The sequence below is a fragment of the Balaenoptera acutorostrata genome, chromosome 15, assembly GCF_949987535.1.
Source record: "Balaenoptera acutorostrata chromosome 15, mBalAcu1.1, whole genome shotgun sequence".
Taxonomy (NCBI): Eukaryota; Metazoa; Chordata; class Mammalia; order Artiodactyla; family Balaenopteridae; genus Balaenoptera; species Balaenoptera acutorostrata.
The window spans coordinates 39,417,294-39,692,163 of NC_080078.1; the positions used below are offsets into that span (position 1 = coordinate 39,417,294).

A 274,870-nucleotide genomic window follows, 5' to 3' on the forward strand; every position below is an offset into this window, starting at 1 on the left:
TGAGAGGCACAGAGCAATTCTGCCTGTGAGGATCCCAGTACATCTCGCTTGGTGACCACCATGGGGGACCAGCCATCATGGTCCAAGCCTCTCAGCACCAGCCTGTCGGGACCCACCAGCTCAGCCAAATGACACAATCACACCCTGCTCAGGGACTCCTTTCACAGGAGCTAAGGAAAACTGCCCAGAGCTACTGTCAGAAAATAAACACAACTGGCCTAACAGTGAGCAGATGCTCTGGGCGAAGCTGGTTACACGGTGGGTTCACTTTCAGAAAATTCACTGAGCTGTACACATACGATCTGTGCACTTTCTTTGTGTGTTTTATGCTTCATCTACAAAGTTTACCTTAAAGAAAAAAAAAAAGCTCCTCCTGTCTGGGGAAGAGCGGAGGGCAGAGGTTGGTGTTCCCATCTGTGGGGTAGTGAGAGAGAACTCTTAAATCACGGGGTAAGTTCCCATCCCCACCTCTACCTCAGCCTCTGGGAGTGACCAACACAAAGAAGTCTGCTCAGATCAGACAGCCAGGAAAAGATGAAAGAGGAGGCAATCGATAGCAGAGGTGCAGATGGGAGAAAGCGGGGCAGTAACACGAGGCCATGTGCATCTTTAAAGACTGTGATAAAAACAAGGGCACAGGCCTGGGAAAGCTGCCTGTGTTATGAATGACACCTGGTTCCCTGTGACTCAGCCCATTCCAGATCAGTCAGGCCATGCAGTCACTAGAACAACCCTCCCCGCATAACCTGAACTCAACCATCTACCTTGTGAAGTGGACATCCTGTCATCCTCCACAAGAACTGATTCAGGGCAAAAGCCCAGTTATGACTGGCCAGGGACATCTCACTGGCTAAAACAGTCCTCTGCGGAGCCTCCTGGTCACCGCTCCTCAGTAGCTCACAAGAATTCATTGTTACTCCATGTGTTTGTGTTTAAAAAACAACAAGCATTCAGTAAAGAATGCTCTTCCCCTCTCTCATTTCAGAAAAATGGACACGAATGTAGGGCTCTGGTTTTTGCCCTGTACTGCAGTCAGGAACAACTGTAAAGCTCTGACAGCCAGTTCCATTGACCATGAATGCCCTTCCAAAGGGTCCACATAGGGACCCGGGTTGGGGTGGGCCAGAGGGAACCGGCCGGCCGGCCGCCCTTCACCCCACAGGGCTGGGGTCCAGACTCCCCGCCAGGGCATCCACGCGGCCCGGCCACAAACTCGGGGCTGGGCGGGCGGGCTCCTGCAGGGGCTGGCGGGTCCTCACTGCCCTCCCAAGTCTCAGGCCCACCCTGGCCAGCGGCGTCCCCATTTTACAGATGAGGAAATAAAGGCTCCGAGAGGCAAAAGGCCTGCGCCGCCTCCGGAAGGAGGCTCCGGAGACCCTCGGGCTCCCGGGCCTGCTCCCGTGGCCGCCGCGGCAAGAGTCGGGACCCATAGCCCGGAGGGGGCGGCTCCCCAAGGTCGCGCCGCAAGGACGCCGGCCCGCCCCCCGATTGCTCACCGGCTGCTCCCGGTCCGCGCCCTCAGCTGGCGGGGTCGGGATGGGGTTGGGGACCGCGTCGGGCGGGCCCGGGCGAACAGCAGCGCTCGCAGTCCCCAGCCCCGCCTCGGCGGCGCCGCGGGACACTAGCCCCATTTCCGTCCGCTCCCGGCGTTGCCGCGCGACGGTCCTCCCCCAAAGGTGCCCGGGCTGCCCGCCGGCCCTCGCCTGAGCGTTCCGTGAACGCAAGGTTCCGGTCCCCGGAGCCGGTGGCCCGTGCACACAGCGCCCTTGTTCCTCCTGCGTCCTTGTCCTCCCCATGCCCTGTGCACAACGTCCTTGTCCCCCATGTCCTTGTCCCCCTCGCAGCATCTTTGTTCCCCCTCCAGTCTACCCACAGTGTCCCCAACACCCCTGCCTTCCAGTTCCCCACCTTCCCACAGCCACCAAACCTCCCCATGCCTGGTTTCTTCATCTGAGGGATCCAGTAGACCTGACATTTGAGGGTCCCAGACCTCACCTTGTCTCCACCATCCCAGGGTGAAAGGACCCCCAGGCCCTGGGTGGGGTCCCAAAAGAAGCTGCCACCCCAGCCCCAGACTGGCCCCTTCGCACCCCAGTCCCTGCAGAGGCCAAGTGAGCTACGAAGGTTGGAGGGCCAGCCCAGGGTCTGAAGCCATCTGATCTGATGGTCAGGAGGCGTCCCTGGCCCCTCCTGTTCCAGGGGACAATACCCCTAGCACCAGCAGCAACTACTAAAGTTTACGGAGCACCTGCCCCACACACTTCCTTACACTGACCCACTTAATACTGCCCCACCTTTGCAGGGGCCGGGACATATGGAAGGGAACTTGTCTGGCAATGGCCTAAACCACAGACCCCTGAGACCATCCCCTCACCAGCCCCCAGGGGCAGGACTAGGCACTGGCCCTTTCCCCTGAAGACCACCCACTGGAACTAGGAGCCTGGCTGGGCCCCTGACTCAGAGTAACCCCACACACCCCCTACCCCTTCCGGCCTCATTTTCCTGCTATTTTTAAGCAGCAGGAGTCTGTCCTCACAGGAAGGCTCTTCTGCACTTGACCACTGCCCAGAACTCTCCAAGCAACCCCACCCATGAGCTTGGAGCTGTTTGATCCTCATTTGCAGTGGAGAAAATGAAGGCTCAGACAGTCTCACGTGGGAGAAGTGGACCAGGAGCATGGAGGCTTCCAACCCAGCCATGTGTCACCCCAGGGCACCTCTGGGGGGGCCCCTCCTCTGCTCCCCCCTTACCTCAGCTGGGCTCAGAGAAGCTTCGGGAGGCTTGGCACCTGGGGCGCCTCTGAAAATGGTGGACAGTGCAGGGCCGCACCCCTGCCCAGGCTGCCCAGCCCAGCCCAGCCCAGCCCGGCCCTGCCTGCCCAGCCACACCCTCCCTGCCTGCCTCTGTCTGATTAGGAGGCTGGGGCTGGGGCACCTGGTGAGAGATCCTGCCTGGGTAAGTGCTGGTAGCTGGCCCAACACGCTGAAGATCTCCAGGCTTCAGCTGCCGGCCCCAAAGCGCAGGTCTCCTGGGCCTTGGAGGCTGGGAGGCAGCTGATGCAGGCTGCCGACCAAGTCTGAATCCTCTTCAGGAGGAAGACAAGAGGCCAGGCCCGGGCCCGACAGCAGTGCTCAGGAGTGTCAGCAAATGTGCAAGGTCAGGAAGGCATGGCCAGCAGCCCTGGAGGACCCTGCAAACCCTGAACATTTCTCCTGTCGTGGTCCAAACCCCGGGGACTGGACCCACGCACAGTGAGGGGCTGCTCCCGTTCAAGCCCACCAGATCAGGCCAATTCCAAGTGGGACTGGTACACTTTGATGTAGCCGTCCTCTGCGTCCGCCACCATGAGCTGGCCCTGGGGCACAAGGCCACACCCAGGGGCCACCTCAGCCCCTTGGACACCAGGCAGATGGGCGCCCTGGCCCAGGGGAACAGGGTCACCTGGCGCTGCTGCTCGTCCGCCACAATGACACTGCCCGCTGCGTCGGTGCACACGCCTGCCAGGGTGCCAACGTGGTGCTCAGTCAGGTCTCCCAGGGAGCACAGGGGCTGGCGGGCACTGCCAAACAGCCACACGTCCCCGAACTCCTCACTCACAGCCAGGCCCCCATCGGGCCCCAGGCCCACCCAGCAGGGGCCCTCCAGGCCCAGCATGGAGGCGGGGGCCGGTGGCTCCAAGGCAGGGCCCAGTGTGAAGCTGTGCACAGCCCCGGGCATGTGGTCAAGGGCATCCACAGCTAGCCCCCGGGGAGTCAAGAAGGTGCCCACTGTCACCCAGCGGCCTTGAGGGGCTCGGACGGTGTGCTGCAGCCTACGGACAGCCTTGGGGACCAGGTCACTGACCACCACGAGCCCAGCAGCTGTCACAGCCACGTCCTCCGGCACGAAGGCCCTGGCCCCTGGCACAAGGCAGGGCAGGTGGCGGATGGAGTGTCTCTAGAGGTCCAGCACGTGGATGCAGGGTGCAGTCCCAGCCGTCAGGAAGAGCAGGCCATCTGGGGAGCAGTGCAGGCCCCAGGGTCCCCCTGCAGCCCCTGCGGGCACTGGGATCCACCCAAGCAGCCGGGGCCGCCAGGAGTGAGTGGGGTCTCCAGGCAGGTCCAGCGTGAGGCGTGGTCCCTGGGACACGGCTGACCCGCTGGTGGGGGAGGCCCAGGAGGTCAGGGTAGGAGGCCAGAGAGCTGGTGGGTGGGCAGACATCACAGCCTCAGCCTCTCTGAGCCAGTCCTCCAACTGGGCCGAGTTTGGGGCTGCAAGAGAAACAACACCCCACCATGTGCCAAGCAATGCGACAGCGGTCCCCCTGCACGCTTCCCGGCGGTGCTGGTTCCTCCTGTTTTACAGGTTTGACTCTGTTCCACCAGGTCCCGACCGCCAGCCGTGCCTCTGGGCCCTATTTTCCCAGATGTGGTCCCTGAACACAATTCTGGGAGACACATGACCCAGGAGGGCTGCTGTGGGTTTTGTTCTGAGGCCGGAATGAGCTCAGGGGCATCTAGGTGTCCGAGGTGGGGGGAGGGGTGACAGATGAGCAGTGTTTCTCAAACGCCTCTGCCCATAGAACCTTTCCTCGAGTCAGGGAAAGTGGCCCTTGTTTGGGGCAGCCCAAGCCCCTGCCCATTGCCCCACACAGCCCTTGGAAGCTTCCAACTCCTGAGGGGTGAAGCAGGGGTCCTTTCCTAGGCCTCTCTGGCCGTGGGGAGGGGTCTCCTACCTGGGGAGCTCGGGCTCTGTTGTTGGAAACCAGAGCCTGAGGGGGTGGGAAGAGCCACCTGGCAGAGGAGGGGGGAAGGGGAGAAGGGGGGCGGGGAGGCAGAGCTCTGGCTGGGCCACCTTTGAGCAGCACCCAGGGAAGCTCTAAGGAGTCCAATCACTCAGCTGCTGACCCCACCAGGTACCTTCCAGTGCTGCCACATTCCTGCCTCGGGGCCTTTGCTCTGGCCTCTGGGACATTCTTCACGCTGCCCCTGCACGGCTGGTTGCACTCATGGTCCTCTCAGCCCACCCTCCCCAGGGGGCCCAGGGCCTCCACCACCTGCTGTCTCAGGAGAGAGCACCGCCTCCGTCCTCCAGCAGGACCTGGCAGAAGGGGCTGTGCCCCCGACCTGCTGGCTGAGTCACTCACCAGAGTCCGGGGCGGGGGCCTCCAGGGGCTGCATCTTGCACCCCGCCAGACTAGACAGGTTGGGTCCTGTCTCTCTGATCCTGTTTCTGCACCTGTGAAGCTGGGGCCATGCACTGCCAGTGGGGTCAGGCTTATGTCTGTCCATTGGGTGATGAGAAGTCTGGGTGCGGTAGCCAGGTAGGGGTGCTAACGGGAGGCCAAGGTGGGGTGGGTCTCCCTCAGACTCAGGACCTGGGGTTTCTCCAGACACCGCCTGACTCAGCCCGCAGCCCCTCCAGGAAGCCCCTGGAAGGTGGGGGTCAGCCGTGTCTGTGACCCACAGCACTCCCTACCTGACCGCCTGCACCCCAGCTCTGGACACTGCGGAGGGGCAGGCGGCGATGCTATCTGCTACCGGCGCGGTTAATGGGGCGGCCGCAGGTCCTGATCCGACTGGCCCCAGCCCGGCTGGCCCAGCGTGGGGAGCCAGGCACAGGCAGGAACTGCCCTCCCTGGGGCCATTCCTGGGTGGGCGTGGAGGTGTGGCCAGCTCCCAGGAACAGAAGTGATTTGCTGGGTCCGAGGGTCCCCCGGGCACCCCTCCCCGCCTGCCTCCTACCCCCCACCCCCGCCTGTGGGAAAAGCCAAGTCTGTTCGCGCTGGGAGGGAGGCAGCGAGCTGTGAAGGCCACCGATGCCTATCGTGGCTGCAGGGGCTGGCAGGGGCCCAGCGGAGGCCACGCTGGGCGAACAGCCCTGGGCCACAGAATGTGGGGGCACCGTTTAACCATGGAGGGAGCGGCCTCCTGCATGAATCTGACATTAGGCCTGGCCTGTCAGATGGGGGCTGGAGCATGTCCAGGGGTCCCTGCCCACAGCCCATGTGCAGAAACACAGGCCTGACCAGGGCTGAGACTGTGCACACCTGCCTCCCCCCGCCCCACTCTGCCCCCCCCCAAAGAAAGCTCCCCACTCTCTCCCCAGACTCCGGTCCCCCAGGGAGGGCCCAGTCCACAAGAGGAGGTCCGGACACTGCCCCCCTGATGCTCAGTCTGGGGACATTTCTGCAGAAGGTGACACTAGACCAGCGAGGGACGAAGGAGGCCCAGACGGGGTGTGAAGGTGGTTTCCATTTTAATGTCCACAACTGTGATCACTAAAGAGCCGTGACCCTCTGCTGTGCCTGTGTGGCCCCAGAGACGGGTGTGGCCACGGCGGGTGGGGGTCTGTCCACGGGCATGCTGGGGCAGGTGGGGGGCCAGGCAGCAGGCATGGGGTTGGAGAAGGGCCCCTGTCTGTTAAGGACAGAGATGGCAGTAGGGGCTGTGGTCAGACCTCAGCACCCGCGGGGCACTGCAGGCCAGGGACAGCCTCAGGGGGCCAGGAGCCCCCAGGCCCACCGCGGGTGCCCCAGCTGCCAGGAAGGACAGGGTCCTCTGGGGCCTGGAGGGGAAGACCTGGGGGAGGGACACTGGAGTCAGCCTCACACTTGGTGGTGTGACTGGACAGAGGCTGGGCTGCCAGCGTGCCAGGTGGCTTGGGGGTCCCCCGGACCAGCGTGGGGCCCAGCTCCGGCTGCCCCCAGGGCCCTGGGGGCACCTCATGCCCCTTGGTGGGCGCCCGTTTCACAGAGAGGTCGAGGGGAGTGTCGGGTGGCCGCACGGCCCGCTCCAGCGCCTGGTGGATGGTGAGCAGCTCCCGGCGGATCTTCCCCAGCTGCTCCCGCAGAGGCCGCGGGGCCAGGCCCCCAGAAGGCGCCAACTGGCCCAGGCGCTGTTCCACCCTGGCACAGTCGCCGAGGGCCCGAGTCAGGTCCTCGCCCACGTGCCCAGGGCCCCCCAGCACCAGGCCCAGCGGTTGCTGGGGCAGGGGGACCGCAGGACCAGGGGTCTCAAGGTCACTTAGCTCCTTTTCCTCAGGCCACAGCATCATGGAGGGGCCGGTCCTCAGGCTGCGGGGCAGAAGCCAGTCAGGAGGCTGTGCTGCCCGCACAGTGCCCCACCCCCTTCACGCCCCTGTCCAGCCTGGCACCCTGGCCTGGGGCCTCGGAACCCCAGAAGGAAGGAGAGGTTGGCTCCCTGGCCTCAGTCTCTCCTCTGCGGCCTGAAGCCCCTATTCCTGGTGACTGAGCTCCAGCTGGGGGCCCAGCCACCCTCCCCACCAGCCCTCTTCCCACCTCTCCTAACACCCCCACGACTGGGGCCCCTGACACCCACCTGCTCTGGGAACTGAATTTCGTCCTGCTGCAGGGGTCCTGCGGGGGTTCTGGCCTGCCTCCCAGGGCCAGCTTCCTCTTGGGGTCGCTCTGGGCAGGCCGCTCCAGCTCCCCCTCCTGCCCCGGGTCCCTGAGAGCACCACGGGGCCAGGGCCCACCCAGCCCAGGCACTGGCAACTTCAGCAGCCCAGGGACCAGAGTCTCGGGGGGCCCTTTGGGGGGGGCAGAGGGCTTGGCAAGGGCAGTCTTGCCTGCCGGCAGCCCCAGGCTATGCTCCAGGAGCAGGGGGTAGTACAGGCGAGGGACCAGGGCTGGGCGCTCGGGGGGCTGTGGGGCAGGGAAGGCAGTGGCCGGGGGCAGCAGGGGGCTGGCTGAGGCCAGGAAGGGCACGTGGGCGGCAGCGGCCAGGGAGGGCCCCAGGTAGGAAAAGAGGCCCGGGCTGAGAGGGTAGTTGACGCCCAGCAGGGACAGGTGGAGGCTCTGGGCCTCAGGGAACTCCCTGGGGGTGGGCGGGGGGTAGCAGGGGACGCTGCTCTCAGGGCCCGTGGCAGGCACGTCCACCCCGGCCGTGCTCCTCGGGCCCCCACCCCTCCCCGGCTTCCATGACTCGGCCAGGAGGCCACCAAGGCCCGCACCCTTCTGGGGGTCCCTGGCCTCAGGGAGCAGTGTCTCTGGGGACCCCTCGGCCCCTGGCCTGGGGCCCCCAACCCGGCGGCGCAGGGAGAGGACGTCGGTGACCATGTGGTCGGGCGTGGCGGGAGCATCCAGCGCTCCTCGGGGCCGGCCGCTGGGGTCCGTGGGGTCCGAGGAGTCCACGGGGTGGCCTGGGGTGGGTGCACGTGGCCGGGGCGCGGCTGGGGCCCGGCGGCAGGCCCAGTCGGGGGAGTCCAGCAGGAGGGAGAGGGAGTCCTTACAGAGGCTGTACTTCATGTGGTTGTAGAGGTGGGACTTCTCCAGGCAGGTGAAGGGGCACTGGAAGCACTTGTAGTTGTAGGGTTTGCCCCAGGGCCGTGGGATATAGTGTGGCTTCTTGGGCTTCCTCGCCCGGGCCCGGGCCCCGGGGCCCAGGCGGCACGAGCCTGCCTCTCCGGACATGGCAGCTGCTAACGGGCGAGCCCCGGCCCCATGGCCACCTGCGGACAGGGCCTCAGTCATCGCCAGCCGCCCCGGCCGATGCCCCCTACCCTCCGTCACAGCTCAAGGCTAAGCGTCCAGGCACCGGCACCCGCCCTGTCCCCCTCCCCGGCCTCTGCCAGCAGAAGTGGCTTCCCTGCCTCACTCTCTGTAGGGTCAGCAGACACAGCAGAAAAAATGCAGGATGCCCAGGTAAATGGGACTCGGGTAAACGGGAAATACTTTTTCAGTATAAGTATGGCCTAGCCAATATTTGGAATGTGCAGTAAAAAAATTATTTGTTGTTTATCTGAAATTTAAGCTTAAGTCCTGTACTTCATTGGTTGACCCTACACGCATCTCACCCCTCAGTCCTGGCCAGTCCCCAGCAGGCCCATTTCTGGGGTGACTCCACCCACGCCCATCTCCCCCACACCAGCAGAGCCCGGGTCTCCATCTACCCCACGGGCACTGGGTGAGTGACTGGAGGAAACCAAGTATGACCAGACTCACTCCTGGGGACACGGCCCTTCCTTGTCTTAACCACTCCAGAGACTTTCCTGCCCGCGGGAAAGCCAAGATAAGAGCCATGAGATGAGAAACCAGCAGAGGTTCTGAGCGCCTGTTTACACCGTGTCCCTGCTCTGCAGGGCGTCGGGTGGGCACTGTGGTCTCTGAGGGGGCCAGCCTTGCGTGGGCCAGGCCAGTCTGGGGGGCGTGGATGTCCAGCATGGCCTCACGGCACAGCCACCTGCTCAGCCTGGCTCCATCTGGGTGGCTGCCGGCAGGTCGGCAGCCGAGCCTGCAGCGGCCGAGCTTGGCCAAGACCCTCCTCTCCCCATGCCCCTGCACGATTGCTCAGAAGCCGCTCTGCACTCCATCTGGGCTGCCACCTGGGCTGTCCACCGCCCCAGTGTGCGCCTCAGCCGGGCGCTCGGCGAGTGTGTGCACACAAGCGTACAGCTCCTGCTGAGCCCTCCTCACTCAGCGACTGGAGGGACCACCTCTGCACGGCTGGGCTGACTCGGAACAGAGAGCAGGGAGGCCACCAATATGCAAGGGGCCCGAGCACACGAGGCTCACACTCCACTCAGAGTGGACGGGGTCACTGCACACATGAATGCACTCAGCATGGCCGGGGGTGTGAGCAGGCACAGGGCGCATGCACACACACACACGCGCACACCCGCGGACACACAGGGTCACAGTCACTCACTGATGTAGACACATGTACACTTGCCCTGCTCCCGGGGCTCAGGGACGGCCAGGGCACTGAGCAGGGCAGGGCTGGGGTAGCTGGGCAGCCTTTGGGAGCAGGCCGTCCTCCCCGCTGGCCTTCGGGCTCTGTACATGGCAGGCAGTCATGTCTGCTGCCCCCAAACACTGGATGGGCACCCCCATTATGGGAACAGCCACAGGGGTGGAGAGGGCTGCCTGTCCAAATGGGCCCTGCAGAGGTGGGGTTGGCATGGCCATGACTAGGGTGTGGAGGGCAGGGTGAGCAGAGGCTAAGTGACTGGCTTGTGCAGGGATGTCCACATCGGGGAGGGGACAGGGCTCCAAGAGGAGAGCACGGTTGGGAGGAGGGGGCTGTGCCCAGGAGAGGAACTGGGGCTCCCTTAGGGGCTGCAGACACTCCCTGGACTTGGTGGTGGGTGCAGAGGCAGGCCCCATCCCTGCCCCCCAACCCCCCAAGATACAGATGACAAATGGGTGTGTGTGCTCTGGAGACAGAGGCGGCTGTGCTGGGGCCATCGATCACCCAGCCCTGGGAGCCACACAGCTGTGCCGCCTGGTGCCACCACCCACCCCACTTCCCAGCCGGGCCCCTGGACTGGGGGGGCTCCTCCTAGGCCTCTGGACTAAGGGGGCGAGGGGCCCCTCCTGTGCTCCCGCTTCAGATCAGTCACCTGGCTTGGGGTGGGGGGGCTTGGTTGGGAGCCATCTCAGCAGCTGCTGACCCCACAGGGGCCCAGAGAACACCTGGCACCTGCCCAGCGTGCTTGTGCACAAGCAGAAAACACCCCCAGACAGCAGCACACACTCCCACACCCCCAAAGGCACATTCATTCGCACATGTGTCCCAACCCGTGACTCGGTGCGCGTGCCCAGGGCAGCCTGCACTCCCAGTGTGCCTACACAGACACCTGGTCCCACTAACCTTTCCCTGTCTGGGGGAAAACTGGTGGCAGGCCAGGCGCAGGAGGCCTCACCCCAGGGTGGGAGAGGGGGCACCCAGCGCTTGGAGCCACCACCAGCCACCAGGGGATTGATTATAGCTCACCCATCCCGGCTGGCGCCCTTGGGACTTGGGAGCACCCCACAGGGCGTGGTGCAGAGGAGGTGACCAGGCTCCTCCTCGGCTGAAGTCGAGACCCCGACTCCCTCCCCACTTCCCTCCACAGCCAAGCCCGGAGGGCGCCCTCCTACTAGGATGGGGCTGCTGCGCCCTGATGGTCCCGGTGCGCCGAGCCTGGACGCCGCGAAGTGGGGGACGTGGGGACTGGGGTTGCCCCGCCCGCGCCCCGACAAGCTTGGCGTCCCGCCACCCCGGCGCCCCTCACGCCCTGCCGGGCCCCGCGCGGCCCCCAAACTTCCGACCCGCCGCCGCCCATGCCCGCCGTACCTGCGCCCCGGACGGAGCGGAGCCTGCGGCGCCCCGATAAGTCTGCGCGTGGCCCCGGGACCCCGCCGGAACTTCCCGCCCCGCCCGGCGCCCCTCCCCGCCCGGCGCCTGCGGCGACCCCGCACCCTGCGGGACCCGCACAAGCTCTCGGGGCGCGACTCGGACTCTGGCCTGGGAAACTGAGGAGCGGCCCCCACGCGGTCTGCGGTCACTCACTAGGCAGCGAGTCCCCGAAGCCTCCGCCACGGACCGCGTCCCCCCGACGCCGACTCGCACCTACAGAAGTTGGCGGCGGGAGCGGCCGCGCGTGCGCCACGGCGCCGGGCTCCGGGGGGCGCAGCGACCACCGACCCGGGCTCGCGGTGGGGGTGGGGGCGCGAGCGCCGGCAGCGGTCTCCCCCCGGCCACCTCAGGTGCACCCCCGTCTCTTCCACTTCCCTGCCCACAGTCGCCCCCTCTGCGCACTCACCGGCCTCGCGCGCCCGGGACCCGCTCGGCAGTCTCCGCCGCGCCGACAACTCCTGGATGGAGCCGTGACCGGTGACACCAGTGGCACCACCCGAGCAGGGCAGGGACGGGCAGCGTCGCGGTGGAGCCGAGAGTGGAGACGCAGGTGTGCGGCCGAATGAGGGGCTCCTGGCACCGTCCCCGCCCCCGTCGCCTGCAGGCTGCCGCGGGGGTGCTCAGAGGCAGCCAGGTCTCCCGGGGTCCCCGCAGCGGTGTGATGGGGTGTCAGCGGCCGAGGACGCAGGGAGTGAGGCCGTCAGCACTCATCCGTCAGGGCAGGGCTCTGGCCCCTGACAGCCCCTCAGCCTGAGCCGGGGCCTCTGGGCTGAGCCCCGGAACAGGGGGACCTTGGAGAACAGAGCCAGCCTGGGGAGGGCTGCAGCCCAGCCCGGGAGGGGACAGAACTTAGCTCAGGGAGGGCTGCAGCAGAGAGCCGGCAGCAGAGCCCAGCACACACGGTGGAGCAAGCCTCCTTTTCTGGCCAAGACTTGCCTGCAGTACCCTTCCCTCTTCTCCAAACAGGAGGCTGAATGGGTCTGCACCCCCAAACCCCTGTCCTGCCCACTGACGGCCACCGGCTCAGAAAGAGGGTCACATGCACTCACTCCCCCTTTCTAGAAGCATCACCCCCCAGCCCCCACTCCTCACTCCACTGGCAGGTGCCCAAGGAGGGCTGCATCTGCCTGCTGTTGGCAGGACTCCTCTCCACTGGCTGTCCCTCCTGGGAGGACCCGGGTGAATGAGGCGGGGCCTGGGAAAGGGCCCACCAGAAAACCCCCGCCCCTAATGTCCTCATGGCCAGAGCTGCTCCCAGCCCCACCTCCCAGGGTACTAGGCTCCATGTTGATCCCCGAACTGTCCAAACTTAACAGTCTGGAGCCCACTTCTCAGCTGGGTCCTAGCGGAAGTTCATCTGACCAGCCAGGACCATTCCAGAAGTGGACACAGATACTCAAGACAGGCCAGTAACGTTTCTCAAGAAATTTTTGCCTTTGTTCAGGGGAAGGTGCCTTAACCCAGAGATGAGTGATGTGCCATCTCAGGCATGGGGTGGGGTCTGCTGTCGGAGGGGTGTGTGCTGCCCCAGACCCACTCTGTGGAGGCACAGAGGTCCCCGTGAGGGTCCACTTGGCCTTCCCTGTAGGCTCAGCTACAGGCTCCTGGGGTATCCCAAGCTCAGCTTGGGGGGCTGGGGTGCTTTGGGGAAAAAAGGAGTATCCAGTAGGGGTCTGTGAGATGGAGAACACTAGGTCCAGAGTCTAGTGCCTCCTGGGCCCTGCGAACCTGGCCTCAGTTTCCCCAGCTGTGCAGGAGGGTGACAGGCCATGGCCCAGTTGTTGGGGCTCTGGTCAGCCATGACAGACGTCTGTAAGGAGCAGGGTGCCATGTCCTGGGGGTGCCCAGTGCAAGGACACTGATGTGAGGGTGACTGCCCAGTGCCACCTTCCCTGACACAACCTGGGGGACTTCATTTCTCCCCGTAAAGTCCACAGGGCAGAACGGGGGCCTGGAGGACTGCTGTGGGTGGCACAGCCCACCAGCCTTTTCCTCTCTGCCCGCCTGGCCTGGCCCAGCTGACCAGCTGACCGTGCAGGCAGCCCCAGGCCGGGAGACAGCTTGAGCGGTCGTCACGCCAGCAGCCCTGTTGAGAGTGGGGGCCGGGAGGCCTGCTCCTTCTGCACACAGACCCCACTCCGGACATACTCAGCCAGGCCCGGGCCCCTATCTTGGGCACTGCCCAGAGAGGGCAGGGGGCACAGGTCACCCTGAGCCAGTGGGGGTGGGGGTCTCAGGGACGCCTCTGTGCTTCCTGGCCCTGCACTGCTGACTCCTCCGAGGGTCTGGGGAGGCCATGCTGCCAGCACAGGGGGCGGGCTGGTTGGAGGGTGTTACCGTCCTCCGAGGGAAGGGAGGGGCCTCTCAGCATACGGAGGGGACAGCCCAGTGAAGCCAGGTGACCAAGGAGCACTGGAGAGGGGGGAGGAGGCCAGGCCTCAGCATGTTGGGAAAAGCAGGAGTCCAGGGAGGGCAGCTCAGCAGAAGCCGTGGAGGCCGCCTCTGTGGATGGGCCTTTCCAGAAGTCTGGGTGGGAGGAGAGGTGTCGGCACTTCCAAGGGGCTCAGCACCTGAGGGGCATGACTGGGCTTCCAGGAGGGGTCTTGCCAGGGGTGCAGGTGGGTCCTGAACTTGCTCCAGGGGTCCCGAGAGCTTGGCCATGGCTGCAGCCTAATGGCCTGTACACGGGGGTGTGAGTCAGGTCAGCCCATCAGGTGCACAGACTGTCTGCTGGTCTGCAGCCAGGCTAGGCCGGACAGCAGTGCCAGCCCCTGTGCCCCTGTGCTCTCTGCCTGAGGCACTCCCAGGCACATCTGCTCCCTCACAGCTGGCCGGGGCCTGTCCCACTTTCCACCCAGGAGTGGGGCATGGTGGTAGGTCATGACCCACCCACTGGACCCCACCCTGCAACATGTTGGGGAAAGCTTGGGCCCAGGGAGGTGGCCCCTGCTCCCTGAGGCAGTGTCAGGGATCCGTGAGATTTGGGGCTTGGTCCCCCATGTGACCTGAGCCCTGAAACCCCTGCCCATGCTCCTTGGGCATCAGTCCCTTTGTCTGCAGATTGAGTGGTGGAAGACTTGGTCTCTGGGTGGTTCTGGCACCAGTGGGGTCCTAGGGAGCAGTCTTCTCTCCTCAGCTTGTCCTGGTGCAGGGTGGGGTGGGGACACACAGCCCCTCCCTCTGCCCCCAGAGGCATTGTGGCCATTAACGTCCTCTGCCTGCTTGCCCAAGGCCACCCGCCTGTCACCTCCATTAATGCTGGTACTTGTGCGCCAGGGGCACGTGGGCAGCACGGACAGTGGGTCCAGGGAAGGCAGGGGGATGGCGGTGCAGTGCCCAGGGCAGGCCTGTCTCCTCCCCTCAGTGTCCACACACGGCCTCACCAGGACAGGTGTCGGGGCTGGGCCAGCCTCTGCTTGCCCCGTGGGTAGAGGGACGGCGGTAGAGCGTCTAGGCAGGGTCTAGGAGCCCCTGGGAGGGGTCAGTGCCATGCAGGATGATGGCCACGGCTCATGCTCACCCTCTCACTGATGAGCTCTGGGACACATGGCAGCCCCCAGAGTGTCTGAGGGCCCCTCCACGGGCCAGTGCGTGAGTTGTCCTTGGCACTTCCTTCTCCTTGCCCATTTGAGGTGGCCTCAGGGACCCACGGCTTGGTCCAAAGGGGCAGGGTTGGGACTTCCCTGGTGGTCCAGTGGTTAAGACTCTGAGCTCCCCATGCAGGGGGCCCTGGTCAGGGAACTAGATCCTGCATGCCGCAACTAAGACCCAGCGCAGCCACATAAATAAATAAATAATTTTTTAAAACCCCAAAAAACCCACAGAGGGGCAGGGTCACACCTGAGGGCCCTGGGTGCCAGTCTGAGTCCAGTGACTCTGAGAGCATTGGGGAGCCACAGCAGGTTCACAGCAGGTCTGTGAGGGAGCAGCAGAGCCAGAGAGATGGTGCTGGGTGACTGACTGTGTGGAGAGGGCTGCAAGCAGGTTTGGGGAACTCCACTATAAACTTCTGAGGGGTGGGCAGAGTGTGGCCCATGGTGGGCACATGCAGGGCCCAGATATTCTCCAGGGAGTGTATGGGGGTACTGCCCAAGCTGGTCCAGGGATGTGGGGTGGAGCGGGCCCCCCTGAGGGAAAGGGCATCAGCTGGGAGGCTCCTGGCATCGGGGACCCCAGGAGGCCTCTGGCCCCAAACCTGCTCACTGCACCCCTCCCCCAATTAGCTCCCTCCTCTGGAAGTCACCCCGGCCGGCCGCTCCCTGCATGCTTGATTAGCGGCCACCCTGGGGTGAGGTGGGGTGGGGTGGGGTGGTGTGGGGTGCAATCCAATCCTCCATCTGCCTCAGGCCCTGGGATGGAGAGGCTCCTGGATGCTCTCTGGAGGCGCCAAGAGGGGCTGCAGCGGGAGTGAGCTCCCTGCTATGAGAGGCATGCCAGCTGGGGCAGGGGCCTTTCCAATCACTGAGGGAGCAGCCTGGCCAAGCGAGTGGGAGGAATGGCTCAGGCCGCCGAGCCCCAACCCAGAGCCCCCACCCAGCTTCCGAGCCGCCCTGGCAGAGCAGCGCCCGGGGCCGACAGCAACCATATGTTGGAAGAGGAGCTGTGCAAGTCCCTCCGCGGCCCCTGGGGCCCAGCCTTCCTGGGCCTGTCACAGGCGATTTTCCCTGCCTGAGTGGCAGGCCGGCCAGCGGGCGAGGCGGATGGGGGCTGCAGAGCCTGTGCGTACTCTGGGTCTGTCCCCCATGGCTCTCGACACTGACCCTGCCAGTCGGGGCAGACGCAGGTGCCGGGCCTGGAGTGGGAGACCCTGACATCCCGCCAGACGCCCGCCCCTTGCGATCACCCCTGTCCAGGTCAAGGTCGGGGGCCCAGAGAGGATCCCGGGAGAGGAGGTGGTCAGCGGGACCAGCCCCGCTGCTCCGTCGTGGGTGGGCGCCCAGGGCAGGCGGGAGAGTCAGCCCAGCGCCCAGAGCCCAGAGCCGTGCGGAGGAGGCGGGAGGCCGCAGCTAATTTGTACACTAAGTGCTTCTGACAGGGATGCCTCACAAGTGAGAACACAGCACCACCCGCCTCAGGAAGGCCACCGCGGCCAACGGGTGGGCAGCCAGGCGGCCTGGGTGAGGGGCCAGAAGGGGGTCGTGGGGGGATCTGGCCCAGCAGAGACGGGGAGGGGACCGGGGATGTGGGGAGTGGAGGTGGGCTCCGGACGAGGGGCCCCTGTGGCCGGAGGGTCAAAGACACAGCGGGCAGTGGCTGAGGCGGGGAGCGGGGCTGGGCGGTGTGGAGGCGGCTTGCCCTCTTCCGACCCTCGTCCACCCCTCGCACAGGCCTGGGTCCAGGTGCCACTCGACGAAGGCCGAAGGCCCAGCAGGCCAAGTCCACTCCTCGAGCCGGCTCCCCCTCCTTCTCCCGCATCACAGTGGCCACCCCCACCCAGGGCCCTGACCCCGCCCCTGGCCGGACCGCCACCTGAGCCCCCGCCAGCACCTCCCATGAGCTGCTGCGTCCCCACCAAGGGTGTCGCCTGCGGGGGGCCCCCAGCTCCCATTCCCCTCAGCCTCTCCCTGCTGGAGCAGGGGTGCCAGGGGAGCGGGCGCTGGCTGGGGTGAGCCGGGGTCTCCAGGCCAGCCGACAGGGTGGGCACGCAGCCCCCACCCCACTGTGGAGACCCCTGCTGGGCCTCTCTGATCTTGCTTCCTGGGCCATCTTGGGGCTGGAAGAACGTGGGTGCAGGCCGCCCGGGACGTCCCAGTGGTGACGGGGGAGCCCAGCCCCCGCCCCACGGGAGAAGGTCTGGCGTGGCCACGCAGCCGTGGAGCAGGGCGGGCGTCTCTGGGTGCTGAGGGGAGATGTGTTGTGGCAGCTCCCCTGCTGCCCGAGGCCCGCCTGGAGCCAACACTGCTGGTGGCTTTAATTGCTTTCACATTCGATAGGCTGGCCTGTGACAGGCCTCTTACACCCGCCGAGCGGCCTCTGCACCCCAGCCCCCCTCTCGGCTAGGAGGCCGGGCCCGCCGCCATTCCAACCTGGGAGCCCAGGCTGGGACTGCAGGCTGTGTGCCTGGTCCCGGCCGCCATCTGTAAAATGGGACAGGAGGGAGGGGGCACAGGACCCCACCACCCGTGGGAGACAAACTTTTCTCCCTGCCCCTCACTCCTCTGCTCCGCCCATGACTCTGATGGATGCAGAAAGGCACCCTGAACGCAGATATCTCTCTGGGAAAAGCCGAGCACACATACGGTCCTTCTGAGGCTTCGTGGGGACCAGTCTGCCAACCACTGTGGGGTCTGGCCTGAGCCTCTGTCCTACCTGGATACCCAGTCCTTCCTGGGGTGCAGGCAGCTGGTGAACAGGGTACCCCTAAAGGCTCCCTGTGAGGCTGGCCTGGGCACTGGCTCAGCCACCCCGAGGAGCTGTCACCAGGAGGGCCTTGGTGCCCTTCAGCCCTTGGAGGAGAGGTGAGGGGCCAGGAACCCCTGGGAGAGACAGATGAGGAGGAATCCTTACAAAACAAAACATTTTTATTTGGTCCATCGGAGCCTGAGTCTGGAAACACCCATGGAGAATCATCCTACAGGGATGGTACTGACAATTGATAAAATAGCCTCTGTGTCAGAAGAGCTGCCGTATGTACAGGGTTAAAAATACTCACAGCTCAGAGTAAAAGGAGAAACATAAAGGAGGCCCAAAGGGGAGTCTAGTGCTTCTGGGTGCTTCTCCAGGTGTAAACCCACCCCCCTACAAGTCCCATGGGAAGCGAGGGGCCACAGACTGGGCCACCCGCTGCCTGGGGGCTGCAGGACAGTGAGGCCAGGTGGCCCAGGAAGCCGGCCTCAGTCATCCTCAGGCAGACACAGAACTCAGGGCTGGGCAGCCACAGGGAGGACGCTGGGCTTCTGAGGCGTGGAGGGGCTGGAAAGGGCCACACCCTGCATGTGCCTGGACAGGGCTGGCCAAGGATTTCTCCTGGACTGTTCCTCCCAGCAGAGGTCAGGTGGTGCTGAGGACAAACCCCCTCACCAAGCACAGGGCTGGGCCTGGGCTCAGGACCACCTGACCCACTGCCCCAACCCCAGCCTGGGGCATGGCTTCGATCCTGGCTGGCGCTCCAGGAATTGCATAGTGTCCCTCCCCACCCCTGCTTGAGCCCATGGTCGCCAGGCACCTGCCTCCTGGGACACTGCTGGGACTCCAGGAACCCCTGCTTGCCTCATGAGGGCTTGGGGGGAGATGGGACCTACGGACAAACTGGGGAGAAAAGGCTCCTGACCTCGTGCCCCACAAAGGGGGTGGGTCCCTGCTCTCACCTGGGGTTCTGGCCTCTGACCTTCACAAGGGGGTGGTCCCTGCTCGCATCCTGGGGCCCTGACCTCCGACACACCAAAAAAGGGACTGTCCCTGTTCTCATCTGGGGTCCTGGCCTAACCCCACAACTGTGGGTAGTCCCTGCTCACCCCAGGGTCCTGGCCTCTGACCCCCCAAAATGGGGGTGGTCCCTGCTCTCATCCTGGGGTCCTGGCCTGACCCCACAAGGAGGGTGGTCCCTGCTCACCCCAGGGTCCTGGCCTCTGACCCCCCGAAATGGGGGTGGTCCCTGCTCTCATCCTGGGGTCCTAGCCTGACTCCCCAAAATGGGGGTGGTCCCTGCTCTCATCCTGGGGTCCTGGCCTGACCCCTCAAGGGGGGGTGGTCCCTGCTCACCCCAGGGTCCTGTTCTCTGACCCCCCCAAAACGGGGGTGGTCCCTGCTCCTATGCTGGGGTCCTGGCCTCTGACCCGCCAGATTTGGTTTTGTGAATGGAGCTCTTTGCTGCCTTACCCAGGCAGGAGGCCCCAGGCCATGGGAAGGGGCAGCCTTACCTTGGCCCTGGCAATCTGAGCCAGACCTCAAGGTGGGCTGGTCAGAGAAGCTGGCACACAGCTCCCTCGAGCTAGAGGCCGCTTCGAGGTATTCTGCTTGGTGGTTATGAGGCCCTGGGTAGGAGGGAGGGGCAGGAAGGAAGGCCCAGGGGAAGCTGCGCCATGCCGCTGGCGCTCCCTGGGTGGGGGTCCTGAGATTCTGGTTCAAGCATCCTGTGTTGGGGTCTCCCTCGTAAAGTGCGTGTGGGGGCAGGCAGGTGGGGGCAGGGTGGTCACAGCGGCCGAGGCCCATGCAGGCCAGCGACCTCGGGCGTGAGTGGGGGGCTGTGGCTGCCCTTGGAGGCCGTCCAGTCACTGAGGAAGGCCTGGGCCGCCTTGCGGTGCGCCAGGCGGTGGGTGATGGAGAAGCCGGCGTTGCCCTCCAGCTGGGACAGGATCACCAGGACCTGCCTGGGGGAGGGGGGCCGATGAGGGCCTGTGGAGGCTGGGGGCCGCGGGGCGGTGGGGGGGTGGTGGTGCAGGGGTGCCCACCTGTGCAGGGGCGGCACACTGTCCTGGGTGCGCAGGCTGCCACGCGTGGACACCACGTTGAAGCTGTCTGAGCAGTCGCACTGCACGTGCAGGTAAGACTTGGGGTGCCGGTTCTCCACCACCACGATGAGCCCCGCCCAGCCGTGCGTCAGGTAGTAGCAGGTCATGCCCTCGCGTCCCTGGGTGCAGGTAGTGCAGGTGTGGGTGGGTGGGTGGGCAGCCGCCGCCCTCCCCCTCCCCCCCGGACCCACGCCAACCTCGTGCCGCTCGCCCCTGCTCTCCGTGAGCAGGATGATGGCGTCCGCCAGCGTGGTCGGCTGGGCCTCCACGGGCTCCACCATGACGAGTCTTGAGCTGTACACGGCCAGCACGTGGCCGGGTGGCTCCGGGGTGCTGCGTGGGACCCCCGTTGAGGGGCCGGAGACTGTGGGGGACACTGGGTGAGGAGAGCGGGCAGACCTCCCCGCTGGGTGCAGGCAGGGCTGTGCTGGTGTGGCAGGGCGGTTACCCTGCGGAGTGGCCGGAAGGCGTGGGTGGGGGTCCATGCTGGGCCTGGGTGGGGCAGGGGTCCCACCAGCGGGCCTGGTTGGGGGTTGTGTGAGCGGGCATGGGTCACTCACCCTGTGCGGCCGGTGGGCCCGGTGCGGGGCCCCAGTGGTTGAAGGCACAGCACACCACGGCGTACTCGCCGGGCTCCAGCATCACGTCGCAGTTGACAAACTTCTTGACTGCACGCTTGCTGTGGGCCAGCAGGCGGCCCAGGCTCAGGCGGCCACCGCTGCCGAAGGAAGCCCGGAACACCAAGACGCACAGGTCCAGGAGGTGGCTGTCCACCGAGTCCGTGCGCCTGCAGTGGCCCGCAGGGGTCACGGGTGGCCAGGCCCTGCCCAGCTGTCCCGCCCCTTCCACCCCGCCCCACCCCGGCCAGGCCCCACCCCTGCTGCCCCGCCCCCACCCACCTGCTGCCCTCCTGGAAGAGGGCGAACTCTAGGGACGCACGCTCCAGCACCGTGAGGGCCGTCACGCCCACCGGCCCGCTGGCCGAGCTGGGGAAGCAGCCCTGCACACGCGCCTCCTGCCAGTCCGAGTGCACCTTGCAGATGTCCACGGAGTCAAAGTACCTGGGCAGCAAGAGGACGGCCCTGCTGAGCAGCCCCCACCCTCGCTCCGGACACGGCGCTCGTCCCTGGGCAGGGTAACCCCAGCAGGCATTCTGCCCATCGGGATCTCTTGGGATCAGTGTCCCAGAAGCCCTGGTCTTGGCTGTTGCCTGTGGACACCACCAGGGGGCGTGAGGCCCTAAGGCTGACCCACAGACAGAGCCCTGGCAGAAACACCCCCACCCTGTGTTGACCCGGATTCCAGGATGGACCAGGCCTCTGGTTGGCAGGAAGGACAGGCCAGGCTCCCCGGGGAAGGACACCGCATACACTGGGGCAAGCAGGGCAGCCGTGGGGCCGACACTGGACATGGCTGCCCAGCGTCCAGTACCTGATGAAGTCGCTGTACTCCATCCAGAAGACGCCTTCGCTGCTGCCGTGCGGCATGAGCTCGCTCCGCAGATGCCCCGGCCAGTGCGGCCACTCGTCCGACCAGCTGCCGTTCCAGGAGAAGCGGCCCCACGGGTTACGAAGGCGCAAGAGCCTGTGGACCACAGGGTTGAGGGCCACGCTCATGCCCCCATGCCCCTGCCACATCCACACGCCCACACTTACCTGGAGCCCTGGACGTCACGGACGTCCAGGATGGAGTAGGCATGGCGGGGGCGCAGGCCCAGGCTCTCGTAGGTGGCATCATCCACCTTCATGTTGCCTCCCCCACAGGAGGCGCCCATGAGGAACCTGTGCAGGAAGAGCAGCCCCGCTGGCCTCAGTAACGGGCCTCAATGACGGGGGGGTGGGCTCACTCTCCAGGGGACCCCTGCCGGCCCGGACCTGCCTCCGGGGAGGTGCAGCATGAGATGGGGGGCCCTCCCTGCCTCTGGGAGAACCACGTGAGACACATGGGACTCAGGAAGTGCTGGCCCAAGAGCTCAGAGGGCTTGTGCTGGGGGACAGGCTGACCCAGGGCCCTCGGAGGCCTGGTGAGGCCGGCTGATCCTGCCAGCTCAGGGCTGCTGCTCCCTGAGGGGTGGGGCCGCCTAACTGCCCAGCAACAGCTGAGTGCAAGGGTCCTAGCACCAATGAGCTGTCTCTCCCAGGCCTGGGGTCCGGGAACCCCCCCAGACACTGGCCAATGCGTGTTGGGGCTTAGAAGTCCCCCCGACTCCCCCCACCCGTCTGCCCCGGCTGCTGCCGCCAGGTGCCTCTGTGGGGCTCACTCCACACAGCTCCATGAGGACATTGATGGTCATCACCGGCCCAAGTCAGGACAGGGCCTTCTAGGTACAGGCCAACGGACAGCATCCTGCCTGCTGCTACCCTGCCAGGGCAGGTGGGACGGCCAGTGCAGCTGGGGAGCCAGGCTCCAGCTGGGGTCAGCCCATGCCTGAAATATCTTGTGAGACGTGGTACAAGTCAGAGGGCTCTGGCCTCGCCTCTCCCACCACTCCATGCCCCAGCATGGCCGCTCCTCTTACCCAGCCTCCTTAGAACTCAGCATTTTGGCCCAGATGAGGTCAGTGTCAACTGGTTCCTCGCGGGGGTTAGTGGAGCTGACCTGCAAGGCCAAGCTCTCACAGGGGGCGCCGGTGAGCGTGGCCAGGCCCTCGATGGCGCGCCCGGCCTGGAGGGCAAAGTAGGAGCCGTGCAGCTTGGCCAGAGCCTTCTCGATGAGGGCCACCCACAGCTGCTTGCGCTGAGCCTACAGGGGGGGGCTGGAGTTGTGAGGCCTGCTGCCGCCCGGCCCCCGCCTGCCACCCACCCCGTGCCCGCCGGCGCCACCTGGGAAAAGAGGAGGAAGCCGGCCTCGTCGCAGGGCAGCATGTCGTCCACCAGCACCGTTGTCCATGTGCCATCCTTGCAGAGCCGCACCTGGTAGGCGCCCTCTGCACACAGGCTGCGCGTGACCATCACCCGCTCGACCAGGTCCGGCCGCTCGGCCAGCACCGCCAGCGCACTCAGGAACCTGCGTGAGGTTGGGGCTCATGGAGAACACGGCCCGCCTGCCTGCCGCCCACTGCCCGCCCCGAGTGGGTGCCCCAAACTCACCAGCAGTTCCCCAGGAGCCCCTGAAGGATGTCTGAGGGCCGGAGAGTGTGGAACACGGACCACGAGGTACTGTGGTCCCTGAACATGGAGCAGTTGATCTCGTGGGGCCGCAGCCACTGTCGCACACGCTGCTGGACGCTGTCGCCCGCGGGGAAGCCCACAGACTTGGGTCCAGGGGGGAAGCTGTCGTCCACAAAGTTCACGCCATTCTGCAGAGACCATGGCCACAGGCTCAGGTCAGGCTGGACCCACTGCCCAAGAGAGCACCCTGCTGCCTGAGCCCCAGAGGAAGAGGTGGGCACATGTATAGCCCCCTGACCCCTGTGGATGGCTTGGCCAGGCAACAGGTCAGTGGGAAGTATGTGAGCCCCAGGGAGAGGGTGCAGCGCCCAGCCTGTAGGCTGCGTGGTGGGCATGGGTTGCAGGGAGCCTGGGTGGCCTCCCTGCACAGCCCACTGCACTGAAGGCCCCAGAAAGAAAAGTGGGGGGACCTGACAGGGGCAGGGCAGCCAGAACACAAGCTCCTGGATGGGCTGCCAGCATTGACAGAGGATAGCAGCATGAGGGGGAATGGACACCCTCTCCAGGTGCCTCTGGGGGTGGGTGATGACCTGGGCTCAGGCCTCCTGCAGCTCCAAGGGAAGAAGGCATGAAGGGGCACCCCAACCCTGAGTTTCAGCAGGGTTTCTGCGGCTTCGGGAAGCACCAGGCCTGCCTGTTGGCGTGAAGCCGCTACCTGTCCCCACCTCCCTGTGGGGCCACCATCTGCAGGAACTCACAGTGGGGCCGAGGGGTCAGGACCACGGACTGTGGGGTCATGGACCCTTGTGGACACAGAGGGAGAAGGGTCCAGGACACTCAGGCGAGCAGTGACCTGGTGGCCCCACCCAAGCTCAGGGCCGGCGGGTGCTCTGAGCTTCGGGAAGAGGGTACCACCCTCCCCCCAGCTGGAGAAGAGGCAGCGGGGGAGGACAGACGATGCAGAGGGGCCTCACCTCCCGGCAGAAGGCCACAATGTTCTCCCACAGGGCCTTGGCCTCGCCCTCGTCCGTCTGCCGCCGCTTCTCCACGTGCATGCTCTCCCTGCGTCTCAGGGGTGCTGCACCCCGGCGCTGGGTCACCAGGAGCTGGGGGGTGTGGCAGGCGGCACAGTGCTTGGCTCGGGGTGTGTTGAGTAGAGTGCAGGCAGGGCAGGCCCACTGGCCCAGGCGCTCACATGGTGCTGTGGGGAAGAGGCGGCCAGCCTTGTGGGCCAAGCAGGGCCCGGGCTTGTCCACGCTGCAGTCGGGGCTGCGGGTGGGAGGCTCGCCGTGCTCCTGGAAGCCATGCAGCTTGGAGCAGCCGCACGCTGTGCAGCGGGAGGCAGCTGTGGGGTTCCTGAGCGTGCACTTGGCACACGACCAGGTAGTGAAGTCAGGGCTGGAGGGGCTAGCGGGCGTGTAGCGCACGGTGTCGCCGGCCAGGTCAATGACATCGCTGCCCGGTGTGGCGCCACCAGCCTCACAGTGGGCAGGGCTGGCGGGACCAGGTGGGCGCAGCGTGGTGCCACCCTCAGCTGCCTCTTCCTCCAGGAAGCTCAGCCGCTTGCCCGACAGTAGCTCCGCCAGGCGGGAGGTCCCGGCCGCGGTCCGCCCCAGGCCCTGGGGGGGCCCCTTGGAGCTGGCAGAGGGCGAGGGCTGGGTGGCCTCAGGCACCGGTGGCTGCAGCTGGGGGGGCACCTCGCGGCGGCTGCGAGGCACAGGGTTGTTCTGGAGGGTAGGCGAGAAGGGGCTGAAGGGTGGCCCCCGGGGAGGCTCCTGGTCCGCAGCAGAGGGAGGGTTGGCATCGGCACCTTCCCCAGGCTGGGGCGGGGCAGGCATGACGGGGAAGCCTGCAGGAGCCACGACTTCTGGGACCACCAGGGCCTCAGGAGGAATCCTGGGCAGCGAGAGTTTCCGCGGCCCCCCACAGGCCGAGCAGGAGCTGGCCATGGGCGTGTTGTGCAGTGTGCAGCGCTGGCAGGCCCAGCCACTCCCGGATGCGGCCGCACTCCCCTCTTCCCCCTCCACCTCCTCCGGCCGCCCCCCAACTGGCTCCACAGCCGCCAGCCCTGCCGTCCGCGCAGGCCCTGCCTCTTCCCCGCAGCTGCCCTTAGGCTCCGGCAGGACCCCGTTGATGACGGGTAGCAGGGAGGCCCCGGGGATGGGCTCGGGGGCAAAGCCACACACTTCGCAGGCCGCCCTGCCCAGGAGGTTGCGGAATGTGCAACGGGTGCAGGGCCACTTCTGTTCCTCCACGCTGAGTCGCAGGATCTTGTCAAGGTCAGGCTTGTGCCGCGGGGCCTCGCAGATGGAGCACTGGCGCTGGCCGGCCGGGTTCAGGAAGGTGCAGCGTGCGCAGGACCACTCCCCGACCGCAGCCATGGGCCCGGGCGAGTGCGTGTGGCTGCAAGGGAAGGCCGCGGTCAGTGATTTTTGACAAGGGTGTCAAGATCATTCAATGGGGAACAGACAGTCTTTTCAATCAATGGTGCTGGGAAAGCTGGGTTTAAATGCTAAAGAATGAGCCAGAGCCTTACCTCATGCCACATTCAACAATTAACTCAAAATGCATCAATGACTTAAATGTAAGAACGAAAACTATAAAACTCTTCGAAGAAGAAAATGTGAGTAAATCTTCATGACCTTGGATTTGGCAATGTATTATTAGGTACGATACCAAAAGTACAGGCAAACAAAGTGGAAAAAAAAGAACTTCATCAAAATTAACAACTTCCATGCTTCAAAGGACACCATGAAAAAAGTGAAAAGGTAACCTACAGGAGAAAATATATGCCTATCATCTATTTCTGATCAGGGTCTAGTATCCAGAATATATAAAAAGTTCTTATAACTACACAACAAACAACCTGTTTTTAAAAATGGGCAGAGATGGGGACTTCCCTGGTGGTCCAGTGGTTAAGACTCCGTGCTCCCAATGCAGGGAACTGGGGTTCGATCCCTGGTTGGGGAACTAGATCCCGCACGCCAAAACTAAAAGATCCCACATGCTGCAACTAACACCCAGCACAGCCAAATAAATAAATAAGTATTATTAAAAAAATGGGCAGAGGACTTGAGGAGACTTTCCCCCAGAGATACACAAAAAGCCCATGAAAAGATGCTCAGCACCAGCAGCCATCAGGAAAATGCAAATCAAACTACTACAAGGTACCACCTCATACCCAACAAGGCAGATGGTAACAGCACTGGCGAGGATCTGGAGAAACCACAGGCCTTCCCTACGTTGCTGGTGGGAATGTAAAATATTACAGCTGCTTTGGAAAACAGTTTGACAGTTCCTCAAGAAGTTAAACAGACCTACCACAATTGTGACCCAGCTATTCCACCCCTAGGTATATGCTCAAAGAATTGAAAACTGGTGCTCTTCACAAACACACATCCACACATGCTCACGGCAGACCTGCTTACAACAGTCAAAAGGTGTAAACAACCCAAGTATCCATCAATGAATAAATGGATAAACAAAACATGGAGTATCATTCAGCAACCAAGAAGAATGAAGCACCAACACACAACACCAACGAGCCCCGAAAGACACAAGAGGCCACACGCGGTGTGATTCCACCCACAGGAAATGTTCAGGACGGGCAAACCCAAAGGCAGAGAGGAGCCTGATGGTTCCTGGGGGCTGAGCAGGTGGGTGGGAGCAGGGCTCTGGGAGCCTCTGGGGTGGGCAGAGCTGGCCCCGCAACCCGCCTCTTGAGGACTAACCCGGGTGCGAGGGGCGTCCACGCTCCACACACACAGTCTCCTACCCTGACTGTAGCTGCTCTGCTTGGCAGAAAATTCAACTGTTCTTTATAACAAGGCATGAAGCTTGTGCTTCTTATGGTATGTTTGTGCCAAATCCTTCAGGAAGAAAGAAAAGTTCCCTCTTCATAAAAAACAAACAAGGGACTTCCCTGGTGGTGCAGTGGTTAAGACTCCGCACTTCCAATAGAGGGGGCCTGGGTTCAATCCCTGGTGAGGGAACTAGATCCCACATGCCGCAACTAAAGATCCTGCATGCCTCAACTAAAGATCCGCATGCCTCAATTAAAGATCCCGCATGCCGCAACTAAGACCCAGCTCAGCCAAATAAATATTAAAACAAACAATCAAACAATGTCTCCCAAGCAGCGCACTGTTCCTTGGCCCAGAGCAAACCGTGAAGCCGCCTTCTCGGGCGTGTGGCTGAGACTCACAGGCTGCCCACAGCACCCAAGTGGGTGTACGGGCCCTGGGGTGACCAGCACGGGGGTGGGGCCTGGCCAGGTCAGCTTTGGCCTTGGCTTCTGCACTACCAAAAGCCTAAGAAATCTGCCTGGAGATGACTGGAGCCTCCCCCGCTGCTCCCCACTGAGAGAAGGGCCCACGGTCAAGGCATGGGTACATGTGTGCCCACACAGACACACACGTGCACACGCACGCTGGGTCCTGGGCAGCCTCCACGTGGGCCCCAGGCTCAGAGGACGGTCTTTTGCCCTGGGTGCCCCACCTGGCCAGCAGAGCTGGTCTGACGCTTTGTGGACCACCTGCTCCTGGCAGGGGTGTCCAGGGAGAAGACTTGGGCCCTTGCCCCCAGCACAGGACAGGTGGGCCTGGGGCCCTCCTAGGACACACCTGCCCTCAGCTCCAGGCCCCTGGTGGTCCCAGACATGCTGAGCAGACACAGGAAGGGGAGAGAGCCCAAGTCCCACCCACTCTCATGACCCAACAGCTGGCCAGTCCCTGGGCCGGATGAACATGAGGCCACACCCAGGACACACAGCAAGTGACACCTGGAGGCGGTGGGAGCTGTGCTCCCTCAGGGACCCCTGCGGCCCACACTTCAGTCTGCACCTCAGCGTCACCAGGTGGGCGGAGATGAAGTGGCTCTGGGGTCAGCGACCAGGTGTCCGGAGGAGCCCTGGGCCTTCACTCCCACCCCCTCAACTACCCTGCTCTGGTCTCCACACACAGGGTCACCCTCACGGCCACCTTGGTGTGCTGGGGGCCCAGGACCTGGATCCCTAGAGTGTCCGAGGTGAGGCCAGAGCACCAGACAAAGCCTGGAAGTCAGAGACCAGCATACCGAACTCCAGGACACGGGCGTTACTCCGCACGACAGGAAGGCCAGCCAAGTGGGAAACGGACACGAAATACCTGCTTTGCCCTCAATTCCCTGGGGCTGCAACACTCAGCTCCAGTTCAAAAGGGAGGTGGTGGAAGGGCCTGGGACACGCAGGGCCTGCAGGAGCCTGGGGACGGCCTTTTCCTCCCCAAAAAAGCTGAGAGGAGTAAGTGTTGTCCCCACTCAAGGACCCTGTTTGGTCAGGCCAGCAGACCCGAGCCCAGGCTCCCAGGCAGGATGTGGCCACCTGACCCCCTGCTGGTTCTGAGGGGCACGTGGGCCCCTCCCTCTAAGGTCATCCTCAGCCAGCCTTGGGCTGTCCCCTCCGCCTCTGTGTCCCCAGGGGAGGCCCGAGCTCGTAGGTGGTGGATGCCCGTTACTCCTCAAGGCCTCGCAGCTCCTGGCCTGGCTTGGTGGTGGGTGTCACGCCCAGACCTGGAGGCTCTTCAGTGAAGGGTGGGCTGCATGCGGCGGGTGTCCTCATGATGCCTGGGGCCCATGAGAGCAGGGGAAGAGTCAGCCGGACCGTCTGCACGTGCATGTCCACGTCACCAGGTATGGGTGTGGGGAGGGGTCCTGGCAGCCGGCCTTTCTGCCCCTCTTCCTGCATCTGTGGCGCCCAGCCCCCCGCGCCGCTCCTTCTAGTGTCCATGCTGGGTGTCTGGATTCCTCAAGGTCACTGGCAGCTCTTCCCACAACTTGCTCCCAGGGGCAGACAGTACCTGCCTGGAGTGCCAGGCCGGATGCGCCAGCCCGCGGAGAGGCCTGGCGGGAGGCCAGAGAGTAAGAGAGGGCGCTGCCTGCCCAGGCCACTGGCTGGTCAGTGTGAGCCAAGATCCAACAGGCACGCACGCGCTGGGGCACAGGGTCGCCACCTCTGCTGCTCACCGCAGCCCCCCCGCCCCCTGGACCCAGTAATTCTACCCCTGGCGATTTATCCTGAGGACATAAATACGCAGAAATAAAATGACACGTGTGCATGGAGAAAGGCGTGAAGAGGTGCACCAGCCACTGGGGATAAGCTGATCAAACCAGCATGAGCGACCACCTCAAATCACCAGGAGGCCAGGATCAGAACGGTGGGCGGTAACAGCATTGGGAGGGTGGGGAGAAACCAGAACCCTCCCTGCCTGGCTGGCGGGGATGGGAAACACTGCAGCCACTGTGGAAAACAGCCTGGCGGTTTCTCAGAAAGTTAAACATAAACTTACAATAAACACGAGCAACTCACTTCTATGTATCTACCCAAGAGAAGTGAAAACACACGTCCATGCAAAAACCGGTACACAAATGTTCACGGCAGCAGATTCATAAAATCCATGGGCGAAGAGCCCAAATGTCCATCAACTAATAAGCAGGTAAACTCCACACAGTGGAGCATCATTCAGCCATAAAAGGAGTGAAGCACTGATACTACACCGTGGATGAGCCTGGAAAACACAATGCTCGGTGAGAGAGGCAGACACAAAGGTGTGATTCCCTTGACGTAAAACGTAAAATGTCCACTTTTGGTCTCTGTGGCAAATCCACAAAGACCAAAAGTGGATGAGTGATTTCCAGGGGGTGGGAGGTGACTGCAAATGGACAGGAGATGGGGTCTCGGAGATGCTGTGAAACTGGATCGCGCTGATGGCTGCACAACCGCACATGTGGACTAAAACCACTGAGCCGCAGGCTTAGGAGCGGAGGGTCTGGCGGTGGGTTACGTTACACCCCGATAAAACGCGTCACTGATACAGTAACAAGCGAACTGAGGCGATTTGCTAACTCCTGGTCCCTGCCACCATCCGCTTCCCAGCACATCCCTCTGGACCTCAAGCCCTCATGACTCCGTCCACTAGGGTAACTCAGACAAGACCACTTATACTACCCCTGAAGCTTCCCAGGAGGCGGATCCTGCTCCCACATGCCTGCTGGCCACCTAGACGGTGAGCCCAGGACATGCGTGGGGCCCACAGACACCAGGAAACTGTCCTGCACAAATGGGCTGTGTCCGAGAGAAGTGACAGCCAAGGGCGGCTGGCAGGGGCCTTCGGGAGATGGAGGAGGGTCTCTGCTACCCACTAAGCCCAGGTGTGGGGGCCCAGGAGAGTGAGGCTGCTTCTGGCTGGAGGTCCATGGACCCTGAGTGTCTGCTGTGCACCAGGTACCTCTCCCTCCAGTGAGGCCGCAGGACGGGGCAAAGGCGGGGGCGTCCGTGTGTGCGTGGCTGACGTCGGAGCCCAACTCACCCAGACGTGAGCAGTGGGCACAGTGCCCGGGCTGCCCCACGCCCGTCACCCCAGCACCCCAAGGGGAAGCTCTCCAGGTGACCCAGGGCAGCCAGGGCGGGTCTGAGCGCAGCCACAGCTGCAGCTGGCGGGAGCTGGCGTGTGCAGCCTTGCCAGCGGGGACCCACGCCCCCCTCTGCTCCCTTGCAGGCAGCCACATCAGAGCAGGGCACCACGCACGGGTGGGGGGCCAGGGCAGTGCCCCCCAAATCCCATGGGAAGCAAGCCAGCATTCTCGGTGCATGCTGTGCCCCTGCCCCTCCCCACCCAGCAAGAAGCTCCAGCTCCAGCAGACAAGCAAGCCCCGGGCTCAAGGTGGGCTGAAAGGTCCCGTCCCAACCACCTCCGACCAGCCGGGCGAGACCTGCAGCCCAGCTCCAGGAGGGGCCGGCATCCCGGGCCTTCTCTACTGAGTGAACAACCCCAGAGCCTCTCGGGTGTCTGGGGGAATGTGAGTCGCCAGAGGACCCTAAGGAACAGGGACCCCACTTCTCTGAAAGACCCTCTGATGAGGAAGGGGCACCTGACAGCAGCACCCGCCCCTCAGGGCCCCTCGGGGCCACGCCATCTCCACCTTCTTACCTTCGGGCCCGGGGGCGTGGGGGCTGGTGCTGCTGGGTGACCAGGGTGTCACCCCAGACAGGCCCCCCAGGGCCGCTCCTACACCAGCCGGCCGCTGCCGGGGGCCCCGGGTAGGGCAGTCCCCTGGGGAAGCCGTGGTCCGACTCGGTCTCAGTGGCCAGCGAGGAGGCGGAGCTCCCCATGGCCCCCGCGACGGTGGCCACGCTGAGAGCCGGGCCTGGTCACATGTGGCCGGCGGCGGCTGGCGAGGTGGAGCATGGAGGAGGGCACCCACGCAGGAGACAGGGCGGCCGGGCTGGTCCGAGTCACACAACAACAACAGAAATGACACAGAGAATAAAGAGAGAGAAGAAACAGCGTGATTCACAGGCACCAAGCCCCCAGGAGCCCAAGGAGGTTCCCAGCACACAAGTGGCCTTGGGGTGGCAAAGGAGAGCCCAAACTAGGGGTCCCCACAGCTGGGGTCCCGACAGGGCTGCAGCCCCGGTGCACAGCTCGCCTCCGCCCTGGAGTGGCACCCCCTCTCTGCTCCCACAGGGGAGGAGCGGCTGTGCCACGGTCGCTGGCCAAAAGGGTATCAGCCTTAAAAGAAAGGATTTAGGGGATATTTAGCCAGAGAAAAGAAAAACAAGGGAGGAGAGCCCAGCGGGGCAGGTGAGCCCGGGCAGGACGGCCTCTGGGAGGGGCACTGGGCACCGTCCAAAGTCACAGGGAGGTGCAGTCGCCACCACGGCCCTTCCGAAGGGACAGCTCCCCGCACCCAGAGATGGGTGACCAGGGAGGGACCCGGGAGGCTGCCCGCCTTCCAGGGGGAGGCCAATGGGCCCAAGAGCATCCGCCCTGAAATGGGAGGCCAGGTGCATCTCATTTCAAATAAGGCACATTCCAGTCAGGTTCAGGGAAGATGCCTGGGCCAGGCTCTGGGCCAAGGTGGGCGTCCAATTGGCTTTTTGGCCAAAGAGGTGACCAGCAGCCCTGCCCCCACCCCCAGGTCCACCGTCACCCAATGACACCCTTCTCCCAGCTTCCAAACAAGTCCCTTGGACACAGGGGCCAGCAGCAGGGGTGGAAATGGTGGACGTGTCCTTGCACACAGGCAGGCTGGAGGGCGCCCAGGCCTCTGAAGCACTGGTCCATGCTGCGTCCAGGGGACACGGGTGGGGATGCCCACACCTAAGTGACTAGCAGCACACGCAGCTCTGGAGGCTGAAGAGGTGGAAGAAGTCTGGGCCCCTGCCCCGTAACGGCTTCAGTCAGACCAGCCGAGTCCCCTGTAGCAATACCGTTCACCTGGACCCTTTCCTCCAAGGGACATGGACAGGATAGAGCAGCATAGGGCCCGAAAGGCCTGGAGATCCCGAAAGTCACTTACCACTCCGGCCTCCCCTGCTCAGCACGACCAGAGCCGACGGTGGGGGCAGAGGCCCCGGTGGCCTTTAAAGCCAACACTGCCCACCTGGACCCTGAAGGAAGGGCTGAGGCTCCTGCCGACAGGAGTGCCGTCCAGTGGGAGCATCACACGAGCCTCAGGTGTCATTTCTAACCCTCCGACAGCCACGAAAGAAAGGCAGGACAAGTAAACGGAATCTCTGTAGCATATGTTACATCACCCAACACGTCCAATGTGCTGCCAGGTCGGTTTGGAATCAGGATGAAACCCGCGTGAACCACGTACCACCTATGCTGAGTTGAGGTCCTTCCTCTACTGTGATTGATGCTCACCTCCATGAAGATGGGCCACACTCCAGGGGCAGCAGCCATGGCCGCCCAAGGTTTCCGTACTGGGCTGTGCTAGAGCACACTCCCAGTGGTCATGTCCATCTCAAGCAGGGTCACTCAAGACACCTGCCTCTCCCATGATTACGAGTCGGACACCACAACAACTAGAACAGCCCCCCTAGGTTCCTGAACCCCACTCCACATAGGAACCCTTCGTGGGAAAAGAGCCCAAGCGTTTCTGACACTCCCCTTTCACAGCCAAATCCTGAGCAGGTGAGGGCTTGAGCTGAAGCTGAGCCCAGTGAAAGGTGTCCATGGAGCAAGACTACTCAAGCCTGGGTCCAGGCCTGTGTCCACTGTGAGAACAAAGGACGGGTGAGGGTAGACAGTCCACCTGCAGCCAGGTCAGGGCTGGCATCACGTGTGCCTGACGCAGGTAGAGCTGAGGGAAGAGTGAGGACACAGCCCTGGACCTCCCGGGGGCCTGTGGGCCTGGCTCGCTGGGAGGAAGGAGCACCAAGGTCCTGTGAGGACCCGCCTGCTCTTCACCGACGCCCTTAGCCTCGGGGGACTGAGCGCTCAGGCCTGTCACAGACACTTGGGGTGCACGCTGGTGCCCCTACCGCATGTGAACAGCACACGAGGCACCAAGAGGGGCCAGCTCTGCACCCAAGCCCGGCAGCAGCTGTACCCCACGTGCCAGCCTCCTGACACACCTTCAGGAAACTCCAACCCTGCAATCAAGAGGGTTGGGGGAGGGTGACCTGGAAGGGCCTCTCTGGGGAGTTCTGGGGATGGCAGCACCAACACCCCCACACCCTGCTCGGCCCGCCAGGGTGATGGGGAGCCCTGGCTGCCTGGCCCAGGCCCTGTGCTCCCGCCCCGAGTCAGGTCCTTTCATCCATGCCTTCTTGTGTCCTTCACTCACTCACCAGCGCCCAGGCCGCCTGGGCTCCGACGGCACTGCCCAGGGCCGCTCCCTGGCTGCTCTGTCTCAGGAACAATGCAACATAATCGCGTCTCCCGGCAGAAGCCTGGGCTCAGACGCTGGCAATGCCAGCCTCCTGAGGGCCCGAAGGGTGGGTGTGCCTGTCCCACCGCCCAGACCAAGCTAGTGCCTCCTTGCCCTTGTTCGGGAACCGCTGCCCTAGATCTGAGCGGGATGGTGGCCTAGATCTGGCCTCAGGGAAGTGCAGGCATGGGGCTACGGCAGCCCCCCACCCCCCACCCGGCGTTACCAGCACTCTGCAGCGGCTGGGGACAGCAGGGGACCCTCCCCCAGTGTGACAAGAGCACGAAGGGCCGGAGGAGGGTGACCCCCTCCTCAGGACCCTGCGTGGGACGCGCCTGTCTTGGTGGTGGCAAACCGGGTCCCGGGGGTGACACCCCACAGCCTCACCCAGCTCACCTCGTCCCACTGCCCTCAGGGCACTTCCCACGGCAAGTTACCCGACTGAGGACTAGGGCTGAGCCGACACCTGGCAGAGGCTGAACCCCAGGTCCAGGGCGGGGAGGCACGGGATCCTTACTCCCTGTACCCCCAACGTTCCGGGGGCTCCCGCGAGTCCTGTGGGCATCAGCACAGGCTGCCTCCGCTAGCCTGTGGGGCGCACACACAGGGCACCAGAGTCCCATGGGACAGCCAGGCTCTGCAGACACGGGCCGCCTGATGATGCTTCCACACGCGTGTACACGCTTCGCCCAGCCGTGTTCACGGTGTACGTGCCCCACGCCTGGCTGGTTTGCCATGTGCCAACTGCACACCACCTCCCACTCAGGGCCCTGGGTGCAAGTCTCGTTAAATCTCATCTTGTAACGACGGTGCTTTCACAACTGCAGCAACCCCAACAGGCCGCCCAAAACCAGCCCGGACAGGGCATGGAGGGAGAGCAGCCGTGAGGAGACCCCAGGCTTTCCCAGAGCATTGCTCCCTGTGCCCGGGTGCCCCAGCTGCACCCACCAGATGTGAAGCCTGGTACTCCTGCCTGAGGGAGGGACAGGCCAGGACAGTGAATGAACCCACCTACGTCCCTTCCAGAAACCGGGCTGGGACAACACCCCCCATGCCAGGAGGGCCCTGTCCCAGCATGGGTGGGACAGCATCCTCCCACGGCCACCCTCGAGGGGTCAGGCGACCATATCAGCAGCTCATGGGCCCAAACCCGCAAGGTGGGAGGGCAGTGGGGTGCAGAGTTAGGGGCTGGGCCACTGGGGACGTGGCGGCTCTACCTGGGGAGCACCAAAGGGACAGCAGGCACAGTCCAGGAGACATGTCTGCCTTGCAGTGTGCCCGGAATGCCGGGACCACAGCCCCAAGCTTCAGGGGCATGGCGGCCTGCAGGGCTGTGAGGATCAGGGTTCTGAGGGGGGTGCCCACACCGCTCCACTGCAGCTGGACAAATCCACGGTGCTCGTGCCTGGGCTCTGCCTTGGGAGGTGAGGCTTCGTGGCAGGTTTGCCAAGAGCACATCCACCCAGAGGGCATGCCCTGTCCCTCTCCTGGAAGGGTCTGGACTCTGGCCCCTGGAGCAGCAGCCCCAGCCCCCAGGCTTATCGGCAGGAGCCAGAGTCCGTCGGAGAGTGGTGTCGACCGGCCACATGACTCTGCCTGCCACCCCGAGACTGGGGCCAACCCCGAGGCAAAGGCCACACAGAGGCCGTCCCACCTCCACTGCCCCAGGGAAACACTCCCATGGGAAGTGGCCAGGGACTATGACCCTTTAGAAGCTGCATCTGTCCCTCACCCAGAGGTTGGAGGCCCCAGGGGTGTGGCCTGATTCAGCTGCTCCTTGCTACCTGGTCCAAGGCCACAACTACCTCTAGGCCAGCCAGGGCCATAGGGAACAAGGCCTCCCTCAGCCTGGCTCTCCCCATGGCTGGGGCCACCAGGGAAAGGTGCCCAGGTGGGGCAGAGCTCTGGGCAAGCAGCCAGTAGCCATCGAGACTCATCTGGACCCAGGTCCTGGCACCACCTGGCCACTCCAACTGCCCACAGGGCACATGTCCCCCTGCCAGTCTTTTCTAGGAGTGCTGTGAGGCCCAGGTACCCTCCCAAGCCGGGCCAGAACCCCACAACAGCATCGTCAACCTCTGAGAGGAGACTGTGGAGGTTCTGCTGAAAATTGCTATCAACGCCCCTAAGAACCAGGTCCAGGAACAAAATGGTAATGAGCACTCCCTGTCATCCAACTTGGGGAGAAATGCTGGAGCCCCAGATCCCTGCCTGCACACACTCTAAGGTGGCCGCTCTGCTGGCGTTTCTGGACTTCTCTGCCTGTCCAGCACCTCAGCCCTGAAGCATCCAGCCACAGGCCAGAACTCAGGGCCCCACTGGTACTGGTCACATAAACGACCAGCAGGTGTCAGGTGGGATTTGCTCTGCTTCTAGGGCCCCTGCTTTCTGGGGAGGGAGGAGCGGAGACAGGCCCCTCAAAATCAAACCCGTGGGTGAGGGGCAGCTTGTCAGCACGGAGGCTGGAGGACAAGCCGTGGGGGTCTGGGCTGCCTCCCGGAAGGAGACAGGGTCACGGCCTGTCCTCTGTCTTTGGAGTCGTACCCGCCTCAGTCGTACGTCATGAAAAAGGAAATTATTGTCAGGGAATCAGGGATGCCACCAGGATCTCATTTCTAGTTCACGAGTTCACTGCCGTCTGATGATGTGTGTGCTTGGTTTTGGCACTGCCACATTTCTGTTCGCCAAGTGGCAGCAGAAGCAGCCCTGGCCCGGGCAGCCCAGTGACCTCGGGCCTCGAGGGTGGCAGAGCCACCTCACAGTGAGGGCACTGGAGCCTCGAGCTCACCCCAAAGGGAGGTACCTTTTCAGGAGCTGCAGGGGCTCCAAACACGCGGCCTTTCCTCTTCCGTGGGGGGAGGGGCAGGAGGTCCTAGAAGTGTGGATGTGGAGGGGTCAGGTGTGGGAGGACTTCCCCTACTCTGGCCTTGGGCCAAGGCGACCCAGAGGAGCAGAAGCCATGGATGCCTTCCTCGGGACAAAGACACCATGACTCTTGTCAACAGCAGCTATCAACCTATTTTCCTTCTGATATTTTGCAGCACCATCCAGGCATGTCCCCCAGCCTGGTCACCAGCAAAAGGGGGTTGCAGCACTTGACCTCAGGGAAGCAGACAGCAGGGTGTGGAGCAGTTGCTCAAGCGAGATGGTGCTGCCAGGACAGGTAGTGAGGCCGTGTGTCCCATTCGGCCTTGTGCGAGTCCACCCTGGGTGCCCCAGACAAGTCCTTACTGGAGGGACAGCACATCCCGCAGGCATCGGGAGGCCCCGTGCTGCTCTCCCACAGCCCCCGGCTCCCTGCACTGTCCTGGCAGCACCAGCACAGCCATCTGCAGAGTGACCCAGGATGACAGGGTGTGGCTGGGCAGGTCTCCAAGTCCAAACTCCACCCACAGCCTCCTTCCAGCTCATTCAAAGAAGGTGGAGGCCAGTGACCCTTCCTTATCCATGAGAGGCTGAGAGGGGCCATTCTGGATGCCTCCCCCTCCAATCCCGGAGTTCCCCTCCGAGTTCAGAGCTAGGTCACCAGAGCTGCCTGCCAGCGAGCAGCTGACAGAGGATGCTCGCTGACCACCCTGCCTTGGTGCGAATGGGGCAGTGCTGGGCACAGGGGGGGCTGGGGACAGCCAAAGGGATACCACAGGCCTGCTGGGCATTCTCGGCAGAGCGGGGCAGGGGGTGGGGGGGAGTGGTCCCTGCCTGTGAACTTGGCAGAAAGGATTAGGCAAGAGAGACAAAACCATATTCCTGCTTTGGGATGCTCCTGGGGGTGCCGGGTGGGAGGGCCTGAGGCAGTCCAGGCAAAAGAGCAGGGTGAGGAGCCAGCTGACCCGGAGGCCACGGAGCTCCCCTGGTCAGGGTCTGGGCTGCACCCCTTAGGCTCTTCACCAACCAGCTCAGGCCGGTGAAAACATCTGTGGTTTCAGAGAATTTTAAGGGCAGCAGAGTCCTTCTTCTCAACTCCATGTATAAAAGACAAACCGTCTGGGGTGGAAGGAAGAGGCTGAAAGGCATCCTCGTGGATCAGAGACCTGGATGTGCAGCCCCATCCAACCCTCCCCAACAGCCACAGCTGCCCCTCAGCCTCGGCCTCCGGGTCTGTAAAGTGGGGCTTAGTAGAGTGCTACCTGAGAGACAGGGGCCCAGAGAATTTCATGCAGGGCCTGAGAGCAAGGAGTTTCAGCAAAATTACCCCATCAAGAAGGGCAGAGGGGTTTGGAGCCATCCTCCGGATGCAGGATCGGAGGGCCCAGCCACTTCCTGCTCTCAGAGCCTGTGGTCTGGGGGGGTGGGGCTCAAAGCAGAGACACAAGATCCGAGACCGAAGGTCCCTGTCTAAAGCTGTGCAATCACTGAGCTTTGGGCCCAGCGGGGCTTAAGCCTGGCTCTCAGTAGGTCACGAGGTCACCAGCCTGGCTGCTCAGGGGAAGCAGCTCTAGAGAGTTTCAGATGCAGAAGAAAAGAGGGGTGCTCCTCCCGGGAGCAGAACGACCTGAGAGGAAGTAAGGGGAGCTCAACACCAAGGCCAGGCTGAGCTGGCCTCTCCAAGACCTGCTCCCACCAGCCAGGCTGCAGAGTAGTGGCTCTCAGGCTCCCCGTCCATCTGGGGCCCTCCTTCTGCAACTTGGGCCAGGGAAACACCACCTCTCTCCCCACATTTGAGAAAAGCACTCAGAAGTGGAAGGATCGACTTACCCCCTCCCCCCAGCCTCTGGGGGCGGGAGGGTGATTACCGGCATCCTCCTAACAGTGGTTCACACAGCCCCCCAGACCCAGGCAGAGGGAGGAACTCAGGGATCTCCAAAGGAGGGGCTCCCAGGAAGAGCTCGGAACTACCAAGCACCCAGCTGAGCCCGTTTCCCTCACAGGACGCCATGGCTCCGAGCCACAGGACCCCAAACTCCCAGGCCTGGCCTTACTGGGGTCCTGCTGCCTGGAATCCGGTCACAAATTCCTGTGTGTTAAGGGGTCCCGAGAGCCAGCCCAGTCAGGGCCACTTGACCACACAAGGCTGCGCTGGTCAGGATCAGAAGGGCCCCTCCTGTGGGCAACAGGAAGAGCTGGGTCAGCCGGCAGCCTAGCAAACATTCTCAGGGCCACCATGGGTAACTTTTCGGTTCGCTCCAGCGCCAGCAAGAGAGGGACGGGAGAAGGAAGTGTGGTTGGTGGCCAGTGGGCACACAGGGCGCGCCTGCTCCCCCACTCCACGGGGCCACCCCGGGACACATCCCCTAACGTCGCCGGGGCCGGGACACTGCCCGGAGGTAAGGGCACTCAAGGGCAGGAGGGGCTGAGGCCGCCTCCCCTCTCCAGCAGCGCCCCCAGCCCGGCCGGGACCGGCCAATGCCCAGGAGGCGCCGCCCGTCAGCCACGGCCCCTCGGGGGTCCAGGCCGTGCCCCCGGCCCTGGCCTGGCCCAGGAGTGGGACTCACCTCCGCAAACCCGCGGCGCCTCCTCAGTCCCCGCGGCCCGGGCTCGCTCGCCTGCGCCGGCCAACCCACAACTTGTTCTCGGAGAGCGGGCGGGCCCTCTGCCGCCGGCGCGCTGCCCCGACGGCCTCCCGCGCTGAGTGGCGGAGCGGGCGAGCGCACCGACCCGGCCCGACCCGTCCCGCGCAGCGCCCTGCGCCGCCTCCGTAGCGTAGCGCCCTGCCGGGGCCCCGCGGCTACGGCGCGCCCGGGGCGCACGCGGCGCTGTGAATCCCGCGCCCGGACTACCACTCCCACAAGGCGGCGCGGCGCGCGAGGCAGGCCGGGAGGCGGAGTCCGGGGCGATGGCCAGTAGCCGCCTCCACTGGCGCTCTCCGACTTCCCGGGGCGCCCAGGGAAGTGGCCGAGCCCGGTCCCTGGCGGCGCTGCGTGCTGAAGGGGGCCCCGACGGGACCGGGACTACAACTCCCAGAATGCCCCGCCGGAAGGAAGGGGCGGGACCTCCAGCCCTCCCCGGTCGCGGCGCTTCCGGTTGCCGTGCCGGTAGGCGCGGGGCTGCGGCCGCTGGCCTCTCTCGGGCCCCTGAGGTCTGCGGTTTCCGCAGACCCGCCAGCTCCCTGACGGGGTCCTTCTGGACTTGTCTGCTTCCTCGGGTCCCCGCAAAGGCTTCATGGTCCGAAGCTCCGGTTCGCTGGGACCGACCTGGGCTGACCCAAGGCCGCGCCACTCAGTGTGAGTTGGGCACGTTTCTTGTCTGAGCCCCAGTTTCTCCTCGGCCACCGGGGAAACCAGCACGCCCGCGCCGCTGGGAGGACGGAGGGAGGCGCAGTTTGGCGCCTGGCAGGAAGGAAGGCGGTGTGGTGAGCGGGGGGCCTCTGAGCAGAATCCGCCCCCATTCGCAAAGAGCCTCCTCAGGGGCGGCCGCCCCCTGCCCTTTGGGCAGCCGGAGGTCCCTCTGTCGCCTAGAGGCTGTGGAGGCAGCAGGACCTGCTGAAAGAGCTTTGGTGTCAGCGGTTTACCAGGCACAAACGAAGCACGGAGAAGCCACGGCGGGGAGTGGGGATGCTGAGGGCGGAGCTCCAGGGACCGTGGTATTCAGGGGCGCGTGGGGATCCTGAGAAGGCACGGCCCATGCAGGAGACACGGAAGCAAGGCCCCTGAGCTAAGACAGACTTAAGGAGAGTGGTTGTGGTCCAATTCTGCCTCCAGGTGGAGAGGAGTTTTGCAAGGGGAGGTTAGGTAATGTTTGCTCCAGCGTCCAGTCAGTAGGACCTTCAGGGACAGCGCTCAGTGCTCCTGGAAAACCTCCATCTTACTCTCCAGGTGCTGCAGCCAGGACACCCACGTCCCAATCGTAGGTGCTTGGGCTCAGACAGCCGAGACAGAGCTGCTTCCTGAGTGCCTCTGGGGACTCAGCCCATCTCCAGCTTCCTCACTTGCACGAAGGTGACAATGACAGGCCTCTGACCAAGGCCTGGTGGCTGCAGAATCACTACTAGAGGATGGAGTCAAGTGCCGACTCCTAGTGGTGGCTCAGTGACCACAAGTCCCTTTCCTTCCCAGCCCCCTTCCGTTTGCACTGCCTGGGGTGATTGGGCCAGAACCGGTGTCCACAGCCCTATAACCTCCCAACAAGAAAAACAGCCGAAGTTGAGCCTGGTGACCTGATAGCTGGGATTCCTGCCAGTTCACTGCAGGGTTTTTCAGAGCCAGTCCCTACGTGGGGGTGGGGAGAGAGCAGGAGCATCCCAGCTCTCCCCAGTAAGGGGCCAAGGCCTGCTGTCATAGGGAGAAAGCCCAGTCACCAGAAGAGGGCCTCAGGAGGATTCTTCAAGACTGTCCCAGGAGGGAACTGGAAGGAACAGGTTTCATGTGCAGGGGCAGCAGGAGGACCAGAGCCGCGAGACTAGGGACGCATCTGTATAATCAACCTGTGATCATCTTAGATGTTCTCAGGCACATAGGTGTAACTTTTAAGTAACTATAAAGCAGAAGGTAAGTGACCTTCAGGAGATAGCCACCCAGAGGGGAGAGGGGGTGGGGGGCGGCATTAGTTCAAGTGTCCCTGTGCAGGTCTCACTCGCGCTTTTTGCGGCTTTGGGACACAGCAGTGAACAAGACACCCAAACGCTCTCAAGGAGTGGAGATTCTATGGGGATGAGGGCACAGGGACCCTCCGTGGTGTGACAGGCACGTGGGAGCTGAGGCCAGCAGGCGGCTGAGGACAGGACACACCTGTGCTCTGGCAGGTTTTACATAACGACCCGTAATCACCTGCTTTGTGAGACGCCCTCACAGGGCCTCCATCTCCTGGTCTCTGAACCACCAGCAGGTGGAGTGACAGGCACTGGTGCCACAGGGCTGGGGGTGAAGGCGGGCACCCCTTCCTTTAGTGTGGACAGGCTGGAGCAGGCCTGAGCCAAGGACCCGGGCAGTACACGTGGGCCACGAGGAACCAGGGGCTGGGGCCGGCTGTGCAGCCACCTGCCAGCAGTCTGCTTCCAGGGGAGGGGCAGAGTCTTGCTCTGTGCTCTTTGGCCAAGACCTTGAAGGGTGAAGCTGGGGCTCTAGCAACGTGAGGGAGGAGCTGACTTGAGACAGGATCTGCTTTGGGGCTGGGGGTGGAGGGTCCCCACACGGGAGAGATGCACTTTTGATACTGGCCTCACGTGTCCCCTGCGGCCCCCTCCAGCACTCTCTGGGCACGCTCCGCCTGGGCCACCCTCTGTAAGAGGCTCTCCAGGAAGCTCTTCCTGGGCAGCAGCCAGGCACTGCCGTTTCCATTTACAATGGGTTTTTGTCATGTGTTCTCCCACCCCACCCTGTCCCAAGGGGGCTCTGTCTCTAGTAGGGCTGGGACCCCTTCAGGACCAGGGCAAGGATCTCAGCCTAGCCTGGTGAGACCAGCTGGACTGCGGACAGGCCCCCATGTTTAAGAGTGGAAATGGAACGGGTTGGCAGGCCTCAGTGGGGTACGGGGAGGAGCCCCTTCCTAGTTTTGGCTTCACCTGATGGAAAGGCCCCTCCCCACACCCAGCTTCTCCTCCTAGGCAGAGACGGGCCCTTCAGGCTCCTGACAGACAGGCCCGGGACATCACCTGGTGTCAAAGCAGAGGCACTGGAGGCAATGGCCTCCTCCCAGGTCAGTAGAGACGTCCCCAGTGCAGCAAGGCTAGGGACAAGGCCCTCCCAGGCCCCCACTGACCTCCTGAACCTGCTGGAGCACCCCGGCACCCCCAGTGCTGAGCCGGCCCCCTTGTGCAACTCCACCAGGAGTCTGGGGGTGAAGCCCACACCCCAGGCCCCACCACAATGCTGCCCTCCCTGGCTGCCCTGGCCACGTGGCCCACTGGTTGCACCTGGCAAGCACTGGGCCCTGGGGGTGGCCAGGTACAAGTCCCAGCCTCACTAATGAACTTGATGATGTATGTATTGACTCTGGGGAGCTACCCCCTCTGAGCCCCAGGAGCATGGTTGGGGGCCTGCATCCTCTCCAGGCCCTCCCCCGAATCCTGGCAGGGATGCCGGCTCCAGGCAGTAACTCCTGCGACACGTCCACACCCTCCAATTGCCCCTTCGGTGCTACTCACACAGCACCCAGGGCTCCTGGCGACCCTCAGAGTCTTAATGCCAAACCCCCAGCTGAGGACAAGGCCTGGGGGCCCTGCTTGCTGCAGGCCAGGCCAACCTTTCATCACCTGGGGGCTGAGTGGGCAGCAGACCTGGGCTCAAGCCCTTCTCTGCCCCACTGGGTGGTCGGGTGGGGCCTCAGTTTCTCCATCTGTGTCTGGTACGCAGGTAGCTCAGTGCAAGGGGGTGGGAGATGCCTGGGCCAGGGAATCAAGTTTGGGGGACTTCTAGCTAACAGCCCCCCTTCAAGTGAGATTTGGTCACTCACCCTTAGAAGCTCCTTGGTGGCATCCCCATGACTGCAGTGGTGCACCTGAGCTCTCTTTCCCTGGCTTCCCTGCCAAGCCTTTCCTGCCCAATCCCATGGTGCCTTTGCCTTTCCTGTGTCTTCCTTTGGGTACTCTCTGTCTGCCCCTACCCACTTCTGCCTGGCTGGCCCTCAGCACCACGTCAGCAGCCAGGTTGCACTTGGGGGCTGTGTCCTACCATGAACATGTGGCCCTGGGGCCCCACCACGTCGCCCCGCCCCAGGAGCATCCCCAGTTGGACTCCCCTATGGGCCCAGCCGGGAGGGGGAATCCTGCCGCCTCTGGGAGGGGTTGGCTGGACCAGAAGGCCTCCTGCTGTCCAAGCCCAGACGACGCCATGGGGAGTTCCTGGCCCGCCCCTCAGCCCCCTCAGATGCAGCACCAACTTTAATCGGTGCTGGGTCCCCTGGCCTCATGCTCCTACGTCATCCAGGCCACTGTAACTTGGCCTGGAGATCTTTCTCGAGGGTTGAAAACAGGGTCAGCGTGCCAGCCAGTGCCCAGCGTCTGCGTGAAGGTCTCAGAGCAGCTTGTGTTCACAGAAACAGACCCAGTCTGTGTGGCGGGGCACAGCAGGGCGGGGAGCAGAGTTCCAGTGTTTATTATCGTACATATATATATTTCATGTGTATACACAGATAGTTTTCTCTCTTAGAAGTATTAAAAAATTGATCAACCTTCAATCTATAAAAAATACCTACTCTACACGATAGAAAAATCTCTCCTCCAAGTTTACATTGATTTACACCCAAAGCTTTCCCCAAAATATACAATACGAGGCAACATCTTAAATCTTAGTGTAGAAGGTGGGCCACGTGGAGGGTGGAGGGACACAGAGCCACACACACGCTCGCTCACGCACGCACGCACACACACACCCTCACGTATGCGCTCGCACACAGCAGTGGCCCGCCTGTGTGCAGGGTCTTGGCCCACCTGGGAGCACCCGGAGGCTCCTGGCTGGCGCTCAGGCTCAGGGGGTCAGGCCCAGCAGCCCCTGTGGGTGATGCTGCTGCTCCTGGCAGTGCAGGTGCCGGGCAGGGGCTTCCTTGAAGGAGCCCCCAAGCCACCAGGAAGGCCTTGAACTGTGTACTTGTGAGAGCCTGCCCGCCCCAGCCTGCTGCAAAGTGCACCTTGTGGAGACAGGACGACTCCTAAAGACCTCAAACTCCCAGAGGAAACTGGTTCCAGACATTTGGTTTCCTCGGGCCAGCGGAGATCCGCACAGGGAGGAGAGGACACACCCCTGGGAGCCACAGCCCTGCCTGAACCCCCAGAGTCAGAGGGGAACAGCAACACCCACCCGATGCAGACAGCACATTCCACGCCATGACTCTCAAGTCACAGGAGGGTCAGCGCCCAGGGTTACTGCAGCGAGGGGCTGGCCGTGAGCACAGGCCCATGGCCTAGAGGCCCCTGGGCCTGAATCTGGACCAAGGGGCCCCTGCTGGTTGGGTGCCAGCCTGAGCAGCTCCAGGAAAGCTGGGGGGGGGGGCCCTGCAGCTCCTGGCCAGACCCTGACACACACTGGCCTCTCCTGCTTGTCCTCCCCCTGCCCCACCATGTCTGGCGCCAGGGTCCTGGGGCTTCTATGCCATCCAGGAGCGGCTGAGACTTGGACGGCACCAGGTCAGGGTGCCTGGCGGGGACCCATTTCATTCCTTTCTTCCCTGACAAGGCAGGAAGTGTGGGAGAGGTCACAGAGGGGTTCACCCCAGCCTGAGAGACTGTCTCTCATTCTTTGCAGAAAGGAGGGTGTAGCGAGAGGCCAGAGCCACCACGGGCTCCGGCCGCAGCATCCCTCCTCCCCAACCCTGCCCTGCCCTGCCCAGCTGTGTGCTCCACGGTGGGCAAGGGACCTCGGTCTCGGCCGCGTGCGTGCTGTGCTGGAGCCCCGCCAAGTGGCACTACTTGACCTCCAGGATGGACGGGTTGGTCTCCATGATGGCCACGATGATCCTGTCGATGTAGTCCTGCAGGCGGAAGTTGATCTCCTCCTGCTTCTGGATGGCGTCCATGAGCTGTGGGAGGAGACAGGGGTCGGTGCCAGGTGCCCAGACTGCGGACGCCCGCAGGGGATGGGGTGGGGTGTTACCTCATCGCGGGAGACGGAGCTGATCTCTGCGGCCAGAGACTCAGAGAAGGCCGTGGAGAAGAGGTTCTTGGCGCCCTGGATGCTCAGGTTGATGATCTGCCCGTTGAGCTCGTCATTCTGCTCCTTCAGGCTGCGGTTGTCCTGGGGAACACGGGGCGTCACTCCTGGGCCGAGGCAGGACCACCAGCTCCAGCACCGGCCCCCAGAAGCGTGAGCCCAGCCCATACCTGTTTCAGCCTCCGGACCTCCTGCTCCAGCTCACTCTCCCGCGTGCGGCTGTTGTACTCCTGCAGGCCTGCGCTGCTGCTGCGGCCCCTCTTCTGCTCGGCCTCCAGCTTGAAGAGCTGCAGATGCTCCAGCTGCTTGCGCAGGTCCTCGATCAGCTGCAGCAGCGGGGGTTGTCTCAGCTTGGCTTCAGGACCTCTGGGGCGGTCTGAATGCCAATGGGGGGGGGGGACCTCGGGGCTCTGTGCTCACCTCCTGGGTCGCCTCCTTGTCCCTCTGGAACTGGTGCCTCTCGTGGCTCAGCCTGTCCCCCAGCTTCCTCCTGTTCTCCTGTTCCTCACTGAGCTGCAGCGACAGCTCCTCAATCTCATCCAGCAGCTTCTGCTTCTCCTGCGAGAACGAAACAGTTGCCGGAGACACACCCGTCTGCCGCCCGTCCACGCAGCTCTCCTCAGCTGTCTGCACCCGACACGTGGCAGGTGGGCCTGCGAGGCGCCCGGGATGGTTTCTGGGAGGAGGCCAGAGCCCAAGTGCTCTCAGATGTCCTCAGGGTGCAGAGTTGCCCAGGGGTCCCTGGGTGGGGAGGGGACCACGGGGCACAGGGGGTCAAGCTGAAGTCAGCCCATCAAGGACATCATCCTAGATTCAAACCAGGGGTTAATCTATGCGTGACTCTCCAGGCCCAAGGATGCTGGGAAGCCGGGCAGGGTCGCGCATCTTCCAGCAAAGGGACGGCCAGGCCCAGCGTGTCCTGGCTCCCTCACCCCCGGGGCCACAGGGCCCGGTGTCACCAGCCTACTCTCGAGCAGCACAGCTCCCTGGCCTGCAGGCGCACCCCTTGGCCGGCCACACCCCCGCAGGCCCATCGGCCAACAGTGCGGCTGCCCTGCTTTGGAGAACCTGTCTCAGGTCCCGATGGCCCACAGGCACCCGGGGCGGAGGCTGCCGGCAGCTCACCTCCTCCAGGCGCTCGATGTTGGCCTTCAGGCAGGGCGTGCAGGACCTCAGCTCACTGTTCTCCTCGTCCAGTTGCTGCAGCCTGGGGCACAAGAACAAGGCTGGGACCCACGGAGCTGTCCCCCGACCGCCACACGCACCCACACGAGGGTCCTGGGCCAAAGCTTCTCGTAAGCCAGGATGGTGTCTCCACACACCTCCAGTTTACAGAGAAGCTGCAAACACAGAGCGAGTCCCACGGACCCTGAGCCCCTTTCGGCTTCTCCAGGCATCTGCTCAGCATCGTGGCGTTCATCACACCCACACTGGAAACGCGAATGACCAACCTATGGACTCAACACAGCTTTCCCACCAGCGCCCCTTCCCGTCTGGGGTCCCCGCACCGCATTAGCCGTCATGGCTCCTCTGTCCCCTCTGGTCTGCAGCAGCCTCTGGACTTCCCTGGCTCTTCATGACCTTGACAGTTCTGAGCAGGTCTGGTCATATATTTGGTAAAATGTCCCTCAGATTGGGTTTGTCTGGTGTCTTCTCATGACTGGAAAGGTTGTGGGTTTGGGGAGAATCCCACAGAGGAGAGGTACCCTTCGCATCACGGGTGATGTTGACCTGGATCGCCTGGTTGGGGTGTGTCTGCCAGGTGTCTCCTCTGTCGAGTTCTCCTTCTCCCGTCCCTTCTCTGTCGTCTGGAGGCCAGTCACGGGGTCCAGTCCACGCTCCAGGGACCCCCGAGCGGGCATGTCTGTGTGTTATTTGGTCTCCTCTGCAGGAGTCCACGTTGGGTTACACTCTGGATGGCGGTTCCTGCCGTGCCCCAGCTATGCCCACTGGGAGCCATGACACACCGTCGTCTGTGTGTGCTTCTGTTCAAGCACCTCCCCGCTTCCTGGCACTCCAGGCTCTGCCGGTTTTCCTCTGTGCCAGCCACAGACCCAGCCCTTCTCCAAGAAGCCCCAGTTCCTTCCATGGCCCCGCTGTCCTCACCCCGCCAAGAACCCCAGGGAGCTGAGGGAGGCCATCAGGGTCCAGGCACATGGAGCTGCTAACTGAGGTGCAAAGAGCAGGCAGTGGTGACCCTGAGTCCCATCTCGCTCTGTGAGGGCCTCATGAGGCCCTGTCCACCTCGGGCCCCTGCATATGCTGTCCCACTCGGCCAGCAGGATGCCCCCTGCCGTGCAGGCTCGTGCTGGCAGACACGGGAGGCAGGACGGCCCGCCCCTAGGCACCCACAGCCCGGTGGACAGGGCCCCACGGAGAGGCTGTGGCCCGCGGGTCCACTGGATGGCACTGTGCCGAGGCCCAGGAAGAAGGCTTTCCCGGGAGGTGACACCGCAGGCCTGCCCCCGGGGAGGCCTCCCGTCCAGGGAGACCCCAGCACAGCTCTGTGTGCAGCCCCTCCTGCCACCTCCCACTGTTGAAAATGTGTCAAAATTTATTTTCCAGCTTTAAGAGCTGGAGATAAACACATGCTAAAGAGCCTGGAGTTGTCGTTCACGAGTGTAAAACGGCTGCACGTTGAAGGCTGAGAGTGGTGCCTGTTCAGTTAAAAAGACTGTGAAATACCCGCCTCCCCGTCACTACCCACCCAGGAGCGAGCTCTGCAGGGGGAGGACGAGCAGGAACCTCCAGGTGACTGTTGACTTGTGGACATTTAGGTTCTCTGCTGGTTTTCTTTGACAAACAACGTTTGAGATCCACGTGTCACCGTGAGTGAATGCCCCCAGCCCGAGTTCCTGGTCCACTCCTGTGCCTTTGTGGGGTGTCTGCACAGAGTATGTTCCCCTTTTCCTGACTCATCTAAGGCTTATGCCTTCAGGGAAGCATAGGGGTAATTTTCTCAAGTTGCCTTAAAAAAAGATTTTGACTTTGATTTTGAATGGTGCAGCATCCACTGGAGAAAGATTAGAGAAAGTGACATCCAGGTAGTGTCAGTTTTTGCCTTCAAATACTTTGTGGCCTTCAGTAGAATTTTTTAGTTTTCTTCACGAAGGTTTTTCCACTGTTTGTAAAATCAAATTTGTTCCTAGGTATCGTGCCCTCCTGGGGTGGCCAGCTGTTGTGGTGAGAGCCCAGCTGCATTTCTCATCAGCCCTCTCCCCCACCTGACCTGCGGGTCCCCCGTCCCCCTCTCCCCAACCTGACCTGCGGGTCCCTGGTCCCCCCTCTCCTCCACCTGGCCCGCGGGTCCCCCATCCCCCTCTCCCCAACCTGGCCCGCGGGTCCCCCGTCCCCCCTCTCCCCCACCTGGCCTGCAGGTTCTCGATCTCGATGCTCTTCTCTCGCTCCATCTTGCACAGGAGCTCCTTCTGCTTGCGTGTCTCCTCCAGGACCATCTCACAGGCTCTCAGCTCCTGCTCCTTGAGCTGCTCCTCCAGGGCGTTGGCTCTGCAAGGCAGAGGGGGAGGGGAGAAACCGTCCTGAGATGCTGCGCCCGGAGCTGGAGAGAGCGGCCCTGCCCAGAGGGGGGGACAGGAAGGCACTGAGACGTCCCCCAATGGCCCACAGCTCTAGTCAAGGGCAGTTCTGAAGCAGGACATGTATCCCCCAAACAGCCTTCACCTCACACTGAGGGTGCCTGGCCTTCAGACCACGGCACAGTCCTGACAGCAAGGACAGTCCCCATCATTCCCAGGGGAACTTACCCCCATCCTGGCCTGCACCCACAGTTGCCTCCTGCTCGCTGGGTGTGGGCAGGAGACCCTCCCGGGCACAAGCCCACAAGGTGCCTGGCCCCAGGGCACCTCGCACTGATACTCCAGGCTGGAGACATGGTGTACAGACCCACCCCACCCAGGTCAGCCGTGGCAGACTCGAAGGCAGGTATAGCAAGAACATGGGGACAGAAGGAAGATACACATGGGGACCCTGACCCTGGCCTCTTCCCAGACCACCACTCCCACGTGCAGGAGACAGGAACGGACCAAACCACAGAGAAGGGCTCCGGGCCCTGCCTGTGGACGGCCGGAGCCCATGCCCCCAAGCTGCCCGTCCACACACGGCTTCTCATCTGCTTTTTGGTACTTCGCACCCAAGAGTGAACAGACAGCCAAAGACCACCAGACATCACAGGAAAGCTCTTAATACAAAGTGGTCAAAGCAAACAGAAAAAACGACCTGAAGGAGACACACATCACGCGGGAAATACCACAGAAGCCCTGTAACTATCACCCTCAGAGGCCTGAGACACCACATCCACGAAACAGGAGCAGCTGTCGCAGAAGGAATGGGTAACAGAAGTAACTCTTAGCAATTAAAACTACGACACGACAAAATTTTAAATTCAACAGAATAACTGAAGGAGAAAACCAAAGATTATTACACAGAAAAAAAGAAAAATGAGAAAGGTAGAGAATAAGGAAGTAAAGAAAATGAGAAGGAAGGTCCATAAGGTCTGATATCTGATTAACAGAAGTTCAGACAGACAAGAAAATGGAAGAAACTCTGAGAGACACGTTTTCCAGATTTAAAGGCTGGAAACCACGTGCCCTCAGCACAGGAAACAACAAGAGACCCTCACAGCGTCGGGAGAGAACAGGACCTCACAGAGCAGTGAGCCCAGCGGTGCCAGGGCCCTGGTCACAGACGGGACAGACGGCAGCGGAGCCAGCTCCCAGGGACCCAGCTCCCAGCGGCATCCCAGACTCAGCCACACTGTCGATGGTGGGGGTGGCGGGGGGACACGACACAACCCCGTTTTCAGACATGTGAGGCCTTAGGAAGCCTGGCTCCTATGCTGCGAGCAGGGCATCTGCTCAGAAAGCGAGTAAGCAAAGAAGAAATGCGGGATCTGGAGAATAAGAAACCAGATGTGGAGAAAGCAGGTGGAACTCCTGGGATGGAGAGAAAGGAGAGCAGTGCGGCGGGTCAGTGCGGCTGGGAAACGCCAAGCAGCAGCGGCAGGAGTGTGTGCTTGAGGGGAACTTAGGCAAACACTGGCAGAAACGGCCCCAGGAAGTGGATATGACAGGCCCCGGGGCTGGGTGGCCAGGCGGGGCACAAAGTGTGGACTTTCCACCACATACGTGGATAACTGATAAATGCCCATTGGATGAGATGAACCTCCGGTCAGCTGGAGAAAGGAGTCTGGTGGCCCATCCAGATCTCCCTGGACAAGGACAGGGAGGGAGTAAGGAATGCCCTGCAGACGCAGCACTGGAGCCCCAGCCCTCGCACGAGCAGGGCTGACCCCACCCCTGGCTCTGCAGCAGGGCCACGGGCAGGAAAGCGGGCGGCCCCCGAGCCAGGGTCTCGACCACACAGGAGAACATGCTTCTGCTGCTCTGTTAGAGCAGCGGGCGAGGCGCCCAGGACAACACGGCACATCCCGGTTCCCAGCCTCCAAGAGCAGGAGGACAGGTCATGAAGGCCCATCTCGCCCAGGAGAAGCCACAACAGGAGGCCAGCGTCCCCCGGAGCCTCGGGGCCCGTGTCCAGCGCTGGTACAAGTGCTCGGAGGGCGAGGAGTCCGGGGCTGCAGAGGGTTCGGCAGGGCCAGGCTTCGCCCAGACCACATGCCATGCTCCCAGCCTCTGGACCTCCTGAAAGGGGTCTGTGACCCCAAGCCTCCGGCTGCACACGGGCCAAGTCCCTTGTCCTCTGCAGGAGAAGCGATGCAAACTGGGGTGAGGTACACAGCGTGACCGGCTTCCCAACACCGAAAACCACACCATGTGCTGTGAAAAGTCTGCAAAACAGGAGATGGGGAAGCGCCTGCTCCCTCCTTACACCGACTTCCACACGGCTGTTATTTCTAACTCAGAGCTCGCGGCTCCCACATGGGGCTCGGTCGCGCTGCTACACCCCAGGAGGACCCCATGCTTCAAGGGTGGGTCAAGTACCCGAGCACAGGGAGCTCTGGAGGCACTGGCCCCGCCCCAGAGCCCCCACTTGCTGCCTCGGTTTCCTCGTCCAGGAGATGCGGAGATGGAAGCAAGCCTGCGTGGGGTGGGGGGCGCGCCTTTGGTCAGGACGGGTCTTGGAAGCGGGGCACACGCCAGACACCCTCAGACGGGAATCCCAGCCGGGCACTCTGCAGGCAGGGTGTCGGCCCCGGCTTCTCCTGAGAGGTCCCTCCCTCACCCTTTCCTCTGGGGAGAGCCCTCCGCGAGAGCCTTGCTCACCCCACATCAGCCCCCAGCAGCTGGATGGAGGGTGGTGCTCAGAGAACCTGAGGGGAGGAGAACAACCAGGGGGCGGATCACACCCCACAGGCACTAAGAGGCCTGCGCTCACCTGTGCACCAGCTGGAGGTTCTCCTGCCTCAGCCGGCTGTGCTGCTCCCCGTTGGCAGCCGTGTCCTTTTCCAGCTCCGACACTCGCTTCTCCAGGAAGACAACCTGGGGAGCAAGATGGTGGCTTGTGAATCAAGGGGGCAGGAGAGTGTGTGCCCCACGCAGACTGTCCTGGAGGCCACGCCCACCAGGCTGGACACGCCCCGTGAACGAGGCAGCGCAGCCCCGTGGGCACCAGTGAGGACAGGGAGCACGCGGTGCCCTCGAACCTCAAAGGCAGAGGAGCTGAGGGGCCGCAGGCAGGGCCACTGCTCTGCCAGACACAGCCCACAGAGGCGGCTCACGCTGGGGACTCGAGTGACAGAAAGGCCCAGGGTTTGGAGCCAGACACGCTCACCAGGCGGTGGGAGGCGTGATGGCCAGACCAGAGAGCTGGGGAGGGCTCTGCAGAGCTGAGATGCTGGAGGTGCTGTAGAGGTCCAGGAGGTGGGGGGCAGGGGGAGGTGGGCGAGGGGGACAGAAGGAGGTGGGAGAGAAGGTGGGGGGGGTCTGTGGCCACCCTGCCCCTGCACTTCCTGGAGCTGGTCCTGGAGCCCCGGGGCCTTGGCCACGGGGAGGCTGCCCTGCCCCCGGCAACCTCTCAGGAGTGGCCGATTCCACCGTCCTGGCTCTAGGATCACTGCAGGCTGCGGGCCCTCCCGCCTCCCTGGCCGGCACCTCTTCATGGACAATGTGACACCTCTCCTGTTCACCCCACGGCTGCCAACCCGAGGAAACCCGCCAGAGATCATCAGGGCTGGCGGACGGCGCAGCCCCGATGGTGCCATCACCACCTCCCGCTGTGCCCTCTGCACACCTCACCCAACACACCCACCAGGGGCCTGCGCCCGAGGCCGCTGAGTTGTCCACACGTGGCCCTCCAGCCCTGCCATGCATCCAGGGCCTACCTTGTCAGCAATGTCCTCTTCCATGCCCTCCACGGGGTCTGGGGGAGGGTCCTGCAGGCCCTCCATGGTCAGGGCCCCTGACTGATGCAGGTGCCTGGGGAGAATAAACAACAGCCCTGTCCAGAGAAGGTCCTTCAGCAGAGCAAGGAGAGCAAAGAAGGGGAACAACTTCACGGCCAGGCCTGTACACATGAACACCCCCAGGCCGGTCTGGAAAGCAGAACCCAGCAGCAGGCGGGCAGGTCTCCACCGAAGGGGACTCTGGACAGGACACCACTACCGAGGGCTGGGTGAACAGGCCATAGTCTGTGGAGCCCAACGGGCCCGGCCTCCTTCCCTACCAGCTACTGGGCCAAGATACTTTGAACTTGGGCAATAAAACAGGACGTCACTCCTCTCGGTGATACGAAATAATCTCATCTTCCCCCCCCCCCCAAGCCGTGAAACATTAATTCAAGGTCACAACCTGTGGGCACACCATGACTTCCACGCCCTCTCCATCTCTGACTTCCAAGCACACCTCCTGGGGCAGGCACGGCAAGACACACTCGGGGCCTCTGGGGGCCAAGCGTGAAAAGGGCACAGGCCCTTGGCTCTGACACATGCGGGAGGAGCCTCAGCGCTGTGTGACCCTGAGGAAGCTAGGCACCCTCACTATGCTACAGAACGGGGATCTGCAGGCTGCCACATAACTAAGGACACAGCACAGATCCAGTTCAATAAAACACTGTTAAAAAGTACACTCTCAGGACTTCCCTGGTGGTCCAGTGGTTAGGACTCTGTGCTTCCATTGCAGCAGGCCCGGGTTCGTTCCCAGGTTGGGGAACTAAGATCCCGCATGCCATGCCACATGGCCAAAAAAAAAAAAAAAAAAAAAACAGTCTCTTTACCAAACATATGAAGTTCTATTTCCTTTTCAGCACTGACTGAGCTTGCGCATTCCTTACATTTCTTTTCCAGAAACATTCTCAGGGGAACAAAAAGGAAGGGCATCTTTATCCCTGTAGACCACAAACCCCCAACTGTGCCCTGGGGGGTACGTATCAGGGCATTTCTGTGGATTTCACTCAATTCCCCCCGAGGGCGCTGAATCCCAAGGGCCAGGGGAGGACAGACCATCAAGTTGCCATCTAATCACTCCTCTTAACATCCATGACCTTGACCCAAATGTGAGCTCCTAACGCCACTCCTGGGGCAGGAAGCTGCCCACCCCAGACCCAGAGACCACCCTGAGGAGGGGCCAAAGCCTGGGGGCTGACACCCGATCCTGATCTCAGACCAGGGGTTCAGGCATTTTCCAAGGGCTGAATCTGGGGTCGGGGTGTGTGGCCACAGCATGTAGCCACCTTAGGGTAAGGCCAAGGTTCCTCCCATGGTGGGTGGGGAGCTTGTTTATTTAAGCCCATCCCGGCTCAGGAGACCTACCAGGAGAAGGGAGGGGGGATGCCTGATCCACCCCAAAGGGAATCAGGTCAAGCCTGGCCGGTGGACGGGACTGCACCCTAAATGTCACCCGACCCCAGAACTGCTGTCGCCCTGTGGGGTCCCCAGGCACACCGATTCCAGAGCCATCTGCACCCAGGCGAGCACACACCCAGGTCAGAGGCCTGGGCTGAAATGCTGCCACAAGAGTGAAATGACAGCAAGCATTTTGAGTTTCCTTGGAAGGCTGGTGGCAGTTCTAAGGGCAGAAGAGCAGCAGATTCAAAGTGCACGTGTGTGTGAGTGTGTGCACCGAATGCAGACGATGCCTGTTTGTAAACAACAAACACCTGCAGGCTGGCCTTTTTTATACCAAAGGGTATCTGCAAAGGAAGATGAATTCTCAGAGCAGCAGCTGCAGAGGCCAAAAGCCGAGGAGCGGGGCCCTGGTGGCTCCAGGTCCGTCCACGTGCCTGGTGTGGGAGCTGGGAGGGCAAGTCAGCTTCCTTAGTCTCACCAGCTGCAGGCTGTTTGGGTAAAAGGTGGAGCGAGAAGGGAAGTAACGCTGAAACTATGATCAAAGCATGGTCTGGAATTACTAGGACGCTCCCAAGACCCAGGTGATGGAGAGAGCAAGTGAGGAGGGTGGGCCTTTGGATTCACCTCTGCTTCCCCTGGACCCTCAGCCCTTAACATGATAGGAAAAGAAAAACAAGTGTTTTACATCCTCAGGGACAGAAGCAGGAGAGTAGGACAGCACCAGAGATGAGATGTCCAGGGCGCCGGACGCTGGAGGAGGGCCCAGGCGGCTGGCACCTGAGGGGCAGCAGGGAGGAGCTCAGATGGGGGAGGGGCGGCCCCCACCAGGCGCCCGACTCAGGACTGCGGGCCTCCAAACGGGCTGCACCACAGCCTGTGAACTACCTGAAGGTCTGCAGCCAAGCAGGACCCCGCTCAGAGGGAGACCTCTAGCAAGAGAGACAGAGCTCAGAGAAGGGTGGGGGAGCCAGAGCAGAGAGGCCGCCGTCAGGGGCTCTGGGGGCAGGGGCTCCAGGGGTAGGAGCTCCAGGACCAGTAGGTGGGGTGGAGGGCTCTGCGGATCGCGCTCCAGAGAGGCCCGCAGAGCTCAGGGCAGGCACTTCCAGACTGGAACCACGCCTCTCACTCCACCCAGCGTAATTAACGGCGGAAAGGACACACAAGATTTGCCCTGAAATGTCTGAGCTTCAGGGACAGGGAGAACATCTTTTAAAAGCTTCCAGAAGGGAAAAGCAGTCACAAAGAAAAACCAGCAAGCACTAGACTGTCCTGCAGCAGCGCCAGGACTAGAGGATAATGAGCAACGCCTTCAAAATGGCTAAACGGAAACCACTTCTGATCTGGAATTCTACCCCAAGCCAAACCACAGGAGTAAAATATCCAACAAGGGCTCAAAAATTTATTTCCTGGGCATGTCTTTTCTCAAGAAGCTACCAGAAGACGTGCTGGATAGAAAATGGAGATTAAGAAACGGAAGAAGGGGCTCAAGGGGTGAGATGATCCAGCACCTGAAACAGACACCAGGACCCGGCGTCAGGGAGACACGCGGGGCCACAGCTGTGCAGCCCACACAGCACGGGCGGAGAGGGTTAGGGCTCTGGGGGAACCATCCAGGCAGCGGCAGGGCCAGGCAGTGGAGGCAGAAGACGATGCAAATAAAAACATAAAGGCAAGCACTGCCTCCAGGAGAAGCAACAACTCATCTTAGAAAGGAAATCCAGTAACACATCACATGGCTTCCTGTGAAGATTGCTGGCGTCTTACAAGCCTAGAGAGGGCCTGGCAGGAGGGGTGAATGCATGTGCTGTTACCTCTCACTGCAGGAAGCCAGTGGGCAGCTCCCAAAACTGAAAAATGAAGAAATGGTCACCAACGCTTGTTCTTTAGAAGCTCCTCCACCTCCTCCTCACCTTGGGGAGCCAGCAGGGGTGGAAAGGATGCAGCCCTTGAAGGAGGTGGACCCAGACCCGGGCTGTGGCATCAGGGCCCCCGCTGACCCTCCCCACCAGGTTTGCCTACAGCCCTCACATGGGAAAGACTCAACTGAACAGGAGGAAGGACAAAAGTTTTCACCACGGATCCCCAGCCACAAACCCAGGTCCAAATCTACTGCTTTGGAAATTCTTTTTACAACCCGTCCCCTCAAACTATTTTCAATCCCAAACCATGAGAAGTAACTTTCAGAAGTTTTTTAAAAAATACCTTGAAAACAGTATTTTCTAAACAAGTTTTTAAAGCACTGTGACCAGTGACACATTTCAGAAGAGCACCTCAGTGGGCACCCAGGATTCCTACCTTGCCACCTTCTTGCTGGAGAGCCGCTTCGATGGACTGCAGAAATCAAAACAAACAGGAAAACGGTGTCAGAGAACAGACAGGGAGGATGCAGAGGAAGCAGGAAACTCAGGCGAAAGAGATATGGGGCGGGGGCGCGTCCGCAGGCATGCAGCACCCGCTCCCAAGGCCAGCTCCATGCACGGAAAGGCTTGCTCAGCAAAACATTCAGGGGCACGGGGACAATCTCAGGGGCCTGTCACCTGGTCCCAGCCCTCAAGGAAGTTTCAGATGGTGTCACAACCGGGCCTCGGTTCAGGGGCTGGCCCCAGCGCCTGGACCCACAGGTGGCCATGCTGGGTTCGAGCCATCGGCCACCGGCACGTCCCAAGTGCTTTTGGAGCCACACTGCCCTCCAAAGCCTCGGCCGTCAGAGGCTCCACACAAGGTGTGACACGGGCCCATGTGTACAGGAAAGCTCTGTCATGGGTTTTAACTCTGGCACTGACATTTCACCCTCTACCACCCCAGCTGCTCAGAGACTCGCAAAGCTTTCCTGCCGCCGTTTCAGGACAGGAAAGTCAGCCCCATGTTGCCTGCCTGACGTGATCACCTGCAGTGGCAAAAGGGCCAAGCTTACCGTGCCCCTCGTTTTGCTTCCCAATTTAACTGCTAAACTATTAGCTTCAACCTATGAGAACAAGAACAGTGTCACGGCCAGACAGACACACCCCCGTCAGTTACTGACCCCCTCAGGCTGGGGCAGGAAACCCTGTCTGGGGAGACACGCTGTTCCCGTCACCAGCAACTGTACCCATTACCAACGCACTGCCTCTCCGCTCCAGGCTCGTCCTGCCTACCAGCTCCTGGCCCCTGCGATGCTGCGTCGGCAGAGGGTGCTGGACAGGGACCCAGGAAAGGGCCTGCTTCCAGGTGCCCCTGCTGCCTGGGCAGCACCAGGGTTTGAACTTGGGCCCTGATCCCCACATTCCCAAATCCCACCTGGGCGGCTGCCCCTGACACCTCCCAGGCAGTTCCGTGGTGGGAGTCCCTCTGGTGAGACCCCTCCCAGCGAACAGCTTTCCTAGCAGCCAGCGGGTGGACTTCAGCAAGTTCTAGAAGGTGCGGCTACGCCCTCTGCAGCCGGTGGGCGTGAGCCGCTGCTCCTCCCTCACAGCTGCTGCCCCGTCTCCTCCTGAGCTCTCCTCCCAGCCAATGCCACGTTACTCCAATCCCCCGTTACAGTGGTCACTCTCTTTATTAAACTTTCCTATTCAAGTTACTGTGTGGTCCCCTCTTCTGACTGGGCCCTGACTGATGCTGTACATTTAACACAAGTCTAATTTCATCCAGAAGCAACAGGAAAGGACAGACCACTGTCAAGTGTACTGTCCCCCTCCAGGGGCTGGCATCACTTGCACCTTTGGGTAAAGCAGACTTCTCAGTTTCTACAAAATGAACCGTTTTACAGAGGCTCCCAGATATGTGGAAAATATGTATGTTCTGAGGTTCAATGGGTAGAAATTATATCAGACGTCAAAGCTGCTGTCTGAATATGGTTTGGACTAAATCACCTTTCACCAACCACAAAGCATGACCAAATACATTTATTTTGAGGCAATTTCATGGAAACCAATGGGTAAAATTCACATCTCCTTAAGTGTGTAGGGGAAAGTTCCTGACTGATTATAATGAGGGTTCTGATGGCATATTAACCCCCTTGTTAGTGCCTGTCTTAGGGAACAGGTGGCTGAAACTGGACATGAGACCCGCTGGACTTGCTGGCTGGACTCGGCCACGTCCCGGTCTGTTCTCTGCCCCACAAAGCCTAGCAGAGGCGACTATGGCCGTCCTGGGGCAGGTCCTCAATGTGGGAAAAGATCACTTCCACATCAAGAACCTTCGGAGGGTGAGAGCTGAGATACGGAGACGACAGGTCCCCACTCGGGAAGGACAAATGACCATCCCAGCCAGGCTGAGCGGCCATCCTGGAGTGCTGAGCACTGGGCTGAACACGATGGGTAAAGGGAGGCTGGCGGGTCTCTGGAATCCCCGGTCTCCCCGGAAGCCCCTCAAAGAGCACCTCCAGTTCTCCTCAGCGCTGCTGGCACCCCCAGCTCCCCTCTGAAGCTGCCAATCGCCCTATCCCTCACCTGACCAGGTGCTGGCTGGACCCCGGCCCGAGCTCTGATCTGCACAAGTGCAGGAGGAAGGGCTGAACCAGCACTGGGGAACGACTGGCTGTCGGTCGCAGGGCCCACCAGGCAGACTGAGCGGCCGAGGCCAAGCCCCAAGGGCAGATGGCAGGCCCGGGAGGAAGCGTACATGCCAAAACCATTAGGATGGTTCACCTTCCATGCAACTCCCACCAGTCCAAGGCCCCTTCCTCCAGGAAGTTGCCTGGGAGCCCACAGCACTGGTTGGCACGTCCCACCCCTTCCTTGCTGCCCGCACGAGAGCGCCTGGCAGTCCCTCACCCCCTCCGCTGGGCTGGGGCTGTGGGGTGCGCCACACGAGGGCCCATCTCTCCTCCACACAACACGCTAATCAACAATCTGCCTAACGGACACGTCAGCATGTGCAAACCACCCAAAATGTTTCCTGCAGCTGGAGCCTGTGAGGCTGTGAGGAGCCAGGTGCCTCCTCCTGGGACTCTCTCTGACTGGGGGTGGGTACAGGGGGCGGAGAGGGAACCAGGAGATGAGGAGAGGGAGAGGCGAAGAGCAGCAGGCATGGTGGGCCCAGCGGCCCCTTCTGGGGACAGAGCAGCCAGTGACCCTGCCGCTGACGGAGGCTGCACAGCCTCCCGGAGACCAGCTAAGGGCAGGGCTCACCCTGATTCAAACTGACGCCTCTGAAAGCTGCTCACAAGTCTGCGCTGAAGACCTACTCTCACTTTAGATTTCCCAGTGCTGCTTCTTGTGATTCTCAACTTCAAACATCTTTTAGTAAAATGGAGAAAGCACATCTTTCTAAAAGCAGACTTTCTCCCACACGCTGGCTGTCCTCAGGCAGGGCAGAGGCAGGGGACTGGACCGCGGCATGCACACGGGGCACCAGACCAGGAACAGCACATGCAGGGCAGGGGCCGGAGAAGAGTCCGCTGTCCGCACGCCTGCCCGGCCTCTGGAGGAAGCCCCCGGAGTGGGCCGGGCACAGGGAGTGGCACCTGGGCCAGGGAAGTGGGGGCGGCTGCGGGCAGGCGGAGTCTGCCTCCCCTGGGACAGAGAGCAGGCCAGGCACCGCACAGGTTACCTATTCTTTTCAAGATCGTTCAGGCGAGCAGAAAGATCCTCAAGGCGGTTGATTTGTTTGTGGCACTGGCTACAGTAAAACTCAAAAGCCTCATCTGTGAGGATGCTGTGCAGCTTGGCGGCAAGCGGGTCAGCGCTGGAGGGACGAGAGGTGTGGCTTCAGGAGAGAGCAAGGACCGGGTGGCTGGACGGGGTGAGCTGTCAGGCGGATGACGCGGAGGCCTCTGTCACCCTCGGCACCACCTCCGGGACCCGCAACGCCCGGCGCAGCGGCTGGGGGCACCTTCCTGGTCAGGCTCTCAGAGGACGCAGGTGCAGCCCCGCGGCTTCGTTGTAAAACAAGAACCCTGCTTTGCCAAGAAGTAAATGACTGGACACACTGCATCCTCCTTTGTCAGAAACACGTCAGCGCGAGAGCAACACACACGGCCAGGGGGCGTCTTACTTCCTGTTCTATAACCATGTCAGTAACTGTCTAAGAACCACCAGAACCAAGAACTATGGGTGGACGACTTTCATTAAAAACTCATAATTCCGTTAGCCGTGCCGCGACCTAATCTCAGTGGGCTCTCAGGGCACTGGTAACGGCAGCCACGTCTTGGGGGCATTAGGACCCCAGGCTACAGAAAAGTTAAAGTGAGACATCAGTTGTAGCGCAGAAGTAACCCGGCGGACATGGGATGAGGGACGGAGACACGGAACAAATGGAGAGATCACCAAAATGGGGAGACACACGCCCCGTGGGGCCACAGCCTGGCCCTCGGGGCAGCACCACTGAGAGCACGTCAGGCAGCCCTCCTGGCTTGGCCCCCGCCCAGGCCCTCGGCCTCTGCTGTTGGCACAGCTGGAGAATTTCCAGAACTGGGGGCAGAAGGGAGAGGTGACTGACATGTGCAGGCTGTCCGACCAGGCCAGGGTCTCCCCGAGGGGCCGGCACATCCCCTGACCTGGATACGAGGGTGGGTACTTTCTCCTAGGGCCTCCTGCAGCCCGAAGAGGCAGGAGAGCCGGGTAGGAGCCAGCTCTGTGAGCGAAGGTCCTGCCCTTTAGATGCCACAGTTGAGTTTATTCAAAGCCGGAATTTTCCAGAGAGTTTGGGGATTCATAAGAAAATGAATCCGAAGAGCCATTTGTGATGTTAAACCTCCCTCAGAGGCCAGTTGAAGGGCACAAACTTTCACCTACAAGAGGAATAAGGTCCGAGGACACCAGATGATAACACCGTGCAGGCAGACCTCGGAGATACTGCAGGTTCATCTGCAGCCCGTTGCAATAAAGTGAGTGTTGCAATAAAGTGAGTCATGTGAAGTTTTTGGTTTCCAGTGCATGTAAAAGTGACGTTTACACTGTACTGTAGTCCAATAAGTGTGTAAAAGTATCACATCTAAAAAAACAACGTAGGGAATTCCCTGGCGGTTAGGACTCTGCACTTCCACCGCAGGGGACACGAGTTCGCCCTCTGGTCAGGGAACTAAGATCCCGCAAGCCACATGGCACAGCCAAAAATTAAAATATTAAAAATTGAAAAAGAAAAGAAAAAACCCATGTGCATGCATACCTTAACTAAAAAATACTTTATTCCTAAAAAATGCTCACCAGCATCTAGGCCTTCAGAGAGCTGTAATCTTTTTTTTTTTTTTTAAGTAGACGGCTGCTCCCTGTTGGGGAGAGGAGCTCGTTCTGTTTCTTTTTTAAAATAAATTTATTTATTTATTTATTTTTGGCTGCATTGGGTCTTTGTTGCTGTGCATGGGCTTTCTCTAGTTGTGGTGGCTTCTCTTGTTGCAGAGCATGGGCTCTAGGCACGCAGGCTTCAGAAGTTGTGGCTCGTGGGCTCTAGAGCGCAGGCTCAGTAGTTGCGGCGCACGGGCTTAGTTGCTCCGCGGCATGTGGGATCTTCCCAGACCAGGGCTTGAACCTGTGTCCCCTGCACTGGCAGGTGGATTCTTTTCTTTTTCAGATTAACATCTTTATTCTTTTTTTTTTAATTTTTATTTATTTATTTATTTATTTATGGCTGTGTTGGGTCTTCGTTTCTGTGTGAGGGCTTTCTCTAGTTGCGGCAAGTGGGGGCCACTCTTCATCGCGGTGCGCGAGCCTCTCATTATCGTGGCCTCTCTTGTTGCGGAGCACAGACTCCAGATGCGCAGGCTCAGTAATTGTGCCTCACGGGCCTAGTTGCTCCGCGGCATGTGGGATCTTCCCAGACCAGGCCTCGAACCCATGTCCCCTGCATTGGCAGACAGATTCTCAACCACTGCGCCACCAGGGAAGCCCCTGGCAGGTGGATTCTTAACCGCTGTGCCACCAGGGAAGCCCTGTAATCCTTTTGCAACAGTCACATCAAGGATTGCTGATCACAGATTCCCACAACAAACAATCATAATGAAAGTCTGAAATATTGTTAGAATTACCATAATGTGACACAGAGACACGGTGCAAGCAATGGCTTTGGAAAAATGATGCAGGGCTTCCACAGTTCTTCAGTGAGTAAAAAACACAAAGGGAAGTGCAGGACGAGGTCCACCTGCACAGCAAGACTGAGATTGCTGAGCAGGGTGTCAACACTCACACACACACACTCACACACACTCTCTCACACACACTCTCTGACACTCACACACTCACTGTCTCACACACACACAGCCTCCCTCTAGCTCACTGCAAACCACAATGTGATCCACAAACAGCACTGTGAAACCCGTAAAGCCGAGTTTCCCAGCCCCAGCTCCGTGCCCTGGGACTCGGCTGAGGCCCCATAAACGGGGAGTGACTGGGACCATAATCGATGAGAGGAACCACAGCCAGCTGTTATCCCAATAGAAATCTTAAAATTTTGACTGTGGCATTGTTCAATTATATTACAGTGTATAAAACAAGTTCTCTGTGAACCAAAAGGGGACCCTCCCCCTTAACAGAAGAGAACGTGAAGAGACAGGGCCCTGGTGCAGGGCTGTTACCTGGGGGTGAGGAAGACGGGGTCTCTGCAGCCGTGCTCCCCGTTGCAGAGGGTCTCTGGGGACAGCTCCGCCTCACTGCCCTCACCATAGTCCTCGAAATGCTCCTCGCCTCCTATCACCGTGACGACCGACTGGCTGTGCAGGTGGGACCTGCAGAGGCAAACTAGTGTCAGCTGCCGACATGGGCTGCGGGCACCCCAGAGCCATGGGCGTGACCTGAGCCTCCAGCAGAAATGTGCGGTGACCACACGTGTGAGTTCGTGTTCTAACAGCCGCACTAGGGAAGGTAAATGCGCAGGTGAAATACACTTTAACAACGTAGTTCACTTGGCCCAACATACCCAAAATCATCACTTCCAAAACAAGATCTTTACATTATCTATGTCCTTGTGTCATAATAAGCCTTTGAATCTGGTGTTCGCTGCACCCCGGGCACATGGCAGGTGCTCCCTGCCCCGGGGCCGGGCCACCACCTCACCACGGACCCCCCCACCCCCCGAGATCCTGTGAGCAGGTGCAGGAGCTGCCCCCTCAGAGGGGCAGGCCTGGTAGTCAGGAGGGGCCAGTCTCCGTCCGCTGCCCAGACCCACAGTCGCACGACACACAGCGCAAGCTCCCCGAGGCACCTGACCCCAATGGTCTCGGGACGTCCGACGGCTCTCTGAAGAGCATGTCCGAATCTGACTGCCGCCCGCCTGCTACCAGCCCTCACCTTCTCACACAGAGACAGGAAGAAATGATTCCTTCCGACAGACACCATTTCACACTATGCTGCTTTCTGTTTCTGTAGATGAGCTGCTTCGTGGATCCATGTGCCCAGACCCCGGGAGAGGAAGCTGCCCCCAAAGTGAGAGGGACCATGCGCAGCCTCCACGTGCCGGACGTGGACGCTTGTGGGCGGCGAGGAGCCCAGCGCCTGTCCTCATGTCAGAGGGGATGCGCGCTTGGTGCTGGGGACCCAGGGCAGACCACGCAGCTGTCACGCACCGCATCGACAGAAAACGGGTGGCTTTAGATTACAATCGGCATCCTCGCGGCAATTCAAGATTTTCTCATTTGACACCAACATGACTTCAACAAATCCTAAGGGCAAGTCACTGCTTAAGCAGCAAAGCAGCCCAGAGCCTAGGAACTTCCAGAGAAAAACTAAGACCTCATAATGGTTTCCCAGATTTGACACTTCAACTTTGATTACTTGACCCAAATTGAATTTAATTAAAAGAACTTAGGGACTTCCCTGGTCGTGCAGCAGTTAAGATTCCACACTCCCAATACAGGGGGCCCAGGTTCAATCCCTGGTCAGGGAACTAGATCCCACATGCATGCCGCAACTAAGAGTCCACATGCCACAACTAAGGACCCCGCGAGCCACAACTAAGGAGCCCGCAAGCCACAACTAAGATCCAGTGCAACCAAATAAATAAATAAATATTTTAAAAAATTTAAAAGAACTTACCTTATTACCTTAAAAAATACTGATCAGGGGCTTCCCTGGTGGCGCAATGGTTAAGAATCTGCCTGCCAATGCAGGGGACATGGGTTCAAGCCCTGGTCCGGGAAGATCCCACATGTCGCGGAGCAACTAAGCCCATGCGCCACAGCCTGCGCTCTAGAGCCTTTGAGCCACAGCTACTGAAGCCCGTGCGCCTAGAGCCCGTGCTCTGCAACAAGAGAAGCCACTGCAATGAGAAGCCTGCGCACCGCAACAAAGAGTAGCCCCCGCTCACCACAACTAGAGAAAGCCCACGCACAACAACAAAGACCCAATGTAGCCAATAAATAAATAAATAAATAAATAAAGAAGACATACAGACAGCCACGAAGCACATGAAAAGATGCTCAACATCACTAATTATTAGAGAAATGCAAATCAAAACTACAATGAGGTATCACCTCACTCCTGTTAGAATGGGCATCATCAGAAAATCTACAAACAACAAATGCTGGAGAGGGTGTGGAGAAAAGGGAACCCTCTTGCACTGTTGGTGGGAATGTAAATTGATACAGCCACTATGGAGAACAATATGGAGGTTCCTTAAAAAACTAAAAATAGAATTACCATATGACCCAGCAATCCCACTACTGGGCATATACCCAGAGAAAACCGTAATTCAAAAAGACACGTGCACCCGAATGTTCATTGCAGCACTATTTACAATAGCCAGGTCATGGAAGCAACCTAAATGCCCATCAACAGACGAATGGATAAAGAAGTTGTGGTACATATATACGATGGAATATTATTCAGCCATAAAAAGGAACGAAATTGAGTCATTTGTTGAGAAGTGGATGGATCTAGAGACTGTCATACAGAGTGAAGTAAGTCAGAAAGAGAAAAACAAATATCGTATGTTAATGCATGTATGTGGAACGTAGAAAAATGGTACAGATGAGCCAGTTTGCAGGGCAGAAGTTGAGACACAGATGTAGAGAATGGACATATGGACACCAAGGGGGGAAAACTGCGATGAGGTGGGGATGGTGATGTGCTGAATTGGGCGATTGGGATTGACATGTATACACTGATGTGTATAAAACTGATGCCTAATAAGAACCTGCAGTATAAAAAAACAAACAAAACAACTAATACTAAACTTTCATTGGGTTATTTGTATGGAAATATGTTAATATAAATGTTTCAGACATTACATGAAATTTCTAAAAATCTTATATTTGTATTTGTATGGAAATATGTATGGAAATATGTTAATATAAATGTTTCAGACGTACATGAAATTTCTAAAAATCTTATATTTGTATTTGTATGGAAATATGTATGGAAATATGTTAATATAAATGTTTCAGACATTACATGAAATTTCTAAAAATCTTATATTTGTATTTGTATGGAAATATAAAAAAAAAAAAAAAAAAAAAAAGTACTGATCAGGAAGCTACAGCGAACGTGGCATCCCCAACCCCACGTATTTTACCCTCACACCTCCCTCCTTGGTCACTGCAAGCCACTCCGGCTCCATCTCCACACGCTGGGTGTGGCCCCTGGTGGCCCTGGAAAGTGTTCCTCCAGTCCCAACAGAGCCCAATGGCCGAACGTGCACACACGACGCCCCCTTCCCCACCAGACGGTCACCCCACACCGCAGCAATCAAGGAAAGACCCCAATAAATGGAGCAATAAACTATGTTCAAAGACTGGGAGACCCATAGGGACAAGATGTTGGTTCTGCCCAAATAATCTACAGATCCAGAAAAATCCCAATCCAAATCCCAGCAGGTACTTTTTTCCAGAGACTAACAAGCTGAATCTATGTAAAATCCACATGGAAATGTGAAGGCCAAAGGTGCCAACGCAGCCTTGTAGAACGAGGCTGGAGGGTGCACATGGCCGAACGGCAGGACCGGTGGGCGACAAGCCTGGAGCAGAAGGACTGAGTGGTGCTGACCTGCGCAGGGCACACAGGGCCAAGCAGGGCGTCCAGCACAGCCCATGCACTCGGCCACCTTGTGGGGCAGTGAGGAAGGAGGGAGCTTCAAAACCGAGCCTGAGCTGATGGACATCTATACAGGTAAAATGACCCCTGCCTCACACCATGCACAAAAACTCCCTTACGGGGAGATGAAAGAGCTGAAAACAAAGGCAAAACAATAAAGCTTTTAAAGAAAAGCAGAAGTAAACGTCACAGTGATGTAGAGTAAGCAGAGACCTCTGAAGCAGAACACAGACGTGCCAACCACAAAAGACAAACAGATACACTGGACTACAGTAGAATTAAAAACGTCTGTTCTCAGACACCCCAAGGAAGTGAGAAGATGACCTGCAGAGGGGGAAAAAGATGCCTGCAACACACCCGGGACAAAGGAGTCCCCTGAGACAGAGGAAGAGCTTCCACAATTGAAGACGGAGGAAAAGACGGCCCACGGGACCCGGGGAGGCCAGATCCACCCACCGCCTGTATCCGCAGAGGCAGCCGACGCAGAGCTGAGAAGCAGTGCTGGGACCATCAGGCCAAGAGCCTGTTTACTATCTGGCCTCTACGGAAAAGCTTGCAGAGCCCTGCAATCAACAAAGGGGCGAAAGCCTGGAACAGGCACCGCACAGGAGAGGGTCTCCACGTGGGCAGCCAGTGCAAGAAAGGCACTGCCCCCGTCAGGCACCTGGGAAACCCAAGTGAGGACCACCTGCTCTGCGCGCCCTCGGACAACGGGCGTGAAGAAGCGGAGGATGCCAGGTGCTGCGAGAATGGAGAGCAGCTGGAACCCGCAGGCGGCTGGCAGGCAGGGAGCTACCAAACCCCACCTGTAAGTGTCTGACCTGCAGTAACTCCTACAGAGGAGCCTGTGCCCCAGGTGCGCCCTACGCCACCAAGGAACAAACCCGGCCACCGAAAGACGTGATGCTTATATGCAGCAGCTTTATTCATGAAACCAAAACTGTGAGCAAACCCAATGCCCCAATGCCCACTGACAGGAAATTAAGAAGCTGTGGGCATTCACACAGTGGAACACTCAATAATAACCAGAATAAACCACTCACAACGGTGCACACAGACACAGATAAACCTCACAGCCGTGATACCAAGTGGGAGAAGCCAGGTGGAGAAAGGATACACACTGTGTGATGACCCTTGAGTGAGGAACAAACCAGGAGCCAGGGTACCAGGGAAGGAGCTGGTGGGGGGGTGGCGGCGGGAGGGCTGGCGCCTGGGACAGGCATGCCGTCTTCAATTAGGGAGGAAAAACACAAGCTCTGCAGGGGCCAAACAAGAAACACAACAAAATACAATAAGCAAAATTCCAGTTTCAAGGCATCCCGGGGAGCCGAGGGCAGAACCGCCAGCCGTCACCTGGGCCCACATGGGCCACCTGGCACCTGGCCTCTCTGAGCCGGCCCTTTCCCCTCACTGTCCTCAAACGCATGGAGTCAGGGTGCCATAAAGATGAAGACATTTGAAGTGTGTCTCGCCTGGGTCATAAGAATTGTGATGACAAAATCCAAAAGACCAAGCGAACGTTGTCTCCTAGGATTCCTATCTGTACAGAGGAGCACCTCCTGACGGAGGCTGCACGGTCAGCTGGGTGCAGGCTCTTCCCAGGACCGCAGCCCTCCACAGGCTCACACTCCCCTCTGGATCACCCAACATGAACCCTCCCATGAATCCATCTGCCATCAGCCCCGGGCCATGTAGATGGGAACAGACCTGCCCGGGAGCAGCAGCAGGGCGCCGTGGCCGGGCTCCTCCGTGGCGTCCAGGCATTCGGGGGGCACCAGGGTGCCTGTGTCCTCATCCGTGAAGGTCTCACACTCACTGTAGGTGCTCTCGGAGCCCATGTATGCGCTGTCTGTCACCTCGTTGGCCTAGGAGAGAGAGCCAAGAGTCAGTCCTGGGGCCCGGGAAAGGACCCCATGGAGGAGGAGCTTGCACGTGGGAGATGTCCCTCCTGTACTTCTAAGCAGAACCAGTAGGTTACAAAACACTTCAGTATTTTAAAAAATGAAAAATAGGCACATGTTCAAGAGCAGAAAAAATGACTGGAGTGATTTTTAAACTTAGTTATAGAAATATGCCTAAAACGGACACAAAGTATCCCAACATCACAGGATACATGCCAGAACAGCCCGTTTTGTGGCTTTCCAGCACTGGAATGAATTCTACCCCAGGAACTAATGTTCAGTAATGTAAGACTATGTCTTTTTAAAAGTCCCCATCAATATCTGCTATGTACGTGCAAGCTATTGCTTTGAAATTCAATTACATGGTCTAACCTCAAAATACGAATTCATCAATTATTTGACCAATTATGTTTGCTGGTTAAATGTCTACTTTCCCGGACTTCCCTGGTGGCGCAGTGGTTAAGAATCCGCCTGCCAATGCAGGGGACGCAGGTTCGATCCCTGGTCCGGGAAGATTCCACATGCCACAGAGCAGCTAAGCCCATGCGCCACAACTACCGAGCCTGTGTTCTAGAGCCCATGAGCCACAGCTACTGAGCCCAAGTGCCACAACTACTGAAGCCCGCGCGCCTAGAGCCCTCCCGTGCTCCGCAACAAAAAGAAGCCACCGCAATGAGAAGCCCGCACACTGCAACGAGGAGTAGTCCCCGCTCTCTGCAACTAGAGAAAGCCCGCACGCAGCAACAAAGACCCAGCACAGCCAAAAATAAACTAATTAATTAATTAATTTTAAAAATGTCTACTTTCCCACTAAACACATCTTTGTTTTTACTCTTGTGGACCCAGCACCGAGCACAGGGCTGGGCGTACAGCAGACAGTAGATATTTGTGGATTGTCCAAATGAACTTAAAACTGAAGAACCATTAAACAGGCCATTTTCAATTTACAATCTCAGCTTTAACTGAAGGGCAACTTCATTGGTTAGGAGAAGTAGCCAACCTTTCATGCTCGAAAGAGTCTGAGGTTAACAATTTGCAAACAAGTAAGAATTCAGAGAAGCAACTGGAGACAGTGCACTTTGTCCTCGGGCTCTGGTGTCACAAGATGAGGATGGGGTGGGGGGGGCAAGAGGGCCCCTGACGGCTGTCTCCGCGCCTGCGCCCAATGGAGACCCAGGGCCCATCCTCGGTCTGCCGTCCACCAGCCGTGTGACCCCAGCCCGGGCTCTCGAGCATCCGAGCTGTGCTGCCTCATTTGTAGATCAGGGGCTGCAATGCTGATCTCAAGAGGTCGCAACCACTCAAGACTTAGAGATCACACAGGCAGGTGTGAGAATAGAGCCTGAAAGCCGGGGGCTCACGTGTCATAGGTGGTGCAACCCCCGCCTCCTGCACATAGGACAGAATGAAGCAGGGAAGGCACCCGAGGTACCTACTGCAGGCATTTCATGATGCTCCTTATTTCCAAGGGAAAACCCGATATTCCTTGGAATCTCAGGCAACTAAGTAATTCACAAAGAGCGTTCACTTCAAAATCTGAAATCAGGAAATCCCTTCAAGAGGCCCCCACTCTTTCTCCCCACCACCAAGCAGGTAGCTCTGGGCTCAGCCTGCAGGTAGGGACACTGTCTGAGCCAGGCAGGCTCCGCCATGTGCGAGGCTGGGCCCACTGCTCCTGGGCCGAGGGACAGCTGCCCGGAGCCCTCCCCTCCCCTCTGCTTGCCCTCGAGCTGGAAGCAGGCGGGGCCCACACACCCCAGACTTGGACTGGGGGCCTCAGAGATGGCTTCCTGTAGGGGACAGAACATGACTCTTGAGGTCAGCGTTTAGACAGCCGACCACCACCACTTCCAGCAGAGGCTCCTCTGGCCAGTGTGGCCCCAGGTCCTCGCAGGCAGCGGGGTGCGCAGAAGTGACGGCCAGCTCGGTGCCAGGGGAGGCCCGGAGCTCAGGCCTGTTGACCTCACCCGCAGTCATGCCGCTGAGGCCGGGCTGCAGCCGGAACCCTCCCTGGGGCCTGGAGGACGGTTCAGGGTGGAAGTAATTCCCCACAATGCAGGACGAGGCAGATGCCATGCAAACCCGACTGCGCCCACACCTCGCAAGCAGACACGCCCACCTTCCATCCTCATTCCTAAAGCAAGCCCGGCCCCGGGGGCACACAGAGCAGCCCCAGGGGCAGGAGGCCCAGAGGCTCCAAGAGGACCCAGGGCAAGGTCCAGGGAGGGCCGAGGGGACCAGGAGGACAGGGCCAGCTCGTTTCACAGACACTGCCCACCTGCTCACCCCCTGAAGTCCAGGCTGTCCTGAATAAATTTCAGCAAGCCAGATAGTTTTCTAGGGCAGGCGGGCGAACACCTGCCTTTCAAGAGGGCAGAAAACTGTCTGTGAGCGTGGTCCACTGGAGGAACACCGAGGGCTCAGAGAGGCAACCCAGCGGCCCCCATGTGCTGCCAGACAGGACCTCGCTTTGCCAGCCCACCGTCTATGCCGCCAACTTAAAAATGATTACAAATTACACGTTAGGATAAGCTCATGTGGAAATCAAAGTGCACTTTAGGAAGCTTGGCTGTGTTTCCTCACCGGTTAACAAACGCTGGGCCAGCGGGTGGACAAGGAAGTCCGTGCTCACGGCCATCAGTGAGGGGCTCGAGGGTGCCCAGGCCTGCCTGGGGCCCTCGCTGTCTGGTCATGGTCCCTCCAAGGGGAACAAGCTGCCAGGCAGACCGTGGCCGGTGTCCAGCCTCCTCTTACCCTCAGATGCCAGCCTGGCCAGGGCCTGGCTCCTCACACCAGCTCCAGGAAGGGCGCGCTAGTGGAGACAGCCTTCCCATGGAATTGGAGTGCTGGGGACTCTGTCCAGACCGGTCGTCAGCTTCCAGCGGCCTTCTATTTGCCCATCGTGCTGAGGTTCTGCAAAACCTGTGTGTCCACCTGAAGGTACATCACTGTCTCGGAAGGAGTTTAACCCGCTCCCAGACATGCTCCATTAAACCCACTGCACTAGCTGGCAAGGGGGGCAAAGTTCAGGAAGTGCTTGCTGGGTTTTTAACAGTCAGGTTTCAAAACAGAGCAGCTTTTGTTCTTGATTTTCTAACCTTTCTGATAAGAGTTTGAACAAAAGACCTATTTCACCATCATCTTATTAAGGCCAAGAGTTGGAGGAGAAGGGAAGGCCGGAGAAGGCACAGCAGAGACCACGCTTATCATTCCGCTGGCGCCTGCTCTCTGCGACTTTCCCATCGCCCCTCTAGAAGTCCCGACACGCACTCGTCCCCGCGGGCATCAGGTCCTCTGCCAGTCCGCCCTCCACCTCGATCAGACTCTCAGACCCGGAACCACCTTCTCATCCCCAGAACGTCAGGGACAACCCTCATTCACCGCCCCGCCCTTCCCCTTCTCAGAATCGCCACTTTCTCCTGGGGAGAAAAGAATCAGAAACTTTCTCCTGGGGAATTCCCTGGATGTCCAGTGGTTAGGACTCCGCGCTTTCACTGCCGAGGGCCCAGGTTCAATCCCTAGTCAGGGAACTAAGATCCCACAAGCCATGTGGTGAGGCCAAAAATTTTTTTTAAAAATGAAAAAATTAAAAACTTCCTCCTAGGAGCTCTCCTACAAGCTGGGGCCAAAGGGATGCTCAGTCAAACACCGGAAGCCACGGGTCCCCCAAAGCGTTCCCAGCAGGAAAGGACTCAGGAGCAGCAGTCCACCAAGTGTTACTGCAGAGTGCACCCTGACCAGCACCACTGTGTGCCCAGACAGAAAATGTTCAACAAAAGGCTTATTTATCTCTGAAGATCGCCAGCAGAGGGTCTCCAGATGTGGTATTGGATATAATACACATAATCTTCACTCATATTGTTATGGGACTTACTGGGATTACACGATTCAAAAAAAAATTTTTTTTTTAATTATTTATTATTTATTTATTATTTATTTTTGGCTGTGTTGGGTCCTCGTTTCTGTGCGAGGGCTTTCCCCAGTTGTGGCAAGCGGGGGCCACTCTTCATCGCGGTGCGCGGGCCTCTCACTATCGCAGCCTCTCCCGTTGTGGAGCACAGGCTCCAGACGCGCAGGCTCAGCAGTTGTGGCTCACGGGCCTAGTTGCTCCGCGGCATGTGGGATCCTCCCAGACCAGGGCTCGAACCCGTGTCCCCTGCATCGGCAGGCAGACTCTCAACCACTGCGCCACCAGGGAAGCCCCCAAAAGTTTTTTTAAAAACAGCTTTCTACAAGTTTCTGTATAGCACCTAATTCCACTCCCCTCAAAATTACATATAAAAACCTTGAAAACGGGGCTTCCCTGGTGGTGCAGTGGTTAAGAATCTGCCTGCCAATGCAGGGGACGCGGGTTTGAGCCCTGGTCCGGGAAGCAACTAAGCCCGCGGAGCAACTAAGCCGTGTGCCACAACAACTAAGCCTGCGCTCTAGAGCCCGTGAGCCACAACTGCTGAGCCCGCGTGCCTAGAGCCGGTGCTCCACAACAAGAGAAGCCACCACAATGAGAAGCCCACGCACTACAACGAAGAGTAGCCCCTGCTCGCTGCAACTAGAGAAAGCCCGCACGCAGCAATGAAGACCCAACACAGCCAAAAATAATAAATAAATAAAAATAAATACATTTATAAAAAATAAATAAGTAAATAAAATAAAAACCTTGAAAAGCATAAAAACACACGGAGGAACTTTTAAGGCCCAACACTGTATAATTCTAACCAGCTCTACGACATTCTGAAAAAGCAAAACGATGGAGACAGTAAAAGATCAGAGGTTGCCAGGTGCTAGTGGGAGGAAGGGACGAATCTGGGGAGCAAAGAGGATTTTTAAGGCAACGAAACTGCAATGGTAGATACATGTCATGAATTCATCCAAACCCACAGAATGTACACCACCAAGAGTGAGCCCTAATGTAAACTATGGCCTTCAGTTAGTAACAGTGTATCGACATTGGTTCACCCTTTATAACAAATGGAAGATGTTCACTGCAGGGAAACTGTGTATGTGTATGGGGTGTAATGGGAACTCTCTGTACCGTCTGCTCCATTTTCTATGGAGCAGAAAACCTAAAACTGCTAAAATGTAAAGTGTATTAATTCTTTTACAGCAACCAAAAAACTTAAAAAGAAATATTCCCTCCTTGTTGAAAAAAAAATGAAGATCTGAAAACCTGAGAAGCATTCCTGCTGCATACTCTGAAATGTCAGGTTCCCACCCACGTCCTCAGAAGGTGACAAGCGTGAGGTGGGGGCTGGCACACCTGAGAGGTGAGGCACCATAAAGGTGGGAGGGCCACACTTGTGGGATGCCAGGGGGGTCCACCCTGCAGAGGACGGGAGCCAGCGGTCGGACAGCACCCCAAGCCTGCTCCACCCAGGCTTCCGGAGGCAGCCCCAGCGTCAGTGGGCCTCACCCTTTTGGATCAAATGTGTTGACATTTTTTACTATCCTGAGTAACAAAACTCATTGTATTAGTTCCCTGGGGCTGCCAATTTCTTTTTTTTTTTTTTTAATTTAATTTAATTTAAATTTTGGTGTGTTTTTTTTTGGCTGCATTTGGGTCTTCATTGCTGCACGTGGGCTTTCTCTAGTTGCGGCGAGCAGGGGCTACTATTTGTTGTGGTGCACTGGCTTCTCATTGCAGTGGCTTCTCTTGTTGCGGAGCACGGGTTCTGGGCACGCAGGCTTCAGTAGTTGCAGCACGCAGGCCCTAGAGCACGCAGGCTTTAGTAGCTGTGGCACGTGGGCTGGGTAGTTGTGGCTCTCAGGCTTAGTTGCTCCGTGGCATGTGGGATCTTCCCAGACCAGGGATCGAACCTGTGTCCCCTGCATTGGCAGGTGGATTCTTAACCACTGCGTCACCAGGGAAGTCCCAGGGCTGCCAATTTCTAACTACCATAAACTGGTGGCTTAAAACAACGGGAATATATTCTCAGAGACCTGGAGGCCAGAAGTTGGAAATTAAGGTGTCAGCAGGGCTGAATTCTTCCTGAGGTTCCAGAGGAGGACCTTTCCTGCCTCGTCCAGCTCCTGGTGGCTAGGGGATGTCTCGGCTGGCAGCCATGTTCCTCCAGCTCTGCCCACATCTTCATACCGCCTTCTCCCCCATGTGTCATCTCCCTCTTCAAAGGACATTGGTCATTGGATTCGGGGCCCACTCTACCCAGCATGATCCCATCTTGAGATCCTTAATGAGATCTGCAAAGACCCTTTCTCCAAATAAGGTCACGTTCACGGGTTCCGATGGACCTTTTGGGGGGTACCATTCAACCCATGACACCCACATACACATAAAATACAAAGAATCAATATAACGCCCACACGGAAATACGACAGAAGAACAAAACGGATGACATTGATGGTAAAGTGTGTGCTGGTGTGTCAACGGGCAGGAGAGGTCTGCTGCTGGCTGACCACTAAGTGAGGAGACGGGGTTCTCCAGACGCTCTGAACAAGAAAAGCAGGCTCTCCCCTGACCTAGCTGCACTTCTGGAAAGTTCAAGGTGTGTCATTCCACACAGAGCCTTCGATGCCTCGCCATCCCACAGTCTCGGGGTCTGGCAGTTGACTTGACAGCTGACACGTCAGGGTCTGCACACCCTCAGCCCTGCCCGGCCACACCATGCCACAGCCAGCACACGTCCCAGCTGGGCACTTGGCCTCCATGTACCAGGACTGGGCCTGGCACCACCAGGCCACACATAGAATGAACACACCAGCTGTTGCTGAATGGGGAACGCAAGGTGGGGTGGTCCCTGCCCTCAGGGGCTCAGGCCCAGGTGGGACTCTGGGACAAAGCTGTGAGGGGTGAGCGCTCCCAGGTGGCTTGGAGGCCTGTGCTGGCAGAAGTGAGAGACAGTCAGGAAGTGAACCTGTGTCATCTGAGGGATGACTAATACCTGGGCAGTTTCTCAGAGCAGGGAACAAGCTACAGAGACACAGAGGAGGGCAGTGGGATCCTGTGGGGTGTTACCATTCACAGGGACTCTCAGAAGCTCTTCATTTCACAAAGGAGCCCGTGCTCTGGCCTTGCTTGGCAGTCTGGCAGAAGGGGACAGCAATGTCACAGGAGAGCCTGTCCCTCTGCTGACAACAGGCCACCAGCCCCGGGTGCACAGCACGGACAACAGACGCCAGCCAACCACAGCGTCCCCACCAGTGTCAGAATGAGCCCTGCCTGCCTGCCCTTCATGCCATTCCCCACAGAAACAGCCGTGGAGATGACCAAGAGGCACAGGAAAAGATGCTCAACATCATTAATTATTAGAGAACTGCAAATCAAAACTACAATGAGGTATCACCTCACACCGGTCAGAATGGCCATCATCAAAAAATCTCCAACAATAAATACTAGAAAGGGTGTGCTGAAAAGGGAACCCTCCTGCACTGTTGAATGTAAATTGATACAACCACTATGGAAAACAGTATGGAGGTTCCTTAAAAAACTAAAAATAGAGCTACCATATGACCCAGCAATCCCACTACTGGGCATATACCCTGAGAAAACCATAATTCAAAAAGAGACATGTACCACAATGTTCACTGCAGCATTATTTACAATAGCCAGGACATGGAACCAACCTAGATGTCCATCGACAGATGAATGGATAAAGAAGATGTGGCACATATATACAACAGAATATTACTCAGCCATAAAAAGAAATGAAATTGAGTTATTTGTAGTGAGGTGGATGGACCTAGAGTCTATCATACAGAGTAAAGTAAGTCAGAAAGAGAAAAACAAATACCGTATGCTAACGCATATATATGGAATCTAAAAAAAAAAAAAAAAAATGGTACTGATGAACCTAGTTGCAGGGCAGGAATAAAGACGTAGATACAGAGAATGGACTTGAGGACACGGGGTGGGAGGGGGAAGCTGGGGCAAAGTGAGAGTAGCATCGACATATATACACTACCGAATGTAAAATAGTTAGCTAGTGGGAAGCAGCAGCATAGCACAGGGAGATTAGCTCGGTGCTTTGCAATGATCTAGAGGGGTGGGATAGGGAGGGCTGGGAGGGAGGCTCACGAGGGAGGAGATATGGGGACATATGTATGCATATGGCTGATTCACTTTGTCGTACAACAGAAACTAACACAGTATTGTGAAGCAATTATACTCCAGTAAAGATCTATTAAAAAAAAAAAAAAGAAACAGCTGCGGGGACCAATGAGTGAAGCAGGATTTAGGGTACATGAGGAAGAGAGGGTGTATCTGTCAGATGCCCGCTCAGCTCTCTGGGGAAGACCACTTGCCTCAAAGGTAACGAAGTCATCGAACTCCTCGGGGCAGGCTGGCGGCTCCTCGTCAGGGGCAGGTGTGACGCTGCAGAGCTGGCCGTCGGGATCTGCTAGAAAAAGAAGACCCTGTTCAGCAGGTGGCCCAGAGTATCCCCAGAGAGGTCAAGGGGGAAGGTGCGTGCATGGTGGACATGAGCGGGACCTGGACTGGCCATGAGAAACCCGGGGGAAAGGAGGCAAGCAGTGCAGCCCCCAGGGAAACAAGGCTTTGGGCCAGCTCTCGGGGGGCCGGGGGGGGAGCCCGAATGACAAGAGGGCTGTTTCTTAAAGAGCTGGCAGTATTGTAAAGAGAAGGAGTAAGACACCAAGCTCTGCCACGCCACCCCGGCTGGGCTGGAGAAGGAATGAGGTGCCAGACTCCACGTTTTATGTATTTATTTTGGCCACGCCACGCATCTTGCGGGATCTTAGTTCCCCAACCGGGGACTGAACCCAGGCTCTTGGCAGTGAAAGCACGGAGTCCTAACCACTGGACCGCCAGGGAAGTCCCAGACTCCACGTTTTAAAGAATCTGTCTTGTCTGGGGAGGTGTCAGTGTGGTAACATCTGTCCAAGGTGCTGGACCCACGGCAGCTTTTATTTTCTCCTTTTTTACTTAACTTTATCTTCTACAACACATTTTATTTTATAATAAGTTTGAAGGAAACGCTATTGTTTCATGCTGGATAATGCTGACGTCAGCACCAGAGACCCCACTTCTCAGACACGAGCCCACAGCAGCAGCCCTTCTGCAGGAAAAGCTCTGCTCCCACGGCCTCTAGGCAATGTCAGGGCATAGCCCGTCCCAAAGAGCATGCAAGACGCCTATGTTTCCTGAAGCTGTCTCATTACTGTGATATCATAAGAAATATTTATTTGGTCTTTGTCTCCATTGGTTCCTGGCACAGAGCTCCTAAAACCCCGGGGATTTCCTGAGTGAAGGGGTGAAAGGAGCATCTTTTATTCATAACAAGCCCCTTTCAGCCTTACCTGGGTTCACACCAGTGAGGTGACTCTCAGAGGATGGGGGCTGGTTGCCAGGGGAACTTTCAGCCCCACTCCTGACCTCTGACCTCCCAGGAGGGGGAGGGGCTGGAGACACAGCTAATCTCCAATGGTCAGGGATTAAACAAGCCTGCCCGTGTAATGGAGCCTCCACACAAACCCCAAATGAAGGGGTTCGCGGAGCTTCCGGGTTGGGAACACACTCAGATACCAGGAGGGTGGCACATCCCAAACTCCATGGGGACAGAAACCTCTCCATGCCAGACCCTGCCCCATATACCTCTTCACCTGGCTGTTCATTTGTAACCTTCATAATAGCCTTTATAATGAACTGGTAACAGTAAGTAAAGCGCTTCCCTGGGTTCTATGAGCCATTCTAGCAAATTATCAAACCTGCGGAGGAAGTTGTGGGAACTCTCGATTTGCAGTCAAGTCAGACAGGAGGGGGGGTGACCCGGGCACCTGGGCAGTTGGTGTCCCAGGTGGTATCCACAGAGCACAGAGGACTGCGTGGTGAGGAAAACCCACAACACGGATCACAGCAGTGACTACTCAAACACATCAGTTCCTTGTTGAGTGTGTTTCACGTGACCTAACAAAACATCAGTCACTTATTTGTATGGAGTAGAGGCCTTTGAGGACCAAGTGGACCAGCAAGCCTCCTGATGCTCCTGGGAAAAGGACTCTGAAGGGTCAGTACTGGCCTCCTTGGCCAGAGGACGCTCTTGTCTGGCGTCTGGACACCACGTCCCCAGCTGGGCTCTGAGGCTGGGAGCCACAGGACAGCCTGGGGAGGGGGATGGATGCTGCCGGACCCTCAGCAGAAGGACACGTGGCTATGTCCTGTTTTTTTTTTATATAAATTTATTTATTTTATGATTTTATTTATTGTTTCTGGCTGCGTTGAGTCTTCATTGCTGCATGCGGTCTTTCTCTAGTTGTGGCGAGTGGGGGCTACTCTTTGTTGCGGTGCACGGGCTTCTTATTGCGGTGGCTTCTCTTCTTGTGGAGCATGGGCTCTAGGTGCGCGGGCTTCAGTAGTTGTGGCACGTGGGCTCAGTAGTTGTGGCTCGTGGGCTCTAGAGCGCAGGCTCAGTAGTTGTGGCTCATGGGCTTAGCTGCTCCGCGGCATGTGGGATCTTCCCGGACCAGGGCTCGAACCCGTGTCCCCTGCACTGGCAGGCGGATTCTCAACCACTGCGCCACCAGGGAAGCCCTATGTCCTGTTTTTGAAGAGTTCTCAATTTGAACAGAATAATCATGCTTCCCCTCGACAGTCAAGCGGATTCAAACATTTACACGTTCAGTAATTGTGAGATGCTGTTCCAAATTCAAGACTGCAAAAGCCCTTTGGCTGCTTCCGTCTTAAGAATCACAGGTACTTTTGCTGCTGTTGCTTTGTACCGTTTTCCCCAGGGGAGTGTGGCTCAGACGGTGGCTGGAGTGAAGGAGCCTCAGAGCGCGGCAGGCTGGACCTGGACCCCGTGCTCGCTGCCCACCACGCCAGCCCACAGCCCTGCAGCCCCTCATTGGAGGCCTGGTCTTTGGTGCAGGTGAACTATGGCAGAACCATGGGGAGAAGGTGACTGTGGATGGAAGGCTTTGGCGTCTGGGGCAGGGGAGGGAGAAGACCACTTACCCCGGCACAAAGATGTAAAACGCTAGGCTGACTCTGCCTATCTTTCCACTTTCAAATGTTAAGTCTTGCTTGCACTTCCAAAAACTGAAACAGAGAATTCAAAACTCTCAGAAAGCAGCCAATCATCTTAGCCATGGTGGACATGAGCTCAGATTCCAGGGGGGGGTCCTGCCGCATGCAGTGGAGGAACATGTGAACGCAGCTCGCATTTCTACGAGATCGATGGGAACTAAATATGGTTCTTCTATCAGTTTTCTCAATTAAGTATCAGTTTTTACTGTTTATTTATCTTATTCTTCCAGAGCCTGGGGGTGGGGGATGAGCCAGAGCAATGGCCCATTTGTAACAACCCCCCTTGATTTCATTCTATTCCTGAAACGAGGCCTGTGGCGAGGACAGCAGACTCCTGCGCTCCTCTGCAAAACTGGGTCAGTACACGGAGTCAGTGCTCCACTCCAGGACGCAGAACAAAAGCCTGACAGACGCGACAGGCCGGCCATGGTCATGGCAGGCGTGCCGGCAGGAAGACGTGAGGTGAGCTCTGGCTGAAAGCAGTTCAGGTGATCATGCTCCCATTCTCCCAAATGCTACGAGTTAACAATTTCAACATCATCTCTGCTTGCTTTTATTCTAATTTTATTTTCACTCTCCATTTGTAACAAAAGTTAAATGATGACGTCAAATTACCAAAAAAAAAAGAAGCAGGGGGACTTCCCTGGCAGTCCAGCGGTTAGGACTCCGCAATTTCACTGCCAGGGCCTGGGTTCAATCCCTGGTTGGGGAACTGGGATCCCACAAGCAGTGAGGCCAAAAAAAAAAAAAACAAGAAAAACAAAAAAAAGGAAAAGCAGGGCCCACAGCCCTGAACTGCCCAGCAGTTCACCCACTGTGCGGGGAGGGGGCGTCCCCACCAGCACTGCCCACTCCAGAAAAGGCCAAGTCTCCTGAGGCACCCACGCTGCCCAGCCCAGCCCCCCGGCCTCCCTGCAGCCCCAAATGTGCAGCGTGGCCCCAGGTCCCCTTCCCAGACGCTCTCCGGGAGACCTGTGTGCCCCCAGCTTCACCGTCCCCCGAGTCCCATCACCTCCTGGGGTTGTCCGGGCTGTCCTCCACTAGAAAGCCAGCTCCACGGGTGCTGTGTCCCCGAGCCTGGAATGGTCCTCTCAGCAAAGCCGACGGCCCTGACAGGTCTCAGCTGCCCCCTCCCACAGCCGCAGCCCCTTCATCAGCCTGATTCAAGCTCTCATCATGGCAGCCTCCCCGTAGCCTGCCCACCCGAGGACCCCGCCCTATCTGCTGGCCAGGCTGGGCCCCTGACCAACCCTGCCCACCACCCCCCACCCTCTCTGCTCCCTCCAGCACACACTTCACGAGTGGGGTCTGCTCTGCATAGGCTAAACTGGGGCAGGGGGACACCAGCTGCAGTGTGGCATCACGCTGAGACCGAGCCTCACCCTCCCACACCACCGCGTGGGACGCTGCTGTTCCAGAATATTCGTGCCACTGAAGAATCACAGCACCACTTCCCGGAGCATTCAGGCTAACTCTGGGACAGCCTAGGAAGCTTTTATTTTTAATTACAGTGGAAATGTTACCAAAAAAGAACACAAAAATAATGAGACTCAGTGATGTGTGTGGGCCCCAGAGGCGGAACTTTCACCTAGTTGTCCTGACCTGGGGACTTCCCTGGTGGTCCAGTGGTTAACAATCAGTCTTGCAATGCAGGGGACGCTGGTTCGATCCCTGGTCGGGAAACTAAGATTCCCACATGCCGTGGGGCAACTAAGCCCACGCACCGCAACTAGAGAGAAGCCTGCGCACCACAACGAAAGATCCCACGTGCCACAAGACCCGACACAGCCAAAAACATATTAAAAAAAAAAAAAAGTTGTCCTGACCTGGAGGCTCTGATTCGGGAGGAAGTGAGGACAGAGGGCCCCCCAGCTGCAGAGGGAAGGGCCCAGGCCAAGGCAAGGAGGGAGGAGGGGTGTGGCGAGCCCCATCTCAGCAACAGGTGGAAGGTTGACCACAAGGGACAAGCAGGACCCAGGAGACAAGACATTCTCAGACAACCATCTTCTCTCACCAGGTTGATAAATCTATGCACACGAAACTTCAAGACACGTGCAACCAGGGGACAGCCTCGGGGACAGCAGCTGGCACCCCTCCGGCTCAACAGATGGGGGTCACTCTGCTCCCACGATGGGGCCTGATGGGCTGGTGGCTGGAGAGCTCTGACAGCGCACTGGGTCGCGCCCGCCTGGTCATGAGTTTTCCAGGGAGCACATTCTGACTCCTGAGGCCCAGGGTTGGGACCCCATAGGTCACGACCCCCCAGGAATTCCTACAGCTGAGCTTGCTCTGTTTCTCGTCACCTGTGGGCCTATCAGAACAGAGCAGCCACTGCCCAGCAACAGAACTGGGGATGTGGGCTCAGAGAGGCTCAGAGAGGGCCTCAGAGCCACACAGATAGCCCCGGCACCGTCTCTCACTGGCCACTGTCCTGGGCTCCTTCCTGCCCACACCCAGGGGCCTTGACCCTTCAGAGAAAGCATGGTCTCGGCCCTGGCTGGGAGGTGCCCCGTGGTCAGCAGCTGCTCCGTGGTCCACACCACTCCCCCCCGAGGCCATGGGCTGAGGGTGGGCAGCAGCATGCCTAGCCTGGCTCATGTCAGGCCGAGTGTCCCAGCAATTCCCGTAAGTTCTTGAATTCTAGAATGTTCTGCTGACGTCCCGGTACAGCACTCAGGGACTTTAGCACCTTCTTCCCCACAAAATGGCTTAGTCTCTGCTTACCTGAATATTCAGTTTGTTTAATTACTGTGACCACATAAACATTGATCCCCTCTGGCTGAGAGTATTCCAGAAGCACATTTTCCTCTTACTCCACGTCTTGTTTTTCCTGGCATGAGTGACTGTTTGCTGATGTCCTGGGCTTGACCCCTATGCACCCACCACCCTCCCACCCCCAAGCCCTCGGGCAGAGCTGCAAAGCCTTCTCCAACGACCCACCAGTCCTGGGGCCCTGGCTCCCATCACCACCAGCCTGCAGCCAACCCATCACATGGGGTGAAGGTGAAATGAAGCTGCTGAAGACAAAGACCCACAGAGCCACCTCCTCCGGGACATGTGACCTCCTTACTGACCCCCGGGACTGAGACCAGGCAACCCAATGCAGCGGCTCCAGCCCCGCTGGGTCTGGACACCCAGGGACCCAGCGGGAAGCTCTCAAGCACACGCAGCACACGCGTGAAAACCAGTCACACGGCAGACCTCAAACTCCAGGCACAGCACAGAGATCCCATTCTCTGACTATCACACACATGATTAGATTCAAATTATTGACAAGATCTTAAAATACATTTAGAAATTGTTTAAAATAATTGATGAGTCAAAGAAAAAATCACACTGGTTTGTTAAAACTAAGAGAAAAAAGCCCACACCTAGAGCTTCCCAAAGGTTAACCGAGGAAGCTGTGGGCGGACAAGCCAGCCCCCAGCGTCCTGGGCGTGCCTGCGGTGGCCCCGGCCCCGGTGACCTTCCCGAAGGCCTGGCTCGGGTGCCTGCTGTGGGGCGGTGAGCACACCATATCAGGAAGCACCAAGATACACTGGAGGTGGAGAAGCAAAAATTTGCATGAAGCAACCAAAAAACTTTGCGCAAGGGATGAAGTTTTAAACAACTTTCTGTTTTAACCGCACACCTAACCTCCAAAAAATCACTGAAGGACTACAACACACTGGTTACACAGATCCAGACACAGGCACGAAGCCTCCGCCTGCGGACTCTCAGCCTGGAGCCCAGGGTTCACCTCGCCCACCCCCCCCCCAGTACCACCTCTGGGTGGTACTACCCAGCTCACCACACGGGCCTTGGGACTGCCCCCCACCTGGACCAGCCTCGTGCCAGCCGGCCCAGAGAGGGCTGCCAGCCCGGACCTGGCCCGTGGGGTCCTCCAGCCCGGCCCCACCCACCACACTGAGGGCAGCTACACGGCCTCGGCATGTGCCGTGCACGCATGGGGTCCCCAGGCTGTGTGGGGCCTCCGACGGCGTGCATGCAGACTGACTGGGAGAAAGAGCCAGTGGGGACTTGGGGTTTAGGAAACCTTGCCCACGTGACACTGCTAGGCAATAACTTGGGGGTGGGGACAGACAAGACAGGTGACACTACCAACAACTGCTGATAAGACCCAAGGGCATCCCTTGACCCAGCCCCATCAGGTAACTGATGGCCCCACCCAGGTCTGCACGTCCTCCTCTTCCTCCGCCAAGAGCAGGAGGAGGGAACAAGCCTGCGACTGGGACCTCCCACCACCCTCACCCCAGCACATGGCCACAGATGGGGAATGAGAAGGAAAGCTCTATTCAGAGCTTCGGGATTTTATTTAAAAGGACAGCATATGGGCAACCGGTGAGAGTGTGAAGTGTTCGCTCTGGCAGTTCTGTACGAAACTAAGCTCACAGCCAGCACACGACCAGCCATCCCATCCCTGGGCACAGGCCCCAAAGCCATGACAACACTGTCCACACAAAGACTTGGACCCCAGCGTCACTAGAAGGTTCATTCATTGTGGCCCCAAACTGGAGACATATTACTGTCCATCACCTGGGGGGCGGACAGACAAACTGCATAGGCATGCAGGCGAGCACAGCTCCACACGGGAAGAGTGCCCTGACACGCGGCAGCACGGGTGAGTCGCAAGCATCACACGCGGGCGAACGCAACACAGGAGTGTGGCCAATGGTTTATTTATGTGATGTCCACAAGAGGCAAGGCTAATCCATGCTGACAGAACCAGCCAAGGAGATGCCGGCAGGAGGGAGGGGATCACTGGAAGGCCGGCAGGGAGCTGTCTCCGGGGGCAGTAAGGCTCTGGGCAGGGGTCTGCATCCCAGCAGGAGAACATCAACATTCACAGACGGGCACACAAGATTTGTGCGTTCACAAAAGGTAAATTTTGACTCAAAATAAGACTGCAAACGAATACTGAACTCTAAGTAATGACTGATACACAGGACGAGGTGTTTGGGGGAGTGTATGGTAGTATACCTGTCTAAAATGCATCCCATTTAAAAAAAAAAGATGGATTGTTGGACAGATGTATGGGTGGATATATGATATGTAATGACACAAACGCAGGAAGATGTTCCCTGCAGACTGTGGACAGCAAACACACGTGTGGGTGTTCATTGTGTAAGTCTTGCAATGTTTTTGTATGTTTGGAAGTTTTCATAAAAAAAAAAACTTCTGGGGACTTCCCTGGTGGCACAGCGGACAAGACTCCATGCTCCCAATGCAGGGGGCCTGGGTTCAATCCCTGGTCAGGGAACTAGATCCCACATGCATGCCACAACTAAGGAGCCCCCCAGCTGCAACTAAGGAGCCCATGTGCTGCAACTAAGAAGCCGGCAAGCCACAACTGAAGGAGCCCTGGAGCTGCAACTAAGGAGCCAGGCTGCTGCAACTAAGACCTGGTGCAACCAAATAAATTAAAAAAACAAAAACAAAAACAAAAAAAACTTCTGGGGAAAGGGGCAGTAGACTTCTAACATTACAAATAAGTAGTTGAGTCAGTGAATTCTGGAGTACAGGGCGTGAGGACCAAAGAACGAGGTGGGAGAGAGGGCCTCCTGAAACCTGGGATGTTTCAGGGGCTCTAAGGAGGAGGAGGCTGTGAAGCTCAGCAAAAGGAGTCTGAGGAGTGAGGGTCACTAATCGGGGGGCAGAGGGCTGAGGGAGGGGGCTAAGGAAGGAGTGAGGCGACAGAAGCACACGGTGGGGTGACTGACCTCCATTTCTGATCGCTGTGATCCCTCGGTAGAAGTCTTCGAAACTAATCACGCCGAGCCCACTGGGATCCAAGTACCTCGTTAAGTCCTTCACCTGCAATGGCCAAGTGAGAATGTTATCGGAGCCTTCACACTTTGGGTGGTCGGGGGGTCGTGCATGTGACATCTCACCACATTCAGAGAAGCAGGAGGCTTGCAAGGGGCGGTGCTGAAAGTAAGGGCCATCGGGTCCTCTGACTGGAGTGCCAGCAACAGCTCCAGCCAGGGCACAGGTGGCATCTGGGGAGATGCTGCCAACAGTACCCAGAACCATGAACCACGAACCACGGAATAAGACCCTGCTCTCAGGCCAAAAGCCATGCTTCTTGAGTGTGCTGAAGTTTTAGGCATTCCTGCAGTCAGGATCCAGGCGCTATGCACAGCACAGACATGCCCATCCGAACAGGCACCCCAGCCGTGCAGAGGCCTTAGTAAAACTGACTCCAGCAAGTAGACTCTGGACATCAGAAATAATAGAGTAAGTGGGATAATTCACACGTGATGTTCCAGAGAATGAAACTCTCCAAAAAGAAGATAAGTTTCTGTTTGTAAGTATAAACTGGATTTCATAAAAATTTAATACTTTTGCTCTTTAAAAGACACCCTTAGACAACACTGTAAATCAACTATACTTCAATAAAAATTAATTAAAAAAAAAAGACACCATTAGTATAACTAAAAGACACAGACTGGGAGAAAATATTTGCAAATCATATATCTGATAAAGGACTTGCATCCAGAATGTATAAAGAAATCTTAAAATTCAACAAGAAGACACACACAATTCGTTTTAATGGGCAAAAGATTTAAATAGACATTTCATCAAACAAGATATATAAATGGCTGATAAGCACATGAAAAGATGGTCAAGATCCTGAGTCCTTAGGGAAATGCAAACTAAAACCATAAACGGCTGTAATGAAGACAACTGACAACAACAAGTGTTGCTGAGGAAGTGGAGGCACAGGAACCTCCTACGCTGCCAGGAAGGGTGGGAAATGGTCTGGGAAATCTGGAAAACCAGGGCCAACCACACAACACAGAAACTCTACTCTTAGGGATCTTTGCAAGAGAAAGGAAAACGTGGGTCCAAACAAAGGCGTGTATGCAAATGTTTCCAGCAAGCGGCATTATTCAAAACAGCCAAGGAGCAGCAGCAACCCAGATGTCCACCAGCTGAGGAACGGATAAACACGATGTGGTCCCTCCATACAAAGGACTACTCTTCAGCCATGAAAAGGAATGAAATACTGACACACATACAACGTGAAAGAGCCTCAGAGACATTCTGCTAGATAAAAAGCCAGGCACAAAAGACTACAAATCATATCTTTTCACTTACAGAAAATTTTCAGAAAAGACAAACTTACAGAGCTCAGTGGTTTCCTGGGATTCTGGGGTAGAAGCAAGGGTTGACTGCAAACAGCACAAGAGATCTTTCTGGGGTGCAGAGATGTTGTAAAACTAGGCTGAGGTGAAGGGCATGACTCTATAAATTTACTAAAATTCATGAACTGTACACTTTAAATGGATGAATTTTTTGGTATATATGTTATACTTCAACAAAGCTCTTAAGAAACAAATGAATAGAAAGATAAAAAGGATTCAAGGGAAACTGACAAATACTGAAGTAAGGCAAAGAAGATCTAATATATGGATATTAGAAGTCCCTCAGAAGAAAAATCAAAGCAAAGAACAAATATTAAAACTATACTTAGTGACTTCCCTGGTGGCGCAGTGGTTAAGAATCTGCCTGCCAATGCAGGGGACACGGGTTCAAGCCCTGGTCCGGGAAGATCCCACATGTCGTGGAACAACTAAGCCCAGGTGTCACAATTACTGAGCCTGCGCTCTAGAGCCTGTGCTCCACAACAAGAGAAGTCACCGCAATGAGGAGCCTGTGCACCGCAACGAAGAGTAGCCCCCGCTCGCCACAACTGGAGAAAGCCTGCGTGCAGCAGCAAAGACCCAACGCAGCCAAAAACAAAATAAATAAATAAACTAAAAAAAGAAAAGAAAAGAAAACAAAACAAAACAAAAAAAACTATACTTAAGGGACTTCCCTGGTGATCCAGTGGTTAAGAATCTGCCTTCCAATGCACAGGTTCAATCCCTGGTCGGGGAACTAAGACCCCACATGCCTCGGGGCAAGTAAGCCTGCGTGCCACAACTGCAAAGCCCACACACCACAACTACTGAGGCTGCACGCTCTGGAGCCTATGCACCACAACTGGAGAAGCCCTCATGCTGCAATGAAGGTCCCGCATGCTGCAACAAAGATCCTGCATGCCACAACTAAGACCTGACACAGCCAAACAAATAAATTAATTAGCCAAAGCAATCTTAAGAGAAAAAAACAGAGCTGGAGGAATCAGACTCCCTGACTTCAGACTATACTACAAAGTTACAGAAATCAAGACAATATGGTACTGGCACAAAAACAGAAATACAGATCAGTGGAACAGGATAGAAAGCCCAGAGATAAACCCACACACCTATGGTAAACTAACCTATGACAAAGGAGGCAAGGATATACAATGGAGAAAAGACAGTCTCTTCAATTAAGTGGTGCTGGGAAAACTGGACAGCTGTATGTAAAAGAATGAAATTAGAACACTCCCAGGGCTTCCCTGGTGGCGCAGTGGTTGAGAATCTGCCTGCTAATGCAGGGGACACGGGTTCGAGCCCTGGTCTGGGAAGATCCCACATGCCACGGAGCAGCTGGGCCCGTGAGCCACAATTGCTGAGCCTGCGCGTCTGGAGCCTGTGCCCCGTGACGGGAGGGGCCGCGATAGAGAAAGGCCCGCGCACCGCGATGAAGAGCGGTCCCCGCACCGCGATGAAGAGTGGCCCCCGCTTGCCGCAACTGGAGAAAGCCCTCGCACGAACCGAAGACCCAACACAGCCAAAAATAAACAACAAATAAATAAATAAATAAATAAGAAAATCCTTTAAAAAAAAAAAAAAAAAAAAAAAAGAACACTCCCTAACACCAAACACAAAAAAAAACTCAAAATGGATTAAAGACTTAAATGTAAGACCGGACACTATAAAACTCTTAGAGGAAAACATAGGAAGAACACTCTTTGACATAAATCACAGCAAGATCTTTTTTGACTCACCTCCAAGAGAAATGGAAATAAAAACAAAAATAAACAAATGAGACCTAATGAAACTTAAAAGCTTTTGCACAGCAAAGGAAACTACAAACAAGACAAAAAGACAACCCTCAGAATGGGAGAAAATATTTGCAAATGAAGCAACAGACAAAGGATTAATCTCCAAAATATATAAACAGCTCATGCAACTCAATATTAAAAAACAAACAATCCAATCAAAAAATGGGCAGAAGACCTAAATAGACATTACTCCAAAGAAGACATACAGATGGCCAAGAGGCACATGAAAAAGCTGCTCAACATCACTAATTATTAGAGAAATGCAAATCAAAACTACAATGAGGTATCACCTCACACGGGTTAGAATGGGCATCATCAGAAAATCTGCAAACAACAAATGCTGGAGAGGGTGTGGAGAAAAGGGAACCCTCCTACACTGTTGGTGGGAATGTAAATTGATACAACCACTATGGAGAACAGTATGGAGTTTCCTTAAAAAACTAAAAATAGAATTACCCTATGACCCAGCAATCCCACTACTGGGCATATACCCAGAGAAAACCATAATTCAAAAAGACACATGTACCCCAATGTTCATGGCAGCACCATTTACAATAGCCAGGTCATGGAAGCAATGTAAATGCCCATCGACAGACAAATGGATAAAGAAGATGTGGTACATATATACAATGGAATATTACTCAGCCATAAAAAAGAACGAAATTGGGTCATTTGTAGAGACGTGGATGGACCTAGAGACTGTCATACAGAGTGAAGTAAGTCAGAAAGAGAAAAACAAATATCGTATATTAATGCATATATGTGGACTCTAGAAAAATGGTACAGACAAACCGGTTTGCAAGGCAGAAACAGAGACACAGATGTAGAGAAGAAACATATGGACACCAAGGGTGGGGGGCTGGGATGAATTGGGAGATTGGGACTGACATATATACACTAATATGTATAAAATAGATAGGTAATAAGAACCTGCTGTATAAAAAATAAAATTCAAAAACAAGAAAAAAAATAACTTTAAAAAGAAAAAACTATACTTAAGAAAAATTCCCTAGAATAAAAAAAATGTTTTTAACTACATATTTGGTTTTTTCCTTATTTTTTTCCTTGAGACTTTATTATTTTTTTAATTGAAGTACAGGGGCTTCCCTGGTGGCACAGTGGTTGAGAATCTGCCTGCCAATGCAGGGGACACGGGTTCGAGCCCTGGTCTGGGAAGATCCCACGTGCCGCGGAGCGACTAGGCCCGTGAGCCAGAACTGCTGGGCCTGCACGTCTGGAGCCTGTGCTCTGCAACAAGAGAGGCCCTGATAGTGAGAGGTCCACACACCGCAATGAAGAGTGGCCCCCACTCGCCGCAACTAGAGAAAGCCCTCGCACAGAAACGAAGACCCAACACAGCTAAAAATAAATAAATTAATTAATTAAAAAAAAAAATTGAAGTACAGTTGACTTACCATGTTTCAGGTGTCAACTACCTATTGAGAGAATATATCACGTCCCTAAGAATATCAACTCCCATCCCCAAAAGACCTCATACAAGACTTACTCTGGTGAATTTCTTAGACTTTAAAGGAAAAGAAAAAAATCCTTTCACTATGCAAAAATCAAGTGATTTATAAAAGAAAATTAGATGATCATTAACCTTTCTGGCAGCAACACCAAGTAACAAGGGATATTCGAATTCCACCATCCCATGTGTTGTTGAGGACTGGGATCCCCAACACGACTGAAAAAGGAGAAAAAGATATAAGACTGAAGATGCCAGGCAAATACCCTATTATCCTGATTTTGAATTTTAAGTACCACCATGAAGCATCACTCATGATGCACTAAAAACAAAACAATCGCTTTCTATTCTGTCCACTTAGCAGTCAGCACCCCTCACACCCAGGTGAAGGTATTTACATTCCAATTCCCATTAGAGGGCACCAGGACCCTTGGAGAAGTGCTAGGGAAAGTGCAGGCTGAGCCTGGACTATCTTGTCATCCCTGAGAGCAAAGATGCTGTGAAAGACTTTGTCAGGTCACATCAAAGAACTCAGAAGCCAACCTGAAAGTGAGTTGACCTGAGCACTGACTGGACACACCAAACTCGCCTCAACCCACAATGGAGTGACAGCAGTAAAAGTCACCGCTTATCACTGGAGACACTAGGGAACCCGCTTATTATTGTGAAAATTAACCCATAAAGGGAAAGAATCAAGCGGTGGGCCTGCCTTCCCTACACAGGCATAATGGGGCCACAGTAGATGAACGAGGGCAATAGCTCTGTACAGAGCATCCCATCTACTAAGCACAGCAGCGATGGGATCAGAACAGCAGGTCCTGCCCGCGATCCTTGGTGAGGTAACAACATGTCACACATCACACAATACGATGTTCAGTGCCCCCAAGGGCACAGAAGATACACTCAGACACCACGTGTCTCTGATGGAACCACGAGACACTGCCTGAATCCACCCGGAATCCAACTGCCAATTTACAGGAAATACAATGATCAACATGTGTTAACAATACTGAGGGGTGTACTCAACAAAACCCAGTCCGTGAGACCCTTGACAGAGACAGACAAGGGACCTGCTGTCTTTAAGGGAAAAAAAGATGGAGAGGAACCTTTACTGAGAGACTCAGGAGAGGGACGTCCCTGGTGGCGCAGTGGCTAAGAATCCGCCTGCCAACGCAGGGGACACCGGTTCGAGCCCTGGTCCGGGAAGATCCCACATGCCGTGGAGCAACTAAACCTGCGAGCCAAAACTAGAGCCTGTGCTCTAGAGCCCGCGAGCCACAACTACTGAAGCTCGCAAGCCTAGAGCCTGTACTCCTCAACAAGAGAAGCCACCGTGAGGAGAAGCCTGCGCACTGCAACAAAGAGTAGCCCCCTCTCGCCGCAACTAGAGAAAGCCCACACACAGCAACGAAGACTCAAAGCAGCCAAAAATAAATAAATTAAATTAATTAATTAAAAAAAGAGAGACTCAGGAGAGATACATCAACCTACTACCATGCAGGGACTTTGTGGATCTGGACTCAAAATTTTAAAGCTTTTAATCGTATTTATAAGATAACTAGAAACTTGAATACTGACTGATGCAAGATACTGAATACTAATTATTTGATGATATTGAGGAACGGTGGTTAATTTTTATAGGTGTGACAATGATATTTTGGTAATTTTTCCAAGTGCATTGCTTTTCTTGGCCACGTCATGTGGCATGTGGGACCTTAGTTCCCCGACCGAGGATCGAACCCATACCCCCTGCATTGGAAACATGGAGTCTTAACCACTGGACGGCCAGGGAAGTCCCAGTGCATTGCTTTTTTGATATATACTTATTGAAATATTTAGGGGGTAAGGCATATATGTGGTTACACATATGTACCCGGCTGGCATGGCTGAGAAGTGTCAGAGCAGGGGGGCACACACCAGGGAGGCATCACACAATTCTCTCTAGTTTTCTATAGGCTTGAACTTTCCATAATGAAAATAAGAGAGAAAAGGAGAAAAAGACCAAAGAAGAGCAAGAAAGAAAGAGAGGAAAGACGGGGGGAGGAGAGGGAGCAAAGGAGGAGGCAGTCAGCCAGGGAGAGGGCGGACCTTGGACCACAAAGGGCTGGCGCATGGACAGGGCGCACTCGGGGAGGGGTACAGGCAAACAGGGAGCTCAGCAGTGGAGAACCCACTCTGGCCAAGGCCCCCCACAAGCACTGTTCTGTGCTGGGCAGGCTGGTGGACGCTGCCACGGTCAGCCCTCTCCCCCATCTGCTGACGTGCGTGGACAGGGACCAGCTCAAGCCGACGGACCCACAGCTCAGGATTCTCTAGCCTTCCCCCATCCCAGGGCCTATGTGTTCCTGAGACACTGGGCTTGGAAGTCCACTCAGAAGCTGACTTCTTGAGACCATGGAGTCTGAATCCTCCCTCCTTATCTCACGAAGGCCTTCATTCCTAAAGCTCCTCGCTTGCTGGGGACCTGAAATCCACAGTGGCCAATCTGTCCTTAAGATTCCTAAGAATTTCAACAATGAAGCTACCAATTGGACACAAAGTACCAAGCTATTCATTCCTAAACATTAACCAATGCTTTTTAAACAAATTATTAAATAGTTACCATGTTAGAAAGAGCAAGGATGAATCAAAGCATTCATTTTTTTTAAACTCCACTTTAGGACTTCCCTGGTGGCACAGTGGTTAAGAATCCACCTGCCAATGCAGGGGACACGGGTTCGATCCCTGGTCCTGGAAGACCCCACATGCCGCAGAGCAACTAAGCCCATGCGCCACAACTACTGAGCCTGTGCTCTAGAGCCCGCAAGCCACAACTATTGAGCCCGAGTGCCACAACTACTGAAGCCCGTGCGCCTAGAGCCCGTGCTCTGCAACCAGAAAAGCCACCACAATGAGAAGCCCACGCACCGCGTGGAAGAGTAGCCCCCACTCGCCACAACTAGAGAAAGCCCATGCGCAGCAACGAAGACCCAACACAGCCAAAATTAAAAAAAAAAAAAAAATCCACTTTATTTTTCTTTATGATTTGGAGGATAAATCAATGTCCATGCAGCTAATGATTGGGGGATGGTTCTATTCTCCAAGCCCAAAAGTACTCCATTCAGAGGCCTTCAGGAAAACAACAAGGCTGGAAATTAAGAACCTGCCATTTGTTGCAAAGAAGAGACAGAAAACCAAGCTCAGAGAAGTACACCCCATCCAAGCCAGCCAACACCCCGTCGGGCAGACAGACACAGGAGACCACAGAAACACCCCAGGAGAGAACCCCACTCTGCAACCAGCTGCAGGCAGGCGGGCCCAGCTTCCACGTGGTTATTCTAACAAGAGAAATTTACTGGCAAATTATATTGTTTCTGCTACAGACCTGCAGACATAATCTGCAGAAGAAGCCAGAACAACTTCTCCAACCACAGCTAACTCCAGCCACAGAAGCCCCAGTCACAGAAATCATGGGAAAGCACAGCCCTTCACAAGGAGAGCGACCCTTCTTCCTGCACCTGCTCGTTACTACTGTCCTTGAACTGTAACATTTTCAAAACAGCTTGTTTTATCAGAAGCACCTCAACCATTTACAGAACACTCCAGCCTACATAAGTAGAATCCTGACAAGTGCACATGGAACATTTATCAAGACAGTCTATATACTGGGCCATAGAACAAGTTTCAAAAGACTCAGGTCTCAAGTCAACTTCATTAACCATTAGGGAATGTAAATTCCCACTGCAGTGAGGTGCATGTGTATTTGAATGGCCAGAATGTAAGACTGGCCACACCACGCACACCAAGTGTTTGGAGGATGAGAATTGGAATTCTCCTACACTCTGCTGCCAACTGGAAAATTCCACAACCACTTTGGGAAACTGTCTGGAAATTCCTAAGAAGGTCAGCCTTATTCCTACCACACAATCACACAAAAGAAGTCATTTCACTTCTAGGTGTTACTCAAGAGAAATGAAAGCAGACGTGCAAAGCAAGACTTGTAGATGAAGGATAGCAGAAGCCTTATTTGTAACGGTCAAAAAAATGGAGACACCAGAAGCAAGAAAAACTACAATCCTGCAGCCTGTGGACCAAAAACCACAGTTACAGAAAGATAGACAAGATGAAAAGGCAGAGGGCTATGTACCAGATGAAGGAACAAGAAAAAACCCCAGAAAAACAACTAAATGAAGTGGAGATAGGCAACCTTCCAGAAAAAGAATTCAGAATAATGATAGTGAAGATGATCCAGGACCTCGGAATAAGAATGGAGGCAAAGATTGAGAAGATGCAAGAAATGATTAACAAAGACCTAGAAGAATTAAAGAACAAACAAACAGAGATGACCAATACAATAACTGAAATGAAAACTACACTAGAAGGAATCAATAGCAGAATAACTGAGGCAGAAGAACGGATAAGTGACCTGGAAGACAGAATGGTGGAATTCACTGCTGCGGAACACACTAAAGAAAAAAGAATAAAAAGAAATGAAGACAGCCTAAGAGACCTCTGGGACAACATTAAACGCAACAACATTCGCATTATAGGGGTCCCAGAAGGAGAAGAGAGAGAGAAAGGACCAGAGAAAATATCTGAAGAGATTATAGTCGAAAACTTCCCTAACATGGGAAAGGAAATAGCCACCCAAGTCCAGGAAGCGCAGAGAGTCCCATACAGGATCAACCCAAGGAGAAACACACCGAGACACATAGTAATCAAAGTGGCAAAAATTAAAGACAAAGAAAAATTATTGAAAGCAGCAAGGGAAAAACGACAAATAACATACAAGGGAACTCCCATAAGGTTAACAGCTGATTTCTCAGCAGAAACTCTACAAGCCAGAAGGGAGTGGCATGATATACTTCAAGTGATGAAAGGGAAGAACCTACAACCGAGATTACTCTACCCGGCAAGGATCTCATTTAGATTTGATGGAGAAATCAAAAGCTTTACAGACAAGCAAAAGCTACGAGAATTCAGCACCACCAAACCAGCTCTACAACAAATGCTAAAGGAACTTCTCTAAGTGGGAAACACAAGAGAAGAAAAGGACCTACAAAAACAAACCCAAAACAATTAAGAAAATGGTCACAGGAACATACATATCGATAATTACCTTAAACGTGAATGGATTAAATGCCCCAACCAAAAGACATAGACTGGCTGAATGGATACAAAAACAAGACCCATATATATGCTGTCTACAAGAGACCCACTTTAGACCTAGGGACACATACAGACTGAAAGTGAGGGGATGGAAAAAGATATTCCATGCAAATGGAAATCAAAAGAAAGCTGGAGAGTAGCTATACTCGTATCAGATAAAATAGACTTGAAAATAAAGAATGTTGCAAGAGACAAGGAAGGACACTACATAATGATCAAGGGATTAATCCAAGAAGAAGATATAACGATTATAAATATATATGCACCCAACCTAGGAGCACCTCAATACATAAGGCAACTGCTAACAGCTATAAAAGAGGAAATCGACAGTAACACAATAATAGTGGGGGGCTTTAACACCTCACTTACACCAAAGGACAGATCATCCAAAATGAAAATGAATAAGGAAACAGAAGCTTTAAATGACACAATAGACCAGTTAGAGTTAATTGATATATATAGGACATTCCATCCAAAAACAGCAGATTACACGTTCTTCTCAAGTGCGCACGGAACATTCTCCAGGATAGATCACATCTTGGGTCACAAATCAAGCCTCAGTAAATTTAAGAAAATTGAAATCATATCAAGCATCTTTTCAGACCACAACGCTATGAGATTAGAAATGAATTACAGGGGAAAAAAACGTAAAACAGACAAACACATGGAGGCTAAACAATACGTTACTAAATAACCAAGAGATCACTGAAGAAATCAGAGAGGCAATCAAAAAATACCTAGAGACAAATGACAATGAAAACACGACGACCCAAAACCTATGGGATGCAGCAAAAGCAGTTCTAAGAGGGAAGTTTATCGCTATACAAGCCTGTCTCAAGAAACAAGAAAAATCTCAAGTAAACAATCTAACCTTACACCTAAAGAAACTAGAGAAAGAAGAACAAACAAAACCCAAAGTTAGCAGAAGGAAAGAAATCATAAAGATCAGAGCAGAAATAAATGAAATAGAGACAAAGAAAACAATAGCAAAGATCAATAAAACTAAAAGTTGCTTCTTTGAGAAGATAAACAAAATTGATAAGCCATTAGCCAGACTCATCAAGAAAAAGAGGGAGAGGACTCAAATCAATAGAATCCGAAACGAAAAAGGAGAAGTTACAACAGACACCGCAGAAATACAAAGCATCCTAAGAGACTACTACAAGCAACTTTATGCCAATAAAATGGACAACCTGGAAGAAATGGACACATTTTTAGAAAGGCATAACCTTCCAAGACTGAACCAGGAAGAAACAGAAAATATGAACAGACCAATCACAAGTAATGAAATTGAAACTGTGATTAAAAATCTTCCAACAAACAAAAGTCCAGGACCAGATGGCTTCACAGGTGAATTCTATCAAACATTTAGAGAAGAGCTAACACCTATCCTTCTCAAACTCTTCCAAAAAATTGCAGAGGAAGGAACACTCCCAAACTCATTCTATGAGGCCACCATCACCCTGATACCAAAACCAGACAAAGACACTACAAAAAAAGAAAATTACAGACCAATATCACTGATGAATACAGATGCAAAAATCCTCAACAAAATACTAGCAAACAGAATCCAACATCACATTAAAAGGATCATACACCACGATCAAGTGGCATTTATCCCAGGGATGCAAGGATTCTTCAATATACGCAAATCAATCAATGTGATACACCATATTAACAAACTGAAGAATAAAAACCATATGATCATCTCAATAGATGCAGAAAAAGCTTTTGACAAAATTCAACACCCAGTTATGATAAAAACTCTCCAGAAAGTGGGCATAGAGGGAACCTACCTCCACATAATAAAGGCCATAAAAAAAAAAAAAAAAAATGGAGACAACCCAAATGTCCATCCACCCAAGAATGTATAAAATGTGGTATTCCATGGGGGGAAAAAATAAGCAGCAGCAGTCATGGTGACAAGAAGCAAAATGTTCTAGGGGCTCCTGTAGCAATACATAAACTTCATACCGACGTGAGGGTGGGCAGGCGTGGGTGGGAGAGAAGCTGATGGTAGCTCATCTCGAATGTCCACAATGAGCCTTGCAGCTCGCCCACCTAAAGACATCTGACCTGCTTTCTAGGAGCATCTATAAAGCAGCTAAACTACGTGCCGTATATATACAATGGTTTTCCCTGCTGCCGAGAACTCCTCTCAGCTGTCCTGGGCTGCTCTGCCCAAGCACCTGGAGGGACCAGCCAGCACCCGAGGCATCCAGAGGCCACCTGCCTCTGCACCTGGAGGGGTGATTCTAGATCACCTGTTACGATGAACTGATTAACCACCCCTGGTTTAAAAGGGAGGGCTTAGAAAATTCTAAAATAAAAGCATCGTGCTGGTCTTAGATGGACAAGGTCATTCCTCATGTATCACATTCAGGAATCCACTTTTGTCTTTAGACACAGGTGTTGCAGTGTCGCCAGCCGTGTCCTTTGTGGATGGATGGCGCCCACTCAGAGCCCAGCTGTACCCTGTGACTGGGAGGCTCTTCTTGCCGTGCTTTGGGACAGGGACACCAGAAGCTGCTGTCTCCCTACGTCTGTCATCGCTAGGAGTTTGGAGGCTTGCTGTTTGAAGATCTTGGTGCGGGAGGTGGGGGTCAGGGAGGCTGGGGTCTGGGGCAGGGGCACCTCCAGCCGCTTCAGGGGATGCAGCCATTCCTACCACCTTATTTCTTTAACAGCTTTATGGACATACAATTCACCAATTTAAAGAGTACAATTCAGTGGTTTTTCGTGTATTCACAGAGCCGTCTCCATGTTATTTTAAAGACAATAAAATCTTAAAATGCACATGAGAATACTCGGGAAAATAGTCAAGTGGAAACACTCAAGCTTTATGCAAACGTGCTGAAAAGATGAAACAGAATTTACAGGAGTAACAGAGAACATGTCTGTTCAACTTATGCAACCCTGTTAATCAGGGTGAAGAGGAGGCACAGCTGGACGCAGAGGCCTCTCCACCCCTCCCTGCATCTCAACTCCCAGAAGGGGCACTATGGGCCCCCCAAGGGGCTACGAAAGGGTCCCCCTCCTGGCCCTTCTCTGGATCAAGGACTATCAGGCCCTGCTCCCGGACATGTGAGGGCAGCGTGCAGTGTGCCCTCCAGCCTGTCACCTCTCCGCACATAACAGAAGTGGAGGCGTCATTCCTTACAGGACACCCCTGGACTCCCAGCCTAACCCAGGCCCCTTAGAATAAGTAAAGGAGGAAAAGAAGAAACCGCACAGTTATCCAGCACAGGTACGTACAGGTATGCAGCTCAGCAGCCACGGCGCTGCAGGCTGGAGCAGGACAGACCTCCCTCACTCCCGCCCGCCTGGCTCCGTTCGGAAGCCCTTCTTTCTGCTCTTCAGCTTCGGATGGTTTTGGGGGTTCACTGCCTCTACGTCTAACTAATGTGCTCCTGGTGCTACTTCGTGGCTTGTCAAATTTACATGCTGCATTTTGGCCTCCTATGGTGAAAAGCAAGAATTCAACACCACCCTCCCACCCCAGTTTAGCTAGGCCTTCTGCAGCGTTCACATCATGGAGTACAGAAATATTTTTCACTGGAGAGCACTGCCTTGCTTACATAATTTCTTCCTCTGCTTAGCAATTCCCTTGCTTTCCATGCCTCCACTGTCCACACACCTACTGCTCTATCCAACCTTCCCCAGACCCCCACCCCCCGGCCCCACCCGACTCCTTGTGTTTCCTCATGCCGCTGCTCCCAGCCCGTGATCCCACCTTCCATGCTGGGAACCCTGTGTCCTCCGTTCTTAGTGCCCTTCATCTCACAGAAGCCCCTGCAGCTTCGTGAGGAGGGGGTGTGTGGTATGCACCCTGAGCATCCTCATCTGAGGCCAGCACTCTCCCCTTACCTGGGCAGGTGCCTGCACCCGGCTGTAGGGTGGAAACCTGTCCCGATGCAGTGGGAAGGCCATCCACCCCACTCCTGCACGTGCTGTGGCCTCTTGATACCAACCCCATCGTAATGCTTTGTGTGTGGCCTGTTTTAATCTCCTTCTCTTTATTGGCAGGATTCGCCATATTTGCTGGGGGTACTTTCTCCTCACAGGAAGAGCCCTTTCACCTGGAGACGCAGTCCTCCTGAAGGTCCCTATGACGGTGTCTCTGGGCCCCTCCCCACACCTGTTGGTCCAGCAGTGCACCTCATTAATCACGCCCTCGTCCTTATCTTTCATCTCCTAGTATCTCTGCCTTTTAAAGAAGTTTCTGGGATGTATTCTTGACTTGATCTTCGTTTTTAATTTCTTATTAAAGAAATGCTTTTATTTCGTTTTTAATTTCTGAGGGTGTGTTCTAGTTCTCTGAATGTGATGTGTTCTTTAATCTGACAACATAAATCAAGTTTCATTTTCCAAGTTTTCTTCTGCTCTCTGCACTGACTCTGTTCCCTTCAAGTGCCTTCCACTTTTTCTTTTTTGTTTTTGGGTTTGGTCTCTGCCTTTCTTGTTGGAGGCTTCCCTAAAGTATCTGAGGTCCCTGACCGTCCCTCTATACTTAAAAGTGGTCACTAAAAAGCTGACGAGCTGGGCTTGTCGACTGGGGACCTTACTGCAGGTGCCTTGGGCAGAGACCTGGCTCTGTGTTGTCCGCTGCTCCAGGACTGGACGCTATGGGGACAGGGTCCTGAGAGAGCTTGTGAATATGATGGGATAGCCGTGTGCGGCAAACATGAAGGCCAGTGCGTGTGTTAACTGTAGCAGACAGCTGGTCACAAAGAAGTAAGCTGTTGTGCTGTGAGGGCCACGTGGCTGGACCTGAGGGTGGCCAGTAGGACCCAAGGGCTGTTGCCTGCCAACCACCAGCAAGAAAACAGGGATATCAGCCCTACAACCACAAGGAACTGAATGAGCGTGGTGGAGGACCCTGAGTCCCAGGTGGGAATGCAGCCTGGACAGACACCAGGCAGAGGGCACAACCAGTGCAAAGGGCCAGAGGAGGCGAGCCCGTGGCACACAGGGAGCCTCAAGGAGGCCAGTGGCTGGAGCAGAGGGAGTGAGGGGTTGGCAGCAGAAAGGAGGTCAGTGCCCTGGGAGAGCTCCGAGCACAGGAGTCACAGGATTTGCCTTAACACTACTATCTGGCTGCCTGTGAGCCAAGGCTGCAGGGTGGGGCAATAAGGCAGTGCTCCCACAAGGCAAGCAGAGCAACAGGCGAAGCCTGAGAAGTGGTGGGACTCTGGACGTACCCTGACGACAGAGCCAGCAGCATTTCCCAAATGGATCAGAAGTCGGGTGAGAGAAAGACGTTTTGGCCCGAGTCGCTGAAAGGGTGGGACTGCTGTTTACTGAGATGGGGACACTGCAGGTGGCACTCAAAGCTTCAGCCATGAGTCTGAGACGTCCATCTGACATCCCAGCATGAGCCCAGCATCCAGGAGTGCGCCGGGCTGGAGAAGTGATGTTGGGGGTCATCAGCACAGAGGCCACATTTACAGTGTTAGCCTGGGAGTCAGTGAGACCAAAGGGGGAGGAGCAGCCCTGGGCGAGGAACTAGCGAAGTGAGACTCAACAGCCAGCGGTGTTCAGTGCTGCATGCGGCAGGGCAGGCCAGGCAGGTGACGCACAATCACGAACCAACGTAACCATGACAGCGCAGGCGTCCAGAGCGTCTGCGGCTTTCCTCACTCTGACCTAGAAATGGGGCTGCCTCATTGAGCCTTCACTTTCCGAAGGCTTTTAATGCCTACTGCTACTTTACCTTCAGAAAGGCTTTGATGGCACGCTTTCAAAAATCTTTTAGTTGTGATAAAATATACATAAAATTTACCATCTTAACCATTCTTAGGTGCGCAGCTCAGTGGCATTAAGTACATTCACACTGCTGTGCACCATCACTCCCAGCAACTCCAGAACTTTCTCATCTTCCCAACTGAAACTGTCCCCACTAAGCACTAACTCCCCACCCCCTCCTCCAGCCCCTGGCAACCTCTATCTACTTTCTGTCTCTGAATCTGATGTTCTAGAGACCTCGTAGAAGGGATCATACAGGATTTGTCCTTTTGTGTCTGGCTCATTTCACTGTGCAAAATGTCCTCCAGGTTTGTCCGTGTTGCAGTGTGTGTCAGAATGTCCTTCCTTTTTAAGGATAAATGGCAGTCGCTGTATGCATACACCACATTCTGTTTATCCATTTATCTGACCATGGACACTGGTGTTGCTTTCACTTTTTGCTGACTGTAAATAGTGCTGCTATGAACAAGGATGTGCAAATATATAATGGTATAATTTTAAGAAGAAAAAATGTACATGCAGTGTGATTCTAACACAATGACATTTAGCAACCTGGGTAAATATTATCATATTACTTCTCAAGAGGGTCTACGTGTAAAACGCTAGTGGTTTATTCCCATTTCCTAGTCTCCCTCCACAGCTACTGAAGCGCTTTGAATTTTATGTCCTCTGTTTGAAACTGGTTGTTTTCCTTTCTTGGATCATGGACACTTTCCCCTACTGTATTAGCGTCCTGTGGCTGCTATAACAAATTACCACAAACTTAGTAGCTTAAAACTACAGAAACCTATTCTCTTACAGTTCTGGAGGTCAGAGTCCAAAATGAGTCTTTAGGCTGAAATCAAGGAGTTGCCAGGGCTGGTCCCTCCTGGAGGCTCCAGGGGAGAGTCTGCCCCCTGGCCGTCTGGCTGCCAGCATTCACTGAGGCTGGACACCCCAAGCCCGACTTCCATTGCCACACAGCCAAGTTCTCTTATCCTCCCACCTCACTGTTATAAGGACCCTTGTGGTTCCACTGAGGGCCCACCAGGATAACCCCATCTCAAGACCCTTAATTTAATCACATCCACAAAGTCCCTCTTGCCATGTAAGGTAATGTTCACAGTCTCCAGGGAATAGGACCTGGATGTCTTCCGGGGCCACTGTCAACCGACCACACCCAACTTACTTTTTTAAAATAACACTTTATTGAGATACAATTTCCACCCTTACTGTTTTAAGTCAATCCACTCCTCTTGGAAGAAATTCAGCTTACCTGAATGTTGATTTTATTTTACTTTATTAACATTTTATATATTTATTTATTGAAGTAGAGTTGATTTACAATGTTAATTACTGCTGTACAGCAAAGTGATTCAATTATACATATATACATTCTTTTTTATATATATTCTTTTCCATTATGATTTATCATAGGATATTGGATATAGTTCTCTGTGCTATAAAGTAAGACCTTGTTTATCCATTCTTTATATAAAAGCTTACATCTACTGACCCCAACCTCTCACTCCATCCCTCCCCCAACCCCCTCCCCCTTGGCAACCACCAGTCTGTTCTCTATGTCCGTGATTCTGCTTCTGTTTCACAGATAGGTTCATCTGTATCATATTTTGGGTTTCACATCTAAGTGATATCAGACAGTATTTGTCTTTCTCTTTCTGGCTTACTTCACTTAAGTATGATAATCTCTAGCTGCATCCATGTTGCTGCACTGAATGCTGATTTTAAACCTTTATTCTCATCCGTTTGGCAGGGGCCCACTGCCATGGTCCATTTTGCTCAATGCTATACCCCAGGGTGAGAATGGTGCCTGGCCCATGGCAGGTGCTCAGTAAACATTTACTCAGTGAAAGGAGGGCTCTGTCACAGGGACCAGCAGCTGGACGCAACAGCGGGGGGCTGGTCGAGACCCCCTTAATGCGGCCAGATCAAACCATGCCCCAGAAGAACACCTGCGTCTCCCAGAGCAGGTGGCTGCCCAGAGTGGACTTTCATGTCCCCCTTTATGGGGAGAGACCCCCACCTCCCCACTGGGGAACCAATGTCCTCTTGGACCCTGTGCTCTGCCTCAAGGAAAGGCCTCTCTCTCCTTGGTGGAGCAGGCAGCCCAGAGTCACCATGTAGGGACAGTGTCTAAGAAAGACACCACCACAGAAGCCCAGGCTGCTACTGGTGGCTCCTGGGCCCAGGCTGGCATGGCATGAGTCGCCACTGAAAACAAGCTCTTCACAGAGTGAATCACGCTGATTAGGATGGACTTTCTCATAAAAGTGTGGTACAACCCTCGCTTTGTTCCTAGGAAGATCACACAAGCACAGGAAAGAGCTGGGGGCACACATTTCAGGGCCTTCCAGCAGCTACAGCTCCAGAACATGGCAAAGCCTCTGATTTGCACATACTCACTTTTCTAGATAAGAAGAGACACAGCACCACAGGCCATGTGAAACAACAGATAAAACCCCTACTTTAAGGTACCTGACCGCCCTTGGCCCTAAGGCTGCCCCTGTGTGCTCCAGACGGTTACAACCCAGGGCACTGGGTAAGCACAGCCTGGGACCCAAAACTCTTTCCCTTGTGCCTTCAGCTCCCTCCTGGGTGTATCTGAAGGCACAGATTTACAAGTGGCACAAGGACTTCATTATGTGATCATTCTGCTTAAACAAAGAGCTCTGAGATGGTCCTCTGCCCCTCGCAGGCTGCCGAGGTGAGCCAAGCCCCCCAGGTGAGCTGTACCAAGGGCGACGTTGGGAAGACGGCCTGCGAGCGTCACTCTTTAAGTCCCCGGAAGAAGACACCCTCTACAAGGAGAGCTGATGCTGCAAAGTCACCACCAGAAACAAGGCAAACCTCAAGCAGAGCCCCGCCCTCAAGTAGTGCCAGTGTTTTGCTTCACTTGGACAACCGACTTGTGACGTGGGCCAGAGAGGCCAAGGCAATCAGCAGGGGAAAGAAGAGATGACAAGACGCAAAAGAACATCCTCCCATGCAGGTCCCAGAAGACCCAGGAAGACCGACACCCCCACCCCAGGACCATCAGGACATACCTCCTCCACTCCCCACACTGCACTCAGCACAGTCTCTCCCCCCACGTGCCCCATCCTGCTCGCTGGGGCTTCGACCTGCACCTGGCCCAGGGTGGCACACAGCTGGGAACAAATGCGTGAGTGCCCAGAAGACAGCCTCTCTCCCGCAGTCCTTCGGGTCTTCTCGCAGAACCGTTTCCCCACAGGAAACCCAGTACAGGAGCCAACAGTTACCTGGTTCAGCCACCTGACTGGGGACAACGCCCTTCAGATGTCACTCCCCAGCACCAGACCAGGTCAGAAACAGCCACACCCATGTAGTCTGTGGTTGGGTTTCAGTAGTTTTGTTTTGTTTTGAGATTTGTTTAAACCTAAAAGTGACAGTTCCTAGATTGTGACAGTACCTAGGACAAATCTTGAGAGGACTGAAAAAAAACTCCAGAAGCTCTAAAATGCGAAGCGTTAAACCTTGGAGCTAAATCAAGCTAACTGTAGAACTGGCCTAATGTCTATGATCATCACAATTTTTTAAAAATTATCAAGAGATCATGCAACAGTGGAGAAAACTTCTAAGTCAGCACAAAATGAAAATTCTTCAGGCTCTCATTCTGTCCACTATCATCCTGTTTTCTCTACCTTCATCTTCTGCACTTTGCTCTTTAAAAGCAGAATGCTAAACCAAAACAAAGACAGTATTTATTCCTTAATGATACAGACTGATGGCATCCATCTGAAATATATAAGAAGGGATAATAGCACAAAAGAAAGGAACTCTACAGAAACTCATAACATTTTTACAGCTCCACAGGATTTTAGAGGCTGCTTGAGCCAACCCCCACATCACAGGTTAAGAAATGGAGGCCAGTCAGCACTCACTATGACACAAAAGATACGCACACAAAAATACTGTTCACTAACACTTTTAGAGAAACATCAGGTCAAATACACTCATAAGAAAAATGCAAGTTAAAACTACACTGATATACCATTGTCCCTGTATCAGATTGGCAATACTTTTCTAGAGGACAATTTGGTGTTAAAAACATTTAAAAAATCATTTAAGATCTATACATGTTTCCCCAGCAATTCCATTCTTAAGACTTTAACCTAAAGACATAATAAAGATTGTGCAGGAAGATTCAGCTAGGAGAAAGCTTATAACAGCAGAAAAATGAAAACCTAAAATACCAAAGACAGAGGATTAACTGAATAAATTCTAGCACATTCATTCATATGATGGAAAAGTAGGCATTAAAATCATGTTGTAGGAGTAAATCTGTCAACATTGAGAGATGATGACAATATACTGATTTAAAGTAAATTAAAACTGTAAGTTAATTGTGACTCTGGTTTTATTTATCTCTCTTACATAAATAATGACTTAAAGCCTAGAAGGTTGAAATGATTCACAATGCCAGATGAGATTTTCGTTTTCTCCTTTATTTGCATGTTTTTATGTAAATGTACATTATCTTGTTATTGCTTTAAAGGCAATACCAACCTGAGAACAGGTTCTTGATTCACATGTTACAAATGCTAAGATTCCTCCTACGAGAAAGTTCTTAGTGTAAAAGAGAAAGCCAAATGTTCCTCCAAATGCGGATTAAGCCCCACTAACCAGTACTTCTCGCAAAAGGCATCATAAGGCAGGCTCCTTGAAGGCAGTTTTTAAAAATAAAATCACCAAGAGGAAAATGTCTGGTGACTTTGTGGCTTTTCTCTCCTCACCAGCCAGAGTGAATCACGCTGATAAGGATGGACTTTCTCATAAAAGGGCTTTCTGTTTCCCACAGCAAAAAAGTCAGCCTTGTTTTTCCTGGATTTTAGTAGAGTAAACCAACCCACCCAAAGCTGGAATGAAACACAACCGTAAACAGGTGGAAAAAGAAGAAGGGCGGGTGGAGGAGGGGAGGAGAGGGAGGCACCTGCCCCCGCAGCGTCTCTCCTGACTCTTGGGAGAACCACGCCCGACAAGGGAGACTGTCCTGAGGTCCCCTCTGTGGTCAAAGAGCCACTTGATAAGCAGCCAGCGGAGCCAGAGCTCCTGCCCAAAGGGTCACTCACAGGCGCTGCCCGTGAACCCCACGCACACACGGGAAGCACAGCTCTGTGCTTTCCCACAGCTCAGCAAACAGGGCTGCTCCGACAGCACAGAAAACAATTTATCTCCTCCCGACTCCCTTGGAGTGCTGCTCCCAGCAAAGCACCACCACCTGGACCGTGGACAGCTGAGTAGGAGAGCCAGCTCCTGCACACAGCGCTGCCCAGCCTCTGCTTCTCTGCAAACAGCAGCAGCCTTCACGAGAAGTACCCAAGGCTCCAGAAGGAAAGGAAAAAGTGCTTTAATTCAAAGTATGTGCGCCCCCGCCCCCCCATTCTCTCCACAAGTACCCCTCACACTGACTGGGCCTGGGTGAGGCAGAGGGGCAGGAGCCAGGAGGGAACCTCCATGGTGACCGCCACAAAGGAAGCCTGTGCCCAGGCCCAAGCACTGACTTTCAAGCCTGACCAAAAAACATACTTGTTTACTGATGACTTAAAAAGGCCACAAAGGCCCCACTAATACACTCAGCTAGCGAGGCCCCAGTCACCCGTCACCACAGTGCTGGGACTTTCTCCCCAGGAGGCAGCGCCCCAAAGTGGAAAGTAATGGGACTTTGGGTCTGACAGCTCCAGGTTCAGATGCAGCCTCTCTCAGCAACTGTGTCTTCTCAGAGCGGCTCCACAACAAGCTCCTGGTCTCACCCTCGACACATCTGCTTGGGCAGGACAAGGGTTTTCCCTTGCAGCCAAGCTCTCCACCTCTGTTCCTGGTCCCACCCCAGAGAGTGGGACGGAAAGTGCCCACGGCACAGCGGGGCCCTAGGGTCACTGTGTGCAGCCAGGGTCCAGATGCACGGCTCTGGGGCAGAAGTCTCCCAGTGATGCAGCAGCACCTCCTGGGCACTCGTTAGGGATGCAGACTCTCAGGTCCCACCCAGGACCTGCTGAAAAGGGGACCTGCTGGTGAGACCTGGCACTGTGTTCTAACAAGCCATCCAGGCCATCCGATGCCACTGCAGCTTGAGACTCTCTGAGCAGAAGGAGGAGCAGAGGCCTGGCCCCAGGAGGACTTCACGGGACCAGACAGGACGGGACTTTAGGAGCCGAACAACCTGTTTGTTAATATGTAACTCCAGGGGATTCCCTGGTGGCAAAATGGTTAAGAATCCGCCTGCCAATGCAGGAGACACGGGTTCAAGCCCTGGTCCAGGAAGATCCCACATGCCACGGAGCAACTATGCCTGTGCGCCACAACTACTGAGCCTGTGCTCTAGAGCCTTTGAGCCACAGCTACTGAAGCCCGTGCGCCTAGAGCCCATGCTCCGCAACAAGAGAAACCACTGCAATGAGAAGCCGGCGCACCGCAATGAAGAGTAGCCCCCGCTCGCCGCAACTAGAGAAAGCCCGCGCACAGCAACGAAGACCCAACGCAGCCAAAAATAAATAAATAAATATATTTATTTATTTATTAAAAAAAAAAAAAGTAACTCCAACCACCATCCCCAGACTCCCCGAGACACCCACAAGCGGGAATATTAACCCCACCTCCAAAAAACAGTGCCATGTAGGGACCCTCCTATTTCATAGGTTGTGAATCTGAACCTGGATTCCTCCTTCCTTAAACACACAATCAAAGGGCAGACTGTGTTATTACATCACAGGAAGAGGGCCTGGGGCCACGAGTGTGTATGGCTCAGGACAGGAGAGAGCAGGGCAGGGCGAAGTACTCCAGCCCACGCACGGCGCCACCAACTGGGCACGTCCCAGCTCGCAGGAGGGTTTGTGTACAAAATCTCTTTGTAGTGGAAACTACAGAGTATCAGACATAAGGGATTATTTTATTACCATTACAGGAAATTTCAAATCCATATTTAATTTTTGTGACTTGTCTATCTGTGGGTCTTTAAATAAATAAGCAGCATTTTCTCGGGGAGGGGGTGGATGTGGAGACAGAACACGCTCCACTGTCAACAGCAACTGGGGGAGATTTCATGTCCTAGGATGTACACTTCTGGAACATTTGTTTTTTCAGTAATGGACAAATATGACTTCAGTCATCAGGAGCATCAAAGGCTGAAGGAACACGGACCCAAGCTGATCTTCTCAGGTCTCAAGAGGCTGGATGAGGAAGAAGGTGGGCAGGCATGGACAGAGCTCGCCTCCCCAGCTGTGCCGCCCAGACTCAGCACACAGCATCTTCAGAAGTGAGTCTGTCTTTCCTTAAGGGATAGAAGGGTCTCACTGTGTCTCTTGAGCAGCTTTGTGAGGAAGATGCATCTCTGACTTTCTGAGAAACCAGAGGCAGGACGCTGGGGCAAAGCAAGGGGCTCTCTTCCAGCAAGAGGGCGTCCTTCAGGAAGTTAGAGTGCCAGCCAGGCCACGGAGTGCCCACCATCACCTGTCCTCAGGGGAGAGGGGAAGGAGGGGGAGAAAGGAGCCGCCTGGTCCACCTCTCCCTGCACTTCTGGCTTCCACAGAAATCAGTTTCATCCCCAACATGGTATCCCAAGTCTTTTGAGCCACTTAGTAAGTTTTCAATACAAAGAAAAGAAACACAGCAAGGTAAGGTCCAGAAACATTTTAAGCAGTTCCCAATTTTTGAAACTATTTACAAGCTCACCACATGTAACAATAATACAACAAAATAACACTTAACACATAACCAGGTAAATGGAACATGGTTTTGGAGCATGACTATACTTAGGAAATGAAAAGGTTAACACTGAATATGCTACTCATACATACAGAATTGGAAACAGGAGATTCTTAGGAGGCAGAATAAATGTTTTTCACAAAATAGAAATTAGTTAAAAATCAACCAAAGGAAAAAATAGGTTCTGATCTGTTGAAGGCTCCCAAATAATCAAGACACGGCAAAACCAAACACACAGAAACCACAGACAAGAAACAGAGCCTCCCTTTAAAAGAAAAGTATTTACTCTTCCTACCCAATTTCAAACAGCCCCCAAACCATTAATTCCTAGAAGGCAGGAAATGTGTTCCTAATTTCTTTTGGCAACTCCCCCTAAAAGGCCAGCACTAGCTTCCTGCACACCTTTCAGGTAACCACACACCGCCCCAGGGCCCTTGAGCCACAAGCCATAAATATACATGCAGCTTTTTAAAGTTCCTCTAGGGCGTCCCAAAGGGAATTAAAATCTAGAGAACACGGCTCTGCACACAGTGAGCCCTCAGTCACTCAGAGTACCCCCCAACCCGTGTCAGCACCACACCTGCCTTATTCACTGCTCACAAGCACCTGTGAACCAGGCACTGCCAGGACCCTCACTTGGACAGAGGCCTGGAGCAGGTGAGTATCTTGCCAGGGCCGCCAGCCTTTGGCCCTCACACCCCCTTCCTCAGCGCCCCCTGCGTTCTCCATCCCCCAGGGGCCTCAACATTCGTGTTTTCCAGAGGCTTCACTGGTGACTCCAGCTGGACACCATCGGCCACGGCTGGTCGCCCACACCACTCCCCCTTGTCCTTGCTGACAGACCCCCATCCTGTCCAGGTCTTCCTTCCTTCATCCATGTGTGTCTGCAAATATCTGGGAGGCCCACCAGGCACGTTCATGGTGGGCAGGTGGGAATGGAGACAGAGATGACAAATAGCAGCATAAGTAAAACATGGACTTTGCTAGATGGTTCAAGTGCTAAGGGGAAAAGCAAAGTGGGGAAAGGGGAATAGAGAATGCTAGAGGCAAGGAATGGCCTGTTAGTGCAGGGGAGGCCCAGCAAGCAAGGCTGCCTGGAGCCAGGCCAGCAGAGTGGTCCTGACTGGTCAACCAGTGGTTCTCACACGCCTCACCCTGCAGAGTGAATGCTGTGTCCCTAACAAGCCTCTGGGCCCTGCTGCCAGTCCAGGGACCCTACTTGCAGGGACCAGCCCAGGGAGTGCCTACAAGCAAACTGGCCAACAAAGGGGAGGGGGTCCAGTGGGCCTTGGGAAGACTGGGGGAGAGTTCCTCAGACAGAAACACAGGGACCCGGCTGCTGCAGCCCAGACGGACAGGATCTCAGGACGCTGTCAAGGGTCACCCGCCGGAGGCTTGTCCGGTGTGAGAGGACGCACTTTCTTCATTCTTGGAGCCTGGCTGTGTTATGTGCTGCTGAGTCCTTCTATATACTGACCTCTCAAATTCTACGTCCAGCCCAGACTGGTCTCTGAGCTCCAGGCCAGAGAGCACTGGACATCCATGGAAATGCCCCCCAGACCCAGGCCTACGCCCTCCATCCCGCCCACACCTATTCGGCCACAGGATGGGACCATTACTGCCCCCCGGGGTCCCTTCTAGCCTCCCCCTGCTCCATCCCCTTGAGCACCACCTAGTCCAAGCAGTCACCAGCCTTGGCTGGACCCTTCACCGGCCTCCTGTCGGGTCTCCCCATCCACCCCTGTCCTCTCCAAACAAACCATCTTCTGGAAGAGTCAGTCTCATTTCCAACCCTTCTCTACTTAAACTCCTCGGTGCCTTCAACCCGCCCTGGGACTAAAGACCAAATCCCCTGCTAGGCCTGGCCCAGCGCCTCCTCTGCCCCCGCGGCTCCTCATCCCTCAAGCGCCCTCTTTCCTCCCACTCAGGCCTCTCCACAGGCTGTGCCCTCCACCTGGAGTGCTCTTCCTCTCGACCCTTTGCTTCACTAATTCCACTCAGCCTCAGTATGTAGGCTCAAGAGTTACCTCAAAAAAAAAAAAAAAAAAAAAGAAGAAGAATAAACAAGAATAAACCGACTTCCCTGAGGGAAACATTCCCAACTAGGCTACACAACCTGTTACACAACCTCAAACACTCTGCTTCTCCTGCGCAGCACTTGTATCAGCTTGCAGCTCCTGGGGACGACCTGTCCCACGTCCTGAGGAGGGCAGGAAGCGGGCCAGCCCTCCTCACCACCACGTCCCCACGTCCCCGCACCCACGGCACCGCCTGGATGGGGAAGGTGCTCACAGAAGCCACTGCACACAGGTGCTGAGTGAACGAATGGCAGGTGCCCGAGCCTGAAGCCACACCCAGGTCCCTCTGACGGTTTTGTGCCCTTGAACACATATAACATCCACCTTATAGATGGAAAAATAGGGGCCCCAAACATGAAAGAACACTACATCCAGAGGCCACGTGCTACAGCACAAAGGACTCCTAGTGCCCGGGGCTCAGTTCCCTCAGTGCCGGCGCCCTGGGGTCACACTCCCAGCACCGTCCAGGGCTGAGCTCCTGCAAACCGGGAAGAGAAGGACCTGTGGGCAGGGAGCACTGCCTGCAGGTTCTCCAGGGACTGCACTTCAGAGCCAGTAACAGGAAGCCCTCGCTGAGCAGCTGAGGTATTTCCAGAAGCACAGCCAAGGGCTTTCTGTCTCCTCTCTTTAGTACCTACTTCGGCTCCCACAGAAAAGCTCTGAAATGCCAAAAAAGCCTGAGTAAAACTCTTCCGTATATCTACGACTCCAAGCACAAGGCAATAACCTCCATTTCCCCATCACAAAAATTAGCTCTTGCTTAGGACTTAGGTACATGAAAAGTGACCCGTGTAGCTGGGGGTACAGCAGCATTACTCCTAGTAAAGAAACACTGGAAAAAATAAATGCTGACCAATCACAGCACAGCAACGTAATGGAATATTCTAAGGTTAAACAACCTAAGTTCATGTTTGTGGATTTTGTCAAAATATGAAAACTTTCACACACATGTGAAATACAGACGAGAAAGGCTAAATCAAATCATCTGTTGACCCAGATTTCCTGCAGATAACATTTGGGGGACAATGGAAAGGGGTAGCAGAGCCTGCATCTGGTCCTGTCCCCCCAGCCAGGGGACACTGACAAGTCCTGCTCTGCCTGGGTCACAGGATGACGGTGGAACAGACAGAAAAGCCTGCAGGCAGATGCCTAAGCCTGTCCTGACAAATGCATGTCTGGGACGCTGAGGAGAGAGAAGGGCCAAAACGGAGCTAAATGCAGAACACGGGAGCTTCTCTCCACTCCCTCTCGAAGTCCAGGAAAACGCAACTCCAGAGGCAAGGCCCCAAGGTTCCAGAAGATGCACAGGAACAGACAAGCAGGAAGTTGCTTAGAGCAGAGAACAGAGAGATGTAAGCGCACAGAGGGGATGCCGGACGACCCAGCACTAGGCGTCATACCTGAAAAGGAAAGCCTGGTAGAGGGTCTAACAGGGAAGCCCCGGCAGGGAGGCCGACTTAGGAGATGCAACCACAGGTACTCCTAGAGGTGGGAGGTGAGCCCCGCTGGAGCCCCAGGGTACAAGCAGAACAGTCAGACCCCGGCAGACAGGCTAGAAAGAACTACTGACAGGTATGCAGAAAACTGAGCAAAGGGAAACATAATGTGATCACTAACTCCAGGAAAAGCAAAAGGCTGTATTAGAAAGGAAGTGTAATCACAGCACACTAAACGGGTCAGCCATCAAAAATATCTGCGGTCAAAATAAGACAAACTCAGAATGCCTACTTAGCCAAGACTGGGATTAACCGTGTTGAAAGAATGGAGGAGACGGAAGGGAAATACATGGGTGTACCTTCCACAGGAAAAAGTCAATAGAAAGTACCTAAAATTGGAGGAAAACACCAACAGAGGAAACAGCCAGGAGCCTGGGAGCGGGAGGTGGCAGTCAGGAGAGTGCAGCTACTTTCGTCATATGACGTGTGGTACGCTATTTGACTTTTTAAACTATACACGTGACAAAAAATCAAACGGAAACGTAAAATTAAAATAAGTAGGGACTTCCCTGGTGGCGCAGTGTATAAAACTCCATGCTCCCAATGCACAGGGGCTGGGTTCGATCCCTGGTCAGGGAACTAGATCCCACATGCATGCCACAGCTAAGAGTTCGCATACCGCAACTAAGGAGCCCGCCTGCAGCAACTAAGGAGCCCACCCGCACAGCCAAGTAAATAAATTAAGAAAAAAATAAAATAGGACTTCCCTGGTGGCACAGTGGTTGAGAATCCGCCTGCCAATGCAGGGGACACGGGTTCGAGCCCTGGTCCAGGAAGATCCCACATGCCGCAGAGCAACTAAGCCCGTGCGCCACAAATACAGAGCCTGCGTTCTAGAGCCCGCGTTCTAGAGCCCATGAGCCACAACTACTGAGCCTGCGTGCCACAACTACTGAAGCCCATGCACCTAGAGCTCGTGCTCCGCAATGAGAAGCCATAAGAAGCCCGCACACCACAACGAAGAGTAGCCCCCGCTTGCCGCAATTAGAGAAAGCCTGCATGCAGCAATGAAGACCCAACACAGCCATAAATAAATAAATAAATAAATAAATAATTTTTTAAAAAGAAAGAAAGAATATAAAGTAATTACCAAACACACGTAGCAAGCTGAAGTGAGAGAGTAGCAGGGACACGTCAGGAAGAACGGGCCAAGGTGGATAGACTTCTCCGCCAGGGTCCTGGCTTCTTGTCTGTGCTTTTCTACCAGACAAAGCAGAGAGGGCAGAGGGCAGCCCGGAGGCCTCCTGAGGGGCCGGCAGAGTGGGCCCCAAGTAAACACTGGTGAAATTAATGTCCAGATAAATACAGCAGTGAGGAAAAGAGGGATGCTAAAATATGACTGGGGAGCGTGGACTTTAAAGAGATGCAAACATTTTCAAAACTCTCTGGGACAGTGGCTCTCCAAACATGACCTCAGGACCAGGGGCAGCAACATCGCCAGGAACTGTGCCAAGGAAACAGGCCCCACTCAGACCAGATCAATTAGACACTCTGGGGCGGACCAGCAGCCAGTGTTTACGGGATCTACAGGTGATTCGGATGCGTGTAAACATGTGAGATCAAGCCACAACTCAGCCACTTCAGGAGTGTAAGACAGCTGTTCTCAACCAACCAGTGGTCCAGGGACCCCAGGGGACCCTAGTGTCTGAGGAAGAAGGGTCTGCAAGATCAACGCTAGTTCCATAACATCCTAAGACGTCCTTTGCCTTCTTTCATCACACTTTCTCCCGAATGTACCGTGGAGTTTTCCAGAGGCTACATGACACAACAGATCGCTTGCAGAAGCAGATATTAAAGAAACCAGCTCTTGTCAATCAAGTCAGACATTTAAGACACTTGCCAAAATGTAAAATAACGCCACTCCTCTATTTTAGAAAGCAGTTATTTTTCAAAAAAATGCCATTAATGTTAACATGTGATAGATTATTTTTTAATGAATTAATAAAAAGATACTTTAGGGACTTCCCTGGTGGTCCAGTGGTTAAGACTCCACGCTCCCAAAGCAGGGGGCACAGGTTCGATCCCTGATCCGGGAAGTAAGATCCCACATGCCACACCACACAGCAAAAAAAAAAAAAAAAGATACTTTAAATGTTTTTAGTTTTACTTTCTAATACAGCAGAGACCAACAGAAATAACCCAAATAAACAAAGTCTCTTTGGTATTCAACGACACTGAACAATGTACAGGGGTCTGAGACAAAAAGTTGATAAATCAGTGGTCTAAGGCATTGACAACCTACATACACAAGGAGTCTCCTGACCATCACCCAAGGTCACAATATATACTCTACCATCTTTAAAGGCTTTCTACATCACTAGCAGTGACAGCAGGATCTTTGTGGCTTAAACCAACCCCACGCAAGTCCATTTTGCTGCACTCTGTTGATACCTAAAACCCACAGTGAACGAACCTCAGGACCGCAATGTGCAACACCCGCCATACACACTCAAGGTATGTGTATGTACACGCTCCACAGCAGCACCCAGCCATTTTCATGACAAAACACAAAGCATAAAATACATGAAGTTGCCCTGAAACAATAAGTTATTTTTAGGTCCCTAAGCATTTCTAAGGTCCTTTCACACATTTGTTCAAGTATGGGTTTATCCCATTTGAGTACTGTCACCAGAGAGAGGAAAGGGGCTCTCTCTAAATTCCCTTCTCAGTGAGCCTGTGGGCTGAACAAGATATTCACGCCCCTTGGGGAAGCAGAATCTCCTGATAAATAAGAATATGGTTTTATCACATAGCTATTCCTAGTTTAAGAGGAGTTTTAATTTCCCATTTCAACCCCTGTGTCAAAGAGAGGGGTCATGGCATACCCTGTGTACTTGATGAACCAACAATGCTAGACGGGGCACTGAGTCATAAGAAGGAAAACCTGGGTGCATAGGTGTAACATTCCTTTCACTTGTTTGGGAATAAAGGAGTTTTTGTTTCTTTTTGTTGGCTGTTTTTAAGATTGATAAAAGCCACACAACCTAACATTCCGTACAAGATGTAGTGTAGATTACATCAATGAACTTCCCATATTGTATTTTTCCTTTTTATTTTTAAATACGTCAAGCTCACTGAAAAAGTTCGAGGAACACAAGAAACACCTACATCCCTCCCCTAGAGTCAGCAATGACTAACGTCTTTCCACATTTGCTGTAAGTCTCTTTCCACACACGTGCTTTTTCTGTGGGAATGCTGAAAGTAAACCACAGACGTCCTGATACCTCTCTAACCCTTCCAGCATGTATTTCCTAGGAACAAGACCCCCCTACATAATGACAACAGTATTATGACCCACAAGGAATTTAACACTGTTATTATCAAGTGTTCCATCTATACTCAAAATTTCCCAACCATGCCAATAATGGCCTTTGTAGTTTTGTTTTGTTTTCTTTTAATCCAGCATCCAGTCAAGGGCCAGGCCTTAGTGGTCATGATTCTTTAGTCTTCTTCAATCTACGTGTCCGACCATTTTTACGACACTGATATTTTATTATATGAGGGGTTTTTTAATATTTAATATTTATTTATTTATTTATTTAGGCTGCACCAGGTCGTTATTTATTTATTTATTTATTTATTTATTTATTTATTTTTGGCTGCACTGGTCTTTGTGCTGTGTGCGGGCTTCTCATTGTGGTGGCTTCTCTTGTTGCGGAGCACGGCCTCTAGGCGCGTGGGCTTCAGTAGTTGTGGCTCACGGGCTCTAGAGCACAGACTCAGTAGATGTGGCATATGGGCTTAGTTGCTCCGCGGCATGCGGGATCTTCCCGGAACAGGGATTGAACCCGTGTCCCCTGCACTGGCAGGTGGATTCTTAACCACTGGGCCACCAGGGAAGCCCTGCACCAGGTCTTAGTTGCAGCACTCAGGATCTTTAGTTGCGGCATGCGGACTTCTTAGTGTGGCATGTATGTGGGATCTAGTTCCCCGACCAGGGATCGAACCTGGGCCCCCTGCATTGGGAGTGCAGGGTCTTATCCACTGGACCACCAGGGAAGTCCCACAACACTCATATTTGAGGAGTCCAAGCAGCTGTCCTGTAGATGCCCTACAGCATGTGTCTGATTTTTTTCTCATTACTTGACTCAGGTCAAACATTTTTGGCAAGAATGTTGTCCCTCCCACTGCATCCCATGGAGGGGCATAGTCTGTCCACTACTGGGGAGTCTGAGTTTGATCACGTGCTCAAGGCGGAAGCCACCAGACTTCTCCAACGTAAAGAGATCTTTTCCCTTTGTAATCAATCATCACTGGAAAGACACTTTAGACTGTGTGAGTATCCTGCCATCCCTGCCGCCAACAAAATGTTTAAACCACGTTTTTTGACAACCACTGATGATCCTTGCCTGAATCAATCATTACCTTGGTGGTTGCAAAATACTGATTGCCTAAATCTTTCCCACTTTCTACCTTAACTGGCGTTTGTCTATAAGAAGCCCCATGCACCCCCTTTGGAGTATCACTATGAGTGATTTTTACTCTCTGTGCCATGGACTTTTTAAATTCAACGTATCCATGATCGTTATTCTTTTTTGTGCTCAAAATGCCCAGATTTGCCCATTAGGAACCCATTCAAGCTGCTCTTTTTTTTTTTGACATGTCCCCATCAATTTTTGAACACTTCCTTGCTTTCTGGTACAAGATAATCCAGGCTCACATTGAATTTTCCCTGCCCAGAACCTGGAATACGTCATTTCTCCAAGGATCTCTGATCCCTTTAGTGGAAAATGGTATTTGGCAACCAAGATCTGGGGACTAGGTGTACTCAGTGCTACTGGGGTATCATTGCCCCTAGACCCTCTCAGAAAGCAGGGTTAGGAATGTTTGTTAATCATGTATTCATACTCATACCTCCGATTTAAATCACCAGACAGCAGGGTCCTTCCTCACCTCTTCTTCACATTTCATCTCTTTCCTCCCAGAGAACCCTGGCTCCCAACACCAGTACATGTGCTCATTTTATCCTAAAATACAGCCAAAGTCACTTCAGAACTACTACTCTGATCTATCAACAACAAACCTACTCTGTAGTATATTTCTCTGTAGTTCTTTTTTTTCTTCTGAATATATCCCACTAAAGGAATACAGAGTACTGTGTGTGTGATTGGAATTACTCTTTCTTATGTGGTTATGTTATTAATTCAATATACTTCTAGGTTCACCTGTTTCTATTTGAATTCAATATTAGTCTTTTTTTCTATCATTGTTGTTTTACTTTTTGAATATGCAGAATATCTGCATGGTTTAAAAAGTCAAAATTATATAAAAAGGCATACTCGGGGGGGCTTCCCTGGTGGCGCAGTGGTTGAGAATCCGCCTGCCAATGCAGGGGACACAGGTTCGAGCCCTGGTCTGGGAGGATCCCACATGCTGCGGAGCAACTGGGCCCGTGAGCCACAATTACTGAGCCTGCGCGTCTGGAGCCTGTGCTCCGCAACAAGAGAGGCTGTGATAGTGAGAGGCCCGCGCACCGCGATGAAGAGTGGCCCCCGCTTGCCACAACTAGAGAAAGCCCTCGCGCAGAAACGAAGACCCAACACAGCCATAAATAAATAAATAAATAAAATTTTAAAAAGGCTTTATGGTGCTGCTGTACCTACTATAAGTTCCTCAAGAAAAAGGCATACTCGGATAAGTTTCACTCCCATCCAGATCCCTTACTCCTTGCCCCCACCTACTTGGATAAGTTATTTTAATTAGTTTCTAGTCTATCCTTCCTATGTTTCTTTTTGCTAAGAGAAGCAATATATATAGTCAAAAATTTTTTCTATTGAAGTATACTTGATTTACAATATACACATATTCTTACTTCCTCTTCTTTCTTATTTCACATTCTTTCTCCCTTTTTTTCTTTTCAGTCAGGCCCTGTCCTGGAGCCTCTGACTATGGAAACCTCGGATGGGTTGAGGATCAGGTTAGAGGCTGAGCGGGTAGGTGAGAAGAGCCTGCTCTGGGGGTCAGGAGAGTCCTTCTTCTTCCCGTCAGTTCCTCCTCCTCTGAACTGAAGACTGAAGTCCATCACTCAGTGTTCTGGACCTCAGATCTTTTTTTTTTTTTTTCTCTTTTTCTTTTTTAAACTGGGGTAAATTAACCATTTTTAAGTATACAGCTCTGTGGCATTAAGTACATTCACACTGTTGTACAACCATCACGATTATCCATCTTTGGCACTTTTTCATCTTCCTCAACTGAAACTCTACCTATCAAACACTATCCCCCTCCCCAGGCACCCACCATTCTACTTTCTATCCCCATTGTTTACTCTAGCAGGCCTCCTATAAGCACCCATTCTTTCCTACCGCATAGTATGCATATTAATTTGTATCAATACTTTCTTTTTTCACTTAATACATCTTAGAAATAACTCTCTACCAGTTCATAGGAATCTTCCTCTTTTATTTTTGCAGCTGCACAGTTCTCAGTTAAGTTGATGTACCTTGGTTCACTCATCCTGGGTGGACATCTAGGTTGTTTCCATTTTTGTATCACAAATAATGCTGCAGTGAATAACCCCACGCATCCGGTGTTTTGCACCTGGGGAGGTACATCCTCAGGGTAAATGACTGGAAGTGTGACTGTGAAGTTGAGGGCAAATGCACACACAGATACTGCCAAGCTCCCCTCCAAGAGGACTGTACCACCCTGCACTCCCACAGCAATACGAGAGCGTGCCTGTTTCCCAAAGCCTCACCAAAAGAATGTGTTCAAGCTTTTACATATATGCCAAGAGTGAGAAATGCTATCCCAGCGATTTTAATTCGCATTTCTTTTATCATAAGTGAAGCTGAGCATCTTTTCATATATTTAAGGGCCATTTGTGTATCTTCTTCTGTGGAATGTCTTCGTATCTTTTGTTCATTTTTCTATCACCTTTGGTCTCTTTTCCTTTTGACTTTTAAGAGTTTTTGTATCAGCCTTTTATCTGTGATTCACATGTTTTTAAAAAATTTTATTGAGAGCTCCTACTCCAGAACACTGGGGCCAAAGAGGTGTCCTGGGCTGGCTGTGCTTCCCGCTTCTCCCAGATGAAGACCTGTGTTCCTGTGCGGGCGTGGTCAGGAGGTCCAGGATGGACCTGACACAGAGCCAGCCATCAACTCTGGCAGAGCCAGGAGGCCAGCCATCCTCTGCTCAGATCTCTCCCGCAACTCACACCTTCGAACCATCCTCATCTGTTTGTCAAGTGAGAAAAATATTCTCACTGGTTGAAGTTTTTAAAGTACTTTAGTAGGCTTTCAAAGGAAATGCTAATCTCTCTAATCAGTGTAAATTTTTATTTACTTTTATTGTGGCTCAAGCAATCTATGAGTAAAATAAAAATTACCATTTAAAAAAAATTTTTTTTTGGCTGCGTTGGGTCTTCATCGCTGCACGCAGGCTTTCTCTAGTTGCGGGGAGTGGGGGCTTCTCTTGTTGCAGAGCACAGGCTTTAAGCACGCGGGCTTCGGTAGTTGTGGCATTCGGGCTCTAGAGCGCAGGCTTAGTAGTTGTGGTGCACGGGCCTAGCTGCTCTGCGGCATGTGGGATCTTCCCGGACCAGGGATCGAACCCATGTCCCCTGCATTGGCAGGCGGACTCCTATCCACTGAGCCACCAGGGAAGCCCAAAATTACCAATTAACTTGACAAATATATAAACAACAAGGTCCTACTGCATGGCACAGGGAACTATATTCAATATCCTGTGACAAACCATAATTGAAAAGAATATGAAAAAGAATGTAAATATATACACAAAACTGAGTCACTTTGCTGTACAGAAGAAATTAACACATTGTTAATCAACTATACTTCAATAAAAAATTTTAATTAAAAAATTCAAAATTAAAAAATTAAAATATATATGATTAATCAGTTCACTGGCAAGAAGCTTAATCTAAACAAAAAGGTTTATAAAACATCCCTGGATTGCTAGTGACAGTAAAATGCTAAGCCACTGTTCTGTTTACTGACCCAGTGATTTATGGCAATAAAGGCCTTTACAGTCCTGAACAATGCCTCTGGTCCAAACACATAAACCACCTGCCAACACACTCAGCCAACAGGTGCCACCACATCATTCATAACCGGAGTTTTAGGCTTTAAGCTGGTTAAACTCGCTTAAAGAAAAATCAGAATAAAGTATGTGAAATAAAAAAGAACAATGGATCATGAAAGCCTCTGACATCCACACCATGGATGAGGTGAGGTTGGGTGAGGTCCCAACACCATGGAGCCCTAGTTCAGAACAGGGATATGAACAGGCAAGCTTACTTCTGACTACAGCAGGACTATTTACCTGTGGGCACAGAAGGCTCTAAAACTTTTGTAAATGCTTTTAAAAATTATCCAACAAAAGAAAAAGCAAAGTAGGTCATTTAACAAACTAGAATTACAGGAGTTATATACCCTTAAATCCTTCTGAAGACATGGGTCTTTAAAAAATAGCTGGGACTTCAAGAAAATAGCTAAAAATACCTGGGATTTTAGAAATCCCAAGTAATAGACATACAGACACTGTATGCAAAAGAACTTAATATGCATCGTGACAGTGCTTCCTGTAACTTATAGCTAATAATACTAAAATGTTATTGGCCCTCTGGTTTGTCTCATATTTAGAGCAACCATCCAGGACACCTTGCCCACAATATGTCCCTGCTGAAAGGGGGCAGCACCAATTCCAGGCTTGCTGCTCTCAGCCCAAGGTTCAGCTTGCCCAGCAAGAGGTTTACAGACAAGGAGCCAGGACAGCTGATCCATCAGCACAGACAGGACACTGGCTCAACATTAGCTCTGGTTTTGAAACTTACAAAAAACACACCACCACAAGATTGTAACCAGAGTAATACCAACTTGCCAAAAACAAGTATTAAATATTTAGACAGAAGAAACAAAATGTACCTACTGAAAAAATTTCTTTTTTCTTCCCTAACCATGATACTGAATCCATTTACACTAATCGACTAATCTCAAAAGCTTTTGAAACTTCCAATGCAATCAGTGCAATTCTTTTCAGCAGGAAGTTCTTACTTACTTATGTTAGATGCTGATGAAAGCTCAATGCCAACCTTCAAGAATTACAGGCATTTTCATACGCATTTCTCCAAATATCAATAAAAATTAAAGGGCTTCCTTGGTGGCGCAGTGGTTCAGAATCTGCCTGCCAATGCAGAGGACACGGGTTCGAGCCCTGGTCTGGGAAGATCCCACGTGCCGTGGAGCAACTGGGTCCGTGAGCCGCAACTATTGAGCCTGCGTGCCACAACTACTGAGTCTGCGCTCTCGAGCCCATGAGCCACAGCTACTGAGGCCCGCGCACCTAGAGCCCGTGCTCCGCATCAAGAGAAGCCACCGCAATGAGAGGCCTGCGCGCCACAACGGGGAGTGGCCCCCGCTCACCACTACTAGAGAAAGCCCACGCGCAGCAACGAAGACCCAACTTAGCCAAAAATAAATAAATACATTTTAAAAATAAATAAAATAAATTTTTAAAATTAAAATTAAAATTCCATCTTCAATAAGCATCTGAACATGCTAATTCAATGTTCTATGCAGTTTTTAAGTTTACTAGAAAATCTGAGTTTCTTTATATGTATTTTGTATATTGATCTAATACCTTAACAGAGTCAAAGTAAAACATGTAAATATTTTGTCTTTCGGGTTTATTTACATTTTTTATTTCTAAAAATGAAAATGAAATTTTTTACTAGATTCCTTTTTATACTGTTTGAAATTTATGGTATATGTACAGGCACTACTTTTCAAAATAAATAAAATGAGTAACATAATAGAGAATTTGGCCAATACTTCAAATAAAACCACCCCATTTCCACCACACGCACCCACACAACGAAAAATATTTTTTTAAATACATTTATTTATTTTTATTTATTTATTTTTGGCTGCACTGGGTCTTCGTTGCTGCGCGCGGGCTTTCTCTAGTTGCGGCAAGTGGGGGCTACTCTTCCTTGTGGTGCACGGGCTTCTCATTGCAGTGGACTCCCTTGTTGCGGAGCACGGGCTCTAGGCACACAAGCTTCAGTAGTTGCAGCACATGGGCTTCAGTAGTTGTAGCACACGGGCTCAGTAGTTGTGGCTCACGGGCCCTAAAGCACAGGCTCAGTAGTTGTGGCTCACGGGCCTAGCTGCTCCGCAGCATGTGGGATCTTCCCGGACCAGGGCTTGAACCCGTGTCCCCCGCACTGGCAGGCAGATTTGTAACCACTGCGCCACCAGGGAAGCCCCGAAAAATAATTTTTAATACTTCCTTTAAGACTTTTTTTTTTTTTTTTTTTTTTTTTAAAGCCAAAGGGAGTGACAAGGTCATCCCTTTGCACTCTTTTTTTTTTTTTTTTTTTAAGGATTTTCTTATTTATTTATTTATTTATTTATTTATTTTTGACTGTGTTGGGTCTTCGGTTCGTGCGAGGGCTTTCTCCAGTTGCGGCAAGCGGGGGCCACTCTTCATCGCGGTGCGGGGACCACTCTTCATCGCGGTGCGCGGGCCTTTCTCTATCGCGGCCCCTCCCGTCGCGGGGCACAGGCTCCAGACGCGCAGGCTCAGCAATTGTGGCTCACGGGCCCAGCTGCTCCGTGGCATGTGGGATCTTCCCAGACCAGGGCTCGAACCCGTGTCCCCTGCATTAGCAGGCAGATTCTCAACCACTGCGCCACCAGGGAAGCCCCCCTTTAAGACTTTTATTTTCACATGGATAACTTTTACCCAGTTAAAATTGTGGTATACATACAATGAATTTATATATGACTATTCACTTATATCAGAAGTGATCATCTAGGCTACTCTGGAGACTTTGCAATTATGAAAGTACTTTCAATGGCCACCTAAACAGTCTTCAGTGGGTGCCTAACCCTTTTGTCTGATATTTCAATTATAATTAATGTTTAGACTCTGTGCCCAGAATTTAAAGAAATAAGTGTTTGAAAAGGAAGCAACCCCTAACTTGGTGCCCTTTACAATGTGGTCCGTGTACTCCACATGGAATTTAATTCTTCCTAAATGTTAGATCCTACACTGGAATAATCCCACATGACTCTGAATCTCCCTGAGGACAAGTAAGCCTTAGGCTTCCACTAAAGTACAGCTGGCCCTCCGTATCTGTGGGTTCCACATCCACGGATTCAACCAAGGATCAAAAACATTTTGCGGGCTGGGGCTGGGGGGACTTCCCTGGTGGTCCAGGGAAGTTAAGTTAAGACTCTGCACTTCCACTGCTGAGGGTATGGGTTCAATACCTGGTCGGGGAACTAAGATCCCACATGCTGCGCAGAGTGGCCAAAAAAAAAAAAAAAAATTGGGGGAAAGAAATTCCAGAAAGTTCCAAAAAGCAAAATTTGAACTTGTCACCTGTCAACTATTTACATAGCATTCACACTGTATTTATAACTGTTTATGTAGCATTTACATTGTATCAAATATATAAGTAAAGCAGAGATGAGGGGCTTCCCTGGTGGTGCAGTGGTTGAGAATCTTCCTGCTAATGCAGGGGACACGGGTTCAAGCTCTGGTCTGGGAAGATCCCACATGCCGCAGAGCAACTAAGCCCGTGAGCCACAACTACTGAGCCTGCGCGCCTGGAGCCTGTGCTCCGCAACAAGAGAGGCCACGATAGTGAGAGGTCCACGCACCGCGATGAAGAGTGGCCCCCACTTGTCGCAACTAGAGGAAGCCCTCGCACAGAAACGAAGACCGAACACAGCCCCAAAAAATAAATAAATAAATAATAATTTAAAAAAAAAAGATGATTTAAAGCATATAGGAGGAAAAAATTATAAAACAAAACAAAACCAAAAAAATCAACAGAACATTGTAAATCAACAATGTTTCAATAAAAAATATTATAGAACAAAAAATAATAAAGTATATGGGAGGATGTGTATAGGTTATATGCAAATATCACACCATTATGTATAAGCAACTAGAGCATCCATGGATTTTGGTATCCAAGGGGGGTAAGTCCTGAAACCAATCCTACCCTCCATACAGAGGGACAAATGTATACATCTGAGATCTTCAATTTTAAAAAACAGGTCAAAAAGCAGGTTCAAAACAACAGACATGAAATTATACCATTTTTGGACAATGAAGCATTATTACATATATTTTAATTTACACATTAAATACTTAAATAGTTATCTCTGGATGGTGGATTATAGGTGATTCTTATTTTTATATCTTGCTTACTGGTGTTACTTACTTTTATTTTTTTAAACAATGAACATCTGGGACTTCCCTGGTGGTCCAGTGGCTAAGACTCCGTGCTCCCAGTGCAGGGGGCCCGGGTTCGATCCCTGGGCAGGGAACTAGATCCCACATGCCGCAACTAACAGTTCGCATGCTGCAACTGAAGATTCTGCACACTGCAACTAAAAGATCCCACATGCCGAAATGAAGGTCCCCCATACCACAACTAAGACCCGGAACAGCCAAATAAATAAATAAATAAATAAACATTTAAAAATAATAATAGAAAATAAACAATAAACATCTATAAAAATAATTCAGCTTCTACCCAATATGACCTCAATCGTGTACTTCTATACAGTTATGTGTGTGTGTATACAAAAAAGTCTGGAAGGAAATGCACAAAAATGCTAATGGTGCTTTTCTCATGATAGTGGGATTATTGGTCACTTTTTGTTTTATATTTTATAACACTCTGTATTTTCCAGCTTTTAAAAATAATAAGCATGTGTTACTTTTATACTATGAAAAAGGCATTTTTTAAGACACTAACAAAATTGCCTGGGATCCAAGCACAGAAAGGAACGTCATCTGCCTTTTAGCAATTCCTCCGACACACAGACCCAGACACACACACACCAGCAGCTTTCACGTGCACCTGCTCCCGCACGCACACTCATTCTCTCTCACACACACATGCAAACCCAAGACTAGGACAGAAACTGGAAAGGAAACTGAAGCAACTAAAAGGTGCGGCCAAACGTCCCCAGGGAGTTCCAACTGCCCACCAGCAGAGGAATGGAAAGGAATGAAAAGCAGGGAGACCTTCTGTGCATTGACACCTCCTCCAGCAGCCTCCTTTTGCAAGTGCTGAGGAAGACGGACAGGGCCCACAAGGTTACTGAAGGGCATTCACAGCTCCAACGTGCAGGGCTCTCTGGAAAGGACCCGTGACTGTTAAAATGTAAATGCTTAAGTGAGTGTTATACTGTGAAAATAATCTTTACAATTATAATTAATTCCTTTGAAACATAACACCAAAAGAAATGAATCCTTTCTCACAATACTCTCACAGTTTATTTTACAATTTCTGCTTTATGATAAGTTGGTGATGACTACAAAAGCATCAGTCCTCTCAGTACGAAGGGGTCACGTCAATGAGGAATCTTCATAGATAGTCAAGGCCTTAAAGATAACCTATTGCAACTTCAGAACTAGTGCCTGGGCACATGTGACTATAAATTCCTGGTCAAGAAAATACAACCAGAAAGCTCCGCTGTAGTCTTCTTTCCCCTTTCAATTCCTGCCAACACTGTGTTCTATTACACCACACCTGATCTATCACCAGATGAGGTAATGAGAGCCAAACACACCATGACATTGCTAAAGAAAGAGGGACACAAAAGCCGCCTGTATTATGAATGGGAACTGCTTCTATTAAAAATTCAGATAATCCACTTAAATAATTTAAAACACTTCCTTCATAAACAGATTACATAAAAGATACTGAAAGTGCTACCTTTGAAAATTTGACAATAATCAAGATAATTGAGTTGCAATCATCAAGGACAGTAATGTGACCAGCCTAAGAGACTCATGAACTCAGTATTTTGAAATCTCAAGGTGGAAAAGTACAGCAACTTACAGTCTTTATTGCTGTTATCCAGCTTATCCAAACTGTTCCTACAGTTAAAAAAAAATCATAAATGTTTAAAAAAGAATTCTTATCTTTTAGAAATATATACTGAAATATTTATGGGTAAAATGATATGTCAGGTATGTGCTTCAAAAGTAATCTGGGGGTGGGGCGTAGGGAGTTCACAAATGAACCAAGACTTCGGAAACTGTGCAATGGCTTGGGGGCAGGTAGAGTGTTTCACTAGGCTATGCTCTCTACTCTTATGTATGTTCAATACTTTTCATTTTAAAAAATTAAAAATATTTATCATGAGGTAGAATTCTTCACTTTTCTCTAAATTATTTCACTATCAAGGAATACTTCTCTTTGCTCCTCTATAATGTATTCTGACATTGGACTTGGAAAAGCAAGACTGAGTCATAATAAAGGCTAGCAAAGCTTACACAGACACAAAAATTAACCTTTTGCTACACTGTTAATTATCTGCTCCAAAACAAGAGCTCTCCTCCACCATCCCAGGAAGCCTGTCCAAGTCCAGTACTTAGATCACATCCAACACTGCTTCTTCCTGAGAAGTCTGGGAGAGCAGACGGAAGGGGCAATGCCACAGGAGATCTCCCTCACTTGCCCATCCCCACCAAATCCTGAGTCATCCTGGCCTTACCCCCAAACTTAAAATTCCACCAGGGGCTACCAGAGCAAAGAATGTTGACTCATTTCTACTTTGTATTTAGAAAAAGCTCAGCCCCAAATAACAACCCAAATTTTTTCCCACTGTGATCAGTAAGAATGATACAACAAAAGGTGGTTCTCAAATGAAAATGGTTTTATGAAAGTCAATAAGATGAAACTTTGTGGGATTATTTAGGAGCACCAAACCTAGGAAGTTGAGAGCCACCTAAACATTATGAGCCCAGAAGATCTAGGTGTAGTCCCTGTTATTGCATTGACAATCTGTGAGGCCTTGGAAAGTAACTTAACCTTTCTGGGCCTCCAGTTTCTTATCTGTAAAGTGGGATGAATCCCTTCTGCCTCCTACCACCTCAGAGAAAGGTTGATAATCCAGTGAAAACATAAATGAGCCTCATATAAGCTATAAGGCACTCTATTAAGAGTCAGATTATGGTAAAGAAAAACAAATAGGGCTTCCTTGGTGGCGCAGTGGTTGAGAATCTGCCTGCCAACGCAGGGGACACGGGTTCGAGCCCTGGTCTGGGAAGATCCCACATGCCGTGGAGCAACTAGGCCCGTGAGGCACAATTACTGAGCCTGAGCATCTGGAGTCTGTGCTCCGCAACAAGAGAGGCTGCGATAATGAGAGGCTCGCGCACCGCGATGAAGAGTGGCCCCCACTTGCCGCAACTAGAGAAAGCCCTCGCACAGAAACGAAGACCCAACACAGCCATAAATAAATAAATAAATAAATAAATAAGAAGAACAAATGTGCCACTTTCCTAACATTCTTGATTGGTGTAATGAGGAAGGGAATGTTTGCAGAGAAGACACATCACACTAATGAGAAACAACCAAGGATACCCAAGGTGCTCTCCAGCCGAGGGGCAAGAAGGAAAAGCATCAAAAAAACTTAGACCAGGACTTCCCTGGTGGCGCAGTGGTTAAGAATCCACCTGCCAATTCAGGGGACACAGGTTCAATCCCTGGTCCGGGAATATCCCACACACTGTGGAGCAACTAACCCTGTGCGCCACAACTACTGAGCCTGTGCTCTAGAGCCCACGAGCCACAACTGCTGAGCCCACGTGCTGCAACTACTGAAGCCCACGTGCCTAGAGCCCATGCTCCCCAACAAGAGAAGCCACTGCAATGAGAAGCACGCACACTGCAACGAAGAGTAGCCCCCGCTCACCACAACTAGAGAAAGCCCGCGTGCAGCAACAAAGCCCCAACGCAGCCAAAAATAAATAAAATATTTTAAAATTTATTTAAAAAAAAAAAAAAAAACTTAGACCAGCAATCACAATCCATACTAACCATACAGGAAACTGTCAGTCACGTATCTCTCTCTCTGCCCATTACACTAAGAGATGGAAGACCTGTCCTGAGCAATGTCTTCAACCCAGAGCTAAACAGGAGCTCACACTGACCTAGACGCCAACATTCAGGATGCCCACAGGGACATGCCCACGCTGAAAACTCAACAAGCAGCCCTGACTCAGGACGACCCAGTTCTTTACATGACAGCTCAATGGACACTGTGAATACACAGGGGGCACACAGATCCTTTATAAAGGTTCTTAAGGTTATGGCAGACACCCTAAATAGCAGGATGTCAATTTTACCTCTTGGCTTAAACATGCATATGTACCTGAACACCCACTTAACAAATACCCACATGTATGAAAAGTCAATAAAATACAGAAACTAGCAGATCAACCTTTTGTGATTTCCCACTACTAAGTAAAATATTTAAAAATGAATACCAGTAACCTATTTCATGTCTATTTGGGTTAACAGCAGAACATACACAGCCTTGCTGCTCTCTCCACATAAACTTTCATAAGTGCTGAGATGGGGGAAGGCCTGGATCTTGAGGTCCACCTTCTCCCAGAGCAGCCGCAGCCCTGGGAGCTGCACAGGACTCCTGCCACACTGCCCTGTGCATTCCCGTCACCTGTCCAGCACCTCACCTGTCCTACAAGAGTGGAGATGACCCTGATGGAGTTCTGCTCGAGTTTGTATTCACCACTGTGCTCTTAGGCTCATTCCCCTCCTGCTGGGGTTCATCCCTTTCCCTTCCGCAGAGAAGGTATGGAAATGACCGTTTTTCACGTTCACTGTCTCCCCAACAACGAATCTACCTAAAACAGCCAAACATACACAGTAAAGTAACTACGCTCAAAATAGATTATCATGATCTTAAGCGTCCAAGTGCAGCCTGGCCTTTGCAGACCGAAGAAGTGAATTACTTCAGCCAAACCAGACCTGGGCCCTCAGTTGGGGGAACCGCTGGCACTTCTCCATCCAGGGGGTACTTTTATCCGGCAGCCTAGGGGCATGTCCCCACGCCAGGAGCTCCTCTCAAGTTAGGAAAGATCAGCTTGTGTGGCTTGGGATGGCAGGGAAAGAAACTGACTCCCGGGAATAGAACCTCTTTAAAGGGGGAAGAGGTGCTTCAGCGAAATTCAACCAGAGGTGAGAGCAGAAATGAATCAAAAGAGAACGCGGGACCTGCACTCCGCGACCACCGCGCGGGGCCCGGCTGCCACGCTGCGAGTTACCTGTTCTGCCCCGTAGACGGTGGCGAACTGGACGAAGTCTTCGATGCGGACGAAGCCGTCCCCATCCCCGTCCAGGGCATCGAATACGGCTCGGAGGCGGGGGCCGTCCTCCGGACACCCCGCGGGCTCGCTCGTTAGGGGGCGGGTCTGGCTAAAGTCCGAGGGCCGGTCCGGGTCCCCGGGACCCAGCTCCAGGGCCGGCTCGCCCACCGCGGGGGACGCGAAGGAAGGAAAGAAGTCGACCTCGCCCCTCAGGTGATGGCTGCGGCTGAAGTCCTGCGCGCGGACAGACGCGCTGTGCGGGGGGCCGTCACCCTCCGGCTCCGTCGTCCAGGAAAAGAGCGAACCGAGTTCCGGCAGCGGCGGGTCGGGGTCGGGGTCCCGGCTCGAGCGCTGCGGCCGCCGCTCCCGCCCCGGAGCTCGCCCAGCATCCGCGCCGGCCGCGAGGTCCTGCGGGCCGAGCCCAGGGCGCGGGGCAGGGGCGGCGGGCGCTCCGGGCCCACCGGGCTCTGGGTCGGGGCCCGGGCCGCCCGCTGGGGAGGCCGGCCAGCCCGGGTCCATCTTCATGGGCGCGCCCCCAGCCGCGGCGCGGGCCCGCGAGGCCAGTGGTGCGGCGGGCGGCGCGGGCGGCAGACAAAGGCGCTCAAGGCGCGGCGGCGGGCGCGGGCATCCCCGCGGCGGCGCGGGCGGGCGCGCGCGGGGCGCCCGGACTGCTCGGGCTGGCGCTCGGGCCCTGCTCCGCCCTCGCCCATCTTCGCGCCGCGCCTCAGCTGTCCTCGGCCCGGCGGCGCGGCGGGCGCGGGCCCATGGCGGCGGCGGGCGACCGAGGGAAGTCGAGGGGGAGGGAGGGGAGAGGACGCCGAGGAGGGGGACGCCGAGGAGGGGACCCTGAGGAGGAGAAGGAAGACCCTGATGAGGACGACGACGCGGAGGTGGACGCTGAGGAGGATGCAGCCTAGGCGGACGACAAGAAGGCACCCGAGGTACCGGAGCGCACACCACCGCCCTCGCCCCGCCCTCCGTTCGGCCTGACGTCAGCACGTCGCGCCGCACGCTGGCCCCGCCCCTCGCCGCCTTGCTTTAAAGGCAGGCGCCGGCGCGGCTGCGCGGTTTGGGGTCTTCGGTCCCTCGTCGTGTACCGGCGTTTGGGAGCAAGAGGCGGGTGTTCTCGGAGGCTGTGGGCCCGGGCGTGACGTCATCGACCCACGCACGGGACGGATGGACTGAGTCCTGCAAGTGTAAAGCGCTCCCACAAATTGATAAGCAGCAAACACGATCCTAATGGGGCGGGGGAAGTGCAAGTGGCGCCCTCCGCAGACGCCCGCCGCGCGGAGAAGTCCAGGCGTTGACCTGCGGCAGCAAGAGCAGCCACCGCCTGAGTGTGGAAGGGCCCTGAAAATGAAACTTATGACCGAAGGAACGCGTGGCCAAACACTGAGACCTTTTTTTAAATCTATGACAAGGGCTTTTTTCCCCGTAGGATATCCAGTGTTCATCACCAGTGTACAGTCAAGCCTCCCAAGCACTGCGGCTGTCTTTGACAACTGACATCTGTTTCTCTAGATGTCACTATCGTCAGTGGGGACACAGGGCGCCAGGCAGCAACATGGGAACCTTGAAGCAGGCATGAAAGCGGAGACATGCTGGATAGGAGCCGGTGAGCTGCCAGGCCTCAGGCGAGGTGCACTTAACATTACAGGCTCCATTTAGAGCCTGTAATGAGATGTATCGGGGAAAGCACCAGCACTAGGTATGTTCATAAGCATCTCTGGCAAGAACCAAAGGAAACTGAACCTGTTTCCAAGTGTACCGTGAGGAGCAGTGTGTTAATTAACTGATTCATCTCCCATGACAAAATCACAGGGCACGTGGCACCAGATTTTGTGAGGTTGGCATTGGGGAAAAGAAGGGCAAGGGAATACCGCCCCGCAACCCAAAAACTATATTCTCAATTTCTTATAAGAGCTGTATGCTTTCATGAGGAAGATACTGCATTCAACGAAAATAAATTATCTCCAGTTTGGCAAGAATCTGAAATTGGACTGGTGCCTTTGGCCAGATACAGTTTTCAGAGGTAGTTATAGTGATGTGTCAACCTTTCTAAATAAGGGTATTAATGTGGGGGAGGTAAAACCAAATGAGGCGAGGGCTGCGCCCTGAGGAAGCAGCACTCCTACTGCTGCTGTGCCAATTCATGAAAAATCTGCATTCCTTGGCTGGCTGATGCACCCAAACAGAACCCCAGAATGGAAAGCATGCACCTTCCTGCTTAGACCACTTCAAGAGACTCTGTTCCTGAAACATTAAAGGTAACAAGTTCCTGGGCACTTGGACTTGGCGTTTGGACCTCGAGCATCCCCTATAGACATTTTTAAAATATATTTATTTATTTATTGTTGGCTGCGTTGGGTCTTCGTTGTTGCGCACGGGCTTTCTCTAGTTGCGGCAAGCGGAGGCTACTCTTCGTTATGGTGCGCGGGCTTCTCATTGCGGTGGCTTCTCGTTGTGGAGCACAGGCTCTAGGCATGTGGGCTTCAGTAGCTGTGGCTCGCAGGCTCTAGAGCGGAGGATCAGTAGTTGTGGTGCATGGGCTTAGCTGCTCCATGGCATGTGGGATCTTCCTGGACCAGAGAGCAAACCTGTGTCCCCTGCATTGGCAGGTGGACTCTCAACCACTGCTCCACCAGGGAAGTCCTCCCTTTAGACATTTTTGATCTCTAACATTCAAGATGAAATGAACCAGCTTAAGGGAAGCAGCCCCTGCTGCCATTTTAACCTGCTCCTCACGCCCACACCATGCACATTTTAATTTAGCCATGTAACAGGTACACAGAAGAGGAAGGGAGAGGATGGGGTGCAGCTCACAGTTGTTGGCTTTTGGGTCTGAGTGAATGTCTGTGAAGACCTCCCTCTGTGAGTCTTTCTTTTTGAAAGGTACCTGGGTTAAACACTTACCTTTTGGAACTCTCAAGCAAATGGGTCTCCTTGATCCCGCTTCCCTGGTGACCTTTGACCTATGGAGAAAGATGGGAAAATGAAGACCAGCAAGGTGACTCAGCAGATTCTTAGCTGTGTAGCACAGCCCTGTAGGACCTGACAAGGGAGCAAAGGGAAAGTAGGTCAAGAAGCCTCAGTGGAAGAATGCACATGTCTCTCCTGGGATAGGGCCTCTCAACCACCTGGGTGAGATCTGGCCACTGACAGGAGGAAGGGGAAGGTGACAGGCGAGGCTAAATTTGATCACAAATCTATCTTATTTAATGCACATTTTTAAAAACCAGGAGGAAATACACCAAAATTACAGTAGACATTACATATGATTTCCCCCATTTTTGCTAGTCTGATGAACTTAAAATGGCAGCTCATCTTGTCTTATTTGAATTTAGCTGAATGCTAATGTGGTTGAGTGTTTCTTACTGTGTTTACTGACCACTAGGATCTGTGAATTGCCCAGTTGTAGCACTTGCTTTTCTTTTGAGTTCTCTGACTTTTTCTTTAGGTAAAATCCCTCATATGTTTTTGATGTTGCAAGTATCTTCTCCCTGCCTGTGACCCCTTCATGAACTCTGCCTGTTGGAGAAGATTAGACATAAATCTTTCATTTTGGGTAGTCAAACCCATCATTTTTATCCTTGGTGGCTTTGCTAATCATAAGGAAGATGGACTTTTCTATAGCTGGTGCTAGTTGTCTGTACAGAAACCTTACAACTAGATCCCTATGTCATATCAGATACAAAAATAATTAGAGTGATCAAAGACATAAAAGTGGAAAGCAAGGGAATTCCCTGGCAGTCCAGTGGTTAGGACTCCACGCTGCTGAGGGTGCAGGTTCAATCCCTGGTCAGGGAACTAAGATCCTGCAAGCCACAAGGTGTGGCCAGAAAAAAAAAAAAAAAAAAAGCAAAACTTTAAAACTTTTAGAAGACATTGAAAAATATCTTTATGAACTTGGCGCAAGAAAGTTTCAGATAAAAATTACAAACCATTAAAAAAAAAGACAATGACTTAAATACTTTAAAATTTAAGCTTTCCAAAAGTTAAGGGACACAAATCAAATAGGGGGTGGGAGGGCTGGGGGAGAGGGAAATTTGTTGAAGTGAAGGAACTGTTTCATATCTTGATGGTAATGGTGGTTCTATAACTGAATGTGTTTGTCAAAATTCACAGAACTATACGCTACAAAGAATGAATTTTACTGTATGTAAATTATGCCTTAGTAAAAATTAATTAAAAATAAATTATCCTTCTGTTTGATGAAAGACACATCATAGACTGGTGTCTTAGTCTGCTCATGCTGCTGTGACCAAATGCCATATACTGGTTCGTTAAAAAGCACATTTATTTTTCATAGTTCTGCAGTCTGGGAAATGCAAGATCAAGATGCCAGTGTTAACCTAAATAAAGCCAGTTATTTTACCAGCAACATGGGTTTATTCAGAAGCCGAAAAGAGTTGTAATTGGAGACTATGTCCAGCAAAGGAAAGGAAATGCTTTTATAGGGGAGAAGGAAGAGTTGAGAGGAGCTGTCATAAACAAAGAGCCCATTGGAGGAAACTGGGAGTTCTAGGTGCAGTGGCTTTTCATTGGCTGAGTTGTGACAGTCTCTCATTGGCTGGACTGTTGCTGGTCAAAGAGAAATTGTTTCTTCCTCCTGCTGGGTAGTAAAGTAGTATCCCTTCCTGCTGGGACATGTTGGGATCTGTGCTGATGTTGAGTGGTATGTGCATGAAAGCTCCCCCTTCTGGAACCCTGGTTCCATTTTGGTGAGGTTTCCTTTTATTACTTTTCACACTAGCAAATTCCTTCCTGTTGAGAGCCCTCTTCCTAGCTTGTGGTGAGGGTCTCCTTCTAGGTGTGTCCTAGCATGGTGAAGAGAGCCATCTCTCCCTCTTCCTCTTTTTATAAGGCAGCAATTCTATCATGGGAGGTCATCTACATGAACTCATTTAATGGTAGTTATCTCCCTAAAGGCCCCATCTCCAAATACCATTGCTTTGGGGGCTAGGGCTTCAACACATGAATTTGGGGGGACACAATTCAGTCCATAGCAACTGGGAAGAGATATTTAAAACAGATGTAACTGACAATGGATTTATTTCCAGAATACACAAGAATCCCTCAAAAAACAGTATAAGAACAGCAACCTAGTAGAAAAATCAGCAGTGAATACAAATAAGCAGTTCCAGAGGAAGAAACTCAATTGGCCAATAAACATATAAAAAGATGCTTAACCACACTGATAATCAGGGGAATGAGTAATGATAGCATTTGACATCAATCAGTAGAAATTAAGTCTGATGTCAGCCAAGTGTGGGGATTCACAGAACTAATACAGCTGAAGCTCTGTGTCCCCTTAACCTGGCACTCCTGCTTCCAGGTCCAAGAGGAGGCAGGAAAGGGGTGTTTGAGGCAGCCCTGGTTTCCATAGTCCTGTGAAGAGCTTGCTGGCTGGCTGAGGGGAAGTCTGTTGCGATGGAATACTGAGCAGTTTCAGCAAATGGATCACATCCTCACACAACCACATGGACAGACTTCTAAAACAAGCTGTGTGAGAAAGCAAGTTACAGAAGAGATACTGTGTAATACCATTTTTGCAAAGTTTCAGAACATATCAATACATATATTGTTTTTGAACACCTTCATTTGTAGTAAAAATACCAAAACGAAAGTGGGAATTATATTGAGGGGGACAGAGGAGGAAAGTGGTAAAAGGTAGCTGTACCTGTAACATTTATTTCCTCCAAAAACAGGCAAACTGGGAATAAACAGGACACAGTACCAACATCTGGTAAACCTGGCGGGTGAGTACACGTGCGTCCGGGCTTGTCCACATATTTTAAGGATTTCATAATTAAACACTTTTTAAATTCAGTAAGTAAATCCTGTACCCAAAGTCTCAAAGATATCCACCTCTATTTATAGCTTTTCCTTTCGCAAGTATGTCGTTATGCTATTTGGAATTTTTTTTTTTTGGCTGCGTTGGGTCTTCATTGCTGGCACGGGCTTTCTCTAGTTGCAGTGAGCGGGGGCTACTCTTCGTTGCTGTGCGCGGGCTTCTCATTGCGGTGGCTTCTCTTGTTGTGGAGCATGGGCTCTAGGTACATGGGCTTCAGTAGTTGTGACACATGGGCTCAGTAGTTGTGGTTCGCGGGCTCTAGAGCACAGGCTCAGAAGTTGTGGCGCACACGGGCATAGTTGCTTTGCGGCATGTGGAATCTTCCCGGACCAGGGCTAGAACCCGTGTCCCCTCCCCTGGCAAGCAGATTCTTAACCACTGCACCACCAGGGAAGTCCCTGGACTTTTTAAAAATGTGGTGTAAAATAGGGACCCAGTTTTGTTTTTCTCACTTAATGAGCCGGTTTCCCAGAACAGCCGAACAGAACAGCCTGCCACTGGGCGCCCCAGGATAGGGGTTCTGGACCCAGCTGAGGGCCCAGCACCTCTACCTCCTGTCCCACCTTCTCCTCCCACCCAGAAGAGGCTGGCCTCCCCCTCCCAGTCCTGAGCTGCCATCCTGGCTGGGTCACCTGGGGATGAGGGGGCAGGGAGAAAAGAGGGGGTTTCCAAGGGGCGGGAGGAGGCGCTTTACAGGCGATGGGTATGTTCATCCTCTTGATTGTGGTGATGGTTTCACAGATGTAGAAATGTCAGAACTCACCAAACTGTAGATTTCACTCATGTGCAGTCTTCTGAATGTCAATTATACCTCAATCAAGCTACAAACTGCTGGCCAAATATTTTCAATTTACAAATTTTAAAAACTACATATACATTTTGTGTAGGGTAAGTAAACTGAGAGCAGAGTCAATTTTAGGTCTAGATCACACACACCCTCCCCGTGGCCTCCTGAAGCCGAGAGCACAGTCCACACTCGTGTTTACTGATATTTATTCAGTGGGGAAGGATTTTTTTCTCACCTTCAAGTTTAGTAAAGTACATTTCTTAGAGTAAAAATAGACCATGAGTTTGTAAGGCACAATTTAATTCCTCCTGACTCAGCCGAGGTTTGGATGATTTTCTTATTTTAACATTTCACTCTGCAGTTGCTGGCACCTGGTCCCATCTTCCTGTGAGGACAGGCATCTCCAGTCCCCATGGCGCCCACATCCCACACCTCCCACGCCTCCCCTGCAGCCAGAATCACAGCCCACAGTCGGGGGATGGGCGCCAAGCACCAGGTGGGGAGAGGTTTGTACGCAGATTCAGAACTTCCTTTCTTAGCCTCGGGTCACATTTTCCAGAGGTGAAGATATAATTCACACCATTCTCCTCCCATGGGGTAAAAATTGTCCAAATTACACGTGATGGTGGAAGAGTTAAACTTTAATTCTGCATATTCCTAACATTCCTTATTCCTTCTTCAGCAGACACCTGTCAGGTGCTGTCTCATTGAGATGCTCTGATGTAGGGATGTGATGAGGTGCCCCCCAAATACTACAAAATGTGAAAATAAAGTTATCCTCTGGGAGTTGAGTTAAGGAACTCCATACTAATAACATGTGTCACCTAGGAAATAATGCAAGATAATCAGTAAATAAATGACTAAAGAGTTATAGAAACCTCTGTCTGCTGACAGGGTAATGTAGGTCTAATCCCAGAGACCTGAACCAGGATGCAGCGGTAAACATGAAATCCAGCAATCCCATCTGAGGGGCTGTTCCCTTGAAGGGCCCGATTAGCACAAGCAAGGAAGAGGGAAGTCCAAAGAAGGATCCGGTCCCCCACGGCCCCTAGGACAGAAGAGCCGAGTTGGGCAGAGCTCTGGCCCGAGAGGTGAGCAGGGAGCCTCTGCCATCTCCCACTGGCCCTCGGGTTTTGCCAGAGAGGGGACCTGAGACTCATGCGATCTCACACACACACACACACACACACGCACACACACGTTCTCAGCACGCTGGTCTACACATTGGTTTCTAGTGAGTGTGTTTGATGTGAGTCAGGACCCGCATGGGATGCCTGCTCACACGCATTTTCTAGAAGCAGTGGGAGTTGCCAGGTTCATATAATGCAGTCAACCCTTGGCCACGGTTTATTGAGCAAGAGCCAGACCCTGACCCAAAGGGAGCACCTTTCCCAAGAACCGGGATGTGTGTCTGATAGAAGGAATACTGTCTCTCTTCAGGGGGCTGGGCTACAGCTTGCACACAGGGCGGCTGGGACCTGGGCAGAGAGAGCAGAAGGGCAGCGAGGGGAGGGGCAGGTTCACAGGGCAGGTCAAGTGGGAGAAGGAAGAACCCCCGAGCCCTGGGCCCCAGCTTCGTCCCCAAGCTCCAGTGCATCCCAGCCCTGGAGCCTGTGAACTTCCCAGGATCTCCCCCCACATCCCCTCTTCGTATCTGTAGCAGCATCCAGCAGAGACCAGCCTAAGTGCCCAGAGGGAAATGCCCCAAGGGGCCCACGCCCAGCCCCCTCCCCGGCCTGGAAAGCCCTGACCCCGGAGAAACCCTCTGCCCTGCTCAAGAGGACACAGCTGCCCTGCTGCAGCATGATGGGGCCTCAGGGCAGAGCCAGGGGTGAGCAGGACCCCACCTGGACACACAGTCCAGGGTGGGGGTGTGACCACTGCACGGCAGGCTCGGTCTGACCCACACGAGAAGGACAAAGCGATGTGAGGGTCAGAGGAGAGGGGAACATCTGCTGAGCCTCCAACTGGCAAGGTGCTCGGGGATTTACCATCTCTCCCTGCTTCACTCAGCGAGCCCACGAGCATGGCCGAGAGGAAGTTCCGGAGGGACAGTCGTGCTTGTGCCAGCCCCCAGCCAGGGCACTGGGCAAAGGGCTCAGTGTGCACCTGGTGGGTGGACCGCGTCCGGGCGAGGTCAGCCTCAGCCTCCCAAGTCTCCTCCTCCATCGGGGTGGCCCAGCCCTGGCAGGTCCCACAGTGCCCGGGGCCACCAGAGACCCACATGTGGAGGATGCCAACCAAGGGACCAAGAAACAAAGCAGAACGACCTCCAGCCTTTCCGCAGTGACCCGCAGACAAAGCACAGGCAAGCCAGTGAGTTTTATCAAGTTACCATGGCAACAGGAGTCGGCAGAGAAACTCCCCCAGGTTAACAGTTTAGTTAAGTGAATTTTAAAGTTCACTGCATCATGGTGACGCCTTGGGGACACCTTGTGTGGCTCACAACACACGGGTCATTCACATAGTCATTCAAAAAAATGTACAACGTGGAGCAGGGGCTGGAAGGCTGCACCCCGGTGGTGGGCAGCCCTATGCTGTAGCCATGATGTTTCCTGTTTTTTTTTTTTTTTTTTTTAAAGGATTTTCTTATTTATTTATTTATTTATTTATTTTTGGCTGTGTTGGGTCTTCGGTTCGTGCGAGGGCTTTCTCCAGTTGCGGCAAGCGGGGGCCACTCTTCATCGCGGTGCGGGGACCGCCCTTCATCGCGGTGCGCGGGCCTTTCTCTATCGCGGCCCCTCCCGTCGCGGGGCACAGGCTCCAGACGCGCAGGCTCAGCAATTGTGGCTCACGGGCCCAGCTGCTCCGTGGCATGTGGGATCTTCCCAGACCAGGGCTCGAACCCGTGTCCCCTGCATTAGCAGGCAGATTCTCAACCACTGCGCCACCAGGGAAGCCCTCCTGTTTTTTTTTAAATTAACTTATTTGTTTTGTTTTTGTTTTGGCTGTGTTGGGTCTTCGTTTCTGCACACGGGCTTTCTCTAGTTGCGGAGAGCAGGGGCTACTCTTCGTTGTGGTGCGCAGGCTTCTCATTGTCGTGGCTTCTCGTTGCAGAACACAGGCTCTAGGCGCACAGGCTTCAGTAGTTGTGGCACTCGGGCTCAGTAGTTGTAGCTCGCGGGCTCTAGAGCGCAGGCTCAGTAGTTACGGCGCACGGGCTTAGTTGCTCCGCAGCATGTGGGATCTTCCCAGGCCAGGGCTCGAACCCGTGTCCCCTGCATTGGCAGGCGGATTCTTAACCACTGTGCCACCAGAGAAGCCCAGCTGTGATATTTTTATGTGTAGTTCTGAAAAGACATGAGGCATCCTCATGCCATGGAAGGGGGACTCGGAGTGGGCGGGGTCTGTAAATCAGCTTCCACAGCTGAGGTTCACACATAAAAGATGATCCTTCCTTTCAGAGAACCTGGCATTTTCTAAGGGAATTGTAGAGATTGTTAATGTGGAAGGGGACAACCTAATTCTCTGCCAACTGCCACCAAGTCTGAGTGCCACTGCTGGGGCCGGTGTTAGCCCCCTCACCACATGCACCTGGCCCTCCTTGCCAGCCCGTCCTGGAGCCCACCTGGCAAGTGACACACGCCAGGTGTGCCCATGACCCACAAGCCCCCGGCAGGCGTCCTGGACCTGCAGGACGACAGCCGGGGCTGGTGGACTAAGCCAAACAGCGAGGCAGATTCCTTACAGCCGAACTGACCACCACATGCAGACGATGAGCATGGGCACGGACCTCATGGTCTGTGCAACTGTGATGTTTAACTTTGTGTCAACTTGACGGGGCTAATGTATGCCCAGATAGCTGGTAAATCGGTATCTCTGGGTATTTCTCAGAGATTAGCATTTGATTCAGTAGATGGAAGACCTGCCCTCATCAGTGTGGGCTGAGGAAGGGCAAGTTCCCTCGCTCTCTGCTTGAGCAGGGACATCCACCTTCCGGTGCCCTTGGCTGTTGGAGCCCCTGGTTCTTGGGCCTTTGGACTCAGACTGAATCACACCATCTGCCTTGCCGGGGCTCCAGCTTGCAGTTGGCAGATCATGGGACTTCTCAGCCCCCACAGTCACATGAGCCAGTCCCTATAATAACTCTCCTCCTGTAGATCTATATATATCCTACTGGCTCTGTTTCCTGGAGAATCCTGACTAACAGTAATAAAAGGCTCACTCCTTTCATTCTCTTCTGTCCTCCTGGAGCTACGCTGCTGTTGAGTCCCAGGCCTTCGAATGTGGCTGGCGGGACACCCTCCCCAGGGCCTTCTTTGTCTCCTCCAGGGACGGCAGGCCTCAGCTTTCTGGCACGTGGGGTCTATGGTTGCAGCTCCCCAGGAACTGCCTTCACGGTTCTCTTTCCTCCTCCCGTGGCATCACGAGCGCCCATCTGCCTGCCTTGCTGGTAGACTTGATGCCACCACACCCTGGTCTCCGTTTAAATGGCAAGCGGAACTCCTTCTGCCCTGTGGCCTCCCTGCCATGCCCCTGCACCCATGAAGGCGGGAAGGAACTCAGGTGGGTGTGGGTGTCTGGGGCAGAGGGCTCAAGCTCAGGACTCTAGTGGCAGCACCAGGAGATTGCAGGGCAGGCAGCGCCCCCCGCCCCCCTCCAGGACCAGCTGTGGAGGACACCCCTCCCACCAGGGGAGCAGACAGCCTCCCCTTGCCTCAGGGTGGGCTCCCCCTAAGTCAGGACCAGGGCTTCACGCATTAGGTAAAAAGTGTTTTCTAAACTCTTCACAGGAAAAAGACAGGAAGTAGACACACCACTAAACGCCCAGATCACCAGTGATTCTGTTCAGGTGCCCTCCTCCTCCTTCTAAAAACATTTGTGAAGTCCAATGAATAGATGTTTTTGCAGTAAAAAGATTATTTTTTAAGTAAATACATTTTCTGGCAAAACTCTAGGACCTGTGCTTATGCAAATGGACAGTACAGATGGGGGCAGGGTGGGAGGCAGGGAGGAAGGGGGCACCCAAGCCGCATGCCCAGCCAGAGGGCAGATCGACAGCTTTGAGCACCTTGAAGTTTGTAACAAACAGCACAGAAAACAAGCCCAGGATCCAAGTGGCCCCCTTAGGTCCTGGCCTGGGTATGTGTCAAAGAGTGGTCATTGGGGAAGAATTGAGGGTCCAGAGATCCCCCACCCCCTGGGCCTGAGGGAGGGTGCTGGTGACAATGGGGACAGGCCACGTGGAGGACCTAGAAAGTGAGCCCCTAAATGACCAAGGACTAAGTCCTCTAGGGATGTCCCAGCAAAGGACAGACTCCAGGGCAGGTGGGGAGCAACCCTGCCCGTGTCACTGGAGGCTGGCAGAGGTCCCTTCTGCAGCCCACACCCCCGGTGATAGGACCCAGGACACAGGTCTTGTGGAGAGGCTCAAACACGCTTCTCCAGCCTCCCTAGTTTGGCATCTCTTTGCCAAGCAAAGGTCTCAAAGCGGGAGAGCAAGGAAGAGAAGACAGCCTGAAATGCCCCCTTCTCTCCACCCAGGCCATGGGAGCCACCTCAGGACACCCACTGGATGCAGGCAGGAGGGGAAAGGAGGCCAGCCTAGGCAGGGGCTGGGGTGGCAGGACAGCCCTGACCCTGGGTTGTGCAAGGGGGACACCCCTGCGTCCTGGCCTCCTCAACACTCTCGAAGTGCTGGAACCCAGACCTCCCCAGCATGTGTGAGCAGGTCAGCAGGTCAGCCACACTGCCTAGTCACTGCCCCCCATGCATGGGAGACAGGGCCATGGGGAGGGAGTGTGGATGCAGCACAGTTCCTAGAGGAAAGGTCAGTCTCTGCTTCAGACACTCTGCTGGGATTGTCGGGTTTGGCGCTCAGGCTGGGCAGGCGGGAGGCAGGTCGCAGGGATCCGAGAGCAGGTGCAGACCAGCTCCTCTGCCGCACACTGTCCCCTGCCTGTCAGAAATGCCAGCAGACACAAGGTCACTGGGGAGCACTGAGGGGCACCAGGGCCCGCCTCCTGCACAGCCCGGGGGGTGTGAGTGGCCAGGCTGGCGCGGGCAGCAGGCCACCAGGCCGTGTGCGTCTCCTGGAGGTGGATACAGTGGACCCCTCTGCCCCCTCCCAGCCCTCCACCATCAGTACTCCTCACCCCAGCGACCGGGGGGCCTGCCCAGCACCCACACCCTCCCGCCGCCTGGTCGCCCGCATGCCCCAGGGACCGAGAACGTATCTGCCGGCCACCAAACCACAGATGGCCAATCAGCAGTTCCTGTCCTACAAACAAGCCCACCTCTGAGACTGGGGGTCTCCACAGAAGCCCACGCCAACTGCAGCTTCACGGTGTGACTGAACGCTGTGAGCTCCTGGGTGTCCCTCCACCGCTCCCGCCCCCAGGACGGGACAGGAGCCAGCCAAAGTCCTAGAACGTTCCTGCCACCACCCTGCGATGGGGACCCAGGAGGCTTAGGGGCCAGGTCCCAAGCAGGGGGGTTACATCTCCTCAGCCATCCTCAAAGGAAGCTGCTGCTCAGAGGACTAGGATGAGCAGGTCTCAAGGGCTGGCCACGCCCCTGGGATTGGTGGGGGAGGAGGGGAAGCAGAGAGCAGTGGCACCTTCCCCCACCCCGATGAGCCCAGCAAGCCCTCAGGCCCCCAGAGAGGGTCACCCAGGGGAGCGTCCAAAGAGAGACAGGGTTCCCATCCTCTTCAGGCAAGCCATACTGGTTCTGGTTTTCAGGGAGGCCCCGAGGTCTGCAGTGCAGCTCCATGGGGCTGGCCCCTCCCAGCACCACCCATCTGCCCTGGAAGACTCGAGCCTTGCCCTATGTGTGGAGCAGGGGAACCCAAAAGTGCCCGAGAATACATCTAGAAATACACGTAAGAGACTGAGAGGAAAGGCATCAGGCCCAGCACAGTGACCATCAGTCCACCAGGTGGGTATTTTGGGAAGGGGGCCAAGGACACAGGTGACTCTTGAATGTGGGAGCGGCACATCACCTAGAGCTTAGCAGAGAAGGATGAGAAGTCCGCCAGCGACTGGATGTCGTTAGGGAATGTCAGCCAGGCCCCACCATCAACCACCAGCAGGGCCCCCGTCACGTAGGATGCCAAAGGGCTGGCCAGGAAGAGGGCGCTGTGGGCGATCTCTGTCTTGTTCCCCAGCCTCTGCAGGGGGCTTGCCAGGACCTTTGCCCTCATGCTGGCCTGTGTGCCACCTGGGAAGCAGCGGGAGGCTCAGCCCCTGTGGGGCCCAGGACCCCGGGGCCCTCCACCCTCCCCTGCCCAGCTTTCCCTGAACCACACCCAGGAATGTTGGGGGCATCGTTAGCATCATCCTGGGGGAGCAGGAACAGGCCAGGTACAGTAACACCACCACAGAACCAGCACAGGGCCTTTCTCCGCTCACCCTGCCAAGGCTCTGGAGGCTTCAATGGGGCCCCACTTTGTGTCTGGCTCACATATCAAGGCCAGCAGCCCCTGGCCTCTAGCTCTAGGGGGCAGCTGCCCAAGTCCAGCTGACCCTTAGTCCATTGCAGGGCTGTGCGAACTGTCCCCAGCCTAGAGACGGACTCTTTGCCCACCCTGGGAAGCCATGAGGATTTGGCACTGATCCCAGGCCTGTCCCAGCCAGGTGGGAGGGGGGCCCTCGGAGGCACGGTGGGGGGTGGGGGAGGGCCTGTGCTCAGGGGAGCACCCGCTGGGGGGCCTGGGCTCCCCGGGAGCCTTACCCAGCCGCCGGAAGCCCTCCGTGCCGCTGATGGGGCCGGGGGCAAGGCTGTTGACGCGGATGTTCTGGGGGCCCCACTCCACAGCCAGGTGCCGTGTCATCGCATCTGCACGGGAGGCCGGCAGGCATGAGGGAGAAGCAGGGCTGCTCTGCCTTTAGGGGGGCCCGGGTGGGGGTGGGGGCTCAGCGTCACTCGGGACACTGCCGGCCTCCGGGGACAGGGACAGGGAGGAACCCACGTGGGCAGACCAGAGGGGGCGCCCGTACCCACGGCCGCCTTGGCAGAGCCTGCATGCACTTGGAGCACCTGCCCGCGGGTACCCAGGGTTGCAGTGATGTTCACGATCACCCCTCCATGGTCCTGCAACACACGAGAGGGGCAGTGAGCAGTGGCCAGAAGCGGGGAGGCCCTGGCCGCGGGACACTCACATGGAAGAACTTCTCGTAGAGTACGCGAGACACGTTGAAGGTGCCCAAGGTGTCGATGTCCATCACAGTCTTGAAGGCGTTGGAGGACAAGGCACTGGCAGGGCACAGGAAGTTCCCGGCTGCACCTGCCAATGGAAGGAGACAGCGGATGGTGCTGGAGCCCCGGGCAGTTGAAGCATCTGGACCCTCAGGGTGGCCCAGGTTGGCCAGGGAAGGAAACCTGAGCATTTGGACAAGTTCCTGAATGATGGGCAGGATGGGTTTTATGGGTTGGATTGTGTCCCTAAAAATAATTCGCTGAAGTCCCAAACCCTGGTGCCTGTGAACGTGACCTTATTTGAAAAGATGGTCTTTGCAGATGTCATCAAGGTAAGATTAGATCATACTGAATTAGGGTGGCCTAAGCCCAAGGATTGGCGTCCTTAAAAAGAAGAGGACACAGACGTGTACAGGGGATGGCAGTGTGAAGGAGGCAGAGGCTGGAGGGGTGCAGCCCAGAGCCAAGGCCCGCCAGGCAGCAACCCCAGGAGCTGAGGGCAGGGCCTGGGACAGAAGCTCCCCCGAGCCTTGTTTTCAGACTTCTGGCCTCCAGACTGTGAGAGAATATATTTCTGTTGTTTTAAGCTGCCCAGCTTATGACTTTTTCAGTGGCAGAAAAATAATACGCAGGATGTTTTTAAAGGAAATTTCAGCAAAAATGAACCTGAATGTAAAATAGGGACTATAGTTAACCGTATGTATCAATATAGGTTCCTCGGTTGTAACAAATGCAAGGTGTTCATAGTACGTGGAGTTCTCTGTACTATCTGCTCAATTAGTCTGCGAATCTAAAACTATACTAAAACAATAACGTGTAGTTCTTTTTCTTTAAGGGGGAATTTCAGGACACAAGAGTGGCCCTACTCTTGATTCAGCCTAGTTCACAGGGCATCCTCTTGAGCCACGGCTGCACTGACCCGGGAGGAGCTGAGTTAGGCCAAGACAGTGGCCTGGAGCCAGGACAGTTCCGGGGCCTCCAAACAGGGAGATCTGGTATTGCTGACCTGTCAGAAGCCCCCTGGCCAGAAGGCCAAAGCAATGTGGAGGAGACGTTAGTGACTTCAGAGCACGGCCACCACCACTGCCACCATGTGCCTCCTCAACAAGCCCAAGGGTGAGATGACCCTGGAGGAGCTGCAGAAGCGGGAGGAGGAGGAGTTTAACATGGGTCCACTCCCCGTGCTCACACAGTTGGTCAAGAACAACACCCAAGTGCTCATCAATTGCCGCAACAAGAAGCTCCTGGGCCGTGTGAAGGCCTTTGATAGGCACCGCAACATGGTGCTGGAGGAAGTGAAGGAGGTGTGGACCAAGGTCCCCAAGAATGGCAAGAGCAAGAAGAAGTCCAAGCCAGTCAACAAGGACCGCTACATCTCCAAGATGGTCCTGTGTGGGGACTCGGTCATTGTGGTCCTGCGGAACCCGCTCATGCATCGCCAGCAAGAAGGGGCCTTCTCCCCACCGTTAGAACTTGCCCCCTCGTTTTTCAAAGACCTGCCCTTTGCGCTGGGAATAATAAAGTCCTGTGTTTTTTCTAAAAAAAAAAGGAAGCCCCCTGGCCTCGCTCAACAGTGACTCACAGTTAATGAGAATGTCGATCTTCCCGAACTCCTTCAGAGCCTGCTCCACGGCTGCCATGATGGCCAGGGGAGCTCGGACATCCAGAGATAAAGGGAGGCACCTCTGGCCAGTGGCAGCAGCCAGCTTTCTGGCAGCCTAGAAGCCGGACAGGAAGAGAGAGGTGGGCAGCAGGCCTGTGACCTCAGCCTGGAGGAACAGCCCTTCAGAATCTGATGAGGATGATGAGCCAGGTTCTGCCAGGAAGCCGGGCTCTGCTGCTGAAACCCACTCTGCAGAGACACAGCTGGCAAGTGGCCACTCCCCAGGGCCATGACCCCTGGTGGACGCTGCTAAGACAGCCCGCACCCTTTCCCCTCTCATCACCCTCCAGGCCCGTGGTCACTAGTCACAGGTCAACGGCAGCTCCAGCTGACGTCCAGTCCCTGCCCCGAGACCAGCCATGGCAGTGGAGAGACTCTCGGCCCTCATGACCCTGGTGAGCCCAGAGATCTGTCTTGGGGCCACATTACCACCCAACATAAGGGTTCCTGCATAGGACCCAATAAGTAGATTCTTTAAAAAGACAAGGATGTCCCTGCAGGCCACTTCCATTGAAGCTCTGTATTTGGAAGAGGGGCAGGTTTTGGTGTAATCATCCTCTGGACCTCAGGACCCTCCAGGCCCAGGCTCCCAGCCCCCAAAGCCGCCCAAGGATGTGTGGGCACAGGAGAGACCCCTTACCATCGACACTCTAGGAAGACTTCTGCTGGCGATGACTGTGTGGCAGCCGTGCCTGCAAAGCCAGAGGGCAGGCGTGAGGGCAGCAAGGTGCAAGGGACACGCCCAGCCGGGCTCCTGCCTGGCGCTCAAAGCAAAGGTCCCCCTCCCCGAAGGGTCTCTCAGGCTTAAACACCAGCCTAGGGCTGAAGGCACAGCTAGCAGAGGACCCAGGGGCCTCCGTGGGGCTGAGTGACTGTGGCAGGACCTCAGGCAGCCACCACTGGTTTCTGGGCTGTGTCTCTCTGGCACGAGGTATGCCAGCCATGCAGGGATGTGGGCCTTGCCCCAAACACCATGTGAGCAGCTGTGAGTCTCGGACACAGGGCCCAGACTCTGCATGAGTCCTGCTGGGTCCACCTGGGTCTCCCCAGGAGGATGGTGTGAAGGACAGAGAGCCCATTCCGGGGCCAGGGCACCTCCCCTGCCTTACCTCCCGACAAACCCAGCCTCAAACTCAGTAACAGTACCAGCTACCACCTGCTAAGCCAGTCCCACTGAATCCTCAGAACACCACAGCACAGCTGGCCACACTCTGCTCAGAGAAGCAACAAAGCTTCCAGCTTGGAAAACAAATTCACCTGGAATGGATGAGTCCCAAAATCTCGTCCAGTGGGACATCTCTGAAAAGCAGGGTCCTGGAGGAAACCAGCTTCATCTCCCCTAACCCCAGCCTAACTCTAGGCCTCTCCTAGGTGGGGGTGACAAACTGTTGACCTGGGCCTGAGACCACAGACCTTGTGTCCCAAGAGACACTGTGCTCTGCATGGTGCCAGGGTCCAACTCGGCCCACCCTGGCCCTGGCTCGGCAAGGCCCTGGGGGACCCTGCAGTAGAATTACCTCAACCTTTGGATCCTCCCGCTTTGTACAAATGGGGGTGCTGAGGCCAGAGACAAACAGTCCAGACTAATCTCTAGGAGAGGCTGGAGTCTTGCCTCTCCCGGGACAGCACTTGACCCCTTTCAGATGCTCTCTGATGGCCCTGAGCCTAGAGGGGTTCCCACCACCCACCGGCATTTTGCTCAAGATCCCAGGGTCCAGTGGGGTCCATGCAAGGGGGTGGGGAGCAAGATGGGGCACAGAGCAGTGCTTACCGCATGAAAATCTCAGCAATCCGGAACCCGATTCCAGAGCCACCGCCTGTGATGAAGGCTACCTTGTCCCTGAGAGAAGAAAACAGAGGCTCTTTAAAGAGGCCCCTGTTAAATGGGGGTAGGGGAGGAGGTGCTCTTGGAGGACACTGACCCTCTGCACTGGGCACTTCTGTCAAATTTGAGAAATGCTGCTTTTTTATTTTTTAATAAATTTATTTATTTATTTATTTATGGCTGTGTTGGGTCTTCGTTTCTGTGCGAGGGCTTTCTCCAGTTGCGGCAAGCGGGGGCCACTCTTCATCGCGGTGCGCGGGCCTCTCACTATCGCAGCCTCTCCCGTTGCGGAGCACACACTCCAGACGCGCAGGCTCAGTAGTTGTGGCTCACGGGCTCAGTTGCTCCACGGCATGTGGGATCTTCCCAGACCAGGCCTTGAACCTGTGTCCCTTGCATTGGCAGGCAGACTCTCAACCACTGTGCCACCAGGGAAGCCCCAAGAAATGCTGCTTTTTAAAGTCCTCACCTCTTTGAATCTTTGGGAAGAATGTCTCTATGCATAAAAGTCTCTATGCAGAAAGTTATCAATTAAGTGAGAAATGTTTTCAAAACATACAAGCCTTCCTCCAGCCACCCTCTAAGCAGATAGGGTAGAGGGTTCCTGGAGAAAGAGAAACAGGTTTGGCTTTCTTGACATAAGAGAAGCATTTTTGGCCTAAAACATTCTATGATCTAAGCCTGGTCACAGTCTTGTCCTCGAACAGGTCTCAAAAGAATACAGAAACTGGGACTTCCCTGGTGGTCCAGTGGTTAAGACTCTGAGCTCCTGATGCAGGGGCCCCAGGTTGGATCCCTGGTTAGGGAACTAGATCCCGCATGCCACAACTGAAGATCCCACATGCCATCCCATGTGTCACAACTAAGACCCAGTGCAGCCAAATAAATAAATTTTTTTTTTTAAATAAAAATGGGTAGGGGTCACATATATACGCTGTCTACAAGAGACCCACTTCAGACTTAGGGACACATACAGACTGAAAGTGAGAGGATGGAAAAAGATATTCCATGCAAATGGAAATCAAAAGAAAGCTGGAGTAGCAATACTCATATCAGATTAAATAGACTTTAAAATAAAGAATGTTACAAGAAACAAGGAAGGACACTACATAACGATCAAGGGATCAATCCAGGAAGAAGAAATAACAATGATAAATATATATACACCCAACATAGGAGCACCTCAATACATAAGCTAACTGCTAACAGCTATAAAAGAGGAAATCGACAGTAACACAATAACAGTGGGGGACTTTGGGCTTCCCTGGTGGCTCAGTGGTTAAGAATCTGCCTGCCAATGCAGGGGACACAGGGTCGAGCCCTGGCCTGGAAGATCCCACATACCGTGGAGCAACTAAGCCCATGCGCCACAACTACTGAGCCTGTGCTCTAGAGCCCGTGCTCCACAACTACTGAGCCCACGCACCACAACTACTGAAGCCTGTGCGCCTAGAGCCTGTGCTCTGCAACAAGAGAAGCCACCGCAATGAGAAGCCTGCACAACACAACGAAGGGTACCCCTGCTCGCTGCAACTAGAGAAAACCTGCATGCAGCAACAAAGACCCAACACAATCAAAAATAAATAAATAAAATAAATTTAAAAAAATAATAATAATAGTGGGGGACTTTGACACCTCACTTACACCAATGGACAGATAATCCAGACAGAAAATTAAAAACGAAACGCAAGCTTTAAATGACACAATAGACCAGATAGATTTAATTGATATTTATAGGACATTCCATCCAAAAACAGCAGATTACATTTTCTTCTCAAGTGCACACGGAACGTTCTCCAGGATAGATCACATCTTGGGTCACAAATCAAGCCTCGGTAAATTTAAGAAAACTGAAATCATATCAAGCATCTTTTCCGACCACAACGCTATGAGATTAGAAATCAATTACAGGGGAAAAAAACGTAAAAAACATAAACACATGGAGGCTAAAAAATACACTACTAAATAACCAAGAGATCACTGAAGAAATCAAAGAGGAAATCAAAAATACCTAGAGACAAATGACAATGAAAACAAGATGATCCAAAACCTATGGGATGCAGCAAAAGCAGTTCTAAGAGGGAAGTTTATAGCAATACAAACCTACCTCAAGAAACAAGAAAAATCTCAAATAAACAATCTAACCTTACACCTAAAGGAACTAAAGAAAGAAGAACAAACAAAACCCAAAGTTAGTAGAAGGAAAGAAATCATAAAGATCAGAGCAGAAATAAATGAAATAGAAACAAAGAAAACAATAGCAAAGATCAATAAAACTAAAAGCTGGTTCTTTGAGAAGATAAACAAAATTGATAAACCTTTAGCCAGACTCATCAAGAAAAAGAGGGAGAGGACTCAAATCAATAAAATCAGAAATGAAAAAGGAGAGGTTACAATGGACACTGCAGAAATACAAAGCATCCTAAGAGACTACTACAAGCAACTCTATGCCAATAAAATGGACAACCTGGAAGAAGTGGACAAATTCTTAGAAAGGTATAACCTTCCAAGACTGAACCAGGAAGAAATAGAAAATATGAACAGATCAATCACAAGTAATGAAATTGAAACTGTGATTAAAAATCTTTCAACAAACAAAAGTCCAGGACCAGATGGCTTCACAAGTGAATTCTAGCAAACATTTAGAGAAGAGCTAACACCCATCCTCCTCAAACTCTTCCAAAAAATTGCAGAGGAAGGAACACCCCCAAACTCATTCTATGAGGCCACCATCACCCTGATACCAAAACCAGATAAAGATACTGCAAAATAAGAAAATTACAGACCAATATCACTGATGAATATAGATGCAAAAATCCTCAACAAAATACTAGCAAACCGAATCCAACAACACATTAAAAGGATCATACGCCATGATCAAGTGGGATTTATCCCAGGGACGCAAGGATTCTTCAATATATGCAAATCAATCAATGTGATACACCATATTAACAAATTGAAGAATGAAAACCATATGATCATCTCAATAGATGCAGAAAAAGCTTTTGACAAAATTCAACAACCATTTATGATAAAAACTCTCCAGAAAGTGGGCATAGAGGGAACCTACCTCAACATAATAAAGGCCATATATGACAAACCCACAGCAAACATCATTCTCAATGGTGAAAAACTGAAAGCACTTCCTCTAAGATCAGGAACAAAACAAGGATGTCCAATCTTGCCACTATTATTCAGCATAGTTTTGGAAGTCCTAACCACTGCAATCAGAGAAGAAAAAGAAATAAAAGGAATACAAATTGGAAAAGAAGAAGTAAAACTGTCATTGCAGATGACATGATACTATACACAGAGAATCCTAAAGATGCCACCAGAAAACTACTAGAGCTAATCAATGAATTTGGTAAAGTTGCAGGATACAAAATTAATGCACAGAAATCTCTTGCATTCCTATACACTAACAACGAAAGATCAGAAAGAGAAATTAAGGAAACAATCCCATTTACCATTGCAACAAAAAGAATAAAATACCTAGGAATAAACCTACCTAAGGAGGTAAAAGACCTGTACTCAGAAAACTATAAGACACTGATGAAAGAAATCAAAGATGATACCAACAGATGGAGAGATATACCATGTTCTTGGATTGGAAGAATCAATATTGTGAAAATGACTATACTACCCAAAGAAATCTACAGATTCAATGCAATCCCTATCAAATTACCAATGGCATTTTTTTACAGAACTAGAACAAAAAATCTTAAAATTTGTGTGGAGACACAAAAGACCCCGAATAGCCAAAGCAGTCTTGAAGGAAAAAAACGGAGCTGGAGGAATCAGACTCCCTGACTTCAGACTATACTACAAAGCTACAGTAATCAAGACAATATGGTACTGGCACAAAAACAGAAATACAGATCAGTGGAACAGGATAGAAAGCCCAGAGATAAACCCATGCACCTATGGTCAACTAATCTATGACAAAGGAGGCAAGGATATACAATGGAGAAAAGACAGTCTCTTCAATAAGTGGTGCTGGGAGCACTGGACAGCTACATGTAAAAGAATGAAATTAGAACACTCCCTAACACCATACACAAAAATAAACTCAAAATGGATTAAAGACTTAAATGTAAGACTGGACACTATAAAACTCTTAGAGGAAAACATAGGAAGAACACTCTTTGACATAAATCACAGCAAGGTCTTTTTTGACCCAACTCCTAGAGTAATGGAAATAAAAACAAAAATAAACAAATGGGACCTAATGAAACTTAAAAGCTTTTGCAGAGCAAAGGAAACTACAAACAAGACGAAAAGACAACCCTCAGAATGGGAGAAAGTATTTGCAAATGAATCAACAAAGGATTAATCTCCAAAATATATGAACAGCTCATGCAGCTCAATATTAAAAAAACAAACAACCCAATCAAAAAATGGGCAGAAGACCTAAATAGACATTTCTCCAAAGAAGACATACAGATGGCCAAGAGGCACATGAAAAGCTGCTCAACATCACTAATTATTAGAGAAATGCAAATCAAAACTACAATGAGGTATCACCTCACACGGGTTAGAATGAGAATCATCAGAAAATCTGCAAACAACAAATGCTGGAGAGGGTGTGGAGAAAAGGGAACCCTCCTACACTGTTGGTGGGAATGTAAATTGATACAGTCACTATGGAGAACAGTATGGAGGTTCCTTAAAAAACTAAAAATAGGGGGCTTCCCTGGTGGCGCAGTGGTTGGGAGTCTGCCTGCTAATGCAGGGGACACGGGTTCGAGCCCTGGTCTGGGAAGATCCCACATGCCGCGGAGCAACTAAGCCCGTGAGCCACAACTACTGAGCCTGCGCGTCTGGAGCCTGTGCTCCGCAACGGGAGGGGCCGCGATAGTGAGAGGCCCGCGCACCGCGATGAAGAGTGGCCCCCCGCTCGCCGCAACTGGAGAAAGCCCTAGCACAGAAACGAAGACCCAACACAGCCAAAAATAAATAATTTATAAAAAAAAAAAAAAAAAAAAAAACTAAAAATAGAATTACCCTATGACCCAGCAATCCCACTGCTGGGCATATACCCAGAGAAAACCATAACTCAAAAAGACACATGCACCCCAATGTTCATGGCAGCACTATTTACAATAGCCAGGTCATGGAAGCAACCTAAATGCCCATCGACAGACGAATGGATAAAGAAGATGTGGTACATGTATACAATGGAATATTACTCAGCCATAAAAAGGAACGAAATTGGGTCATTTGTAGATACGTGGATGGACCTAGAGACTGCCATACAGAGTGAAGTAAGTCAGAAAGAGAAAAACAAATATCATATATTAACGCATATATGTGGAACATAGAAAATGGTACAGATGAACCAGTTTGCAGGGCAGAAATAGAGACACAGATGTAGAGAACAAACGTATGGACACCAAGGGGGGAAAGTGGCGGGGAGGCATGCTGGTGGGATGAATTGGGAGTTTGGGATTGACATTTATACACTAATATGTATAAAATAGATAATTAATAAGAACCTGCTAGGGGCTTCCCTGGTGGCGCAGTGGTTGAGAATCTGCCTGCTAATGCAGGGGACAAGGGTTCGAGCCCTGGTCTGGGAAGATCCCACATGCCGCGGAGCAACTGGGCCCGTGAGCCACAACTGCTGAGCCTGCGCGTCTGGAGCCTGTGCTCCACAACAAGAGAGACCGCGACAGTGAGAGGCCCGCGCACCGTGATGAAGAGTGGCTCCCACTTGCCACAATTAGAGAAAGCCCTCGCACAGAAACGAAGACCCAACAAGTCCAAAAAAAAAAAAAAAGAACCTGCTGTATAAAAAGATAAATAAAATAAAATTCAAAAAAAATGGGTAGGGGTCAAACTCTATCCAAGTTAAAAAAAAAAAAAGAATACAGAAACTAACGTTTGTCATCAGGCAAGAGAAGTAACAATAGCAAAGATAATAAATCTGGTTTAAAGACTCCCAGTTCTGTTTCCACGGTAAAGATTAGCCTGACGTGCTCAACCACCAGATCAACTGGAACCTCAGGGATGATGACCCTCGTGACTTCAATCAACTAAAGCTTGGACTCTCAACCGCCCAAACCCTTCATGAAGATGCATGCACCTTTAGCTTAAAACTTCGCCAAATTTGCTGGGCGGGGAGACACCGCTTTAGGGAAAATCTCCAACGTTCTCCTTATTTGCTACTAGTAATAATAAATCTTTCCTTCTCCTGACCTTTGGCTTGGTTGTGTCCTTTGACACTCACCCCCACCTCGGAGCATTACTAATGAACACCCGCCACCACCCATAGGACAAACAGACCGTGCTCACAGCCATGCAAAGATCAGAACACCAGCAGTTGCATCTCTGGGGCACCTGGACCTCCGGACAGTCTGGCCACCAGGCATGGGGTCCTCACGCATCCCAGTAAAACCGCAGTCCCCGTGCAGCCCGCACCGCAGGCGTTCCCGCCCCCTGCCCGGCTCCTTGGGGCGTCCCCGACACGGCCCTCACCGAAGCAAGTCCGGACAGAAGAGGTGGCGGTACTCCGGGAGACAGTCGTCCTCCCTGACGTCGGGCGGTGGCTGGGCCATGGCGCTCGGTGCTGGCCTGGGCGGCTAGAACAGCAGAGACCCACTGCGATCAGGATTCCGACCTCTTCCTCCGGGGACAGGCGGCGCTGTGCCCGCGCCCTCCTCTCGGGCTGGCCTGGGACGAGGAGGCCCCGCCCACCCGGCGCTCGCCCCTCTCGGGACGCCCCGCCTCCGCGTGCCCGCTCTCCTCCCAGGAAGCCCCGTCTCCGCGTCCCCTCGCTCCTCCCAGGACGCCCCAACCACCCCGGCCCTCCCTCTTCCCAGGACAACCGGGTCCTTCCCGGCCCTCCCCCCGCTTCTCCGAGGACTTCCGGCCCCATGGCCGCGCGGCCTGCTGGGACTGGAAGTCAGTCTGGGCGCCAAGGTGTGCGCAGGCGCAGTGCGGCGGGCAGTTTCTCGCGGCGGAGGCGGGGTGAACACGGCTGGGAGCTGTCCGCTTTCCCGACTCCTTTTCACAAGACTGGGCGTTAGTGCCGGGGTCGGAGCCAGCCGGACACAGGGGACACTCGGTTCCCGGGCTAAGGTGGAGCTCGCGGGCCAGCCCAGGGCCCCTCGGCTTCCCTCACCGCCCTGGGCCCTGCTGTGCATTTAAAACACCTGGTCGGACTCGCCCAGCATTTAAAGTTCCTCGCCTCCCGGACGCTTTCCTTTCCTGTTGCAAAAGTGTGACGTAGAAGCGGGAAGGAGACTAGAGCCCGGAAAAGCCATGGGAAACAAGGAAGGCCCTTCCCTCGAATGGCCAGTCCCAGGGTTAGCTCCCAACATGACCCTTTCGTGGCCAGTAAAGTCAGTACACTTCATCCGTGCCCTCATGTGTAGGCACAGGGAGCAACCAAAGCCGGGAATCCAGGACCAGCGCTTCCGTCTGCAAGACGTCAAATTTGAGTGAGGACCAAGTCGGCCTCAGCAGGTGTAATGATGTGTGGTGTCCAGTACCTGTGACAAGTGACCGGGGACACACCTGAGGACCAGGCGTAAGTGTGTAGTGGCAGTGTGGTCACCAGCCTTTCTGCCCTGGGGGCGGCTTCAGTTCCCTGCCTACCCCTTTGCAATCCTCCAATCCTGCCTAGGGCTCCTCCTTCAGGGAGAGCACTAGCTCAGGGGCTCAGCTTGGATTCCCCAGATTTCAGGCTGGAGGTCTCTGGACCTCTGCCTGTCTTATACATTCAACAAAGTTACTGATCCTCTCCTGGTGTGTGAGAGATGGTAAGCTTCATTTCTACTTTCAAGCTGCTTACAACTTTGCATAAAGGCCTCATCCTTACCTCAGAGATGGCAGAGGCTGTAATGAGCACTCCACCCCCACGCACAGCACAGTGAATTTTAATGTTCCCACTTTGGGGGAAGGGAGGTCACACTACCAGCTTTTGGAGGCACCCCAAAGCTTGTCTGGCACTTTGGTACAGAAAGGATTTTGTCCAATCTCTTGCTTGCTTCAGATAATACTAAAAGGCACATAAAGTTGGTGGCTCAACCCCTCTGGGCTGGGGTTGGCGCAGCAGGTGGACAGGCGGGTGGGTCTGGGACAGATGGGCAGAGCATGGGTGTGGGTTCAAGGTCTTGTCGACAGAGGTAGTTGGTCCTGGGTGGATGCTGCGGTGACCGAGGGCACCCTGTGTGCTCAGGCTGGATAGATGCTGCTGTGGTGGCCTTCGTCTGCCCAGTCCACCAGCTCACTGCTCTGGAACCACAGCTGGATCTCCCTCTGGGCCCCCTCCACGGAGTCGCTGGCGTGGATGACGTTCCTGTGCCAGGTGGCAGAGGTAGGACACAGGCTTCAGTGTGCACCTTGGGGGTCCCAGGGACAGTCTGCTGCGTGCACCTTGGAGGTCCCAGGGACAGTCTCCTGATGCCCTACTGTCTAGGGGAGCAAGCGGGGTGATTGTACAGAGGGGAAAGGAAGAACAGGGGAGCTGCAAAACTGGGGTCCAGCCTGATCTCAGCTTCTTAGCCACAACCTCATCTGTCCCGTGCCAACCCCCGGGGCATCTGGCGATAAAGTCAGGTGACAGACAACGATGGCAGAGCACATACACAACACACAGGGAATGCTTTATCTTCTCCTGTGTGCATGAAAGGGTTTTTTAAAAAACCGCACTAGCAAACGTTAGGTGTGATGTGCCACCAGTAAAAGTCTCTTCTGGCTTTACTTTCCCCTGAGCAAGAAGCCCAGGTCCGGAGGATCTGCCTTAGCAGCAAGCCGCCGCCCCAAGCCCCTAGTGAGCTGGCCCTCAGCTCCAAGTGGCCGAGTGTGTTAGGGCCCCCATACCTGCTGATGTGGATGCTGAAGTCTCCCCGGATGGTGCCAGGGGCGGCCTCAGCCGAGTTGGTGTGTCCTATCATGGCCCTCGAGGTGCAGACCACATTGGGGCCTTCCCAGACCTGCAGCACAGAGATAAAGGAGGTGGGGAGAGGTGGGTATCACCAAGGGCTCAGTCCAGGACCCTCCACCCCTCCCACCACCCCTGCCCCGCTGTACCATGGCCACCACCGGGCCGGAGCTCATGTAGCTGATGAGGGCTGGGTAGAAGGGCTTCCTCTGCAGGTCGTGGTAGTGCTCAGCAAGGATGCTCTCTGGTGCCTGGTGCATTGGGGGAAGGGGGTGAGAGGAGCCCTTGGAGAGGGAGCCCCACCAGGCACTGGGACAGTGACATGGTGTACTGATCACAGGGCCCTTTGCAGATGACACCTACATGGGGCAGCACTCCAGCCACAAAAGCACAAGGCAGACACCTCCCCACCCCTCCCCTTCTACTGCCAACACCATGATGTCTTCCTGACGCAGGGCTGAGATGTGAGAAGCCCCCCATCCCGGTCCCCTCAGGGACACCCACAGGCAAAGAGCCCTGGTACCTGCAGCATCTTCATCCCCACCAGCTTGAAGCCCCTCCTCTCAAAGCGCTGGATCACATCCCCAACAAGCCTCCGCTGCACCCCGTCTGGCTTCACCGCAACCAGCGTCCGCTCCAGGGTCCAGGAGGGTCCTCCTTTAGAAGAGGGGGGTTCGGGGCTGCCGAGGCCTCACCCTTTCATGTCTCCCGGACCTGGGTTCCCCTGCCAGGACCCAGGTGTCACCTGGACTTCAGAGTGTCTGCCTCAGGCAGAGCAGCTCTGGAGGGGAGAAGTGTGGTGTCCACAGCCAGGACTGTCCAGCGTGGTGCTACCCCTTGGGACAAGCAGCACAGGGGGCCCCTGGGGACTTCAGCCTGTCGGAGGGGCCATGGGCCCTTCCAGGCAGTGGCAGAAGCTGCCCATGATAGAGCTGATGTCCCCTGAAAAGGCATCTATCTTAGACAGCCTGGAGGCCTGGGGAGGCACAGTCCAGCTCAGAGGCCACCCGGAGGCCCAAAGATGCCATACTGGAAAGAAAGTACAAGCCTTGGCCTGATTTTCACTCTTGTCCTTTGCGGTGCTAGCACAGACAATGTCTGAACCTCCAACCTGCCACATCAGGAAGGAACCACCACCCATCTTCTAGGTCTCAGGTGAAGGAATGGCAGGGGACCAGGGAGGCAGAAGTGCACTTTCCCCACCGGGTGGGCCACAGACAGCGGGACAAAGGGACCTGGGGATTGAGGAGAAAGGTGGAGGGGTTCCTGTCTGCAGGTGGGGAGAGTTGAGAGGGCTCCTCCCCTCACACCTTCGTTGGCCAGGCTGTTGTGGGGTTCCAGGGTGGGACGCTTCCAGACCTAAAGTCAACACTGCCACAGTCTTCCCCCTCCTGGGGAGACACTGCCTGGGAGACCCCCAGCATCATCACCCTCCTACAGCCCCAGGCCACTTCCAGAGTTATGCTGACCCTCAGCATTGGGTCCAGGGTCAAGTGTACTTTTGAGAGGAGCCCAGACCCTGGATGTCCAGCTAATTCCTGCAAAGAGGGAGGAGAGAACTGGAGGAGAGATAAGACGTAGGGTCCAGGAGGGCCAGTGTCCCTGTAGGCAACTGCAGCTGCCTTCCCATCCCCAGGAGGAAAATTAACCAAAGTTGTGCAGGGCCTAGAGAGCAGGCAGTGGATGCCCACCACATCCCTTCAATGAACCGCGCTGGAGGAAGGCCCCCCATCCTTATTCCATCCCCCAAGCCCAGTGCCTGGGGGCCCTGCTGCCAGCTGGCTCGTGCCTCAGACGGTGGCAGTTCACTCTTGCCAGCATTTGGAACGCCAGGCAGTGCCGCTCAGGAAGGGCCCGAGGGCCAGCAGGAAGAGCCTGAGGGCCAGCAGCTAGGGCAGAGGTCCCGGTGGATACCAGCGGGCAGGAATACGCCAGGCGGAAAAACGCCCCAGGACGGGAGTATTCATCTGCTGAGAATGACCCCCGCTCAGGAGCCCCGGGTCCGCCGCAAAGTGTGGCCACCAGGCTTCTGGCTTCCTCCTGCCCTGGAGCCCTGGGGACCCCCTGCCCTGAGCACGGTGAGGAGGTGAGCGGGGGCGTGGGGGGCTGGGTGGGAGTGAGCGGTGGGGGGGTGGTGTGCGCAGGGCCCCAGCCCGGCGGGAACCCGACGGTCGCGTAGCTCCAGCCGGCCTGTCCCGAGGCCTCAAGCCCCCTGTGCCAGGGCCCGCACGTGCGCCAGCAGAGGACTGCGGCGCCTCAGCCCGCCCCACCTCGCGCATGGCCGCCGGGTGGGCGGACTCACCAGAGCTGGAGCGCGCAAGCAGGCTTGCGACCGGGGCCCGCGTGCGGCACATCAGCCCCCGCAGCGCCGCGCGCCCGGAGAGACCGCGCATGACTCCCTGCCCGCGAGTGCCGTCTGAGAGCGTAAGAGAGAGGCCCGGGGATGGAGGGGGAGGGGCAGAGGGAGGGAGGAGGGTGGAGGGAGAAAAGGAACCTGGGGAAGGGTTGGAGGGACAGAGGGAAGAGGGAGGAAGGGAAGGGGAGGGAGGTGGAGGGGCAGAGGGACAAAAGGAACCCGGGGAACGGGCAGCGGGAGAAAGGTAGGAGGGAGGGAGGGGAAGGGGGAAGAGGAGGAGGGGTGGAGGGAGGGAGAGCGGCGCAAGGCCCCCACGGCCCCTACCCTCGCGGCCCCACACCGACCCTGCTTCACTCAAGCGGCCTCGGGAAGTATTTAATGTCAATTTCTGTTAAAATCAGAAGAAAAAAATAACAATGATGACGAACACAGCATGGATTGTATTCGTCTTTATACCAACACAGTCCTTAAGTATCATTTTGAGTTCATGCAAGTCCTCCTGCGCCTGTCTTGGGCTGTACCCCGTCCTGGCAGCAGGACCTGCTTCTGGGGGCGGGGAGTGTCCTCCCACCTGAGTCTCCCTCGGAAATTACACCCTGCATCTGGAGAGGGTGGACCTGGATGGTCAGGCAAGGTCAGGCAGGGCATCTCTGCATTTGGATGGGGAAAATCCCACCTTTATTCTCAAGTGGACATGTAACTGCATTCCTCTAACTGAAGGAATTTAGCTTCCACTGAAACCCTTACGGTCCCTGTGACTTTATCGCAAGCAGAAATCACAGATATTCTCATTTACTATATTGTTCCAGTTGAGAAGGTGGCGCAATACTGTTTGAAATATGAGATCAATTGCAAGATCTTATGTAATGAGTTTTCGTTTTCTTTTTTTTTAATTTTATTTATTTATTTTTGGCTGCGTTGGGTCTTCGTTGCTGTGCGTGGGCTTTCTCTAGATGAGGTGAGCGGGGGCTACTCTTCGTTGGGGTGCACAGGCTTCTAAATGTGGTGGCTTCTCTTGTTGCGGAGCCCAGGCTCTAGGCACGCGGGCTTCAGTAGTTGTGGCACATGGGCTCAGTAGTTGTGGAGCACGGCTAAGTTGCTCCATGGCATGTGGGATCTTCCCGGACCAGGGCTCAAACCCGTGCCCCCTGCATTGGCAGACGGATTCTTTTCTTTTCTTTTTTTTTTTAATCTATTTTATTTTTGGCTGCGTTGGATGTTCGTTGCTGCATGCGGGCTTTCTCTAGTTGCGGGGAGCGGGGGCTAGTCCTCATTACAATGCGCGGGCTTCTCATTGTGGTGACTTCTCTTGTTGCGGAGCCCAGGCGGGCTCTAGGCGCGAGGGCTTCAATAGTGGTAGCACATGGGCTTCAGTAGTTGTGGCTCACGGGCTCTAGAGCGCAGGCTCACTAGTTGTGGCGCACGGGCTTAGTTGCTCCGTGGCATGTGGAATCCTCCCAGACCAGGGCTCGAACTCGTGTCCCCTGCATTGGCAGGTGGATTCTTAACCACTGCACCACCAGGGAAGCCCTGTAATGAGTTTTTGAAAAAGCATATATACTTCTTTATGCTGTTGTGGATGGAATTTTCTTAATTTCATTTTCAATTGTTCATTACAAGTGTATAAAAATACAATTGAGTTTTGTATATGGATCTTGTATCCAGAGACTTTGGTGAACTCATTTATTAATTCTAATAGTTTTTTAGTGGATTCCTCAGGATTTTGTACGTACAAGGTTATGTCATACAGGAATAGAGATAGTTTGACTTTTTCCTTCCCAATCTGGATGTCTTTTTTTTCATTTTATTAATTAATTGCTCGGCTAGAATCTTCAGTACAATGTTAAATACAAGTGACCTTCTTTTTCCACTGTCTTTTTTTTTTTTTCTTTTTTTAACTTTTTTACTTTGAAGCAATTCCAAAATCACAGAAAAGTTGCAAGAACAGTACAACACCTACGTCCCCTTCACTTTGATTCCACTGTTGTTGACATTTGACCACATTTGCTTTATTATTCTCTCTTTGTCTGTCTGTTTATCTTTCTCTATATTTTTATAGCATTTAAGAATAAGTCTCAGACATGATGATTATTGAATGTATATTTTTTTAAAACAAGGACAATCTCCTATATAACCACAGTAAATCCATGAAAATAAGGAGATTAATATTGATACAATACAACCACCCTACCTTCAAACTCCATTCAGATTTCTTTCCACTATCCCAATAGTCATTTATAGCAAATTCAGAAAATCAAACAAATATACAAGATGTACTTCTCTTCTTCTCTTTTCTTTCTGGTCCAGAATTTTTTTTTTTTAACATCTTTATTGGAGTATAATTGCTTTACAATGGTGTGTTAGTTTCTGCTTTATAACAAAGTGAATCAGTTATACATATACATATGTTCCCATATCTCTTCCCTCTTGCGTCTCCCTCCCTCCCATCCACTGTCTTAAGACAGGAGATTAGATTATTGTTTTGCAATATTTTTTTCTTTCTTAGTATAGACATTTACAGCTATAAATTTCCCTCTAAACACTGCATTAACTATATTCCATAAGTTTTGATGTGTCTTCATTTTCTTTCATCTCAAAGTATTTTCTGATTTCCCTTTTGATTTCATATACTCTAAAAACTACAAATCATTGTTGAAAGAAATTACAGAAAATCTAAACAGGATAAAAATCCCACATTCATGGATTGGAAGACTTAACATGTTAATATGTCAATGCTCCTCAAACTGATCTACAGATTCAACTCAATCCCTGTCAATGCTCCTCAAACTGATCTACAGATTCAACTCAATCCCTGTCAAAATCCTGACTTCTTTGTAAAAATTGATAAGTTGATTCTCGAATTCAGTGGGTTTGCAAGAGACCCAGAATAACCAGAAACTCCTGAAAAAGAACAAAGCAGGAGAACTCACACTTCCTGATTTCAAACTTAGCACAAAACAATAATAATCAAGTCAGTGTGGTACCAGCACAAGGATAGACATATAGACCAATGGAATAGAATTGAGAGTCCAGAAATAAAACCATACATCTATAGTCAACTGATTCTGGCGAGGAAGCCAAGACCATTCAATGAGAGACAGAATAGTCTTTTTAACAAATGGTGTTGCAGTAGCCAAGACATGGAAACAACCTAAATGTCCATTGACAGATAAATGGGTAAAGAAGATGTGATACACATATACAATGGAATATAACTCAGCCATAAAAAAGAATGAAATAATGCCATTTACAGCAACATGGATGGACCTAGCAATTATCATATTAAGTGAAGTAAGTCAGAAAGAGAAAGACAAATACCATATGATATCACTTATATGTGGGATCTAAAATATGACACAAATTAACTTATCTACGGGACTTCCCTGGTGGTCCAGTGGTTAGGACTCTGCGCTCCCAATTCAGGGGGCTCAGGTTCGATCCCTGGTCAGGGAACTAGATCCCGCATGCCACAACTAAGACCCAGTGCAGCCAAATAAATAATTTTTTTTTTTTTTAAAAAGACATGCACCACAATGTTCATTGCAGCACTATTTACAATAGCCAGGACATGGAACCAACCTAAATGTCCATCGACAGATGAATGGATAAAGAAGATGTGGGGACTTCCCTGGTGGCGCAGTGGTTGAGAATCTGCCTGCCAATGCAGGGGACACGGGTTCCCTGGTCTGGGAAGATCCCACATGCCGCAGAGCAACTGGGCCCATGAGCCACAACTACTGAGCCTGCACATCTGGAGTCTGTGCTCCGCAACAAGAGAGGCCACGATAGTGAGAGGCCCGCGCACCGCGATGAAGAGTGGCCCCCGCTTGCCACAACTAGAGAAAGCCCTCGCACAGAAACGAAGACCCAACACAGCCAAAAATAAATAAATAGATAAATAAGTTAAAAAAAAAAGATATGGCACGTATACAATGAGATATTACTCAGCCATAAAAAGGAATGAAACTGAGTTATTTGTAGTGAGGTGGATGGACCTAGAGCCTGTCATACAGAGTAAAGTAAGTCAGAAAGAGAAAAACAAATATCATATGCTAATGCATATATATGGAATCTAAAAAAAAAAAAAAAAGGTACTGATGAACCTAGTTGCAGGGCAGGAATACAGAGGTAAACATAGAGAACGGACTTAATGACATGGGGTGGGAGGGCGAAGCTGGGGCGAAGTGAGAGTAGCATCGGAGTATATTCACTACCAAATGTAAAACAGTTGGCTGGTGGGAAGCAGCAGGGAGACTGGCTTGGTGCTTTGTGATGACCTAGAAGGGTGGGGTAGGGAGGATGGGAGGGAGGCTCAAGAGGGAGGGGATGTGGGCACATGTGTATGCATATGGCTGATTTGCTTTGTTGTGCAACAGAAACTAACACGGTATTGTGAAGCAATTATAGTCCAATAAAAATGTATTTAAAAAAGTATCATTTTAAAAAATTAACTTATCTACAAAACAGAAGCAGACTCACCGAACAGACTTGTGGTTGCCAAGGGAGAGGAGGGTGGGGGAGGGATGGATTGGGAGTTTGGGATTAGCACATGCAAACTATTATATATGCAATGTGTAAACAACAAGGTCTTATTGCATAGCACAGGAAACTATATTCAATATCCTGTGATAAACCATAATGGAAAAGAATATGAGAAAGAATATATATATATAACTGAATCACTTTGATTCAGCACCTGAAAAGATGCTCAACATCATTAGTCATCAGGGAAATGCAAATCAAAACCCTGAGAGACAACTATATGCCCGCTAGCATGGCTAGAACCAAAAGGTCAGATAATAACCTGTGTTGGTGAGGATGTGGAAAAATTGGAACCCTCCTACATTACTGATGGAAATGTAAAATAATGCAGCGACTTTGGGAAATAGTCTGGCAATTTCTCAAATGATTAAAAATCGAATCATATGACTCAGAAATTCTATTTCTAGGTATATACCCAAAAGAAATGAAAGTACATGTCCACAAAAACTTGTACACAGATTTTCACAGCAACATTATTTATAGTAGCCAAAGGGTGGAAATAACCCAAGTGTCCATCAGTTGATGAATAGATAAACAAAATGTGGTCAGTCCATGCAGTGGAATAGTATTTGGCCATAAAAGGAAGGAAATACACATGCTGTAACCTGAATGAACTTTTTTTCCCCCTAACCACTGGACTGCAAGGGAATTCCCTTGAAGGAACCTTGGAAACATTATGCTGAGTGAAAGAATTCAGTCACAAAAGGCTGCATATTGTATGATTCCATTCATGTGAAAGTACAGAATAGGGAAGTATACAGAGACAGAAAGTAGTATTAGTGGTTGCTTAGGGCTGGGGGTGGGGAGTGGTGGGGGAATGAGAGGGTGATAGCTAAAGGGTATGGAGCTTCTTTTTTTAATTATTTATTTATTTTATTTTATTTTTGGCTGCTTCAGGTCTTAGTTGCAGCACGCAGGATCTTCAATGCGGCGTGCGGGCCCTCTAGTTGAGGCGTGCGGGCTTAGTTGCCCTGCAGCATGTAGGATCTTAGTTCATCGATCAGGGATTGAACCCGCATCCCCTGCATTGGAAGGCAGATTCTTAACCACTGGACCACCAGGGAAGTCCCTGGAGCTTCTTTTTAGGAGATGAAAATGTTCTAAAATTGACTGTGGTGATGGTTACACATATGTGTGAGTACACCAAAAATCATTGAATTGTAAATTTTAAATGGGTGAATGGTTTAGTATGGAATTATTTCTCAACAAAGCTGTTTTTTCAAAGATGAAAAAGCAAAAAATAAGAAAAGAAAAAACAAAAAAAGACCAAAAAAATGAAAAAGCATGTATTATTATGTCACATATTTTAAATGTCTTGAGACATCTTAGCTATTTCATCAAACCACTTCCAACCCTGCACAGGTCAGGCCCTACACTGCTCTGGGACTCTGAGGCTGCTGTAGCCCAGCCCCAGACTGATCCCTGTTCCCAGAGACAGTGCAGCACATGGCTCACGCCCCTGCTCTGTGCAAGGTGGCCACTTCCTGTTGGGAGGAGAGCCTGCTTCCCCACCCCCTTTGCATCTGGGCTGGCCCTGTGGCTGGTTGTGTCTGCACAAACGCTGGGTAACATCCTCATCTGGGCCTTAGAGATCTGCACTTCTGCCTTTGCCGTTTGGGATGCACGGGCTTGGACTTTCCTTTCCATGTAAAGAAGCCTAAGGCAGCCACAGAGAAAGAGAAAGAAAGAGCCACCAGCCCCCAGCTTATCCCTACCAAAGCACCAGAAGTGTGGGTAGTCATCTCGAGAGTTCCAGCCCCAGCTTATGCCTCAAGGAGCAGAAGTGCCACCAGCTGAACCCTGCCCAACTCCGACTCAGCAAAGAGTCAGCAGAAAATATCCTGGCTGTTGGTTGAAGCCGTTGAGATTTGGGGTAGTTTGTTGAGATGCCTCCCACTCAACCCAGCCTGGCTCAACTGAGCTCATCTGAGATGTGGAATCCCTTGGCTTCTCAGTGGCCAAGCCAGGGCTCAAGTAGAAGAGTGGCCCTAGGTCCACTGCTCCTCCGACCACAGTTCCCTGCATCCTCTTCTGGCCAGGATCTGTGCAGCTTCTGTGTGAAGACTTCAGGCTCACAGGTGGCTGGCTGAGTGAGTTAGGACACCTGAGTTTCGACCCTGGTCCTTCTCCTAAGGCTACAGCTTTACCCGCTCTGAGCCCCGTCCCCTCCTCTGTAAGGTGCTGCTGACGGTGCCTCAGGGAATAGGGTTCTGGCACGTGGGCTGCTTCTTGCTCTGTCCTGTCTTGTCCTGTCCCCTCTGGTCCCTGTTCCTGTCCCTCTCCTGCACCCTGACGCCCTCCTCAGGCTTCCAGACCCACTGCCACTGTGCCAGATGGGATTGCTGGGAGATTTACCTCCCCTAGAGGCAGAGATGTGCACCCTGCATCTCCCTGGCCCCCATATTGCAACAGTTCTGGGGTGCCTTCAGAGGTTCCCGAGAGATCAGGCCAGAGTTCCATGACCTGGGCCTCCTTCTTTTCCCTTTCCAGACCCAGTTCCTACTCCCCCTGAGTGTTCTCTGGGACCACATCCTAAAACATCGTTTTCACATTTTCACACAGGTCCACATCAGGGTCCACCTCCAGGAAACCCAGCCTCAGACAGGAAGATACCAGAAGGAAGCACTTTATGACCACATTTGATACAGCAGAGCACAAATACGAGGCTGTTCATTTCTCCTCTGATGCTGACTCTCCTCCCGCGTCCGGCACTAAACGTGGAAGCACTTTATCAATACATTTGCTCGGTATTTATTTCTCCGTGACCGCATTGCTCCCTTCTAGACTCTCCTCTCCCATCTCTTGAGGAGTAGATCTCATAGCCCTCAGATCATTTTCAGTTGTTACAGGTCCAGTTTCACGTGGGTTAAAACCCCCACCATGTATCCACCTGAAGAGTCTTTTCTCTCCTTCCCCCAAGCCGGCCGGGTTTGGTCCAAGTGAGGCTGGTCTGCAACAACGTCCTTTCTCTCAATCTCTGTCCTGATCTGGTGCATGACTTTCTTGTCTCCAAGTTGTTCACATTCAGCTTCCTCCTGGCAAGGCAGCCCTAGTTCCTTCTGAGGCTTAGGACGACAGACATCTTGTCTCGGACCCTGCACCCCTGAGCCCTTCAGATAGAGCCAGGGCCCAGGGCCAGTGGTCAGCTGTCCTCACCTTGACCCACAGACCCCAATCAATGTTCCAACAGGATTGTTTTGTGGTCTCGAATTACAATATGGAAATGCAAGGGACCTGACTACCCAGACTCTCTGAAGAAGATGAGGATGAGAGGGCTTGTTCTGCAAGCTATCAGTCCTCGTTACATTGCTGTAATAATTCCAACCGTGTGTTGGCCCAGGTATTGACAAGTAGACCAAGGGAACAGGATAGAGAACCCAGAAACAGACTCATACATGTACGAGCACCGAATATATGATTGAGGAGCCACTGCAGATCAGTGGGAAATGCAGACTTTTCAATAAACATTGCTGGCTCAATCAGGTATCCATATAGAAAAAGAGAGAGAGAGACCTAATCCTACATACACAGAAATAAATTTCAGGTAGAGTAAAGGCCTAAATATGAAAGGCAGATCTATAAAGCTTTCAGAAGGTAAGAAACTATAAGCAAGACCTTTTTTTTTTATTTTTATTTATTTATTTATTTATTTTTATTTATGGCTGTGTTGAGTCTTCGTTTCTGTGCGAGGGCTTTCTCTAGTTGCGGCAAGTGGGGGCCACTCTTCATCGCGGTGCGCGGGCCTCTCACTATCGCGGCCTCTCTTGTTGCGGAGCACAGGCTCCAGACGCGCAGGCTCAGTAATTGTGGCTCACGGGCCTAGTTGCTCTGCGGCATGTGGGATCTTCCCAGACCAGGGCTCGAACCCGTGTCCCCTGCATTGGCAGGCAGGTTCTCAACCACTGTGCCACCAGGGAAGCCCTAAGCAGGACCTTTTAAGAGGAAGAATTTCTTTAGGCACAAAAGGCACTAATCATAAAGAAAATGATTGACAAATTCAACTACATTAAAATGAAGAACTTCATAAAAAACACCATGAAGACATTAAAATGGCCCAAATCTAAAACACTGACAATACCAAATGCTGACAAGAATGTAAAGCAACAGGAACACTAGTTCATCACTGGTGGAAATGCAAAATGTAACTAACAGTTACTTTGGAATATATTCTGGTGGTTTCTTTTTTTATTTTTTTAAATTTTTATTTATTTATTTATTTATTTTTGGCTGTGTTGGGTCTTCGTTTCTGTGCGAGGGCTTTCTCCGGTTGCGGCGAGCGGGGGCCACTCCTCATCGCGGTGCGCGGGCCTCCCACCATCGCGGCCTCTCCTGTTGCGGAGCACAGGCTCCAGACGCGCAGGCTCAGCTGTCGTGGCTCACGGGCCAAGTCGCTCCGCGGCATGCGGGATCCCCCCAGACCAGGGATCGAACCCATGTCCCCTGCACTAGCAGGCAGACTCTCAACCACTGCGCCGCCAGGGAAGCCCTCTGGTGGTTTCTTACAGAGCTAAACATACTCTTACCATGTGCTGCAGCAATCATTATACTTGGTATTTACTCAAATGAGTTGAAAATGTATGTCCCCAAAAAAGTGCACATGGATGTTTATACCAGCTTTATTCATAATTGCTTTATTCATAAATTGCCAAAACTTGGAAACAACCAAGATGTCCTTCAGTAGGTGAATGGATAAATAAACTGTGGTGCATCCAGACAGTGGAATATAGTTCAGCAATGAAAAGAAATACGGGGGACTTCCCTGGTGGCCCAGTGGTTAAGAATCTGCCTGCCAACGTAGCAGACACGGGTTCGAGCCCTGATCCGGGAGGATCCCACATGCCACGGAGCAACTAAGCCCATGCGCCACAACTACTGAGCCTGCACTCTAGAGCCCACGAGCCACAACTACTGAGCCCGCGTGCCACAACTACTAAAGCCCGCCCGCCTAGAGCCCGTGCTCCGCAACAAGAGAAGCTATCGCATTGAGAAGCCTGTGCACCGCAATGAAGGGTAGCCCCTGCTCGACGCAACTAGAGAAAGCCCGGGCACAGCAACGAAGACCCAACACAGCCAAAAATAAATAAATTTAAAAAAAAAATTAAAAGAAAAAGGAGAAAAGGTGGGGAGTAGATGAAACAAAGCTGTCAAAATGTTGATGATTGTTGAACTGGGGTGATAGGTATGTGAGGGCTTGAGTGTATTATTTGATTTCAGTATATGTTTGAAAATTTCTATAATAAAAGGTAAAAAACAAAACAGGTCTTTAAAAAAAAAAAAAAAGAAAAAAAGAAATGTGCCATCAAACCCTGAAAGGACATGGAGTAAACTTAAATGCATATTACTTAGTGAGAGAAGCCAGTTCGGAAAGGCTATATACTGTATGATTCTGACTATATAACATGCTGGAAAAGGCAAAACTCTGGAGACAGTAAAAAGATCAGTGATTGCCAGGGGTTGGGCGCTGGAAACGATGAACAGGCAGAGCACAGAGGATATTTAGGGCAGTGAAACTACCCTGTATGGTACTATAATGATAGATACATGTCATTATATATTTGTCCAAACCCATAGAATGTACAATACCAAGAGTGAACCTTAATGTAAGCTATGGACTGTGGTGATTAGGATGTAGGTTCATCAGCTGTAACAAATGACCACCCTGGTGGGGGATGGTGATATTGGGGGAGGCTGTGCATGTTTGGGGGTAGAGGGTATATGGGAACTCTCTGCACTTTCTGCTTAACTTTGCTATGAATCTAAAACTCTTAAAAATAAAATATAGGGGCTTCCCTGGTGGCGCAGTGGTTGAGAATCTGCCTGCCAATGCAGGGGACACGGGTTCGAGCCCTGGTCTGGGAAGATCCCACATGCCGCGGAGCGGCTGGGCCCGTGAGCCACAACTACTGAGCCTGCGCGTCTGCAGCCTGTGCTCCACAACAGGAGAGCCTGCGATAGTGAGAGGCCCGCGCACCGCGATGAAGAGTGGTCCCCACTTGCCACAACTAGAGAAAGCCCTCGCACAGAAACGAAGACCCAACACAGCCATAAATAAATAAATAAATAAATAAAAATTTAAAAAAAATAAAATAAAATAAAATAAAATATATTAAATACACACACACAGACCATGAAGAAAGAAAAAGACAAGTCACAGGACAGGAAAGAATATTTCCACCACTTAAAACCTATGCACGTCTAGGGCTCTATGACCAGAAATCAGTGAGTAAAAGACCAATGGCCCAACAGCACAGCAAATACTTGAAGATTCATTTCTCCAAAGAGGAAATTTTAACAGCTAGTAAATAACGCAAAGGTGCTCAGCCTCAGGAGTAATCAGAGAAACGCAAATAAAGTCATGGTACAAATCTCCAAGTCTGAAAATTCCGGATATTAGCAAGGATGTGGACCACTGGAACTCCTCAGTGCTAGTGAGAATCTCAGCTGACCAAACCCCTTTAGGTGAACAGCGTGGAGTTACCAAGAAAGGGAAGAGACAAGCTACAGAGCCAGAGAAAGTATTTGCAACTCATAAGTCTGATCAGGGTCTAGTATGAAGAATTTACGAAGAACTCTTACAAGTTAATAACAGAAAACGACTCCGCCCACACCCTCCCGTAACCCTCTCCCCTGGAGTGTGGGCTGCACCCAGTGACAAGGAGAAAACAGCAGGAGATGGGAGGTTGCCTTCAGGATTGGTGACCAGACCCCGCTGATCTGCTTCTTCCTTTCTCCTTCCCCCCATCCTGCGTGGAGCTCCAGCTGCGCTACGGGCAGGTCCACTTGACAAGGAACCCAGGTCTCTGGCCAACAACCAGTGTGGACCTGAGGCCACAGCCACGGATGTGAGTTTAGAAGCAGATCCTACCCCAGTCCAGCCTTGAGGTGACTGAAGCCCTGGTTGACACTTTTGCAGCCTGACTAAGGATGAGGTGGGTGGGGAATGAGGGGCGACAGCCTTGGATTTCTGGGACATTCCTGCTTGGAGAGACCCTGCCCTGCAGGGTGAGAGGAGGGGGCAACCCAGGAGAACCAGACTCCGTACCAGCCCTGCTGCTGCTGTCTCCTTGCCCTACACCGGCTCTCTGGCTGTTTCTAATCTTGTGCCTCTTTGGGTAAACGTGGAAGTTTCCAGGTTGCCCCTTCCCCATCACCTGCAAACCAGCAGCCTCTCAGAAGACCCTGAGTCTGATTTTAACTGATTTCTAGATACCTAATTATTGTTATAGATTTCTAATTTAATTCCATTGTGGTCAGAGAACATATTCTGTATCACCCAAATTCTTTGAAGTTTATGGAGAACTGTTTTTTTAAAAATTATTTATTTATTTGGCTGCGGTGGGTCTTAGTTGCGGCATGCGGGCTCCCAGCTATGTTATGCAGGATCTAGTTCCCGAATCACGGATCGAACCCAGGCCCCCTGCATTGGGAGCACAGAGTCTCAACCACTGGACCACCAGGGAAGTCCCTTGACGCTCTTTTTATAGGTGCATACATATTTATTTCTTCCTTATTAATTGACCCTTTTATGGTTATGAAAAAAAATTTTTTTTGGTGATACCTTTTGTCTTGAAGTCCACCTTATCTAATAGAAATATAGGCACTCCAGTTTCTCATGTTTATTATTGCATGCTGGGTCTTTGTCCATCCGCTTACTTTCAACCCATCTGTGTCTTCTTGCTTTTTAAAAAATCCAGCCTGATCATCTCTGCCTTTTAATTGGAGTGTGTAGTCCATGAATAATTAATGTAATTATTGATATGGTTGGAGTTAGATCTCCTATTTTATTATTTGTTTTGTGTTTGCTCCCTCTGATTTATATTCTTTTCCTCCTTTCCTGACCTCTTTCGGATTAAATGAATATTTTTAAATACCATTTAATTTATTTATTGGATTTTTAGGTATACCTTAGCATTATTTTTATACTGGTTGCTCTAGGGATTGTAATTACATCCCTAACATTTCACAGACTATTTAGAATTTATACTGTGCCACTTCATGTAAGATGCAGGAATCTTGCAACCATGTAGGTCTGTTTTCTCCTTCCCCCTGTCCTGTCTGCTCCATTGTTTCTGAAGAGAAGTCATACATTGTTTGAATTGTTATTCCCTTGAATGTAATTTTTCTCTGGATGCTTTCAATATTTCTTCTTTTTGTTTGGTTTTCAGTAGTTGACTATTATGTGCCTGGGTGTGATTTTCTTTGTACAATTTCTTCTTAGGATTCACTGAGCTTCTTGAATCTGTACATTAATGTCTTTCACCAAATTTCACATGTTTTTTTCTGCCTCGTTCTATTCTTTTGGGACTCCAACTTTAAACATGTTAGACCTCTTTTCACCCCTGCTCGGGTCATTGCAGGGGGAGCCAGTGTGGGTGGCTTCTTCTCGGAGCTGGGGTCCCAGGTAGCCTCACCCCACTCTGCCAGCCCAGGGAAGCTGGTGAGGGCTGCCAAGGGGGAGCACTCAAACCAGAGCATCACTCTCAGGGCATCCTGCCCTGGCAACATCTTCTGCCCCTGTCACCCACTGCCACCAGTGGACCACTTTCATCTTTCTCATCTTCTCCTGTAAATTGCCGGGTTATGGGATATTTCCAGTGTCTTCTTTTGGACTGTCTTTTTTTCAGTGTGTGAATTTCCTTTCTATCTTAGGTATATTCACCTTTTATCACACATAGCACATGTTTTCTCCCATTTGTCTTTTGACTTAATTGATGACGTCTATCCTTTCACACTTTTTTATAATTACATAGCATTTTTAAAAATGTAGTCAAATAAGTAACTTTTTCTTCATGTTCCCCGGTTCCCTGTCTTGCTCAAGAAATTCTTTCCCATGCCTGTATTCTAGGGGACATGTTCTAGTTTCCTTTTAATATTTTTATCATTTTATTCTTTTTTTTTAAATTTTGTTGGATTATAGCTGATTTACAGTGTTGTGTTAGTTTCAGGTGTACAGTAAAGTGAGTCAGTTATACATATACATATACATATATCCACTCTTTTTTAGATTCTTTTCCCATATAGGTCATTACAGAGTATTGAGTAGAGTTCCCTGTGCTATAAAGTAGGTCCTTATTAATTATCCATTTTATATATAGTAGTATGTAAATGTCAATCCCAATCTCCCAATTTATCCCTCCCCCCTCTTTCCCGCCTAAAAATATGGAACGCTTCACGAATTTGCGTGTCATCCTTGTGCAGGGGCCATGCTAATCTTCTCTGTATCGTTCCAATTTTAGTATATATGCTGCTGAGGCGAGCACTATCATTTTATTCCTGACAGTTGACAACCTGATCCAGTTGGAGTTCATTTTTCTGTGTAGTGTGAGGTAGGATACAGAACCGTGTATTCGCAAGACCTCCAGAAGGGGCCTCCTGCCACTGGGCCTGTTTCCATCTTCAGATGAGGCCTCCCAGGTGGGTCCTTTCCATTTTTTACAAAATATTTATTTATTTATTATTTAGGCTGCGCTGGGCCTTAGTTGTGGCATGCGGGACCTTTTTGCGGCATGCATGTGGGATCTAGTTCCCTGACCAGGGATTGAACCCTGGCCCCCTGCATTGGGAGCATGGAGTCTTACCCACTGGACCACCAGAGAAGTCCCTCCTTTCCATTATTAATACTCTGTTACTTAGCAGAGTTCTCCTGAGCCCCCTAGATGGAGCACCGATGCCTCCTCTCCTGCCTGCTTGGGGAGCTTGGCCCGGGAGCCTCACACTGAGGTGACCCTCAGAGTGGGTAGGGCTGGTGGGGGACCGCTGAGCCCAGCCTGGGGCAGGGATGGATCTCGGCTGGAACAGTCTGCGGGGCTCAGTGCTGACCACAGCTGCTGTCCCCAGCATGATCTGGGTCAGTACAGTGCACTAAAATCGAAGCTCAGCAAAATCCAGAATTGGTCTCTGTCCCTTTAAATTGAGAACCTGGGAGCCCCCTGCGGCCACGGGTGAGGGGGGTCCAGCCTAGATTCCAGAGGAATAAAGGGTCTCTTTCAAGGGTTCACACCTGGGGCTTCCTCCCCCCACCCTCCCGCCATGCCTCACCCCCCTTACCCCCCAGCATTCAGTGGCCTTGGGCTCCCCGGGTCAGCTTCTCTTCCCTCCCGACCGGTAAACCCTCACGCACGCGCGCGCACACGCACACGTACAAAGTTCGAAAGGTGCAAACAGGTATAGCCCCTCTTCCCAATCCTCAGCCACAGGATTCCCTTCCCTCCCCGGCTGCTGGATGCTTCCAGGCAGTCTATGTCTTTAAGACATGCAAATTAAAAAAAATTTTTTTCTACAAAAATGGTAGCTTTCTGAACACATTATTCTGCCCTTCCCTTTTTTCAGCTAATGGTCCCCCTGGTAGACCATTCCCAATTAGTACACAGAGCTTCCTGGTTTTCCTTTTACAGCCCACTGGATCAGTGTTTATAATATCACAGTGTTTGAATTTCGATCTGGGTACCCATGACTCTAATGCCCATTCCCTCATTACCAATATCTGGGTGCATGCTGCACTCGAATGCAGCCTCACGCCTCTGTGACCGTATCTGCAGGGAAAATGCACAGCGGTGGCAGGACTGAGGCTCCCGGGAGGCTCAGCAAACCTAAGAAAGTCTGTGGGCAATGCCACCCTTTCGGTAGGATCAAATTTTTTGATCTCTGCAGATTTGTTAGGTGAAAGAAGAAAAGCCTCTGGGTGCTTTTCAGTTTGCATTTCTCTAAGGAGGGAAATATTCATCTGCATATCCTTTCTAGGAATCTTCTCTGGTGGTTTGCTGTGGGAGAGTTGATATTTCTTATTTACTTGTAGGAACTCTTTATAAGTAGTAATCTCATTAAGATCGGCCCTTTGTGATGTGAGTTGCAAGTGTCCTCCCATTTGAGGCTTGTTTTTTGAGTTTGGTTATGCAGTTTTGCTCGTAGCTGAATTTCTATCTTGCCTCTAGCCTACTGGGTCACATGTAGAAAAGCCTTCGCTTCCCCTAAACTGTGAAAGTTTCCCCATGTTCTCTTCCAGTCCCTCCATCGTTTCCTTTTCACGCTGAAATCCTTAATCTGTTGGAATCTACCCGGATGTCAAGGGTGAGTGAGTCCCACCCACTGACGTGAATCGCCACCTTCACAGTGTACGAAATATGTACAAGGAGCCTTTTCATTTTTCCATTAAAGTGTTTTTCACACATACTCGTAGCGCCTTTGTGGTGTGACGCGCCGGGAGGCCGGCCGGGGAGTCCAGCTCCGGGAGGCAGGAGCCGGCGCAGGCTGGCCGGACCTCGCGCGGCGCCTGGCCCACGAGCAGGGACCGAAAGACACTCGCGTCCCGGGGTCCCCGCAGCGCGTCCAGAAAGCATGTGGGGACACTCCGCGGCCGCTTCGAATCTCCTGCGCGTTCCAAGTCACGCCCCACCATTTCTCCCTCTGAACCAAGACCCCCTCGGCTCCCGGGGTCCCGCGCCACCCTTCGCCCCCATTCCTCCCTCCGCCCCACGTGTCCTGCGACCCTCCACTCCATCCCGCCCCGCCTCCCCCACCTGCGCACTGTCGCGGGCCCGAATTCCCCACCAGTCTGGACCTCCCTCCGACCCATTTTCCCTGCGCGCCCTCTTGGTCCCCGCGTCGCCCCCCGCCCCGCGTCGCCCCCCGCCCCGCATCCTCCTTCAGATCGCCTTCCCCGCGCGCCCCCCGAGCCCAGCTCAGCGCCGTGCGCCCGGCGCCCCTCTCCGGCCCAGCTCGCGGCGGGGCGGGGCCTCTCAGGCGGAAGTGCCCGGGGCGCCGGCGGCTGGGACCGGCCCGGACGATGGGAACCCAGGGCAGAGGCGGCGGCTGGGGCCGCAGTGGCGGCCGTGGCTGCCCGAGCGGCGGCGGGGGTGGGCGGCCGGGTACGCGGGTCGGGTAGCGCCGGGCCGAGCGCGGAGCCATGCGCCGGGCTGGGACCGGGACCGGGGGCGCGGCGGTGGCGGTGGCGGTGGCGGTGCCGCTGCTGCTGCTGCTGCTGCTGCTCGCTCGGTCCCCGCCTGTCGCCGCCGGCGACGGCAAAAAGAGCGGTGAGCGAGCGCGGACCCGCGGGCGCCATCCCGGGGGCTCGGGCTGGGGGGCGGAGGGAGCAGCGGGGGGAGCGGCCGGGATTGTGAGTCACCTGGGGGCACCTGTGCGCTCACCTGGCGCGGACGTAGGGCCCAGGTCCCCACCCTGGGTTGGGGGCGCAGGGCGGCCCCTTCCGGGGCACCGAGTGTGAGAGCGGGCGGTAGAAGGGACACCCGCGCCCCCTCCTCTGTCCCCGGGGCCGGGTTCGGCCAGACGGTCCCCTTGGAGCGAGTCCTCCCTTCCTTCCTGCTCCTCCTCCTCCCAACGGGATCTGGTCGGGCACGAGCCTCGCACACCAGGACGTGGAGGTGAAGTGGCCCAGGGGGACTCTTCTGGGACTCCAGGAGCTGCGGGGGGGAGCTGTGAGCCCCTGGGAAGAAACGTTGGGCCGTGGGATTCCCGGGTCCCCATCTGGTCTGGGAGAGGGCCAGTGTTGGGAAAAAGTTGCTTAGATCCTAAAGTAGCAGCCGGGGTGGGTGTAATGCCTCCACCCCTCCCAAGGTGACCACCACCCTACTGCAGTCACTTTCAACAGCTGGCCTTGCTTGTTGGAGGCTAGACTCCCAGTCGTCCTCAGAACCCTAGCAGGCCAGAGTGGTTCTGAGAAATGGGCACCTCTGTGTTGTCTGGGAACTTCCACTCCCTTTGATGAAGGCCCAAGGAGGTGGCTAGACCAGAAGGTGCTGTCCTTGGGGTTCTGCAGGACACCTGAGGATGCTGAGTAAACTGCCTGATTCCTGAGGCCTTGGGCTCTCTGGTGGCCAGGCTGGTGGGGCTGGGAGGGCCCAGATGCCCCACCAGGCAGTAGGCAGCTTACCCAGAACAGCCTTGGGCTGGTTCCCAGCCCATCCCCCCTTCTCTGAAATCTTGCTTCTCCAAGCTCCTGTTTCTTTGAGGGTTGTGCCTCTGGTTTCTGAGCTTGGCACAGCTTGAAATGAAAGGCAGTTTCCCCGAGATGGGCCCCTGATGAAATTGCTCCATCGGGTACCGATGAGAAAGTCATCCTTACTTTCTCCTTTCCCCCTTTTCCGGGATCAGGGCTAGGTGAGGGGTCACTGATGAAGAGTTTATGGAGATGGAAAATCTGGGGCAGCCGCTCACCTCCCAGGCCTGCTAAAGTGATCCTGGTTTCTGTGTGATCCTGGCTTCTGGGGTCTCTGGGTGGGCGGGGTCTCCGCACTGTGTGCCTGTCCTGGTTTGGAGGATGTGGGACAGGGTGCCCTTACTAGGGTTCCCAGGACAGGCTCAGGGACTTTCTTTCTCCTACCCCCAGCCCTGTGTCCTTGGAGGGGGTTGTGGGCAGAGCAGGTGTGCATGTGGCTGGAGCTCCCTGATATCAGAAATGTGTCTTCCACATCTGGCTCAGATGGAGACCTGCAGAGCTGGGGGTGGGGTGCTGGAGGGGCTGTGTGGCCTGGGAATGGGGACCCCTAGGTCTTAGGGTGATCTCTCTTATCTCTCATGCACCTGGTGAAACTTCACAGCCACCAGCTGGGTTGCAGGTGTCCAGGGCTGGCAGGGGCCAGAGGACCTGGCCACTCTCTGGTCAGGGGGCTGCACACTGCAGCGGGACCTCCCCTGCCCGGCCCCATCTAGAAGCTGGGTGCCCGGTGGGCTGGCTGACTGTTTCTCTAAGGCCCTGTGGTCCTGGGGTGGGGTGGGGTGGGGTGGGGGAGGGCTACAGCAGCCTCAGGAGAAAGTTTGTATTAGCTCAGTGGCTTCTAGTCTCCTGGCACTCAGGCCACAGTTGGCAGTTGGGACTTGGTGGCCAGTAGACACCTGGAAAGCCTGGAGTGTGTCCTATGTGATGCCTACCCCTGCCCAGCCCCCAATACTGGGCTCCTCCGAGCTCAGACTGGCTTTGCAAGTGGGCTGCTATCTTTTCTCAGGGTGTTTCCATGGTAGGGTACGGAAGCTGGCAGGAAAGCCAGCTGCTCACCTGGTTCCCTTACCTGCTCACCTGGCCCACCTGGAAGGGCCCGGGCTTGCTGCTGGGGTGGTGTGAGTTGCCAGTTTCCCAGTGGGGCAGGGGGAGGTACCCAGCTCAGAGGAGAGGGAGACCACACCCTGCTGTGTCCACAATGCATTTCTTCTTAAAGCACTTTAACATCCATTAACCATGGAGGGAGGGGCAGCCAAAGGGAGGTGCTGTCCGACTCAGCCAACTCAGAGGAAGCTAGGACCCAGAGAGGGGAAAGGATGGTCAAGGTCACAGGAGAACAAGGCCTGAGCTGGCGCTGGGGCCATTCCTACCATGCAGCCCAGGTGCCTTGTCAGCCACCCCTGGGACACAGAGAGCACCAGAGCATGCCTGTTCTGTGGGAGGCCTTAGAGGGAGGGTCTGAGTGGGCACCCTCACCCACTCATTGGGCAGGTGGTTACACCATGGGCCCCAGACACATGCTCCAGCAGTTAATGGACACTCCCAGGAGGGCCCTAATCCTGGGTGGGGCCGCAGGCCTCTGTGCCCAGTCCCAGCAGACCTTCAGAGCTGGTCTGGGAAAGGCTGGCATGACAAAAGGGGGCTGCAAGTGCAAACTTTTTGGAGTGTGTGGGGGAGGGCAGCTGGGGAGCCATGGAGGTGGGGGCCTGGGAGCCACTGCCAGGACTGGGGCGCAGGGGAGCCCTGGGCTGGGGCCACTCTGCAGGGGCTTGTGCCCACTGGAGCTGGGGGTAGCCATTCCAGCCTAGGTCCCTTCCCCACAGGGTCTCTGCCTGCCTCCTGTCTGGGTGAGGAGGGATGACGGCTCTGGTGCAACTGTATCCCAAATCATGGCCTGAGCAGGTGGCCAGCCTCCAGACCTGGACTCCCTGGCCTGTCCAGTGGAACCAGGATCAAGGATGCTGGAGCTGGGGAGGCTCAGAGGAGGTGGGGGAGAGTGTCCTGGCGTCTAGTGCCCAGGGCAGTTGTGGGGGCTCCCGCCCTGACCACTTCCTGTGCCCTTCAGACTCCATCCCTCAGCCCTGGATGTGCCAGGGCTGCAGTGGAGGGAGGGGAGCGGGGGCTGTGACCAGTGTGGAGAGGAGCTGCCCTCTGAGTGGGGCTCTTCCTGCTTCTAATGTCTGAGACCGTTGGGGTGATCGGTGTTGGGTGGCTGTGGGACTCGTTGATAAGGGGTGGCTGGTGGGTGGGATGTGGAGATCTGGGGAAAGTTGGCAGAGGAATGGCTGTGGGGGACTGAGCCTGTGAGCTAGAGATCGTTGGCAGGGCTGGAGGGGTTTAGAAAGATGGATGTGTGGACGTGAGTGGGAACGTGATGCCTGAGTGAAAACTTCTGAGCCCTGGGCCCTTGCCAAGGGCTGGGGGGGAGCAGTGACCTTTCCGAGGTCAGAGTGGGCATGCCAGGCATCCCAGGGGCTCCATGGCTTCCCTCGCCCCTTCTCTCCGGCCCAGGCCAGGCATGAGGGCCTCCATCTTCTCCCCAGGGGAGGGGGATCCTGGGCACCCTGGCCTGGCTGACAGCACCTTCTCCACAGATGCCAGGCTGGTGTCGGAGCAGTTTTCGCAGGCCCCGCAGAAGCTGGCTTTCTACAGCTGGTATGGCAGCGCCAGGCTCTTCCACTTCCGGGTGCCCCCAGACACAGTGCTGCTGCGCTGGCTGCTGCAGGTGTCCAGGGGCAGTGGCCCCACCTGCACCAACATGGAGATCACTGTGTAGGTGCCTGTCCGCCACCCCCGCCCCCGCCTGAGCCGCCTGGGCCGACACCTGAGCCTGCCCTGCTCTCCCTGCCTCCAGGTACTTCCGCTACGGTGCCCCTCCCGTCATCAACCCACTGGGCACCAGCTTCCCTGACAACACCTCCGTTCAGCCCTCCTTCCTCCTCAAGATGCTGCACAGCAACGCCTCCGTCAACATCTCCCACCCAGCACCCGGGGACTGGTTTGTGGCCGCCCACCTGCCCCCCTCATCCCATAAGATTGAGGTGAAGGTAAGGGGGCTCCCTCCAGGGACAGGGGGTGGGCAGGACCCCACAGTGCATGAATGGCCAGTCCCTATTTTTCATCTCCCCAGGGCAGACTTTGCTCAGGGCTCTGCTGCCCAGCCCTGCCACTCCACCCTAGGGCTCTATGGTCCAGCCCTGACACCCTCCCCCCGCAGGCTCTCTGGTCCAGCCCCGCCTCCCCCAACCCTAGGGCTCTCTGGTCCAGCCCTGCTGCCCCCTCCTGCTTCCCCTTCTCCCCTGTGCCTGCTCTCTCCTTAGGGCTTTGTTCCCACCTGTGCCTACATCTTCCAGCCTGACATGCTGGTCGTGCGAGTGGTCGAGGTCTCCATCCTGGAGCCTGACGTGCCCTTTCCACAGACCCTCCTCTCCCACCCCAGCTACCTCAAGTGAGTGGAGGTTTGGTGGAGTGGGTGGTACTGCTGTCCTCACTGTGGGTGAAAGCGGTGGGTCTGTGTCTCTGGGTCGTGCTAAGAAGTGGGGGCCAGGTGTCTCGCCCCCTTTGGCTACCACTCTGAGGGTGAAGTATACGGGGAGGTTGGTTGAAGCCGCAGAGCCCAAGTGAGGCCGTATCCCCTTGGCTGCAGAGTCTTCGTCCCCGAGTACACCCAAGAGCTGCGGCTGGAGCTGCAGGGCTGTGCATCCAACGGGAGCCTGGGCTGCCCTGTGAGCCTCACCGTGGGCTCGGCCACCCTGCCTGGAAACTTCCAGAAGGTGCTCACTTGCAGCGGCCCCACCCAGGCCTGCCGCCTGCTGCTGCCCTCACCACCCTGGGACCGGTGGCTGCAAGTGACGGCCAAGAGCCTCGCCGGGCCCCGTGTGTCCGTGGCTTTCAGTGCTGTGGCTGCCCTCACAGGTGGGCTGAGCGGGGAGATGGCTCTGCCCCCTGCCTTCCGCCCTCAGGCCTTCCTCCAGCTGAGCTCCTTGTGGTCCTGACAGCCTGCAGGCCGTGGAGTGTGAACTTCCAGCACCTTCTGCAGAGCAGCCCAAACCAGAGCAGCAACGCCTCCACCGGTCTGCTTCCCCCGACCCCCAGCTACCAGGACCTGGACAGGAGGGGCAGGGTGGGCGGCGGCCCCTTCTGCCTCAGGAGCTTCCCCGTCCTGCGGGAAGACGTTGACGTGGTATCCGTGCGCTTCCAGCCCCTGGACAGGGTCTCGGTGCTCGTGCAGTCAGACATGCCCTCGGTGATGCGGCTGAACCTCAACACGGGCATGGACAGTGGGGGCTCCCTCACCATCTCCATGCGGGTCAACAAGGTACCTTGGTCCAAGAACCCCTAGAGGCCCGGCTCGGATCAGGGCCCAGGGTCCAGGGCTCAGACCTGCCTGGGCGGAGCGATGCTGCTCAGGCCTCCCTGTGCCAACTTTGGCACGGAGACAGGATTGGGGTGGCCTTTCGGGCAACAAAGTGAGCCCGGCAGGCGTTGGGCCAGAACAGGCACCATCTGAGAAACAGAAGGCCTGTTCTGCGGGGCAGCAGGTCCCCGTCGGCAGGCCCAGGGCTGCAGGTAGGGTCAGAAGCTGGGTGCCCCAGGCCTGGCGGAGAAGGGTCCTGGTGGGCCCTGAGCCAGCGGGGGCCACAGAGAACGGCACCCAGCACCAGGGGTGAACTTGAGGTGGAGGCCGGGGACTGACCCTGAACGGCCTCCTTTCCAGACTGCGATTGCCAACACCTCAGTGGTAGCCTGTGTGACTGCTGCCTCACCCTTGCTCAGCTTCAACGCTTCGCTCAGCTGCACCACAGGTATAGGTGGCATCCGGCCCCGGGACCAGCAGGCCCTCTGGCTCCCTATGACCAGGCCTTCCTCTTCCCCTGCAGCCTTCTTCCAGGGCCACCCGCTGTCTCTGAGTGCCTCTTCTCCCACGGCCAACCTCATCATCCCCTACCCAGAGACAGACAACTGGTACCTCTCCCTGCAGCTCATGTGCCCCGAGAGACCCGAGTAAGTAAACTTGAGGGCAGCCGGCCAAATCGTTGCGCTCGGGACCATGGACAGGGCTGCCCGTATCTCAGTTTGGGGCTGACCCGACTTCCTGCAAGCCGTGCAGGGTCAGTTGCCTTCTGGGAGTTCTAAAGGGTTCCCCACCTCCACCTGGCCACTCCTCCCGTGGCAGCTCTGAGAGTCCGGACACAAGCAGGGGGACTGGTCCAGGACACAGCCCCAGACAGGCTGGTACTCGGGCAGCGGGAGGAAGAGGGGCATCTTGGCCTCGCAGAGCTCGTGGCTGCTGTCCTCCAGGGCTCGGAGCTCGGGGGCCTCAACTCTGGGTTCATGTGTCCAAGACCCTGCTGGGAGCACTGGTGGGGGACTGACCGGCAGACCTCAGCAGCCAGGCTTCCTATGGCCCCTTCCTTGCAGGGAGTGTGAGCAGGCCTCGGTCCTCGTGGAGACCACCTTGTACTTGGTGCCCTGCTTGAACGACTGTGGACCCTACGGCCAGTGCCTCCTGCTGCGCAGACATGGCTACCTATATGCGGGCTGCAGCTGCAAGGCAGGTGAGGGACGGTCCTGGTGTCTCCCCCCACTCGTGCCCTTGGCCTCCCAGCCCTGTGCCTTCCTCTGGGAGCCCATCCCAGCTCTGCCCCCGAAGAGCAAGGACAGATGCCCCCTTCCCACCCCTACCGTGCCCCCGTGCGGGCACAGAGAGGCACCCCCAGAGATGGTACTGCCTTCTGATCTTGGCCTCCCCTGCCCACACCTGCCCACACCTACCCACACTGGCATCCACCTACCCACATGTGCCCCACACCTACCCACACCTGTCCTGGCCTGCTCAGAGGTGAGGAAGGGGCTTCTCTGCAGGGCCCTGGGTGAGGGGCGGGCCCTGAGGTTCCAAAGCGCCCCCTGCCGAGCCTGCCCCACTTGCCCGGCTTCAGCCCCCTCTGCGTTGCCTTGGCCCACAGGCTGGCGTGGGTGGAGCTGCACAGACAACAGCACAGCCCAGACGGCGGCCCAGCAGAAGGCGGCCGCCCTCTTGCTTACCCTGAGCAACCTCGTGTTCCTGGCCCCCATCGCCATCTCCGTGCACCGCTCCCTCCTGGTGGAGGCCTCCGTCTACGCCTACACCATGTTCTTCTCCACGGTAGGCCTGCTTGCTCCCCTTGGGGTGGTAGGGGGACCTGGGCTGCCGCTCACCACCCGGCCCCACAGTTCTACCACGCCTGCGACCAGCCGGGTGAAGCGGTGCTGTGCATCCTCAACTATGACACACTGCAGTACTGCGACTTCCTGGGCTCCGGAGTGTCCATATGGGTCACCATCCTCTGCATGGCCCGGCTGAAGGCTGCCCTGAAATACGTGAGCGATTTCCTGATACCCGGGGTCTGGGCTCTGGTGGGGCGGAGGCCCATGTGCGCAGTGTGTCGAGGGAGACACCAGAAATGGGGTATGGCTGCTGCCCTTCGAAACCTCTTGTACTAACCAGTCGCCTGCTAGAAGAGGCTGCCTCCAGTTGTGAAGGGACTGTGTCAGCTGCTCGGAGGATGCCAGGAAAAGAAGGTGGTGGGCAGGGTTGGGCGAGGCCTGTCTCTCTCCCAGGGCCCCATTCAGAGAGGAGGCCTGGAACCCCAACCCTGGACCAGACCTCCCTGAGAAGCGCCCAGCTGTGCTCCTGGAGTCCCTGGTGCTGAAGACACTTTGGGGACTTTTCTGCTGCAGCCGGGCTTGGCTGATGGAGATGCGTGCCCTGGTGCCCTGCCTGCCCAAGTTTGTGCCCCAGAAATTCACCTGTGGGGAATTCCCTGGCAGTCCAGTGGTTAAGACTCCGTGCTTTCACTGCTGAGGGCGGCGTGGGTTCAATCCCCGGTCAGGGAACTAAGATCCCGCAAGCTGTGCAGCGCGGCCAAAACAAAACAAAACACATTAGAAATCCACCTGTGGATGGACCCTTGGGACTGATGGATCCCAGCAATGCAGGAGCTGGAGGAGGGGCACCTCCTTCCCAGCCAGCAGAGCAGGGCAGGGTGTGCCAATTGCTCCAAGGGGACTGGCAGAGGTGCTGGGGGGCAGTAGGGACAGTGGGATGACCAGCAGGCCCAAACCACCTGCTCCTGCTGGACCTTGTGCCATCAAAAACGAACCAGGCCTAGCGCTCCTGTGACCCTGCCATCATCCCTGTGTTTTGCCCAGGTTCTGTTTCTCCTGGGCGCTCTGGTCTTCGCCATGTCCTTGCAGCTGGACCGCAGGGCCGCCTGGAACACAATGGGGCCTTGCCTCTTTGCCATTGTGGTCATGGTCACCATGTGGGTAAGGAACTAGGGCAGGCCTGGGGTCCTGCCCAGGCTCCGTCTCCTGGTAATTGGGGTAAAAGAGCATGGGCTCTCCATACACGCTCGCTCTGGGAGGAGAGAGCATGGCCCCTCATTTTGGCCATGTTCTCAGTCCTGGGTCTGAGTCCTCCAGATCTGCCGAGGGCTGCCAGTGGCACCCACAGGGGCTCAGTGTGGCTTCATGCCCAGGGCCTGGGCCTGAGGAACCCATAGATCTTTGTGCCCTTGAACCCCTCCAAGCAGCCCACACTCCCAGACCTGGGCAGGCCCCTGGGAGCTGTGGCTGCAGCCCCTGTGCCAACACTCGTGCGGTGGTTTTCTCCAGGCGTACCGCTGCGGGCGCCGGCGCCACTGCTACCCCCCATCCTGGCAGCGCTGGGTCTTCTACCTCCTGCCCGGCATCTCCATGGCCGCTGTGGCCATCACCATCTACACTTCCATGATGACCAGCGACAACTATTACTACACCCACAGCATCTGGCACATGCTGCTGGCAGGGAGCGCAGCCTTCTTGCTGCCACCACGTGAACAGCACACCAAGCCTTGGGCCTGCTCCCAGAAGCTCACCTGCCACTATGAGATCTGCAAGAACCACCGGGACGAGCTGTACACAGTCACATGACACAGCCAGCTTGGGGACACCTGCAGCTTTAATGATCTCTCCAGCCAGGGGCAGGACCAAGGGAGAGGGACCCTGTCCAGATCCATTTCCAACTGAATAAAATTGCCCTGAGCACTCTTTTGCTTTCTCCTCCAGAGGAGAGGACCACACCCCCAACTCCCTTGTGCCCACTGGCTGCCAGCTGACTCGGTCCCTCTGCAGGTCCCAGCTGGTATCTGCAGTGGCCCCTGGGGCCTGGGCCTGGCTGCCTGGAGACCACAGGTACCATGTGGGGTCAGGCTCTGAGTTCTTCTGGCTTGGGGATGGTTGGAGGGAGATGTGGTGTAAGAGTCCCCCATTGCCCTATTCCCCTGTGAGGCTGTGGTATGAGAGACCCAGGTGGGCCGAGGAGGCCTGAGCCCACCTCCCATGGGCCCCTGCCCCGTAGGCTGGGAGCTATGCCATCCCTGGCTCATTGACACCTTGTGCCCCTGAATGCCAGCCTGCCTCGGGCATGGGGATGCCCCCTGCTGATGAATTTGCCATGGGAAGGAGTGACCACATTTACCAGGGAGCTGATGGCACTGGGGTGTCCATAAGGGCCAGCTGCCATGGGTAGCATGGGGGAGGCTGACTTCTGGCTGTCCAGCCCTCCCCCTTTACTCCCTTTGGCTCTCAGTTTTGAAGCTGCAGGCCCCTGAGATGAGCTTCCTGGGGAGGGGGCTGCCAAGCTGCTCTGGGAGTGCTGGGCCTGCAGGGCACACCTTGTCCCATCTTTGTGTCCCACTGACCCCTGGGTTCCTGGGCCCTGTCTAGGGAGCATCTCCTTGAGTTACTCCCAGGAGAGAAAGGTGATGGCTGCCGGCCCGCACTGGCCCAACCACACGTTTGGGGAGGGGGCTCCTGGAGACCTGGCCCTGCCTTTCTCCTTCCTCTGTGGTGGAAGCACAGTAACGGCTACTGACTGCCCCAGGAGCAGTGCCCTGCCCCTCCCTAAGGGGCTGCTGTCTGTGTGAGGGTGCTGGACAGGGCTGCTGAGCCCAGGGTGGGGGGCACACACTCTCCCATCTTTTGGCCCTGGCGTCTTCCCTTCTGAGTCCTGTCCAGGCTGCGGCCTCCCTGGAGGCTTCCCGCACCCCCAGTCACCCAGCACTTGGCCAGTGGAGCATTCTCTAGGCTTGTAAAGCGGAAACATTTATATACAGTATTTTGGGGAGGAATTTTTTCAAGACATTTAAGACGTATTTTTCTGTAGCTCTGATTGCACTGTGATTAGTGAATTTAATATTCTACATGATGTTTCAAGGCAAAAGAGTTTTTACATTGTTTTCTGGGCTCCTTCCGGGAGGGGGGGAGGTGGGACCGAGAATGACAAGTCCCTGCTCCCAGGAAATGGGCCCACACTTGCCGACGGTGCCTGCAGCTGCCGCCGTCTCTGCAGCGAGTTTTCCACGGTCCCTAAAGACGGGAAAGGGGGCGGGACGAGAGGGGGCGTTGTAGACCGACCGGCTTTGCAGCCAGTCAGCGGCGGGTGAAAGGCAAGGTGCCGCGGCACGACTTCCGGTTCCGGCGGGGAGCGGGACTCAGGTAGGTAGGTGGTGCGGCCGGCTCTGGAATCGGGGTCTTGCGGTGGTTGGGCAGCCCGGGGTCACGCGGCTGGGGTCGGGGCCGCGCGGGGGCACGGGGTCGAAGTTGGGGCCGCGCGGGGGGCCGGGCGCGGGGGTGACGGAGGCGGAGCCGGGGGTCGGGATGGGGCTGGAGGCCGGGGGCGGGAGTCGGGGGATCGGGCCTCTTGGAGTTACGCGGCTGGGCTCGGGGCCGCGCGGGGCCATGGGGCCGGGGTAGAGGCGGCGCGCCGGGGGCTGGAGTCGGGGGTGGGGGTCGGGGCCCGCGTCCGGCCGGGCGCGCGTGACGGTGGTCCCTGCCTCCTGCCAGGCTCGCCACGATGCCCCTGCACAAGGTCCCGGTCGGCCTGTGGAAGCAGCTCCGGCTGCGGGAGGGCATCTACTCCCGCCTGCCCCAGCACTACCTGCGTTCCTTGGAGGAGGCGCGGACGCCCACTCCCGTGCACTACAGGCCACACGGGGTCAAATTCAAGATCAACCCCAAGAACGGGCAGCGGGAGCGCGTGGAGGACGTGCCCATTCCCGTTCACTATCCCCCGGAGTCCCAGCTGGGGCTCTGGGGCGGCGAGGGCTGGGTGCAGGGTCACAGATACGTCAACAACGACAAGGTGGGTGAGCAGGACGGGCTTGAGCGGTACTTCCTGGGCCTCGCTGCCTTGCTCCGGGCTCCGGAGGTACCTGGACAGTGAAAGGGACCCCCACCCCTCTGGGAGAGGGAGCTTACAGTCTGGTGGAGACACAGCTCTATCTGAAGAGTGTCCTCAGGAGTAAAAAGTCACAGTTTCGGTAGCCAGATCGAGTGTATAGATGAGGAGCCCTGTGTGGTGAGAAGAGATGGAGAATGAGGTTTAAGGTCACCTGTCAGCTTGACCGCCATACTTTCTCTACTCCTCGTGACACCTACAGGGCTGGCATTTAGGAAGGCCGAGAGGCTCACCTGGGAGCAGGTCTCCTGAGTCTGCCCCCTGAGCTGTGTTGCCTCTGGTGGGGAGCCTGGGGGAAGGAGGGGGCTTATGTCTTTGAGGCCTCCTAGGCTAGCGTCTCCCTTTGCCTTTGGCCCCTTGGTCCCTGGTTTGGGATGTGATGACCTGTGAACCGTGGAGTTATGGTCGTGTGTGCGGTGTGTCTGGAATAAACACCAGCAGCTTGGGCAAGGTCTGGGGAGAAGCTGACCTCTGGGTGAGCACCTGGGTCCCCAGGTGGGGACTGCTTCATGCAGCTCCACGTGCCCAGTCTCCCCACTCCAGTGTGTGGGGAGAAGCAGCAGTGCTCACCAAGTTTCTGGCCCCCTCAGCTCTCCAAGAGGGTGAAGAAGGTGTGGAAGCCGCAGTTGTTCCAGCGTGAGCTTTACAGTGAGATCCTGGATACCAAGTTCACCGTGACCGTGACCATGCGCACCCTGGACCTCATCGACGAGGCGTACGGGTTTGACTTCTACATTCTCAAGGCAAGCAGATCTGCACCACGCTGGGGTTCCCTGTGAGATATAAACGGGACCATGTCCCTTTCTGGGCAGCCCCAGTGGGAGTCCATCACTGTGGACGGCCATCTTGCCCATGTGGCCAAGGGAGCGCAGCTGCCTCCTTTTCTGCTCTTAGACCTTCCTCGCTTCTGGTCTGGGTGCTGGGGCTGCCCACCTGGCCTAAAGTGCTCCACCAGGCTGGCCTGGGGGCTGCCAGCTGCTGGGGAGGAAGCTGGAGGGGCCGGCTGGTGGGGTGGGCAGGGCCCTGCCCGCAGCACCTGGCCCCATGCAGAGCCTCCTGCCAGACCCCGAAGGAGGACCTGTGCTCCAAGTTTGGGATGGACCTGAAGCGAGGGATGCTGCTGCGGCTTGCCCGACAGGACCCCCAGCTGCACCCAGATGACCCCCACAGGAGGGCGGCCATCTACGACAAGTACAAGGTCAGGGCTCCAGCCTTTACTTACTGCTCCTCGTGGGCCCCCTGGCCAGCTGCCCACCCCTGACCTCACCCGCGAGCCCGTCTCTGTCTGCCCAGGCGTTTGTCATCCCGGAGGCAGAGGCCGAGTGGGTTGGCCTGACGCTGGACGAGGCCGTGGAGAAGCAGAGGCTCCTAGAAGAGAAGGTGAGCATGTGTGAGCACCAGCTGCCCTGCCCTCTCAGGAGTGGGCACAGCTGCCAAGCAGCAGCCCCTGGGGTGTGTTGACAGGGGCACTGGGTGGGCTTGGGGAGGCACTGCTACCCAGCGGGAGCCGTGGGCTGTGGTCTCCGCGTGGCCCACTCCCTCCCCTCCAGGTCCTGACCCTCTCCTGCCCCCCCTGGCTGGTTTCGTGGATGGGAAGATGGATAAGAGCTGGATGCTTGGCACCATCGATTTCTGTGGCCACCTAGTATTCCCCAGGGTCTGCCCAGTACTGCACTGAGGCCTTTTGTGTCTGTCCCCTAGAGGAGTCTGGAGCGTGTGATAGCTGCCAGGACAGGGGGCCCATCGTAGCTGCTGCCCCTTCTCTCTGCCCGGAGTCTCTGCAGCCAAGGCCCCTGCGGCCCCTATCCCACGAACAGAGCACTGTCCTCTGGGCTGGGGGCTAGCGGATGGCAAGTAGCCTTGCTTGACCCCGTGGCCAAGCCAGAGGGGCCTGGTTCTCTCATGCTTGATTCCTCTTGGTGTTTGGTCAGCAGCTGGATCCCCACCCTCCCCAGAGCACCTCACTGTGACCTGTCTTGTCTCTCTAGGACCCCGTTCCTCTGTTCAAGGTCTATGTGGAGGAGCTGATTGAGCAGCTTCAGCAGCAAGCGCTGTCTGAGCCGGCAGTGGTGCAGAAGAGAGCCAGCAGGATGTAGCCGCACTGGGACCTGGGCCTGACAGCCAGGCTCAGCACCCCGCCCCCTTTGGCACCATGGACAGAGCCTGGGGTGGTGGTGAGGGCGACCCGTGGTCATGTGTGCTGGCCGTGCAGCTCCCGGGTGGGGTGGGCTTTGTGGAGGCCCCAGGAGGTCTCTTGTCCCAGGATCCCCAGAAGCCTGGGGCCCTCTCGCTGCCTCTGTCCCCCCCTCCCCGCAGTGGAGGCCCTGCCAAGGCAGGTCACCACCCTCGGGGGACAGTGTGAGTAAAGTCTGAGCCAGGCTGTGTGTGTGCTGCTTTGCTTAGAGGATCAGGCTCACCCCGTGCCTCAGAGACCCGGGACGCAGCTGAGGTGGGTGGTGGTCCCTAGGTGTGCAAGGTTTTGGTGCTCTTCTCTTCTCTGGGAGAACCCAGCATTGTGGGAGGCATCCTAGGATAGAGTAGGACTGTGCTCGCTCCTCCTCATTGCACATTGCCTGGAATGTTCTCCAGAGCAGAGGTCTGGTGCTATGTTCTGGCTCTGGGAGTGGCTGTATGGTGTCTGCACCAGCACTGCCTTTGGGGTGGCGAGCACCAACCCCCCCCAGCTCTGGGAGGTGCAGGGGCCCCAGAGGGTGCTGCTGGTGCCAGTGTCTCGCAGGGAAGGCCTTGAGTCTGGAGCTTCTGTTAGCACCTCCCTGTCACGGTCCAAAAGGAGGCAGAAGCCACATGGCCTGCGGGGCCTGTGACACAGATGTTCCCTCTTCAGCTGACCCAGACCTGAACTTGGGTGGGGATGTGGCCCCCAGTGGGAGGCTGAACCAGGCACCTGAAGCCTTTCCTGCTCTGAGATTTGGGGGTGGCATGACCCTCTTCACTGACCCTACCTGGAAATCCTGAGCACTGAGACCCATTTGGGTCTCTCTGGGAGGACACAGGTGGGTTCCCCTGACCTGGTCCTGGCAGCTGACTGAGGGGCACCAGGCTCCCCTGAGGGAGCCGTGGAAGTGATGCCACCTGGGCTGTGTTTATGGGGTGGGAGGCCAGAGGGAGCGTGCAGCTGGCCAGTGAGCATGGCTGCAAGAGGGCCCTGGAGGCTCCATGGCTCGCAAGGAGGTCATCCAGGATGGGGGGCTGCCTTGGGGTCAGAGCCCTGGGGGGAGCGCCCCAGAGGTCACCAGTCCCAGTCTCCTCCGGGGACACCTTGAGACCCCATGTGTCCTCATCCCTATTCTGTGACCGTTTTAATTTTTTAAGAATTTTACCAAAAGCTGATGATGCCCAGCTCACGCCTGGCCCAGCTCTGTGGGCTGGCAACGCCCAGCCCAGTTGTCTGAACCACACAGACTGCTGGTGCTCTGGGTGGGCCAGTCTCCCCAGCTTCCACCTCCTGGTTCCCTCCCACGTTCAGGATCCCCTTTCTGTGCCCCGCCCCCCCTTCCCCCCCAACCCCAGTCTGTTGCCTGGGTACCCCTGCGATGCGCACCCAGAACATCCCCAGTTCACTGATATTGACTCAGGTACCCCTCCCTTGCCTGCTCCTAACTGCCCCAACTAAGGCCACAGGCCGAGGGGGTGCCTGTGCCATTCCTGTAGCCTCCAGGGACCTGAGGGACCTGGCGCTGGCATAGGGATTGTGGCCTGAGCAGGGTGGGGGCTGGGCCAGGTGTGAGCAGTCCAGGGGAGGGAGAGGTGGATGGAGGGTGGAATTGGCCTCCCTGTCAGCACTGGTGGGCCCAGGCTGGCTTCTGCTGGCTCCTGGGAGGAGCTTGGCATGCCCTTAGCAGGTCACTTGCCCCCCGCCTAGCCTGAGGCTGGACTGAGTTGGGGGTCTCAGTGTGGTCCTGGCCCTAGAACTAAAACATGAGCCTTTTTCTGGTGGTGCAGCATCAGTTTCCTCAAATTCTCACAAAAATCCTTGCCTCAGGAAAGGTTCAGAAGCCCTCACTGAGTGACAGACTCACTCCCCAGCCCCAAGAAAACAATAACCCAGACCTTCCGGTTTCCTCTGGGAGGTGGGAGTGGGGAGAGGACACAAGGGCTGCACTCACCCACAAGCACGGATCCAGGAGCTGAGCTGCCCATCAGCTACATCGTCCCTGCCTTCCACGTGTCCCACCCCCCCGGCCCTGGTCAGGCGGAGGCCCCTGAGCTGCCTTCGTTTTCGTCTCCTGTCAACCACATCTCTGCACAGTCTCAACCACAGTCTCTGTTACTCTGTCAGAGCTCCGGTTCTGCCCTGGCTGAGGCCCTGCAGCCCATCAGGACCCTGGGTTGGTGCAGGGCAGGGGGTTGTGCTGATCAAGGTCGAACCTGTGGAATCCTGAGCTGCCCTGCACTGACCCGTGGCTGCAAACAGGCCATGCCCTTGTCTCTGCACCAGCTGGGTCAACCCTCCTATGTGTTTCTATGACAACAGAGCTCAACCAGTCGGCTTCCATGCTGGGCTGTGGACAGGAGGGTGAAGCGTCACTATGGCTATGGACTGGGGAGGGGCTCTCGGGACCAGCACTGGAGGCCCTGACAGTAGCATGGCCATCAACACCATGATGTCTCAAGGCCCTGTTGTGTCCACTGCCTGATTCCACTGCCCCTGTGTCGCAGGGCAGGCAAAAGGACCAACCCTACCTAGAGAGGGGACAACCTAGGCTGAGAGGGGCAGGGCTCAGTCCAGGGCTCTGTGCCTGACCCCTCACCATCAGGGTCTGCAGGGTGGCAGGTGTGCAGAGGGCAACCTGGGCCCTTTCAGGGTGCTGGGAGCACAAGGGAGCCGCTGTGGGGCCCATCCACACGCACTGAGACCCACCTCAACCTTCACCATCCATTGCTGCCCCCTTGAGCCCCTCTCCTCCCACCGCCACTGGCTGCCCCCTAGCTGGAGCCCTGGGTCAGGAGAACTTGCCCAGCAGCACCAGCCCTGTGCAGATTGGCACCCTGTGCCGTAGCATGCCAGAGCCCTCCCCAGCTCACCCTGAGCCCCAGAATGAGGCTCCAGGCCCTGGCCCCTTTACCACCCACAGGTGACCCAGCCCACTTTGCTCTTGGAGGAGATCTGTCTGCACATGGCATCCAGCACAGCAGGGGATGCCCCAAGGCTGGGGGTGGAAGCCCCATGACTGGGCAGCTTGGAGTGTGGCCAGGCCAGTGTGAAGAGTTCAGGACAAGTCCAGGGTGCTGGCTGAGCAGCTTCTGTGCCCTGTGGCTCTGGGCCCAGCCCAGCCTGCCCTGTGCGTGTTCCCTCAGATGTGTGACCACTCTGGACTCCTGTTCCATGCTCCCCCTTACTCCTGGGTCCCTCTGGCTTTGGCAGTGGCCTCGGCAGGGGCCTGCCTCAGCCTTGGCTTCTTCCTGGGGGCTTGAGGCCCACACCTGCTTCTCCAAGCCCTGCAGCTGTTCCTCCATCTTCTGCTCAGCAGATGGGGCTGGGCCTCCTAGGGCTCTCAGGTGCCCTACGTGGGGGCCTTGACCAGGAGGTGCTGACCCCGGGGACTTTTTGAAAGGCCAGGGGTTGTCATGGAGATGGGGTGGGGGTGGCTCTGGGCTGCTCTCTGTCCTGCAACACCCAGGATGGCCAGTTCTTGGAGTGATGCTGCATTGTGCCCTTGCTGAATAGCTGTGGCCTTGAGACATCAGGGAAGGCCTCACTGAGGCCAGCAGACCCTGGGGCAGGCCACAGGAAGAGCGGGTGCAAAGACACAGGGTTGGAAAGTGTCCCAGGGTCCTACTGGGTGGAGACACAAGGTCTGTGGGGCAGGAGGGCCATGCTGGGGTTGTGTGTGTCTGTGTGTCCAAAGGACTAAGGAGAGGGCTGCGGAGGGGTTGGCAGGCAGAGGTGAGGCCCGTAGGCCATTTGGGGTCTGAGGTGGAGGAGAGCTTGGATCTGCCTCCTGGGGGTGCGGAGTTCCTCCTGCTCCTCCTCCTGCTGCCCTCACGCATTTTCTCACCAGACTGGGCCTGGCTTTCAGCTCCTGGGACAAGCCTGACCTGAAGTCTTCCTCTCAGTAGGGGCTGCAAGGACACTGTTCCTGCCACTGCCAGAGCATCAGGAAGGGCATGGAGTGGCCTAGCACATGTCCCAAGAGAGGGACAGGGACCCCTAACACTGGACATGCATGAAACACACACACAAAAAAACACCCAACAGCTGGTGCAGGAGCAGCAACCATCCAGCCACGTCTGACCCGACCCTCCAAGGGGACCCTGGCGTGGGCCCACCAGCGGTGCCGCCTGCTCCCTCTGCAGTCAGGAGTGGCTTGGGGGTGGCGGTGTCTAAAGGGGCTGGTTGCCATGGCTACCATAGGGTTCCGAGGCCGTCATCTGGTCCCTGCCTCAGCCAATCGGCGGTGGGAGCCCGAGCTGCAGCCTAGAGTCACGCTTCTTCCTTGCAGCCACACAGTGGCCAAGAGCAGGGACCCGCTTCCTGGAGTGGCTCAGAGTGCTCGGACGGACAGCCAGGCCCAGCATGGCGGAGCGCGGGCCGGTGGGGCGGGAGCAGGCACACGGAGCCAGGCAGGTGAGGTAAGCTGGGTGGGTGCACGGATAGACAGACGGGCAGACAGGCAGACAGGTGGACGCGCTCCCTGCTGCCCATTGTTCTTGTGGCTGAGCCCACAGCCCTCAGCCCACCCCACCCTCTGCACCTTCACCCCGGGACCCTCTCCCCAAATACCCCAAGGAAGGGTCATGGGAAGAGAGACAAAGGAAACGGCACAAGGCAGGATGAATCCCAGTGCACCGAGGTCCGAAAATCGCTCTCGTGGGTCTTTCTCGGCAGATTTCACGTAGAGGCGGCATCAAAGACCCCCAACTGGCCGAGGCCCTGGGCGTAACAGCTGCCCGGCCACTGCTCCCAGGGCTAGGCAACAGGCATGTCAAGGCAGTGCGGTTTCAGAAGCATTTTTTCGAGAAGAAAAAAAAAGACGGAAAAAAAGGAAAAAATGTCCACCTATAACGGGGAGTGGTCAGCCCAAGATGGATCAGAAGTGCCAAATCCCATTACTCGGGACTTCAGAGGACAGGCCCCGAAAAGGCAGCTGCGATTAAGAGCTTGTAAATGGAGTGTCCTTTGGAGATCAAAGAGGGACGCGCTCGTGTGTGTGTGCGTGTGTGCGCGTGTGCACGCGTGTGTGCAGGAACGCGCGTTGAGGGGCGCTGGCCGTGGGGCTGTGCGCCATGGCATGGTGGAGCCTGGAGTGTCACCTGCCGGCCATGGCTGCAGTCCATGTTGCAGTGTCCTTGCTGCTGTGTGTGACGTGTGGATGCCCCTGGGGGGGTGGGCCCGTGCAGGCGAGGGCTGGTGCCCACCACCCACACCTGGCCTTGGGCAGCGGGCCCTCTGGAAGGAGGTCCTGCCTGGGCCTTGGCCCCCAACCTGGGCCTCCATCTTCTTCTCCTGGAGTCTGGTCTCGTCCCCACGTTGGGCCCAGGCGGGCCTGGCAGGAGCCAAGCGCTCAGGTCTGCCACGGCCGAGCCGGGTGTGAAGACGGGTGGAGGCTGCCTGTAATCACCCCAACCGTCCTGCTGCCCGCAGAGGCTGAGGGCTCCCAGATGGCCTGGCGAGCGTGTCTCGGAGGTTCAAAGCCTCCGTCAGTGCGATTGTTAGGTTATTAGGTAAACTCTGAGAAGCAAATCTTTTAATCCACTGTGGCTAATCCAGTGCACTTTTGTTTGCCATGACAGATTCTGCAGCAACAAAGGGGCCAGAGGGACCCGGCATACATAATCACATACTTACAACTGGGCCGCGGCAGCCGCAGGGCTCCTAGGCAGCCGAGAGAGACATCGAGGGATGGCAAAGTGGAGGGCGGGTAGTGGAGGCAGACCTGGAGGGGTGGGCTGGGGACGGGGGCAGCTGGCCCACCTGGGGCAGCACTTCCCTGCCTCCCGTCGCCAAGGCCCGTAGCTGTCAGCTCGAGGGGTGGCCCTGGTCCCCAGGACTATGGGGACTTGGCCGGGGCAGGGGCTGGGGGTGGAATGAGGTGTGTCAGGTGGAAGGAAAAACAATAACCCTCAGATGGGTGTGAGCTCTCACTGCACTGGGAGAGGCCTTCGGGGATGGGGCAGCCAGAACAGGGACAGAGAGGACAGAGCGGGAGTCTGCCCGGCGTGAGGGTCAGTGCAGCAGGAGGGCAGGCGGCCCCAAAACCAGAAGAGGAGTAGCCTGAGGCTGACTGGGAAGGTGGGACTTTACCTGCTGCTTCCAGAAGTTGGGCCGAGGTCCCCAGGAACCTGGCCCTTCCATGTGGACACCAGTGCTCCTGGGGAAATAGCACTGGGGGTGGGCGAGGCCAGGAGGCCCAGTCCTCTGTGACGTGTCTGAGACCACAGCCAGCGTGGGCTCCATTCCGTGGCCTGGGCCCATTCATGGAGGGTCACACACAGACCTCTGAGGCCAGCAGGATCACGCTGGGACTCTCACTTTGCTAAGGAGGATACTCTGGCTCGAGAAGGTGCCCAAGAGTCTCTGGCCAGCCCAAGACACAGGCAGACGCTTAAGTGTCCAGGGAGGCAGGAACTGGGCGGGTGACGCTGAGGCCCCCAAGTTGGGGAGGTGCTGGGCTGCGGGTGGGTGGGTTGCTCACCCCTCCTCTTCCCCAAGCCCCTGTGGCTGGTGGGAGCCATCTTGGCCATCGAACCCTCAATGCCCATCCTCTATCCCTGAGCCCACTAGACACACCCTTGCAGTCAGAATCCTCCAGAGAGGCAGTGCAGAAAGGTGTCTCTGCTGTGCCCCTCGGCCTGGACTGACAGGACCCCCCTCAGGACACAGGGTGCGACCTGAGTTGGGGGTGTGTGGAGGGCACCCTGGTGTGGAGTGTGCTGACTTTGGGGCTTCGCCCTTGACTCCTGGGGGCCGGCAGGGATGAGGGGAGCTGTGTCAGGTCTGCTGGGTGAGTGGTCTGTGCAGGGACCCTGAGACGAGCATGCCACCGGCTTGCGTGGCCTGGGACTCCGGGCTCTGAGCGAGCAGGAGCAAGCAGGTGACCACCGCGCCCGTTTGTGAGCGTACTGCCCGCGCCGGCAATGGCAGAGTGCTCAGCTCTCCATCTCTGTGGGTGGGACCTCCTGGCCTGTAAGAGGTCAGGGCAGGATGAGGTGCCTCCTAGGAGCAGGGGCCACCAGGATGGGACGACAGAGAGCAGCAGGGTCAGAAAGTGTCTTGCACCACTGAGGTGACCTTGGAGCCAGTTTGTCTGAAGCAAAGCCCTGCTCCTGTCCCCCAACCTCCCTAGCTTGGCACTGGGACTGGGGTTGCTCCTGGGCGTCTGTCTGCAGCAGCTTTGGCTGCAGGCTGGCAAGAGAACTCCAGGCAACAAGAGGGATGCAAAATGGCAGCCTGGAGGGCACACCTGCCCCCAAGTGGGAAGGGTGAGAGGAGCCAGACACAGGTGGAAAGAGGTGGGGGACCTGCCTGAGGCAGAGTCGGGGCCCAGGGAGGCCCCAGCCCAGGGTGGCCATGGAGCTGGCCGGCCCAGGAAGCTCAAGGTGGCACCTTCTTGCTGGTCCCAAGGCCGACTCGGGGCGACCGCAGCAGTCACACCCCGCCTGACACTGCCCCATGGGTCAGCTCTGTCCCATACCCCAGGATCCTCACCTGAGGCTGGCCTCACTCTGATGGATTAATTTATACTGACCGTTGATGGGACAATGGCCTGCTGCAGAGCTTCCTGGTTTTCCTAAGATCTCAGCTGTAGCGTTGTTGTAGACCTTCTTCCTGACGTGTGAAGAGACTGGAGCCCGCCTTAATCGCCCTCCAGCAACGACCGGTATTAATGCTCTGGGGTAGTTCCTGCCTTTATAGGCACATTCTCTGCGTCCACCCAAGTGCGTACCGTGTGTGTGGGCTCCAAGCCTTTCTACTTGGTGGTGTCTCTCACGCCCTTGGTGTGATGTCTCCACATCCTTTGTTGAACCTGTGATGGAGGAACACCTGGCCCTCCTCGCTGAGCTCAGAACTGATGGAAAAAGGACACTCAGGACAAAACATGGAGCCCAGGGGTCTAGGTTCATGGCCAGGAAGGTGGCTGGCTGCTGTGGCTGGGGCCATCTCTCAGAAGGGAAGTCCACTTGCACTTGTCAGAACTGATGAGCCAAGGCCTCCTCCCTCTCCAGGTCCTCAGCTGCCTGCCCATTGCGCACTCCCACTGTGCACACCTGGGGCCAGGCAGAAGAGCTGAAAATGCAGAGCCCAGAAGGGGCTCAGCCTGAAGCTTGCGACTCCCTCCAGAAGCCTGACTCAGAACAGCCCCTCCTTGCCCTCCCCTCCTGGGAGTCAGGAGTGGTGCGGATCTGACGTTCAGTAGCCTGTCTGCGGGGCTCATCCCCCACACATGGCGCCATGCTGGACGCCCCTCAACATAGCACCTTGGTGCATCTTGGATGATTCCCAAGGATTAATTCTTGTAAGTGGTCTCCCCCAGCCAAGTGGACAAACATCTGTAAGGCTTCAGAGCTCACTCAATTTCAAATATTCCTTTTATGTCTCATTTGAAGAAAATGATTTATTTTCTGCTCTTAAGTTTTTTATTTCATTCCTGGAAAGCCTGAACAAATGTCATCTACAGTTTATCACATCAAAGCCTCCTGTGGCAGACTCCTGCCCCCAGGGAGGGGCGCATTTTAAAGGACTTCTGTAGGAAAAGAGGGCTCCATCATGGACTTCCCTGTTCCCAAGTGAGGTTCCCACGGCTCTGCGTCTGCTCTCAGCTCTGGGTGGCTGACGCAGTCCCTCTGCCAGGTCACCCTTGCTCCAGTGCAGGCCCCCAGGGCTGCCCTCCCTGCCTCCCTCTCTTCAGAGCCTCCCCAAGCTCCCTCCTCTGGGCTCCTCCCACCACCACCCTGCTCCAGCCTCCCCTGAGTGCCCATAGCCACAACCCTGAAGCAGGGCTACAGCATTTCCTCCAGGCTTTCTGACTCCCTTCCTGTCCCCACAGGGCGAGGGCCCCGAGGAGCCAGAGGCGCGAGGGCCCTGTTCTGGTCCCAGGGCCTGGGGACATCTGCCACCATGGGCCAGGAGGAGGATGGATGTGGACACGACCCTGGGAGCCTGGCCTGGCCACAGCAGCAGCTCTGCAGAACCAAGGCAAGCACTGGGGGCCCGTGTCTGGGGGTGGAAAGACAGCCTGAGGACCAGTGTCCTGGAGGTCCTGATGTCTGTTCGGCCCACCGAGGACTCCTGCACCCCACAGAGACTCCGTTGTGCCATTATGGCCACCTACTCTGTCTCTAAGGCTCTGTGGCTGAACAGGGTCGCGGGGAGGCTGCAAAGGCATCTCCTGTACCCAGCACTGGGAGGCCTGGGGCCATCCCAGCTGGATGTGGGTGAGAGTGACACCTGCCACCAGGACTCTAGTGGGTTCAGCAGTGCAGTTCCTCTGATGTGCTCTCCCTACCCATAGCCCCTGCTCCTGCCCAGCCTGCCCTGGGTGGTGGCCTGGGCCATTGGCAGGCTGGGGATTCTTCCCTGGTGGCCCTCGTCCCTCATTGCTCCCCATTCCTATGAAACCCTGGGCGTCAGAGGCTGTGCTGAGCCCTGGGAAGCTGGATGCTGGGGGTTGGGATGCCTCTGTGCCACTCACCCCAGGCAGGGGCCAGCAGTGGGTAGCTGGGTAGGAGGTTGGCTGGTGGGTAGAGTGCCCCAAGCCTGGACTTCTCCCCTTGCCTGGGAGCTATGAGGGATGAGGATGGGCAGCCCAAGGGTGAACCAGGAGAAGATGTGATGGCATTAGAGGTGACCTGGGGAGTTGGGGGGGCAGCATAATTGAAGCATGAAGATGGGCAAGTGACCAAATGCACCCAGGGAAGAGCCCTGAAGGCTGCGAGAGCTCCAGAGAGCAGGCCAGGTGAGGGCCGCTGAGGATAGTGTGGGATGGATGAGGGGCTGGGGAGCCCTGGGCCGGAAGGAGGTGAGCAGGTCCCTGTGTGGCCTGAGCTTCAACTTCCTTGTGTTAGAATGGGGGTCCAGCCATGCCCTGGAGCTTGTCAGGAGCATTTTTCTAGGTGCCAGGTCTGATATGGCACTGCTGGAGGACAAGGTCCTGGGTGATCATGGGAGTGGCAGAAGCAATTCCTTAGGGACAGTAATCAATTCCTGGTGCCCACATCCTTTTCCTCTGGGAAGGGCTGGTGGTGGGTGGGCAACATGGGAGCTAGCCAGCTGGGCTTGCAGATCAGGCAAGGGCTGCCATGGAAACAGCGAGGGGAAGAAGGGTAGTGGGTGCAGAGATCAGGACACCCAGAAGCACTTGCTCTCAGGCTGGCCTGGGCCAGTGGGACCCACGGGGCAGTGATGGGAAGTGGAGCCCTTGCCAGGACGCTGGATGGTGCCTGGGAGAAATAGAGGCAGGCTGGACCAGTTGGGGTGGGGCCTCAGCCAGTCCCGCCCACAGCTCTTTGAAGGTTGGGGCCCCTGCCCAAGTGACATCCAACATTTATTGGATGCCTACTGTGTGCCCTGGTCTTGGCTGGGTCCTGATGGGCTGGGGACTCAGGGAGGGCAGAGCCCAAGCCCACCTTCTCAGGGTCCTGGATGCCTGGGGGGCAGCAGGCACGGAGCAGGGGGACAAAGAGGCTGGATGTCACCAGGGGCTTAGTTCCTGGTCAGCCTGGCTGTGCTCTCCAACAGCCCAACTCCTGGACACCTGCTTTCTTCTGTGCCGTGGGCAGTTGGTGGCCGTCCTCCTGCGAGGGTCTTACCGTTCAGGGAGCTCCGAGGCCGTGGCAGGCATGCTGGGCGCGGGCCGGGCCTGTGGGTGCCGACCTGGGGAGCCCTGGGCCGGCGGACACCGTGTGGGCGGCAGAAAAGGGCTGCAACCTGGCGTGCGCCCGCGGTGCGCCTGGGGGCCGTCTGTCTGCTCGGTGCTCGGGCCACCCTCCCGGAACACACAGCCCCAGGGGCCCAGCGCAGTTTCCGGCGCCCCCTCCCGGGTCACCCTTGACAGCGTCCTGGCACCGTCCACACCAAGGCCTCTCCCCAACAGACACATTTGATCACGCCCACTCGCTCGGGCTCTGCGTCACGCCTCGGGTCCGCCTCGGGTCCGCCTCGGGTCCGCCTAGACGCTTTTGGCCCCGCCTCCACGCTCAGGGTCCACGCCTACATCAGGCCCCGCCTCCATGCTCGAGGCTCCGCCCCCACGCTCGAAGCCTCACCCGCTACGCTCTTCGCCCTTCCCTGCTCTCCGGTTCCGTCTAGCGCTCTCGGCCGGACTGCCACTCTCTTGGCCCCGCCTCCACGCTCCGGCCCCGCCTCCACGCTAGAGGCTCCGCCCACCACAGTTCTTCGCCCTGTCACCCCTCTCGGGGTTCGCCTGGTGTTCCTGGCCCCGCCCCAGCCTCCTGGCCCCGCCCCCACGCTCTTGGCACGCCCTCGCGCTCCAAGCCCCGCCTCACGCTCCGGGCCCCGCCCCCGCACTTCCGGACGGCGCCGGCGGGGGCGCTCCGGCCTCGGCTTCGGCGCTGTGAGCTTCGGCTCCCGGCTCGGGGAAGCGATCGCGGCCGCTGCCGCCGCCGCCGCCGCCGCCGCCGCCGCCGCCGCCGCCGCCGGACCGGCCGGAGTCGGGCCGGAGCCGCGTCCCCGCGGAGCAGGCCGGTGGGAGTGGGCGGCCGGCCTCGGCGGCGCCCCCGCGGCCTGCCCCGCGCTCGCCTCCGGGCCGCCGCGCCGCCGCTGCGATGGGGGCCGCCCGGGGCCGCGCCCCCGCCCGGTCCCGCCCGCCGCGTCGCCGCTGAGCGCATGGGCCGCACCGCGCCGCGCCGCTCTGGGAGCCGGTCCCGGGGCCCCGCCGCCGCCGCCGCTCGGGTGAGTAGTGCGGCCGGGCGCGCATTCCTGAGGGGCGCGGGCCTGTGCGGCGCCCATTGTAGGCCGCGTAGGCCGGGCCAGGCGCGGGACCCGGAAGAGGGGCTTGGAGGGTGTGCGGGCTCCGAGGCTGTGCGGGCTTGGAGCGTGTGAGGAAGGTGTGTGGGTCCGCTCTTGGAAGGTCGGGTGTGTCTAGGAAGGGATGCTAGCAGGTGATGCAGAAGGCAAGGTCTGTTGACTCTGGAGCCTATGGATGGGGAAGAGTGGGATTTGGTTCAGAAGGGGCAGCCACTTGCTGTAGGTGAGCTGAAGGGGGTGAGGAATACTCAGGATTCTGAGAAGGAATGGGGGCTCCTCCTGGAAGAGACCGGGGTGTGCAGCTGATGTGTTTGATTGGATGGTGCCGGGTGCAGTGCTGTGGTCTGTGGGCCTGGGGCATGTTCGGCCAGAGTGGGTGGGGTGCAGAGGGATCCTGGAGATAAGCAGGACAGTGGAGTGTCCCTTCCCCTCCCCCAGCAAAAAGTAGAAATGAGTGAGTATGAAACCCAGGGAGGGCACCCTCTGAGGCAGAGGTGCCTGAGTCTGGGTCTCTGCTGTGGTTTGGCTTGCTTGAGGGGCTTTACTCTTTCAGGTTGATGCCTCGCCCCCAAAACTCTCTCTTGGGTGTGTATCTTAGAATCTATCTCTGGCCTACATTTTGGAATTCAGTCGCTCATGAAACCAGAGCTGTATAGTCAGGACAGTGAAACTTACAGCTCAGCCTCGAGGACAGAAGAGAAAAATACATTAGTACTCTGGGGATTTTTCTCAGCCCATCTCTAAGATAATTAATAAAGAGTTATTGTGCATCTCAGCCCCTCCTTTTTGCTTGTACTTACGTTCTCTGCTGCTTCAGGAAGAATCTCAGATGTACTTGGACCAGGCCCTGTTTTGGAGAACATACACAGTCTAAACCTGACCTCCCAAGATAGCAGTATCTGGGTTTCAGTTTTAGGAACTTCTATTCAGGGACAAGGATGGGAAAGCATGCAAAATACAATGTTTCTGTTTGATTTTTCAGCAGGTATTGATGTTTCTTGGATTTATAGTTTCAGAAAAGCTAAGTGGATTTTTTGGGTTACATTAGTCATTGAGGATTTAGGTGGTGGGGGAACAGATTACATGTAAAACAGTAGTCCCAACCCTTCAAGACTTTAATTAATGGACAATTGGGAATGTGTCAGAATCACGCTCTATTGTTTCCACACTCCACATAAATCAAAAATTCAAAAGTTCTATTTGAGTAAAATAAATAAATATACACACACCTATAGCATTGAGCTGGCTGCCATGGTACCCAGGGGGTGCGCCTAGGCAGTGACTGAAGGCGATTTTAAATGAGGTATCAGAGTTGTGGATTCCTTTTATGGAATCCCTTTATTGATGGTGGTTACAGGCTGTTGGCCAGATTCCGTGTTTGTGGGCGTTTGACTCTAACCTGAATTAATATAACTGCTTTATCTGTGGTATGTATGTGTGTGCACACTGAATGCTTGCTGTACTTCTCCGTGGGAACCCAGATATTTTAGTAATTGGGGCACGTTTCAATAACAGCAGTAATTTGGAGAGATGTTTGTGTGCTCCCAGGGACACCAAAGGTCTTCTGTCATTTGACAGCCAAAAATAGATGTGAAGTTTAAGAAATGTTTTTTCTGGGCTATGAAAAAATAGTTTAAATGATTAGGGGGACGTGTTCACACACAAATGAAAAGTTAGTCTACCAAGACAGCACATTTTTATAATGAACGGCTAGATCTTGAATTTGCTGCTATTTCAGCACCTGTGAAGAGCTGACATTTGGCGTCTATGACAAGTGTTGTTTTCCTTAATGTTTATGAATTAGGTGTTTATTGGTGCCCATTAGTTGCAAGACCTTGTGTTAGATGCTGTGGGCCCTGCAGAAAATGTTTAAATCAGCCTGCTACAAATCATTTACATGGAAGAGATAAGCACTTTAAGAGATAAGTGACAGTGACTTGTCATTAGCCTCCTGTTAGGACGCAGTGACTTGGTTTTTTCTCAAGGCTAGTGAACTAGAGTATCTCCATCCGTAAGGCTCAGAGCACCAGGTGTGGGTCCTCTTTCCTGAGATGGTGTCCCCGATAGGAGGACGCTAGACATCCATGAGCTGGTGTGGAGACATCAAAGGTGCTCATTCCATGTTGATGGGACTCAAAAAAAGGGACTTTGCAGTTGAAGTGGTCCACGAGCAGCAGGGTGTCACAGCCCATGGGCCTTGACGAAGGAGCAGGCTGTTCCTACCAAGGCTGAGATTGCAGCCTACCCAGTAGTTTTCATACAAAGTCATTAGCTGCAGAACAATAATTGTGACCCATCCTCCATCTCTAGATGCTTCTAGCTTTCGGCAGCTGCTGGCAGGTGAAGTGTGTGCAGTGTGAGAATGCAGGTACCGGGGCAGATTACATGCAGGCCAGGGCCTGGAGTGTGGAGAGGTGGCCGGGGAGATCCACACCTTGTGTTTGTACCAGCTTTTAGGATTTCACTCTGCTCCCTCTGGCTTGTTCAGTGCTTTAGGCATTTGGACCTGTCATGCTTCTCTCCAGTCTCCTTCTAGGCAGACCACTTATATCCAACAGGCCAGGTGGGGAGGTGTAGCCTGAGCTCGTGGGCTCAGTGACAGGGAGGACCAAAGACCATGGCAGAGTCCCGGTCCAGGACAGTCCTCCCTCATACAAGACAGGCATCTGGAAGCAGAAACAAAACCCATAGTCCCCTGACCTCTAAGAGGGTGGGTAATTTGGTTTTCATTTTATGGAGTTGAATCATGTGAGCTGTATGCTTCCTTAGCTAATTGTGTTTGGATTTTGTTTGTTCTATACCTTCTCTGCTCCTCAGAGTACTCAATTGCCATTTGCTATCAGAAGGACACTTTCCTTTTAAGCAAGGTTATAAAGTCGAGAGCAGCTTTCTGATGAAGCGTTTTTAAGACTGTCCACGGGAATTCCCTGGCGGTCCAGTGGTTAGGACTCCGTGCTTTCACTGCTGAGGGCCCGGGTTCAATCCCTGGTCAGGAAACTTAAGATCCCGCAAAAAAAAAAAAAAAAAAAAAAGAGACTGTCCACATCATTGGTGGCGTGAGAAGGCCCCTGTGCCTGTGCATGTGAGTGATGTCCTTTGGTCACTCACTTGAAGATGCTGAAAACGACCCACGGTTAACTGCTCTTCTGGGCGTGTTGAGACTTAGAGGAACAAGTTGCTGTGTGTTCGCATATGTTGTGAGGCACAGTAAGTGTGAAGTAACGGGGCAGCAGGAAGCACAGTGGCTGTGGGCCTGGAGAGTGTGGAGTGGGGAGCAGACTGCCTTCCTTCTGGTGAGTGATGTGCCATATCTGAGTATCACAGCGACCCTGTTCTACTCAGATACACATCCTCGTCTTTCATGTGAGGTTTATACAGCTGGGAGGACCAGAAGCACCTCTCTTTCCTCCAGTCCTTCTGCCTTCCTGGAGCCTGAGGAGAGGGACTGGCCATGCAGCTGGGATGGGCTGCTAGTCTCTCTTTGTTCTCACAGAATGACACTTGAGGGTAGTGGCGCTCTCTGTGTTCTGGACATTCATTTCTTAGTGCCAGAGGCATTCCTGTAGTTGGAAAAGTTTCCAGAAATTGTTCTAATATAGTACAAACCTTTTTTGTGACAAAAGATTGAAAATTTAAACTGAATTTCTGGCTTTGAGTTCGAGCGGGAGGGCATCATTGCGAGTCTTGTCTTGAGAAAACCTCTGTGGTCATGTTTCCATGGACCCACCTTTCCTAATCCTTGTCCTCTTAATGGTTTCAACAGGACAGATTCATTCACTTTGGAGCTGTAAGTACTGATGTATTAGGGTGCAGCGCTCATTGTTCATTGACGCACAGAGTCCCAAAATGAATATCCAAGAGCAGGGTTTCCCCTTGGACCTCGGAGCAAGTTTCACCGAAGATGCCCCCCGACCCCCAGTGCCTGGTGAGGAGGGTGAACTGGTGTCCACGGACCCCAGGCCCATCAGCCACAGCTTCTGCTCTGGGAAAGGTGCCGGGATTAAAGGTGAGACTTCAACAGCCACTCCGAGGCGCTCAGATCTGGACCTGGGGTACGAGCCTGAGGGCAGCGCTTCGCCCACCCCTCCGTACTTGAAGTGGGCCGAGTCGCTGCACTCCCTACTGGACGATCAAGACGGGATAAACCTGTTTAGGACTTTCCTGAAGCAGGAGGACTGTGCCGATCTCCTGGACTTCTGGTTTGCCTGCAGCGGCTTCAGGAAACTGGAGCCCTGTGACTCGAATGAGGAGAAGAGGCTGAAGCTGGCCAGAGCTATCTACCGCAAGTACATCCTCGATAACAATGGCATTGTGTCCAGGCAGACCAAGCCAGCCACCAAGAGCTTCATAAAGGACTGCATCATGAAGCAGCAGATCGATCCCGCCATGTTCGACCAGGCCCAGACGGAAATCCAGTCTACCATGGAGGAGAACACCTACCCCTCGTTCCTCAAGTCCGATATTTATTTGGAGTACACGAGGACAGGCTCGGAGAGCCCAAAGCTCTGCAGTGACCAGAGCTCTGGGTCGGGGACAGGGAAGGGAGTACCTGGATACCTACCCACTTTGAACGAAGATGAGGAATGGAAGTGTGACCAAGATGTAGACGAAGACGATGGCAGAGACCCTGCTCCCCCCAGCAGGCTCACACAGAAGCTGCTCCTGGAAACCGCCACCCCGAGGGCCTCCTCAAGTAGACGGTACAGCGAGGGCAGAGAGTTCAGGTGAGTCCGACCCGAGGCCTCCGTTTCTGTGCTCACCTCCAAGACCTGGAGAACTAGCAGGGAAAGGTCTTGTCCTTCAGCCCCAAAGTGGGTGGACTCCTGGAGCTGGGGCAAGTTGTGGTTTTAGTCTTTACTCATGGTGCCTTCACATTTGTCATTAGATGTTTTTAATGTTTGTATTTTGAGGGCACTTTTATCAAGAACAGCCTAAAATATATGGCTTTGTAAGTCATTAGGAACATTGGAATTCTTAGAAGTGATATGACATTTAAACCTTACCCTTTATTTTTATTTTTTTATTTTTTAATAAATTTATTTATTTATTTATTTATTTTTGGCTGCGTTGGGTCTTCGTTGCTGCGCGTGGGCTTTCTCTAGTTGCGGCGAGCGGGGGGCTACTCTTTGTTGCGGTGCACTGGCTTCTCATTGCGGTGGGTTCTCTTGTTGCAGAGCACGGGCTCTAGGTGCGTGGGCTTCAGTAGTTGTGGCTCGCGGGCTCAGTAGTTGTGGTGCACAGGCTTAGTTGCTCCGCAGCGTGTGGGATCTTCCCGGACCAGGGATAGAACCCGTGTCCTCTCCATTGGCAGGCAGACACTCAACCACTGTGCCACCAGGGAAGTCCCTAAACCTTACCCTTTAGCAGTAAAATTTGTGTCCTCTTGCACAGAAGGTGGTTTACCTGGCAGATATAATCCTTTTGGCTTAATAAAGAGAAGAGTGGACATTTCAGTGCATCAGTACGTAGAGAATTCTGGATCATTGCTTTTTGTAACTGTCTTATAAGGTTCTTCCTAGAGGTCGGGGGGTGGTGGTGAGGAGGCTGATGTGCTTCAAGTTGTCTGAGCACTTTGGGAACTTCCAAAGTGGTTGTGGCTCCAGTACTGGACCTTTCTCCCGCCAAGAAAATGAGTTGTGCTGTTGTGTATTCAGTTCCCAGCATTCTGAAGTTGTGATCACAGTCTTTGCATGTGGGCACATATGCGGCTTTGGAGACATGGAGTGGTGCTATCTGGAAGTTGTTACCACTTTGGAAACCTGTTTCTTCTTTCTCTTTTCTGTGGTTGCTGGAAGTTTATTTGGTCTCGAGTTGGACACTGTTGCCGATTTTAGTGGGCACTTCCGTTCTCACTCATTTCCCTGTAGCTGGTTCTGGATACTCCTGCCTGTGAAACTTTGAAAGCCTGGAATTCCTGTGACCCTGCTGATTTAATCAAGAGTCTGCAAGCACATCCCCAGGTGCTGGGCCTCTCCCGTGGAGTTAGTAAAAGCGCAGATCACTTCTTCAGGCTTACTGTGGCAGAGAAATTGGTCACTTGCTAATAAAACACAGGATTAAACATTTTTAAGGTTTAAATGTCCTTTAAGTGATGTGATTGAATATACACTGTTTAGGTAATTTTTGTGGGCCTTTTGCTCACTGTCTTTAAACCTTATTGATTTAGCAATCTTTTTAGGGCAGAATATACTATAAAATTATCTTGGTAAGTAAGGCTAGTTAGTAACTGACACAGCTTTTCAGACCTAACCTGAAAGTTGTCATATTTGATTAGAACAGTTTAAAAATGAGATTAAATTTGAGGCCTGGGCTGCAGGGAAAAACAAATTGAGCTCAATTCTGATTTCTAATTTTAGAAATTCCTGCGTGCCACCCCTCCCCCAACCAGCCAGTCTGCACACTTTTCAGTTCTCGGTCGGGGGTTGGTCATAGCAGCAACTTTGCTTTTTCTCTCTTTGGTTTGCTCTATTTGTAATAAATAACCTTTACTATCAAATTAATAGAGTATGTTGCTGTAAGGACTGTGGTACATGTTCGTTTTTAACTTGCCTCTCGTGGAGCTGCTGGTGGCCGTGGGAGTCTGGCGCTCACGAGTCCTGCTTGCTCTCGGACCCCGTCCTTCTGGGGGCTGCCTTTGCGGTTGTGCGGGTGGACAGTCCCCCGTGTCAGGGTCATTGTTCATCAGCACTAGCAGGATATGGAGTCCAGCACATTCTACTTGCTCTGCAAGGATGTGCAGTTAGGATGCATTAGTGTGAAAGTCACAGAAAAGCCAGCCCACCCCGGCTTAAACACTGAACGGGATTGGTTGGCTCAGGTAAATGAAAAGTCCAGAGGCAGGCCCAGCTTCAGATGTGGTTTGATTCGGACTCCAGCCATTTTTCTTTCAAAGACTTGATTTCTTTTTTCAGAGAAGTTTTAGATTACCAGCAAAATTAAGAGGCAGGTACAGAGGTTTCCCATATACCCCTCCCCCCCGCACATGCACAGCCTCCCCCACTATCACCATCCCCCACCAGGGTGGTTGGTCATTTGTTACAGCTGAGGAGCCTACACTAATCACCCACAGTCCATAGCTTACATTAGGGTTCTCTCTCGGTGGTGTACATTCTGTGGGTTTGGACAAATATGTAATGACTTGTATCTATCACTCTAGTACCATACAGGGTAGTTTCCTCTGTGCTCTGCCTGTTTATCGTCTCCAGCCCCCAACCGCTGGCAACCACCGATCTTTCTACTGTCTCCACAGTTTTGCCTTTTCCAGAATGCCATGTAGCTGGAAGTATACAGGATGTAGCCTATTCATATTGGCTTCTTTCACTTAGTAATATGCTTTTAAGGTTTTTCAGTGTCTTTTCATGGCTTGATAGCTCATTTCTTTTTAGCACTGAATAATATTCCATTGTCTGGATAGACCACAGTTTACTTATCCATTCACCTGCTGAAGGACATCCTCATGGTTCCAGTTTTTGGCAGCTATGACTAAAGCTGCGGTAAACACCTATGTGCAGGTTTTTGTGTGGACATGAGTTTTCATTTCCTTTGGGTAAATATCAAGGAGCACAATTGCTGGATTGTATGCTGAGAGCACGTTCGTTTTTGTAAGAAACTGTCCCTTTTCTGAATGCTTCTTTGCCTCTGCCTTCCTGCGGCCAGCTTTGCTCTCAGGTTGGCTCCCTTGTTTTGTAAACAGATGCCTCCCACTGAAGGAAAGTCCTGCAGTTTGCCCAGAGTGGCTGGGGGAGCTGTGTGCCAGTGTGTCCTGCCCACTCCAGCATAATCACTGTGCAAGGGCTGAGACTCTGCTCTTGGGCTTACACCAAATAGGGCCACCCCAGAAGAAAAGTGGGGTGCCCCACCCAGACAGCATCACCACTCTCCAGCAGGGGGAGTGGTCCTTCAGGGGAAGATTGGGGTTAACGGGGAAGGGAGGAGGAGAGTGGGTAGTGAATAGGCAGCTAGTGAATGCCCACTGCCAGGAGGAGGAGCCGGGTGGGAACCTCAGCTCAGGGGATGTGTTTCCTGCAGCAGCAGGTGCTTCTCTCAGCATTGATTCTGCGTGGAGGAGTGTGTCAGCCGTGAGGCTGCTCCCACTGTGCTCACTGGTGTCGCCCAGGCTCCCTGTTCCCTGGCGGGAGGCCTGAGCAACAGTCCTCATTGGCTTCACGTGTGTGCACACGGCTGTTTTTCAGATCGCTGACTTGAGAGATGGTAAATGAGACTTTTATGTGGGTCTTTGTCAAAACTGAGAAAACAGGGATGCCCCTGGCTTTTTCTGCATTTATCCTGGTCACCTGGGATGACTAGGATAAAGAGCCCAGGGCTGAGGGGTCACAAAATCCCTTGCTGCTCTTCTGTTCTCTGTGTGGAAGACTTTCCCAGTCTTTATTGCCCTTTGTCAGTGGAACTTTGAACATAACTTTGGTTAGTTCATACGCACCATTTAAATTTGGTGTGACTTGGCAGAGGGTCCTCTGATGATGTAGGTGTTTTGGCTGTTTATTTACTTAATGCTTTGGCCTGGGGGGCCAGGGTCTGTAAGACATTAGCAGGCTCAGAAGCTTGGCCTGGCCTGGCCTCCAGGGGCTGTGCTGGACCTGGTTGGTCAGGCCTCAGTCAGGCCATCTTCAGCCCTTCAACCACCTGCGCTTAGCGATCGCCGCTGGTTTTCTTTTGCGTCTCTCTCTCTTTTTTTAAAAAAAATATTTATTTCTTTTTGGCTGCATCAGGTCTTAGTTGCAGCACGTGGGAGTTTCGTTGCGGCTCGCGGGCTCTTTGTTGTGGCGCACGGGCTTCTCTCTAGTTGTGGCGCACGGGCTTCTCTCTAGTTGTGGCATGCAGGATCTTAGTTTCCCGACCAGGGATCGAACCCACGTCCCCTGCATTGGAAGTGGGATTCTTAACCACTGGACCACCAGGGAAGCCCCTCTCTCTCTTTTTTTAATTGAATTGTAGTTGGCTTACAATGTTGTCTTAATTTCTGCTGTACAGCAAAGTGACTCAGTTATACATATATAGGCATTCTTTTTTTTAATATATTTATTTATTTATTTATTTATTTATTTATGGCTGCGTTGGGTCTTCGTTGCTGCGCACAGGCTTTCTCTAGTTGCGGCGAGCGAGGGCTACTCTTTGTTGCGGTGAGTGGGCTTCTCATTGTGGTGGCTTGTCTTTGTTGCGGAGCACGGGCTCTAGGCGCGTGGGTTCAGTAGTTGTGGCTTGCAGGCTCTACAGCACAGGCTCACTAGTTGTGGCGCATGGGCTTAGTTGCTCCATGGCATGTGGGATCTTCCCGGACCAGGGCTCGAATCTGTGTCCCCTGCCTTGGCAGGCGGATTCTTAACTACTGTGCCACCAGGGAAGTCCCAAAATATGCATTCTTTTTTATCTTCTTTTCCATTATGTTTTTTTAAAGACAACCCAATTTTTATTTTTATTTTTATTTTTTAAAAATATATTTATTTATTTATTTTTGGCTGCATTGTGTCTTCGTTGCTGCCTCTAGTTGCAATGAACGGGGGCTACTCTTTGTTGTGGTATGTGGGCTTCTCCTTGCGGTGGCTTCTCTTGCTGCGAACACAGGCTCTAGGTGCACGGGCTTCAGTAGTTGTGGCTTGCAGGCTTCAGAGTGCAGGCTCTGTAGTTGTGGCGCACGGGCTTAGTTGCTCTGCGGCATGTGGGATCTTCCCAGAACAGGGCTTGAACCCGTGTCTCCTGCGTTGGCAGGTGGTTCTTAACCACTGTGCCACCAGGGGAGTCCTATTTTTTATCACTTTAAATATTTATTTGTTTATTTATTTGGCTGCGCTGGGTCTTAGTTGCGGCATGCGGGCTCTTGGTTGCAGCATGTTTAGTTGCAGCATACGGGCTCTTAGTTGTGGCATGCATGTGGGATCTAGTTCCCTACCAGGGATTGAACCTGGGCCCCCTGTATTGGGCGCGTGGCATCTTAACCACTGGGCCACCAGGGAAATCCCTCCATTATGGTTTATCTCAGGATATTGAATACAATTCCCTATGCTCTTCAGTAGAACCTTGTTTATATCACTGCTGGGTTTTTTTTTTTTAATGCGTATTTATTTATTTTATTTATTTTTGGCTGTGTCGAGTCTTAGTTGAGGCATGCAGGATATTTTGTTGTGGTGCGCGGGCTATTCATTGTGGTTCGTGGGCTTCTCTCTAGTTGTGGCGTGCGGATTTTCTCTTCTCTAGCTGTGGTGCGCAGACTCCAGGGCACGTGAGCTCTGTAGTTTGCGGCACGTGGGCTCTCTCGTAGAGGAGCGCGAGCTCAGTAGTTGTAGTGCGCGGGCTTAGTTGCCCCGTGGTGTGTGGGATCTTAGTTCCCTGACCAGGGATCAAACCCGCGTCCCCTGCATTGGAAGGCAATTCTTTACCACTGGACCACCAGGGAAGTCCCTCACTGCTGGTTTTAATGTCTAACAGCAGCAAATGCTTTCCATTTCTCTTCACTACCTTCCTCACTGAGAAGTTCCCCGAGGACAGGGTCCAACTGATATTTCCTTACGTCTTCCTGGTGCGCCAGCCAGTGAAGCACTCTTGGTCAGGGCTGGTCATCGTGGCCGTGGCCAGAGAGTGGAGCACAGATGGTGTTTGTAGCAGGAATAACTCAGCAACTTGTGGGTCCTTTGAAGGGTGGGTGACCAACCCTTCCTCTCCAGACTGAGGAACTGCCTGATTTGTTTGTTGCCTTATCGACTGTATTTCTGGTAAATGGCTTAAAAGAAATGTAAAAAGAGGAAGCACTCAAATGTGTATAGTTTCTTGTGGAAGGTGGAAAAGTGAGATTGATCTGGGGTTTCTGGTTGGCGTTCCAGTGCAGTGGGGTGGGGGTGGGGCGGTGACTCTGGCACCCGGCTGCCGAGGGGCTCCAGTCCAAAGGGTGGCGGTGGTCCAGGTGGGGGTCTCAAGACACTGGTCCCGTTAACAGTGAGGCTGTTTTTTTTTATTTTTTTATTTTTTTAAAAATTTTTTTTTTAATTTTACTTATTTATTTATGGCTGTGTTGGGTCTTCGTTTCTGTGCGAGGGCTTTCTCTAGCTGTGGCAAGTGGGGGCCACTCTTCATCGCGGTGCGCGGGCCTCTCACTATCGCGGCCTCTCTTGTTGCGGAGCACAGGCTCCAGACGCGCAGGCTCAGTAATTGTGGCTCACGGGCCCAGTTGCTACGCGGCATGTGGGATCTTCCCAGACCAGGGCTCGAACCCGTTTCCCCTGCATTGGCAGGCAGACTCTCAACCACTGCGCCACCAGGGAAGCCCCAACAGTGAGGCTGTTTGATTTGACCTTCAGCAAATACTCTTCACTGTTGAATTTTTAGGTCATTTGTGATGGAAGGTGACTCATTTGTAAAGTGTGGCTCTCCCTGTGGCCTTCCCCCTCTTTCTTCCTACTGCTGTGCTTTTAGTCACTCTTAAATGTAGGGCACGAAGCTAGGGAAGAGAGCATGGCCCTGCTGCCAGTCCCTTGTCACCTTCCAGGTATGTAACTTGTCCAACTGGATGAATTCCTTTAACTGAACAGATGATCCCAAGGTTGGTCACTGGAGATGTTTTCAGACAGGCCCTAGTGTGCAGCTGTGGGGCTCTCAAGACAGTTGACAGGGAATTCCCTGGCAGTCCAGTGGTTAGGACTCCACGCTCTCACTTCCTAGGGCCTGGATTCAATCCCTGGCCAGGGTACTAAGATCCCACAAGCCATGTGGCGCAACTGAAAAAACAAAAAGACAGGAGTTTACAAATCTTTCCATTCCCCTTGCTGACTGAATGGGAGAACATTAATCTCAGTGGTTTAACTTAAGGACCCCTCACTTGGTGACTTTTCTACAGGCTGTGTCTTCTGGGTCAGCCTTCTCCTGGTTGTGTGATGGTGGGGAAGTTGCTTCACCTCTCTGAGCTTTTCTGTAAAAATGGGGACGATGAAGTAAGGGCCTGCCCAATGAGGTTGTCAGGGAGGTTCCGTGAACTGATCCCTGGGGGTGCCCGCACACAGCAGGCTCAGTGCACACAGCAGGTGCTCAGGGATTCTCACATCCTCCTGTGGTTCTTCATCATCGTCTGAACTTAGTGGTCTGCTAGATGTTGGTGAAATTTGTATCTGGGTTACAAATGATTTCAAAGTAGCGAATGACACATTCCGATTTTTTTTTTTTTTTTACTTATTATTTTTGGCTGTCTTGGGTCTTCGTTTCTGTGCGAGGGCTTTCTCTAGTTGCAGCAAGCGGGGGCCACTCTTCATCGCGGTGCGCGGGCCTCTCACTATCGCGGCCTCTCTTGTTGCGGAGCACAGGCTCCAGACGCGCAGGCTCAGTAGTTGTGGCTCACGGGCCCAGTTGCTCCGCGGAATGTGGGATCTTCTCAGACCAGGGCTCAAACCCGTGTCCCCTGCATTGGCAGGCGGATTCTCAACCACTGCACCACCAGGGAAGCCCACATTCCGATTTTAATAATCGTATTTCCTGAGAGTGAAGCATGTTAATTCCCCACCCCAAACCTGCTCTCATGGCCATCCTTACCTCCAGAAGTGGCACCACCATCTACCAGATCAACGTGGCCCACCTGATTCCCCATCCGAATGTGTGCTGAACCCTCTGCCTCTTGCTGTCTGCACTCCGGCCCCCACACCCTCCTCCTGGACCCGCAGAGCCTTCTGGGTGAGCCTCTGCCTCAGTCTTTTCTCCCCACAGTGCCCAAAGGGACCTTTCTAGATGCAGGTCTGACTACGCTCTTCCTTCTTCCACGACGTGGGGACTTCCCACTGCCCCTGGACTGCACCCCAGGCTCCTGTGACACAGCGTGTCCACGGGAGACCCTGTCATGGTACCAGCACGCTGTGAGCATTTTACATGCCTATCAGTGGGGGGTGGCTGGCTAATAAAAGTTTTTAAACTAGTTACAGGAGAGTCAAAAAATATTTTTTCTCTGTTTTAGTCATATAAAACTCTGTAGCCTTTTTCTTTTAATATTTATTTGTTTATTTATTTATTTATTTTTGGTTGCGTCAGGTCTTAGTTGCGGCACGTGGGATCTTTCGTTGCAGCGCAGGGGGCGCGCGGGCTTCTCTCTAGTTGTGGCGCATGGGCTCATTAGTTACTCATTAGTTGCGGCACATGGGCTTAGTTGCCCCACGGCATGTGGGATCTTAGTTCACCGACCAGGGATTGAACCCACGTCCCCTGTATTGGAAGGCGGATTCTTAACCACTGGACAACCAGGGAAGCCCCAAAAGTCTGTAGTCTTTGATGACAGGTTTCGACAAAGTCCGGGAAAGTTCAGTTAGCTGTCAGACTGAAGAATTTTAGAATAGAGAGGCCCCTTTGTCTGGGGCTCCACGTTGGTGGGTTTATGAAACGGAAGTGCCTACAGAGACTGCGGCCTGCGAGGCCCACACCACCCGTGGTTCTGCCGCCTGGCCGCTGGGTTGGGGAGCCTGGGCTGGCGGCTGGCCGCGTGTGTCTTCTGTGCATCAGCTGCCGGGGGATCAGCCAGTTCGCAGGTTTGTGCACCAGTTAGCGTCACAGAGACTGGAATTTGATTCATACTCACTGGCTCTGTTAATCTCCTCTAGAATCCTGACTTCATTTACACCAGTTTACCCAGCAATCATTATAAATAATGGAATTTGGCCAAGTAGTGGTTGTTCAGTTAGGAAAGGAAGGCAGTCTAATAATTCTTTCTTCAATCCAGCTTGAGGCCGAGTACGTGTGTGTGTGTGTAAGAAAATCGTTGCTTTCTTTTTCCCCCATGTCACATCAGTACAAATGCATGTTTTTGTGAGCCACTCAGGGTCCTCTCAGAGCTCATTAATTCCAAAAAGTGTTTGCTCTGAGGAAACAACTCCGTAAATCTCTTCAGTCCCTTCTTGGAACTCAGGCTGGCTATCTGATTTTGTGAAAATAAACGCAGTCTTCAAAGAGGCCGTGCACAGGGCCTTGTGCGTGCATGTGAAGGGCTTCAGGCTCACCCCTCCTCACCCCTCCCCTGGGTAGATTACAGCCTCGGCCCACAAGCCTTCTCGGAACTGGTGAAACTCTTTGTAGCAGCTGGACTCAGCTCTTTTGTTTGGACCAAACTCCTCCAGTTTTGATGGATAGAGGTGAGCCCTGCGTTGTGTGGCTGGGTGGGCACCCTTCTCAGCCCCCCAGCAGCAGGAGGCTCCCATTCCCTGGCTCTCTGCTCATCCAGCCTTGTGCCTTTCGAATCTTTAATGTGCTTTTATCTGGTATTGACCCTCTCTGGATCACTGGCTCATTTTTAGTCTGTAGGGCTAGTGTCTTCTCTTGAACAAATATTTAAAAATAATCATAAAGAATGTTGCTTGTAATAGCCAGCAGTTAGAGTAACTTGAATGTCTAATAGGATTGATTGCACAGGGTTTTTTTTCTGTGTGGTTGGAGAACATAGGCTTTCTATTTTCTTCTTTTTGTTTTTCTACATTTTCCAAATTCCTATAAAACATAAACCTTTGTAATTCGAAAGTATGTTATTAAAATATATACAAAGATATATCACAAGAGGGTGTGAATTATGTACAGTTTTTCAACAGCATATTTTTTCTTTTAAAAGGATGCATATAAATGTTTCCTTTTAGTATGATCTTAGGTCTTCTTAATGTTTGCACTGCTATACCAGTTTTGCTTTGTTTTGTGTTTTTTTGGCTGCATTGAGCATGGCATGCCGGAGCTTAGTTCCCTGACCAGGGATCAAACCCGCGCCCCCTGCATTGGAAGCTCGGAGTCTTAACCACTGGACCACCAGGGAAGTCCCTATACCAGTATTTTAATTAATTTTTATTTTTATTAAAAAAATGGAGAGAAGGAAAAATTCAAATAATGCTAAAAGGTTGATAACTAAATTTAGCAGTCTCATGACCCCCTGGCCTTTCCAGGATGGCCGCTTCCAACTGTATCTTACCTAGTGTATTAGCTCAGGCTGCCAGGACAAAATATCATAGACCTGGGGGTTAAACAACAGACATTTATTTCTCACGGTTCTGGAGGCTGGAGGTCCCAGACCAAAGCACCGGCAAGGTAGGTTTCATTCCATTCTTCTCATGGTTTGCTCACATGGCCTTTTCTCAGTGTGTCTGTGTGGAGAGAGAGACAGCTCCCCAGCATCTCTTCTGGTAAGGGTAATGATCCTGTCAGATCAGGGTCCCACTTTCATGACTTCATTTAACCATGTGACTTCCTTAGAGGCCCCATCTCCAAATACAGCCACATGGGGGGGTAAGGGCCTCCACATCAGAATCTGGGGGACGTAGACTCTCAGTCCATCACACCCCCCTTTCTAAGTGATGTGCTCATACTGCTGTCCTTGGGGCATCTGCCCTGAGCCAGTCTCTGTGGATGCTCTCCTTTCCCCACCACCTGGCCTGATTATTAACACATTCTGGGTTTGGTTTATATCCATATTTGGTGTTTTCATTGCTGAGCCAAGTTGGGCCAATCATTTTCTTTCTTGTGCCATTTTTGTGTGTGTGCGTTTTAAAGTTATGGTTGTTGCATTTTTTCATTTGATTAGATATTTGATTTTCTGACATAAATCTTACCTTATGCTGCATCGGCTTAAAAAGTGCCTGTCAAAATACTTCTCATTACTTTTCTCATTTTGGAGCCTGTATTATTTAGATGTTGGACCATTTGGAATGATCCTTTAAATTTTGTTTCTTTTTTTTCCTATTTTCTGTTTCTTTTCTTTTTGTTGTGTTTTCAGCTCTTTCCACTAAATTTCTCCTGCTCTTGTTTTCTGAATATATACTTTAAAAAGACGAAATCATCCTTTTTTTTTTTTTTTTTTAATTGTTCATGGATCAGCATTTAAAAATCTTTCTGGTGTTGACCTAAAACAATATAACAGCCAGTTATTTTACCAGAAAATGGGTTTATTGCAAAGAATTGCAATTTGGGACATGCAGTCTATAGTGAAGCCACAGGCAAGTCCAGAGAACAAAGGAGAGGAACTTCTTTTATAGAGGAGAAGGAGGAGTTGGGAGGGGCTGTTATAAACAAAGAGCCCATTGGAGGAAACTGGGAGTTCAGAATACAGTGGCTTTTCATTGGCTGAGCTGTTGCCAGGCAAAGAGAAATTCTCTCTCCCTCCTGCTGGGTGGTCCTTCTTCATGTTGGAGATGCAAAGGTATGTCTCTTCCTGTTGCATCTGCAATTGATGATGGTAAGGTGTGAGGGCTCCCTTTCCTGGCCTCCTAACTCCATTTTATTTTATTTATTTTTATTTTTATTTATTTTTATTTATTTTTTGGCCACGCTGCCCAGCCTGTGGGATCTTAGTTCCCCAACCAGGGATTGCACCCAGGCGCTTGGCAGTGAGAGCATGGAGTCCTAACCACTGGACCTCCAGGGAATTCCCCCATCTCCATTTTAAGTGAGGTTTCTGTGTATTAACTTTCACATTAGCATCATGCCCCTACCCACCCTTCAGTAGGGAGACACGGTGGGTTATGTCAAGAAGTCCTGCTTATGTGGGAGAAAGATTGCTCCTTTTTCCTATGGTTATAGAGCTGGGCCTAGTTTGCAAAACTTATTTTAAATACAAATGAGAATTCTTTGGGAAGAAGTCAGTGAAGGAAAAGGAGATGTGGAGCACTGCTGTTTAGGGAAGATCTAATGTGATGACCATAAAATATGTAATTTGTAGGTGGTAACATTGTGGAAGGATTCTTTTTTTTTTTTAACTCATGTCAGTTTGGGAAGAGTTTATTTATTTATTTATAATTTATTTATATTTAATTTATTTATTTTTGGCTGAGTTGGGTCTTTGTTGCTGCACGTGGGCTTTCTCTAGTTCCTGCGAGCGGGAGCTACTCTTTGTTGCGCTGTGTGGGCTTCTCATTGTGGTGGCTTCTCTTGTTGTGGAGCACAGGCTCTAGGCACATGGGCTTCAGTAGTTGTGGCTTGCGGGTTCTAGAGTGCAGGCTCAGTAGTTGTGGCCCACAGGCTTAGTTGCCCCACGGCATGTGGGATCTTCCCGGACCAGGGCTTGAACCCGTGTTCCCTGCATTGGCAGGCGGATTCTTAACCACTGTGCCACCAGGGAAGTCCGATTCTTTTTTAATGAGACTTATCTTTGGGATGCCTTTAGTACCCTTGAGATTATTCAGTGGATAAAAATTATTTGCATACATATAACTTGTCAGGAGCACATTTGTTCTGTGTGTTAAGCTTGCCTGAATTAGGCATGGCTGAAGGGTTGGTGTCTTGGGGAAGATGTGGATGCTGTATCTCATTCTTGTGTAATTCTTGGATTTCTTACTGAATCTTCTTGAGGACTGTTCATCTGAGGACAGTTGATCCCTATGCTGGCAATAGACTTGTGAAACTGAGTAAAGGAAACCTCATTTAAAGTCTGGAGTCTGGAGGCCAGAAGGGGAGCTCTGATGCCCTACACTCCACCTCAGTTAGAGACCGCGCAGGAAGAGAGGTACCTTGCATTCCCAGCAGGGAAGTATCTACTTTACTGCCCCTGCAGGAGGAAGGAAGAGTTCTTGCCCAGCGCCAAGCCCAGCCTGTTGGAACCTTTGCAGCTCAGCCAATAGGAATCCATCACCACCCTGAACTCTTGCTTTCCTCCAAGGGACTTTGGTTCAAAGCACCCCTCTCAGCTTCCTCCTTTTCTCTATAAAGTAACACTCGGGCTTCCCTGGTGGCGCAGTGGTTGAGAATCTGCCTGCTAATGCAGGGGACACGGGTTCGAGCCCTGGTCTGGGAAGATCCCACATGCCACGGAGCAGCTGGGCCCGTGAGCCACAATTGCTGAGCCTGCGCGTCTGGAGCCTGTGCCCCGCGACGGGAGGGGCCGCGATAGAGAAAGGCCCGCGCACCGCGATGAAGAGCGGTCCCCGCACCGCGATGAAGAGTGGCCCCCGCTTGCCGCAACTGGAGAAAGCCCTCGCACGAACCGAAGACCCAACACAGCCAAAAATAAATAAATAAATAAATAAATCAATAAATAAGAAAAATCCTTAAAAAAAAAAAAATAAAGTAACACTCCTCTCCTTTGTTTGCTGGACTTGCCTATAGTTTTTGCTATAGCATGGTCGTCCTGAATTGCAATTCTCTGCTATTCCTGAATAAACCCGTTTTGCTGGTAAAATGACTGGATGTTCTCAGCAGACTATTATGATCGGTGTTTTGGAGTTTTGGAGAACCAAAGGGGGGCTCAAGGACAGTGGTCCACATATGACCAAGAAAAGCTGTGTCTGAGCAGACAGGAAAAGATGACTCTGTGTGGCCCCAGTACAGCTGCCCCTTTAAAAGGAGAATTGACAGAAATACAGATTCATTCGTTCATTGAGTGTCCTCCATGTGCCACATACTCTTCTAGAAGCTGGAGATTCACTAGTGAACAAAGCAGACAAAAATCCCTCCGATTGTGCAGCTTACACTTTTTTTTTTTAATTTAATTAATTTATTTATTTATGGCTGTGTTGGGTCTTCGTTTCTGTGTGAGGGCTTTCTCTAGTTGCGGCAAGTGGGGGCCACTCTTCATCGCGGTGCGCGGGCCTCTCACTTTCGCGGCCTCTCTTGTTGCAGAGCACAGGCTCCAGACGCACAGGCTCAGCAATTGTGGCTCATGGGCTTAGTCGCTCCGCGGCATGTGAGATCTTCCCAGACCAGGGCTCGAACCCGTGTCCCCTGCATTGGCAGGCAGATTCTCAACCACTGTGCCACCAGGGAAGCCCTACACTTTTAACAGGGAGAGAAACAAGATGAGAACGCAAGTAAAATACTGAGCATTTCAGATGGTGCAGTTTAAGTTGGGGCAGAGGGAGGGTTGCCATTTTCACAAGAGTGGCCAGAGAGGGTCTCATTCTGGAGGGTGACTTTTGAGCAAAGCCTGAAGAAGGTGAGAGCACGGTGAGAGACTGTGTACCTGGAGGAGGACGAGGGAAGAGCAAGTAGGAAAGGCAGCCTAGCTGGGGCAGAGTGGCCGAGGGGCGAGGGGTGGGAGGAGAGCGCAGAGAGGTGACTTGGCATTTCTGAGACTGCGGCTTCTGCTTTGGTCTCTCTCAAATTGTCAGTGTATTGATGGTATTTGGAGCCGTGAGCCTTGTTGTGACCCCCCAGTGAGCGAACGTAGATAGAGACAAGAAGGCCTCTGGTGGCTTTCCACTGCCGAGGGTTACAGGAGACCTGGCAGTGAGGTTGGAGGAAACCAGCGGAGTATGGGGTCTTGGAGACCAAATGAAGAAAGTGCACCAAGGAAGATGGGTTGAGTAGCCGTCGGCGCTGCTGGTAGGTGATGTGAGATGGGGGCTGGTGTCCTTACGTCTAGCAACCTGGAGATTGTTGGGGACCCTGAGTTGTGCTGGTGGGAGATGGTAAAAGCACATTGAAATGGCTTTCAGATTGAGCGTTAAGCAGCTCAGAGCCCTTTGAGAAGGACCATGTCTTAGTCTTATTTGTCCTTGGCTTAAGATACTGTCTTGCAGGTCTGCTCTTGATAAATATGTACTGAAGGAAATGACTCGAGCTCTTAGAAAACATCTGCAAGATGTGTGGAATCCACCCGCCCGCCTGTGCCCTTGAGTACAGCGTTCACGTCCCCATCCTGAGACACCTGACCTTTATCAAGGAAGCGGCTGCTTCCCTTGTGGTTCATGTCACAGCCAGGAGCTACCTCTGCATTGGTTTTACCCTTTTTGGCCTCCCACCTTTGATAAAGAAATCTAGTTTAAAAAAAAATCAGATCAAGTGAGAAATTCTGTCTGATTCCTTTTATTAAGGATTCAGAAACAAGCTATGGCTTATGTGTTTCAATATGCCACTACTGTTGAATGTCGGGGCTGAATTTATTGGTTGAAGTCTCCCACTATGAATGTGGATTTGTCTGTTGTTGTTTTTTCTGTCAAGTTTTGCTCTGTGTGTTTTGAGTCCATAGTTTACATGCATACACATTGAGTTGTTACTTTTTTCTGTGGATTGACCATTTTATTATTATAACATGTCTTTATATCTAATAATGCTTTTTGCTTAAAAATCTACTTTGTCCGATATTGGTATAGCTACCCCAATTTTCTTTTAAGAGTATTTGCATGATTTATGTGTTTTCCAATCTTTTATTTATTTATTGAGATATAGTTGACATACATTCTGTTAGTTTCAGGGGTACACCATAACCATTCGATATTTGTATATAGTGTGAAATGGTCACCACACTAAGTCTAGTTAACATCTGTCACCATATGTAGTTACAAAAAAATTGTTTTTCTTGTGAAGAGACTTCAGTCTTTTATTTTCAAATGTTCTATATTCTTTTTTTTGGCCGCAGTGTGCGGCTTGTGGGATTTTAGTTCCCCGACCAGGGGTTGAACTCAGGCCCTCGGCAGTGAGAGTGCAGGGCCCTAACCACTGGACTGCCACGGAATTCTGAAATTTTCTATATCCTTTTTTTTTCTTGATTTTTTTTAATGTGGACCATTTTTAAAGTCTCTATTGAATTTGTTACAATATTGCTTCTGTTTTATGTTTTTTGGTTTTTTGGCCGTGAAGCATGTGGGATTCCAGCCCCCCGACCAGGGATTGAACCCGCACCCCCTGCATTGGAAGGCGAAGTCCCAACCACTGGACCGCCAGGGAAGTCCCAATTTTCTATATTATTATATTTAAGTTATTTTTCTTATAAGGTGGATATGGATAGTTTTTTAAAAATCCAGATGATCTTACTTTTTTTTTAAAATTTTTATTTATTTATTTATTTATTTATTTATGGCTGCATTGGGTCTCTGTTGCTGTGCGCGGGCTTTCTCTAGTTGCGGCGAGCGGGGGCTACACTTCGTTGCGGTGCGTGGGCTTCTTATTGCTGTGGCTTCTCTTGTTTCGGAACATCAGCTCTAGGCACGCGGGCTTCAGTAGTTGCAGCGTGTGGGCTCAGTAGTTGTGGCTCATGGGCTCTAGAGCGCAGGCTCAGTATTTGTGGAGCACGGGCTTAGTTGCTCCGCGGCATGTGGGATCTTCCTGGACCAGGGATCGAACCCGTGTACCCTGGGTTGGCAGGCGGATTCTTAACCACTGTGCCACCAGGGAAGTCCCCAGATGATCTACTCTTAATTGGTATATTTAGTTGATTTATATTTACTATATAATAATTACCAATATATTTGGACTTAAAGCTATCTTTTAGTATTTATGTTTTATTTGTTCCTCATTCTCCTTTCTCGTTTCTTTTGGATTAATTAAATATTTTTTTGTTATTCAAATGCCCCCCTCTGTTAGCTTGTTCTACATTTATGTACTACTATTTTTTTAAATTTTTAATTTATTTTTATTTATGGCTGCATTGGGTCTCTGTTGCTGTGCGCGGGCTTTCTCTAGTTGCGGCGAGCGGGGGCTACACTTCGTTGCGGTGCGTGGGCTTCTTATTGCTGTGGCTTCTCTTGTTTCGGAACATCAGCTCTAGGCACGCGGGCTTCAGTAGTTGCAGCGTGTGGGCTCAGTAGTTGTGGCTTGTGGGCTCTAGAGCGCAGGCTCAGTAGTTGTGGTGCATGGGCTTAGTTGCTCTGCGGCATGTGGGATCTTTCCAGACCAGGGCTCCAACCCGTGTCCCCTGCATTGGCAGGTGGATTCTTAACTACAGTGCCACCAGGGAAGCCCTGTACTACTACTTTTTAAGTGGTCCCTCTAGAGATTACAGCATGCATCCCTGACCTATTCGAGTGTAAGTTGGTTCTTTTGTCACTTACCAGAAAATGTAAAGACTAAAGGTTAATCTAACACAAGTTATGTACTCCCCCATTGCTTTTTATGCAGTTGTTGTTTATTTTTTTTGTATGTGTATGTATGTATGTGTGTATTTATTTATTTGGCTGCGTCGGGTCTTGGTTGCGGCACGCAGGATCTTTGTTGAGGCGTGCAGGATCTTTCATTGCCGTGCGCGGGCTCAGTTGTTGTGGTGCGGGCTTAGTTGCCTGCGGCATGTGAGATCTTAGTCTTACAGCTAAACCGTCCAAGGTAATTTGTCATTTTTTGGTGCCACCGTTAAGATTTTCTTCTGTGTCTTTGGTAAAACTACTGAAGTTTTACTATCATGACTGTTTTTCTGGCTTGGGGTTTGAAGTACTTTTTGAATCTCTGGCTTGATGATTTTCGTGAATTTTGGGAAGTTCTCAGTTATTAGCTCTTCAAATATTGCTTCTGCTGTATTCTCTCTTTCTCTTCTCCTTCTGGGATTCCAGTTACTCACGTATCAGACATTTCTTCTTTTTAAGTCTTTTCAGTAGTTTCTGTCCTTGCCATGCTTCAGTATGCATATTTTCCAGACCTATGTACCATTCACTAATTTCTCTTCAGTTGTGTGTAGTCTACTGTTACGTCTGTCTGTGGAGTTCTTAACTTCATTTGTTATATTTTTCAGTTTTAGTGTTCATTTGATTTTTTTTTTTTTTGATATTCAGTCCCCTGCTCAAACTCTCCAGCTTGTCTTTTAACTCTGTTTCTGTTGTCTGTTTTTCTCTTGTTCTTGAGTCAGTTGGTGTCCCGTCTCCTAGTATGCTGGGCAGTTTTTATTGAACAGCAGACATTGTATATGAAAAATTCAGGGATCGTTTGAAGTTCCTGATCGTAATTTTCTCCAATGAGGGCTTACTTTTGCTTCTGACTGGCCTTTAGTGTGGGGACCTGTCACTTTACTCCAGCCAGGAACCAATCTGATTTGAACACAAGACTTCAGTCTTTGGGCAGGCTGGTCTATTTCAGGTTCATCCCTTCTCCTAGGATATAGCCCATTGGGGTCCCGACTGAAGGCCTGGGGTCTTCACTAGGGCCCACATCTTTGGTGCACTTGGAACACCCACTTAAGAATTCTGGAAGTTTTCACATTCTCAGCTTGGAAGTCATTGCTTGAGAACCTCAAGGAGAAAAGTGGGACCGTATGTTTGACTTGCCTGTTTTCCTTTTTTCTCTCATGCTTTGGCCCCTTGAGAGATCTCATTTCCTTGGTAGCTATCTTGTGCCTTAAAGCAGATGAAAACATTTCTGTTTTTTTTTTAATAAAAAAGTATCAAATTTATTTCAATATCTAGTTTCATTTTTAAGTTAAAGCTTTTAGACAATTTTTTTGTAATTTAAGATTCATTATCGGAGGTGAGGAAAACATTAATAAGCTATTAATTACTGACAACAAATAAAATTATTAACCATGCGTTTATAGAAGACATGTTAAAGAGTAAAAAGTTCCAGTTACACTACTTAACTGAAGGAAATATCCTCCAGCCCTTTATTTCTAATTATAACACGTTCTCATTTTGACATAATTTACACCTTTTTCACCCAATTAATACTATGCTAAACAAAATTTTTCCAACTGTTAAGCCTTTCTTTACCATTTATGAAATATGACTTAACTGTTACTCTTTAAAAGTTCCTTAAAAGAATTTGAAATTTTAATTTTCACCATGAACCTGTTTGATCAAAAAAGTAAAGGACATCACTACCACATGAATTAAAAGAATGGAATAAAAAACAAAAGTGGTATTATATAATCAGCAAATTATTTGATAAGACATTTTAAGTATTTCATATTTCTGCTTAGCACAGGTGAGAATTAACTGGTTCCACGGTACTACAAGGCTTGGCAATTTTACTCGCTTTAAGTCATAGTGTTACTCTACTCAAGTCATTGCTAAGAAAATGGCAGTGTTCATAAGTACAAAAATTGTTATATCCAGTAAGTGGTATTCTACATAGTCAAGATAATAAGAGAATTCTTTATAAAATTAGATTTTAAAAAATGCAGAATGTCTGGTGATTAGCAGTATCTCAAAAGGTAAAATGAGAAAAATACAGAAAATAGAAGTACTCGTTGAATAACATTATTTTGCTTTGAGGATGCCAGAAATGATTCTATTCCAAGAAATAAGTAATAATGATAAAAGATGTGATTAATACACTGTATCTCTTTTAAGCCAAAGCACACTTTTCACCTCAGGACAATTCTGATTTTTACATTCTTAATCTCCTCTGTCCAGAACAGGACCCCATTTTAAGCCATTATTTGAATAGAGTCCATAATCTAAAGCCATTTTTCTCCACAGGATGTTTTCATTTTAGTACATATGCTGCAAAAAGGCAAATGACTAAGTCAGTTATAAAGAATTTGTAGCATAATAAATGCCAATTTACAGTAACTGTCAACAGACTTCTACACCGAAGCCTGAAAGTTGCTACAGTACAGGTGAGAACTAACATGATTCTTCCATATGCTCAGACTTAGTTTACTAAATAATACTGTCATAAGATCTGAAAAGAAACCTTAATGGGTCCTTCCAAAGCTGCGTAATTTTCCAGACAATTTTCCTCTGGTTGCAGAGCCTGTTCATTCTTTCAATCCTTTTTTAGTCCTTTAGCTTTTGCAGTATTTTCTTGACGTTTTTGTTTCTTCTTTTGCTCCTTTTCCCTGGCCTCAATCATCTTGGCCAATTTCTAAGACAGTACAGCACTTGCTAGAAACAGTGGAGTTAGGGCCAAAATAACTGTTGTAAGGAAGCCATACGGGTCCTTTGCAGCCCATTCCACAGCATACTCAGCCCAAGCCTTTATATCAAACATCTTTGTAGAGGCCTTATGCTTGAGTAGTGATCTCTAATTTTGTTCTGGGATTATTAGCCAATCACAATTTCAGATGACCCTTGGTTGGTTGTCTTCTTTAGCTCTACCATACACTTCTGAGAGAATGCTTAAATTCTATACACTTGGGCAGTTGGCGCGGTGGCCGCTTCCACTGGGCACGGGGGCAAAACCGCGGCAGTGGCTGCCACCAGCCTCCCCTACATCGCGCCCGGGACGGTGGGCTCGGAGCCGCACTCCCAACTCTGTCTGTTTTTCTAATTGTCCTTGCAGATGGTGAGGTGTGCAGCAAGCAAGTCCACCTTGCACGCCAAAATCCAAGGCTCAATTTATTTTATGTATCAGCTGTTTACTTAGAGCTTGATTTAGATGAACGCTTATATTAGGTAGTTCTGTTGTGTGGCTTTAAAAGTCAGAAAAGTCTGTGAAGAGACGAGTCCTGATAGGCATCCCTGTTTCTTTGGGCCTGCCTTAATCTGCCTCTGGGCAGAGAGGCTGTCCTGCCTTGCGGAAATCAGTGGAAATCAGAGTAAATGCTCCATGGGTTATACAACTCAAATGTTCTTCAAGGTCCAGACACCCACCCCATTCACCCTCTCAATACTGTCTAAAGGTAAATAATCAGAATAATTGTGTGTCCTTCCAAAGCGTCTTTATAAACTTATAGAAATTAATATGAACATATTCTTATATTTTTAATGCTTAATACATTTTAAAGTAGGAATTTTCTTTTGAGAAATGGACATGACCTAAAAAATTAGGTCCATCACACAGAATGTGGTATACATTGAGTATAAACTCTAGACCTGTTGCATATGTATTCGTTTTTCAGGTGTAAAATGAATTTACTAATCACTGTAAACAAATTTAGAGTTTTCTTTTGTTTGGATTTTTATTGCTTTTATCCATCTGAGTGTTGTTGCCCTGTTCCTCATGTGACAAAGGTGGCTGGGTGGATTAGTGGCCAAGTTCACTGTTGGGGAAGAGTGTGAATATAACAAACTGGCCTGAATGAGAAACAGACTCAGGGCTCTGGTAGATAGAGCGTTACCCAGCACAAATGCCATCGTTACCCAGCACAAACGCCAGACGGGTTCAGCCCCGCATGCCGTGTGTGCACAGGACATGTGCACCTGCCATAGCATGAGGTGCTATGCTCAGCATTCGTTCTGCAGCAGGCCCACGTTTGAGCCCACGTCGCCAGCACTGTTGCTGGGGGCGGAAAACAGGCCCGCAGGTGTACCTGTGCTGGAGCCCTCCCATCCCCACTGGGGGTTCCCATCCTCTGCCGGTCTTGGGTTCCCAGCCATATGGCTGTGCTCCACCCTCAAGGCAGCCTCTGAGGGCCACAGGCGTGGAAACTGCAGTGTTGAAAGGGCCTGATGAGGCCTGGCGCTGTGCCCTGAGGTGGCAGCCTGAGCCGGGGTTAGGCCAGTGACAGAGAATGCTTTTGGACATTCTAGCATTGAAGGAATGTCAGACTTGCCCCTTGGTTCTTTGAAATTCGGTTCACTTTGGAATGTAAAGTTTTGTGGTGCCACCTGCAGTTGTGCTGGAGATAATATAAAGATAAACATTTCCATGGTGAACAAAGACTGGCAAATAAGAGCAGCCCAGGCCTTTTGTTTTCACAGGGTCCACCCTATGTTCATATGGAAACAGTGGAAGTATCTTACCTAGTTGGGCTTTCTCATAAGGTGGTCAGGGTAAGTTCATTTGGATACAGTGAACGTCCTTTAAAAAGAAAATCCTTTTGAAACATTGCGAAAGAAAGCTTCATAAGCAGAAAAATCAAATAACTCTTATAAAAGCAAAGTACCCAAAGAATCTGTGTTTCTCCCTCAGGTTTTCACTTTCTGGACAGACTTCTATGTGCTGCGTCAAGGAAAGCAGACACGGGTGTCCTGTTAGCTTAGAGAAGGGTTGAGGATTACGTGGTGATGTTACAAGGTGAAAAGGGTGACCCGAGGCTTGGAGTTTCTGATTTCTGAATTACTTCAAGGGAACAAATCATACTGTTACATGAACAGAATTTTGACTTTGACTACTAGATTCATAAGTGTATGTTTTTTAATTTTTAATAAGCCACATTTTGAAAGTCACCGATTTGGTCTTGTAGCTTCAGCCCCAAGAACTTGTCTCCTTAGCAGAGTTCTGTGGGATCTCGGGGTTGCAGCCTTCAGCCTCCCGCCTCGCTTCAGGTTATTGACTGATGACTGATTCAGACCTGTGTTAAAGAGGTGATGGGTCTGCCATGGGATCTGCTGCTTTGAAATCAGCAAGGACCCATGTCTAGAGTCTCTGGCTCAGTTTGAAAGACCTCAGGGGGCAGGCATAGACAGCATCTCTGTAAATTACTCTGAATTGCCTGCAATTTGTTGGGAGTTGCCACTTCTAAATGTTTATTGTGACTGTGAGTGCGTGAAGTGTGATTGGCACTTCTTTGGAACTGGTAAGTTCCTTGGAGCTTGTTTTTGAGTGGTCAAAGCTAGAGGGAGGGGCTGAAGTCTCCAGGGGAGGGTAGTGCCAGATGCAGGCTGACCCCCATCATTGAAACGAGAATGATTTATTAAAAATCATGATGGCAGATTCTGTGAAACATTTTTTGTTCCACTTTTTAAACACTACCACATAAACTTCCTCTTCATCAAATCCATGTAACCTAAAAATCTGATGTGAAACATTTGTGTAAGTCCAGGTCCTGAAGAGATTTCTGCTGACATTTGAGAAACCGGTTGTGAGCAGAGAAAGCTGATTTAAATTTGCAGTGTTTACACTAAGCAGAGAGGAATGGGGTTTCTGGTTTGGTTGTCACCATGTTTGAGCTCTCGTTGGCAAGTTCCAGATGTGACTTCTGTATAGCGCTTTATAATTTTCAAAGTGGTCTTCATATATATTGTTCCATAGATACCAACAACTGCTCTGCAGCAATAAACATCCAGGGACGTGTTATTATCAAAGTTATATAAGAAATATATTTGGTGCAGGAAAATTGAAAAATAAAGATAAGTGAAAAACGATCTGATACCCCACTGTTCAGAGGTAGCACTGTTCTATGTGGATCCCTCTGGAGTCTTCTCGACACATGTGTAATCTTTTCCCTGGGAAGATGGGCTCCATAATCCACTTCACCCACAATGTGAATTTTCAACAGTTATTATAAAGAGTTACTGGTTTGCATAGCATAGCTACATAAAAGATTTGTGGCAAAGAGGAAATTATAACAAGCCCCCCCCACCCCCCGGCTTTCTCCTCTGTGAATTTTTCAAGTCAGGAGTGCTTGGCCTCCCTTGAGTATGATGTTCTTCTGACTTCAGAGCTTTGAATATGCTTCTTTAAGCATCGTACAGGAAGTTAGGTGGAATTGTGGGATTTGACTGTGACCTGCAGCCTTTACCACACAGCCTTGTCCTGTTCCTTGTGTGGGGCACCGTGCAGGACAGCGTGGGGACCCGTCTGAGTTGAGGGCCTTCTGCATAGTCTGGCCCTCGGCATTGCCTTGTGTGTGCTGTTCTGTAGGATGCTTGGACTCCTTTCAAAGAGGCGACCCTTGTCGGTCCACTTTGCAGGGGAGGAACCTGCCCAAGGTTAGTAGCTGGTAAGTGGTGGTGAGGGCAGATTGGGCCCTGGAGGCCACCCTGGGGCCAGGTTCACCAGTGTCTGCCTCTTAGGGGGCAGGTGTGACTGGTGCCTCGGTGGCCACCATATCCAGTCTGTGCTGTCCCTGTTCCACAGAACATACATCCTCCTGTCGAATTTTGACCCTAATGGCCTTTGATGTGTTGTGCAATTCAGAGTTCGGTCACGGTGGTGGGTGGCGTGTGCCAGCTGGGTAATAAAAATAAATGAAATAAATAAAAGGAGTGTGGAACCAGGAGGCAGCCTCATGGCACAGGTAATATGATGGCTGAGCAGGAAGCTCCCCCTGGTGCCACCAGGTGACTCATTCTCTCAGCGTTGCGTCTCCTCCATCCCGAGTTATCGCTGAGCTCTGTGAGGGAGGTAGTGTACGTGCCCTGTGGCCCCTGTTCACCTCTGACATCACCTGTTCCTGACCCCAGTGGTGACCCCAAGTGTCTGTCATCGAAGCAGAGCTTGTGATCGGTGTGTAAGTGGGGACGTGGGGGGACTCTGCTGACCTTGGGCTGATCATTTGCACAGAGGCCAGATTTCCTGATTTTCTTGGAGTCTGTAAAACAGAGATTTTTATACTGACATTGGCCTGATTTCTATCACATTTTTTAGTATAAACTTTTTGACCTTTGGTTGCAGAGGTAGTAAGTTATTTGAAAGTAATAGCATCTGTGTGTGAATGCGGCAACGTGCATTTAAATGTCACCGCAGCTCAAAAAAACTAAAGCACATCCTACGTGTGGGTCTGGGCTCTGCATCTTGTAGAGATTGATCTGAAATGAGGATTCCCTGACGGTCCAGTGGTTAAGACATGGGCTGTCACTGCCAAAGGCCCGGGTTCGATCCCTGGTCCGGGAACTAAGATCCCGTGAGCCACGTGGCGTGGGAAAAAAAAATTGGACTTACAAGTGAAATGAGGAAGTGTCCTCGCCATCTGTGCCTTTGTCTTGGTCGTTTTTCTCTGGTTTTGAGGGTGCTGTAATGTGAGAAGATGAGCTTTAGGGCAAGTGGCCTTGTTTGGGAGCCGCCCTGTCTGCCTTCCTCCTGACGGGTGGGGTCGGACGCGGGGCGAGCCCCGCATGTCTGCTGGGGTCTGGGTGGGAGCTCCTTCCTCAGTGCTGGGCTCCCTGAGAGTGGGGGGGAAGAGAGCTCTGGTCTGGGTGCCCTCCCCCCACGTGATTCTATAGACCGCACTCCCTGCCGCTGGAGCTGGTGCAGTGAAGGGTGGGCGCTGGCCTTGGCCCGCTGTGGAGCCGTGCAGCCCCAGAGGAGAGCGGTTGCCGGGTGGTGGAGGGCGCGCTGCAGCACCCCAATCCTCAGGCAGCACTCGGCATGAGAGGGCCTACGTGCGTGGACTGCAGGATCCATGTGCCAGCAGGAGAAGCAGATGAGAGGGGGCGTGTGCTCCTGTGTGAGATTCTAGAGAACACAGTGATGGTGGGGGTGGGGCTGGACGGGATCGGAAGGGGCACAAGGAAACCGGGGCGGGGGGTGTGTGGATGAACTCATCCTCTCGGTCACGGTGGTGGCCGCACAGGGTGGACGTGTGTCAGAAGCCCTCACACTGCGCTCTGTAATTGTGTGCAAGACATCATGTGCCTTCTCTCAGGGACCCAGGGTTTTAGGAGCACAGGGGACGCAGCGTCCGTGTTCCTGCAGGCCGGCCGAGCAGACCAGATGGCAGCTCTCCTCATCCTCTGAAATGGGGATGATAAACCCCCCTGCTCACAGGGGTGTAACTTTAACCTTTCTTATGTTTGACTATACAAATGAATTACGTATTCTGAAAGTTAAATCCTCACGTTTGCTTAGAGAGAGAGAAGCTCTCTGGCAGAAGCAGCATGGGGAAGGTCAGCCATGTTCCCTTACACCCGTTCAGCATCGCTGTGTTTCCTGCCCATGAATTCCGTAACTATACTATTCTCTGTGGGTTTAAAAACAGAGAACAGGAACCAGAGCCCGCCTCTCCTGATGCTTTTCCAGGGCAGCAGGACTCTGCCCTCCTGCTCATAGGACGAGGCCGCCCGCTCCCACTTAGCAACGTGCGTGGGCCTGTGGGGCTCATTCTGGGTCTGCTCTCCTCAGTTTACAGGTGTGGAAGCCAGGCGTGGTCACAGAACCAGCCGAAGGCGGAGTGGGGTCGGTTCCTGCTGACGATGGGTAGGTGGGTCCAGCAGGCGGGGCGAGCTCACCAGGGCCTAGCCCGAGCCGCAGCTCTCCTCACGCCACGTCTGTGAGTGAGGGGGTGAGCGTGGGCCAGACCTTGAGACAAGAGGTTTCTGGATTTTCTTGCACCTTGAAGAGTTGATGGAGACCCCAGAGAAGGAAGCAACACTGTCCCCTCTGCTCCCCTAAACAAAGGAAGGCGGGATTCCTATTTCCAGAGTCAGGGTCTTCTGATCAGCCCTTCAGTTGGAAGCAACTGCGGAGTCTGGATGAATTACGTAGCACTATTGGAGGCACTGCAGCGTAGGAATTAAGATACGTGGCAGCTGTGGCCTTTGGGCTGGGGAGAGGCAGGTGGAGGGCCTAGACCTGCCCAGGAGGAAGGGCCAAGGCAAGAGTGGGCTTCGGCCTCTGCTCACTGAGGACCTGTGCTGTGGTTCCCATGGTAACTGTTGCGTGCACGATGGATGGTCTCTTCAGGGAAGAGAGTGGTGTGGGCAGGGCGGGGACCCTGGGCAGCGCGGCAGTCCCCTCCCTCCATCACACTTCTGCCCTTCTAGGCCCCCTGGCCTCAGACCCTGAAGTGTCCGTGGCCCGGAGCGTTTTGAGCTCCCAGGTGCTGCGGGGCTGCACGTGCAGAGATGGAGCGGGGTGAGCGTGGCGAGGGGTGCAGGGCCGAGGAAGCAGCGCACGTTTGCCTTAAAGACCAGGTGGCCGCGCCACCAACTGCCTCCCCGTGGGCAGGAGGAAAGCACGTTTTCCTTAATGCCGAGGACCACGAGTGTGTGCACGGATAGATATGCTGTTTCAGCAGGTGGTATGCCGGTCGCATTTGGGATGGTTTGTTTTGTCCAGAAGGTGTGACCTTTAATCAGTTAAAGGTCTTGATGGAGGAAGTGCTCTCAGGAGTGGACTTGCTGTCCCTTTGGGGTAGTGATTCTGGCCATGTGGCAAGCCTCCCACCCAACAGCTCCCACTGCAGGCCCCTGTGAACAGTGTGCAGTGGTGCGTTCCCAACACCTCCGTGTGATTAGGGACCCCCACAGTGCCCAGGCCAGCCCCCCCGCACGCAGATGTGGGCCTGGGACATGGTGAGGCTTGAGCTCAGTGAGGAGTAGGTGTTGGGTGAAGATGGCTGTGACTTCCTGGGGGTTGGGCCCTGCCAGTTCCACCACGTGTGGCACTGAGCAGAAGGATTGTGGGTTGAGACACGAGGCTGCCACGGTCGGAAACGACTCCAGCATCCAGAGTCAGGAAGTGGGTGGCAGGGTGCTGGGTACGGGGGCCGGGAGGGCTCCCAGGCTCCCACTCCACTATGGAGTGGGCCTCATGTCTGACCGGTTGGGGAAGCCGCGTAGGCTCCGTCTTTCCTCTGGTCTCTGTTTATTTTCTTTGTCTGAAATGACCTTAATCATTGTTCACATCCCTGCCCCGTCCCACACTGTTTCGTTGGCTGTGTTCCCAGCGGCACCTGGCACGGAGACAAGTGCCTTTCCTGCTTAACCTCAGGTTGTAGCTGGGCCATGTCCCCCGTCGGCAAGTGAATGCATCGCGTGCCAGGTGCCATTCCGAAGCTGCCACCTGCCGGAGGAGAGATGGGCACCGCACACCACAGTTAGCAACTCCGTGTGGGCCAAGGCCCAGTGACTAGCAAGGACCAGTGTCCCACAGGCAGATTTGGGATTTTAGGGGCCAGTAGAATCACAAGTAAAATTCTAGGAAGTACTTGAGGCAACTGCACTTGTATGTGGCCAAATTATAACATTAAAAAAAGCAAACTGCACCTTACTGGCCCCTCAGAGACCTCCCACCTTGCTTAGGAGAGACAGTTAGGGAGTGGAGTATCTGGTCTCCAGTGTTTCCTCCAGACCCACGTGAAGGTGAGCGGCACAGGGACTGTCTCGCCGCGGCAACCAGAAGCCTTGCTTCTCAAATTGAGCGTGTGAAGCTGCTGCAGGACGGGAACCTGAGTGTGTTTCTGGAATGCTCAGCAGACTTGGTAAGCCACTTAAGGCATTACTTTTATGCCAGAACAAGCAGGAGCATAACGTGAAGCATAATGCAGTATGTGCCTGAATTTCTGAGTAAAAAATCACAAGACTTCTGCTGAAGGATGCTGACCAAGGTGAAGAAGTGATTCCATGAGGCCTCACCCGCTGGGCTCTGCGGGGCTGTGTGCGGCGAGCACTCAGGCTGGGCTGCAGGTGGTGGGGCCAGCAGAGAGGTCTAATCGACATTCCTCCCGGGAGTGGTGCAAGTTAGGAATCCTCTTTCATCCAGAGGATTTCCAGGGGGTAGGAGGTCTCCCATTAAATGGAGGAATCACACTTCTAGTATTGGACAGCCACACAGTTCAGGGCAAACTGCTGAGAATAGCTAGAAACGCTGTGAACTGGTTTTCTTTTTAATCAGATTGAAGCCTTTGGAGAGCTAACCAAGCAGGAAGGAATGGCAGCCCCATCGGAGAAGGGAGCCCAGGTAGACCAGACTGTCTCAGTCTGGAAAGTGTGGCTGGTCCTTGGGCTCCAGGGGGCTGGGGCCTGCCTGGGAGGAAGATGCCCCACACGTGGGTCGGGATCCCCCAACCCTGGGAGGAGGGGGTCCTCTGAGAGCCTGCAGCCCAGCCCGGACTCTCTCAGTTCCTGACTTTGGATTAAGGTGGCTGGATTCCTAGTGCCCCAGCCACAGGCCAGGGTAAAATGCATACGCTCTGGGGAAGAAAGCATCATCCCAGGCGGCCAGTTTAGAAAGATTTTCACACAGTGTCTGGCTTTCCATCCAGAATAACTAGGTACTGAATGAAAAATAATCAGGCACTCAAGAATACAAGACAATGTGATAAAAAATGTGGAGGAGGAAGCCTTGGGGATCCAGGTAAGGAGGTTTACGGATACCTCCTTGGTGGAAATCTGTCAGGGCTGGGGCTGGGAGTGGGGGAGTGTTCTCAGACAGACTCTGGGCTCTGGGAAGAGCAGAGCTGGAAGGAATGGATTATAATCCACTGGATAAAATAAAAATCCACTCGGGTACATAGGATGCCAACTGATAAATACAGATCAAGTGATGGGTGTGAACAGGATTTGTATATAATCTCAAAGTATCTCCGCCACAAATTATGTCTTAATTACAAAGGAAAAGTAATAAATTTAGAGTGAAAACACTTGACAGGCACTGGGTTTGCCACCGATATTGGGACCAACCGGCATGGTGTTTTTCTTTTTTTCTTTTTTATAAATTTATTTTGTTTTATTTATTTTTATTTTTGCCTGCGTTGGGTCTTCATTGCTGCGTACGGGCTTTCTCTAGTTGCGGCAAGCAGGGGCTACTCTTTGTTGCAGCGCGTGGGCTTTTCATTGTGGTGGCTTCTCTTGTTGCGGAGCACGAGCTCTAGGCGCACGGGCTTCAGTAGTTGTGGTGCGAGGGCTTAGTTGCTCCGTGGCATGTGGGATCTTCCTGGACCAGGGATCGAACCCGTGTCCCCTGCATTGGCAGGCAGATTCTTAACCACTGCGCCACCAGGGAAGTCCCATGGTTTTCCTTGAGGTGATACAGCATCGCTTCTGTGACGTTCTGCCAGAAATTTTAGATGCAGATCTCACGTGAGACATTCTGTGGAACGACTGGCCCAGGCTCTTGAGAATGTCACTTCGGGAAGGAGGTGGACTAGGAGCCAGGTTGAAGGCGGCTGAAGACACAACAGTCACTATGTGGCTGTGGCCTGCATCTTGGAACATAGGAATAGCTCTAGAGGCCACTCCTGGGACAGTGGACGGGGTCCGAGCTCGACCTCCATGTCAGGGTCGCGCTGCCTGCTGTTTTTGGTCTGTGGCGTGTCTGTCCGCTGTGCATCCCAGGTGTGGGTTGATGTGGCACTCTGGCCTCAGGCCCTGGGCCTGGAGGAGAGCCTGCCTGGGGCGGGTGTGGCAGGGGGGCAGCAACAGGGTGGGTGGGTGGGGCCGGCACCACCTCTCCTTCCCAGGAGCTGCGGGAGGTGGAGAGGTTGATGATGAGGAGTGACATTTCAAAGTGCCTGGGTGTACAGATGTCTCTTAAGACCCTGCTTTCAATTCCTTTGGCTATATGCAAAGAAGGGAAATTGCTGAATCATATGGTGACTCTTTTAATTTTTAGGAACTGCCACACTGTGTTCCACAGAGACTGTACCATTTTACATTCCCACCAAAAGCTTACAAAGTTCCCTAGAAACAGAAAATGATTACCAACCAGAATTCCAACCCAGTAAAAATACCCTTCAGGAATAAAGGGGAAATTAATACAGTTTCAGACCAACAAACACCAAGTTGTCAGCCGCAGCCCCTTTACTAAAGGACATACTTAAGGGTGTTCTTCAGGCAGAAGGAAAATGCTCTCAGGTGGAAACACCCAATGCAGGAAGGAAAGGGCAAGTATGTGGGTAACTCTAGGTGACTGCTGGCGGGATAAAATAATACTGATGATGTCTTGTGGGATTTAAGACATTACACTGAATTAAAATCCAGGATAACAACAGCACATGAGTGTGTGTGGGAGGTGAGTGGAGTTAATTATTTTTGGGGGGCATGCGGGATCTTAGTCCCCTGACCAGGGATCAAACCCGTGCCCCCTGCAGTGGAAGCTTGGAGTCTTAACCACTGGACTGTCCCTGGTGGAGTTAATTCTGACCATGTGTTGCCTGGGAACAGGTAAAATGCAGTTAATTGGACCTTGATGTATCAAGGGTACCTATTATAATCTCTAAAGGAACCACTGAAAGAATAGTAAAAGGCTTACTTTGTTAGAGGGAGGAGATGGAAAATAAAAAATATTCCAAAAGAAGACAAGAAAGAACAAAAGAAAATAGAACAGCTGTGACAAACAGAAAGCAAACAATGAGATGGTGGATCCACTCTCTGTAACCACACTGAATGCAGCAGGACCAAAGGAAGCAATTAAAAGGAAAAATGGTCAAACTGGAACTTGAAAAGGCTAGCTGCTTACAAAGGACACACAAAAGTAAAAGGATCTAGGAGGGTTGAGTGTGAAAGGATGGAAAGCAAAATCCTGCCAGCAGCAACCCCAGAGAGCAGGCGACGGGGAGGCCGGACAGTCCCCGGTGGGCTTTTATTCTGAGGACTGGAAACTACAGAGAGCTTGGAGGTTTCCCTGGATGCCACATTTGGGTTCTGGTTCCTGGCCGTCTTGTGGGGAGCAGCCCAGCGTCCCCCGAGTGACATTTCCCAGAACTTCCTCTGTCGCGCGGCAGCCTGCAGCGCCTCTGTCCTGAGAGCCAGCCTTCCTGTCCACGGTCAGCACCTCGCTGCTCTCCCTCCTTTCTGTTCTCTCTCGACAGCCCTTTGCTTCCCTTTGTGTCTGGACTGGGAGCTGTGTACATAGTGGGGTTTGCTCTGTACTGGAGGCCGTGGAAAGGATCCATGTTTTGCCTGCTGATCGCCTCAAAGCTGGTTTTTCTATACGCGTAAAAGACGTGCCTGGGACCTGTCAGAGGAGGGAGCAGACGGCCCTGGTGCGTGGGCATCGCAGGCTTGGTCCTGCCCTCGTGGGTGTGCGGGGTGCTGGCCGCGATGTGATGGGGACACTGAAGAGCAGCTTAGCGCTCCCTGTGATCTGAGTTAACAGTGTCTTAATGGTGACAGCATTGGCGGTTTTGTTTTTAAAGAACCAGAGGAATAGCAGTGTCCCTGAGAAAGAGCGTGACGTTGCAGACGTCTGCTCCGTGTCAGCGTAAACGTAGGACCAGGTGTGGGTCCCTGTCTGTGAAGGTGTCCCCATCCCTTCCCATAAGCCTCTGTGGCGCTGCCGCTGCCCTCATTTGGCCGGAACGTGTTAGTGGGCTCCAGGGATGCCCTCAGGCTGCCGTGGGTGGGTCAGAAGGACCGTGGTGCGTGGTGACTGACCGTCTGCAGTGTCCCCCTGCGGTGTGGGGATGATGAGCACCTGATCCTGAGCTGGCGGGCGAGTCTTGTGCCACATCACCGTCCACTGCTGTGGCCTCAGTGGCAGAACAGGTGGGGTGCCGTTTTTGCATTGTTTGTGCTTGTGGCCCCTGGGGAGGTGGGCCGCTCCTCTCCAGCTGTGCTGCCCAGCCTGGCCCACGTGTGCTGCATGACAGGCGTCCAAGATGGAAAGGTGCCTGGTTCCGCCGTCTCGTTAAAGTGCCTTTTCCTGAGTGTGCGCACAGCACAAACCAGGGCTTCCAGAGGTTCTGTTCTTCCGGTGGTGGGCGTCCACGCGGGGCTCCGTCAACTTAGAAGCGTTGTGGTCCCTTCTCCTCCCGCATCGAGGACACAAGTCCAGGGGACGAGGTGACTCCTACCACGTCCCTGGAGTCAGTGCAGCTGCTGTTCACGAGCGCCCTGACCAGAGCGAGGCTGGAGCCAGGGGCGTTTGCACGGGCTCGATGGGCCCCCAGCACGTCGTAGCCCTCGGCAACCCGCGGGGACTGACCAGCGTTGCTTCCAGGGAGGCTCTGGGAAGAGGAGGCAGTGTGGGGAGCAGCAGCGAAGGGCTGGTAGGGCCATCGTGGGATGAGCAGAGCAGGGTAGACTCCAGAAATCGATGCATGTGTTTGGGGAGTTAGGTGTGAATGGATTCAGAACAAGGTGGATTGTGCAGTACTTAATGCTAACGGCTGGCTCTCCATTTTGATGCAAGGGAGTAGGTAGGTTTTATACGCACATATTTCAGGTAGAGATCTAAATTAAAAAAAAATAACTATTGAAGCATTTGAGGAAAAACAGAAGAATATATTTGTTCTTTGAATGAGGAAAGCTGGCCTATGTAAGATACAGAAAAATCTATAAAGGGAAAGATTGGTAAATCTGATTGCACAGAAATAAAAAACTTTTGTAATATCAAGATCAACATAAACAATGTTAAAAAGTGACATTTAGGGAGAAAATATTTTTCCCGTATATAACCAGAGGTTAATAGTAAGAATATTTAAAGACATCTGTAAATCACTAAGAAACTCATAAACAGTCTAATAGAAAATGGACAGAGGTATGAACAGGTAATTTAAAGAGGAGGGAATTTAAGTGACACCCAAACGTCCAGCCTGACCACCAACCAGGGAAATGCAAACTAAACCCAGGTGTCAGTTTCTGGCTAGTCACTAGACAAGTGGTGTTGGGTCCCACCCAGGGAGTGCTGGACTGCTCCTGGGAGGAAGTGGCTGGGGTGGGGGGGACAGCGAGACAGCCACTGTTAAACCCACAGGTCCCTTCACCCGCCATCGCCCTCATCCATCCTGTGGCAGTTCTCAGTGCCCGGGAGCCCTGGCCCCGCTCCGTGACCCTCTTGAGGGGGCCGTGGCACTGGTGCTGCGGCTGTGCCCACAGGGTCGGGTGGCTTTGCGACAGATTAGTGAGTCTGCGGGCAGCGCTCTGTAGGAGCAGCGAGAGCAGAGCAGCCGTGCCCCATTTCCAGTTATGTGCATAAAAATGCCAACCCAAATAACGCTCCGTGTGTTCACTTACACGTCTGCCTAATGTGGAGGGAAGATGTGGGAGATGCCCATCTCCCTGGGAAGGACAGCGGGGTGGGAGGCAGGGTGGAGACGCCAGCCCTTTCTGCTCTGTCTTCTGAATTGTTTGCGTCTGTAGTTGACATATTGGGATATCAGATGATTCTGAAAATGTGGATTAATGCACGAGGACGTTGTCTGGCAGCTGCTAACGTGCCTCTTTGTTGGCAGGTATGGATCCTGGCGGGAGCCTGTCAACCCCTACTACGTCAACTCTGGCTATGCCCTCGCCCCAGCCACCAGCGCCAACGACAGTGAGCAGCAGAGCCTGTCCAGCGATGCTGACAGCCTGTCCCTCACCGACAGCAGCGTGTAAGTGCCCCTGCCTGGGAGAGCAGCCCCTAAGGGGGAAGCCAGGGCCGTCTCCCCAGAAGCTGTTTTGGGGCCCTCCCCAGTGGGGTGTCAGTGCATCTGCATTGCAGGGAGTGTCGCTAGAAATCCTCAAGCAAACTGGAGCCAAGGTTTGTTGTAGTTGCTTCCCTCCAGGCCGAGGCTGCTGGAACCTTTGGAAGAGGGAAAGCCTCAGAGCTGCCTGGGCTGGCGCCCCAGGTTCTGGGTCTCTCTGGTGTTCACGTCGGAGGCGCGGCCAAGGCAGGCCGTCCCCGAGGGCGTCTCCAGTCCATCCTGCTCTGCGATCATGCTCCTTTAATCTGGAAGCCGTCTCACCTGCTCAGCAGTGCCTGTCGTCCCCTCAGCGTGGTTCTGTACTGGCCTCCTGTTCCCGACGGCTCAGGGATGGCCACCAGGGGCCACAGGAACCACATTGAGCCTCTGTGTCACTTGATGGTGACAGCTTCCTTCATTGTCCTCTCCGGGGAAAACCCTCCCTTGGGGGAAAGTGCCTGTTTCTGATACCTTTCTCTTTGGTTCAGCAGGTGACTTTGGGGACCCAGGCGTGCGTCAGAAGTTTGATTGTGTCAGACATGCCCATGTCACATCAGGGTGTTGCCTGTCTGCCTGCTTGGGTCACGTGGGGCCCTGACTCCACCACCCATGAGTGTCAGGCTCGCCCAGCTTTCAGTCGTACGCCATTTGCCATCTGACCACCACCGAGGGGGAGGTTCTGGCCGGGCCCAGGTCCAGGGCGGGAGGCAGCCTTTGGCTGTGAAGCCAGCAGGTGTGGGCCCATGGCCGCATCCGCAGGTGTCTTGTCCCCACGAGAGCACATGGGGTTGTGGCCCTGGCTGCTCTCAGCGGGTCATGGGGACTCTGCCCCCGCCCTTGCTAGGGTCTAGAGGTCAGATAGGTTTAAATAAAGAGGAAAAGGCTGCCGTGCTCGTCTTTGTAGGTGAGCAGGCCTTTCCACGTTGAGGTCTTGCTCTGGGGGCCGTCTTCTCAGTATATGCTTTGTGCTGCCTGTGTCTTTGTGCTGCTTTCCACGCTGTCCGCTGGACGGGATGGGTCAGACTGCTGGATGGGATGGGGGGTCAGGCCGCTGATGGGACGGGTCTCTGAGCAGGTTCCTGCAGCCCCGTGCTGTGTGCGTCTGGTGCCCTTTCTCTTCCCCTTTGGTGACCACACGGTGGAGGCGTCATCCCGTCAGGTTAAGTCTCTGTGGGGCATTTCTTATTCATCATTACCTTCTCCTTTGTCTTGAATCTTTAATATAAAATGTTGACATGTTTTTAACAACTTATTTGAAATTACTGGGGTTTCAAACACTACCTTCCATGAATATAAAGTATCACATAGAAGGGTTCCAACGAACTGCAGCCCTTCAGACCCCCAGGAGCAGCTGACAGAACGAGATCTGTTTTCCTCTTCCCCAAAACTCAGTTACTGCAATGACAATTAGTCCCTTAATTCTTTCCAAGAAAAGGACATGTGTTTGCTAAAGGGAAGATCTAAAAATTTTTAAATATTTTTTTCCCTGATGTTCTATTCATCTTGGTTTACACTGAGACTCAGAAATGTAGGCATAGTCGAGAATTAGGAGTGTAAAATTGTGGCAGGTATTTGAACGTATATGAGGCAAAAAATAAGATCATGTGTTTCCTCTAAATTATTTCTGATGGCAACTCAGGGTCGCCTCCACCTGGCGAAGTGCTTCCTAGTCCACTGACTTCGGGCATAGATTCTGAGGATGGTGCCTGATCCTCAGAAGCGTATGGATTTTAGGTGCCCTGTCAGAGTACATGAGAAACAGACAAGCTGGTGGCTTGGGACACCTGAACAAGCCCTGGGCTGTGTGAGGGCGTTCAGATGTACTTGACGCTCTTCTTCCCTGATGCCTGTCCCCTGGAGCAGCCTGGCCCCGCTGGACTGCTGAGCCATCTGCACTGTGGCACCACCTGGGACCCTGACAGCCAGGGACACCCGGGCACACCACAGCCTCTCTCTGCCCTGCTCTGAACCTAAGTGCACCCTTTCCACCCAGCCTGGGGTGCAGCCCTGCCTGCCCACAAAGCCACAGAGCTGTGGGTGTGTGTCTGCCCGGGATGGGGCCAGGACACACCAAGTGCTGTGTGCTTGGCGCCTTCGCTAGGCGCTCCAGCAGTCGATGCAGTGAGATCAGAATTGTCATGGCTGCGTGTTCACATCCTGGTGTCCAGTGAAAACAGCACTGCTCTGGCAGCACTTCCCCTGTGGGCAGTGCTTGAGCAGGATGCAAGGGGTTAGGATCACTGGCACAGACATTCACTGCACCTGCCGGACAACTGGGAGGCTAGAGTCTTTCAGTAGCAGACGATTGGGAGGGCCATCTCTTCGAGCTGTCGGAGGTGGCAGCACACTGCAGAGTCCTTCAGAGACAGAAGCGGGGAGCAGAGAAGGCTCCTGTTGGCCACTGTGCTCCCCGGAGTAGCTTTCAAATGGCAGGAGAGAGCTGCCGAGTTCTTAAGGGACAGCACCTGTGCAGTGAGCCATGTGTTGGATCTGCTACTTCTCTTGAATAAGTGCTTCGTTATTTTAAAGACAGTGTGTAATTTTAAAAAAATTTTTATTTATTTATTTGGTTGCTCCAGGTGTTAGTTGCAGCAGGTGGGCTCCTTAATTACAGCTCCAGGACTCCTTAGTTGCGGCACACGGTCTCCTTAGTTGTGGCATGTGAACTGTTAGTTGCGGCATGCATGTGGGATCTAGTTCCCTGACCAGGGATCAAACCCAGACCCCTTGCATTGGGAGTGTGGAGTCTTATCCACTGCACCACCAGGGAAGTCCCAACAGTATGTAATTTAATTTTTATTTTTATCATAATCTTCAAAAGGGTTTATAACTAAAATTTATGGCAAGGAAACTAATTTGAGCATTTGACAGAGAGATTACACTGCATTACCAATTTACCTTGGAAGAAAGCAGAATATAGGAACCTTGGAAATCTCTTTCAACGGGATCTAGATTGTCTTGGCCACCCATTTTGCAGCCCTCCAATGTTTCCAGTCCATTTAGAGCACCCCTTCCAGGTAGGCACACCATATCCTGCCTGGGCAGTAAAGCAGGGGTCAGCACACATTTTCCATAAAGGATCACGAATAGTCTCTGTCCCATGTTCCTCCTCCGCTTTAAAAATGTAAAAGTCATTCTTAGCCCATCACACCTCAGAAAAATAGGCTGTGCTGGCCCTGCTCTAGATAAAGCCAGCTCAGACGAACTTGGTTGAGCCATTCTATTTGTGCTCACGCTGGACTGTCTCTTTCTCCTGGACAGGGATGGAGTCCCACCTTACAGAATCCGCAAGCAGCACCGCCGGGAGATGCAGGAGAGCGTCCAGGTCAACGGGCGCGTGCCTCTACCTCACATTCCTGTAAGTTCGTCTGCACAGCCCTCGCCCTCCCCGTCTCCGAGTTTGGGGCTCACCCACCCTCCTGGACCCGTGCCCACCCGTTCTCTCCACTCTGACCAGGCTGCTGTGGCACTGACCTGGCTTCCTAGGAGCTCAGCTCAGGTCCAGGCACGGCACACGGTCACACGCATTCTCGCCCTGCGGTTGGAGGGGGCAGTGCCCGCACAGTCGGTACAGATGAGCAGGGACTGCCCTCCTCACAGCCTTTCCCATCGTGTTAAGTGAGGTGCTTCTCCTGGAGGTGGGAGAACCGCTTGGAGCCTGTCGCTGGCTCAATTCCCAGGCCTGGCCAGACTGGCGGCCGGCGGCTCTGTGGACAGCGTGGCAGTGCCCCCGTCCTGAGCACCCATGAGCACTGCTTTGTTCGGGATGAAACAAGGCATCGGCCGCCTGTGGCTGAACTGTGGGGCATCCTGACTTCAAAGCTGCCTCAACTTCACCTCTTGGATAAAAATAACAAGGTGATAGTGGTTCTCCTGATCGTGGGCACTGGGGACCTTCAGAGAGCCCAGTGCAGGGTGGGGCTGGGCAGAGAGTTCCTTTGCTGATGACGGGAGGGATTAGCTGTCCTCGTTTGGACGTGCTGACTTGGAGCGGGAATGACCTTGCTGGGAAGATGTGGTCTCGTCCCGTTGGTGCGTCCGCAGTGACTCGTGTCTTCCTGGCGGTTTCTGTGCAGGGAGAGCAGATGCGTCTCAGGATTGTTGCACACACCTGCCCTCCATCAGGATTCCTTGGTTAGAGTCTTTTCACTTTTCTGTAGATGCTTTAATTTCCAAATAAGAAAAGTGAGGGCTTTCCTGGTGGCGCAGTGGTTGAGAATCTGCCTGCTAATGCAGGAGACACGGGTTCGAGCCCTGGTCTGGGAGGATCCCACATGCCACGGAGCAGCTGGGCCCGTGAGCCACAGCTGCTGAGCCTGCGCGTCTGGAGCCTGTGCCCCGCAACGGGAGGGGCCGCGATAGTGAAAGGCCCTCGCACCGCGATGAAGAGCGGTCCCCGCACCGCGATGAAGAGTGGCCCCCGCTTGCCGCAACTAGAGAAAGCCCTCGCACGAACCGAAGACCCAGCACAGCCAAAAATAAATAAATAAATAAATAAATAAAATTTAAAAAAAAAAAAAAAAAAAAAAAGAAAAGTGATATGGTTGAGAAGAGGGCATTTTGTCACCTCCCAGCTAGCCCTTGGCACAGATGCGCCTGAACCAGGCACCGATGGTGTCTGCTTAGGGACAAGGGGAAGATGCTATGAGGGCTGTGTGTGCACATGTGTGTGTACATGTACGCGTGTGCGCATGCGTGTGCCTGCCTGTGGGCAGCCTCCTGGGGATCGCTGAGCTGGCTCGTGTCTGGAGCAGCCTGGGCCTGAGCCGAGGGCGTGGCCACACGTGTCCTCTCTGCTCTGTGGACCAGGCTGGGCAGGGGCACAGAGGAGGGGCCCGGCATCTTGTGTCCCGGAAAATAGGGGTGCGAGGGGACATGGAAGGGGTCACAATCAGTGCCATGGAGTGGGGTCCGTGCGTGGATGCTGACGTGATGGGGGGGTCGAGCCCGTTGACGAGCAGGGTGTCAGCGTCGTCCCCAGTGTCCCCTCACAGACCACGTACTCCCGGGGGAGAAAGCTGCTTTGCGAGAGGACCTGCCTGGGCTCCTGCATCCGTGACAGGACGCCAGAGCTACCCCTGCGAGGACATAACCTGAGCTGAGGGCCGTCCTGCACAAGAACTGCCCTTTAACTCTCATAGGTCACGGGGTCATGAAAATCCCATGTGGACCCAGCTGAGGCCACCGCACCCTTCAGGGTGAGCCCAGGGAGGCGGGTCGGGGCCGGAGGTGCTCGTGTGGGAGAGTCCCTGCGTGTAGGAAGCACGCCGTCTGCTGTCAGATCCAGAAAAAACGTTCTTCGTGTTGTTCTTGCAACTTGTCTGCAAGTTTGAGATTTTTTCCAAAATAAAAATTTTTTAATTTGAACAATTAAACAAAGTGTTAGACAAAACCTACAGAAAGAGCCGGAGTAGCACGGGGGCGGGTTGTCTGCGTGCAGCACTGAGCCGGGCGGAGAGGACAGCGTGGCCCAGAGCCCACGTGCTGCCCGAGCAGCTTCCAGAATCAGAACGGCGGTGCCCTTGGGTCCCGAAGGCCCTTGGAGGGCAGTGCTGCATCCTGAGGGTCTGTGTTTCCTGGCCCTGCACCTTGAGCCCAGATTCAAGAGAACGGCCGTGCCGGGTAAATGGGGCGAGAGGAGAAACACACCGTGAGTGGCCTGCAGCCGGGGGAGTCCTCCCTGGGGTGCGGCCATCTGCACGCGGGGAGCGGAGTCCCTGCCAGGGCGAGGGCTGGTCGGGGGCTGGTCGGCAGCTGTGCTCAGCTTGGCCATGTCCTCGGGGCAGTAGGTGCAGCAGAGTTTTGTTCAGTGATGTGGTTTGAGGTTCAAGGTGAAGAGACTTCAGCCTCATCCACCACGACTCACATGCACGCCTTCCCCGCCAACGGGAAGAGAATGCTGCTTCGCACCTCTGTTCGCCAGTGACATGTCTTCTGTGGCTGGTGCCCCGGGAGCCCGTGCACATTTGTTTGATTGTCGGACCGGACGCTGGGTGGTGGGCGGAGGTAGGTCCAGGGAGCTGGGGCTCCTGTTGCCATTGCACGTCTTTTTCGGGAGTTGCCGTTTCTCGGGGGGTCTACTGCGTTCAGTGCTCCTCGCTGCGAGATGCACGGGGGTTTGGGGAGTCCAGTGGAGGGGACGCATGTGGGTGACTGTGTCGTGGGAGAGAGGTGCCAGCATGTGGGGGAGCCTGTGGCCCTCCACATGTGAAGTGTCTGGTCCTGAGATCCTTAAGGCTGAGGGAGGAGCCTCTTCTTTCTTTGCTGGCCTTTTAAATTCCTCAGAAGTTTCGCACTTTTATTTACTTGAAATATTTTCCTTTGTGGGTTTTTTTTTTTTATTTCTTCAAAGCTGTAAAGGTTACCGTTCTTCCATGAATCTGATAATTATTGTAACTTCTGACAGCTTTCCTGTTTTCGGAGTCACAGCTGCACAGCTTGGAGGCTGTTTTCCAGAATGGACTCGCTGGGTCTCGTCAAGAGCTTTTCCTTCTGCTCTTGTGCGGTCAGAACCCTGCGCTCTCACCATCTGGATGTCGTGCTGGTGTCACAGCACTCTTGGCTCAGCGCTCCCTGCCCCGGCTCTCCTGCTTCTGGCGTCTGACCAGCCGGCTTGGTGGGGCCGGGCTGCCCTCGGGTCCCTGTGGTCTGTCCCAACGCCCGCTCTTGAGGACTCCTTCCAGGGCCCGGCCTCTTGGCAGTCCCACCGCCCAGTCGTCTGGGGCTCATCATTCACGCCCACTTCTCTCAAGACCTTCTAGAAGTGCTGGGCACCCTGACTGCCCTTCTTGGGCATGGCCTCCTCAGCTCCAGAACAAACCCCTTCCTGGTGTTGGGCACTGCCTGGCCCTTGGCCCCAACTTCTCCACCTCTGAAGCATTGGCCTGTCTGTGTCCAGGCCTCTTCGAGCCTGTCGTGATCAGCGTCAGCCTCAGTGGCTTGTCTCTGAGCCCTTGATGTGACATTCTTCCCTAATTTTACATGTTTCTGAGGAACCAGGAACTGTTCTTACTCCTGTCTTGTAGATGAGGAATGGGTGTGCAGATCCAGACCACATCCAGAGCCCCCTGGTGGGAGGGCTGTGTGGGCACCAGCTCCACCCAGGCTCCCACCCCTATCCCGCGGCATCCCGCCTCGCCTGCTTCTGTCTGGAGGCCAGGGTTCTACATAGCCACTGTCCACCCAGAGGTCAGAGAGGGCCCCTGTGCGCCACCCTGTCGCCAGGCCCTCCCTCCCTTGGGTCTCCCCTCCCCCTCACCAGCCTCCTCATGCAGCACTCCTGCCGCTCCCATCCCTCCCTCACTTAGACCTCAGTGGCTTAAATTTTTAAAACATGTTTTGCTATAGAGGACGTTTATTGGGACAGCTGGTGAAATTGGAATAAGATCTGTGATTAGATAAGAATACTGTATCAGGATTTTTTTTTTTATAATTGTCCTGTAGCTAAGTACAAGATTGTCCTTGGTTTTTGTTAAATACATTCTAAAGTATATGGGAGTTAGCAGGCGTCACACGTGCAGAGTGTTCTCTGCTGGCTCAAGAAAGTGTGTGCGTGTCTGTGTCTAGGGGAGAAAGTGACAGCAAGTGTGGCAGGTGGCAGTGGGCTGGGGTCCAGGTGAGGGTGCACAGGAGTTCTTCGTACTCTTCTTGCAATTGTTTTGGATTTGAAATTATTTCACATTAAAGCTAGCTACTCCCCACCCCCGCAAAAGAAAAAGCTATCCAGTGTATTGTTGTAAACTGCATCGTGGAATTATGTTCTCTGAAAGGAAGAGCCGTCTGTCATCCCGCCTCTCCCTTGACTCTTTCCTGTACCCAGAGTTTTGTGTCCCTCATCCCAACATCAGAGCCCAGAGCCTGGTCCATGCACACCTGAGTGCCGGGCACTGCTGCCCCCTTGTGTGCAGGGCGGGCGCTGCAGGGAGCGGCCAGCCCTTCTGGCCCGTGGGCTCGTTCTGTCCTCAGTGGTCTTTGCAGCTGCAGCTCTCCTGCCACGCCTCTGCCACGGCCCCAGCCGCCCTGGGTCCCAGCCTGGGCAGTCACGAGAAGCGCTTCTCCGGGACAGGCCAGAAGCTCTTGGGGTAGGCGCCCGTGGGCTGAGGGCGCCGGGGTGGCCTTTGTCCCGGGGACGCAGCTCCCGGCCTGCTCAGTGTCTCCATCCAGGGTCATGCGAGGCGGGAAGCAGCGGTGTCTGCTCGTTCTCACTGCCGGGTCAGCTCTGGGTGGGGGAGAAATGGTCTCTGCATTTGGATAAAATGCAAGCCCCATGTTCTCTCCTCACCTGCGGCGTGGCAAGGCCACCCAGGCGCGGAGCAGCTCCACACTGCACGCACGGCTCACCAGCGGCGTCTCCTTGCAGCGCACGTACCGAATGCCAAAGGAAGTCCGTGTGGAGCCCCAGAAGTTTGCCGCAGAGCTCATCCACCGCCTGGAGGCCGTGCAGCGGACGCGGGAGGCCGAGGAGAAGCTGGAGGAGCGGCTGAAGCGCGTCCGGATGGTGAGTGGGTCCCATGGCGGGGCGCCACGCCGGGTCTCTGAGGTGTGTGACCATACTCAGTAGAGTTTAGGGGGCCTTCAGGCCCTGAGCTGCTCCCACCAGAGCCCCCCAGCACCTCCCCACCCCTCTGGATCGTGCTCTGCCCTGACTTGGGGGCTTGTGGGCAGCTCTCCCATGACACCTGCTCCCGGACCCAGGCCTGGCCTGCATCCTGCTCAGTGCCCTCCCTGCCACGTGGAGCTGAGATGCCCTTACATGGGCAGGAGGGGCAGGAGGCTCCCACTTGTCACTTCTGAGTGCAGAGTGGCTTTTAGGTCTGGACACAGGCTCTGTTTTGTCTTGTTTTCTGACCTGCAGCCTTGTTTGATGGAACTTTGGAGGCTAAGAAGTTTCATAATATTTGTAATTTATTTGCTTTAATACCTTTCTGCCCACAACTGCCAGAGATACCTTGCTTTTGTTGCCCTGGGCGTGCCATTCTACTAGACTTGTTTCCACACATTCAGGGCCTCCGTGCAGAGGTGCTGGTGATAGGCGTGCCCCTCACATGCCCTCCCTGTGCCCAGTCCCCCCTGGACTCCGTGGGCCTCAGTGCTGTGTCACACGGGTCTTTGCTTTTTCTCTTAGAGCAGAAATCTATTCTCTTCTCGATATTTTGCCCAATACCTGAAACTCAGAAATGTGACGTTTTCTGAAGGAGTTGTTTCTCTACCCGATCTTCCTATTTAATATACAGAACCTGAGCCCTCGCTGGACCCCATCAGAACCCTTGGGAGGGCCCTGCTGTTTCAGTTCCACATTCCCCGAGTGGGCCGTGTGTACAACAGTCTGGAGGCACTGCCATCAGGGTGGACATGGGGCCTGGCACGTGGTCACACCTGGTGGTCCCCTCTCCTGCCGCCTGCACCCGGCTCCAGAGCTCCCAGTGATGCCCAGCCCTGAAATGGGGCCTGGCTCTCCCATCTTCCCCCGCGGGGAGACAGCAGGCAGGTTTCCCATAGCGTGTCAGAACCTGGGACCCCTCACAGCACCAGAAGGCAGCCCTGAGAGTGAGACGCTGGCGGGCGGGGTTGCGCCGCGAGGAGCCTCAGGGAGCCTGCTCGGCCCATGCTCTTCTCTTCCGCCCGCATGGCAACGGCACGGCCCTCACAGCAGAGAAGGTGCAGCCTGAGGGCTTCCCCTGAGCTGACCAGCTGTCGTCGCGCGGCCCTCGTGGCTCAGCAGTCTGCCCGAGGTCACCCGACAGGCACCCACCCTGCCAGCTCCCGTGACTTGGTCTCACTGCTTGGGAGGGAGTGGCCAGCAGGGCTGGGGTGGGGGGCTGTGGAGGAGCTGAAGGGACAGTTAGGGGCATGGTTTCCGCCTCCTGCGACCCCACTCTGAAAAAACAAACACGGGGAGGGGGAAGGGTAAGCTGTGACAAAGAGAGTGGCATGGACATATATACACTACCAAACGTAAAATAGATAGCTAGTGGGAAGCAGCCGCATAGCACAGGGAGATCAGCTCGGTGCTTTGTGTCCACCTAGAGGGGTGGGATAGGGAGGGTGGGAGGGAGATGCAAGAGGGAGGAGATATGGGGATATATGTATATGTATAGCTGATTCACTTTGTTATAGAGCAGAAACTAACACACCATTGTAAAGCAATTATACTCCAATAAAGATGTTAAAAAACAAACAAACACAGATCAGAGTTCCCGTGGAGTGCAGGTGCTTCGGCAGGAGCTTGGCCCCGGGTCACACGTGTGACGAGGCCGCGTCTTCCTTGGCCAGCAGCATTTCCACGGCACTACCTCTCTGTGAGGCAGCCCCGAGCACGTCGTTGTTAACAACTCTTAAAACCAACGTGCTTAGGACATGAGGTGTGTAACATTCCATGAAAGAAGTTTAAGAAAGTGAGAATTCACCACCTTTTCATGTGGACTTGAGCTTTCGTAATCGTTCTGTTAAGTTTTCAGTCTTGGCTCAGGGGCTGCGTGTGCTTGTGGTCCTGGCAGGTCAGCGTTCTGGGTGAGACATCCTACAGGCAGCTACAGCTCTAGGTATTGAGTGTGCTTTTCTGACATCTGAGTCTGAGACTCTTTCTCTTTGTGGCGTCCCTGGCAGACGCTTGGTGGCTGTGCCTGGAGCCCATGAGCTCTCAGGGGAGGGGCTGGACCGAACGGTGTTCTCTGACTTAACAGAAAGTGTCCAAACGAATGTCTAGTGTCAGTTCAGGAACTGGTCGGCGGGCACAGGGCCTCAAGCTCAGGCAGGCTGCCACTTGCAGTGGCCGTTGGCCATGGGTGCCCGGTCTCAGGATCACGTTCTCAGGCGCACGGCTGCTCCGATTGGTCTGCTCCCACAGGCATCCCTCAGTCCCCAGGGGTGTGGCACCCTGCCCAGCAGCTGGCAGTGCGGTCTTGAGTCTCTTACTCAGTGTGACTTTGTAAGCTATATGAATCATGCTATAAGTGAGAGAGTCCTTATTTAAGAGGAGTAAGTACAGTATTTTTATTTTTGGCTGTGCTGCACAGCTTGTGGGATCTTAGTTCCCCAACCAGGGATCGAACCCAGGATCCTGCAGTGAAAGCGCCAAGTCCTAACCACTGGACCTCCAGAGAAGTCCCACTACAGATTTTTTAATAACTTATTTTCATTGTAAAACTTGGAAAGTAAAAACAAAAGAAAACGAATACTAGCAGCCGAATGGTTACGTAAATCTATAATATCAATATTATAGAACTCTAAAATTGAATTTCTGCACATGCAGAGCTATTAAGAAAAACTAGATGTCAGATCCCCAGGAATTCGGAGGTTCCCTCTTGCTCTCTGCTGCCCTAGGTGAATAGTGTCAACACTGCAGTGCCCTGGGGAAGACTTGGCGAGGAGTCTCCCAGCCCCTCATCCCTGCAAAGCACAGGGGTCGAGATGGGGACACAGGATGGGGCGCAGGAGCCCAGGGGTCTGAGGCTCTGCCAGGGCGGCTCCCATCTGTGCCCATAAGGGTGTGTGTTCCCCCTCCATCCATCCCTCTCTCCCTGTCTGTCCTCTTCAGTGCCATTTTCCATCCTGAGTGGCAGTGCCCACAGCTGACGGCATGCCCGAATGACATTTAGGTACTTTTGCGGTGGTGAACTCCCAGAGGTTTTTTGTGTTAAAGTGCAGGGTGGCTTAGTCGCCCGTTTTCTCAGTTATGACCAGACATACTCAGCATTCTGGTTTAGACAAGTCAATAAGACAAGAAAATAAATGTGACTAGTGTCTTTCGGAATTAAAGTGATCAAATATTTATGTTTATAGATGTGGTTATGGTAATTCTCAGAGAGTCAAAGGAAATTCTATTAGTTTAATGTCAGAATTTATTAAGACACCAATAGCAAGATAAGCGAAAACCAAGAGCTCTTCTGTACAAGGGCAACATTCCCTTTGAAAATATGATGGAAAATACGGCAGTAAGATTGAGAAATAGGAAAACTCAACTGAAAAAAACCCAAAATTTTTATTGATAAGCATAAAAGAAAGTGGAACTAGTGCCAGGATTCCCGGTGGTCTCCGCAGCACTGGCATTGTGCCCCTCCTCGCCGCACACCCGCCACACTCGGGTGGTGAACCCAGCCTCCATCCATCTGCACCCTCTTGCCGCGCAGCCTGCCCAGGGCCCAGCCGCGCTTGCTCGGACTCAGCAGGGACAGGAGGGGCTCTGGGGGCCGCTCTGGGTCGGGCGGCCCCCACAGCACCTCACCTGCCCGGCCTCATCCCGGGCTCGGGGCTCCTGGCCTTTGCTTGCTTGTGATTTGTCTCCCCAAGCGTGAGGTTTCCGCAGTGCTGCCAGTGCCGAGAGGTAACGTATGGCCTTGTCCCCACAGGAGGAAGAAGGTGAGGATGGTGATGTGTCCTCTGGCCCCCCAGGGGCCAGTCACAAGCTGCCTTCGGCCCCGGCCTGGCACCACTTCCCACCGCGCTATGCGGACATGAGCTGTGTGGGGCTGCGGGACGCACACGAGGAGAACCCTGAGAGCATCCTGGATGAGCACGTGCAGCGAGTCATGAGGACACCGGGCTGCCAGTCGCCGGGGCCCGGCCACCGCTCCCCGGACAGTGCGCACATGCCCAAGATGGGGGTGCTAGGGGGTACAGTGCCTGGGCATGGAAAGCACGTGCCCAAGTCGGGCGCGAAGCTGGACACAGTTGGCCTGCACCTCCACAGACACGGCCACCACCATGGCCACCATGGCTCAGCTAGGCCCAAGGAGCCAGCTGAGGCCGAGGCCTCCCGCCGGGTCCAGAGCAGCTTCGCATGGGGCCCAGAGCTGCACGGCCACGCGGCCAAGCCCCGAAGCCACGTGGAGAGCATGGGCGCCGCCCCCACCACCAGTGACAGCCTGGCCTACAGGTGAGTGTTTGCGGCGGTTCCCTCTTTCTGCATCTGTGTCAGTGAGGCTGTGTGTGTCTCCAGGAGAAAGGGGTCAAGGCGAGAGGCCGTATCTCCTGTGGCCTCTGTTCAGCCTTCAAGCCAGGATTCCCCTTTAAAAGTCATTAAATCAGGGTCAGCCACAGAGACAGCAGGCACCTGGGTGCACTGGCCGCTGGAGCTCTGGCCTCGAAGCATGGTCGGGTCAGATGCGCCCGTTTCGGAGGGCAGTGTCTGGGTGAGGAAGGGTGGCCAGGCCCTGGATGCCGCCACCTTGGCTCCAACCCTCCCGGCCCATGCTGCCCGGACGCCTTCCTTCCTTTCCTTCCCACCATAGAGTCCGCCGAAACAACCCCACTCATGCCCGCAGAGCCAGGGCAGAGGCCCCACGTTCAGGGAGGGGCCCTTCCAGGCCACCCTCCCATAGCCATGCGGGTCTGGGCCAGCTGTCCAGCATCGGGCCAGCTGAAGTAGCAGGTGACCCGGGTCTTGCTCTTGCAGCGGGAAGGCAAGCATGACCTCCAAAAGAAACTCCAAGAAGGCCGAGTCGGGGAAGAGCACCAGCGTGGAGGCGCCAGGCCCCTCTGAGGACGCAGAGAAGAACCAGAAAATCATGCAGTGGATCATTGAGGGCGAGAAGGAGATCAGCAGGCACCGGAAGGCTGGCCACGGGTGAGAAGCCGTGTGCGGGCGTGGGCCGTGTGTGGGCGTGGGCCCTGTGCAGGTGTGGACACGGGCGTCCAGAGCCACCCCGCCAGCCTCTAGCGCCCCTCTGCCAGCATCCCGAGCAGCTGGTCTTAGTGCAAGCCACATGCCACAGAAGCAGGAATTCCTTGGAATTAGGTCCAGTCCATGGCAGCATGAGGTCAACGCCTGCCTGTGTGGACCCTGTGATGGGGTGGGGGTCGTCAATGAACTTCAATGTCCTGGGCAGGAGTGCCCACTGGTGGGGTCAGTCTGAAGTCACTGCAGCGCCCCCGCCCCCCGCCCCACCTGGGTGGGGGTGCCTGCTGCCACGTGGCTGCTCTCCTGTGAGAAGGAGCTAAGACAGGGCCTGCGCGAGGAACCTTATGGGCCTGACCTGCTTGTCCTCCGGCTGCCGGGGGCAGTTCTCATCTGGTCTGCGTCCCTCTGAGCTCTGTGTCGGTCTCAGTGTCACCCCTATCCCCTTCGTGGTGGGGACAGGGCTGGGCGGGGCGCCTGGGGCTGGTGGGGTTGGCCCATGGGCGGACTTCCCTGGCCCTCGCCGTTCCTGGGCGTTCCTGGGAAGGGCCAAGTGGTGTGTGTGAGGCAGGTGAGGCAGGTCATTGGCGACACGGGGTCCCTGTGTCTTGTGTCCACGTAACCTTGGAACAAGCCCCCTGTCAGCGTGCAGACCCTTTGCAGTCACAGAGCCTGACCTGGTGGGGGGGGCCTCTCTGGGAGCCCCTCTCTTGTTCTGGTGGGGGTGGATTTTTGGCTTCTCTGGATTTCTCTCTTTTGCGATTTTCACAGGGACTGGCTCTGTCCTTGGCCGCTCCCCCAACCCCAAATGGAGGGTTGGAGAGTTTCTGTGGGTAAAGAGTAAGAGTCTAGAAACAGCCTCCTGGGTTTGGAAGGCTCCTGCCCTCTGGCTGGGCTGCGGGTTCTATCAAATGCTGATGCTGCAGCGTCTCCACCAGGCGCTTCTTGGGATCTGTGGGCCCAGGGGAGGTGAGGCCTGTAGAGGGGAGGATGGGGGGGAGGTGGGGGCAGGGAGTGAGGGGTAGGGGGACGGGGTGAGGTCTCCCTGTGGCCGGCCTTGTGGGACTTTTTAGGAGGAGTCCACTTCCCTCTGGGGTACATTCCCTGGGCAGTTCTGGCATCACAAGGGCACTGGGTCAACCCACTCCCCGCAGGGCCCCCTTCTTGGGATTCCCTCCTTTTTGCTCCTGGGGCTAAGCCCCCCTTTCTGAGGCCTCCAGCCTAGCTGAGAGAGGCAGATGTTTTCACTCATATTCCATTCAGTGGTTGAGTGACAGTAGGTCACACAGATGTAAAGCACGTTCTCAGTGTTTGATGACAGGGAGCATGATGTCACGTGGCGGGGGAAATCAGGAAAGATCACATGTTCAGAATTATGCTAATTACGTCAAGTATTTTTGTTTTTCTTTTTAACTTATTTATATTGGGCTGCATTGGTGCTTCGTTGCTGCGCAGAGGCTTTCTCTAGTTGCGGCGAGCGGGGGCTACTCTTTGTTACGGTGCGCGGGCTTCTCGTTGCCATAGGCTTCTCTTGTTGTGGAGCACGGGCTCTAGGACACGCGGGCTTCAGTAGTTGTGGCGCGTGGGCTTAGTTGCTCCACGGCATGTGGGATCTTCCTGGACCAAGGCTCGAACCCATGTACCCTGCATTGGCAGGTGGATTCCTAACCACTGCGCCACCAGGGAAGTCCCTGTGTCAAGTGTTTTTAATGGAGAAGGAAATACACTGAATATACCGAGAGTGGCTGTTGCTGAATTACGTTTATTTTTTCTTTGAATTTCCTGACTGTTTCAGGTTTTTCACAAAGAGCACTTATTTTAATATCAAAATACTTTTCAATAACACTGAAAACTTTTCTTTAAAAGAAGTTTTCGTGGGGAAGCAGAAAAAAGAGTACTCACATAGGACGTGATTTATATTTCAATACACAAGTTTCCAGGAAGGACTGTACGTTCGAGGTGCAGGGGTCCGTGGGGGGCGTGGGCGCTGCTCACCTTGTTCTCTGGCCCCACAGGTCGTCCGGGGCAAAAAAGCAGCAGGCCCACGAGAGCTCCCGGCCCTTGTCCATCGAGCGCCCCGGGGCCGTGCACCCCTGGGTCAGCGCCCAGCTCCGGACCTCCGTGCAGCCCTCGCATCTCTTCATCCAGGACCCCACGATGCCGCCCAACCCGGCCCCCAACCCTCTGACGCAGCTGGAGGAGGCCCGCCGGCGCCTGGAGGAGGAGGAGAAGAGGGCCAGCAAGGCGCCCTCGAGGCAGAGGTACGGGACCTCGGGAGAGCAGGGCCGCCTGCTGTGTGGCCAAGTGCTGGGAGGGCAGGTGGTCATCACACTGTCCCTTTGGGGAGGGAGGGGGAGCCCTTCCTATGTCTCAACTGCCCTGCGCATGCGCTCACTCGCCCTCACCTTGGGACTGCTGGAGGTCACAGTCAGATGACCATTGGCTGCTGTGCTGGCTGAGCCAGGAGGGGGCGGTCCTGTGGGCTCCCAGCTGCCTCCACGAAGGGGGCCCAAAACATGTGGTTCACAGCTACACGGAGGGGAGCCCCGATGTCACGTGCAGGCAGGATGTCGGTGCTGAGATGTGCGCAGGTGTAAACTCTTCTGGAAAGACCCCAGCCCCACAGCCCTCCTCACTGTGCCCTCCTTGGCCTTCAGGGCCAGGGTGGCCCCAGGGGGGCAGGAAGGCCTCCCCTTTGTGGGGGACAGGTCGTCCCTCCAGGCTGGACCCTTGAAGCTGGGCCTTTGAGGTCACTTTCCCGGGCCTGCTGACCCATCAGGATTCCCAGGTGGATCGGGGTTTCTGAGGGGCCTGGAAAGCTGGGGAGTGTGGTCATCAAACTGCAGCCACTGTTTTCCTTGGATGTTACTGGCTCCCATTGCCCTCGGTCAGCTGGGCGTCTGGGGTCTGGCCTCACCGTGTTTGGGTCCGTGCTGCTCTGGGGAAGCTGGCGTCAGGGTGCAGTCCCTGCCCAGCATCCGTCTTGGGCATAGCTGGAAGCCCGCATGTGTCCCCCGGGTCACTGAAGGTGACCATGTTTACGCCTAGCTGTCTCACACCCTGTGATCTCATTCTTCAGCATAGAGCCAGGGAGCAGGCTGTGCAGGCGGCCTCCTTGGTGCTAGCCTGTGAGCTGGAGGCCAGTGGGGCAGCAGCGGGGCCACCGTGGGGGCCGGGGTGTGTGGACACCCTCCCTGCCCTGAGGACCCCCTGTAGGGGCTTCCTGGCCCATCGTCCTTGCTGCCCACTGTCTGTTCTTCCCGTGAGTACTCACAGGCCCTGCCCAGCGGCACGTCCTGTCTGGCTGGTGATGCTGAGCTGAGCCACATGGGCAGCTCTGGCACCTCCACGGTGGTCAGTCTAGGGCACGTGGGCCTTTTGTAAACGGCTACAGACCAGAGAGCTGGGCCCTCCTTGTGGGGTGACCTCCACCCAGGCCGATGAAAGTAGAAGTCGTGTCGGAGCCGCAGAGCATCGCCCCCGGGGTGGAAGCCCACTGGGAGAGGAGCTGCCGGGCAGCGAGTCCCCTTCGGACAGAGCAGTGGCCGCGCTCCAGAGCCCGGGTCTGTGTCGAGTGCTGAGTAGGAAGAGCTGCACCCCAGGGAGGAGGCCAGGGCAGCTCCTCTCGGAAGGCGAAGGCTCCTCTGAGTGTGCACGAAGTGACAGGACCCCAGCATGTTCCCGGTGCCTGAGGCTCTACCCAGATGAGGGTCTGGGAAACCTGGATGGATGGAAGCAGCGTTGGCCTCTCAACTCATCCTGATGGAGCCCTGATCCTCCCGCTCTGCTCCACAACCCAAGGAGGGCTTTGGTGTCCTGTCCGCTGCACACAGTGGGAGCCTCGTCTGTGGTGACAGAGCGTCTTGGGAGCCCCTGCTCCGTCTGCCCGCTGGTCTCCTGTGGTCACCGCCAACCGCTGCTGGAGGCCCTGCCCAGGCCCACGCGGCTCACTGACGCCGTTGTTCCCTAGGTATGTGCAGGAGGTCATCCAGCGGGGGCGCGCCTGTGTCAGGCCAGCGTGCACGCCCGTGCTGAGCGTGGTGCCAGCGGTGTCCGACCTGGAGCTCTCCGAGACAGAGTACGTGCGCTCCCCCCGGGTCTTCCCGGTACCACCCAGCCGTACCGCGCCTCCGGCCAGGTGCTGCAGTGGCGCAGCTGTGCCCGCGATGGGAGCTCAGGCACTGCACCTGAAGAGTTGGGTCTGCAAGTGTATCTCTGTCAAAGGAACCGCTGACCGTCCACGTGGTGACAAGTGACCAACGGGCCAGAGAGGAGGTCCACTCGCCTCCCGCACTCTGGCCTCATGTCCCCACCAGGCCTTGGGACTAGTTGGTCAGCGACCTGCCCGGCTTGATGCGGTCGGGGCTGCAGCCCTGACTCCCCTGGCGCTGCTGACCGGAAGCGTCAGCCCCGGGCGCTTGTGCACAGCAAGCGGGCTCTGTTCTCACGTGGACCACAGGCACCTGCGGGTCGGCTCCCTGGGCATACGCGGGCCAGGCTGGGCGCTGGGGAGCCAAGAGCTGTATGTAGACAGTGCTGGCCACCCTGTCCCTGCACTTCTGCTCAAGACAGAGAAGAAGGAAGGGACCCCCACCTCAGCCTTGCCGGGCTGACCCCAGACAGTACATCATCGCACCCGGCTGAGTGTCCTGAGGAGCTCACGACCTCCCCATAGGTCACTCCTCCAGTGGCCCCAGGAGAAGCAGGGACTCGGCGTCCCTTCTGTAGAGAATGGACCCCACAGGAACCCCAGCTGGGCTCCCAGGACAGCCTGGGCTTGAGGTCGCAGGACTGAGGGAAGGGAAGTGGGCGCTGGGAGCCTGGCTCAGGCAGTGGATGGCCACACAGCTGAGGTGACCGCCTGCTCTGTGCCCTGGAGCACCGGGGCGGGGGGGTCCCCGGGGAGAGTAGAGCCTGCTGTGAGCTCAGGTGGTCTTCCTGAAGTGACACTGACGTGCCCAGCTGGCCAGGGCAAGGGCTGCGCCAGGCTCCACCTGCGCAGCTCTGGAGCGGTCACAGGACCGGACGCTAGAGGAGATGGGTGCTGCCTGAGCCTGGGCAGGAGGCGCTGCTGGCCTCAGCCCTCTCTGGAAGTGTGGCTGGCTGCTGCCTATGGACTTGTGACAAGCTCTCTGCCATGAGGCAGATCCATGTCAGGATCCGTCACAGTTCTGTTCGTCCAGTCCCTGGCCTTAGGTGTTTCTGAAGTTTGGGGCTGTAGGCCTTACTAGGACACGAACAGTTTAGCGCAGCCTCGAGGCGGGGGCTGTGGCGGGTCCCGTGGCCTGGCTGTCTCATGCAGCCTAGCGGAGGCATCCGCTGTGGGTTCCGGCTCTGAGAAGCCTGCTCGCCCAACTTCACGTGGTCTGGGTAGTGGGTGCTGCCCACCAGGCAGCTCAAGCCACAGTGAGACCAGGGCCTCGCAGTGGGTGGTGGGCAGGCCGAGGCGCCGGTCGGACAATTGGTGGGCAGGCAACGAGCTGCTGTCCGCGTGGGTCAGGGCACGTGGCTGGCGCAGGACTGGAAACCTGGGCTGAGGCGCCACGTGGGGTGAGCCCCCCCCGGGGGCTGGACGTGGCTATGTGGGTGGGGCGGGCATCAGGGCCTGTGGATGTGTGGCACTTCTGAGCGTGGCGCAGCCCACCCTGCAGGCCCTGCTCTGTTGTTTACTGGGGGGCCTGGGGCCCAGCAGTCACCGCTGCTTCTCCGCCCCCCAGGACAAAATCGCAGAGGAAGGCAGGCGGTGGGAGTGCCCAGTCGTGCGACAGCATCGTCGTGGCCTACTATTTCTGTGGGGAGCCCATCCCCTACCGGACCCTGGTGAGGGGCCGTGCGGTCACCCTGGGCCAGTTCAAGGAGCTGCTGACCAAGAAAGGCAACTACAGGTGAGAGGCAGGGGTGGGGTCCGCTCAGGAGACAGTGCTGTGTGCTCGCGCCTTGCTGAGTCCTTGCCTCCACCTGTCTGGCCACGGGCTGTCGGTGTGAGCCCCGCGACGGATGGGGTATGGGTGGTCTCAGGTGGCCGAGGGCTCCAGGCCGAGCAAGGGGTCTGGAGGGTCTGTTGGTCCCCATGCTGGTGTGACCTGAGTCGGCCTCATCTCAGCCTCCTAACCATCCTCCGCAGGTCTGCCCTGGGCTGCCCTGCCGGCCTGAGACCAGCCCCTGCAGGCTCCTCATCGGGCTCTGTAGGTCGAGTGGGGCCCATGGGGTCTCGGCTGGGGTCAGCCCATGGTGGGCCTGCCTGGGTGGTTTGCTGTGGCCACTGGAGGGGGCCTGGGCCGAGTGCAGGTGCTTTAGCCCAGTGGAGAGGACAGAAACCCCACGCCCACCCACTCCTCCCCCACAGCACCTAGAGGCCGGGGCAGGGACCCCGCATGTGGTCACCGCACGTGTCCAGCACCGGTACTCAGGCACCGGGCAGAACTGGCTCACGTGCCCTGCAGGAGGTGTCGGGGGCGGCCGCCAAACTGCCGGACGCTGCCGCCCTCACCGCCCCTCCCGCCCGCAGATACTACTTCAAGAAGGTGAGCGACGAGTTCGAATGCGGCGTGGTGTTCGAGGAGGTGCGCGAGGACGGGGCCGTGCTGCCCGTCTTCGAGGAGAAGGTCATCGGCAAGGTGGAGAAGGTGGACTGATCGGCGGGCCTGGCCTCCACGCTGCGCACCACGAGGGCCTGTGCAGGGTTGCGAGAGTGTGGCAGACACGCGGCTGCTGGCGGAAGGCCGGGTGCTGCCCGCCTCACAGTCGCCACCCCTTTGGTCCATCTCTGTCCAGGAGGGCGGGGGTCCCTCTGGGGTCCCACAGGCTTCCACCCACTCCTCTGCAGGACACTCAAGAGCCCACCCAGCAGGGAGCCCACCATGGGGCCGCTTTGAGACCCTCCCCCACGGCCCCCTGCTGCTAACCGCGGATGCCCCTGGCGCTCACCCCACAGGCTCTGCTTCTCCTTCTGGGACTCGCCCGCCATGGCCTGCCCTGGTCAGGCCTGTCCCAGAGCTGGGGTGCAGGGGGCCCCATGGGGCCTCTGTCCATTGTACATGTCACCGAGTGCCTTCAACACAGCTTGTCTCTTGCCTCACTGTGTGGACCCGGCGGCGGAGCACCGAGGCCCAAGCGTGGGCTCAGCGGGTCCCGGGCCCCTCCCTCCTAAGGGCCCATGTAAATATGTACATTTCTCAGGCCTGGGCCAGCGGGGAGGGGCTGCCCCAAGCCCGTTTTTCATGCGCTGACTTGTACAATTATCTTTTCAAAGGTACTTGGATAATAATGAAATAAAACCATTTTTGAATCTTCCCTGGCTGTGGACTGCACCTGTCCAACGTGGCTGGTGGGAATGCCCCTCGGCTGGCTCCTGGGATGTGTGCCCTGTCTCCCAGCCACCAAAGGAAGTCAGGCCAGCCTCCGTGGCGGGGAGGGGGGGCCATGGAGCAACGCTAGCAGAGCTTGGGGGAGAGAGTGGGCCCGAAGCCAGCAGCAATGCCATGCTCCCCCTTCCTGCCCCAGTGGAGCCTCAGACCTGAGCCAGGGACCCATCTTCCATCCAAGATGTGAAGGACCCAGGAGGCTGAGGTTGGGCCCAAACCAAGGGCCAGGGGGCCTGCCTTGCTTAGGAACCACACACACAGTCCAGGACCAGAGCTCTTTATTCACAGCCCACAGCTTCCATGGGCACCAAGGGACATGGCTCCCCAGGTGGGCGCTGACAGCGGTGCAACTACAGCTCGTCCTTGGGCTCCGTTGTGTTTTCTGGCATCTCCTGGAAAGGGTCACAGAGACTCAGCTGGAAGCTGCACCCTCAGCCCATCCCAGCCCATGTCACAGCCATGTGTCCAGAGGACTCGTCCAGAGACCTGGAGCCTTGGGACAGAGACACCCACCGGGAAGGGGGCTCCGGGCACCTCCGTGGGCTCCTCTGCAGGCAGCTCACCACCGCTGTCCAGAAACTTGGAGAAGGTCTCCAGGTCCCTGGTGCCTTTGTATTCAATCACCTGAGGAAGGACGGGCGGGTCTGGGGGACACACTGTCCGTGGTCTAAGGCCAGCCCTCCGAGGCCATGCCCCATCTCCAGCCGAGGTCTGAAGAGCCTAGACTGAGCCCAGACCAAGGATGGGTCCTGCCTCACCTTCCGACCGGGCCCCGCGGGGAAGTACTTGAGGGTGGGGAAGCCGTGAACAGGGAGGGCCTCCAGCTCGTTGGCCGTGGCATCCAGCTCGGCGATGACGATGTCCTCGTGGTCCCTGTACTTCTCAGCCAGTGCCTCCCAGGCTGGGGCCATCTCTTTGCAGTGGGTGCACCATGGGGCATCTAGGACAGGGGGGCATCAGCACAGCCAGCAGGGTCCCTGCTGCCCACCAGCCCACTGCCCTCTGCACTCACAGAACTTGATAAACACGTTCTTGGTTTCATCAAAAGCCACCTGCTCGAAATTCTTGCCCACGAGGGTCTTGACTGGCCGCTGGTCCCAGTCGGGGGGGACCTCCTGGCTCAAGTGATAAGGCTGGGAGAACCGGCCAGGTGCTTTATTGGGGGTCTCTCCCAAGAGCCGCTGCTCGCACCCCCGCCCCCCAACTGGGCAGTCCAGCAGCGGACCTTGACCTCCCCACCCAGGACTGCGTGGCAGAAGGCTGCAACCGAGGTGGCGGTGACTGGCCCCCTGTCCGCAGGCATGTACTTCTTGGTGGTCTCAGTGTTGATGAAGCGTAGGGTGGGGGCCTCCTCGGCCTTGAGGCCGAAGTACTGGAGCACGTGGTCGTTGTTGGCGCCCACGTCCACCACCACAAACAGCACCTGCCAGCAGGGAGTCCGCGTGGGCGCCCCGCCTCCCCACCACCACCCCACCCCCCACCCTGGGCCGAGCCAGTACCTGCCCCCGGAAGCCGGGAGCTGCCTCCCGGAAGCCCGCCAGCAGCTCCCGGTGGGGGGCCAGCGTCTGGTTGACGAACAGCAGCAAGTGGTTAAGGATCCTGGCTGCAAAGATCTTACGGGACGTCTGCGGGGGCAAGTGGCGCTCGTGGGCTACTCCTGCGCTCGCCTCCCATCCTCCGCTCCGACCCGCACCTGCCCTCCGGCCCCACTCACCTGGCTGTTGAACTCCGTGACCAGGTGCATGCTGTGCGTGAGGAGGAAGCGTGACAGATCCCCCTGGTCCAGGCCCAGCTCCTCATCCACTGGGAAGTCTGCCCGCCCCTCGTCATACTAGACAACGCCGGGTGGGTCAGCAGGAGCCATCGCCCTGACTCCGACCCCCACTTCCGCCCTGACTCTGGGCCTGACCCACCTTTTTGAAGAGGACCACGGTGTCCTTGGTGAGGCCGAACTTCTGAAAGAGCTGAGGCTGGTTGGTGAGGCCAAAGCTCACGTCCAGGGCATCCTGGGCCAGGGCCAGGAAGGTAGCCACATCCTTGTCCTGCAGGTCCTAAGGGGCCCGAGCCTATGAGGCCAACTGGCCTCACAGACCTTGCTCCCAGGCCCGGCCCCCGTGCCACCAGCTCACCTGGAAGAAGCCAATGACCACCACGTCCCGGGCATCTATCAGCGCTCGGGCGCCCTCCTCATCCTCCAGCCGCGTGGCACTGGGCCCCACCCGCCGCCTCAGCCACTCAGCGATGCCCTCGGCCTCCCAGGGGCCTGCAGAGATTCCCCTCAGCCTGGGCCAGCCCTGCTACCCGCCCACCCGCCCATGCCCACTCCCCGCACCAGTGTACTCCTCTGGGTGCGTGTGGTTCCCGTCACGGAAGAACTTGAGCGTGGGGTACTCTGTCACCGCAAACTCCTCGGCCAACTCTGGCTCTGCGGGCCCGTCCACCTTGGCCAGCCTGACTTTGGCCGACTCTGTTGCCAGCAGGGCAGCCGCCTTGCTGTACTCAGGGGCCAGTGCCTTGCAGTGCCCACACCACGGGGCGTCTGGGGGACAGGGCCATGAGCGCCCCAGGCCTCCATGGCCCCAGCCGCAGCCCCTGCTCCCGCCCGGCCAGAGCTCGCCGACCTTGGGGCCAGTCAGGTCTAGCAGGGAGCAAGCATGTCCTGTCCACACCTCCCTCATCAGGGGCCCACCTGAGCCTTGGCCACATGGAGCCCAAGCACTGGAGACCAGCCTCCTCAAGGCCCCCAGCTTGGGGAGGCAGTGGCCAGTACTGTCCTGACAGTGAATTTAGGAGGAATTTTCCGTTGCCGCCCCCTGAGGCCGGCTCCCGGCCACCTGCCTGTTGAGGCCTGCCGGCTAAGAATGGCTCTCACGTGTGAAAAGCTTGTAAAAACCCAGAAGAATGTGCAAGCCTGAATGCTAGCTGGCCCTTTACGGAAGAGTTTGTAGAAGGACAATGACAGTGGGTCTCCCCTGCACCTGTGCCCTTCGCCACTGTGAGGCTGGGCCCCCAGGCCCAGCTCAGCCCCAGGGCTGTGCCTCGGGTGTCTTCTGACGGAGCTCCAGGAGCACGGTGGGGGCGAGTGGCCCTGGCATGGGGGGGTAGAACCCCCCAGGTGGCCCCTGCGGGTCTCCCAGCCCCACCGGCCCCAAGCACTCACAGAACTCCACCAGCAGGGCAGGGTGCTCCCGCAAGGCCAGGCCAAGGGTCTGCCGGCTCAGCACCAAGATCCCATCCTCCTCCGGGGGCTCCTCCTCCGGGGGCTCCTCCTCAGGGGGCTCCTCCAAGGCACCCTCGGGCCCTGGCCCCCGTCCCCACAGGCCTGAGGCCCCGAGCAGCAGCAGCAGCACCGGCAGGAGCTGGCCGTCCATGGCAGTGCCGGGGCCCACGGGGCGGGGGCAGATAAGGGGGTGGGGGGCCAAGCAGCTGCCGCCACGTGGCACACAGGCCTGGCTGCAGGGAAGATAAGGCTGGGAGGCCCCCCCACCCTGGGGGCGGGGAGGCAGACAGGCGACACCGAGGGCACCGAGACAGAGCAACGTTTAATAGGACTGTTCAGGGCACAGTGCCAGGCCTGGGGAGGGGGCATCCCGGGACAGGACAGAGGGCAGGGGGGTCTGGCCACTGAGGGGGCCGGGGAATGGTCAGGGGTCCCTTGCAGCGACTGACAGAGGTGGGGGAGACCAGGACTGCAAGTGGGAACACAGCCCTGGGGCAGGGGGCGCTCAGCTCTCCCAGTCCTGGCAGATGTGGAGGCCCCACTCCCAGGACAGGTGGGGGGTCCTGTCGTCATCGGTGAAGAAGGACGTGACCACGTAGGCACCCCGCACCAGCGCGCCCCGGGGCGCCTCCTCCAACGGAGTCACAAACTCGTACTCCTGGGCGCTCGGACCATAGCTGCCCACCATGTAGACAGCTTTGTCCACTGGGGGAGGGCGAGGGCGTCAGGGGCTGCCCTCTGCCCCACTGGCCCCCACCCCGAGCCTTCCCCCTGGGCTGCCCCCTCCACGTGGCCCTCACCTCGCAGGCCCTGGCGGTAGGTGTGATGCAGACACTTGAGGCCACTGACGATCTCCTTATTGACCTGAGGGACAGAGGGTGTTAGGGGGAACCTGGGGGGCTGGATCTGTGGCTGGCTGGTGTTCCCCGTGACAGCTCTCTCACCTTGAAGGTAATCTTCACTTTGTAATCAACACCCTCCTTCAGGACAAACACCTGGTTTTTCAGCGCAGCCAACTCCCCTGTTAGGGAAAGTGCAGCTAAGTGTGAACTCCTGTGATGGCTGAGACCCTGCCCCAGGAGCCCCCATGGGGGGCCTGTACCTGTGAGGTCTAGGTCTGAGTACTTGGGATTGGGCATGGCGGGGGGCTCCTAAGAGGTCCATGGCAACGAGCCCAGGTCTCTACCCCAAAGATCAGTTTGTATTTTGCGGAGGGGGTTACCTGTGAGGTCCCTACCTGGGGCTCAGGGTCGCACCAGGCATCCTGGGAGTTACCTGTGAGGTCCATGGTGATGGGCCCTGGGGCCTGCTCAGACATCAGTGTCAGGCTGGTCACCTGCACGTTGGGCAGGCTTGGGTCTGAAGAGAAACCAGAAGTGTACAGGTGCCCTAACCCTAACCCACCCTCCCCCCCCCAGCCCAGGGCGTGGGCATACCCACGACAGGCGGCTCAGGCCCCAGCAGCACCCGCTTGTACTTGACCAAGCTCTCGTCGTCCGGGTCCAGCTGCTGGATCTCCAGGAGGCTCTTCCTCCCCGGGGCCCGGTACTCCGGCACGGCCTCATCCAGCACCTCATCTGGCGGCAGCTGCCCCTTCTCCTTGTCAGTCAGGAGGACTGGGGGTTGGGGAGGGTGTGTGAGCAGCTGCTGCCAGCTGACCTGGCATTTGCTGGAGCCTGCCGTCTGGCCAGCTGGACCTCCCACTGCCCAAAGGAAGGAACTTAACAGGAGTCCAGTGAGGGCTCTGGGAGAGGGGTGGGCCGAGAAGATGCAGAGCAGCGCCCAAACCCAGACTCTTCGGGAAGGGCCTGGGGAGTGGAGAAGGCTCCCAAGAGATGGAGGCAGGTGATCCCTGGAGGCTCCAGCTGCATCCTCCTGGCCCAGCCATTCATCCCAGGCCCCTCCCTGACTGTAGGGGGAAGGAAGATCCCAAATGGGGAACAGCCCCAAGGGATAGGGTCCACCACTACGGAGTGGTGACTACTGAGGTCTTCTCTAGAGCAGAGGCTCTGCCTTTTCGCTCCTCTCCAGGGTCCCCAGTGCCCTAGGCCTCTTCCCATAGTCCCATAAGGCTCTCGGACACCTCTCAGGGTCCCCACCACCCTGCTCAGGGACTGCGTTCCCTGCATGCCTCCCCACAGTCTTGGGAGTTCCTCCCCATAATGCTCCTGAAGGGTAGGGGTGGTTCTCTCTAAACCCCTCAGCTTATGCTCTGAGGCCACCTCCCCAGGTGCCTCCAGACCCAGTCAGCTAGGCCCCTTCCCCTGGCGCCTTAACACAGGGGTCTTTCTGAGCCCTTCCCACAGTCCTAGGAGAAGCTCCCATGGTGCCTTGGGGCAGGGTCTTTCCGAGTCCCTGCCCACTGCGCTCCAGTCTTTCCCGGGATCCACACCCTCCCTGAAGGAGCCCCAGCCCCACCCAAGGGAGATGGGACCTCAGGGGCAGGCTCCCACGGGGAGAGGGTCCCCCTGCCACCCTGGCTTCACAGACCCGCCCACTCTTGACCCCTTGCCCCATGAGTGGCCTGGACGAAGCCCCCCACCCCCGCCGCGAGGTCCCCACGAGCGCCCCCAAAGTTTCCGCGGGGGAGAAGCCGCCCCGCCCCGGGCTGAGCCCCCCGCCCACGTGGCCGCCCTGGCCCTAGCCAGGCCCGCTCACCTCGGGCGCACAGCGCCAGCCGGAGCAGCTCCAGCAGCTGCGCCCCCAGCTCACACGCGTCCAGGCCCAGCATGGTGGCCCGCGGCCCGGCCCCGCCGCCGAGCCGCCGAGGAGCCGCCGCCCGCCCCGCCGCCGCCCGGCTCGGCGCTCAGCCCCGGCGCGACTGCGGTGAGCTCATCCCGGCCGGGAGCGCCCCCCGCGCCCAGCGCCGCGCCCGCGCCGCGCGCCCCCAGCCGCTCCGCGGACCCCGCGCAGCCCCGCAGAGACGCGCGTGTCGCCCGCTTGGCGCCGGCACCCGGTCGTCCCCGCCGCGGGCGCACTCGGACCCCGCACAGCCGCCGCGGTCACGGTCCCAGCATCCCGCCCCGCCTGCACCCGGCTCTGGCCATCAGGGCTGCCCCACCCCACGGCGCCGCCCAGAGTCTGGGGAGTCTCCGGGGAAGCCCTCTGGGCGGGGCTGGTGGGGCTGGGGGCGCGAGTGGAGCAGGTGCGTCCCCCCCCCCTCAAGTCCCCAGGCTCTCGTTACCTGCAGGCAGCGCAGGCCGCACCTGGGGCCCGACAGCCCCCCACCCTCCCCCTACTCCCACCCCCGCTGGAGCTTATTTATGTCTGGGCAGAGGGGACTCCTGGAGTCTGCCCAGCCTTGGGGGGTGGGGGATGTTGTGTGTGTCTGCACAGCCTCCTGGCCCCGCACCCCAGAGGTTCACAGGCATCAGCACGGAGGGGCCAGTGTCCACACACACAGGGGCCGGGGTCCCCACACACAGTGAGGTGCAGTCTGGAGACACAGCCATTATTCCAGTGTTTATTGACTGGGCTGTGTGAGTGTGGCAGCGGGTGGAGGGGTCTTTGTATGCTCTGTGCTCAGAGGCCCCCGTCCTTGGGGAGAAAAGGACACTGATCTGAAACAGAAAAGGGTGGTGGAGTGCTGAGAGGGGCGCACAGAAGGGGCCTCCGGTCTTGATGCCTAAACAGACCTTGTGACAGGTAGATGGGGGTCAGCAGGGCAGGGGCAGGGGTGAGCTGGACCTGAGGCTGGGGACAGCTGGGTCAAAGCGGAGGGGGAGGCAGAACACCAGCTAGAGTCCCCCTGCTTCCTTACACCCCTCCGCCCCCCATTTCTGAGGACACCCAGGGATCAGATCTGCCCTGGCCCAAAGGAGCCCCCCTCCCCATCTGAGAAGGAGGCCAGCAGGCCGTGGGTGCGGGAGGCACGTGGGCTAGGGTGGGGACTGCCCCCTTGGAGCTGCACCTGCCCACAGTCTTTCCAAGGTAGGATCTCCCCAGCCGGAGCCCAGCCCTTCTAGGGTCACATCCTGCTGCCCCTTCCCTGGGGTGGTCAGGGAAGCCACTTGTCCCCAGGCTGGGGACAACTCTGGCCTCTGGGGGCCTTCAGCCTCTCTGGAAGCCCATCCATGCAGAGAGGACAGCCAGGCCTGGGGCCAGCCTGACCCCACCTGTGTGGGTGGGGCTGGGTGAGAGAATTTCACTGGCATGTAAGGGAGAATGGCACCCGGGAAGGGTAGAACCCCCCTCCAGTACCCCTGCCCCAGCTCAGCCTGGACACGGCTTTGCCTGCAGTGGAAATGGGTTCAGATGGCCATGTCGGAGGCTCTGCCCGACATCCTGCCCTGCCCAGGGCACCTAAAAATCAGAAATAGACCTGTTTGCACCACTTTAAAATGGCCCCAACAAAAGGGGTGTGGGTGGCCAAGCTGTTGGAGGAGGGAGAGAAACGGCCAGGCTGGGCCCTGAGCCCAGAGGCTGCCCACGAATCTTGGGGGGCAGGTGTTGAGATCTTCTCTCCCGGTAAAGCCCCTTCCCACAGTCTCCCACAGTTTCGGGGTAACCCGGGTGGGGTCTCTGTCTGTTCCCCAACTGGTGCCCCAGGCATCATCAGTGCAGCAGAGGGGAAGTGAGCTGCCTGCCGTATTCCCCCAGGCCTCAAGGGCCCCCGCCCAGCACACCTACGCAGCCACACGGTGTCATACCAGCCCGGTAGCACCTGCATGCGTCAGGGACAGTGTCACAGGTGCAGGGACACACTCCTAGGGCAGCTCGACCCCTCACCCAGACCTTACAGCCCCTGCAGCGCTGGTCGCCCATATCCTGGGGCGCCACACAGGAGGTGGGTATGGGGGAGGGGTTACAGTGACCCTAAACAGTTGTCCTCCACCCCAGCCCTCCTTCCCCACAAGTCCCCTCTCCCCTTTTCTGAGTCCCCATCCTTTCCATGAGTTCCCACCCCACCTCTGAGCCTCCCCCACCGCCGTCCCAGCGGAGGCTGATTCCCCCCCACGCTGTCCGGGTGGGTCCAAGCCCCCTCTCGAAGCTCCAGGCAAGCTCCCGCGGGCACGGGCCTCGGCTTCTCGTGACGTGAGGGAGCCTGCTCGAGGTGGATGGTCGAACGCGCGTCCCCAGACCCCAGACCCCGCGGCTGCGGAGGGTTAACTCGCGGGCGGGGCGGCGGCCCGGGAGGGGAGGGGCGGGGCGGGGCGGGGCGGCCGGACACCCTCGCCCCGCTGGGCCTGCCTCAGCCATGGCCGCCGGCCCCGCGCCCCACGGCGGGCACCGCCGCGCGCAGAGGCCGCATCTGAGCAAGGTGGGTGCCGGGGTCCCGCCCGCCCCCCACCCCCCACCCCCGATTTCCCGACACGCGAGGCCGGGAGGGGCAGGAGAGGAGTGAGTGCGGGTGCACGCGAGTATGGACACAACGCGAGCGCGCGAGTGTGGACGCGGGTCTGGGGTGATGGCACTGTGTGAGCGGGGTGGGGCGGCGGAGACCCCGGGGTTGGGGTCGCCGCTAGCTCGCGCCCCCCCTCACCTCCTCGGTCAGCCACGGCCTGAAATCCCACCATCAGTGAGCGTTAATCTCCTTCAAGCACACTGATCCGGCGCATCCCGGGCTGTTCGGGGGCATCTGGATCTGGGGGTGGGGGAGGAGGCCACCACAGGCCCTCAACCTCCTTTGCCCAGATGGAGCGGATGGTCGTGAGTATGCAGGACCCCGACCAGGGCGTGAAGATGCGGAGCCAGCGCCTGCTCGTCACCGTCATTCCACACGCAGTGACTGGTGAGGTGCTGCAGGGGCGGGGATGGGGGTGCCGGCCCTGCCTCGGCCTCCCCCTACCCCAGTCTCTGCTATGCAGGCAACGACGTCATGGAGTGGTTGATCCAGAAGTACTGCATCACAGAGGCGGGTAAGGGGTCAGCCCGCTGCTCTTCCTGCGCCCCATACCCGGCCCTGGGGTCGCTGTGCTGATGGCCGAGGGCTGGGGCCAAGCCCACTGTGCTGGGGGACCCGGCTCGGCTCTCCCCACTAAGAATTCACCACCTTGCTCCCCAGAGGCCCTGCACCTGGGCACCCTCCTAGTGCGGCATGGCTACCTATACCCACTGCGAGACCCCTGCCACCTCGAGCTCCGGCTGGATGAAACGCCCTATAGGTTCCAGGTCAGGCTCAACTGGGAGCAGGTAGGACCCATCCCACCAGGCAGCCCCTTGGCGGGGACTCCTGGAAGGGGTGGGGCTGGGGCAGGAGCAGGACCTGTGATGTCACCACAGATCTCGTGGTCCACTGCCCCCTCCCCAAAAGGCCTGGACTGGAAGCGTCCCTGTGACGGAAAGGCCAAGTTAAGGGGAGGGACCTTTAGCAGGGCCCCATAAGGGGTAGTACCTGCAGAGGACTCCACCAGCTTAGCCAGGGTCCTTAGGCCGCAGCCCTGAAGAAGGGGCCTAAGGACAGGATCCCTGCACCTCAGTGTGCGTCCTCAATCATGATGGAGCACCCCCCCCTGCCCTCCCTGGCCACACCAGGGACCCCGGCAGGGCCTGCCCTCAGTCCCCGACCCCCCAGCACTGCAACTACCTCCTGGGCCTGGGCAGGGTGCCCAGAGTCAGTGAACCAAGTGCAGCTCGGTCCAGGTGGAGGGAATGGTGGATGGTCAGCTGAGCCTTGGGGCAGTGGGAAGATACCCCCCAGCCAGCCCAGTCTCCTCCCAAGGGAGCTGAGAGGGTGGGGACGACTCTTGGGGAGGGGAAGGCCCGGAAGGTCACAGATACCTTTGTCCTTGCACTGCACCAGACGCCCTATTTCTGGATGAGCACCCTGTGGCCAGCCGCTGAGCTGGACTACGGTGAGTGAGGAGGGTTGGGCTAGCCGGGGACAAACTCCCAGGACTGGTGGCTGCAGGTGTGATGCCACAGGGGAGGGGGAGCTGACGTTGCTCCTCTGCAGCCTGTGCCCTGTCCTTCCAGCCATCTACCTGGCCAAGAAGAACATCCGAAAGCGGGGGGGCCTGGTTGACCACGAAAAGGTGGGACACCCTTGCCACCCCTCCCAGGCTGAATCCAGCCAGAGGAACCCAGTCCCTACTTGTGGCCCTAGAGCACGCAGCCCAGGCCCCAGAGTGATGTGGATACACAAGCACAAACACCCTAGGTGGTCTCAGAGGGGAGGTGGGGGGGTCCACACCCCAGAGCTGGGCACCGGAGAGAGTTTCCCACTGGAGACCTCAACACTCCGCAGGAGCACTATGACCAGCTGCACAGGAAGATCAGCCACACGTGGGACCTGGTAGTGATGCAGGCGAGAGAGCAGCTGCGGTGAGGCCACGCCCTGCATGCCCCGCACGCCCCCTGCCCGGGCACTGGCAGCCCTGGGACCAGAAACAGCGCACCCAGGCTTGGCTGCCTGCCCAGGCCTCGGCCTGAAGTGGGGGGTGAGGTGGTGGGCACAGTGTCCCCCCAGCTCTGCCTACCCCCCCCCCCAGGGCAGCTAAGCAGCGCAGGAAGGGGGACAGGCTGGTCATCGCATGCCAGGAGCAGACGTACTGGCTGGTGAACAGGCCCCCGGTGAGCCCCTTGTGGGGGGTGGTCCTTGGACAGCAGCAGAGTCTTGCCATTGGTCAGTGTGCCTCCTCAGGTGCTTGCTGAGGAGGACCTGCTTTCTGACCCCTGGGAAGGACATGTTTTTAGGGATCCTGTCAGGTGACAGGAAGTTCTTTTTCTGTGGTTCATGAGAACCCAGAGGTCACAAGGCCAGGCCTGAGCTGCCGCCACCCACAGACTAGGACACAGCAGCTTCTCTCTGGGTCTAAGGAAGCAGAATGTGGGCACCTGAAGGCCCTGGGCGGGGGTGGCGAGTGAGGACACCTGAAGGCCCTTGGGGTGGGGGGAGGTGAGTGAGGGCACCTGAAGGCCTTTGGGGTAGGGGGAGGTGAGTGGGGGTGGGCTTAGCTGCAGCATGAGGGACTGAAGTCACAGGCCAAGAGCTTCTGAGGTGCTAGCCTGGGGTCAGGCCTTACCCAGATCCGTGGGCCTGGCAGGTGGGTTGAGGTCCCCCTACTGTGTGGGGCAGTGGAGAGACCAGCAGACACAGATGTGTGCTGTGAGGGGCAGTCACAGCAGATGAATAGAAGCTCCGGGGGAAAAAACCCCATGAAAAAAAAAAAAAGAGAGGCACCCACGGGCCTGATTACCTCATCAGGTGTAGGTGGTGTCTCTGGGAAAATGACCCTTAATCTTCCACCTGAGGGTCACGGGGTCTCCGGCGTTGAGGGTGGAGTGGGCGTGGCCAAGGCTGAGCAGTGGGCTGAGGGCCGGCGGTGGTCCTGTGGAGGCACCAGTAATGGCGCCCGTGGCCTCCGGTGAGGCATGTGTGTCTGGGGGCGGGGTGGTCAGGACGAGGTGCGGCCAGAGGGGTTGTCTCAGGTAGGGCTGGGGTTCTGGCCTGAGCAGCCAGGAGCTCGGAGGTGAGCTTGGCTGAGGCGAGGAAGAACGGGGGGCTTGGGGGCAGGTCACAGACTTCGCTTTAGGAGCCAGGAGCTGGGTGAGGGGCTGGAGAGGGGACCAGGGTGGGCTAGACAGGGAGGGTGCCCTGGGGTGGGGATGGGCAGAGAGCATACAGGTCCCGAGTTCCCCTGAGCATGTTTCCACATTAGGGCCTGACATGGGCGCAGAGCTTCAGTGTATGGGGTTAGGAGGGTCTCAGCAGCCTGCCTGAGCTGTGCCCCCGCTTCATCTCATCCCCCCTCTGCAGCCTGGGGTCCCCAGCGTGCTGGAGCAAGGTCCACAGTGGGGTTCCTGCACTGCTGGGCGAGTGCAGATGGTGAGGACCCTGCGTGCACACCCCCCAGCCCACTCCCCACCCCTGCACAGTGCCCTCTGCTCCATGTGCCCCCCCCTCCCTTAACCCCTCCCCCCCCGCCACTTTACCCCCCCACTCCACCACTAGGGGACTGCTTGGGGGCTGCCCACCCACCTGTCCACTTGTCCATCCAAATGTCCCATGATTCAGTCACTCCAAGTCTCCTGCTTTGCTCCCCGGCTCACTGCCCCGACTCCCAGCCCCCTGCTAACTCTCGCTCTCTCTCACCTCCCACCTGCTGCCCTGGGTGCAAGTAAGTACAGTAGACCCTATGGGGGGAGGGGATCTCTTCCCCCAGGCCAGGGCAGCATCAGGGTCTGTGGGGACTTGGAGGGGTGGCGAGCAGGGCTACGGGCCCAAGCGACCAGGGCGGAATGAACCATGTGCCTCCAAAGCCTCCAAACTGGATGGAAATGGACGAGGACACATGTCCGAACTTTGTAGCAGCAGAGCCCTCAGTCAGATCCCACGACACCCAAAACATAGAGCAGAGTCATCTAGTACTTTTCTGAGAAAACATCTTCCTGACTTCAAAATCATAGTTCACTGTCATAGGTTTGTGATTTCCATCAAAGTCACGCAAAGATAGCTGAGAGGAAAGGTTGGCATCACAAGCATCCTGAGGGTGCTGTCTGCCCGCCCCTCCTTTCAGTACATTTGAAAACATGAAATAGTGACAGTTGGGGAAACTCAAGGCAACTTTGAGCACCTGAGGGCTTGGTGAACACCCCGAAACGTCCAGACTTGAGGTCCCAGGAGGCGTCCTGGAAAGTCAGACCCCTGCATTAGAGGCCGGGCTCCGGAGGGCAGGGCAGGGGTGGGATGTCAGTCCGTATAGGGACCTGCCTTCTAACTGCAGCCCACCGGCCCCTTCCAGACCAAGACCGTGGATTTCTACAGGCGGGAGGTAGGTCCTGGGGGCAGCAGGGAGGGGAGGCGTGGGCTGGTGGCTCCCAGCCCCGGCCCCCTCACAGGTCTCCCATCCTAGGTCGAGTGCTTACGAAAGGCACTGGGCAGGGCCCGGGTGAAGTCCTCCGTCTGCCTTGAGGCGTGAGTGGGATGAGGGTGGTGGCTGGAGACCCCCAGCCCAGAGCCCAGACCCTTCCTCCAGCGCCCTCGTCCCCACAGCACTCCCTGCACTGGCCCTGGCACCACCCTCCACCCCCAGGTACCTGAAATTTAGCAGCCAGCGTGGGCCGCACGACCCCATCATGTCGGGGTGCCTGCCCAGCAACCCCTGGGTCACAGACAACGATACCTACTGGGCCATGAATGCACCCAGGTGAGCCCGGGGTGGGCCAGGAGCTGCAGGTGTGCCCCTGCCTTCCTCGTGCTCCTGATCCGCCCGCCCCTCCCCCAGCGCGGCCGTGCCCACAAGGCTCCGTGTGGAGCAGTGGGCCTTCAGCTTCCGGGAACTCTTGGAAGACCCCGTGGGACGGGCCCATTTCATGGACTTTCTCAGGAAAGAGTTCAGTGGTGAGAAGCCCCCTCCCCTGCTCCCTGCTCGAGCCCCCCACCCCAGGTTTCCACCAGCCTGGGTGGGCCTGACCCAGTGCCCGGACCCCCAGGCGAAAACCTCAGCTTCTGGGAGGCCTGTGAGGAGCTGCGCCACGGAGGGCAGGCGCAGGTCCCCGCCCTGGTGGACGCCGTGTACCAGTGAGTGCCGCGGGGGGGCGGGGGGCGGGCAGCGGCCAGCCTGAATGGCCCAGACCCACAGGGGCTCCCCTCTCCCACGCCAGGCAGTTCCTGGCCCCCGGTGCTGCCCGCTGGGTCAACATCGACAGCCGGACGATGGAGCGGACGCTGGTGGGCCTGGGCCGGCCGCACCGCCATGTGCTGGACGACGCCCAGCTGCACATCTACATGCTGATGAAGAAGGTGGGCGCCTCCTCCCCCGCCTCCCTCCCCCCACAAGCCGGTGTCAGGTGGCTTCAGTGGCCACAGCTCAGAGGCTGGTCCGCACCCGCTTCCCACGGCTCCTGCCAGCTTAGTCCCGCAGCTCATACCGCGCTTTACAGAGCAGCAAACCGAGGCTCAGGGTGGCTGCAGGGCTTGTCCAGCTGTGGTTGTAAAGTGTTCTAACATGGAAAAGGTCAAATATGAACAAAAAGTAAATGACGAATCCCCACGTACCTCCAGCCCACCTTCACAAACTGTCAACTCGGGGCCTATCCGGACTCACCGTCCATCCTGTCCAGTGGCCTACCACACACTCCACCCCCGACTTTAAAGCCATTTCCAGACTTCCTGTCTGTAGGTATTGCAGGAAGTTCCCTTAAAGGACACGGCCACCGCTTCCCTTTCAACGTGGCTGCAGAGGCCAGCATCACACCGGAAACACCAACAGTATTTACTCAACGCCCTCGAGTGGCCAGTCGCGTCCCCTTCCCCACGTGACCTCAGGCTAGTTTCCCGCTGCTGCTTATTCTCTGTGCTGTGGAGGTGAAGCCTGATGGGGTCTCGGGGCTGAGATCAGGGTGAGAGCAGGCTGGTTTCTTCTGGAGCCTCCAGGGGAGAATCCGTCCTCCTTTCTCCAGCCTCTGTGGACACTGTGTTCCTTGATCAGATTGTTTTCAGTTTTGTTGTTGTTGGTTCGGTTTGGTCGGGAATAGTTACTTCAGAGGTGGTGTCCGATGTGTTCTCCACTCAGGAGGGATGTCAGTCCAGCTCTCTCTTTCGTGGCGAAAGCAGCTTTGACAGTCTGGCCCAGATCCATGATTCCATGAGGGTATGGGATGTTCTAACCCATCACTGCCTCCCTGTTCTGACGCCTCCTCTCTCTGCTCGTTGCTGGCCCAGTGGTACCGATCATAGAGGAAAGGCAGGACTGAGGCTTGATTCCTCCTTTAAACATAATTATTTATTTATTTATTTATTTATTTATTTATGGCTGCGTTGGGGTCTGTTGCTGCTGTGCGCGGGCTTTCTCTAGTTGCGGCGAGCGGGGGCTACTCTTCGTTGCGGTGCGCGGGCTTCTCGTTGTGGTGGCTTCTGTTGTTGCAGAGCACGGGCTCTAGGTGCGCGGGCTTCAGTAGTTGTGGCACACGGGCTTAGTTGCTCTGCGGCATGTGACCAGGGATCAAACTTGTGTCCCCTGCATTGGAAGGCAGATTCTTTACCACTGGACCACCAGGGAAGTCCCTTGATTCCTTTTTAATTACCATTTTTCAAAATAAGCAGTTGGACCCCTGGTGTCTGCCAAGGGTAGTCAGTGAGGTTGGGATGCTTTTAATACCATTGTAAATTCACATTTTGACCATATTTGATGGGTTTCAATCCCTTTCAGTCCTTGTCTAAAGGGATGTGCAGAGGTCCCCCTCTCCGGCTGATTGCTCTTGAGTCCTGTGACGTGTCCGAAATCTGTGGTGCTTCCTAGCTTTCTAAGGGGCCGTCCTACTCCAGACCTAGAGCCAGCCATTCCTCGGGCCCTCAGCCCTCCCTCGGGGGTGGTGTTCAGAAACCATGACCTGCACATCAGACCCATCATAGCGCCAGGGGTGGTCATGGTTCCCAGGCCTTTCAGTGGACAGAATCAGGAAATACGTGTTTTAAATAAAACACACCAGGAGTTCATACTGATACTTCTAATTCGGAATCAGGATTATAGAGTTTCCTTAACCTCTTTGGCCTCTCTCTCTCTCTCCTCATTCCCCTACTGAAAATCTGGGTTTTCAGTGGTGCCAGCTTAATCACTCACTTGCTTTTTCTCAGGATTCACTCAGTAGCTCAACTGAGCAGCACGACACTACCATTCACAGTGACTGAGAGTCGTTTACTGTTTGTTTTTTCGGTCCTTTGTCCACAGCCCCTCAGACGCCCCTTGGACACTTGGTTACGTGTGGCTAGGGTGGTGTCGCCCGCTGGACGCCCAGCTTCACTTGTCCCCCTTCAGTGTTTGGGGATTGCTTATTTATTTTATAATCCCATAAAATATCTACACAGTTTCAAAATCCAATCTACAAAGTACATTCAACTAAATCTTGTTTATACCCCTGCCCCTCCACCAAAAGTTAACAATTTAAAATGTGTATTTTTCTTTTTAAAACATAAGCACCTGGGTTCGTAGATTACTGTCCCTCTTTATTGAATCCCGTGGTTTTTGTCGACCTTGCTTTTGTCCCGCTCCACGTGCCCAGCTTCACTCTGTGGGTCCGCGAGAACCA

The 274,870-nt window shown here is 54.7% G+C and overlaps 13 protein-coding genes, 2 long non-coding RNA genes, 1 other non-coding gene and 1 pseudogene across 42 annotated transcripts in view; 7 read left to right on the top strand and 10 right to left on the bottom strand.

The window, feature by feature from the left end:
* Positions 1–3,283: 3,283 nt before the first annotated feature.
* NHLRC4 (NHL repeat containing 4) lies at positions 3,284–3,654 on the bottom strand. Its single transcript, XM_007198482.2, is given in 2 exon segments — positions 3,284–3,366; positions 3,369–3,654. Coding segments are annotated over 2 exon segments (369 nt in total).
* A 2,619-nt stretch (positions 3,655–6,273) lies between these two features.
* PRR35 (proline rich 35) lies at positions 6,274–12,118 on the bottom strand. Its single transcript, XM_007181789.2, has 3 exons — positions 11,527–12,118; positions 7,320–8,451; positions 6,274–7,054 (listed from the first exon to the last, which is right to left on the bottom strand). The coding sequence occupies exons 2-3, from the start codon at positions 8,411–8,413 to the stop codon at positions 6,433–6,435; spliced, it is 1,716 nt and encodes a 571-aa protein (XP_007181851.2). The 5' UTR covers positions 8,414–8,451; positions 11,527–12,118; the 3' UTR covers positions 6,274–6,432.
* Positions 12,119–17,623: 5,505 nt separating this feature from the next.
* On the bottom strand, positions 17,624–39,100 carry CAPN15 (calpain 15). Of its 4 annotated transcripts, none has more exons than XM_057529391.1 (13): positions 38,808–39,100; positions 30,645–30,939; positions 23,655–25,083; positions 22,660–22,868; positions 22,393–22,576; positions 22,089–22,312; positions 21,226–21,351; positions 21,002–21,154; positions 20,470–20,631; positions 20,131–20,288; positions 19,768–19,934; positions 19,511–19,689; positions 17,624–19,429 (listed from the first exon to the last, which is right to left on the bottom strand). In XM_057529391.1, exons 2-13 carry the CDS (start codon positions 30,824–30,826, stop codon positions 19,252–19,254), a joined length of 3,351 nt encoding a protein of 1,116 aa, XP_057385374.1. In that variant the 5' UTR covers positions 30,827–30,939; positions 38,808–39,100; the 3' UTR covers positions 17,624–19,251. The 4 variants fall into 4 exon arrangements, with proteins under 4 accessions (XP_057385374.1, XP_057385373.1, XP_057385376.1 ...); XM_057529390.1 differs by having other exon boundaries at positions 20,131–20,357; XM_057529392.1 differs by having other exon boundaries at positions 19,282–19,425; positions 20,131–20,357.
* A 230-nt stretch (positions 39,101–39,330) lies between these two features.
* Positions 39,331–45,071, top strand: LOC130704834 (uncharacterized). The gene is made up of 3 exons (XR_009005329.1): positions 39,331–39,536; positions 44,490–44,792; positions 44,967–45,071. It is a non-coding gene; the product is annotated as an uncharacterized LOC130704834 (long non-coding RNA).
* On the bottom strand, positions 43,321–129,170 carry RAB11FIP3 (RAB11 family interacting protein 3). Of its 4 annotated transcripts, none has more exons than XM_028166346.2 (15): positions 128,145–129,170; positions 84,212–84,305; positions 75,752–75,843; positions 67,302–67,459; positions 62,144–62,293; positions 59,185–59,319; positions 55,951–55,986; positions 52,195–52,288; positions 51,249–51,352; positions 48,261–48,401; positions 46,020–46,101; positions 45,315–45,452; positions 45,065–45,220; positions 44,838–44,978; positions 43,321–44,763 (listed from the first exon to the last, which is right to left on the bottom strand). In XM_028166346.2, exons 1-15 carry the CDS (start codon positions 128,709–128,711, stop codon positions 44,650–44,652), a joined length of 2,202 nt encoding a protein of 733 aa, XP_028022147.2. In that variant the 5' UTR covers positions 128,712–129,170; the 3' UTR covers positions 43,321–44,649. The 4 variants fall into 4 exon arrangements, with proteins under 4 accessions (XP_028022147.2, XP_007181856.2, XP_057384558.1 ...); XM_007181794.2 differs by having other exon boundaries at positions 75,752–75,846; positions 128,145–129,168; XM_057528575.1 differs by lacking the exon at positions 59,185–59,319.
* Positions 129,171–133,221: 4,051 nt separating this feature from the next.
* Positions 133,222–153,205, bottom strand: DECR2 (2,4-dienoyl-CoA reductase 2). 6 transcript variants are annotated; one of them, XM_007181799.3, is made up of 9 exons: positions 152,932–153,198; positions 146,401–146,469; positions 145,270–145,321; positions 144,549–144,684; positions 142,930–143,054; positions 142,768–142,861; positions 142,502–142,606; positions 141,771–141,988; positions 133,577–133,688 (listed from the first exon to the last, which is right to left on the bottom strand). In XM_007181799.3, the coding sequence occupies exons 1-8, from the start codon at positions 153,009–153,011 to the stop codon at positions 141,771–141,773; spliced, it is 879 nt and encodes a 292-aa protein (XP_007181861.1). In that variant the 5' UTR covers positions 153,012–153,198; the 3' UTR covers positions 133,577–133,688. The 6 variants fall into 6 exon arrangements, 5 of the variants coding, with proteins under 5 accessions (XP_007181862.1, XP_007181861.1, XP_007181863.1 ...); XM_007181797.3 differs by lacking the exon at positions 133,577–133,688 and adding an exon at positions 140,590–140,726 and having other exon boundaries at positions 152,932–153,195; XR_450947.3 differs by lacking the exon at positions 133,577–133,688 and adding an exon at positions 140,597–140,726 and having other exon boundaries at positions 141,064–141,988.
* LOC102997521 (small nuclear ribonucleoprotein Sm D2-like) lies at positions 143,809–144,543 on the top strand. Its single transcript, XM_057528707.1, has one exon. It carries the CDS (start codon positions 144,058–144,060, stop codon positions 144,541–144,543), a length of 486 nt encoding a protein of 161 aa, XP_057384690.1. The 5' UTR covers positions 143,809–144,057.
* A 1,113-nt stretch (positions 153,206–154,318) lies between the features above and the next one.
* NME4 (NME/NM23 nucleoside diphosphate kinase 4) lies at positions 154,319–157,923 on the bottom strand. 3 transcript variants are annotated; one of them, XM_057529198.1, is made up of 5 exons: positions 157,644–157,923; positions 155,865–155,998; positions 155,491–155,592; positions 155,281–155,393; positions 154,319–154,756 (listed from the first exon to the last, which is right to left on the bottom strand). In XM_057529198.1, the coding sequence occupies exons 1-5, from the start codon at positions 157,732–157,734 to the stop codon at positions 154,633–154,635; spliced, it is 564 nt and encodes a 187-aa protein (XP_057385181.1). In that variant the 5' UTR covers positions 157,735–157,923; the 3' UTR covers positions 154,319–154,632. The 3 variants fall into 3 exon arrangements, with proteins under 3 accessions (XP_057385181.1, XP_057385182.1, XP_057385183.1); XM_057529199.1 differs by having other exon boundaries at positions 155,865–156,065; XM_057529200.1 differs by having other exon boundaries at positions 155,865–156,122.
* A 5,287-nt stretch (positions 157,924–163,210) lies between these two features.
* LOC130704874 (uncharacterized) lies at positions 163,211–172,261 on the top strand. The gene is made up of 3 exons (XR_009005408.1): positions 163,211–164,317; positions 164,802–164,986; positions 171,520–172,261. It is a non-coding gene; the product is annotated as an uncharacterized LOC130704874 (long non-coding RNA).
* LOC114237906 (U6 spliceosomal RNA) lies at positions 171,393–171,499 on the bottom strand. Its single transcript, XR_003623374.2, has one exon. It is a non-coding gene; the product is annotated as a U6 spliceosomal RNA (small nuclear RNA).
* Positions 172,262–174,004: 1,743 nt separating the features above from the next.
* On the top strand, positions 174,005–183,261 carry PGAP6 (post-GPI attachment to proteins 6). Of its 2 annotated transcripts, none has more exons than XM_057529195.1 (13): positions 174,005–174,268; positions 177,786–177,963; positions 178,046–178,238; positions 178,512–178,639; positions 178,838–179,106; positions 179,190–179,509; positions 179,909–179,996; positions 180,072–180,195; positions 180,613–180,749; positions 181,158–181,336; positions 181,405–181,551; positions 182,383–182,499; positions 182,848–183,261. In XM_057529195.1, exons 1-13 carry the CDS (start codon positions 174,142–174,144, stop codon positions 183,142–183,144), a joined length of 2,304 nt encoding a protein of 767 aa, XP_057385178.1. In that variant the 5' UTR covers positions 174,005–174,141; the 3' UTR covers positions 183,145–183,261. The 2 variants fall into 2 exon arrangements, with proteins under 2 accessions (XP_057385178.1, XP_057385179.1); XM_057529196.1 differs by having other exon boundaries at positions 178,545–178,639.
* Positions 183,262–184,575: 1,314 nt separating this feature from the next.
* On the top strand, positions 184,576–187,832 carry MRPL28 (mitochondrial ribosomal protein L28). 2 transcript variants are annotated; one of them, XM_007181804.2, is made up of 6 exons: positions 184,576–184,710; positions 185,059–185,356; positions 186,043–186,195; positions 186,516–186,650; positions 186,746–186,832; positions 187,441–187,832. In XM_007181804.2, exons 2-6 carry the CDS (start codon positions 185,069–185,071, stop codon positions 187,546–187,548), a joined length of 771 nt encoding a protein of 256 aa, XP_007181866.1. In that variant the 5' UTR covers positions 184,576–184,710; positions 185,059–185,068; the 3' UTR covers positions 187,549–187,832. The 2 variants fall into 2 exon arrangements, with proteins under 2 accessions (XP_007181866.1, XP_028022215.1); XM_028166414.2 differs by having other exon boundaries at positions 184,651–184,714.
* Positions 187,833–199,116: 11,284 nt separating this feature from the next.
* Positions 199,117–258,610, top strand: AXIN1 (axin 1). 2 transcript variants are annotated; one of them, XM_057530169.1, is made up of 11 exons: positions 199,117–199,325; positions 203,164–204,124; positions 237,490–237,630; positions 240,964–241,060; positions 246,062–246,199; positions 250,050–250,576; positions 251,096–251,266; positions 253,333–253,578; positions 255,288–255,395; positions 257,035–257,202; positions 257,826–258,610. In XM_057530169.1, the coding sequence occupies exons 2-11, from the start codon at positions 203,247–203,249 to the stop codon at positions 257,950–257,952; spliced, it is 2,601 nt and encodes an 866-aa protein (XP_057386152.1). In that variant the 5' UTR covers positions 199,117–199,325; positions 203,164–203,246; the 3' UTR covers positions 257,953–258,610. The 2 variants fall into 2 exon arrangements, with proteins under 2 accessions (XP_057386152.1, XP_057386153.1); XM_057530170.1 differs by lacking the exon at positions 255,288–255,395 and having other exon boundaries at positions 199,120–199,325.
* On the bottom strand, positions 223,393–224,131 carry LOC103005734 (small integral membrane protein 15-like; annotated as a pseudogene).
* A 332-nt stretch (positions 258,611–258,942) lies between the features above and the next one.
* PDIA2 (protein disulfide isomerase family A member 2) lies at positions 258,943–262,167 on the bottom strand. Of its 3 annotated transcripts, none has more exons than XM_007181809.2 (11): positions 261,842–262,167; positions 261,014–261,220; positions 260,811–260,944; positions 260,595–260,732; positions 260,396–260,512; positions 260,181–260,246; positions 259,907–260,104; positions 259,694–259,814; positions 259,440–259,621; positions 259,195–259,305; positions 258,943–259,073 (listed from the first exon to the last, which is right to left on the bottom strand). In XM_007181809.2, exons 1-11 carry the CDS (start codon positions 262,050–262,052, stop codon positions 259,032–259,034), a joined length of 1,527 nt encoding a protein of 508 aa, XP_007181871.2. In that variant the 5' UTR covers positions 262,053–262,167; the 3' UTR covers positions 258,943–259,031. The 3 variants fall into 3 exon arrangements, with proteins under 3 accessions (XP_007181871.2, XP_007181870.2, XP_007181872.2); XM_007181808.2 differs by having other exon boundaries at positions 260,181–260,306; XM_007181810.2 differs by lacking the exon at positions 261,014–261,220 and having other exon boundaries at positions 260,181–260,306.
* A 48-nt stretch (positions 262,168–262,215) lies between these two features.
* On the bottom strand, positions 262,216–264,937 carry ARHGDIG (Rho GDP dissociation inhibitor gamma). The gene is made up of 6 exons (XM_057530172.1): positions 264,560–264,937; positions 263,338–263,517; positions 263,177–263,260; positions 262,846–262,922; positions 262,702–262,765; positions 262,216–262,606 (listed from the first exon to the last, which is right to left on the bottom strand). Exons 1-6 carry the CDS (start codon positions 264,630–264,632, stop codon positions 262,407–262,409), a joined length of 678 nt encoding a protein of 225 aa, XP_057386155.1. The 5' UTR covers positions 264,633–264,937; the 3' UTR covers positions 262,216–262,406.
* A 2,145-nt stretch (positions 264,938–267,082) lies between these two features.
* Positions 267,083–274,870, top strand: part of RGS11 (regulator of G protein signaling 11) — a 10,052-nt gene continuing 2,264 nt past the window's right edge. Inside the window, exons 1-15 of one of the 9 annotated variants that reach the window (XR_450948.3) lie at positions 267,083–267,161; positions 267,536–267,632; positions 267,709–267,759; positions 267,906–268,033; positions 268,644–268,695; positions 268,817–268,875; positions 269,088–269,164; positions 269,332–269,413; positions 270,600–270,668; positions 271,585–271,614; positions 271,696–271,757; positions 271,876–271,989; positions 272,068–272,183; positions 272,276–272,363; positions 272,447–272,585. Coding sequence is in view for 1 of the 9 variants with exons in the window: in XM_007181813.3 (XP_007181875.2) it covers positions 267,099–267,161; positions 267,536–267,632; positions 267,709–267,759; positions 267,906–268,033; positions 268,644–268,695; positions 268,817–268,875; positions 269,088–269,164; positions 269,332–269,413; positions 270,600–270,668; positions 271,567–271,614; positions 271,696–271,757; positions 271,876–271,989; positions 272,068–272,183; positions 272,276–272,363; positions 272,447–272,585 (1,245 nt within the window). In the remaining 8 variants the exon portion in view is untranslated. Of the gene's footprint in view, positions 267,162–267,535; positions 267,633–267,708; positions 267,760–267,905; positions 268,034–268,643; positions 268,696–268,816; positions 268,876–269,087; positions 269,165–269,331; positions 269,414–270,599; positions 270,669–271,566; positions 271,615–271,695; positions 271,758–271,875; positions 271,990–272,067; positions 272,184–272,275; positions 272,364–272,446; positions 272,586–274,870 lie in introns of those variants that run through there. The other 8 variants (XR_450950.3, XR_450949.3, XR_450951.3 and 5 more) reach the window with 8 other exon arrangements.

What these genes read in the sequence shown, in the direction of transcription:
- PRR35 (XM_007181789.2), bottom strand. Translation starts at nt 8,413, where the DNA reads ATGTCCGGAGAGGCAGGCTCGTGCCGCCTGGGCCCCGGGGCCCGGGCC. An exon ending in AAATTCAGTTCCCAGAGCAG is followed by an intron (nt 7,055 to 7,319) that starts GTGGGTGTCAGG and finishes TCTGCCCCGCAG; the next exon opens with CCTGAGGACCGGCCCCTCCA.
- CAPN15 (XM_057529390.1), bottom strand. Translation starts at nt 30,826, where the DNA reads ATGGGGAGCTCCGCCTCCTCGCTGGCCACTGAGACCGAGTCGGACCAC. An exon ending in CGTGACGTCCAGGGCTCCAG is followed by an intron (nt 21,155 to 21,225) that starts GTAAGTGTGGGC and finishes TGTGGTCCACAG; the next exon opens with GCTCTTGCGCCTTCGTAACC. An exon ending in GCAGGGGCGAGCGGCACGAG is followed by an intron (nt 19,690 to 19,767) that starts GTTGGCGTGGGT and finishes ACCTGCACCCAG; the next exon opens with GGACGCGAGGGCATGACCTG.
- RAB11FIP3 (XM_007181794.2), bottom strand. Translation starts at nt 128,711, where the DNA reads ATGAAGATGGACCCGGGCTGGCCGGCCTCCCCAGCGGGCGGCCCGGGC. An exon ending in AAGAGGACATTGCTGACAAG is followed by an intron (nt 51,353 to 52,194) that starts GTAGGCCCTGGA and finishes CTTGCTCCCCAG; the next exon opens with GTTGTCTTCCTGGAGAAGCG. An exon ending in ACAAGGAGGCGACCCAGGAG is followed by an intron (nt 45,221 to 45,314) that starts GTGAGCACAGAG and finishes CCGCTGCTGCAG; the next exon opens with CTGATCGAGGACCTGCGCAA.
- LOC102997521 (XM_057528707.1), top strand. Translation starts at nt 144,058, where the DNA reads ATGTGCCTCCTCAACAAGCCCAAGGGTGAGATGACCCTGGAGGAGCTG.
- DECR2 (XM_007181799.3), bottom strand. Translation starts at nt 153,011, where the DNA reads ATGGCCCAGCCACCGCCCGACGTCAGGGAGGACGACTGTCTCCCGGAG. An exon ending in ATTGCTGAGATTTTCATGCG is followed by an intron (nt 145,322 to 146,400) that starts GTAAGCACTGCT and finishes CTGGCTTTGCAG; the next exon opens with GCACGGCTGCCACACAGTCA. An exon ending in GTCTTCCTAGAGTGTCGATG is followed by an intron (nt 144,685 to 145,269) that starts GTAAGGGGTCTC and finishes TCCGGCTTCTAG; the next exon opens with GCTGCCAGAAAGCTGGCTGC.
- NME4 (XM_057529198.1), bottom strand. Translation starts at nt 157,734, where the DNA reads ATGCGCGGTCTCTCCGGGCGCGCGGCGCTGCGGGGGCTGATGTGCCGC. An exon ending in GCTTGCGCGCTCCAGCTCTG is followed by an intron (nt 155,999 to 157,643) that starts GTGAGTCCGCCC and finishes CCTCTTCTAAAG; the next exon opens with GAGGACCCTCCTGGACCCTG. An exon ending in CCGGCCCGGTGGTGGCCATG is followed by an intron (nt 155,394 to 155,490) that starts GTACAGCGGGGC and finishes TCTGTGCTGCAG; the next exon opens with GTCTGGGAAGGCCCCAATGT.
- PGAP6 (XM_057529195.1), top strand. Translation starts at nt 174,142, where the DNA reads ATGCGCCGGGCTGGGACCGGGACCGGGGGCGCGGCGGTGGCGGTGGCG. An exon ending in TGCTGTGGCTGCCCTCACAG is followed by an intron (nt 179,107 to 179,189) that starts GTGGGCTGAGCG and finishes TGGTCCTGACAG; the next exon opens with CCTGCAGGCCGTGGAGTGTG. An exon ending in TGAAGGCTGCCCTGAAATAC is followed by an intron (nt 181,552 to 182,382) that starts GTGAGCGATTTC and finishes TGTTTTGCCCAG; the next exon opens with GTTCTGTTTCTCCTGGGCGC.
- MRPL28 (XM_007181804.2), top strand. Translation starts at nt 185,069, where the DNA reads ATGCCCCTGCACAAGGTCCCGGTCGGCCTGTGGAAGCAGCTCCGGCTG. An exon ending in GATACGTCAACAACGACAAG is followed by an intron (nt 185,357 to 186,042) that starts GTGGGTGAGCAG and finishes TGGCCCCCTCAG; the next exon opens with CTCTCCAAGAGGGTGAAGAA. An exon ending in TTGACTTCTACATTCTCAAG is followed by an intron (nt 186,196 to 186,515) that starts GCAAGCAGATCT and finishes GCCTCCTGCCAG; the next exon opens with ACCCCGAAGGAGGACCTGTG.
- AXIN1 (XM_057530169.1), top strand. Translation starts at nt 203,247, where the DNA reads ATGAATATCCAAGAGCAGGGTTTCCCCTTGGACCTCGGAGCAAGTTTC. An exon ending in GGCTGAAGCGCGTCCGGATG is followed by an intron (nt 246,200 to 250,049) that starts GTGAGTGGGTCC and finishes TTGTCCCCACAG; the next exon opens with GAGGAAGAAGGTGAGGATGG. An exon ending in ACCAAGAAAGGCAACTACAG is followed by an intron (nt 257,203 to 257,825) that starts GTGAGAGGCAGG and finishes TCCCGCCCGCAG; the next exon opens with ATACTACTTCAAGAAGGTGA.
- PDIA2 (XM_007181808.2), bottom strand. Translation starts at nt 262,052, where the DNA reads ATGGACGGCCAGCTCCTGCCGGTGCTGCTGCTGCTGCTCGGGGCCTCA. An exon ending in TGGTCATTGGCTTCTTCCAG is followed by an intron (nt 260,733 to 260,810) that starts GTGAGCTGGTGG and finishes CGGGCCCCTTAG; the next exon opens with GACCTGCAGGACAAGGATGT. An exon ending in TCACGGAGTTCAACAGCCAG is followed by an intron (nt 260,307 to 260,395) that starts GTGAGTGGGGCC and finishes TTGCCCCCGCAG; the next exon opens with ACGTCCCGTAAGATCTTTGC.
- ARHGDIG (XM_057530172.1), bottom strand. Translation starts at nt 264,632, where the DNA reads ATGCTGGGCCTGGACGCGTGTGAGCTGGGGGCGCAGCTGCTGGAGCTG. An exon ending in GCCTGAGCCGCCTGTCGTGG is followed by an intron (nt 263,261 to 263,337) that starts GTATGCCCACGC and finishes GTTTCTCTTCAG; the next exon opens with ACCCAAGCCTGCCCAACGTG. An exon ending in CTACCGCCAGGGCCTGCGAG is followed by an intron (nt 262,607 to 262,701) that starts GTGAGGGCCACG and finishes GCCCTCCCCCAG; the next exon opens with TGGACAAAGCTGTCTACATG.